The sequence below is a fragment of the Molossus molossus genome, unplaced genomic scaffold, assembly GCF_014108415.1.
Source record: "Molossus molossus isolate mMolMol1 unplaced genomic scaffold, mMolMol1.p scaffold_m16_p_15, whole genome shotgun sequence".
In the NCBI taxonomy this organism is placed as follows: domain Eukaryota; kingdom Metazoa; phylum Chordata; class Mammalia; order Chiroptera; family Molossidae; genus Molossus; species Molossus molossus.
This window is the reverse complement of record NW_023425350.1, coordinates 64,761,448-65,048,000: the sequence shown is the minus strand read 5'-3', so window position 1 is coordinate 65,048,000 and position 286,553 is coordinate 64,761,448. Positions and strand designations below refer to the sequence as shown.

Below are 286,553 nucleotides of genomic sequence, written 5' to 3'. Positions count from 1 at the left end.
GGTACATGCCCTTAGTGGGAACTGAATCCGGGTCTCTCTGGACTGCAGGCCGACGCTCTAACTGCTGAGCCAAACCGGCCAGGGCTCTGAGAACTTTTTTTATCCTCACCTGAGGATATGTTCACTGATTTTAGAGAGAAAGAAGGGAGGGAGGGAGGAAGAGAGAGAGAGAGAGAGAGAAACATTGATGCGAGAGACACACATCAACTGGTTGCCTCCCCCACGACCCCGACCAGGGTTGGGATGAACCACAACTGAGGTATATGCCCTTGGCTGGAATAAACCTGAGTCTCATTGGTCCGAGGGCCGACCCGCTAACCGCTGAGCCAAACCGACCAGAACTATTTTAATAAATTATATTTCAGCCTTAACTAGTTAGGGCTGGCTTCTCTTATTTTCAGTGAAGAGCTCTAACTTAGAGCGGAAAGTGCAGCATCCATGCAATCACCACGCGGATGCCGAGAACCTGAACCGTGCAGCCAGCTGCATGCATCTCCTGGGAAGGCGAGACCAGGTAAAAATGTGTCATCACTTTATCTTTCTATACTCCTGAGACTTTTCTATGACAAACATTAACTATTTTTATAATTAAAAATATCAGGCAATACAGATTTTTTTAAAAAGAAAAAAGGGAGGGAGGGAGGGAGGGAGGGAGGGAGGGAGGGAGGGAGGGAGGGAGGGAGGGGTGACCTGGATTCCCAGCATGAGGAAGCGTGGGAAGAAAGATGTCCTGGGGTCGGTGGGGCCCTGGCAGCAAGAGACGAGGCGCCACAGGACAGCCAGGGAGCAGGGGAAAGGGGTGCTGAGAACACAAGACTGGGTGTAGATTCCCATTCTTCTCCTGGAGCTGGGGAACCTTTTTTTCTGCCAAGGGCCATTCGGATATTTATAACATCATTCGAAGGTCATACAAAATTATCAACTTAAAAATTAGCCTACTAGCCAGTCCATTGTAGTTCAGTGGATTGAGCGTCGTCCCATGGTCTGAGAGGTCCCGGTTCGATTCCTAGTCAGGGCACTTGCCTGGGTTTTGGGCTCCCTGGTAGGGGCATGCAGGAGGCAGCCAATCGATGTTTCTGTCTCTCTCTCCCTTCCTCTCTCTCTAAAAAATCAATTAAAACATTTGTTAAAATTGAGCCTGCCGCCATGGCCAGTTTTGCTTAGTGGTTAGAGTGTCAGCCTGCGGACCAAGGAGTCCCAGGTTTGATTCTGGCCAAGGGCATGTGCCTTGGTTGCGGTTCGTTCCCAGCCCTGCTTGGGGTTGTGCGGGCGGCAACCAATCGACCTCTCTCTCTCTCTCTCTCTCTTTCTCTCCCCTTCTCTCCCGCCCTCCCACTCTGTTTAAAGATAAAATGTAAAAATATCCTTGTGAGAATTACAAAAAAAAATTAGCCTGTCATATTTGATTTATCAGGCCTTATATAGCCCTTGGGCTAGAATGCTCCCCACCCATGAATGGGAAATCTACAGGGGTAAGTGGAAGGCATGGGGTAGAAAGAGGGAAGGGGAACTTTCTGAACATAAGGTTAGGGCCAAGGGGGTGGCATGGGACAGGCCTGAAGGAGGGGAAGGGTGGGGAGACCTGGGAGCGGAGAACAAGACCCTGCGAGGGGTACGGGAGAATGAGTCCCTCAGGATATTTTTACCTGAACAGGTGTTCAAGGTCCAATTGAACTGTCTGTGGTTGGGTTAGTTAATGTCAGGGACTATATATATATATATATAATATATATTTTTTCCATTGATTTTTAGAGATAGTGGATGGGAGGGGCAGAGAGAGAGAAACAATGATATGAGAGAGACACTTCAATTGGTCGCCTCCCATATGTGCCCTGACCGGGGCTGGGGATCAGACCTGCAACCCAGGTTAGTGCACTTGACCAGGAATCGAACAAAAGACCCTTCAGTACGCAGGCTGATGCTCTAACCACTGAGCAACACTGGCCAGAGCAAAAGATGATGTTTTAAAAATTTTTTTATTGATTGATTTTACAGAGAGAGGAAGGAAGGGAGAGAGAAACATCGATTTGTCGTTCCACTTATTTACACATTCATTGGTTGATTTTTGTTTGTGCCCTGACCAGGGATTGAATTTGCAACTGTGGTGTATCAGGACGACGCTCTAACCAACTGAACTACCCGGCCAGGGCGGTCAGGGACAATCTTGAAGAATAGTGGTTGGGGGCCCTCCTGGCTGATGAATGAAGGGGAGTGTTGGGGCTGGTTTAGCGCGAGCTGACAGAGCCTCCTCTTCCTCTAGCCCACTCCCTCCCAGGCCTGCTGAGTCAGCTTACTCTGGAGGCAGCTGTAATGGGCGAAGAGGACTGATGGTCAGAGGCCCAGACAAGCTTCCTAAGAGGGATCTCTGGCTCCTGTCCCTCCCCGGTACAGAATCATTTTTTGCTTCAGCTTCAGAGGTTACTAACAGACCCTCCCTCTATCTCCCCTGGAAGTGGATACAAAATTTGGTGTGTAGTTTGTCTCTGTTTTTCTGCAAGGCAGCACAGTAGCTTTCAACAGATTCCCAAAGTCAGGGTTGCGGTTGAAAGCTGAGGTTGGCTTTCTCTGGCCTTCCTTCTGCTCCTGCCTTGGTTGTGTGCCTTTGTCCCACACTCCCTGCCCTTCCTGTTCCAGAACCTTTACTCACAGCAGATAGTTCTGCCTAAAACCCATGACTCCGTGAATGGAGACCAAATGCTTCTTGCTGCCTCCTAGGATCAGGCTCCCGCCCACTTCTCCCACCCTAGCTCCTCCGTTTCTTCCCATGGACTCACTCACATGCTCCTTCTCTCTCTGGTTCCAACATGATTGGGGCCCCAGGTGGCCCATTCTGCACCCTATTTACTTTAGGAAATTTCAACTTTAAGAAATTTAGATCTTTACAGGAGGGTGCTCTTACTATTTACAATCACTACGATCTGGAAACAGCCCAAGTGTCCATCAATAGATGAGTGGATAAAAAAGCTGTGGTACAGCCCTGGCCGGTTTGACTCAGCGGTAGAGTGTTGGCCCGTGGACCAATGAGTCCCGGGTTCGATCCCAGCCAAGGGCACGTAGCTTGGTTGCGGTTCATCCCAGGCCCTGGTCGGGGTTGTGCGGAAGGCAACCAGTCGATGTGTTCCTCTCACGTCGATATTTCTCTCTCCCTCCCTCTCTCTCTACCTGAAGATAAATAGAAAAATATCCTTGGGTGAGGATAAAAAAAAGCGCAGTGGTACATATACACAATGGAATACTATGCAGCTGCAAGAAAGAAAGATCTCTTATCCTTTGAGATGACATGGAGGGACCTGGAGAGTATTATGCTAAGTGAAACAAGCCAATCAGAGAAAGACAAATATCACGTGATCTTACTTATTTGTGGAATATAATGAACAAAACAAACTGATGAACAAAATAGACCTAGAGACATAGAAGTAGGGTATTGACTGACAAAACTCAGAAGAGGGGTTCAGAGGCAGGAAGGGAAGAGATAAACCACAGAATTTATATGCATGTATGCATAACCATAGATATAAACAATAATGCTGGGAATGGGGTGGGGGTGGGGGGTATTGGGAGGAGGGTGTCAATAAGGGAAAAAAGAGAAACATCTGTAACAAAAATAAATTAATAAAAAATATTAAAAATAAAAATAAAGGAGGGTGCTCTTTTTTTTTTTTTTACAGATAGAGTGGGAGGGAGGGAGAGGAAGAGAGAGAGAGAGAGAGAGAGAGAGAGAGAGAGAGAGAGAAACATCGACATGAAAGGGACACATCGAGTGGCTGCCACCCGCACGACCAACCAGGGCCGGGGACAAACTGCAACCAAGGTACATGCCCTTAGCGGGAACCGAACCCGGGTCTCTCTGGACCGCAGGCCGACACTCTAACCGCTGAGCCAAACTGGCCAGGGCATGGGGGGATGCTCTTAATGTATAGCAAAACACGGTAAAATATAAAAAAGTTTGTTATACTTCAAAAAAGTTTGCCACTCCCTTCCAAATCCACTCTCCTTATCTCTGCCCCTGGCAATGCCCTCTTCATAGGTGGTTCAAGCACACTCTCCTTCCCCCAGATCCCAGCCCTGTCCCGTCTCAGCTCATTATTCAGATCACCATAACTTCTTTACTTTTTTTTTTTTTAATTTATTTGAGAGAGAAAGAGAGACATTGATTTGTTGTTCCACCAATTTATGCATTCATTGGTTGATTCTTTTATGTGCCTTGACCAGGGATCAAACCCACAACCTTGGCATAACAGGACAAGGTTCTAACCAACTGAGCTGCCTAGCAAGGCACTTCTTCGGTTGTTTTAAAACTTGATGCTTTAGCCCACAGCCCAGATTCTACCCAGGAGAGAGCCCAGGAGATGTTCTAGTATTCAGGAAGCCTGGGGAAAGTGCAAACACATGTTACATGGTTTCTTTCATCCCGTTCTAGTCTCAGACACGTTCCATCTTATCTGGGGACTGTGTACCTACCATTCTTCTGCTGGAACACTCTGGCCCCCTTCCTCCCTCTTCCTTCAATCCACAGTTTAAGTGACCCTCAGCAGGAATCCCAGACCAGGGCAGTCTGTCCCCCACACTCTCAGGGCTCCCACCACAGTGAAATCTACAGGTTTATTTCAGGGCTAGACTATAGATTTGCACCAAACTCTACACTCTCTAAATGGGTAGCGACCGTGTCTAATTGGTTCGTGGCCAAATTCCAAAGGCCCAGCCCACAGCTTGGCACAGCAGCTCTAGAAAAATATTTGTTGTCGCCCGGCCGGTGTGGCTCAGTGGTTGAGTGTCCACCCATGCACCACGAGGTCGCCGGTTCAGTTCAATTTCTGGTCAGGGCACATGCCCAGGCTGTGGGCCCAATCCCCACCGAGGCGGCCAATCGATGTTCTCTCTCATTGATGTTTCCATCTCTCTCTCCTTCTTCCTTCCTCTCTCTCTAAAATCAATAAAGAAAAAAATTTTTTTTAAATATTTGTTATAGCTGCACATTCAAATCTTATTCAAAGTCCTCGTCTCTGCAAACATCCTTGGGTTCTCTCTTGTGAAAGACCCATGGCTTGTTCCTTTCTTGCCCATTGGACACCAGCCGCAGACCTAGACTGAGCAGTATCCTGAGCCCCTTCCCTGTTACCTGCAAATAATACCCTTCTCGAAATGCCGGTGGATTACCAAGGACTCTTCTCTGGATACCTTTGACGGATCTTGCAGGCACTCTAGTGGGTCCTTTCCTCTATTTACCTTCCTGAGTGAGGGAGGGAGGCATGTTTTCTCCCTAGTCTCCTGGGCACTCCATCCCCTTCCCATTTCCCCACCCCCAACTCCCCAGCCAGATGTAATATGGCCCTGCTTAGGCTTCCTTCAGCTCAGAGCCGGAGCCAGGCATCTCCTAGTCCCGCTGTATCCTTGTTCCTTTCTCTTAAGCCTGGAGCCGAGACACCAGAAAACCGGCCGTGCCTTCTACCTCCCTCTTAGGAAAGACCAGACACTGACGTTCCCGGATGTGTCTCCATCCCACATCCTTCCTTGATGGGTGTGGAGTGCCCAGAGATCACCCTCCCCACCTTTACCACCGGAAAAGCTGAGACTAAAGCGGAGATGGATGCTGGGCCTCCGGCCAAGGCCATCTAACTATGCACACAGGACCAAAGCCCTCAGTCCCTTCACCTCGGCCCCAGACCGCTGGAGGGATCTGAGCCATGGTTCCGCAGCAGAGGGCGCTCCCTGGTGGTGAGGAGAAGTATGGCGGCCTGTCCCTCATCTCCAGGTCAAGCTGACGGGAAGGGGCGTGGCCTGGAGGACCACCGACGCAGGCTTTAGTTATCACCTGTTATTGATACAAAGGCCTTGCTTTGAACGCCGGAAATCTGTTACGTCCTATACAAATGCAAGATTTTAAAAATGTGTAGAAACAACATTAAGGCAAAAATTCAACCATAATTTCACTATAGGTTGAAGGTGTTATGAAAACCATGAATTTCTGTTTATGATTTTTAAACGTCAGTTTTAACAAACTTTTCTTGAAAACATTCATGTGCGAAAGATATTTCTGCTAAAATGGGAATCCTGAAGTTGCATCAGGATGTGTGACCAGTGTAGGTGCAGGCATTTCCATGTACAGAATGTAGATGTTCCTGAGTGGCTGCCAAAGTCCCAAAGGGGGAAAAACTCCACTTTTGGTACATGGCACCCTTAGCCACATTCCTGGTGATGACCTAATAATATGGTCCTGTGTCTTTAACTGCACCCTGTTGGTCATATGTATATTCAGGAAGCAGGGATAGGCATAAAATGACTTCTGGCACATCACCCACAAGTAACACAGGCTCTTACTGATTCAAGAGTTGGGTGCTAAGCCCTGAGAAGCTCACTGTCGAAGGAGAGAATAGGCTCTTATTAAAGAGCCCAGGAACTGGGGCAAGGGTGTCTCCAAGTTTCTATGGTATCTATCTTTTGTGTCTGGGGGCAGAGAGGCTACTGAACAAAAGGCTAGTTGTCTTAACAGAAAAACTTGGAAAACCAAGCCTTTGAAAACTTCCCAGGCAAAAATGGGCATGCTTAGAGACCACCTGACCAGTTATGACCTCAACTCCTGCTACCAAGGGAATCTGAGCAATCTACTTGGCATATCCTCCCCAGAGTTGTTTCTAACTGTTTCAAGATTAAATGGAATATTTCTAGGAAGTAGCTAGTCTGGACCTAACTATAGAAGAATAAATCTCACTGACATTACAGGGCCCTGGCTATACCTTCATACACTAGGCCTTTTCCTATCAACCTGAAGATCAGAGGCAGAGCGGTGTGTCACCAGATCAGAAAATGTAAACGCTGAAAATGGGGTTGGAGACACAAAGTCCAATGTGTTGCTGGCCACTGTGGTGTCAGTGCTCCCGATACCAGTGTAACCTGAATCCCCACTTGGGAGCCAGAAATCAGCTGAGAAGAGGCCTCTGGAGAGAGACTGCCCTGGCCCCTGAGGGTGAATGAAGTGGGGCCTCGGCACAGCTCATCCCACCGAGCAGGCTGGACCCCTGAGTTCCTGACTTGCACTGAAGGGTTTGGGTAAGTCCCTGCTGTAGCGCCACAGAAGGTCCCTGGGTAATCTGGGAAGTTAGGACAAGAGTTCTGGCGCCTGACCCTGAGGTGTGAGCCGAGCACTTTGAGAGAGCATACTGAATGAGAGGGCCCTGGTTATAACTTCCTGGCAGCCCCTCGGCCTTGGCATTGCCACATAAAGCTGAAGCCTGGGCGCAAGGCGCTGAGAGCGGTCAGACACAGCGGCCTGGACATCCGGACCTACATCCCAGGACACTGCGGACCAAGCCTTCCCTGGGCTTCTCCAGGAGACCTGCTGGCCCTAACCGGCTTAGTCCAGCTTCAGTGTCGGGGCTGCTCCTCCCTCCAGGAAAGGGGAGTTCGCGCCAGGCGACGGAGGAGAGGTCAGGGAGGCGCCCCCTGCGTCCCTCCCAGGCGACCGGCCCCAGCCCCACATCTCCTTCCCCTGCAGCCCCGGCCGCGTTGGGGACGGGGTGGGGCTCAGGTTCACGAAGGTGGGCTGGGGGCGGCGACCCCGCGGCGGAACAGTGTGCTCAGGGGAGGGGAGCCGGCTTGCGCGCAGACACCTCCTCCTCCATAGCAGGGGCGCCCCCACTCGGTGATGGGGATCCCACCGCGCAGAACGTTGCCTTCCGGTCGCGATCGTGCGGCTCTTTGAAGCCCCGCCCCGCAGCCCACTCTTGCTGGGAAGTGTAGTTCGCGGGGGCGGGCCGGGGCGGGGCCGGCGGGGGCGTGTCTGTGAGTGCGTCCTCCTGCCTCCGCGGCCACAGTCCACTGCGCCGGGCTTGGCGTCAGGGTCGCAGCCTACCCTGCTGAGATTTGTATTCGTGCCTGGGGCAGGGAGGATCCACCCGAGCCGAACCCAGAGTGGTGCCATCCTCATCCCTCGCTTTCCTGCGTGCCCTGGATCTGGACACAAGGCCTGGCGCGCGGGGTTCCCAGCTCCAGCCGGGCTCCCCCTGGCCCTTCCCGCCCGTCTAGCGTTGTATCTGCCGGTGGGCGAACCGAGGCCCGAATAGGAGCAGAGCCAGCCCCGAATTGAAAGGCTGGAGACAAAGGCCTGGGAGGCCCAGACCAAGCCTGGTGGGCAGGGCTGGACTAGCAGAGGGTCCAGAGCCCTTCCACTCTTAGAATCTGTGATCAATGTTGTTTCAAAATGATGAACAGATCTGCCCAGTACTGGTTGGTACAGATACAATTTTTTTAAAAATATTTATTTTCTTTATTGATTTTAGAGAGAGAGGAAAGGAGAAGGAGAGAAGAAACATTGATGAGAGAGAACATCATCTGGCCACCTCCTGCATGCCCCCCACTGGAGATCAGGCCCACATGCGCCCTGACCAGGAATCCAACCCGTGACCTCATAGTGCATGAGTCCATGCTCAACCCCTGAGCCACACCAGCAGAGCTACAGATAGAATGTTTAAATGCTAAATTTGGCATCTACAGAGGGAGTTCACGTGGGGGGAAGTATATTGTGAAAACAAGAAATGGGGCGACCCTGGCTCAGAGGTTTACTTTGAGCGTCAAATGGGGTTTCTGTGTGGGGAAGGGTATTTGTAAACTGTAAGGCCCAAGGCATGGGTGAGGTGTTACCATCACCAGGATCAGAACCTGAAGCATAGATGGGGAACCATTTTTCTGCCAAGGGCCATTTGGATACTTATAACATCATTCAAGGGCCATACAAAATTGTCAGCTTAAAAATTAGCCTGCTGCCCCGCCTGTGTGGCTCAGTGGTTGAATGTCGCTGGTTCGATTCCCTGTCAGGGCACATGCCCCGGTTGTGGGCCCAATCCCCAGTGTGAGGCATGCAGGATGCGGCCAATCAATGTTCTCTCTCATCGATGTTTCTATTTCTCTCTCCCTCTCCCTTCCTCTCTCTCTAAAATCAATAAAGAAAAAAAAAAATTAGCCTGCTATATTTGGTCATGCTAATTTGATGAGCCCTGTAATGTTAGCTGGTACTGATTTCTTGGGCATTATACAAGCCCACAGGCCATTGCCCACACCTGCAAGAGCTCTGAGCCTTCAGGAGCCCCACTTTAAAGGGGAAGGTACATTTACTATAGTTATGTAAAATGTCCCCATTAGGAGAAGCTGGGTGGAGACATGGGACCTTTCTATACTATTTTTTTAAGTGGGGTGCAAATGAGTCAAGAAATGCCTTGTCACTCAGAGGTTATAAAGCTTCTTTGCTTTGTTTTTTAAATCATTTTTAATTTTCACTTACAGTTGACATACACCATTATATTAGTTTCAGGTATACACCCCAGTGACCAGACATTATATAACTTAATAAGTGATCACCCAAATAAATCCCATACCTATCCATCACCATGCCTAGTTATTGGAATATTATTGACTATATTCCCTATGCTGTACATCTCCATGACTATTCTGTAACAATCAATTGGTACTTCTTAATCCCTTCACCTTTTTTGTTCATCTCCCTAACCCCCTTCCCATCTGGCAACTAATAAAAAGTTCTCTGTATCCATGAGTCTGTTTCTGTTCTGCTTTTTCTTTCTTTCTATAAATAAATATATATATATATATGTTTTTATTGATTTTTGTTTTTAGAGAGAAGAAGGGAGAGAGAGAGATAGAAACATCTATGTGAGAGAGAAATGCTACCTCTTACACTCCCCCTACTGGGGATTGAGCCCACAACCAGGGCATGTGCGCTGACCAGAAATCGAACAGGGACCTCTCAGTCCATGGGACACCACTCAATCCACTGAGCCACACTGGCCAGGCCTGTTCTGCTTTTTATTTTGTTTGTAGAAGCCGTTTTGTTTTTTGTTTGTTGACAGCTTGAGTGTACAATTCAATGTTTTTTAGTATATTCACTGAGCAATCGTAACTACAATCTAATTTTAGAACATTTCCATCACCCTAAAAAGAAACCTGTATCCATTAGCAGTCACACCCTAAGACCCCTTTTCCCCTCCAGCCCTAGGCAACCACAAACCTTTCTATTGCTATAGATTTACCTATTCTGGACATTTCATATAAATCAAATCATGTAATATGTGATCTTTTATGACTGGATTCTTTCACTTAGCGTCATGTTTAAAAATTTGTCCGGGTTGTAGTATGTATCAGCACTCCGTATTATTTTTGCAACTTCTTGTGAGTATATTTTGAAATAAAACTTAAAAAAATGTTTTTCTCTTTATTGATTTTAGAGAGAGAGGAAGGGAGAGGTAGAGAGAGGTAGAAACATCGATGAGAGAGAACATTGATTGACCGCCTCCTGCATGCTCCCCACTGGGGATTTGGCCCACAACCTGGGCATGTGTCCTGACCAGGAGTCAAACCGGGGACCTCTTGGTACATGGGTCAATGCTCAACCAGTGAGCCACACCAGCTGGGCAAAACTTTTTTTTTTAAGGTATCTAGAGAGTGAGCAGAGGTAGGTCCTTCCGTGTGAAATGAGACGGCTGGCATGAGCACTCCATGGGAGAGGAGGAGGGAGAGCAGGGCCTGGCAGGAAGGGCCCATCTCAGCCTAGCTGCACCTCAGGAGGCTGTGGGCAGGGAGGTTTGGGAGGGGAGGCATGGGGTCTTACCACCTGGCTCTCACCCCATTCTCTACCACTTACTAAGTGGGTCCTGGAACAAGTTAGTTTGACCTCACTTTGCCTCCATTTCTTTATCTGTAAAATGAAGATAATAAGGCGATCTACTTTAGAGGGTAAATGGGAGGGTTAAGTGAGAAAATTATATCAAGGACAGTGCCTGGCATATAGTGCAGCACTCAGTCGTTTTAGCTCTTATCATGACCTTACAGTAGTAATGAGGATCCGCTGTGACCCTGGCCTTGAAGGGCAAACCTGCCCTCTTGTGTCTTCCCTAGGGATCAGTCCCTGCTGCCCCAATCACTCAATGTCCTTCCCTGCCATCACAATGCTCCCCCTGAGTTCCTCCTGGCCTGCTCATTCATACTGCTCTAGACAGTCCCATTTTTCCAAGAGGTCACCAGAATTCCAGAGTATCACTGGAATGCCTCTGAGCACCCAGCAGTGATTAAAAAACGACAACAGCCTGGCTAGGATGGCTCAGTTAGTTGAACAATGTCCTGTGTACCAAAAGGTTGCTGGTTCAATTCCTGGTCAGGGCACATATCTGGTTTGTGGGTTCAATCCCCAGTCAGGGATCATACAGAAGGCAACCAATCGATGTCTCTCTTCCTCTCTCTAATCATGTCCTTTGTTGAGAATTAAAAACAACTGCCCTGCCCTGGCCAGTTTGACTCAGCAGTTAGAGTGTCAGCCTGCGGTCCGGAGAGACCCGGGTTCGGTTCCCACTAAGGGCATGTACCTCGGTTGCAGTTTGTCCCCGGCCCTGGTTGGTCGTGCGGGTGGCAGCCACTCGATGTGTCCCTTCACGTCGATGTTTCTCTCTCTCTCTCTCCCTTCCTCTCTCTCCCTCCCACTCTATCTGTACAAAAAATGGAAAAATATCCTCGGGTGAGGATAAAAAACAACAACTGCCCTGTCCTGGCCGGTTTGGCTCGGCGGTTGGAGCTTCGGCCTGTGGTCCAGAGAGACCGGGGTTCGGTTCCCACTAAGGGCATGTACCTTGGTTGCAGTTTGTCCCTGGCCCTGGTTGGGTCGTGAGGGTGGCAACCACTCGATGTGTCCCTTTCACGTGGATGTTTCTCTCTCTCCCTCCCTCTCTCCCTCTTGCTCTATCTGAAGATAAATGCAAAAATGTCCTCGGGTGAGGATAAAACAAACAAACAAACAAACAAAAATGTTTCAAATCTTGAGCTTTATGCAGAAAACAAAATGGCCATCCAGACCCCTGGCCGTTCCTCAGAACTGGTTGAAACAATCTAGAAGGTTTCATTGCAGGTCGGATTGAAAGATCAGAAGCATCTTGAGTCAGTGCCGTCAAAGGAACGTGCTGGGGGATTGCAACAGAAGCCTGTCGGTCCCGCAGGCGGAGGAAATGCAGCAGCTGAGCCCGCACTGTGCTTCCAGACCCCAGTCGGAGGAGCCAGAAGGGGTCTCCTTGTCTAGCACCTGCATTTTATTGGGAAACTGAGGCTCTGAGAGGGCTGTGTGGCAGGCGGGGAACTTGCTTAGGGAGAATCCTTTGCAATTTCTGGAAATTCTTAGCCCAGGAAATCAGTTCATAGCCTGAGTCCATGGACACAGAAGCAGAAAGCTGGCTGTCCTGGGAGCCTCAGACGTCGGCCAGAGTCCAAGCAGCCAAGGCCGGAAGTCAGTGTCTGATGCCTCCTGTCCCGGTTTCTTTCAGCCAGATGTTTGTCCCTGATGTAGGAGTTTATTAATAATAATGGCCACTCTTTCCTTTTGCGATCATAGCTGAAGCACCAGCAGCCAAAATTCAGTTCAGTCCCTTTGTGACTTCTGACCAGAGGAAGAACCATATAAGGCCTTTCAAGCCCCTTCCTACATTCGCAGGAAGAGTATGTCTTCTCTTTCCCAAGAGCTGAGGCAGAATATAGTGTTCGATTCATGCCCACCCAAAAGGATGATGACGTTCAGGTTGTGTAAGGACACTACAGAGGGCAGCGGATGGGCACAGTAGTCCAGATTTCCAGGAAGAAGTATGCCTTCTACACTGAGCCAGTGCGGCAGGAGAAGGCCGATGGCACGACCGTGCACCTGGGCACCCCCCACTGCGGTGCTTATCACTAGACTAAAGCTGGATAAAGACCACAAAAAGATCCTTGAACATAAAGCTAAATCTCACCAAGTAGGAGAAGGAAAAGGCAAATACAAGGAAGAAACAATAGAAAAGGTGCAGGAATAAAGTAATCTTATAGAAAGCTTTCATTAAAAAACTATTTAAATGGCCCTAGCCGGTTTGGCTCAGCAGTTAGAGCGTTGGCGCAAGGACCAAAAGGTCTCAACTTCGATTCTGGTCAAGGGCTCACACCTGGGCTGCAGGTTCGACTCCCGGCCCAGGGTCAGTCATGTGGGAGGCAACCAATCGATGTGTCTCTCTCACATGGATGTTTCTCTTTCTCCCTCCCTCCCTTCTACTCTATCTAAATATGTGGGGATTTTTTAATTGATTTTTTTAGAGAGAGAGGAAGGGAGAGAGAGATAGAAACATCGATGTGAGAGAGAAACATTGATCGGTCACCCTCTCAGTCCATGGGACGAAGCTCAATCCACTGAGCCACACTGGCCGGGCTCCACTCTATCTAAAAATCAATGAAAAAAATATACTCAGGTGAAGGTTAAAAAAACAACAACTGTTAAAATGAAATAATAATAATGGTCCTAGCACCTTGCATGTGGGCCTTTTTTCAAATTGCCTCCAATAGGTTGTCTCATGTATTCCCACAATCCCCCAAGGTAGGAGGGCTGGGGTATTGTCCTCGCTTCACTTCATGGGCAAGGAACCTGTGTAAGCAACTTTCCCAAGGTGACAGAAGCTGGAACAGTACTGGAATGTGGGGATTTTGCTGTCTGATCTGTTAAAACATCAATAAAACAATTTTTGGAGTGTCTATTACCTGTTGAGTGCTCTGCTGGGTGCTGGGGTCACAAGGATAGCCTGACATGGTCCCTAGCTAGAGGGGCGGGCGAACTGTGATGGAAGAGCTACTTTCTGTGGGTGGTGGTAGAAGTGTTTTATATCTTGGTAGGGGTGCCTTGGGTCACATGGGCGTTTGCATATATCAAAACTCATTCGCCTGGCCGGTGTGGCTCCCTGGTTGAGCGTCAACCCATGCACTAAGAGGTCGCCAGTTCAGTTCGATTTCCGGTCAGGGCACATGCCCAGGTTGTGGGCCAGATCCCCAGTGGGGGGCATGCAGCAGGCGGCCAACTGATGTTCTCTCTCATCGATGTTTCTATCTCTCTCTTCCTCTCCTCTCCTTTCTCTATAAAATCAATAAAGGGAAAACATTTTTTTTAATTAAAAAAAAAACTGCCCTGGCCGGTTTGGCTCAGCGGTTAGAGCGTCAGCCTGCGGTCCACAGAGACCCGGGTTTGGTTTCCGCTAGGGGCATGTACCTTGGCTGCAGTTTGTCCCCGGCCCTGGTTGGGTCGTGTGGGTGGCGGCCACTCGATGTGTCCCTTTCACATCGATGTTTCTCTCTCTTCCTCTCTCTCCTTCCCACTCTATCTGAGTAAAAAATGGAAAAATGTCCTCGGGTAAGGATAAAAAAAAAAACAAACAAACAAACAAAAAAAACAAAAAAAAACTTATTCAACTGTACAGTTATGATTTGTGCATTTCACTGTAAATTTTACCTTAAAAATGTAAAAAATTTAAATGCTTTGGAAGGTTTATGCCTAGCAAGGCTTTAGTAGCTGTCTGGAAGCAGGCCAGTGACTGACTAAGTTGCCCATGAATACAATTCCACCTTTGTTAGTGGGGTGTGGCTGAAATGTTTTCTCCTGGAGGCTGTAGACCCAGATGGTCCAGTGGCCTTGATGCCCAGAGCATGTGGGGAGCACTGAGGATTGATTCGGGGATCACTACATGTTTCAGAGGAGGGATTTGTAAGCTGAGTCTGCAGGAGAGCGGTTGGTCAGAGGAGGGAGCAGAGGAGAGGGAAGGTGTCGCTAAGCATTCCTCAGGGGAGTGTGGTTGCCCAGCTTCACCAGATGGAAAGGCGCAGAACCAAGCTTTGAATCGCTTTCCTTACCCCAGGCCCTATCCGTGGGCCTTGGAGAAACTCATGCTCGTTCGAAATTTTGAAGCTGCTTCCCAAGAAAGGAAAAACTCCTATTACCACTGTGTCCGGGAGCCAGGGCCATGCCCTGATCCTGGTGCCTGTTGCCACCTGACATCTTGTGGGTTTGCCGGTGTGCGGCTCATGGCTGTCTCCACTTAGAAGCCAAGGTAGAAGAGCAGGCCCCTTGCTGTCTGACTCCCTTCCAGAACTCCTGGCCTCCTGGCGCAGACACTGTCTGGCCTGTTTTCCTCTGAATGAAGAGGAGGAGGTTGAGGTGTTGCAGGTCTAGCACCAGCTTTGAAGCTAGACTAGCCAGGGTTAAAAATCCTGCTTCTACTACTGAACTGGCAGTGTGACCCTGGGCACGTTACCTGTGTGGATGAAAAAGGGGATGCATACTCTACCTGACAAGCTCAGGGGGAGCCTGCATGGTGGCCTTACAAACTCAGAGACTGAAAGTAACCACATAGGCTGGCCTTAACATAAAGATTCCTAATTAAAAACGTCATGGGGGCCCTAGGTGGTTTGGCTCAGCGGTTAGAGTGTCGGCCTGCAGACTGAAGGATCTTGGGTTTGATTCCCAGTCAAGGGCATGTACCTCGGTTGCAAGTTCTATCCCTGGTCCTGGATTGTGCAGGAGGCAACCAATCGATGTGTCCCTTACATTAATGTTTCTCTCTCTCTCTCCTTCCCACCCCTTCCACTCTATCTAAAAATCAATGGAAAAATATCCTAGGATGAGGGTTAAAAACGGAAAAAGTAAAATAAAAGCAAGTTATTAGGGGGTAATCACATCCTAGGCTTGTAATTTTCCTTGACGAAGGTCAATCTTTACCTTAAGTGGGCCTATCCATTGTCTTTTTGCATCTAAGATAACATTTCCTTTGAAATGTCAGAGTACTCTCCAGACCCCTCTGGACACACCAAAGCTGGAGACCACAGAAGCCTTCACTGTTACCTCGTTCTCCAAATACCAATCTCTATGTGCTATAGATGATAACTATCCTATACCCACCAATGTAAAAGAAGCATGTCTCTCTGTTTTACTCTTTATCCAATCTGAGAGATGTTTCTGCTTTCTCCCACCTCCCTAATCTACCACCAATACTTTTCATGTAACCCCGCCCCCTTACATCTGATTCTAAAGTATAAAATAAGCTGTAAAACTGCCATTTTCTGGGTCATTTCCTCAATTTGTTGAGATTTTGCTTCCCAACTATTGTCATCAGTCTGGCTCAAATAAAAAAATCTCTACAAGTTTGGACTTCTTATGTAGACACCTACCTTCCCTAACCCTCCCTGAACTGTCACCTATTAAGCATAATAATGATGGTGGGTGTGAGGACCAACCCAGATCCTGTTTAAAGCACAAAGAACATAGTAGGTGTTCAGGCAACAGTAACTGCTATAGCTTGATTGAAGCCAAAGTACCCATGGATTGACTGGGCTGTGACCAGGGCAGCCCTCTAGCGACGTTTTCCCCATAGCATGGTTGTCTCAGCTTTCCCAATGCCGGCCGCAGTTCTACGTGTGTTTCCGTGCGTGTGACACAGGAGGGACGGCTGGAGGGACGGCTGGAGGGACGGCGCCCACACTGGCGGCCAGTAGCGCTTTGGGGTGTGACCGCTGGGGCGTGCGGGCTGCTCCTTTAGGGGTAGGAGGGTCTGGGCTGCTCCAGGACCGCCTCCTCGGGGCGCCCCGCTCCTCCCTCTCCTTTTGGGGGCGCCCCCGCCTGACTAATCGTGTCTTCTGGTTTCCCGTAAGGAGGGGCGGAGAGGGCGGGTCCAGGGTAAAGAAAGCTTTTACTTCGCGTGGGACCAACTGAGCATTCTTGCTGGGGAAGACGGGACAGGGAGAAAAAATGTGAGTTTGGTAAAAAGTTTTAGGATCTTGTTACCAGGTAATGCCTTTAGCGTGTTACAAGGCGCCAGAGACTCCCAGGCTGAGGGACCTGCTCCTTTGTTTTGATGTTAATTTGCAGATGTCCTTATATATTTTTTTCCTGTGTTGATGGGGCCACCTTTAGCCAGGTGAGGCTTAAGTGTGGAGAACAGTGATTCCCACTCATCCTTGTGGCCGGGGTGGGTGCACCGTGGCCGGAACGAAGAGTCACCCAGGTTCTGCGCCGGTGCAGACCGGAGTCCAGGAACTTGGGGGGTGCGAGTTGGGGCGGGCGAGGAGGGTCGATCTGCAGCTTAACTCGATCCCACTGCGCTGGAGGAGGGTCGGGGGCCTTGCTTCCCAAGATACTGTGCCCACTTACTAGGGTCCTCCTAGTAAATTCTCAGTGTTGGGAAGAGAAAAAAGTCTGGTTTTATTAAGCAGCCATTCTTTGCTCATTAGTTACATGATCTCATTTAATCTTCATATTTGTCTTCATGCTCATTTCACAGATAGGGCACAGGGAGAGGCTCCAGGAAGTAAGTCACCTGCCCCAGGACACGCTGCCAGTAAGTAGCCAAACTGTCCACTCCTTCCACTGTACCAGTTTACCGGCCCAGCTCGGTTCTCCTGTGGTTCCAACCCAGATTACCCTGTTTTTAAGGCCAGCAATTTGGCGGTGGAGACACTCAGATGCCAGCTAGAGTTTGTGTTTCTTTGAAGAGAACGTTTAACTTCCCATCTTGCTGTGGTACAGAAATGTGAACATCGGCATTGATTTGGCTTCACCGCCCACACTGCTTCCTCCGGGGAGGGGACTTGCCCTGAGGGCTGAGCCTTATCTCTGACCAGCCTGCCGACCCAGCCCTGCCGAGGAGCCGGCGTGTGGCTGTGTGACTGGGCGCTCACTTTCGCCCCGAGCACGCATGCACTCCACGGACTCAGAGGGGATGAGGCTTTCTCTCCTCCTGCTCCTTATGTGACTGCGGGCAAGTCACTTGTGCTCTCAGGACCTTAGTTTCTTCTGGAAAGTGAGCAATCGAGCCCTGGCCGGTTTGGCTCAGCAGTTAGAGCATCGGCCTGTGGTTCAGAGAGTCCCGGGTTCAGTTCCCACTAAGGGCATGTACCTCAGTTGCAGTTTGTCCTGGCCCTGGTTGGGTCGTGCAGGAGGCAGCCATTCGATGTGCCCCTTTCACGTCGATGTTTCTCTCTCTCTCTGTCTCTTCCTCTTTTTCCCTCCCACTTTGTCTGAACAAAAAGTGGAAAAATGTCCTCGGGTGAGGATTAAAAAAGAAAAGAAAATGAGCAATCAAGTTGGACCAGACTAGCTCTAGGGCCCTGTGATGTGATGTAGGCAAGACAGTTGCCCCTGGGTCGAGCCAGAACCACACCTTGTTATTGCTGTCCTTCAGAGGGCCTGGCGAGGAGACCGTGTGGCAGACAGTCAAGGTCTGGCGAATGCATGAGAAGCTGGCCGAGGGCACACTTGAAAGGCCTGGGCATGCAGGACACAGTATAGAATCAGTGTACAACATGGGCATATTACTAGTCTGATGTGAAAAGAAAAAATGCATTTAAGGCAAGGGAAAAGACTAGTCAGGGGAGAGGGAAAAAAAGCACTTGGAAGGCTGTGACCCCACCCAGGAAAAGTGACTAACCCAGTGGAGGCTGGCGCTGGGCACATGTGCCTGCCTGAGGCTGGTGAGTGGGGACAGGGCTGGCCAGGGGTGGCTTTCCTGTCTGTGTGTGTGGCTCTTCTCGCTGGTTGCAGACTCAGAGATGCTGACTCTGGGGGAGGGTCTGGCAGCTGGCTAAGGCCATGGGGAGGCCCCTGGGCTGGGGCGGACCTCCAGCCTCCCTGTGGGTGCCTTTGTTGAACCAGCTTGGCCTCAGCACGAGCTGGGGTTGGAGCAGAGGTTGGAGTAGGGGTGGGGCAGGTGGGTGGGGCAGCCCCAGGGGAGTCAAGGGGAAGTGAGAAGCTGGGGTGGGGCCGGCTGGGAGGAAGCCAAGCCTGGAAGGAGAAGTTGAAGCAGAGCTGCGGAAAGGTGAACATGGGCTGGGCCGTGGGACCCTCTTAGGTGGGCAGGTGAGGGCTGGCTGCCGGGCTCTGGAAGCCGCTTGGTCCAGGCCCAGGCCCTGCAGCCCCAGTCCTGGCAGCCTTCCGTCAGACTCCAGGTACTTGATCTGACGGCGCCTCACAGCCGCTCAGAGGACAGTGAGTTGTGGTCGTGATACTGATGAGGAACTCCTGGATGGGGGCTTGTCCTGACATGTGAGTGGTGGTGCCAGCTTCCTGACAGAGGCCACCACACCAAGTGACTGGACTCCAGAAGGCCCTCGGCCAGCCTGGAAGTGCATTCAGATTTGAGGACACTTGTCCCTAAGACTGGACTGTGGTGTAACTGTACAGTGGTTGGGGAAGGGGCCCAAGCAGACCAAGCATTTGAATTCCAGTTCATTATATTGCAAATTGAAAAAGACCCTAGTTGAGGGTCTGCTAGCTGCCTGGGGTGGGGTTGAGGCCGGGAGGGAGTTGAGGGTGGGGCGGGGGAAGGTGGGGGTTCCACTTGGTGTCAGAGGAAAGAGTACTGCCAAGGAGTCTCTGGACAAAGCCTCTGGACCCAGCTCCCGAGAATGCCCTCCTCCCAGACTGGGAGGATCTGGTGTCCTTTTGGGAAAGGGGCCCTCTTAGGTCGACAGGTGAGGACTGGCTGCCAGGGTCTGGAAAGGTACTGTTTCATCTCAACTAGGGACAAACGGGGACTGGCTGGGAGGTGAAGGGACCTGTTAGGGATCAATGGAATCGGAGCGAAGATACACCAGAGGACTTTTGTCATTTTGACAGCCTTCAAGCATTGCCTTAAATGTAAGCATATCTGCAGGACACCCTCCCTCCTCCTCCCTCCCCCCATCCCCTCTGTGTCCTCAAAGGCAGGCTACAGGGCATGTGTCCTCCCCGACTCTACCCCAGGACAGTCTGACTGGATCCTCCCCCCCCCCCCCCCCAGTCCTGCTTTCTGCCTCCGGTGCTCTAGCCTGTCTGAGCCTGTTGAAGTCCTGTGCTCTCAGGCTCCATCTGGTCTAATCACTGGAGCCCAGCAAGTCCTGTTGATCAGACGTATTCTCTGAGCCCCTGTGGGGTGTCAGGCACAGTGTGAGGCCCCAGCTAGATTCAGAAAAGCAAAATATAGTCCCTGTCCAAAGGCCCTTAAAGTCTAGTAGGAAAGGCAGGCAGGCCCATAACTCACCGTACTCTGGCAGGATGGGAAAAAGCAAAGGCTGCAACGGGAGAAGTAGAGAAGTGGCTGCCTTGTGAGGAAGTGAGTTCCCCATCACTAGAAGTGTTCAAGAGGATGGAGAGGGATGCTGCAGAAGCGATTTCTGCGATGTGCATGTATGAGAGGCAGATTTGGAGTAGGGCAGGACGGCATCAAGTTTCCTCTAATGCTGACATCTGTGATTCTGTGGCATCCCTGACCCGGGGAAATTTTGTCTGCGGTCATCATTGGCGTGATGGCTCCCTGCTTCATGGCCCCCTCCAGGCAGACCATGAGCCACAGGTTCTTGTTCTTCATTTCTGTGGCCCCCTCGCATTCTGCCCAGTGCACAGACCACGAATGGAATGGAGAGCCTTTCGGGGGCAGCCTGAGGGATGCAGGACTCTCAGGCTGTCCCCTCCTCTGTTGAGGCATGAAGCTGTCCCATCCTGCTATGAGGGAGCCTGCGAGCAGGGACTGAAGTGTATGCCCCCAGGTGAGAGGGCGGGGAGAACTCCCAGAGAAGGCCGAGGCCTCCGAATGTCCTAGAAGGCTCTTTGGACAGCCGGGACTTGATATGGGCCTGGAGGGGTGGAGGGGCTTTGATGGACATGAGGGAGGAGGTGCTCACTGAGGAGGCTCGAGGAGCTGTGGGCTTGGGCAGGGGGCTGGGAGGGACAGGAGAGTGAAAGGCCAGAGGTGGCCCCTTGCGGGTGAGAGTCTGGAGGCGCAGGCTGAGGGGCAGGGACATGATGAGGTAGCAGGAGTGTCATCTCTGACCGAGTGCATTAGCGTCACCTGGAATTTCTGTCTGATTTGAACTGGTCTGCTATGTGGCTACAGCCTTCCAGATGATTCTAATGTGCAGGCCAGGGTGAGACCCAATTCTGGACAGTTAACTGGCAGCATCAGCATCACCTGGAACATATGTTCAAAGTGCTGGCGCACAAGCCCCACTCTGGACCTGTGGAATCCAAAACCAGGCTAGGGCTTGGGCATCCCGATTTTTATAAGACCCTGAAGTAATTCTAACGGGCAGCCAAGGTGGAGAGCAAGGGAGATGAAGGAGCAGGCAGCCAAACCCTTTTCATCAAGATCCTGCAGTGGCCCCGGCCCGTTGCTCAGCGGTTAGCGCATCGGCTCGGAACACCAAGGGTCTCAGGTTCGATTCCCAGTCCAGGGCCCATCCCTGGGTTGCAGGTTCCATTCTTTGTCCTGGTTGGGGTCATGCGGGAGTCAACCAATCCATGAGTCTCTCTCACGTCAATATTTCTTTCTCTCTCTCTCCCTCCCTTCCACTGTATCAAAAAATCAATGGAAAAAATATCCTCAGGTGAAGAGTAACAAAAAAATAAATTAAAAAAAGACCCCACAGTGGCTCTGGGAGGCCTGGAGCCCCAGCCTGTGGGCGGCCTGCCCTGAGTCACGGCCTGAGCTCTCAGATCGGGAGCTCAGAATGAAAAGCAGTTAAGCTGACAATCGGCCCTCTTGTTCACATCATCCGTCCTGAGCTCTCCCCACTGGCTTGGGGCCACCGCCTCGCCACTGCAGACCTGAGTCACAGGCGAGGCTGCTCTTGCAGGGGATGTGGGCACAGCATGTGACTCTGTGGGATGGAGAAATGCTACAGGCTCCTTCTCCAAACCTCCCCCTCACCGCCTCCCCCCTTTGGGGAAGTGTGGTTCCAAAAAATGCCTTCAGCTATGTTGTGAGTTAAGTGCGGAAAAGGAAAGTCGTCATTCACGTGGTATCTAACACCCATTACCACCGCTCCTGTTTCTCCCCTTGCTCCTGGGACTCAGCACCCTCTGCTCTTCTGTCCACCTCCCCCAAAGTTGTTCTTTTATTCCTCATGGGAGGATATTTTTCTACTTACTATCAGACAGAGTGGGAGGGAGGGAGAGACAGAAAGATAGAAACATCGATGTGATAGAGCCACACTGGGGACAAACTGCAACCCAGGCATGTGCCCTTGACCAGAATCGAACCTGGGACTCATTGGTCCACAGGCTGATGCTCTGACCGTTGAGCAAAACCAGCCAGGGCTCCCGAAAGATTTTTGTTTGCTTCCCCAGCCCCCAAGAATTTCCTGATGGTGCCAGTTTGCCCCTTACCCTGAAATTCTCAAACCCTTACCCTGTGCCGCTGGGGCTCATCTTCCAAAAATGCTGTTCAGTGCACAGCATGAATTGTGTTGCAGTAGTTGCTGGTGTGGGCTCTGCATTTTAAGCCAAAAAAAGAAACCTCTAGTCATGGGCACATATGAAAGGGACAGTGAGTAAAGCTGTATCTACTGCATTTGCTGAATTTTAATTTTAATTTAATTTTATTATTTTAAAACACTTTTATTTATTGGTTGATTTTAGAAAGAGAGGAAGGGAGAGAGAAACATCGATTTGTTGTTTCACTCATTTATGCTTTCATTGGTTGATTTCATTGGATGTGCCCTGACCAGGGATCGAATGTGCAACCTTGGTGTATAATGCTCTAACCAACTGAGCAACCTGGCAAGGGTGCATTTGCTGAAATTTAAAAAAGATTTTATAGCCCTGGCCGGTTTGGTTCAGCGGTTAGAGCATTGGCCTGCGGTCCAGAGAGACCCGGGTTCGGTTACCGCTAAGGGCACATACCTCGGTTGCAGTTTGTCCCCAGCCCTGGTTGGGTCGTGCAAGAGGCGGCCACTCAATGTGTGTGTCTCTCTCTCTCTTCCTCTCTCTCCCTCCCACTCTATCTGAACAAAAAATGAAAAAATGTCCTCAGGTGAGGATTAAAAATAAATAAATAAAAACTAAAGAATAAATCTTATTTAAAAAGATTTTATATATAAATATATATATATTTTTAAAATATTTATATATTTTAATCCTTACCCAAGGATATTTTTTTTCATTGATTTTTTTTTTAGAGACAGTGGAAGGGAGGGAGGGAGGGAAGGAGAGAGAAAAAGACACATCAATTGGTTGCCTCCCACAAGTGCCCAAAGGTGGGGGGAGGGGGATAGTGCTGAGGATTGAACCTGCAACCCAGGTACATGCCCTTGATAGGGAACCTGAGACCCTTCAGTAAAAGGGCCAGCACTGAGCAGCACTGCCCAGGGCTAGGATAAGATATTTTTATTTTTATTTTTTTTATCCTCACCCGAGGACATTTTTCCATTTTTTGTTCAGGTAGAGTGGGAGGGAGAGAGGGGAACAGAGAGAGAGAAACATCGATGTGAAAGGAACACATCGAGTGGCTGCCACCCGCACGACCAACCAGGGCCGGGGACAAACTGCAACCGAAGTACATGCCCTTAGCGGGAACCGAACCTGGGTCTCTCCAGACCGCAGGCCGACGCTCTAACCGCTGAGCCAAACTGGCCAGGGCTAGGATAAGATATTTTTAAGTGCTTGCCTTCAGTATTTTTTTCCTTGGATAATTTTTGTCCAAAAAAGATTGCTGCCACCAACCTATAGAATAAAGATGATGTTAATCATCCTGGCATTTGAGGGAAGCTGGGTATGTGGAAGTGATGGCTTATGCCTGGGGATGGGTGAAATTCCTCAGAGGGGGTTTAGACTTAAAGAAGGAACTAAGTTTAATGTTAGCTTTAGGGTTTTTGTTTTTCTGGGTTTTGTTTGTTTTTGGTAGATGCATTTTATCAGATTAAGGAAGTTTGCTGAAAGTTTCTTGTTTGTTTGCTTGTTTCTTTTTTTGTTGGTTTTTTGTTTTGATACCCAGCCAGAGCCTTGAGAGTTTTGTGGGGTTTTTGTTGTTGTTGTTGTTTTTATTCTCACCCAAAGACTTTTTTTTTTGCATTTATCTTCAGATAGAGCGGGAGGAAGAGAGAGAGAGAAACATCCTTGTGAGAGAGACACGTCGAGTGGTTGCCACCCACACGACCCCAACCGGGGCAGGGAACAAACTGCAAGCAAGGGACGTGCCCTTAGCGGGAACTGAACCCAGGACTCTCTGGTCTGCTGGCCAACGCTCTAACCGCTGAGCCAAACCGGCCAGGGCAGTTTTTTGTTTTTTTAAAAACCAGGAATGGATTGAGAATTTTGCTAACTGCTTTTTCTATATCTATTGGAATAAAAATAAAGAGAGTTGCCCGGCCGATGTGGCTCAGTGGTTGAGTGTCGACCCATGCACCAAGATGTCGCAGGTTCCATTCTCAGTCAGGGCACATGCCCAGGTTGTGGGCCTGATCCCCAGTGGGGGGCATGCAGGAGGCGGCCAATCAATATTCTCTCTCATTTATGTTTCTGTCTCTCTCTCCCTCTCCCTTCCTCTCTCTCTCAAATCAACAAAGAAAAAAAAGTTAAACCAACTTTGCATTATTGGGATAAACCCCCATTTAGTCATATGTTTTATCCTTTATATTGAATTCCATGATAAAATTTTGTTAATATTTTTTGTGTTCATTAGAGATATTGATCTAATTTTCCTTGCTGTTACATTTTGTGAAATCAGGATAATACTGGCTGCATAGGATACAGTGAGGCGTGTTCTCTTCTATTTTCTGGAAGAGTTTATATAGAATTGGTATGATGTCTTCCTTAAATTTTTGGTAGAATATATCTGGACTTGGAATTTTTCTGGGGGGAGGACTTTTTAAGTACAAGTTGTTTCTTTAATAGATATTAGAACTATGCAGATAATCTATTTCTGCTTAAGTGAACTTTCATAATTTGTATCCTTCAAGGAATTTGCCCATTTTATATAAGTTGTTGAATATATCAGCATACAGTTTTTGTAATATTTTCTTTTTTTTTTTAATTCTCACCCAAGGACATTTTTCCATTTATATTCAGATAGAGTGGGTGGGGGGGGGGAACATTGATGTGAGAGGGACACATTGACTGGTTGCCTCCTGCACAACCCCGACCAGGCCTGGGGACAAACCGCAACCCAGGTGCGTGCCCTTAGCGGGAACCGAACCCAGGTCTCTCTGGACCACAGGCCGATGCTCTAACCACTGAGCAAACCGGCCAGGTCATGATGTTCTTTCTTATTTCTGTTTTAGGAATTTGTGTCTTTTCTTTTTCCTAATCAATTTGTCTAAAGGTGCATCAATTTTAGTGATTTTTCCCCCCCCAGAAATCAGCTTCAGTGATTTTCTCTCTCTTTTTTTTTTTCTATTGATTTCTGCTCTCGTTTTTATTATTTATTTTCTTTTGATTATTTTGTGTTCAATTTGCTTTTTTTAAAATTAATATAGTGGAAACTTAAGTCGTTGATTTTGAACTTTTCTAATATAAGCAGTTATTGCTTAGAGAGCTGTGCTCCAGTGTCATGCAATGCTCAGAGTTACAGGTCTGTCGGCAGAAGAGAGGTGTAGCCGGGTGGTCACAGCATGGGGAAGACACGGGCCCAGCAGCCAGAGGCCCGCTTTTCCCTAGCCTCTCACTAGCTGTGTGACTCTGGACCTAGACCCTCTGAGCTTCAGTTCCTCTGCCGGCATAATGGAGCCAGGTGTAATCTCTCCGGCTCTTGGAGATGAAGTAGTTGATGAATATGAAAGCACTTGGTCACCTGGAAGGGCCTCCCAGACCAATGTGAAGGGTGGTCGTCATGGCATTTGTAATAATAATGACTGCTTCTGTCTTGCCAGATCCGGAAACAGCATGTACACACCCATCTCCCAGAGGTAGGCCGTGCGCCCACCCCCTTCCACCCCCTCCTTCATTTCCTCCCAGCACCCCTGCTCCCCACACGGCAGTCCCCAGGCCTCCTGGGTCTCTCTGCTTGAGGCCATCGCTCAGGGGCCCTGGCGGCTGTCCCCCTCTCCCCCCACAGCGGTTCTCCATTCTCGGCATCAGTGCAGGACCCCGGCCTGCACGTGTGGCGGGTGGAGAAGCTGAAGCCGGTGCCGGTGGCCCGAGAGAACCAGGGCGTTTTCTTCTCCGGGGACTCCTACCTAGTGCTGCACAATGGCCCGGAGGAGCTCTCCCACCTGCACCTGTGGATAGGTGAGGGGCTGCAGAGCAGAGGGGGTTGGGGGCCCCCGAGGCGGGCCTGGGTCTCACAGGCCTGGCCCCGCCCCCTCGCTCCACCCTAGGCCAGCAGTCCTCCCGGGATGAGCAGGGCGCCTGCGCAGTGCTGGCCGTGCACCTCAACACCCTGCTGGGGGAGCGGCCCGTGCAGCACCGAGAGGTGCAGGGCAACGAGTCCGACCTCTTCATGAGCTACTTCCCAAGGGGCCTCAAGTATCAGGTCAGCCTGCCCTGGGGCTTTTCCCAGAGCCTGTCTCGCTTGCAGCTGGTTCTCACCTGCAAAAGGCCCAGGGGTCCTGAGGCTGGGTCCTCCCCACTTTTCTGCCGGTCTCCCAGTGGGGTGGGGTGCGGAGGGCCCCGGGCTTCTGGCCAGCGCACTCAGACCGGCCATCTGGGCCGCAGGAAGGTGGCGTGGAGTCAGCATTTCACAAGACCTCAGCACAGGCCACCCCAGCTGCCATCAGGAAGCTCTACCAGGTGAAGGGGAAGAAGAACATCCGTGCCACCGAGCGCGCGCTGACCTGGGACAGCTTCAACACTGGGGACTGCTTCATCCTGGACCTGGGCCAGGTGGGTAGGCAGGGTGGGACAGCGCTCTGTGTTGGCACGTCTTTTGAAAGGTCAGGGACCAGGAGGCCAGGGCGGAGGGAGAGAAGCTGCGAAGCCCTGAGTCCATCCCAGGAGAGACTGCTCCAGCCACTAGAAACATAACATCCCTGTGCTCAGAAGGACAGAAACCCCCCTCCGCGATCTAGCCATTGCCTCTGCACCTGCCCTTCTTCTCCCAGAGCCACGGTACCTCTGAGTGAGCCGCTGCCAGGCCGTTCGTTCATTTGTTCACTCCTCCTTTCACTCAGCGAATCCATGGTGCCTGCTCTGAGCCAGCCCGGGGATCACCAATTGGTTGCCCTGGGAAGGCAGCCACGACGGGCCTGGCCTGTCACCTGCTGTAATCCGTGGCAGGATATGAGGGTTCTGAGAGAGGCAGCCATGTGTGCTGGGGGAGCTTGGGCAGGGAGGGTCTCTTAAACCTGAGCCAAAGCCATTGTCCCAGGAAGGAGCCTTCCTGGAGGGGAGATGCCATTCCAGGCGAAGGGACAGGTGAGCTGGGGCACTGAGAGGGGGAAGGGTGTAGACATGCATGTTGACAGCAGGGACAGGGTGGGGACAGGAGCCATGGGATTGAAAATGACTAAGGAGGGTGAGACCCAGGTCAGGAGGAGACTGACTGGTCTGAGGAACCTGGACCACATCTTGTAGTGCCAAAGATTTCAGGCAGGAAGATCAACCCGGGGGCTTTGTGGAAGGAGGACCAGAAGCAGTGAGATGGAGGCAGGAGGGTCAGCTCAGGAGACAGGATGAGGGCTGTGCCTGGCAGGGGTGTAGGCAGGATGCTCAAGGATGGCATTCACCCATTCGTTCATTCCATTTGTCGTGTGCTTAGATATGTGCCAGTCTGTTTTAGCACTGGCCATACAGCACCAGACAACGCAAAAGCAAAGCAAAACAAAAACATTCATGCCTTAATGAAAGTTACTTTCTAATCAGGGGAGAAAGATTATACACAAGATAGAGATGATGAAACATGTGCTGATAAGTGATGTGGAGAAAAATAAAGCAGGAGGGAGACGGGGAGTGGGCACAGAAACACTCCGGCCAGAGTGCTGTCATTACCGTTCTCGGAGACGCCTCTTTAACCCAGGCCTCCCTCTTCCCTTCAGAACATCTTCACCTGGTGTGGCGGAAAGTCCAACATCCTGGAGCGCAACAAGGCGAGGGACCTGGCCTTGGCCATCCGAGACAGTGAGCGGCAGGGCAAGGCCCAGGTGGAGATCGTCACGGACGGGGAGGAGCCCGCTGAGATGATCCAGGTGGAGGGGACGACGGGGTGGATCAGCTGGGGCATGCGGGCAGTCAGTGGAGGATTGGGTGGGGGTCATCTGGGCCACTGCTTTGGGGGCGGGGGAGGCTGTGGCTAGTTCATAGGGTGCCTTGGTGTGATTCAGAGCAAAGCACCTGTTTGGGCGGACAGACCAGTGGCCTGGAGGGTGGGGTGGCCTGGACCCAGCCCTCACTCACTTCTGCTGGGTGCCCTTGTGCAGGGCAGTTTGCTCCAGGAGAGTCAGCGTCCCTGGGCATAATGGGTTGGGAAGGTCTGGGACGGGTGCCCAGGAACCCCTGGAAACCTGGTCCTCCCTGACTCCTGCAGGTCCTGGGCCCCAAGCCTGCCCTGAAGGAGGGCAACCCTGAGGAAGACCTCACAGCTGACCAGACTAATGCCCAGGCTGCGGCTCTGTATAAGGTGGGCATTCCGGTCTGCCCTGGGACTAGGCAGGAGGTGGGAGCCTGGTGCACCAGGGAGGGGAGAGAGCCTTGGGAAGGTTGGTCCAGGCACCAGGGCAATTTGCCCAGGGCTAGGAGCGAGGGGAGGATGGGAAGTGGGCGGATGTCCGGCTCTCTTGAGGACATAAATGTTACTTCACTTCTTGGAGAAAGATTTGAAGGAGATGTTGAGCTTTACTTTTTGAATTATTTGCATTTATTTGTAATGTGGATCCATTTAATTTCCAAATGGATTTGGGGCCTCTGGGCTGCAGTGATGAGGGTGATGGGAAGAGTTGGGGCTGCCTAGGGTTTGCCCATCCGAGCTTTCCCCCCTGTCCCATCTGCTCGCCGGGCCTGCGCAGTGGATGGGGGCTGTGGGGCAGGGAGGCAGCTACTCCTGGGATGGAGGTTAGCACTGTGTGTTGGGGGGAGAGGGTTATTCAGCACTGCTCATCTGTTAACCTAAAAATGTAAAGTCCTTTCAAACTGAGAGGCAACAAGCATTTATTTGAGATCAAAGGAAGAGCTATTTGGGATACACTGATTCAGGCAGAGAAGCCCAAATAGTGTTCTGATTAGGAGACAAGGTAATGGGTATTTATGAGAAAGGAAAGGGGAACAATTACATCATTAGAAGAAAGGTAACATGACACAGTGATGCTAATTCCAAATGTTTTAAATTTTCAGTCCAGTAGTCTTCCTACCCGCCTTCTCGTTATCTTTGCAAACAGATCTTTGAAACACAGTGTTGCTGAGGCCCAGTCTAAAGGTTACTTTGTCCTATTTAACATTCCAAAGGGTTGAGGTATATGTGCAAGGTAGTTCCTCTGGGATCTCAGCTTCAGCTCCTTTTTGAAAGTGGCAGTGTTTATTTTGTCACATCTTCCCCAAGGTCTCTGATGCCACTGGACAGATGAACCTGACCAAGGTGGCCGACTCTAGCCCCTTTGCCCTCGACTTGCTGATACCTGATGACTGCTTTGTGCTGGACAACGGGCTCTGTGGCAAGATCTACATCTGGAAGGGTATGTGAGGCTTCTCCACCCCGGCCCGAGCCCAGTGCCCTGAGCCAGCAGGCTTCCTGTTGGTGGGCTCAGCCTGCCTGGCTGCTTTCAAAAAGAGCCTCCAGGGCCTGGATACTCTAGACCTGACCTCCCGGCTGAGGGTTTTCTCTTTTCTGTTCCTACCTCCTCAATTGTAAGCAATTGTTCTGAAACTTGAGCATACCTTAGAATTACCACCCCCCCATTCTCATTCACTAGTTCTGAGAAGCTCCCAGAGCCTCTGATCCTGACATTCTGCCTCAAGAATGTGAGAACAGAAATTTTAGATAAATTGACTCTTACTTGAACTGGTAGAACTTGTTTTTCCAAGAGGAAGTAGAAAACTTGTGCAGAAGCCTTCTCTTTGGTCTCACTCAGAAATGTTGAAACAGAGCTGCATGTCTGAGTGACGCTGGGAGCACTGTACCTTCTCCACACTTTTCTTTTTTTTTTTTTTCTTTTTTAATTTAGGGAGAGAGAGAGAGAAACATCAGTGTGAGAGAGAGACATCAATCAGCTGCCTCCTGTATCCCCCCACCCCCCCGGGGATTGAGCCCATAACCCAGGCATGTGCCCTGACCAGGAATTGAACCAGGACCTCTCAGTCCATGGGACGACATTCAATCCACTGAGCCACAAAAGCTGGGCCACACTTGTCTTTTTTTTTTTATCCTCATCCGAGGACATTTTCCATTTTCTGTTCAGATAGAGTGGGAAGGAGAGAGAGAAAGAGAAACATCGATGTGAAAGGGACACATCGAGTGGTTGCCACCCGCATGACCCAACCAGGGCCGGGACAAACCGCAACCAAGGTACGTGCCCTTAGCGGGAACTGAACCCGGGTCTCTCTGGACCACAAGCAGATGCTCCAACCGCTGAGCCAAACCGGCCAGGGCCACACTTGTCTTTTTATGAGCATATCTTACCTCCCTGACCAGGTTATAAACTTGAGAGCGGGAACCATACTATCTCTGGTGTCTCGATGGTATAGTATATTTGCTCAGTAAATATCTGTGGGGTCAACCAAGGCCCAGAGAAATTCACAGCCCCAGCCTGGTCAGGAAGGTAAGTGGTAGGTGTGCAAAGTGTGGCTCCTACTGGGCAAGCAGTGCTGTTGCTGCAGGGAAGGGCCTAGAGCAGCAAGCAGCCGGCAGGTTTCTAAAAGTTGGGGGGGGGGAGTGGGTTGTGCTACTGGGGCTGCCTTTTCCCTCCTGCCACGGGGCACCTTCCCATGGAACCAGTTCTAAGCATGGGAAGGAGAGGGGGGAGGTATAGTTTGCAGACATCCATGGAAGTGTATTTAACCCCAAGCAAAGAAGCAAAGAACCAAACCATTTATGAGAGAGAAAAACAAGGGGAGAGAAAACAGGAAACTCCAGAGCCAGGAAGAGAAGTAGCTATGCCGGCCAAATCACAGGAAGGATACGCCACATTCATTTAGATACATTGTAGCTAAGTGGATTTTATAGCCTGGTTGGTGGTGGTACCAAGTTGCCCCACGCACATAGAAGCCAGCAGTACCCTGGCACTGGCTTTATTGGGAAGTGGACCAGCAAGAAGACAGGACGTGAGGCTCAAACCTGCCTCCCAGATGGAGGGTTTGGGTGGTAAGGGCTTAGGGGAGGACAGTCAGGTGTGTGAAGTGCTGACAGGGCAGGTTTCCGCTGGAGGCTTCAGCACCAGATCCTTCTGGACGACAGACCCTTCATGAAAGGATTCCAATGATCAAGTTCCGGTCAAGTCTCGGGGTTTTTTTGTTTGTTTGTTTGTTTTTGGTTCCTTGAGGTTGGGGGTGAAACTGTGGTTCTGGGTATTACTGAAGGTCAACGTTCTCTGTGTATGCTTCAGCAGCATGAACTAAGGATTTTGTTTTGTGGACAAAACAACTCAGTGACTTATTAGAAAGAGAATAAGGCCAATTTGAGCTGGTTCTGCAGCTGCAGTGTTAATGAACAAAATTCCACTCGGTCAAAGTAAAGATCACGAATCGAGCTGCATCCCATCTAGTGAACGGAGGGGTACCGGGAGGAGCTGTACCAAACAGAAAGTTCTATATGCAGAGAGTGGGACAAGGACGTGAAGAGAATGGAGGGTTTCAGGAAGGTCACCTTCCCTTAAGGGAAGCAGGGGTCTTATGAGGCTCATCACCTCCTGGGTGCTGACCATGGAATTCCAATGATGGTTTTTAAAATTCCACCCCTGGGAGAGGCTGAAACTGCCGAGAGGCTAGGTATTAAGTCTTGGTGAGGCTTAGCACAAGAGATCCCATTTTGGGTCTATTGCTTGTTCTTAGCACTGGAGAGTCAACCACAGTTTACATTGTTGCCTTAGAAAATGCCTGAAGCTGGAGCCTGTTTTGTGTTCAAGGGACCTGCCTGTAGGAGAGAACGGATGACTCCAGGGTCTTCCTTCTCGCATGCTCTTAGTTGGCATAACTATCAGGCCTGTGTTGCTGTCTGGCATTATGGGAGCAAGACTGGAGTAAATCACACCCTTTGTCCTGGTCAGTTGTACAAAGAAGGCTTGACGACAGTCCAGTTGACAGGCTCGGGAGGCGGGGTCCGGGGTGGGCCATGGCCCTAAGGTCTGACACCAGGAGAACACTAGTTCTCGCGACGGTCGCTGGGCCCTGGTCGGAACAGGTTTGATGATGAGAGCAGGCCGAGGAGCTGCTTTCACGTGGCTCGGAGTTGCTTTCACGTGGCTCGGAGCCGCCAAGCTGGGAGAGACGCAGGGGCTGACTTCAAGCCTCCAGAGTTCCTCAGCATTAGTACCTCCTGGTCCATTGATTTTAAACGTTGCTAAATATTCTGTGGACCCCCTTAAGTTACCTCAAGAAAAATGGCATGTGGGCCAGAAAGGGTTCCTGCTCTTTTGGAAAATCTCTTTCCTGTGATCCAGGGCGAAAAGCTAATGAGAAGGAGCGGCAGGCGGCCCTCCAGGTGGCCGAGGGCTTCATCTCGCGCATGCGGTATGCCCCAAACACGCAGGTGAGGACACGGCCCGCGTCCCCCACCCTCCTCCGGGGGCCCTTCCCATGGCCTCCTGCCCCTGACACTGGACACAGAGGGCAGGAAAGCCTCAGGAATAGTCAGGCCTCCCCCCAGACCCCCCCGGGGGAAGCCCTTTGGAGCCTTGACAAGTTAGAAGTCCATGTTGTTTCCTAAGAGGACGTTGGGCAGCGCTCCCCTCGGAGCCCAGAGAGCAGGCGTGCCGTTGGACAGCTTGTGCCCCTCTGGGCCATTGTCCCAAGCTGGTGCCACCTTGTCTCAGCCCAGCACGGTGACTCCACAAGTCGTTCTGAGGGGAGCTGATAAGGTTCACCTGTAGTTGGTGCCTCTATAAAACTGTTCACTACGCCCTGCAGGTAGTGTGTTCCCTCAGCCGTGTCCCTGTGATCTTTCTCATTTCGTGTCTTATCTGGAGATTCCTTGGCCCGGATGGCATGTGGCCTGGTGCCCAGCACCCTCCTCCAGGCTCGCCCTACCCTGGAGGCAGAGATGGCATCCCTGTGAGCAAGCCTTCCCCTCCCGTCCCTGCAGGTGGAGATTCTGCCCCAGGGCCGCGAGAGTCCCATCTTCAAGCAATTCTTCAAGAACTGGAAGTGAGGGGCATCTCACGGCGTCCGCCTGCTGCCTGGTCAGTGCCCAGGTGCCCCTGCAGATGTTCAATAAAGGAGACAAGTGCTTTCCCCCTCTCTGCCTGCCCTGCCTGCCCTGGGCTAGTTCTCCCTGTCCCGTCCCCCCCCCCCCACACACACACCGGGCTCATTCTCATGCTGATGTGGAGGATCCCGGTGACAATTCCCCTCTCCCAGGGGCCAGAGCTGGCTTTGCATGATTAAGGCAGAGGGACCGGGAGTCCCAGTGGGCCTGGCAGGTACTGCTGTGAACCCAATAGGGAGGTGGCACAGTGCCAGGCCTCAGGATCACTTTCAGCCGGGTTCAGATCAGTCTCACATTCCCAACTAGGAGAAGCTTGTAGCAACAGGCCGGGATGCCTCTCCTTTGAAGCCGGTGTTTCCGCAGCTGCCCTCATAAGCCATCGCTAGGCAGCTTCCAAATGACGGGTGCTCGCCAAGCAAGAGGACCGACCACTTTTCACTCTGGCTTGTCCCGTCGTAGGCACATTGCGCCATGTGTTACTAGGGCCACCATGGGGCTGCGGGAAAAGCACCAGAGTCGTGGGTTCTGGTTCTCACCCCGGGCCAGTTGCTTTTCCTCGTCCAGGCCTCAGTTCATGCTCTTGTGTAATAAGGTGGCGGCTGAAATACAAAGAGGCTACATAGCTAAGTAGGGGGAGGGTGGAGTAGCCCCAAAACAGTCCCATCCCAAAGGGCATGACCCAGGGCGGGCAAGAGCAAGGTGGGCTGTGTAAGCCTAGACCAGAGTCACCCGTGGGCCCTCGGAGCCACGTGGCTTCTGGGCTCTGACGTGTTTGATTCATCCATCCCAAACAAGTTCTGATCAAGTTCATCGTGTTGATTTTGTGCCAAGAGGTATAAAAAATCAGCTCCCTTCGTACCCATTTTCTGCACAGAGATGGCCAGTCACCCACCTGTCAGCCTGCACAGAGCATGTACCAGGCAGGATTTTGTTTTCAGAACACAACTCTGCCATCTCAACTGGAAGATGCAGGGATGATTTTTAAAAAGGGAGTAAGGGCTGCACCACATTCGTGGTTCTGACATTTTTAGGGTTGTGAAGCATTTTAATTCTGTGAATGATCTAGGCAGGCCTTTCCCCTCCAAAAAATGCGATTTAAGATTTCTGCCTCTACTTTCAGAGGGTTTAGACCCCCCCCCCCAAAAGTCCATCAATAGAACCTCGACTTACTCCCTGGACTGTTACTGCTGGTGTCCCAGGTGTGAATGTGGGAGCACTCAGAGCATCACGCAGGAGTGATGCGGGAAGAAAGGGCACCTGCGCGGCCGCTGGCCTCCCCTCCAGCTAGCGGCGCACCTGGCCGGGGCCTGGCTGTGCTGTGGGCTGGGCGTTCATCATCAGGTCTGCTGAGAAGCCTCCTGGTAGAGCAAGCGAAAGCGATCTGAAGGAACCGCTGACGCTGACGTCGAGCGGAGGCAGACTGCGGCCTTTCTGCATGCCAACCCGCCAACCTCCCTGCCACCTCTGGTCGGCTGCACCCGGACTAGAGGAGGTGGGGCGGACAGAGATCGGTTCAGGTTGGGCAAAATGACAGGCCCACTACCAGCCCCACCCTGAGGCATCCTGCTGACAGCAGGGTCAAGTACCCTGTTGTACTGGGGTGGCCGTGTGTCATCCCCACCTCTGATGGCCCTACGTCCAGAGGGTCAGACTTGGAGAGGCCTGCAGGGGCTAGACGGTGTCTTCCATGGCTCTACTTGAGGGAGGGCAGAGGACAGGAGGGCCATGTACGGGGGCTCTCGCCTGCCCACCCCCAGCCCGGCTCACGATGCCATGGCTTGGAGGCCCTTTTGTGAATGGAGCAACAGAGCCAGCCTCCCCAGAAACAAATGTAGGAAAAACCCAGTGTGGATGCTTCACACTAGTCAACCCTTTTTTTTTTTTTTAAATCCTCACCTGAGGATATTTTTCCATCCATCTTCAGACAGAGTGGGAGGGAGGGAGGGAGAGAAACATCAATGTGAGAGGGACACGTCAACTGGTTGCCTCCCGCACAACCCCAACTAGGGCCGGGGACGAACCACAACCAAGATACGTGTCCTCGACTGGAATTGAACCTACAACTCTGGTCCGCGGGCCAACGCTCAACCCACTGAGCCAAACCGGCCAGGACACACCAGTCAATCTTAAGAGCCAGGGTCACCTTGCCCACTGGCTAGAGTATGCGTCTCCGGACCTGCAAGTGCAGGGTGGACAGCCTATGAACTCAGTTGGAGTTTGCGAGGGCAGAGCACCCTCTCCTGGAGCCCACGGCCAGCCTTGGCCTGGAGGGAGTGCCTGGCTCTAACAGGACCGTGGGCCCCAGGAAGGCACAGGCTTGTCTCGGGAGGAAGACACGAGGAACCCTTAATCCAGAATGACTCCTTTATTCAATAACTGCTGATGTGTGAATTTCCTCCTTCCTTCGACCAGGCTAGAAAAACAGCTCTGATGGGAACTGCACAGCCTCCCGGGGAAGCCCAGCTGCGGGCGCTTGGGGTGGGCAGCAGTGGAGACAGAGACAGAGCAAAGGCCATGTCCTGCACCCTCACCAGCGGGAGGAGCCTGGGAGAGAAGGGAGTGGGGCGAACACAAGGCCAAGGCCGCAAACCCGAGGGGCCCTGATACCTGGCCTGGTGGGTGGAGGAGGCTGTCCCAGCAGCAGCCTCAGGCATCTTGCTCTGGTCCATGCTGCCCCCTGTTGGCTGCTGCCACTGCTACCATCTCCCTTCAGATTCTAACTACTATGTATCCCCGTCTGGTCCCTGTCCTAGGGCCACCAGGGGCCCAAATGCCCTGCTTGGGATTGTCCTTCAATGTGGGGGCATGTGGAACATCCCGATGGGCTCTCCCAGCTCATGGTCCCCTCGCTCTCCCCAAAATGACCTGGAGCCCCACTCGATCAGCTGTACCCCGCTATGACAGCAGAGTTCTCGCTCTGGGTGCAGCTCTGTGGGGAGAGGACCAAGTCTAGCTGTCCGCCATGTCTCACGAGGATGAGGGTCCTTGGCTCCCCTGACCAGGCCCGGGAGCTTCCTGCATCCCTTCAGCTGAGATGGGGAGGGGCCTGGCCCAGCCATGGTGCCCCTGAATGGTTTGCCATGCACCCTCTGAAAGCCCCTGCGGCCCAGCTTTCAAGTCTTTCTGTCAGTCTCCGGTGGTCACACCACCCACGTGCCTTCGGATGAGTGTGGTGGCAGGTCACACACGCCTGTGAAAGTGAGGTCCTTGGAGTGAGGGGCTGGTGCCCCACCACACTTCTGTGCTCCCAGCAAGGAGGTCTGACCCTTTGATACTTTGGCCAAGTAGATCTCCAGGGTCTTGAGCAGCCGCCGTGGGCTCTTCTTGGCCAGCACTTCCAAGTCTGGAACAGAGAGCATTGGGAACAAAAGGCTGGAGGGGGCTTTGAACTGCACAGTCCAGGCCCAGTGGCTCTAGGGAGCACCCCAGCCCAGGTCCTATGGAGAAGGTGAAGGAGACTCCTAAGATGGAGAGCTCACCAGAGGAGACCAGGGAACTAGAGAGACCCTAGGGACCATACACCATCTTGTCCAGGGCAACTGTGACTTTGACTAGCCAGTCCACTGTTGGACCCAGCCTTTGATTCAGAAACTCTGGTCACCATGGGTATAAGGACAGAGAGGGCGGCAGAGAAAGGAGAACTAGCTCCAGAGGGTGGGCTGGGAGGGAACTGCAGCCCAAACCAGCGCAGCCTCCACCTGAGGCCCTGAGCTGGGACACCAGGAGGGAGCTCGGCCTCCCGGGAGAAAGAGCATACCCTTGAGGACAAAGCCTGAGTCTGCGATCGTCTTCTGCTGCGTCTTCCAGACGTGAGCGAGGTGGAGGAAAGTGGCGGCATAGAAGCTGTTCACCACTGGGACCACCTTCTGCTGCCGGTTACACTCCCTGCAGGACAAGGGAGGTGATCTGCTCAGCACGGACAAGGCTGACACCCCCCACCCACCCCTGGCTGTTCCCCAGGGGAGCCATTCCCAGGGCAGCCTTCACATCTGAGGTCAGGGGTGGCGAGGAGGGGTGGGCTGGGAGACTGACCCGGGTGCCCCCAGAAGCCAGCAGGCGAGGGAGAAAGTTGGGGAGAACGAGGCAGGCAGGGAGGGAACCAGGCTCTGCTAGGTTCCTCTAATCAGCTGAGGGTGAGGGGTGGGGTGAGCAGCGTGGGGACTCACCTGGAGAGACACTCCTCTCTTAAGGCCTGGATCGCAATGCGGGTGATATTCACGGACATCAAACAGAAGGGGAATTGCTGGAATGAAGTGGTACCAGGTCAGCGGCAGCCCAGTCCTGCCTTCTGTGTTTCCCGTCTTCTACAACCTAGCCTGGCCTGCAGGCAGTGACAACAGTCCTGGCCCAGAGGCAGCAGCGACATTATGGATGCTTACACTTCATTTTCACAGTGATCTTCCCATCTTACAGATGAGGATACTGAGGCTCAGGGACCTCAAATATCTTTCTTAAGGCAGTGGAACCAGGATTCCAACTGGGGCAATTCACTCCAAAGCTGGCTTGCATTACCCATTGGCTCTCCTAGGCCTTCACCAGACCTACCCACGAGCTGCCCACAGACCACGTCACCCCCTGGGGTTAGATGAACACAAGAGTGAGGCACAGGTATCTAACTAACTACATAGGTTCTTAAAATCTCTTCTCTAGGCTTCTGGTTATTGGGCTGCTCATAAGCACTTCATCCAAAATCAGACAGAAGGTGCAAGTAGGTAGAAAGTCTGTCTTGACTTGCTGGACACCCCATCCCTCAGTAACAGAGAGGCCCGAGAACCGGTTGTGCAGGCCAAGCTCCCAAGGGGGTAGCATGGAGTCTAGCCAGGAACTTCACCAGAATGGGCCTCAGACTGCCCTGTGGGGTCCACCTCAAAGCTTTATTTTTAGAGAGCAAATCCCTATTTGATAACAAAAAATCCAAGCAAATGAAAAGCTATTTGTAGGGAGTTTGCAAATATTGCATGTTAGTTTCCACTGCTGCATGTACACAAGGGCATCCGTGGAGAGGGACATACAGATCAGTACAGCCTTAGTTTAGAACAAGAGTCAAAGTCTATTTATCCCATCTACTTCCCCCAAGAAGAAAATTCATTACATTATGATATACTGTGCTGTCCAGTACAGTAACTCGCCACATGTACGTATTTAAAGTAATTAAATAAAAGTTAAAATGCAATTCTTTAGTCATCCTAGCAGTATTTCAAGGGCTCAGTAGCTACATGTCCTTAGCTCCTGTGTTGGACAGTGCAGACCTAGACCGTTTTCGTCACTGCAGGTTTTACTTGAGCGCACTGGTTGAACTACAGAGGACCTTCTGGCTCCTCTTCTCAGTGTCCTTCATGACGCCTGGATTCCACACCTTGGCCTGGCCACCTGCTAGCTGTGTGTCCTTAGGAAGGCCACCAAAACTCTATGAAACTCAGCTTTTCTAAGCCTCAGAATCAAAAAGGAAATAAACCATGAGTTAATACAGTGGGCCTAAGACTGCTGTCCTTGGAAGGGCCTGCTTACTGGCTGGTTTTGCTCAGTGGTTAGAGCATCAGCCCGAGGACCGAAGGGTCTTGAGTTTGATTCCCGGTCAAGGGCACGTGCCTGGGTTGCAAACTCAATCCCTAGCCCTGGTCTGGGTTGTGTGGGAGGTAACCAACTGATGTGTCTCTCTCACACAGATGTTTCTCTTTCCCTCTCTCCCTCCCTTCCACTCTATCTAAAAAAATCAATGGAAAAATATTCTCAGGTGAGGATTAACAAAAAAATACATAAACCTAGTGCTCATTCGCCCTCGGGAACAGTCTATTTTTTTATCCTCACCCAAGGATATTTTTGCATTTATCTTGAGATAGAGTGGGAGAGAGAGAGGGAGGAAGAGAGAGAGAGAAACATCGAGAGAGAGACACATTGAGTGTTTGCCACCCACATGACCCCAACTGGGGCCAGGGACAAACTGCAACTGAGGTACGTCCCCTTAGCGGGAATGGAACCTGGGTCTCTCTGGTCTGCGGGCCAACACTCCAACCGCTGAGCTAAACCAACCGGGGCAGGAATAGTGTTTTTTTTTTTTTCCTTTATTGATTCTAGAAAGAGGGGAAGTGAAACGAAGAGATAGAAACATTGATGAGAGAGAACATCGATTGGTTGCCTCCTGCATGCCTCCCATTGGGGATCGGGCCTACAACCTGGGCATGTGTCCTGGCCGGAAATCGAACCGGCAACCTCTTGGTGCATGGGTCAATTCTCAACCACTGAGCCACACGGGCCGGACAGGAGCAGTCTTTTTTTTTTTAATCCTCACCCGAGGACATTTTTGCATTTTTTGTTCAGACAGAGCGGGAGGGAGAGAGGGGAAGAGAGAGAGAGAGAAACATCGATGTGAAAGGGACACATCGAGTGGTTGCCACCTGCACAACCAATCAGGGCCGGGGACAAACTGCAACCGAGGTACGTGCCCTTAGCGGTAACTGAACCCGGATCTCTCTGGACCGCAGGCCGACGCTCTAACCGCTGAGCCAAACCGGCCAGGGCCAGGAGCAGTCTTTTAAAGCTGATTTATTAAAAAGCAGTGAATGCCCTGGCCAGTTTGGCTCAACGGTTAGAGCATCAGACCAGAGAGTCCCAGCTTCAGTTCCCTCTAACGGCATGTACCTTGGTTGCAGTTCATCCCCGGCCCTGGTTGGGGTTATGAGGGTGGCCACCAGTCGATGTGTTTCTCTTACATCCATGTCTCTCTCTCTCTCTTCCTCCGGCTCTATCTGAAGATAAGTACAAAAATGTCCTCAGGTGAGGATAAAAAAAGTAAAAAGCAGTGGAAAAAAAATAAAAATCAGATCTAAATGTCTCTTTTCCTTCAGCAGTTCCCTTGAATCTGAAAAGTGTTCCTTTTAGCTAAAATACTCTCACTGAGGCTATGTTTAGAGAACTAACAGGCAGCAGAGAAAATCAGCCCTGGATATTTTTCTTTTCTTTAAAAAAATGTTTTTGCCATTCAATCATTTTTTATTTTTTTTTATTTTTTTTTTATTTTTATTTTTTAATCCTCACCCGAGGACACTTTTTCATTCTTTGTTCAGATAGAGCAGGAGGGAGAGAGAGAGAGAGAAACATCGATGTGAGAGGGACACATCGAGTGGCCGCCACCCGCACAACCAACCAGGGCCGGGGACAAACTGCAACCGAGGTACATGCCCTTAGCGGGAACCGAACCCGGGTCTCTCCGGACCGCAGGCCGACGCTCTAACCGCTGAGCCAAACCAGCCAGGGCCATTTTTTATTTTTTAATTACAGTTGACATACAATGTTATATTTACTTCAGGTGTATACCAAACTGAGTAGACATTTATATAATTTACTAAGTGATCATCCCAATAAATCTCATACTCATCTGCTGTACTTCATTTACATCTCCATGACTATTCTGTAACAACCAGCTTGTACTTCTTAATCCCTTCACCTTTTTTAACCATCCCCCCAACATCTCTCTCATGTGGCAACTGTCAAAATGTTCTCTGTATCTGTAAGTCTGTTTCTGTTTTGCTTCTCCATTTATTTTGATATTTAGATTCTACTGTTGATAGATATGTGTTTATTGCCATTTTATTATTCATATTTTTAACCTTTTCTTCTTCTTAAAGAAGACCCTTTAACATTTCATATAATATTTGTTTGGTGGTGATTAATTCCTTTAGTTTTTTTCTTGGCTGAAAAGCTCTTTATCTGTCCTTTGATTTGAAATGATAGCTTTGCTGGGTAATTTTGGTTGTAGCTCCTTGCTTTTCATCACTTTAAATATTTCTTGCTACTCCCTCTGGCCTGCGAAGTTTCTATTGAGAAATCAGCTGACAGTCTTATGGGAGCTCCCTTGTAGGTAACTAACTGCTCTTCTCTTGCTGCTTTTAAGATTCTTTGTCTTTAACATTTTGCACTTTAATTATGATGTGTCTTGGTGTGGACCTCTTTGGCTTCATCTTGCTTGGGAGTCACTGTGCTTCTTGAATTTTTATGTCTATTTCCTTCACCAGGTTAGGGAATTTTTCTGTCATTATTTTTTCAAATAGGTTTTCAATTTTTTGCTCTCTCTCTTCTCCTTCCAGCACCCACATGATGCAAACGATGATACACCTGAAGTTGTCCCAGAGGCTTACACTATCTTTGTTTTGGGGGATTTCTTTTCTTTTGCTGTTCTGATTGGGTGTTCTCTGCTTCCTTATATTCCAAATTGCTGATTTGATTCTTGGCTTGGTCTACTCTACTGTTGATTTCCTGTAAATTATTCTTCATTTCATTTAGTGTATCCTTCATTTCTGACTGGTTCTTTTTTATGGTTCCTAAATCCTTTTTCATGCTGTTGAAGTTCTCACTAAATTTCTTGAAATTCTTAGTGAGTTCCTTGAGCATCCTTATAACCATTGTTTTGAATTCTATATCTGGTAATTTGCTTGTTTCCATTTCGTTTAGTTCTCTTTCTAGAGATTTCTCTTGTTCTTTCATTTGGAACCTGTTTCTTTGTCTCCGCATTTTGGCTGCTTCCCTAAGTTTGTTTCTATGTATTAGGTAGAGTTGCTGTCTTCTGGACTTGGTAGAGTGGCCTATGTAGTAGGTGACCTGACAAGCCCAGTGGTGCAGCCTCCCCAGTCACTTGAACTGGGTGCCATAGGTGCGCCCTCTGTGGGATGTGTGCCCTGTCCTGTTGTAGTTGGGCCTTGATTGCTGCTGGTGTCACTAGGAGGGACTGACCCCAGGCTGACTGGCTGCAAGGGCTGGCTGAGACCACAGTGGAGGAGCTGCTGTGCAGGAGCCAACCCTATGGAGCAGGACTTGCTTCAGCAGGGCTTTGGTGCTCAGAATAGTCCCCTTGAGTGTGTTGCTCCTGGAGGTGATAGGCTTGTAATCCAGCATGGTCTGAAGCTGTCCATCATGTGCACTGGCTCTGGGGCCTCCCAGGAGGTGCAGGGTCATCCACTGCCTGTGCCCTGCCTGGGGCCTCCCTGCACGAGCTACAGAGCAATCTGCAAATGGCTGCTATTTGTGCTGAGCCTGGAGGTGTCCAGGACAGCTGCCGCCAGTGCCGGGCCTGGGGCCACTTAGCGAGAGATGGGGGGCATGCCAAGGCCAGATGCTGCTTGTTTGCAATTTGTGAACCTTTGAGAGATTTTAGGAAAGTCCATAGTAGGACCCAAAAGACAGGCAGTTTGTATGGGAAAGCCACTGGAAATGGCTTGGATGGACCCACAAGTTGGGTAGGGCAGGGTCTCAGAAAATCAGGGTGGGGCCAACAGTGTTAGCCAGGTTGAGACAGACTCAGATATGGCTCCAGCCTGTCAGCTCTGTGTAGGGGGAGGATCTCAAAAAGGAAACACTGGCCTCTGCCAGCATTTCTGTCTAGAAGAAAGCTGCCCCTATAGCTCTTGCCCTGACGCCAGACATTCAGTCCCTCCCTGTATGTCCTTGGTGCCTTTTGAGCTGCTGCCCCAGCGCTGGAGCTCAGGAGCGAGTCTGAGTAAGCCCATGCAGAGACCCTTTAAGAGGAGCTGCCTAGGATTCCTGCAGCCTCAGCCTCCCTCAGCCACAGTCCTCACTGGTTTTTTATAGCCAGAAGTTGTGGGGACTTCTCTTCCCAGTATTGGAACCCTGGGATGGGGGGCGTGGTGTGGGGCTGGGACCCCTCACTTCTCAGAAATCTCCCTCCTAATTGAAAAAAACAAACTTTTTTTTGTTAATCCTCACCCGAGGATATTTTTTCCATTGATTTTTTTTTTTTTTAGAGAGAGTAGAAGGGAGGGAGGGAGGGGGAGAGAGAAACATCAGTGTGAAAGAGACACATCGATGAGTTGCCTCCCATAGTATCCCGAGGCCGGGATCAAACCTGTAACCCAGGCACGCACCCTTGACTGGAATCAAACCCGAGACCCTTCAGTCCACGGACTGATTCACTAACCGCTGAGCCAAACCAGCCAGGGCTTTTGTTTTTTATTTTTTTTTATCCTCACCCAAGGACATTTTTCCATTTTTTTATTCAGATAGAGTGAGAGGAAGAGAGAGGAAGAGAGAGAGAGAGAAACATTGACGTGAAAGGGACACATTGAGTGGCCATCACCCACACGACCAAACCAGAGCCGGGGACAAACTGCAGCCAAGGTGCGCGCCCTTAGTGGGAACCAAACCCAAGTCTCTGTGGACCACAGGCCGACGCTCTAACCGCTGAGCCAAACCGGCCAGGGCTCCCTCCCAATTTTTAACTACCATACGTGGGTATAAAACCAGCCTGCTTCATGTCTCCACCCCTCCCACCGGTCTCAATGTGGCTTCTTTAAATCCTTAGTTGTAGACTTCCATCCAGCTATGTTTCAGCCAGTTCTGAATGATGGTTGTTTGGTAGTTTAGTTGTAATTTTGATGTGGTTACAGGATTCTAGCACCGCATTAACCTACGCTGTCATCTTTTTATAAAATTTTTTTTTCTTTATCTTGAACGGAATCCAAGACCTGGACATTTTTGAGTTTCCATTTAAAATTTCACTTCTCGCCCAGCTGGTGTGGCTCAGTGGTTGAGCATCGACCCGTGCACCAAGAGGTCGCCAGTTCAATTCCGGTCAGGACACATGCCCATGTTGTGGGCCCGATCCCCAGTGGGGGTATGCAGGAGGCGGCCAATCGATGTTTTCTCATTGATGTTTCCATCTCTCTCTCCCTCTCCTTTCTCTCTCTCTAACATCAATAAAGAGAAAAAAATTTTTTTTAAATTTTCACTTCTCTTCATGCCTTGTGTTTGGGCTTAAACACCTTTGAATACTGAAGAGGAAGACCAGATGGTCTTTGGCGATGGTATGGCCTCACCCCTGGAGATTCCAATCAGTAGTTCTGGGGAGGGTCCTGGGCATCTGCATCCCCCCAGGTGACTCTGAAGTGTGTTGCTGGCTGAGAACCACTGCTGTAAGGAGCCCACCCACTAACTGTCAGAACATGTGGGTCCCAGACCCAGCTTCACCACTTACTAGCTACCCAGCTTTGTGCGGAAATACTTGACCTCTTTGATCCTCACATTCCTTCAAAGGTCTTCATAGGTCACAAGAAGGAAGAAAAGATTTGAGATGATTTATAGTAAATTATTGGCTGTGGGACCTTGGGCAAGCCATTTTCCTCCCCTAGGTCTCCATTTCCCTACCTCTAAAACCAGGGCCAGACCAGTGGTTGCTAAGATACTCCTCAACCTTTGGGAGTCTGCTGTAACAACGCAGTGTCAGTGCAAGTGACCGCGTGATTTCATAAGCTAACTGGTACCGTTCTCCGATTTTTTATTTATTTTTTTATCCTCACCCGAGGACATTTTTTGTTCAGATAGAGTGGAAGGGGGAGAGAGAGAGAGAAACATCGACATGAAAGGGACACATCGAGTGGTTGCCACCCACACGACCCAACCAGGGCCAAACTGCAACTGAGGTACGTGCCCTTAGCGGGAACCAAACCTGGGTCTCTCTGGACTGCAGGCCGATGCTCTAACCGCTGAGCCAAACCGGCCAGGGCAGGTACGGTTCTCAAACTCGGCCCACACAATACCTCTCTGAATCATGATGACCACAGAATATGCCCACATTCCCAACTTGTGGGGTCCTGATATCTCCCAAGACCAGATACTCATGAAGACCCCCTCTTGCCTCTTCCAGTGTTTCCTGTAAAGCCTTAAGATTTAATGAGTGTTTTCCCCCAAAAGATACAGAGATATATAGTATCTGTATATTGGAAATTAAAAACTGCCCAGGTGTCAGGAATTGTATGATTATTTGCTTCACAGTCAGTAAGTTCTAGATTCGAAGGTATCTACCTTACTAATGGTGTGTGTGTGTGTGTGTGTGTGTGTGTATGCACGCAGCACACTCACACAGGTATGTACAGGTATGTATTTGACTGATTTAAAAAACATGATATATTGCCCGGCCGGTGTGGCTCAGTGGTTGAGCATCCACCCATGTACCAAGACATCGCTGGTTCGATTCCCAGTCAGGGCACATGCCCAGGTTGTGGAGCATGCAGGAGGTGGCCAACTGATGTTCTCTCTCATCGATGTTTCTATCTCTCCCTCTCCCACTTCCTCTCTCTCTAAAATCAATAAAGAAAAAAAGATATATTAATGTATGTTTTATACATAAGATGTAAAATATCTATTTTTACTCATAGTAATCAAAAATTACTTTGATAACCAACACTCACTAAATGACTAATGTGCTTGGTACTTTACATGGCTTATTTTCCACTTAGAATAATTTTACAGGGTTGGAATTAGGTTCACATGTTACAAAGAAAAAAAACTGAGGTCCTGAGAATTAAGAATTAATATGGCCAACGACACTTTTTGCAATTCAGGCCTGCTCAACACTAGCCTTCTAAGATAAAACGATCTGATTAATAGCCACTCATTCTCAGGCCCCTCTCCCTCAGGCAGCATAAAAGCACACCGCCTCCCAGTTTCTGTGAAGGGCTACTGAAGACCCTCCTGTCGGAGTCGGGAGTGAACCAGTGACACACACACAGGAGGGCCTGGGAGCCGGGAAATCTGAATAGCAGCCAGAAAGCCTCCTGCTCAGACCTTGGTTTCTAAATATCATTCTCCAGGGCTGGGAATTATTCAGGGAAAATACAAGATGAACCTAGATTATCTTTTGGTGTCCAGAAAGTAAAAGTTCTCAAGAAAGAACAGGCAAGTTAAAAGGGCACAAATGCTACCATGAAAGAACTCTTAAAATGGCCAAAGATGGAACAATTTGAGCAACTAAAAAATACAATGTTGGGTTATAACTCATAGAATAAAATAAATACCAATAAGTCCACAATGATGTAAAAATTAATTGAATAAATAAATAGAAAAGCACAGACAATTCTTTCTTACGAAATTTATTAATTCTTACAGAATTAATAAATGTAGGAGGAACAAGGGAAACAGAAACTCACCATTAGAACAAAGTTTGAGGAGAAACAGGATATTTGCATAGTCTCAAAGTATCTTCCTCAACATAGTCATTCATTACAAAGGGAGAAATAGTAACTTCATGGTGGAGAAAGCCAGCAGATATCACCTTAACCACCTGCTCAAGGGCAGCCTCACCAGCAGGGAGACATGCTGACAGTATCTGCTCCTAATCTAAGGCACGGACTGGGCACCACGTTTGTGGGGTTCTTACCAAAAGTGCGTAAGCTCGATCTAAAGTTTATATGGCGAACTGACCCTCCAACGTGCTCTTAGCTTTCCATTACAGCTGATGGCCACTCTACCTTTCCAATTGCTTAAATAAAAATCAATACTGACTCCTCTTTTTCTTACACTCATATCCGATCCATCAGGAGAATATGCTGGCTCTACTCACTGAAGCCCATTCGCTCGAGAGTCCACAGCCAGCATCGGACCACCTCACAACACCTCCTCTGAAAAGACCCTGGCACATCACCATCATCTCCAACTTGATTATAAAGGCCTAGAGCAGCAATTCTCAACCTTTTTCATCTCATGGCACACGTAAACTAGTAACTAAAATTCTGCGGCACACCAAAAAATATATTTTTGCCGGTTTGACAAAAAAAAAAGTGTAATTTTGATTTATCTACACGGGACGGCTATTGTCATTTTTTATTGGACAATCTAAGGAAAAAGGGGTCAGTGCCCCTGACTAAATAGGTATGGCATGTTTTAAAAATTCTTGCAGAACATCGGTTGAAAATTGCTGCTCTAGACTATTCTCAACCTGGCAGTTGGTGGGATCCATTAAAAATTTCAAGTTGGATCATATCCTCTAGGCTGCTGAACACTCTCATTTTGCTCAGAATAAAATCAAAGTCTATCATACCTCCAGGCACTGTGCCATCTGGTCCCTACGACCCTCTGCCCTCCCACCCTCTCCCGCTCCAGCTGGCCACCCTGCTATTCCTTTACATGCCACTCTCCCCGCGGGACCCGTGCTGCGGCTGCTCCCTCTGCGCGGATGCTCTTCCCCCAGAAACCAGCTTTGCCAACATCTTCACCTCTTCAAGGCTTGGTCTAAACCTCGCCTTCTCATCAGAGCTACCGTGACCACCCCATAAAACATGGTAACCCCTCCCCACATTCTCCAAACCTTATCCCACCTGTGCTTTTCCTTAGCACTTATCATCTTCTAACATATCCTATAATGTACGTATGTGTTATGCTTACTGTCTTCTCGTCTCTGCTAGAAGGATCTCTGTCTGTTTTGTTCACTGAGTTAACTCAAACATCAAGAACAATAACTAGCACAGCAGATGCTGAATAAATACTTGTTTAGTGAATGAATCACAGGTCCCACAAATCTGGGAGACGCCTAGCAAGAAACAGGTCAAATTCATTTTCTAAAATGGTGGGACTACCTCCTTTTCCTAACTGGGGAACCATCAAACCCAACCCCAGAGAGCAAGCCTGGACAGAGACTGAGGGCTACTCTGGCCTGTCAGTGAATCCTTGCGACACCTGACCCTCAGGGCCAACCTTCTCTGGGGCACACGAAGGTGGCTCTCCTCCTCTGGGCTCGGGGATTTCCTCAGGGAGAGTGGTGAGCTGAAACACTAACATCACAATTGTGCCTAGCACTTTTGTACATTATCTCCTTTAATTTTCCCAATTACCCAGCTGAAGTTTCCATAATTTCCATTCTACCGATGAGGAAACCGAGGCTCTGGGGAACTGAGGCAATGCTTGAGACACATGCTAATGAGTGGTAGAGCTCAGATTCCAAAAGTGACAGGGAAGGCCATTCCTGGTTTGCCTCAGCTGTCCTGAGAGCCCTCGGCAATTAGAGATATTTCCTCGTGAGGCCTGCCTGGCTGCTCAAACAGCCCTGTGCCCAGGTCCTAGCTGCACAGCCCTCTCTGCTGGCTTCCCACCAAAGCCCCACCTGGATATGGTGATGAGACAGGCGGAAAATCTCCTGGGCCATCAGCAACGTCTTCGAGTCCATCACCAGGTACAGCAGATGCAGGAGGGCAAGGAAGCCGGCTCCTCTCAGGTCTGTGGCTGGATTTGCTCCTAGAACAGAAACCATGAGGAAACTGAGGGTGATGGGGAGTAATACTTAATGAAATTCCTACTCCTGTGAACTTCAACGACTTAGTTATAGGCCAAGTGGAAAGCCAAGACTTACCCTGACTGACTGTAACAAGACACCTCTTAGCAGGGCAGTCAGAAAAGTGGGACTTTTATCCTTTCCTGGTGCTGAGGACCCCCCCACCCGGGAGGTGTCAGTGAAATGGATGTCAGTAGAGGCTCCATGGGAACAGTAATGAGGCACCCCCACCCTTCTTAGCCAGTGGTGTTAGTGGAGGTCACTTGGGGTAACTGGGTTTCTACCTTCCACCTGGCAGTAATGAGGTGACACCTCCTTTCCCCCACTGGCTCAGTATCAGAGGAGACCTTCTAAAACAGAAGATTTAAAGAAGATCCAGAGTCTTATTACACAATACTCAAAATATCCAGTGTCACACAAAGATCTAGGAAAATCTCAATTTGGAGGAGAAAAGACAATCAGTAGAGAGCAACACTGAGATAACAAAGAGGTTGGAATTATCTGATAAGAATCTTTTTAAAAAATATTTTTAGTTTATTGATTTTAGAGAGAGAGGGAGGGAGAGGGAGAGACAGAAACATCAATGAGAGAGAGAACATCAACTGGCCGTCTCCTGCATGTGCCCCACTGGGGACTAGGCCCACAACCTGGGCATGTGCCCTGACTGGGAATCGAACTGGTGACCTCTTGGTGCATGGGTCAATGCTCAACCGCTGAGCCACACCAGCCAGGCTCTGATAAGGATTTTAAAGCAGCTGACGTAGGCAGGATAATGGCCCCTCTGAAGATGTCCCTGTCCTAATCCCCAGAACCTATGTATAGGTAATGTTGCAGGCCAATGGAGAACTAAGATTGCAGGTAGAATTAAGGTTGCTAATCAGCAGATAAGAAAATTATCCTGGATTATCTGGGTGGGCCCAAAGTAAGTGAAAGAGGGAGGCAGAAACAGAGTCAGAAAAGGAGATGGGAGAGCAGAAGAGGCTCAGATGCTATGAAGGAGGAGGAATGCAGGCAGCCTCTAGAAGGTGAGAGGCAGGAAAGATTCTCTCCCGAAGCCCAGGGAAAGCAGCTCTGCTGCCACCTTGCTCGTGCCCCAGGAGACCTGGTTCAGACTGAACTCCGGAACTATCCATTTGCCTTGTTAGAGCTTCTAAACTTGTGGTTACTTGTTGCAGCAACAATAGAAAATTACCACACATTTAGAAAAGAAATGATGAAATAGTATCAGTAAAGAAATATCCTGTATAAAGAACCAAATAAACACTTCAGAACTAAAAAAAACTTAGTAACTAAAATTAAAAATTCACTGGATGGTCTCAACAGCAGAACAGAGATAACTGTAAAGAATCAGCGACCTCGAAGATGGAACAATTTAAATTACCCAATCTGAACAACAGAGAGAAAAAAATAAAACGAAATGAACAGCTCGGAGATTTACGAGCTATGGACAGAGCCTGCAGGACATGTGGAACAGTAACAGAGAACCGAGCATTTGTGTCATCAGAGTCCCACAGAGAGGAGAAAGTGTGGGGCTGAAAAAAGTACTCGAAGTAACAATGGATGAAAATTTATCAAATTTGGCAAAACACATAAACCTACAGATCCAAGAAGCTGAGCAAACCCCAAATGGAATAAGCTGAAAGATATCCACACCAAGAAAGACACATCATAATCAAACTGCTGCAAACTAAAGACCAGACCAAACCAAAGAAAACTTGAAACAGAAAGAGAAAACAACTCCTTAACTATCAGGGAGAAGTAATTCAAATGACAGCAGCTTTCTCATCAGAAACCATGAAGCCAAAAGGAAGTAGCACATTTTTTAAGTGCTGAAAAAGAACTGTCAACTGGGAATTCTATATCCAGAGAAATTACCCTTTAGGAGTAAGGGGAAATCAAGTCATTATCAGATGAAGGAAAACTAAGAGAATTTGTCACTAGTAGGTCTACATAAGAAAATGGCTAGAGGATGTTTTGAAATAGAATGGAAATGTTAAAAGAAGAAATCTTAGGATATTAGAAAGGAAGACAGAACAATGGAAAGAGTAAATATATGGGCACATACAATGGACTTCGCTTCTCCTCTTCAAATTTTTAAGTTGTTTAATGGTTGAAACAAAAATCAAACACTCATGTGATTTTCTTTTTTTTTTTTGTACATGCCCCTAAGGAGAACCAAACCCGGGACTCTCTGGTCCGCAGGCCTACACTCCAACTGCTAAGCCAAACCAGCCAGGGTACTCATGTGATTTTCAATGTATACAGAGGAAATATTTAAGACATGAGGGTGGATAAAGGGACCTAAACATGTTGTCAATACCAAGACTATCAATTAATTATGGGTATATAAAGTTTCCATTTATTTATTTATTTATTTATTTATTTATTTATATTCCTCACCTGCGGATATTTTTCTATTTATCATCGATAGAGTGGGAGGGAGGGAAAGAGAGAAACATCGATGTGATAGAGCCACATAGACTGGTTGCCTCCTACATGACCCAACCAGGGCCAGGCATGAACCACAACCCGGGTACGTGCCTTTGACTGGATTCGAACCCACAACTCATTGGTCTGCGGGCCGATGCTTTAACTGCTGAGCCAAACCAGCCAGGGCTATAAAGTTTCCTTTTAAAATTAAGATATTTTCCTATACTACACAAGTATAATTTGATGTGATTTTTTTTTAAATTTCTATTTTATTATTTATTTTTATCCTCACCCGATGACGTTTTTCCATTTTTTTGTTCAGATAGAGTGGGAGGGAGAAAGAGGAAGAGAGAGAGAAACATCAACATGAAATAGACACATCAAGTGGCTGCCACCCACACGACCCAACCAGGACCGGAGACAAACTGCAACCGAGGTACATGCCCTTAGCGGAAACCGAACCCGGGTCTCTTGGGACCACAGGCCGACGCTCTAACCGCTAAGCCAAACTGGCCAGGGCCTGATGTGATTTTTAAAAAAATTCTAACCAGCCCTGGTCGGTTTGGCTCAGCGGTTAGAGCGTCGGCCTGCAGTCCAGAGAGACCCGGGTTCGGTTCCCGCTAAGGGCACGTACCTCGGTTGCAGTTTGTCCCCTGGCCCTGGTTGGGTCGTGTGGGTAGCAACCACTCGATGTGTCCCTTTCACGTCGATGTTTCTCTCTCTCTCTCTCTCTCCCTCCCACTCTATCTGAACAAAATATCAAAAAATGTCCTCGGGTGAGGACTAAAAAAATTAATAAATAAAAAATAAAAATAAATAATAAAAAATTCTAACCAGAGGATATTTTTTCCATTAATTTTTTTCTTTTAGAGAAAGTGGAAGGTGGGGGGGGGGGGGAGAGAGGAGAGAGAGAATGTGAGAGAGACATCAATTGGTTGCCTCCTGCATATACTGCAACAGGGTATTGAACCTGCAACCCAGGTATGTGCCCTAGACCAGGAATCGAACCCACAACCTTTGGTGTGCAGGCCGGCGCTCTAACCACTGAGACGCACTGGCCAGGGCTAATTTGATATAATTTTGAAAAAAGAGGAGCACAATCCAAAAGCAGGGGAAATCATTTTGTTTCACCCAAAAGTAAAATAAAAAAAAAAATCATCAATATTAATGGAAAAGAGGAAAAAGAAAAAAGATTCCAAATCCTATCACTCCAATGGTTTCCACCTCATTTAGAGCATTTTGCAATGGTCTGCAAGGCCACAGGTGGACTTTTCCCTGTCACTCTCTTCTCCAGTCAGACACACTATTTCTCAGGGGTCAGCATGCTTCCTGGCAGGGCCGTTGCACTCGCGGTCCCCTCCTCCTGGAATGCCTTCCTTCAGAGAGCCCGTCTCACGGCGCTGGCATGACAGGAAGAAGACTATCGGGGCTCTCACTCCAGTCCCAGAATCAGGGGTCCAGGGAAAGAAGGTGAGCCATTTCTCCCTCTTACCCTGAAAGCCCAGATCTTCCCAGTGGTCTCCGTGGAGGGCACAGTCAAACTTGGAGCCGGTCAGCTTCCTGTAGATGGTCTGGAGGACTCGGCCATGCACTGGGTCTTGGTTATCCAGGCCACCTGCCCCAAAACACACGCATGCTCTCTGCTGGATCGCCCTTCAGGGGAGGACTGAGTGCTTCTCAAGATAGATCCAGACTGTACTTAAGACCCCCTGCTCTCCCAGACTTTCACAAACCCGGTTCTTGCGCCCCATGTCAACATGGAAAATGCAAGACCCTTGGGTGGGGCTTAGTAACAGGGTGAGCAAACAGTGCTCTCTGCCTGACCCGTATGCAGCACCTCTTTGTGGCAGCACCGGTGCACTCACACTGAGCGATTGTCAGGACCAGGTCCCTTTCTTCACGGAGGCCCTGGTGGAGCTTTGGAGGCCCGAAGAGGCAGTGCCGGAGGGCAGCAAGCCCAGTCCTTCGAATTGTTGGCTGGATTCTTTTCTGGGGAGAAAGTTGCAGTAATGAGTAGCATGTGGGTTCACCTGCTTGAATGAACTTATCATCAGGCTGAGAGTACAGGGATCGTTCTTGCAGAAAGAAGTAGTTCCCCCAATTAAGTGCTGGTCTCTGGGCCAAGGAAAGGGGACAGAAGCTTTACAGCATCTGTGGAATCTCTGGGGACGGGCTCTCCCCGCTCCCCAGTTCTTAGTGAATAGAGAGAGATGTCCCAAGCATAGGGTATCAGTCTGTTGTCTACATTTGGTCCTTCAGGCTCTTCCAGAACTAGCTATTCCACTGACTGTCAAGGAGGCTAGAGCTGCTGGCTATGGGGACTCCCCGGGGTGGCCTTCCAAACACTGGACCAGGTTTTCCAGCAGGGCTGCTTCTGCACAGCCTTTGTATGTCTGTCTCTGTCTCTCTCCATAAAGGACATAATTTATAAAGTCTAGCAGCACTCTCAAATTCCAGGATGAGATAGCCAGTGGGAATAGGAGTTTAGTGGACACTTAAAAAAAATCCTCAACCGAGAATATTTTTCCATTTATCTTCAGATAGAGTGGGAGGGAGGGAGAGAGAGAGGGAGAGAGATACATTGATGTAAGAGAGACACATTGAGCCCTGGACGGTTTGGTTCAGCAGTTAGAGCGTTGGCCCTCGAACCAATGATTCTTGGGTTCAATTCTGGTCAAGGGCTCGTACCTCGGTTGCGGTTCATCCCGGCCCTGGTCGGGGTCACATGGGAGGCAGCCAATTGATATGTCCCTCTCACGTCGATGCTTTTCTCTCTCTCCCTTTCTTTCCCACTCTCTCCCTCCCACTCTATCTGAAGATAAATAGAAAAATATCATCGGGTGAGGATTAAATAAATGAGTTTAAAAAAAGAGAGAGAAAAAGAGAGACACATGGATTGGCTGCTCCCACATGACCCCGACCAGGGCTGGGGACCAAACTGCAACCAAGGCACATGCCTTTAACCGGAATCGAATCAGCAACTCTTTGGTCCATGGGCCAAGGATCCAACCACTGAGCCACACTGGCCAGGGCCAGTGGAGACTTTTATTTGGAGCTAGATAGCTCTGAGGGGAGCTAGAGCCTTCTGCCATGGCAACCAGCGCTTCCTAAACAAGGTCATGCTGACTTCTCACTGCTCAGCGCCGCTGCCACCAGTCTTCGAACAAACTGACTTGGGTAGTTTTTGGCAACCTGATTCCTATCTTTTCAGCCTTTCTCTTGAGCCAGGTTTTAGGTAAGTCTGAAATCACATTCCTCTAAACTTACTACTGGTCATTCAAATGTCCCAGAAAGCTTGCCAGCTTTTATTCTCAATATTCTTTCTTTTCCCAATCTTATATATATTTTTTAAATGTTTTTATTGGTTTTTTAGAGAGAAAGGGAGGGAGAGAAAAACATCGATGTGAGAAACATTAATCAGTTGCCTCCTGCACACTCCCTACTGGGGACTGAGCCCGAAATCTAGGTGTTTGCCCTGACCAGGAACTGAACTAGGCCCGTCTCTCAGTCCACGGGGCAACGCTCAATCCACTGAGCCACACTGGCCAGACCTAATCTTACATATTTTTTAAATTCCCAGATAGCTTCTGATACCTAGAGGGCATGGAAAAGGTTCCTAAATTAGCCATGAATTACTCAGCTCTCTGCACAGATTGCCTTGCTTTCCTAGGGAACTACCTGCATTTGACTCCAGGCCTCCCATCCCTACGAGGGAAGAGCAGCTACATGGATCTCTGTATGACAGGGCCACGGGAGCTCTGGGCACTGTCCCAAAAAGCTTCCTTCTTGCTTGCCCAGTGACCTAAGCTGGAGGGATAGAAACCTGGCTCCTGGGAAAAAGGTGCTTTTGCTGGAGATCCCAAACCTCCCCACCGTCATACCTTGAAGGGGGAGAGGTCGACAGTCTGGAAATGCTGCAGGGCCTCACTGAAGGAGATCAGCTGCCCAGGCTGGTCTGAGCTGGTCCGGCTCCCTGTGGCAAAAAGGGAAGATGAGGACACCCCAGGATTTGTAACAGTAGTCACTGTGTCGGCAGCCATTCACGGAGGCCTCTCAGTTGTCACCACTAAGCCCAGAACTGGCTTCCAGCTGTAAACATCAGACACACAAAGCTACTATAACCATCTTCTTTCAAGGGGCTGGCATCATCTGCTGGGCCAACTCCCCTTTCAGACTGGGCTGTTCAGAGGCTTGCAAGCCAACCTATGCAGAGAGTAGGGATAGATCTGCTCCTCAAGGGCTCCCTAAATTCCACTCATCTGTGAGGGGGCAAGTCACTGACTGGAGTGGGTACCTACACAAGAGGGTGTTCTCCATCCTTCGTTCTAGTCCACAGCGAATTAACTTGCCAGTTAGCAATAACATCTCTCCAGGGCTCAGGCTAGATATGGGTCCCAGTTCGGTTTTCCTATAGCTCTCGGAAAGGGATGTGAGAGTTTTCACCAAGCCCTCAGAGCCTTCCAGTAGACAGCTTCAGTCTCCATCTCCAGGGATTTCCTTGTCCACTGAACAGCCCACTCACCCTTATGCAGGGGCCCTGGCTGGCTGCCTCCATCCTTCTGCCTAACCTCATCTCCCTACAGAAGCTGACCCTGGCCAAGGTCCTCCCTGTCTTCTCAGGGCTGGTAGATGGCAGCCCTTTCTCCATGGCATTCATTCTTATTTCCTCCGGAAGGTCATCTTTAGATTTGGAAAGAGACTTTATTCTGTCACACAGCTAAAATAAGAACACTCAGGAATTCTGTCTCCTACTCCCACAGAACATCCACCTCACATGCGGACCGTGCCTTTCCAGCAGCAGATTGTGTGGAGACAGTGCCATTCTTGCAGTTACCTGTCTCCGGCTGGATGCTGTCCACGGCTTCCCATTCTTCCTGGGCCCTGAGCACCTCTGGGCTCACAACTGCAACAGTGAGAAAAGGACCCCTCTGAGATCTAGGTAGTCCGGATCACTGTCAGCACCCAGCCTTATCTGCCTGCCTGGGTCCTGCTGCCCTCAGACACCCTCTTCACGTGGCTGCCAGAGTGAGTTTTCCCAAAGGCAATACGATGCCCCCCACCCCCCACTCCAACCCCCCTGGTCAAAACCCTCCAGGGATTCTCCATAACTCTCAAGGTTAAACCCAACTGTTCAGCATAGTATCTAAGTACTTTCACAATCGGCACCCTTTGGACCTCTTTAGCTCTGCCCTGGGACATACAGAATAACTAAGTTTCTCTTCGGTGCCTGGGCACAGACTGCTCTCCTGCTGCTGACGGTCAGCCCCCAGGTACTCTTGCCATCAGTTCCAACCCTTCTGGTGTAGCTCCTGCTCATCCTTCAGTTAATGCTGATCATCACCCGCACCTGGATGCTTCATCACAGTGCTGTGACCATCTTTCCCACTGCACTGGGAGCTGCATGAGGGCAGGGCTCTCCAGAACCTAGCACAGTGCCTGACACATAATACGTGCTCAACCAATATTTGATGAATGAATGAAAGCACAATAAAAGGGGGGGAAAAGCAGGACAAAAGCTCTCTGGAGTCGCTACTGGCGCTTTTCTCCAAACCACAGCTGTTGCTCTCTAGCCCAAATTGCCTGCAGGTGTCCTGTCACTGGCTTTTCCCTTTGTTATGGAGGAGGACATCAGTAGTGGAAAGGATGAAGGACTTTAGTTAAATACCAAAATCATGATCCCTCCAGGCTCAGTGGTAAAAGCTATTTAGAACAGTTCCTCTCTGCCTCAAACTCTTGGCTGAGGACATCACATGATAATTAATTTTTTTTAATTCCTCACCTGAGGATATTTTTCTATTTATCATCAGATAGAGTGGGAGGGAGGGGGAGAGAGAGAGACATCGATGTGATAGAGCCACATTGATTGGTTGCCTCCGTGTCACACGACCCGACCAGGGCCGGGGACGAACCGCAACTGAGGTATGTGCCCTTGACCAGAATTGAACCCGCAACTCATTGGTCTATGGGCTGATGCTCTAACCACTGAGCAACTAGCCAATAAAATTGTTTTAAAAGTATACTTGCAAATTAAATAAAATTCTACCCCAAACTCGAAACCCAGTGGGTAATGAGGAGGAAAGCGGCTGGGAGGCAGTAGAGGTCGGCTGCTGAAGGCACATTCCAGCGCCTACTGCTCACGAATGTTTCCCCTCCACTTTGGCTGTTTTTCTTTGGGAGAGTGACTTAACCATCTGTGATCACTCGTGGGGACTCCTGTGAGGATGATGTAACTCTTCAACTTCTTCAGGGAATATGTAGCCCAAAGGTAAGTGCTCAACACATATTAGCTAGTATTATGGACACAGTCATGGGCTTGTGTCCAACAGGGCAGCGAATAGTGGTGGCAGATGAGATGGGTCCAGGGTTCTGCAAGTCTGGAACTCCAGGAAATTCAATCTAGCCAGTCCCAAACTCTGGGCTTCCAAGCTGGAAAACTTCAACAGAATACAGAATACTTGACCATGGATGGTAACCCCCCCCCCCCCATTTCCAGCATGCTGGGCCTTTGGGAGATAAAAAGGAGGGACAAAGTAGCTGAACAGTTCAGCTGGTGTGGCTCAGTGGTTGAGCGTAGACCCATGCACTAAGAGGTCGCTGGTTCGATTCCCAGTCAGGACACATGCCCAGGTTGTAGGCCTGATCCCCAGTGGGGGGCATGCAGGAGGCAGCCAATCGATACTCTCTCTCATCGATGTTTCTATCTCTCTCTCCCTCTCCCTCTCCCTTCCTCTCTAAGGTCAATAAAGGGAAAAAAAATTTTTTTAAAGTAGCTGAACAAAAAGAGAAGACTGAAACAGCAGCATGAATGCTCATTAAGATGCTGAAGAGGAGCTTCTCACCCTTCACCCCTCACCTCCACCCAGGCGCACTGACTCTTCACCCTTCGGATCCTCACTACAAGCAAGCTGACCAATCTTTCACCCCATACAACTCACCAACAAACAATGTGATCAAAGATTGTGATCAAGGAGCAGAAACCTCATCAGCAAGGGTGTGGGAATCTGTTGTGACAGCAGATTAGTCAACAGAAAGTACACGTCTTGCCCTGGCCAGGAAGGTCAGTGGCCAGAGCATCGTCCTGCTACATCAAGGTTTCCATCTCCGTCAGGGCACATACAACAATTAACCAGTGAATGCCTAACCAAGTGGAACAATAAATTGATGTTTTTCTCTCTCTCCTTTCCTCTCTCTTTAAAAAAAATCCATCCATCCATCAATCAATAAAAAGAAAGTGCCTATAAACTGGAGACAAATATCCAAACCGGGGAAGAGTGTCTTTCCTTTTGGAACCAGGTAGACTCCTTCATCTGCAGATGATACTTACATGAATACTAATTTCTCCCTAGCAGAAGATAGAGGCAAAACAGAAGTCTTCAGGATAATAAACACAGCTCACATTAGTATGGTTCTTTGTCTTTTTTCCTTTTTCCAACTACCTCCTTTATTTAGGCTCTCTTCCACTTATTCATCCAGTAAACAGCATTGCTGACTTAGTCAGCCTACTATTTTAAACTAATTAAAAATATCTGGCACAGCCCAGGCCGCTTTGGTTCAGTGGTTAAAGTGTTGGCCCGCAGACCAATGAGTCGCGGGTTCGATTCGGTCAAGGGCACATACCTTGGTTATGGTTCGTCCCCAGCCCTGGTCGGGTCGTGCGGAAGGCAATCAGTCGATGTGTTTCTCTCTCTCTCTCTCTCCCTCCCACTCTATCTGAAGATAAACAGAAAAATATCCTCAGGTGAGGATTAAAAAAACAAGATAACAGTACATACCAACAAGCACTCACTGTGATTTACCTTCTGTGTGCTAAGCACTTTACAGTATCTCACTTAATCCTTATATAATCCCCATCATACATGTTCTGGTACAATTCCTCTTCTACAGATGAGAAAAGTGAGGGTCAGAAAGGTTAAGTAACTTGCGCAAGCTCCTGTCGCTGGTGGGTGGGAGCCAGTACAGAAGTCGAAGCTCTGACTCCAGAACTGGTGCTTCTGAACTGACTGTGCCTTTGCGGAATGAGCTTTAAATATACAGGGTGGAGCAGGAGTAGGTTTACAGTTGTGAGTCGCAAAACAAAAAGTTTATTCTTATATTATTATTTATTAATTACTGTATTATTTTTCATAGAACAACGGTAAACCTACTTTTGCCCCACCCTGCGATATAGAAAAGAACCATGTAAATCAGATAAAATAGGAGGCTTTTTCAAAGCCTTTATGCATATACTGTCTTATTTCGTGATCATAATATCCTTTTGAGGATAAAGGAGGTCTTAATATTTCCACTGTAGACAGATTATTTGGTTTTCCCAAAGGCACACAGTAAGTCACTAGCAGGGCTAATGGGGGCTGGGTTCAAACTCAGACCTTGTGACTCCTCCAGTGTTGATTCTAATTTTCCTTGAATAATGATAAATCTACAAAATTCTGTAGGACACAAGTAGTGAGAAATTCAAATGATGAAAAGCAGATCCACAGGGAGCTCTGACTTAGGCCCCACCCAGGCGCCAAGGGCCCTGAGGGGGACTTACCACCTGGCGCCCATCCATTAGCTTCTGATGTCAGGGCCTGGAGGATGCTGTGGTTCTTCAACTCCGAGATCTGCAGAGGCAGTGATCTTTAGTGTAAGGGTAGAGTCGATGTCCCTCCAACCACACAAACATGACCTACCCATTGTACTGAATGTCCTTGGAACTGGAGGCCAGAAGGATCTAGTCTACCCTGATGGGCTGATTAAAGCCAATCTTAAAGAGAGGCACCTGGGATATTCCACCTATGAGGTAGAATTTGTGTGATGTGGGGAAGTATATGCCTTCTATGAACAGTAAACAATAAAACATTCACACAACTGAGCTGAGTCTGTGATGTGCCTTTGGTATTCCCATTGCACTTTGTACTTTGCTTCACTATAGCAATTATCTTATTAGACTGAAGGTTGTTTTGCTTATTTGTGCGCCCCCCCCCCCCCCCCCCCCCCGAGCGTGAGCTCCTGGAGGACAGGGTCTGTGCCATTCTGTGTCATGGGTTCCTGGCACCACATAGCAGCATGCAACCAAAACTTGTACTGGCAGGAGATACTACGGTGTGGGCAATACATACAGGAATTCCTCTGAAAGCCAGAAGAGCACTGTTGTCCTTGTCATATGGTGGAGAGTTCCCAGCAGGCACACTTGCAACCTGAAAGACAAACCAAAGTCAATCTCCCAGGCACATGTCAGTCCCCAGAGAAGACAGCTTAAATGTCACACCTTTCCCCAGTACCTCACCCACACAAAATGGGTCAACTTCTAAGAAGTTAACCACAAGAAATACTATAAGGAAACGCTTCTGTTTAATCTAGTTTTAAGAAAAACTGTAAAAAGCTGAGTTGATGTTATCTCAAAAATCTTACATGGATTTCCTGGCTCTGTTAAAGGTCTCAGGGCTCTGAATAAGTGGGGTTCAGTGAGGCAATTCCCTCACTTTTGGCCTTCCTGCTCAGCCAAACCTGTCCCCTATTAGAGCTTAAAAAAATCCACCTGACCAACTTTTTGCAACTCATATCACCAATATAGGGCTAATTTACCTAATATGTTAAAAATTAGGCCTATAAACCAGTAAGAAAATAACACCCAACCCAGTAGAAAAACAGGCATAGGTATGGACAGTTTACACAAAAGGAAACACAAATAGTTCTTTTGTTTTGTTTTGTTTTGTTTTTATCCTCACCCGAGGACATTTTTCGATATTTTGTTCAGATAGAGTGGGAGAGGGAGAGAGAGAGAGAGAGAGAGAGAGAAACATTGATGTGAAAGGGACACATCGAGTGGTCGCCACCCACACGACCCAACCAGGGCCGGGGACAAACTGCAACCAAGGTACGTGCTCTTAGCAGGAACCGAACCCGGGTCTCTCCAGACCGCAGGCCAACGCTCTAACCGCTGAGCCAAACCGGCCAGGGCCAAATAGTTCTTAAACATATGAAAAAAATGCTCAACCTTACTCATGATCAGAAAATGTCAAACAGAACTACTCTGAGATAATATTTTTCACTTAGCATAATATCAAAGACCAAATCATGGAGGGTGAACTGTTACCACCTATATAGCCTAACAACACATGGGACAAAATCATACACGCTTTGTATATTCTGGGCCTGCAACTGCATTCTAGGTTTCATCTAACAGATATACTCATCTGTGTGCTAAATGAAATGCTTACAGTGTTTTCATAGTAGCACTGTTTATAATAGCAAAAGGGTAAAAAAATGTAAATGTCTACTAATGAACTAATTAAGCAAATGAAAGTATATTCACTCAATGACAGCCTATATAGACATAAAGAAGCATAAGAGTGCTTTATAGACAATATGGGACAATCTTCATGATATATTAAGAGAGAAAGCAAAGGGCAGATTCTATACACTATTTTACCATTTGTATTTTTTTAAAGACTTTTATTGATTTTTATTTTTATTCTTTATTGATTTTTTAGAGACAGAGGAAGGGAGAGGGAGAGAGATGGAAACATTGATGAGAGAGAACATCAATTGGCCACCTCCTGCATGCCCCTCACTGGGGATTTGGCCCACAACCTGAGCATGTCCTCTTGTGCATGGGTCAGTGCTCAACCAATGAGCCACACTAGCCAGGCCAAGAATTTTATTGATTTTTAGAGAGAGAGGAAGAGGGGGGAGAGAGAGAGAGAGAGAGAGAGAGAGAGAGAGAGACATCAATGTGTGAGAGTGAAACATAGATGGTCTGCCTCCTGCATGCCCCCTACAGGGGATCAAGCCCACAACCTGGGCATGTGCCCTGACTAGGATCAAACCAGCAACCTTTTGGTGCATGGGACAATGCTCAATCCACTGAGTCACACTGAAAAGGGCCCATTTGTATTTTTTTTTTTTTCATCCTCACCCGAGGGCATTTTTCCATTTTTTGTTCAGGTAGAGTGAGAGGGAGAGAGAGGAAGAGAGAGAGAGAGAAACATCGATGTGAAAGGGACACATCGAGTGGCTGCCACCCGCACGACCGACCAGGGCCGGGGACAAACTGCAACCGAGGTACGTGCCCTTAGCGGGAACCGAACCCGGGTCTCTCTGGACCGCAGGCTGACGCTCTAACCGCTGAGCCAAACCGGCCAGGGCCCCATTTGTATTTTTTAAAAATACATAAACATATTTGCTTCTCTCTGCAGAGACTATTTCCAGAATTATACCCAAGGAAGTAGTAACTTTGCCTCCAGCAGGAAAACTGGGTGGCCAGGGGGTAAGGGTAGAAGGCAATTTTTTTCACAACATATCCTCTGTACTTTTTGAATTTTGAACCATGTGAATGTATTATTTTCTGTAAAATAAATTACAAAAATAATCGAAGGAAAATAACTAATAAAGAATCATTGCTTAAATGAAGGCCTTGGAATCCTAGAGTATCTCATTACTCTAATTCCTCCTACATATTTTTGCTAACAGACCTTAAATTCAGCTTTGATTTCTTTATGTCTGGGGAACGAGACTGGATGCCCTAAACACATCACAACTGAGCCAGCTCCTCCATAAATGGCCTCATGATGCCTAAGCACTAGAATGTCCCACTTCAATCCAATGAACACACTTGTAATTCCTCTCACTTCTATTCCTGGGGTCATATGATTTTCCTCTAGAATGCACACCTACTTCCAACTTCCTGTGTCCTCTATTCCCTTCAAAATCAGTTCCATTTCCTCAAGGTGGACTACCTTGCCAACGGGGCTACAGTGGTCTCTCACTTCTCTAAGTCCTAAAGCCCTTCTATATGTACCACAAGTTTCTCTGCAAAGGCCTATCTCCCCAAATAGAATCTGCTGTTTTGAGCACAGGGACCTTCTCTTATATTCCTTTTCTTTTTTTTTTTTAATCCTCACCCGAGGATATTTTTTCCATTTTTTGTACAGATAGAGTGGGAGGGAGAGAGAGGAAGGGAGAGAGAGTGAGAAACATCGACGTGAAGGGACACATCGAATGGCTGCCACCCGCACGACCAACCAGGGCCGGGGACAAACTGCAACTGAAGTATGTGCCCTTAGCGGGAACCGAACCCGGGTCTCTCCGGACTGCAGGCTGACGCTCTAACCGCTGAGCCAAACTGGCCAGGGCTATATTCCTTTTCTATTTCCCATACTCATTCACATAGTACTAGGCACAAAGTATGTTATCGAAAATATTTGGTGATTCATCATACAGAGTAACTTCCTGCAGGGGTCTATGTACTCAGGATTCGTTTCATCCTTCCTTTCCCTCTCCAGTTCAGACCTTCCAGTGTCCAAAGACTTCCCTCTGGAAATACAGTTCACCTGTCTTAGTACAGTGAAGAAAACCTTTCTGGACTCCCAAAGCAAAGGCTTTGTCCTAGTTCCAGCCACTGAATCCCACAGGCACCATTTAAGAATACACTTCTGAGCAAGGTAGCAGGAAAGGTAAGGTTCGCACAAAGGCAGGTGACACTGGACCAAGAGTCCTGAGGAAAATCAGGCCCAAGTAGTGTTTGACAGAAAGGGCCAATAAGGTAAATAATCCAAATCAATGAAATACAAATTTCTGAAGGAATTCCTCATTGAGATTCTCCTTCTACCCAAGCAAAGCCAAATCCAAATCCCTTAACCCACTTAGAAAATAAGCTCTCAGGAAAGGCAATTGACCCAGAAGTGAATAGAAGCTTCTTCTAATAGAATAAAGGGAAGTACAATGAGAGTTTTTCCCAAAAAGTTCCACGTTCTCTTGATATATGCTCTTATTACTAGTAATGATATGTACCAAGCCAACACCCTTTTTCCCAAATAGAAGTGCTTGCTTACCTGTCCATCTCTTAATTCGTTTTCATTGTGGAAAGAGCAGGATTTTTCATTCATGACTCAAAACCCCTTGTTCAAGTGAGCTTTGTCCTGGGGCTCAGAAAGGAATTCAATAATGTCTGAAATCAGAAGCTATGGGAAGAGCCAGATATCCAACTGCTCTACCTTTGCCTTCCTTCTTGGCAGTCATTCAGATTTAGAGCAAGAAAACAGTCCCTCTGTGCCATCACCAGGGTGTAGGAGGTTTCTGGAGTACTGAAAGAAGTCCCTGGGGTCCTTGAAGCCTAGGCCCTGTTTAAAAAAATAAATAAAATAAATACACACACATATTTAAAAAACTGATTTCATCATTTAGTTATGCCTCTATTGAGAAAAACTGCCTTTAAAAATCTTTAAGCAACTGTAAATTTTTTTCTTATCCTCACCCGAGGACTTTTTTGCATTTATCCTTAGATAAAGCAGGACGGATAGAGGGAGGAAGAGAGAAACATCGATGTGAGAAAAACACATTGAGTAGTTGCCACCCACATGACCCCAACTGGGGCCAGAGACAAACTGCAATCGAGGTCCACGCTCTTAGTGGGAAATGACCAGGTCTCTCTGGTCTGCGGGCCGATGGTCAAACCGCTAAGCCAAAGAGCAGTTGGATATCTGGCTTTTTCCATAGCTACAGGGCAAGCAGCTATAAATTTATTCTGAATAAATTTAGCCAATGCCTTCCCATGCCTTTGGATGGAAAGAAGGAGACCCTGCAGGAGTCTGAGGGCTAGATTCTCAGTATCCAGAAGGTAGCAGCACCACTGTAAGTGGTGGAGTTCTGTTTCTGACAATGAGGTTAATGGGTGGCACCATGAAGGGTGGTCTTAGCTGAAGGTTTGGGTCTGGGGGTTATAATACTAGATCTGGTTCCTATGATGGTAGAAACTCAAAATGGAACACAATGCCTAGCCTCCTTTAGTTGTCACCAATATTGTACATGCTGCAGCTGCTTAGCCAGTTTGGCTAGTCAGTCTTTCATTCCAAATCCAACTTAGGAAGAAGGCTGAACAAGCCCATAGTTCATCACTGGGGGACTGGACCCATGAATGAGTCACAACAAAAAGCCAGATCAGCCATGGCCAGTGCTACTCAGTGATTAGAGTCATCCCGTGCACCAACGGGTCTTAGGATTGATTTCAGGTCAGGGCACATACTCAGGTTGCCGTTTTGATCGCTGGGGTTTGATCGCTGGGGTTTGATCCCTGGTTGGGGTGCATACCTGGGAGGTAACCCATTCATGTTTCTCTTTTACATCTGTTTTTCTCTCTCTCCCTTCCTCTGTCTCTGGAACCAGTAGAAAAAGAAACATATCCTCAGGTAATGATTAAAAAAAAAAAAAGGCTAGATCAGCGCTGGCTCAGTTGAATGTCGTCCCATGCACCATGCACCATGCACCATGCACTGAGAGGTTGCAGGTTGGATTCCTGGTCAGGCACATGCCAGGGTTGTGGGCTCAATCCCCAGTAGGGGGCGTGCAGGAGGCAACCTATGAATGTTTCTCTCCAGCTGTCCCTCTAAAATCAATAAAAACATATTTTTAAAAAATGCCTTTGATCTGGGCTTCATGTCATCCTTCCTCCTTTCATTATTTAAAAAAAAAAAAAAAAGCCAGATCACAATGGACAGATGGCCCCCACACAACTGACATAGTTCACAGACTCAGCTTGACTAAGAAAGGAGGGCCTCATGTCTACGAGGTCAGCCCTCCACTGTGGGAATATGATCCGGATTCCTTAAGAACTGGCTGCCAGTAACAAACAGGAATCTTTTTTGGGGTAGGACACACTGATTCCTAAAACCAAGAGCAGGAATATCTCCTGGGTCTTAGGCTGGGCATCTGGTTCACTGTAATTTAAAAGGCAGGGCAGTGCCCCTTGCTCATGGCACCTCAGGAACTAGCTCTCTCTCACTCTATCCTCTGGCCTCAGCATCTGCTTCCCTTTTTCTCCTCCTCCTTGACCTCCATGACGGCATATGACAAAGCACTCATACATCGGCCAACTGTGGAGGGTGAGAGGCAGGTTTGGTAACAGTAATCTCAGGAAGGCCCTTCTGCTACTGTGCATGAGTCAAGCAGAGTAGAAGCATGAGCAGCTTTACACACCTGCTAGTGCCTCCCTCTGGCTGGAGCCCTGCTGGAGGCTTCAACAGGGACAGTTACTATCTGTATCAGAGAAAGAAGAGAGCAAACTGTCAACCGAGCAAGACTCGGAGTACTTAAGCCACTCTCACCAACATTAAGCAAGTTCCTTAGAGTTGGACCTGAGGAATTGGTCTTCCTATAAAGATGGATCCTTTTAAATATGTTTTTATTGATTTTTTTAGAGAGAGAGGAAGGGAGAGATACAAACACCAATGTGAGAGAGAAACATGGATCAATGGGCTGCCTCCTGCACGCCCCGTAATGGGGATCGAACCCGCAACCCGGGCATGTGTCTTGGCCCCAATCGAACTGGGATCTCTCAGTCCATGGGTCGACGCTTAATCCACTGATCCCCACCTGGCCGGGCAAGATGAATCCTTTTTAAATGAAGTGTTTCTGGTGCCTCCACTTTAGTCAAGGGGCTTCATTACGGGCATGACTTTCCAACTGCTTGCTGGAGCTTAAACTCTCTGAACAGGTCCTTAGTTCAGCACCGGGGTCCATACCGCAAATACAAATGCGCACACAAATGCGCACGATAGTTCTCTGATCCTTGCATCAGGCTTGTCGCCGGACGCCCTCCACTCGGGTCCCCACACAGCCCCCTGGGGGGAGGGGCCACGAGGACCAACCAGAGGCCGGGGGCGCCAGCAGCCCCCCCCCGCAGCAACGCCATTCCTGGGGGCGCCGCGGCCAAAACTGTTGAGCTACCGGGCCAGGCGCTCGCCGGCTGCGATGCGCAGATCTCAAGAGAGACCTCCAGCCAGCCAGCCGGCCAGCCAGCCGGCCAGCCAGCCAGGCTGTGATGGGTTCCGGACGGATATGTCCTGTCTGCCTGGCAAGGAAAACTGAGCAAAGCGACTTGCCTCACGTCCTCGGCCGAGCGCGGGCCAGAACTCAGGTCTCCGGCCTCCAAGTCGGGGTTCTCTATCAGTCCTGCAACTGTCAGCCTCGCCTCGCCCCAGGGCCATCATTTGCACCCCACATCCCCTCTCCTTACGGGTCCCCAGGCCCGCCCGACGCGTCCCCAGAATTCCCAGAGCTTCCCGCTGGGGCCTCGCCGCCCCGCCGCCCCTCCGCGCAGGCGCAGCGCCCTTGCCCGCGGCGCTGGCGGAAGAGCACCTCCCACCGGCCGCGGAGACCCCGTGCGGCTGCCGAGGCGGTACGGAGAGCCGGAGGGCCAAGCTGCGCGCAGTCGGCGCTTCTGGCCAGAGACCAGCGCTGCTCAGTGGGCGGAGGTGCCTCCGCCTCCCTGCTGGGCAGGACTAACGGGGTGGAATCGCCACCACAAATCTAGGCGCCGTCGGCGCGAACCCAGCCCGGAGAAGCCATGTGGCTTACGCTGGTGCTGCTGGCGGTGCTGCTGCTGGCCGTCCTCCGCAGAACTTACCTGGGGCTGTTCTCGGGCGGCTCCCCGAATCCCTTCTCCGAGGACGTCCAGCGGCCACCCGCACCCCTCGTGACCGACCAGGAGGCCCGAAAGAAAGTTCTGAAACAAGGTCAGTGGTAGGGACTTGGGGTCCGAGGCAGCGCTGGTTGGAGGTTTCTTTAGGTCAGGGCGAGCTGCTGTCAGTTTCTCCCTCTGTAAAGTGCCGGGAGGGCTGGATGCACGAAGAGGTGGCGAGCACTACGGGGAGCCTTTGCCTGGGCCGGCTGGAGCGCAGCGGACCCGTGGACGCGCACACTGCCCTCTGTGTGTCAAGGTCTTGGCAAAGCTCAGGCCAGGCCCTGTCTTTTTTTTTTTTTCTCCCCCAAGCCCAACCGTATCCAGCTTTATTTTATTTATTCATTCATTTCCAATAAGTACAATTTTTATAAACCGTATATTCAGTTGATTTGTTACATAGTGTGCAACAAATGACAATATTCTGCAGCCACAAATTCAAGCAGAGTATGAAGAAACTATTAATCAGATGGTGTCATCTTTCCATTTTCCTACATATAACATCTCTCTGAACTTTATGCATGGAAAGTGACAGGCATTGGTTGTGCTATTTGATACAAAATGACTGAACTTCAGAAGACTAAACTTGACATCTAAACATGCCAATATGAATATCAAAGCAAAATGTATTCTTACCAACCATGGTGAACAGTCTGGTATCAGAAAAGCAACAAGACCCTGGCCGGTGGCTCAATGGTTAGAACTCCACCTGCGGACCATAGAGTTGAGGATTTGATTCCAGTCAAGGGCACATACCTTGGTTGCGATTCGTCCCTGGCCCTGGTTGGAGTTGTGTGGGATGCAACCAATAGGTGTGTGTTTCTCTCACATCGATGTCTGTGTCTCTCTCTCCCTTTCTCTCCCTCCCTCCCACGCTATCTGAAAATAAATGGAAAAATATCCTCGGGTGAGGATTTAAAGAAAGAAAGAAAAGCAACAAGGATTACACACATTATTTTGTAAACCAGGACACAAAAGTTTAAAACAGTTCAGAAAGTGAAGTTAGCTGTCTTGAGTCGAGGGAATTAAAAAAAAAATCATTATTGACCATTTACAATCTCTGACCTTTGTGGAGATGGTAAGAATCTGTTGTAGTGCAGGTACATACAGTACAATTCAGGCGATTCTGTTTTTCCACTTGGGTTCAGATTGCAAATTCATTTTTATGAGGCAAATTTTGGCAGCAACTTCCACCTGACTGCTTGACTTTGCTCTGAATTTTAACATTGGGCTTCTCTGCACCACCAGCTATTGCTCCAGGACGCATTCACTTTTTAAAACAATATGTTTTTATTGATTTTTTTTTAGAGAGAGAGGAAGGAAGAGAGATAAGAACATAGATGTAAGAAACATCGATCGACTGCCTCCTGCACACCCCCTATTGGGGATCAAGCTTGCAACCCGGGCATGTGCCCTGAGCAGAAATCAAACCGGGACCTCTCAGTCCATGGAACAAAGCTCAGTCCACTGAGCCACACTAGCAGGGCCCCATTCACTTTTTAATCTCAGCTGCTGTTGTCATGAATGTTCTACATTCCTTGCACTGGTTTCCAAAAATTTAATTCCAAGGGAATCAGCAAATTATTTTGCTGTTGTGTAGTCTACTACTTTCTTTGTGGTCAAATCACATTAGCTTTCTACCAACGACTTGATGTTTTCACTGGCATAATGATCGATTTCCTGCAGCCACTGTTTAACATAATTGGAGGACTCCTGATCTGTCACGTCATACACGACTATGATGCCATGAGCTCCTCTGAAATAACTGGAGGTGATTGTTCGAAATCTTTCTTGGTCTGATGTGTCCCATATTTGAAGCTTGATTGTTTTCCCATCTAACTCTATAGTTCTTATTTTGAAATCCACACCAATAGTGTTGATGTAGCTTTCTGTATATATTATCCGCCAACCTAAGAAGGAGGCAAGACTTTCTAACTCCAGAGTCTCGAATCAGAAGCAACTTGAATAAAGAATCATATTCAGGATTCATGCTGGACATGTCACTACAACTGCCGCTGCCGCTACCACCGCCCTTGCTATAGCTGCTGCCCTGACTCTCTGTGCCAAGGGTAATTGGGAAGAATAAGATACATTTTTCTGGGAGAGAAAACTTCTTCCCCCACTCCATCCCCTTAGAACACAATTAGCAGCTTCATCCACCCAAAATGGTCACCAGTGAACCAGGAAAATCTGTATCCATCTTTATTTTTTTATTTTTATTTTTTTCTTCTTTTTTTAAAAATCTTTATTGTTGAATGTATTACAGATGTTCCTCATTTTTCCCCCATTGACCCTCCTCCTCCCCACTCCTGACCCCACCCGCCTTTTCCCACACTATTGTCTGCGTCCACTGGTTATGCATATAAGTTCTCTGGTTTGTTTATTCCCACCCTCAGGCCTTTCCCTTTGAGGTTTGTCAGTCCAGCAATGAATTTGTACTTCTTTTTTTTTTTTTTAATCCTCACCCGAGGATATTTTTCCATTTTTTGTACAGATAGAGTGGGAGGGAGAGAGAGAGAGAAACATCGACGTGAAGGGACACATCGAGTGGCTGCCACCCGCACGACCAACCAGGGCCGGGGACAAACTGCAACCTTAGCGGGAACCGAACCTGGGTCTCTCCGGACCGCAGGCCGACGCTCTAACCACTGAGCCAAACTGGCCAGGGCTGAATTTGTACTTCTTAATCCCCTCACCTTTTTCACCCATTTTCCCAACCTCCCTCCCCATCTGGCAACCAACAAAATGTTCTCTGTATCTATGAGAATGTTTCTGCTCTGCCTGTTCATTTTGTTTGTAGATTCCATTGTCGATAGATATGTATTCATTGCCATTTTGTTTGTTCATATATTTTATCTTTTTCTTCAAAAAGACCCTTCATCATTTCATATAATAACGGTTTGGTGGTGATGAACTCCTTTAACTTTTTCTTGTCTGGGAAACTCTTTATATGGCCATCGATTCTAAATGACAGCGTTGCAGAATAGAGTAATCTTGGTTGTAGGTTCTTGCTTTTCATCACTCTGAATATTTCTTGCCACTCCCTTCTGGCCTGCAAAGTTTCTTTTGAGAAATCAGCTGACAGCCTTATGGGAACTCCCTTGTAGGTAACTAAATGCTTTTCTCTTGCTGCTTTTAAGATTCTCTCTTTGTCTTGAACCTTTTGCATTTTGATGATGATGTGTCTTGGTATGGGCCTCTTGGGGTTCATCTTATTTGGGACTCTCTGTGCTTCCTGGACTTGTATGTTTGTTTCCTTCACCAAGTTAGGAAAGTTTTCTGCCATTATTGTTTCAAACAGGTTTTCAATTTCTTGTTCTCTCTCTTCTCCTTCTGGCACCCCCAAGATGCGAATGTTGGCATGCTTGAAGTTGTCCCAGAGGCTCCTTACACTCTCCTCATTTTTTTGGATTCTTTTTTCTTTTTGCTGTTCTGATTGGGTGTTTTTTGCTTCCTTATATTCCAAATCGATGGTTTGCTTCTTGGATTTACGTACTCTACTATTGAATCTGTGTAAATTATTCTTTATTTCAGTTAATGCCTCCTTCATTTCTGACTGTGCATCCATCATTTCTGACTGGTCCTTTTTTATGCTCTTGAGGCCCTCATTAAGTTCATTGAGCATCCTTATAAGCAGTATTTTGAACTCAGCATCTGTTAGGTTGCTTATCTCCATTTCGCTTAGTTCTTTTCTTGGGGTTTTGTTCTGTTCTTTCATTTGGGACCTGTTTCTTTGTCTCCTCATTTTGGCTGCCTCCCTGTGTTTGTTTCTGTGTATTACTTAACGAGAGGTATGGGGCTATCTGAGACCAGATGCTGCTTGTTTGAAAGAATTTAGGAAAACCTGAAGCAGGATCCAAGACAGGCCAATCCTGTGGTTAAGCAACTGGCAACAGCTTGGGTGGGCCTGAAGTTGGGTGGGGCAGGGCCTCAGGGAGTTACCAGGGCGGGGCTACCAGTGTGAGCCAGGTTGCTGGAGTCCCAGGTATGGCGACTGTCTGCCGCCCCAGGGAAGGGCTCACCAAAGGAACAAAGGCCTCTGACAGCACGCCTGTCCCGGAGAAAGCTCCCTCTCCAGCCCTTGCTCCAGTGCCAAACAGCTCAGTTCTTCCCTGTGTGTCTCGGTGCCCCTCGAGCTGCCTCCCTTCCAAGCTTAGAGGGAGTTGCCTGGGGCTCCAGCCGTGTCAGCCCCTCTGAGCCTCAGTTCCCGCTGGTTTTTCCAGCCAGAAGTTATGGGGACTTCTCTTCCTGGCACTGGAATCCTGAGCAGGGCATCTGGTGTGGGACAGGGACTCCTCAGTCCTCAGGGAGGACCCTCCCAGCCAAGGTGTCCTCCTGATTTTTATCCGTCACACGTGGGTGTGGGACCAGCCTCCGCCCCTCCTACCAGTCTCGATGTGGCTGCTGCTTTAATTCCGTAGTTGTAGGACTTCCATTCAGGATGATTTCAGGCGGTTTTGAATGATGGTTGTTCTGTAGTTTAGTTGTAACTTTGATGTGGTTGTGGGAGGACACGATACCGTGTTTACCTACCCGCCATCTTGACCCTGTATCCATCTTTATTAAAGATACCTTTCATAAACAATCTTGGTATTTCATGCAGGACATGGGTAGACACTTGTTAACAGTATAACTTTCAAACTCCCTTCTTCAGTGGACTACCAAACTCAGAAAGCCACTGTAAAGACCCAATGGAGTCTTCATCTGATGCTCCAAACAGGGAAAGTTTAGAGTGAGGGTTGACATTTCACATTAGGCATGTTATTTAACAACTTTTCACAAGCCAACCCTGACTTTTAGGAAATGAAATGAAAATGGGAGAGTTATCAATCTGTAGGTCCACAGTCTAGAAAAGAAATTGCTTTTTTGAGGGCTGCCATCCCAGCGGTGACCCTGGAAAGTCCAGATTGCCCAACATGCTGGTAGCCAATTTTTTGGGTCAGGTCCCAACTCGTCTCTGGGCTTAAGGGAGTCAAGTCTATGCTTAAAGAGGAGAGGGAGAAAAGGACATAAAAACAAATTTTAGTATTTCCTCACCACAAGGTGTTTGTGCCAACGTAGCTAATGTGTGTCAGGTGATCCCTCCTCTTGAAACTGGACAACAAACAGGTCCAGACCGCCTGTCACTACTTGAGCTAATTAAGTAGAGACAAGGTTGAATTGTGTAAGAGTGTTTTATTCCAATATTGCCAGCAATATGGGAGAACAGCAGGTCATCCTAGGATATCGGCTCTAACCTGCCCTCCTGACCAGTCGATTATATAAGGGTAGAGAAATAAAGACTATGTGAGAAAGGGCAGGTAAGCAAAAGGGAAAACATGGTTCAGTGGTTACAGGTAAGGGGAAGGAATACAGGCTGCGGGGTTATAGAGGATGGTCACCAGTGCTTCGCCTCCAGGATTCCAGTGTTCCGAGAGCAGGGTGGCTCATCTCTCCCTTCGTTAGGCAGTTCCCCCTTGCCCTTGGATAAGGAGAATGGACCGGATTTCTGAGATAAACTCCCAGGGCGTACAACTCCCAGCCAGGTCAGATGTGCTTTCTTTAATCAGAACAAAGCAATCACGATGAACAGAGCATGGATGATTACCATTTCTTGTAACTATGGCTGGTGCCCCACTGTGGTTAGTTCCTAGTTATTCTGTTATTCTCCCCCTGCCCCTATCATTCTCAGGAACCGAGAGGAAGTCTTTCAAAACTAGAAGGGAAAGGTGTTTTTTTCCATGTCAGTCCAGCTTTGGAGACTTTTTTAAAAATGTTTTTATTGATTTTTTTGAGAGAGAAACATTAATGTGAGAGTGGCACATCCTGGGGATCAAGCCCACAACCTTGATATGTGCCCCGACTTGGAATCGAACCAACAACCTTTAGACTCAAGGGACAACACTCAACCAGTTGAGCCACACCAGCCAGGACTGGAGACATTCTATTATTAGTACTAGACGTCCTTCCCAAAAAACCAACAATGAAGAGTTCTGTATGCTAACAACATAGCTTTAAAAAGGAAAGTAAAACAGAATTCTGCATTTTTATAAAATAAAATAAAAATAGTATTTTAAACTGTGCAGTCACCAGAAGTACACAGTTATCAAAAATACACACACTTCTGCCCTGGCTTGTTTGGCTCAGTGGTTAGAGTGTCAACCCACAGACCAATGAGTCACGGATTCGATTCCCATCTAGGGCTCATACCTTGGTTGCAGTTTGTCCCCGGCCCTGGTCGGGTTATGTGGGAGGCAGCCAGTCAATGTGTCTCTCTCATATCATGTTTCTCTCTCTCTCTCTCCTTCCCTCTCCCTCCCTCCCACTCTATCTGATGATAAACAGAAACATATCCTCGGGTGAGGATTAAAAAAAACAACAACGCACATACTTCACTTGGCATCTCCAACACCTTCGGCTTTCTGTGCCTGGTCTGTTTTGGCCTCTCCTTTTTCTGTAGGGTTATTACCATCCTTGCCAACATCAGCTTACCCCCTTTTCCCTTTGAGTACCTCTCTCCCTTCTTTGCAGGGGCCTTTTTAGGCTTCGGCTCTGTTTTTGGAGGTGCAGTTTTCGCTGATGAACTGGCGCATCTTCTCTGTAGTTCGCCTTTCACCTTGACTTTATCTCCTTTAGCATCCCCTTCAGCCTTTCTCTTGGACATGATGGTTACAGTGGCGGGACTTACAGGCTGGAGGCGGGGATGCGGCAGTGTGTGGGCTTTGGTCTCTCTCTTCACGCTGCTGCAGACCCTGTCATTCAGTATAATAGTGGCTAGTACCCAACTCAAGAGGTTTGCTGCTCGGGTGTTCTCTTCAAGAATGAGACCTGGTTGTCGCAAGGTAGTTTTATTTACTTTCAGCAAGTAAAGGAGACAGGAATCCTATCCAAAGCCCTGCCTCACTTCTTCTTTTTGGCTGCAGATGCCCACAGTGCAGGGTCACCTCCTACTGCAGTTATAGGTCCCTGTTCCTCTCAACCTTCTGGCTTCCGGACTCCTCGAGAAGATGGGCTGAGAAGGCCTCCCCAAGGCTTGCCCCCCACGTTCCAGGCAGGCAGGACTGTGAGAGGCAGAAGACAGGCCCAGCTTGGTTCACACGCCACAATTCAGTCCCAAGATTGTAGGGGTGTGGCCTCCCTCACCTGTCACCCCCCCAGCTCACACCTTAGCAGTGCAGTATTCTGTTCCTAAACTTCCATGGGTGCCTCTGGCTGTGACAAATCACTGGGCAGCATGCTCCACCGTGCTGCTGCCACAGCAGGGCAGGTGCCCAGGTCAGCCCTTTCATTCCACTGCCAGTCAGCAGATTCCCAAAGCCACAGGGGCCTGTGCCCAGGCTGAGTGGGGGCCACTCCCCAAGGAAGGGACACAGCTTAGAAGCACCTAGCGCTGCCTGTGGATGCAGACAGCGAGCTCTCCCCTCAACTAGCCCCACCCCAGCCACCCACAGCTTTGGAGGTGAGAAGGGGAGCTAATAGGCTGCTGCCCAGAAAAGAAGCTGAGGTCTCAGGAGTCTTCTTGACTTGATTGGGCTCTGACATGAGAGAATGCATGACTGTGATCTTAAAAACCATCCTTGCAGGTGAATGGACAGGGAACCAATAAAGTACTTTTTTTTTTTTTTTTATCGTCACCTGAGGACACCTTTCCATTTTCTGTTCAGATAGAGTGGGAGGGAGGGAGAGAGAAAGAAACATCGATGTGAAAGGGACACATACTGCAACCGAGGTACACGCCCTTAGTGGGAACCGAACCCAGGTCTCTCTGGCCCGCAGGCCGATGCTCTAACCGCTGAGCCAAACCGGCCAGGGCCCAATAAAGTGCTTTTTAAGACCACTCTAAAATCTTACTAAAGAAGCACTTCATCTCCCCGTGTCATTTCTACCTTCCTCCACGCCGTGTGATCAGGAAGCCCTCCTAGCCTTATTCTACCAGCTTCCTTTTGCAAGTCCAGTGAAACGGACTCAAACTACATTTTTTAAAGTGTAGTTTTTTGCCTGCTCTTCCTCCCAGGAGCAGCCGCACGCCTCCCCTCACCAACCCTCTTCTTCCCCCACAGCCAGCATCTCAAACTCCAAGGGACCCCGTGAGGCCTGCAGCCAGGGCAGCAATGGGCAGTGGCAGTTCATCCCAGGCAGTTCCTGCCCTCTGGACCTGTCCCCAAGGCCCCCTTTTCTCTGACTCCTTAGTGAGCCAAAGCAGCCCAGCCTCGGCTCATTCCTCCAGCCCTTCCTTGTTTCACTGTCCCCAGCTGTAATAAACATCCTCTAAAATAAAAAAATAAAAATAGTACTCCTAGGGTGGCCTGTGTTACCACACCTTTGGTAACATTTTTTAAATTACACCTGCTAACAGAACATCTCTATATCATTGAGGCTCGTTGAAGAGATGTGGCGTGTAATTTTTCCCTTATCCTTCAGAAGAAGAAAAGCAGTAGGAGTCTTATTCAAACAGCTCACAGACAAAACCAGTAATTCCTTCCATATAACCCCAAGCATATATCTTTATACCATTAGCCGTAGACTAGCCCCTGAGTTCTACCGCCAAACCTTTGTCACTCAGTCCTGCCTGTCCCAGGTCATCTCCACTGGCAACCGGGAGCCTCCGCAGTGAGGTGTGGCCTCCCTGTTGTTCAGGAAACTGCTGCGGGGCCATTCCCATCTTCCATCATGAGTCCCGCCCTGGCTGGGGTACTCTAGAAAGTGCACTCCTGGGATGAAGGGAAGCAGGGTTGGGTTTGCAGGGGAGAAGCTCATACGTGGTTAGTAAACACTGAACCCTGAGGACGCAGAGTGGCCTGTGCTTAGAAAACAATGCTTCCCAAATCCACAGTGACTCCCAGACTCCAGCAAGGCTGCCTTGGATAGGAGGGTAGTTTCCTACTGTTGACTCATTTGTTGTATTTCGTATGTATACACGCACTTAATTTCTTTAAGTCAAATAAACAGAGTTCTTTTTATCCAGTTCTGGAGGATACACCCCGAGGGGCTACATTCAGGGATGGAATTTGAGTTTCCCATAGCTGCACATTTACATATAAGACAAACAAAGCAGCCCGGCGGTGTGGCTCAGAGGTTGAGCACCGACCCATGCCCCAAGAGGTCGCCAGTTCAATTCCCGGTCAGGGCACATGGCCAGGATGTGGGCCCAATCCCCAGTAGGGGGCATGCAGGAGGTGACCAATCAATGTTCTCTCTCATCGATGTTTCTCTCTCTCCCTCTCCCTTCCTCTCTCTCTAAAATCAATAAAGAAAAAAAATAAAAAATAAAATAAAATAAAAAAAAACACAAACAAGGCAAATGCACAGAGAATAGCAAACAATCAGACCGGAAATCACTGTACAGGGATGTCTGAGATTGGGCAGTCCTCCAGAGTTAGACCTAAGTGGGGCCCTGAATCCAGCCTCCTGGAGACAGCTCCTGCCCAACCAACAAGAAACCAAGTGTGCACCAGAATGGAAACTACGTTTTCGACGACCCTACACCCCACATGGAATAGAAACACTAATTAGAGTGACCACAGGGACTGACTTACCCACCTCTCTCCAGAGCACTCAAGGAAACAGGGTCAGGTGGCCACTCCCCTTCACTGTGGGCGGCCAGGCAGACGTCCTGGTGGTCAGCACCAAGCGGGAGTCTGCTGGAGAACAGATCCTCTGTCCAGGGGAGACGCAGGCGAGCAAGCCCCGGACGAGCAGCCACTGCCCACTGCGCACCGGCAGTCCACACCAGGCCGAGAGGGAGTCCCTGTGGGAGGGTCCCAGCCGGAATCGCCAAATTTGTTACCACACTCAAGGGATTCGTCGGTTGGGATGCTCTATTCAAGAATGAGATGTGGTTGACAACCATGTGTCAGTCTTGAATAGAACACCCCAAGCGGTGAACCCTTGAGTTTGGTAACAGGGCTACAATCACAAGAGCAAAGTGACCTTTCCCCTACGTAGCTCTAGGATCTTAACTTTTTCACTTACCCTTCCACATGCACCCAGAGGCTTGGGAGAGCTGCACAGAGTCTCTTTCAACCTATATAGGACATTTCACTTTGCCCACAAGTGATTTGACTGATGATGCCTGGACCCAACTCATATGGTTGAACCCTGGTTCTGAGCTTTGGGGGAGGCTCAACAGGGTGCCTCAGGCTCAGAACCCACTCTTCCATCAATCAGAGTACTGCTGTCAGATTTAAAACATATGTTGGGGTTCTTCCTAAGGTTGAAAGAGTTCTGCTGCTTTTTTAAAAAATTGGGCCCTGGCCAGTTGCTCAGTGGTTAGAGTGTCAGTCCATGAATCAAAGAGCCAAGGGTTCGATTCCGGTCAAAGGCACGTACCTCGGTTGTGGTTCGTCTCCAGCCCTGGTTGGGGTCGTACTTGGAGGCAACCAATCGATGTGTCTCTCTCCCATCCATGTTTCTCTCTCACTCCTTCCCCCTCTATCTGAAGATAAAAATGGAAAGAAAAGTATCCTCTGGTGAGGATTTAAAAATATATAAAAAATAAAATAAAATATGATTTCTTATTAAAAAAAATTGGGTCGATCTCCAGGGTTCTTCTCACTTGACATGTTTAGAATTCTGTGTGACACATCTTGCCTCACAGTTGGAGACAGCACTGCTCTAGGTGGAAGGACTATGAGTCAGAACCTCTGGGATCAGAGTTTTAGCTTGGACTTTGTCACTAATTTACTGCATAGCCATTAGCAAGTTCTTTAGCTTACTTGGGTTGGTCTAAAAATGAGACGACGCCCTGGCCTGTTTGCTCAGTGGTTAGAGCGTTGGCCTGTGGACCAAAGAGTCTCAGGTTTGATTCCAGTCAAGATCGAACCTCGGTTTCAGTTCAGTCTCTGGCCCTGGTCGGGGTCATTCGTGAGGCAGCCAGTTGATGTGTCTCTCTCATGTCGATGTTTCTCTCTCCCTCTCCTTTCCTCTCTCTGTAAAAATCTTTTTTTTTTTTTAAATCTAAAAAAAAGAAGGAAGAACCATCAAATGACTAGGCTGCTCCGCCGGTGCCTGCAGACCCCACATTTCCCAAAGATAACTTGTGAATGGACAGTTCTGAGCCAGCAGCCTGCCCAACACTCTTCCCGGCTCCCCGCTCCTTGTTTCTCTCTTCCCTAGCTCGCTCCCTCCGTCTGCACGTAGGGCTCTCAGCCAACGTTGTTGTCAGCTTTCTGCCTTTGTTCTATAATAGTTTACTGATCCCTGCTGGCTGGGTAGCTCAGTTGGTTAGAACATCATCCAGATGAGCCATGTTTGCAGGTTCAGTCCCTGATCAGGGCACATACAAGAATCAGCCAATGAATCATGAATAAGTGGAACAACAAATTTCTCTCTCTCTCTCTCTCTCATCTTCTCCCTTCCTCGTCCTCTCCCTTCCTCGCTCTCTCAAGTCAATTTAAAGAAACAGTTTACTGTCTCCTACTGTCTGTGAAAGTAGGGAAAATCCCCATGTTACATAGCAACTTTGGTTAAATCAGTTCAGATCAAACCAAATCACTGTGTTTAATGTGCCCAGCTGGTCATGAGCATTCCCCAGGTGAAATGTTTGTGACAGTCTAGTAAGGAGCTCTAGGCCAAACTGCTCTAGACTTTTCTAGCTTTGTGCAAGTAGAGAAGTCGCCCTTGGTCTCCACATCTTTGCTGTTTTGCTGCCCCTGCTTGAGAAGCCCACCCTCCATCTCCTCCCTCTGCTGCAGCTTTCTCAGCCGGCCGAGTGCCGGAGAAGCTGGATGTGGTGGTGATTGGCAGTGGCATCGGGGGCCTGGCTGCAGCCGCGATTCTGGCCAAAGCTGGCAAGCGAGTTCTGGTGCTGGAACAACATACCAAGGCAGGAGGCTGTTGTCATACGTTTAGAAAGGATGGCCTGGAATTTGACACAGGTAAGGTTTATATGGAAAAGGGCTGGGAGCTTGGCTGTATCTTCAGGAGGCTTGGAGCGGCCAGTGTGGGATGATACTGAGCATTTCTGTTGGTTTGGAGACGCTGTTTTCTCTCTGGGCACCTCTTTCCTTGTCCTTGTCTGGGAGCTGAAATGGGCAGGGGTTTGGTAGTTTCTGCTCTAACTCCGCCCTGTGGCAAGGATGGGTAGACCCTTCTGGGTGTGGAGTCAGTCATGCAGGGCAACCTCTCTCACCTTGCTTCTCTGTCCACCTTTCCAGGGCTCACTCCCCTTATCCTTAAGACACTTTGTTTGTCTGTCTCCCCACAGGAATCCATTACATTGGGAGGATGCAGGAAGGCAGCTTTGGCCGTTTTATCTTGGACCAGATTACTGAGGGGCAGCTGGACTGGTTTGCCTTGTCTTCTCCCTTTGACATCATGGTACTAGAAGGGCCCAACGGCCGCAAGGAATTCCCCATGTACAGTGGGGAGAAAGCCTACGTTCAGGGTCTCAAGGAGAAGTTTCCCCAGGAGGAAGCTGCCATTGACAAATATATAAAGCTGGTTAAGGTAACATGGACATGCTAAGATCCCCTTGTTTACCCCTGGCAAGGCTGACCTTCATTAGTAGAGTGACTGGTGGGGAGGCAGGAAGGGAGGAACAGCCATGTCTGTCCTGAACTCAGCCCCCCTGGAGTTGGCTTCTGTGCCTCTGGAGCATGGGCTCAGCTGCTGCCACTCTCTCTCTGGCCTCTGAGGGGCGCCTTGCTCTCCTCCCTGACCAGGCTGGTTTCCCTGGCGTCAGATTATGACTTTTTTTTTTTTCACTTCATCTGAGACCAGATTGAGATGTTTCTAAAGGAATTTGGGTAGGAAACTGAAAAGCAAAAAGACTCATCTGGATGTAGAATGGGAAGAATTCAGAGTACAGGTTATTTCCTTCCCTTCCCTTCCCTCCTTCCTTCCTTCCTTCCGTTAATCCTCATCTGAGGATATTTTCCCATTGGTTTTTAGACAGAGTGGAAGGGGGAGGGGTTAGAGAGCGAGAGCAAGAGAGACATCACTGTGAGGGAGACACATCGACTGGTTACCTCCCGCATGACCCCAACCAGGACCAGGGGTGGAGCCTGCAATCCAGGTTCTTGCCCTTGACTGGGAATTGAACCCATGACCCTTCGGTCTTCAGGCTGACGCTCTAACTGCTGAGCCAGGGCAGAAAGTTTTTAAAAATCCAAATTCAGCCCGAGTTCAGCCAGAGTGAGTGTTGGTAGGCCCTCTGCTGGTGCAGGCTGTTGGGTGAGAATCTGTCACAGCAGTTCTGGAAGTAATACCTGTTCCTCCCTGCTCGTTTTCTTCCCCAGCTGGCATCCAGGAGAGCCTTTCATGCCATCTTGTTGAAGATTCTCCCGTTGCCCCTGGTTCAGTTACTCAACAAATGTGGGCTGCTCACGTGGTTCTCTCCATTCCTTCGCGGGTGCACCCAGAGCCTGGCTGAGGCCCTGCGGCAGCTGCCCGCCTCCCGGGAGCTCCAGGCAGTGCTCAGCTACATCTTCCCCACGTATGGTGGGTGCTGGCCTTGGGCCTTGGGCAGCTCCTGGAGGAGGTGCTGCCCTCCTCACTCTCAATCTTTCTTCCCGAATGTGCTGGGCTGACTGAAATTCAGTATAAATCACAGGCCCTCTGGAGTATACGGATAAGTCTGCCACCTACCTGCTGGACTTCCTGGTAAAAGTGCCTTCATCCGCACCCTGGATGGTTTTCCTTTTCAACCAGCACTGTCCTCCCTGGTTTTGGTCGCATGGCAGTGTGCAGGGGAGGACATTCCCAGGGGCCCTAAGATCTGTATGACACCGCATATTTGCATGGGAACCAGCCCTCTGGCTACACTAAGCCCTGGGGATTATTTGCACCCTGGGGAGGGGAGACTCAGGCTGCATGTTTTCTGCCAGGCGTCCAGGTTCCTTTCTGAGTGGTGCTGCTGCTACACTTGCCTCATCGCCCCTCCTTCCTTCTGTAGGCGTGACCCCCAGCCACACCACCTTTTCCATGCATGCTCTGCTGGTTGACCACTACATGAAAGGGGCCTTTTATCCTCGAGGGGGTTCGAGTGAAATCGCCTTTCACACCATCCCTGTGATCCAGCGGGCTGGGGGTGCCGTCCTGACGAAGGCCTCTGTGCAGAGAGTGCTGCTGGACTCAGCTGGGAAAGCCTGTGGTGAGAGTCTCGCGGCCTGCTCTATGGGCCCTGGGCTGCGGGAGAGCCCTGGGCTGCGGGAGAGCCCTGGGCTGCGGGAGAGCCCTGGGCTGCGGGAGAGCCCTGGGCTGCGGGAGAGCCCTGGGCTGCGGGAGAGCCCTGGGCTGCGGGAGAGCCCTGGGCTGCGGGAGAGCCCTGGGCTGCGGGAGAGCCCTGGGCTGCGGGAGAGCCCTGGGCTGCGGGAGAGCCCTGGGCTGCGGGAGAGACCTGGGCTGCGGGAGAGACCTGGGCTGCGGGAGAGAAAGCACTGAGAGCAGGAGGTGTAGCAGGGCCAACGTCCTCGTGGGGTTAACGGCTGGAGTTTGCCCCAGAGCAGGTCTCGGGGAGAGTGATTCGTCTGTAGGTAAAGAGGATGAAGGAAGGATAAAGGATTGCATGGTTTGCAAAGAACAGGCTTTAATTATTTATTCAGTAGATAAGAATAGTTATCCAGTAATCCATGCCCTCCTTGAGTAGAGGCTGTGCCTTTTAAATCTTTGTCTATCGACAAATAAATGTTTGTTCAGTGATTGGTGGAATGAGTAAGTAACCTGGGCACTCGCTGGGCGGCATGGAGGCCAGCAGGATACCCTGCCCTCAACCTGTAAACGGCAGGTCGGGCCCGGAATCTTGTTATCCTGTCCCAGGTCTTTGCCGTTATCTCACAGAGAGTCACAGTCCCACTGTGGGAGAACTTTGTGAGGACAGGGTCACTGCAAGGAAGGACGCTGGCAAGCAGAGCAGGCCACCCATGACACGTGGTGCTTAAGAAGTCACAGAGGGAGGCCTGGCGAGAACAGGGCTGGTGTGAATTCGCCAGCGGAGCCTTTCCAGGAGGAGGTGGGGAGGGGGTGGCCCCATGCACCACGAAAATCAAGGGAGAAAAGGCCATCAGGGGTCTCTGAGAGCGCGTGTAGAAGAGAGTAGGAAGTTGCCGTGGTAAGAACGGTGGCTGTCAGTACTGCGAGACTTTCTCTCCTCTTCATGAGCAAGTTCTCCTTCCAGCCTAAAGGGCTCCATGAAGCAAAGTAGATTATCAGTTCAATTAAACTCAGTTCAGAAAATATTTACTTGTGTTTTTCATGTGCTGGGCGATAAAAGATGGAAATAAAAAGACAAGTCCTAATCTCTAACTCAGGAAGTTTCCAGTCTCATAGGGACAATCACTGTGATATAATTTAAGTGCCATATAACTTAGCACATGCTAAAACTGGAGGTGAAGTGAATGATGGTGGAACAGGGAGGACTCAGAGGGAAGGCAGAGGTGCTTGAGCCAGGTCATAAAGAGTCAGAAGAAGCTATGCAGAGGTTGGGGGGTTATTCCAGGCAAGAGGAATAGAATGTGCAAAGGCACAGAGGTATGAAAGAACTGTGTATTTAAAAAAATTTTTTTCTTCTTTATTGATGTTAGAGAGAGAGAGAGAGAGAAACATTGATGAGAGAGAGCATCGACTGGCTGCCTCCTGCATGCCCCCCACTGGGGATCGGGCGCACAACCTGGGCATGTGCCCTGACCGTGAATTGAACTGGCCACCTCTTGGTGAATGGGTCAGTGCTCAACCACTGACCCACATTGACTTGGCAAGAACTGTGTATTTTTAGGCATCTAAAAATACTAGGTTGAACCATTAGAAACTGACATTTTTATAGGTCAAAAATGGTTGCCTATCAGCTGTTTTATATGAATGTATCTATAGTTTAATGAGTGGCCAAAGATGAGGTGGACACACAGCAGGGACCAGATCGTGGAAGGCTGATACAAGGGGTCAGTATGAAGGTTGTTAGGTTTGGCTGAAGAAAAGGGAGCCCACCCAGGGTGTGGGGAGAGCTGGGAAGGGTGAGCACAGAGCGATGGTGGGACACGCTGAAGTGCCTGAGGATGTTTCACTCATTTTGCAGCTTTGCCTGGGGCGAGCCCACCTGGCCCTAGGTGGGCTGGACGCCCAGGTCTGAGAAAATGAAGTGTAGGCTGGGAGAGGTCAGTGTGGGATGTGAGCCTTTCTTTTCCTCCTGGAGCACACAGAACTTCAGTCAAGCTCTTGTGCCTGCAGGTGTCAGTGTGAAGAAGGGTCAAGAGCTGGTGAACATCTATTGCCCCATCGTGATCTCTGATGCAGGACTGTTCAATACCTACGAGTACTTATTGCCAGAGACCGCGCGCTGTCTGCCAGGTAAGACAGGGCAGCGTGGCTCTCCCCCAAGTTTCCCAGCATCGCAGCTCTGGAGCCAGTGTGTTCAGCCTGGCTGATGCTTCCCCCAGGGTGATGGCTGCCCTGTGTCCTCCAGCACAAAAGGTGAACACACTGGTCTCTAACTTGCTCCCGGCAGGGCCTGTGTGTTGGGGTTGGGTAACAACTTCCTTTGTATCTCATCACCCCAAAGACCTTTGGTCCTTATTCTCTGTTCCGCAGGCCGATGCTCCAACCACTGAACCAAACCGGCCAGGGCTCTGTGGTCCTTATTTAGCTCTTCATTCTTAGCACACTCCCTCCCTCCCCCTTGTAACCTCAGCCACTCTCCCCTCTCCCCTTCTAAGTTTCCATTCCAAGGTGCTCATTGCCAGCCTTCCTGGACCTTAGATCATCTCTCTGATGTTTAATGGTGGTGGGTAGCGTCTAAAAGGAACATTTCACTAAGTTTGTGGTATGAAACCTGCTTCTGTCCTTAATTTCTCATTTATTTTGAGTGGGGAAGACAGGTCTGACATGATCAGTAAGGGAAGCTAAGGCTGGCGTGGAGAAGAAAGACTTCATCACTGTCGTGGGCCATAGTTGGGAACCAAGGTTGTATTTTTCTGCCTCTTTCAAAAACCAGCTCCTTGTTGGGCCTGAGGCTGCAGGTGTACCCTTTTGCTTTCTTCTGTTCCTTGCACCAAGAAAATCAAGGGAGAAAACGCCATCAGGGGTCTCTGAGAGCGCATGTGTAGAAGAGAGTAGGAAGTTGCCGTGGTAAGAACGGTGACTGTCAGTACTGTGAGATTTTCTCTCCTCCTCATGAGCAAGTTCTCCTTCCAGCCTAAAGGGCTCCATGGAGCAGAGTGGATTATCATTTCAATTACATTCAGTTCAGAACATCTTTACTTGCGATTTTCACGTGCTGGGCGATAAAAGATGAAAAAAGCAAGACAGGTTGCCAGGTAGAAATAAGCCTCAATGCAGTCATCTCTTCTGATAGGCCATGTCTAAAAAGGAAAGCCTGGTTTTGCGGAGGAGGATGTAGACCTATTTGTCTGGTTTTGTTTTATTTTATGTATTGATTTTAGAGAGAGAGAGGCAGGGAGAAAGAGAAAAACAGAGAGAAACATTGATTTGTTGTTCTCCTTATTCATGCATTCATTGGTAGCTTCTTGTATGTGCCCTGATCGGAGATCGAATCCGCAACCTTGGAGTATCGAGATGCCACTCTAACCAACGGAGCTACCCAGCCAGGGCAGGAGGTAGACCTGTTTGTGGTTGGCCCTGGGTAGGTCTGGCACGAGGCTTTGCCTTTGTCATTGCATTTGCTCCTCATAGCCCCCTGGGAGACAGCCATCATCATGCTGATGTTTACAGCTGGGGAAGTAACATCTGTAAACATTAGCGTGATGTAACTTCTCCAGGTTACATCCTGTGAAGGCCATGCGTGTGAAGTAACTTCTCCAGGCCACCCGTCTGAAGGTGGCAAAGCGGAGACGAGAATGCTGGTGTGCCTGGGCTCTTGGCCCCTCTAGCTGAGAGGCATGGCTTCCCGAGAAAAGGCCTCATGAGAGGGACAGAGCAGGTCAGCCCTCAAGGAGCAGAGCGGCTCAGCCAGGGTTAGGTGAGAGGTTAACTGTTTTGAAATGGACTTTAGGACGTTGTGTAACTAGAAGCCACTGGAGTGATGTGAGGAAAGGAGGCCGCTGGCCTGGGGGGACCCAGTAACCCAGGAGGGTAAGGGGTGTAGCTAAGGCCTTGGCTGGGCGGGTGGAGAGGAAGGAGCAGCTGGATGCGGTTGGGATGGAAAGGCACAGAGGAGGAGCCCAGGGAGCTCTCCACCCAGAGTGGGTCAAGTGGGAAGTGAGGGCCTGGGTTTCCTCGTGGGGGAGAGGGAGGATGGCAGTTGTAATTGTCTCTAAAGTACGTGTTCTGCTGAAACCCCACCGCCTCCTCCCTCAGCCGGTAAGCTGAGGTGGGAGAGGCTGTCTGCCAGGTGCAGGCGGTGGGGGGGGCTTTGTGGACTGACCGACAGACTTTGCCTTTGGTATTTCCAGCCTCCCTCCCCGCCAGGACCTCTGATCCCTAACATTGTCCCGGGTCCCACCCAGGCCTGCCTTCTCTGTAGGCAGCACGTGACCTCTCCAGCTTGCCTTCCCTCACTGTGTGGTCAAGCTTTCACTGCTCTTAGGTAGCTCAGCCTGAAAACAGGCTAATGGCCGAAGGGCCGGTTGCCGTGGGTGGGGAGTTTGATGCTGCCCCAGATGAATCCCAGTTTGAGAACACTTCAGGCAGTGTACACACAGTACAGTGTACGGATGGTGTGCTGTGGAATTGTGCACTCGAAACATGTATACTTTTGTTAACCAGTATCACCCCAATAAACTCAATAAAAAGGGGGGGGAGAACATTTCAGGCAGTGGCAGGGATGGTGCTTGATTCAGAGACCCCAACACTGGGACGCCTTTGTTTCTAGCTGTTTGGGGGTGGGAGTTTTCATAGTTCTGTCTACCTCTCAGAGATGGGAAGCAGGCGTCTGCTGGCCTGGGGGCCGGGTGGAGCCAGGTGGGTGGAGGGTGGAGGTGGGGTGGTCAGGCAGAGGGACCCTTGTGGAAGGGAGTGCCTTTCTTAAATCCCACTGCTGGGCTGCGAGGAGGTGACTGGGTTTGGTTGGAGAGGGAATTTTTTGAGTGGGAAAGACTGGTCTCATATCAGTAAGGGAAGCTAAGGCTGGTGTGCAGAAGAAAGGCTTGGTGTGTACCTTGTTTGGGACCCTAGGTTATATTTTTCTGCCAGGTATGTGGTTCCTGGACCTCTGCTTTCTAGCTGTGGAAAGGAAAAATGGGCTAGGCGGAGGTAGTTGCTATTCTAAGGAGCTTCAGAAGACCTGGGAGGTTTCGCTTCTGGGCCCCTGGTTCTCTCTGCGCCCACCCAACCCCACCTGGAGAAGGAATGCCAGCAGTGTGACTCCCCCTGGGCACTGGGACCTGGGTGATCAGCTGCTCCTTGCTGTGGCTGTGGCAGCCCTCACTCCCTCCTCCTTGTGGCTGGGTGTCTGTAAACCCTAAGCCAGTTGTCCTTCTGTAATCATTACAATGCTCCCCTTTGCTCTCAAAAGTGGTCTGTTTTCGATAGATTCTATGGTGATGTACCCATTGCACTCAGTTCTTCACAGCCTGTGTCCAGCTCATTTCAGGGAAGTCTCTTCTCCAGGAGACAGGCAGCGCAGCTGACTCCTGTCGCATCCCCAGGGCCTGCCGCGGATTCAGCACGTCAGGGCCTCATAGCTGCGGAATGAATTAAGCAGAGCAGCCAGTGTTACCCCCCAAGCAGGTGCCGGGGATGGTCCTGGGAATGGGAACAAAGGATAAGAATTTGTAGGAGCAATTTCTGGAAAACTGGTCTGGGGTGTTTGGTTGAGAGGCGGGGAAGCCTCCCTCCGCAGTGCTGTTCTTCCCTCCTCCCAGCTGAGTCCTGAAACGCCAGGTGCCGGGAATGGTTTGCATTTGTTCGTCTGCGTTGCTTATCTTTTTGAGGCCTTGTACTTCACATTGTGCACTGAGTATATTCACTGATTAGGTGGCTTACATTAATGTTCATACTGAAGCGAAGGCTTATTAACAAACTACTGTTCATATCTGTGGCCTTTACAGCATGGAGCCCAGTCATCCACTCCTAACTTAAAGACATTAGGGAAACCCTGCTGGTGTGGCTCAGTTGGTTGAGCGTTGTCCCATGCACCGAGTAGTCACTGGTTCGATTCCCAGTCATGGCATGTGCCCGGGTTGCGGGCTCAATCCCTAGTAGGGGGTGTACAGGAGGCAGCCACTCGATATTTCTCTCTCTCCCCCCCCCTTCTTCACTCTCTAAAAATCAATAAAAAGATACATTTTTTAAAAAAGACAAGTGGGGAAGCTTGGAGGCGGTTAGCCTGAGACTGTCCTGCAGGCGCCGTGAGCCTGCTTAGCGAGGCTGGTGTGTCCTCACAGGCAGGAGACAGGAGCGCAGGCCTCTGCCCATTCATTGTTATTTCAACCCACTTGGAATAACACTATAAAAATGGCCCCGGCGCCAGGCTGGCAAGTGAGCATAGGCTGCAGACGCAGTGAGCAGGCCGCAGCAGCTCTCCCGCCACCCCCCACCCCACCCTGGCAGGGTGCCATCTCTGGCCAGTGCGCACAGTGCTCACCAGCTCTTTGGCAGGTGTGAAGCAGCAGCTGGGGATGGTGCGGCCCGGCTTGAGCATGTTCTCTGTCTTCATCTGCTTACGAGGCACCAAGAAGGACCTGGAGCTGCAGTCCACCAACTACTATGTTTATTTCGACACAGACATGGACAAGGCGTAAGGCTGTGTCGTGTGGGGGGAGGGTGTCAGCATGGGCCCAGTCCATAGGACCCCTGCTTTCCCCCTGGACACTGGGGAGTCAGCAGCTTCATCCCTGGAGTTCAGGGGGTGTTTCTGGGGATGAACTGTCCTTGGGGTGGTGCTGGTGGCTGTGAGGACTAAGGCCCTGGGCTGGGCGGCCACACTCCTCTCACCCTCAGGATGGAGCACTACCTGGCCATGCCCAGGGAAGAGGCTGCGGCACACTTGCCTCTTCTCTTCATTGCTTCCCCATCAGCTAAGGACCCGACTTGGGAGGACCGCTTCCCAGGTGGGGCGTGAGGTCCCAGGGAGGGGTGGGGGTGGGGGTGGGGAGGCGCCAGGCAGCAGTGACCCTGGCTGTGTGTCCCCAGACCGGTCCACGGTGATCGTGCTGGTGCCCACTTCCTATGAGTGGTTTGAAGAGTGGCGGGAGGAGCCAAAAGGAAAGCGGAGCAGCGACTACGAGACCCTCAAAACCTCCTTTGTTGAAGCCTCTCTGTCAGTTGTCCTGAAGCTGTTCCCACAGCTGGAGGGAAAGGTAGGTAGACCATGTGGTGGTGGCAACAGAACTCTTGGTGCCATTTCTTTCTTTTCTTTGGGGCAGGGAAATGAAACCCCAAGATAACTGAGCTCCAGGGAAGGCAGGGAGCCCACACAGACTGTCAGCTCATTCAAGGAGAGCAGAAGAGATGAGGGATCTCACAAGGTCTCACTCCCACCCTGTGGCTACCTTTTTGCCTCTTAGGTGGACAGTGTGGCTGGAGGATCTCCGCTGACCAATCAGTACTATCTGGCTGCTTTCCAGGGTGCCTGCTATGGGGCTGACCATGACCTGGGCCGCCTGCATCCTCACGTGATAGCCTCCATCAGGGCCCAAAGCCCCATCCCCAACCTCTACCTGACAGGTACACTGACTGCCCCATTGTGCTAGGAGCTGAGACCCAAGCCTGTTCCTATCCTCGGGTCCTTCTGTCCCTGCAGCCCCCCACACCCTTAGCTGGGCCTCTTTGGCAGGCTGTGAATCTGGGCCTGATCTGAAGCCACCTCTGGGTGGCCCTAGCACAGAGGGATGAACTCAAGAGCCCTCGCCCTCTCCCCCACTTGGGGAGTTGTCATGGGTCTCTGTTCTTGTCTCCTAGGTCAGGATATCTTTACCTGTGGGTTGATGGGGGCCTTGCAGGGGGCCCTTCTGTGCAGCAGTGCCATCCTGAAGCGGAACTTATACTTAGACCTTATGAAGCTTGGCTCAAGGATCCAGGCCCAGAAGAAGAAGAAGTAGTTCGGTCAGGGGTGCGTCAGAGGAATTTGGCCAGTTTATGGCACAGCCTGACTTAGCCATGTCTTCTAGCATTAACTTCTGCTCACAGGAAGCACTCTCCTTTGCTTTTGATTTCCAAATGGAGATCTGACCCACAGGTCTCATACAGATCTCAGTTCCTGAACTGGAGCTCTTCCAGCTGGGGCAGGGGGTGACCTTCCATACCTTTTATCACATGCTAGCTACTAGAGGCCCGGTGTGGGCTACTGATTCGGAGAGCCCACTGTCTCATCAAGCAGTGCTCTGCACCCGCACCCGTACCTCCTAACTCCGAACAATCAAACCGGGTAGTCCGGGAAATGTTTGTCCAGCTGTTCCGAGCCTCTCTGTCACTCGAAGTGCTGTGCTGCAGTCCACCCTGTTAAGGAAGAAGGGGGCCTGACGAAGTTAAAGGATGCCCAATGAGGTTTCAGTCACAACCCGGGCATGGTTTTGGTTATAATTTCATAGGTTCAGAGACCTCTGGATCCCATTGTTTGCTGGTTCCGATGGCTCTTTCAGGAAGTGGAGACATGCCTGTGACAGGCTCAATGTGATTGTGGGGGCTGGAGGTCATGAAAAGACATTAGTTAGCAAGGTGTGTGTTAGAAGATAATATCCAATTGCATGCAGCCATGGCCCTAGGTTGGTCTTCCTTATAATTGAGTTCTCAGTGTGCCAGCACCAAGACACACCTTCATGGAGTTTATTTAGTACCTGAGCTCAAGGCTTACATTTCAAAGACACACAGCAAAGGGTGACGTTAGTAGTCAGGACACAGGACTGGGAAGGTGACTTCACTGGGTTGAAGGAGGCTGCAAGGGCATTCCAGGCCAAGGGTACAGCAGGGGACAAGCACTGAGAGGTAACAATGAATAATGACAAAGGGCCCAGCTACCTCCTGGGCCTAAACGTGAGCTGCCTGGTGGGGAGGAGGAGTAAGGTTGGAAATCAGTCACGATCACAAGGAAGCTATAGAATGTGTACAAAGCCCAGAATGGTGTTTCCCGTTTACTGGAGACTGGATGGGAAGGTGAATGAAGACTAAAGGTTAAAAATGGCCCGGCCGGTGTGGCTCAGTGGTTGAGCATCGACCCATGCACCAAGAGGTCGCCGGTTCGATTCCCAGTCAGGACACATGCCCGGGTTGTAGGCCCAATCCCCAGTGAGGGCATGCAGGAGGCGGCTAATCGATGTTCTCTCTCATTGATGTTTCTGTCTCTCCCTCTCCCTTCCTCTCTCTCTAAAATCAATAAAAGACCTTTCACTTGCCTCATTTCAGTCCATTTTAATTCAGTATTAATAAATGTAATGATTTTATAGTTTTAATATTTGAAATTTATTTCAGTTTCTGTGCAACAATACAAAATTACATCAAGTGGCATTCATAGAAGCTCAGTAAAACATTAGGTACTGAAAAATACTTATCATTAGACCAAATAAGCTTTAAAAAAATTACAGTTAAGTTACAAAACCTGAAAATATAAAACTGCAAAACAGTGGCAATCTACTAATTGGGTAAACCAAAACGAAGGGGAACAATGTCAATAATCATTTAACACAGTAGATTTCTGAAAGGAATAGCTATCAGATGTTTTATTTATCAGTGTGAGGAGGCTGGCTTTGCTGGCAGCTTAAAACGACACAGTTCAGACTCAACCCTTGAACGGAGGAGTTTCTAACCTGGGATATTTAGGAAATTCACATGTAGCTTGTGGAACTAGCTCAGTTGAGATTCCGTCTTGGCTCTGGATATAGTTAAATTAAACCTGAACATTTCTTCCCAGGATCCTTACTTAAGCCAAGTCATGCCAAACACAACCTTCCCAGCAAGATTTTTCAGAACCACAAGGGCTGGTATACAGCACACTGCTCCCTGTTCAAACGATTCGACGTGCACAGCACGCTAGCTCTCATCACCCAGGTAGCACTGCATCAAGTTACCCTGTGGAAACACGGGGCTTGCTTCCTTGACTTGGAGAACAAAATGAGAATTTTAGAGGTTTAGAATTCTACCACCAAATATTTCATTAAAAGCCATCATGGGAAAAGAAATGTCAAATTATATGTAACTAACTGTCAGGTTGTTTCAAGTTGCCTTAGCCTTTTCAAATGAGACTGGCCTTCCACTGTGCTGGCCGGGTAGCTCAGTTGGTTAGGGCATTGTCTCCATACACTAAGGTTGCGGGTTTGATCCTCAGTCTGGGCACATACAAGAATCAACCAGTGGATGCATAAATAAGTGGAACAACAAATCCGTATTTGTCACACTATCTTGCCCTTCCTCTCTCTCTAAAGATCAAAAAAGAAAGACTGGCCCTCCATTGTCCCAGAGTCCAGAATGGACTCTTTAAATATTCTACTCCGTGGTCTAGCAGGAAGACAAGCTCCTATATTAACATCCATCACTAAAGCACAGATTCCTCCTAATAGAACTCGCCCTTCAATCAAAAGCGGGGGGCAGGAAGAAAACACAGGCTGTCTAGAGAGGGGTGCTTCTCTTGGCTCCCTGTAGTTCACTGCCTGTTCCCCACCCCACCCCTGGCTTGAGAGACACCTCAGCCAGCTCACCCTCATCCACACAATCTCTAGGAAAGCATGCTACAAATAATCTTTAAAAAGACAACTACCGCCCTGGCCAGTTTGGCTCAGCGGTTGGACTGTTGGTCCGCGGACCAATGAGTCCCGGGTTCAATTCCGGTCAAGGGCAAATGCCTTGGTTGTGGTTCATCCTGGCCCTGGTTGGGTCGTGTGGGAGGCAAACAGTCGATATGTCTCTCTCATATTGGTGTTTCTCTCTCTCTCTCTCTCTCTCTCTCTCTCTCTCTCTCTCCCACTCTATCTGGAAAAGAAAAAAAAAGAAAGAAAAAGACAACTACCCAGAAAACTAGTTTTCCTTTGGTGCAAGATTTCCTTCAGTGCAATTTCTAAAGGGAAACTTAAATTCTACGGTACTCCTCCACCACAGGAAACGATATTTCTCAGAGGCTCAGAAAGTGGAACTGTGTGGATGCCGCAATACCGATCGTGGTTCTTGAAACCAACCCTTCTTTCTGCTCTCCTCCTATTTATTTATTTATTTAATCCTCACCTGAGGACATTTTTCCATTTTTTGTTCAGATAGAATGGGAGGGAGAGAGAGAGAGAAACATCGACGTGAAAGGGACACATCAAGCGGCTGCTACCTGCACAACCCAACCAGGGCCGGGGACAAACCAACCTAGTACGTGCCCTTAGCGGGAACTGAACCCAGGTCTCTTTGGACCGCAGGTCGACACTCTCTGCTGAGCCAAACTGGCCAGGGCTGCTCTTCTCCTTTTAAGTGAAATCTATCAATCAGGAATAGCAGCCAATAGCTAGAACAAACTGTGTGAGACCGCAGTGCAGTCACATCCAGATGTCCTGACCCAAGAAAACGTCCTCTGTGCAAGAAGAAACGAAACTCTTGAAGTACCTAAGGTATGTCACTATGCTAGGCAGATGGCCCTCCCACAAGTCACTTGGTTTTCTTGAGGAGACCAGAGACATCAGATACTGACTGCCCTGTTTTCCTGAAGTTTCCGAATCTGTGACTGACATTATTAACAGCTATTAAAGTAGAAGGGGAAGAGCCAATTTCAGGGTTGGGGAAGGTAGGAAGGTCCATGGGAAAACCTGAGCTGGGCCCTGAGGAAACAAAGTTTGGGGAGGTAAGTGAAAAGAGAAGGGAGAGCAATCTAACCAAAGAACCACCGTAGGAAGCCAGGGAATGGAGGTTACAGCAAGAACAAAAAAGCACAGAGGCCTACATGGGCGCCCAACAAAAGGGGCCTTTGGCCTGGCCAGGATGCAGAGAAAGGCAGGAAACAGGCCATCTGTAGAGTCCTGATACTAAAGAGCCTATAAACTTGATTCTCTGAGCCATGAGGAACACAAACAGAGGCTTCGGATCAGGGCAAGTATTTTAGAAAGATCAACCTGGTCTCTATGTACACAAGAGAAGATGGACAGGAGAATCAATTAAGGTGGTTCCTGAGAAACAAATCTGGGGAGAGGTGAATGGGAGAGGGTGTGGGGCAGGGAAGCAAGGAAAATGGGAAGATTGTAGTTTGGAGTTGAGAGGATTAAAAATATATTGGGCAGTTGAGAGGGGCAGCTTAATGGGTAGAAGAACCAAAGAGTCTTGGGTTCGATTCCCGTACAAGGGCACGTACCTCGTTTGTGGGTTTGGTCTCAGCCCTGGTCGGGGTTGTGCGGGAGGCAACCAGTCAGTGTCTCTCTCACATCGATGTTTCTTTCTCTCTCTCTCTCCTCCCGTCCCACTCTATCTTAAAAAAGAAAAGGAGTTCTTGACATCAGGAATTTGTCAGAGAAACCAAAAAAGGGGAATTTCTATTTGGATGGTCAATAGTGTCCAATTCTATCAAGGTTAAGACTAAATTTTGAGAACAAGCCTTTGGATTTGGTGAACTGAACCTATGGAAAAACACTCAGTAGAAAGACAGGGACCAAAGTGAGCTTATAAAGGTTATGAAGAGAATGAATAGCAAAGTAATGGAAGCAACACTTACTGGAGAAGTTGAATGATGTGGGGGTGAAGATTTGTGTAAGCACGAAGGTTGGAGGAAAAGTGCTCGTGTAAATAGGCAGAGGAGGAGGAAAGGAAGGGACGGGGGAGACAGAAAAGGGAATACAATAACCATGGTTTTAGGGAAGCTAGGGGAGCCTGACAGAATAGGAAAGTACAAGGCTGGTGCACAAGTAGAGAGAATGATGCCAAGAAGAGCATTCATTCATTCTTGATCTCCACAAATAGGTACCTGCAATGAATGAAAATCTCAACTCAAAGCCACGAACTGTTTTAAGCAAGGTGGAAGATAGTAGGACAAACACGATGGTCCCTTCTTCAGACTTACTTCTTCAACAGCACAGAATTTATCATATTCCCCTCATGTCCCACCATTCCTTGTATTGAGATCGGTTATTCTATTTGTTTTTCCTTTGCAGAAATAACTCTTTTTAGGCTCTCAGTAATAGGACAGTATGACTAGAATAGATTCACATAAAACTTCAAACAGCATGTTCCAAGACACTACCCTCAGTTACCCTAGGGGAACTCTGTGAATTTCTTAAAATTTAATAACCTCTCCCACGGGATAGAAGAATTTTTACTAACTACCCTTAGCATTTTATAATTAGATTAAGGTAAAAGAAAGATTATGGTTAGTTTCTAAATAGGTCTATTTTGTCTGTTTTAGGCAACAAAGGCAAAGTGGAGTTTGGGGGAACCTATTTCATAAAAGGCCTTTGAGAAAAATGCAGACCCAAACCAAAACTCTCTTACGTGTTTTCTTGCACAAAGCATGAACTTACCCTATTTCAAAAAGCTCCTGTTAAGATTGTAAGGAAGAACAGCATTTCAGTAATCATAACTATATTTTTTAAAACCTGTGATGGGAACAGTGGCTTTATAGCTTTACTCCCAGAATCCTCAAGTTCAGTTTTATGCTCAGTACAACCAAATGAAAGTTGATTCACTTTGCCTGAAGTAATATGAAAATATGAGGAAAACATGAGGAAGTTATGCTAAACAGGTTGAACTTGCAGGCAGTAAAGCACTTTTTTTAAGCTGCTGGTATGGTTTGCTGCTGAAGCCTTTGAATAGAAGTTACGTGTTCAATGTAGCCCTTTGCCCATCAGCATTCACCCTGTCTATCTCTTGTAGGGCACATTCCCCCAAAGAGGCCCTGGTAGAAAAGTACCTCAAGCTGCTGAGTTCTCTCCTAGGTCTGCAAAGATGAGTAGTGGCAAGTGCAATGCTATTTCAAGGGGTAACTTCACCACAGAGCCAAGGCCCAAGGCAGGATGGTCAATAGCACTAGCCTGCCTGGAGCTGGGATCTCCCTTTGGTCAAAGCTGGGTTTCCACATGCTCGCTCCTTCTACCCACACTCAGAGGGAGTGAATAATAGGAACAAAAGAGTACAAGGTCACCAAAGTGCAGGTGCAAAAATCAAAGCAATGCCACCCCCGCCCCACCTCTGCCAGCCCGGACTTGCCACCAAACCCTAGAGGGTAACTCTTGGTTCACAGTACTTTTCTCTTCATTTCTCTTGATTTAGAAACAAATCAGCAGGGAAGACGAAGTTCTCAAAAACAGAAAAATCAAATCTGAAACAAGAGTAATACAATGCATTGGTAACGCTCGTCTTCTTCCCAGAGGACTATACCTTACTGCTATGATTTTGGGGGGAACAAAGATCTTATAGGAGTTGTAGCTCAAAGAAAAAATTCCAGAATTAAGACAAACTGACCCCCCCCCCAATCATACAAACAGCAATTGATAAAATAAAAGCATACAGAATTATTTAAAAATTCAGTATGATATAAAACATACACTATAGAGATACATGCCTAGTGGAGGGAGTATGGGGATCTTGGCTTCTGCTTTGTACCACTCTATTGTTTTGAATTGTTTACAAGTGCATTTTTTTTTAAATCAGAAAAAGATTATAATGAACGAGGATGACAATCCTTAAAAATCAAGTATCTGGAAAGGTACTTGGCCAGGACTATAATGTGAAGCTGACCTACTGGGCCAGTCAGTAAAGATGCTCTGAGCTGAGCGGTTTTTCTAGAACTGGTACGAGCTGTACACATGAACAGTATTCCCTGTAGGGAGTCTGGGAACAACTCACAGTTGGGTCACCAGCAACTCTTCACCAATGCTCTTGCTACACGGAAGGGGAAGGGTGCGTGCTGGCAGCAAGGCAGTGGGAGGACAATGCGCTGACACAGGCTGCCTTTGGGGAGAATCTCAGCATCTGCTGCTGTGGGCAGGAGGAGGGCTTTGCTTTCCAGCAGAGGCAAGTGTTGGCTGCACTCAGGAAATCTAGCTGACAATGCTTAGCAGGGCTGCTCTGGGAAGTTGGAGGCCTGTTTCTGGACTTGTTTCTTTTCAGGGAGTGTAGTGCTTTGCTCCCGAAAGTGTGGTTCCAGCAGCATTTGGCGTCACTTGGGAACCTCCTAGATGCAGAAGCACAGGCTCCACTCCATAGCTAGTGAATCACATTTTGCTTTCTATCACAATGCCTATGAAAATTTGTGAAGTGCTGGTCTAGTACAAAAGTCACAGGATGGGAGAGTAATGGAGTTACCATCAGGTATTGATTTTGACACGAACTTGAGGTGGGGATTTAAGGGGGAAAAAACAATGATTTCTGGTCTTGAGTTTCCTCATCTGTCAAAGGAGGGAGCTGTTATAAATGACTTAAAGGTCTCTTCAGCTCTAACACTATAGACATGTATACATGATGTGTCTACTTTGTGGTCTGAAAAGGACAGGGGAGATGGTAGCAGCACCCCCAGAACCAGCTACTGCTTCCATGCTAAATGCAAGTCCACTGCTGGGCCCAGGTGAGACTGTATAGCCCTCCTATGGATCTGGGTCTTCCTTCCTTACCTTCTGGTCCAAACGCTGGTAGTCACTGGCCTTCGGCCGCCGACTAAATTTGGATTTTTTTCCTTCCAGGGCAAAAGCAATAATCTGGGGAAAGGAGAAAGAAAATGATTAACAAGTGATTCTATAATGACATATTTCAGTCTCTGAAATCAGAGGTAATCACCTGGTAGTACATTTGTTAATAACCCTGACAGCAAAAAGAGCAGTACACCCATAAAAAGGCCTATTTAAATCATAACAATTTTAAGGAGGACAGGGCTGTTTCATCAGAATCCTGTATACTGTTAAATAGGAAATGGCAGAGGGAGGAAGGCTGTTCTGGTCTCTAGCATGTGGGAGTCTGTTAATTTACTCAAGAGTACTTGGTCAAAGATCTGAAAACTCTTCTCTGGAGAATTCCAGGCTAAGACATTTTTCTTTTTAAAAAAAAAATCATAAGCAATTATTCTCTTCTGCAAATGCACTCTCACCCCACATTTTGTGTCTTCTTAACCTTACCACTCTCATTTCATGCTTAAGGTTACTCTCCATGATGGTAGGTGCAGAATAAGGAACGCACAATTTTAACTAAATGCCTTCCCTCATTCCTTATAGCCACAGGCCTATAGTCATTATGAAGTGACCTCTCCAATTTTGACCAGGCTACAGAAACTACTCATTTCTTAGAGTTCAATAAGAAATGCAATCATTTTGTCATTGGAATGATTGCAAAGTGACACAGATATTACTTCAGACCAAACCTTGCTAAAGTAAAAGATAAGTATACCCATGCAATTTCTGGTCTTTCTTCTAATCAGAAATTTAACTGACTGCAGAAGATAGTCCCTGGGCTCTCTGCTGTTGATGTCAAAGACGACATAAACATTCTTTCTAACACTGCAGGTGGCAGACAAAACTTAGCAAAGGAAGCTAGAAATGGTGCACTGTCTTGAAAGTGGAAACAGGAAGGTATTTGTGTCTCGAGGCTGTGAAGGATCTAAGTTCAAGATTATAGAAGGAGACACCCATTCAGGTCAGATTGTAATAACGTCCTAACTTGGCACCTAATGCAGCAGCAGAGAGCACTCAGAGAAAAAAAAGACACAAAAACAAGTGATTTATAAAACAAGAGTACAGCCCTAGCAAGATCTGAAAAAAACTGACATGTCTTACAAGCAGATAAGTGATGAATAATGGCCCATACACCAAGCTTGCAGGGTGGAAGACATCTCATCCCTCTTCTTAAGGTAAGTTGACTTACCTTCCGTTTGTTGTGATAGGCAATGTAGAGGACAGCAACAAGAATGGCTGCAGTCACCAAATATGCAAAGAAGTGGCTGCTTTCTGCCCTGACACTTCCAGGATTGTCCTTAAAAAGGTTCTTCCTCTTTATGGAGTCAAAAAGTGTCTCTTCAGGACTCTCTCTAGAGTCAGGACCAGGCATATCTTTTTCTTCTTTAAGTGGAGAACCCTCTTCAGGTTCAGAATGGTCTTTTGTGGACCCATGCTCCCAATCTGACTTGTCAGAAGCATCTTTCATAGAGAGGTGATCCTTATTTGACACGTCAGAAGTATCTTTCGTGGATGGGGGCTCCTTATGTGACTTGTCAGAAGTATCTTTCATGGACGGGGGCTCCTTATCCGACTTGTCAGAGGTATCTTCTGTGGACGGGGGCTCCTTATCCGACTTGTCAGAGGTATCTTTCATGGATGGGGGCTCCTTATGTGACTTGTCAGAAGTATCTTTCGTGGACGGGGGCTCCTTATGTGACTTGTCAGAAGTATCTTTTGTGGACGGGGGCTCCTTATGTGACTTGTCAGAAGTATCTTCCGTGGACGGGGGCTCCTTATCCGACTTGTCAGAAGTATCTTTCGTGGACGGGGGCTCCTTATGTGACTTGTCAGAAGTATCTTCCGTGGACGGGGGCTCCTTATCCGACTTGTCAGAAGTATCTTTCGTGGACGGGGGCTCCTTATGTGACTTGTCAGAAGTATCTTCCGTGGACGGGAGCTCCTTATCCGACTTGTCAGAAGTATCTTTCGTGGATGGGGGCTCCTTACGTGACTTGTCAGAAGTATCGTTTGTGGACGGGGGCTCCTTATGTGACTTGTCAGATTTATCTTCCGTGGACGCGGGCTCCTTATGTGACTTGTCAGAAGTATCTTCCGTGGACGGGGGCTCCTTATGCGACTTGTCAGAAGTGTCTTTTGTGGACGGGGGCTCCTTATGTGACTTGTCAGATTTATCTTCCGTGGACGCGGGCTCCTTATGTGACTTGTCAGAATTATCTTCCGTGGACGGGGGCTCCTTATCCGACTTGTCAGAAGTATCTTTCGTGGATGGGGGCTCCTCATTCGACTTTTCAGATGCATCTTCCACGGAGGCGGGCTTCTTATCTGATTTGCTAGAACTGTCTTCTGTGGACTGGTGCTGCTGGCCCGACGTAACCGAGTTGCTTTCCACGGTCTTAGATGTGAGACTCTGGGAGGGCTGCTTAGGGACTTTCTCCGGACTGACAGGCTGGGTTTCGCCGGCTGCCAATAGAGAAGTGGACTGCGAAGCTTCTGAACGAGAGAAACCAGTTGGCCCTGAAGAGAGGAAAGGCCGAGATAAAGGACTCCTCAGAGCTAGGAGAGACTGGGGCAACCGGCAAACGGTGTAGTGGGGGTGATAGCGAGGGGAGGGGTGGGACGGGCAGGGACGAAGGAAGCTCAGACGGCGACCGGCTACGGTGAGGATGATGGGTCTGGGGGACGAGAGTGGGATTTTTTTGGGGGGGCAGGGTGGGGGTGGGGATCTTACCCGCCGCTAGGGCAGTCAGTAGAACCAACGCAACCAGGCACCGCATCTTGCAGACTGTGCTTCCGCGCTCTACTGATCTCGCGAGATCGCGCACGGGCTCAGTACTCATTGCCCCGCCCCTTCCTGCGTGCGTCTCCGGCAGCTCCGCCAGCCCGAGGGGCGGGGTTGGGGAGGCGGGGGAGGTGCGTGGTCCCAGCACTTTCTTCCGGCTGTTACGGTCCCGTAGGAAAGTCGCGTCCACCTTTTTCTGATTTCTTTGCTCCATCTCAGCCGCAGCAGACTGTCGCTCCCCGTTTCCTTCTTCCCCATTGTACTTCCGGGACGATGCTGGCTGAGCAGGAGTCCCCTGGCCTGTGGACGGTCCGCTGGAGGGACGTCGCGGGCCGGGCGCCTCTTCGCCCCATCCCCTGCTGGCCTGTGTAACTTCTCCGGTCTCGTGGTTCCTTCACCGCAGCACACGGACGAGCTGTGCTCTGGTCTCTCCCACGGGGCAGAACCCGTTCCGTCACCTTTGTAGCGGGAGCCTTCGCATCGCGGCTGCCTCTCTCCCGACTCCAGGGAGCTGCCCTGGAAGTTACCAAAGGTCTTTCCTGACGAGTATGTCCTTTCCTGATCACAAAAGCTATTCATAGAAACTGCAGGAAATGGAGCGAGTGGGTAGAAGTAGAAGACAAAAATCTTTGCCCCACAATTCCGAGATAATCACTATGAATGTTTTAGTGTGTTTTCTGTCTTGCAAACATTTAATATTTTTTATAGGTAACACATTCTAATGATTCAAAAAATCAAAACGGGATATATATTTTTTAAAGTATACATTAGAAAACTACCCCTCCACAGGGTACCACTTGCAGTAGTTTATTGTGTTTCTATTTGGTGTGTGTTTAAAAAACACAAATACAAATGTACTTATTTCCCCCTTCTTAAATGTATTTTATTGACTTTTTTTCTATGCATAGTCATTTTCTCCCAAGTTAGAATCATTGGGTAAATAGTTTTGTATCCCACTGCTTCTATTATCTGTTATGTTTATACATTATTTGTTGCTTGAAATCATTTTGTAAACGTTGGCCAGCTAGGTGATTTTTTTTTTTTCCATTTTTTTTTTGTTCAGACAGAGTGGGAGGGAGAGAGAGGAAGAGAGAGAGAAACATCGAGGTGAAAGGGGCACATCTAGTGGCTGCCACCCACACAACCAACCAGGGCCGGGGACAAACTGCAACCGAGGCACGTGCCCTTAGCAGGAACCGAACCCTGGGTCTTTCCAGACCTGCAGGCCGATGCTCTAACCGCTGAGCCAAACCGGCCAGGGTGAAGCTGGGTGATTTTAAATAACCATAGGCCCTAAGTCAATGGAACATGTAATCCAGCAGGACTCACAAATATTATTCAAATATTTACAGTGTGGGTGTGTTCAAAGAAATAAAGTACAGAAACTGTGAACTTTGTTGAGAAAGGACCTTTGAGCTGAGGACCAAACAGTATAGGTATTTTCCAGGTGAGGTTGAAGGGAGAAGGATAATAAGCTTTCCCGGCTGAGTGTACAGGATGTGCAAAGGTCTGGAGGCATGTGGCGACCTGGTATTTTGTGTAAGCCTAAAGATGAGGATAGGATTGTCAGATAACAGAGAACAAGGAGAATGGCCGGGGAGAGTCACATTAAGGAGTAAATGACGTGGGAGTTGTCCAGACCATAAATCTCTATGGGACAGAAAGTATGCCAGTTAACTCAGACCGAAGTGTAATTCTACCAAAAAGGAATACAGCTGCCAAGGACAATGACACTCCTGTGTAGTGTGTTGAGGGCAATGTTTGGGTTATTGCATGCAGTTCTAATTAGTTGAAATTCTGAAGACTGTACGAGATATAAATATAGTCTGTTATTTAAAAACTCTTTAATATGCTTCTCAATGTTTCTCTGTTGTAAGAAAATCTCTCTTACACACACCCTCATTACTGAGGAGAGAATAAGGTTCTGAGAGAAGTGAGAAATCTTTTACCGAATTATTTCAGAACCGTGACTCTGCTTTGGCAAAAGGAAGTGAATTGGTAAATGAATCTGTATCTAAAAGAAAATTATCTCCAGCCCTGGCTGGTTTGGCTCAGTGGTTGGAGCATCGGCCCGCGGACCAGAGAGTCCCGGTTCGGTTTCCACTGAGGGCAAGTACCTTGGTTGCAGTTTGTCCCCAGCCCCGGTTTGGGCCCTGTGGGTGGCAACCAGTTGATGTGTCTCTCTCCCATTGATGTTTCTCTCTCTCTCTCCTCGCTCTCTCCCTCTCCCACTCTGTCTGAAGATAAATGCAAAAATGTCCTCAAGTGAGGATAAAAAAAAAAAGAAAATTATCTCCAAGTGCCATAAATATTTGATTAACATTAAAGGAATGTGGTTTACATAACAATCCTAGAAGAAAATGTAGGCAGCAAAATCTTAGACATCACATGTAGCAGAATTTTTACTGGTATATCACCTAGGACAAGAGAAACAAAGGAAAAAATAAATGGGACTACATCAATTTAGAAAGCTTCTGCACAGCAAAAGAAACCAGCATCAAAATGAAAAGGGAACCCACTCTCTGGGAGAATATATATCATTTGCCAATGATATATTATCAGATAACGGTTAATTTCCAAAACATATGGAGTACTCATACAACTGAACAAATGGAAACAAACAATCCAATTAAAAAATGGTCAGAGGGCCTGGCCATTGTGGCTCAGTGGTTGAGCATCCACCTATGCACCAAAAGGTCCCTGGTTCAATTCCCAGTCAGGACACATGCCATAAATATTTTTGGCATGTTTGGGCCTGATTCCCAGTGGGGGACATACAGGAGGCAGCCAATCGATGTCCTCTCTCATTGATGTTTCTCACTCCCTCTCCCTCTCCCTCTCTCTCAAAAATCAATAAAGAAAAAAAATATTTTTTTAAAAACCCCAAAATGGGCAGAGGACCTGAATAGACACTTCTCCAGATAGGACATACAAATGGCCAAGACACATATGAAAAAATGCTCAACGTCACTGATCATAAGAGAGATGCAACTTAAAATGACAATGAGGTATCGCCTCACAGCTGCCAGAATGGCCGCCATCAACAAATCATCAAACAACCAGTGCTGGTGAGGGTGTGGAGAGAAGGGGACTCTGGTACACTGCTGGTGGGAATGCAGACTGGTGCAGCCACTATGGAAAACAATATGGTGTTTCCTCAAAATATTAAAAATTGAACTGCCATTTGACCCAGTGATTGCACTTCTAGGAATATATCCTAAGAAGCCTGAAACACCAATCGGAAATAATATATGCACTCCTATGTTCATAGCAGCACTATGTACAATAACTAAGGTCTGGAAACAACCCAAGTGTCCATCAATAGATGAGTGGATAAAAAAAACTGTGGTACATGTACACAATGGAATACTATGCAGCTATAAGAAAGCTCTCTTACTCTTTGAGACAACATGGAGGGACCTGGAGAGTATTATCCTAAGCGAAACAAGCTGAGCAGAGAAAAGACAAATATCACATGCTCTCACTTATTTGTGGAATATAATGAACAAAATAAACTGATAAAATAGATCTAGAGACATGGAAGAAGGGAACAGACTGACAAATCTTAGAGGGAAGGGGAGTGAGAGGGGTAGGAAAAGAAACCAAAGAACTTATAAGCATATATACACAACCAGTGGACACAGACTACAGTACAGTGAAGGGGGAGGGGCAGGAGTGGGGAGGAGGGTGTCAATGATGGGGAAAGGAGGGACATCTGTAATAAAAAAATTAATTAAAAAAATAGTTTTCCTTTATTGATTTTAGAGAGAGAGGAAGGGAAAGGAGAGGGGAGGGGAGGGCAAGAGAGGGGAGGGGAGTGGTTTAGTAGGCGTTTGTGTAGGGAAGGGAAAGGCAAATATCAAGCCTGACCTTGTGTCCACATTACTAGTCAGGAAAGGAAAGACGGGTCCAAATCCTAGTTTGTGAGCCATGCCCAGTGTTTTATGTTTTATCTTAATAGTAATGAGAAGCCATCAAAGCTTTAAGTAGGGCCCTGGCCGGTTTGGCTCAGCGGTTGGAGCGTCCGCCTGCGGTCTGGAGAGACCCGGGTTCGGTTCCCGCTAGGGGCACGTGCCTCGGTTGCAGTTTGTCCTTGGCCCTGGTTGGTCGTGCGGGTGGCAGCCACTCGATGTGTCCCTTTCACATCGATGTTTCCCTCTCTCTCTCTTCCTCTCTCTCCCTCCCACTCTGTCTGTGCAAGGGGTGGAAGGGTGTCCTCGGATGAGGATTAAAAAAAAAAGCCTTTAAGTAGGGAAAAGATATACTTGGAAATTTTTTTAAATCCTCACTCAAGGATATGTTTTTATTGATCTGAGAGAGAAACATCAGTCGGTTGCCTCCCATACACTACCTGCAACCTAGGTATGTGTTCTGACCAGGAATCAAACAAACCCGTAACCTTTTGGTGTATGGGGCGACACTCCAACTAACTGAGCCACCCAGCCAGGGCTCCGAGTTGGAAATTTTTGAAGATAAATCTGGTTGTAGGGTACTGAATCTATCCTTGGGTGAGGATTTAGGAGTTAATCAATTAGGACACTGTTACAGTAGTCCAAGTAGGATTAGCACAGGGACAGTGAGAATGAAGGGAAGTGGTGGGACTTCAGATAAATTTAGGAAGTAATACCAACAGGATTTGGAGATGGATTGCATATGTGGGGGAGGGGTGATGGTGAGGAAGGTGTGGAGCAGTGATTTTCAACCTTTTTCATCTAATGGCACACATAAACTAATTACTAAAATTCTGTGGCACACCGAAAATATGTTTTTTTGCTGATCTGACCAAAAAATAAGATCATTTTGATTCATTCCTACTAGATGGCTATTGTATTGGCTGTTGTCATTTTTTTAAAAACTTGATTTTAGAGAGCAAAGAAGGGACAGGTAGAGAGGGATAGAAACATCAATGAGAGAACATTTGATTGGCCGCCTCCTGCATGCCCCGCACTGGGGATCAGGCCCACAACCTGGGCATGTGCCTTGACTGGGAATCAAACTGGAGACTTCTTGGTGTGTAGGTTGATGCTCAACCACTGAGCCACACCAGCTAGGCTGTTGTTATTTTCTTATTTGACAGTTTAAAGGAAAAGAGGTCAGTACCCCTGACTAAATATTCAGGTATTGCATGTTGTAAAAAATTCTTGTGGCACACCGGTTGAAAATTGCTGGTGTGGAGCAGCAGATTTGATCGGGTGGGGCACAGAAAACGAATTTGCTTCTGGTCTATGTGTGTAGGATGCCTGCGAGAGTCAAGTGGAGATGTCAGGGAGGAAGTTGGAAATATGGGCATGGAGCTCAAAGGTAAAATATAGGAACTGTTTTCCTAACTTATTTAAATATTACAGTGATACCTCGGTTCTCGAACGCCTCGAATTTCGACCAAATCGGTATTCGACCAGGAGATTCGAGAAACTTTTGTCTTGGAATCCGAACAAATATTTGGAACTCGAACTTCCGAGATGAGCCGAGTTGAGCCGAATGGCGTTCATTCGGCCCAGCGCGCCTTGCTCGCGTCATCAGTGTGAGTGCAGAGAGAGAGTCACGCTTTGTGGAGAGAGTCACGCTTTACACTGAATTTAACCCTTAGACATACTGTACACTTTTATTTCTTGTTGAGACTTATGTTTTTCTACATATTATATACAAATTAGGCCAGTAAATAGGCATTTTCTGGGGCTTGGAACGAATTAATCCAGTTTCCATTATTTCCTATTGTTTCATTGCTTCGGTTCTCGAACAATTTGGTTCTCGACCGTCTTCCTGGAACGAATTATGTTCGAGAACCGAGGTATCACTGTATTTAAAAACCATGATTGTTAATGGTTTCATAAAAAGTAATTTTTGAGTTTATCATAATATTTGTGACAGTTCTGTTATTATTGGAGATCTGGGTTATTTTTGTTTTTTTTTTTCTACTGGTAGTAATGGTTATTTATTATCAGATACTGGTTAAGTGCATTTTAAGATGATTCAGACCCTCAGAAAGATTAAGCAACTTGCCCAGGCCAGGTAACTCAGTGGGTTAGAGTGTTGTCCTAGACCTAGAGTGTGGTTTGGATATGCAAGGCTGTGGGTTTGATTTCCAGTCAGGGCACATACAAGAGCAACCAATGAATGCATAAATAAGTAGGACAACAAATCGATGCCTCTCTCTCACTTCCCACCTCCCCACCCACTCTTAAATCAATCAATAAATACAGAGTTTTAAAAGATTAAGCAAAGTGCCTAAGGTCATGCTATTATCTTACTCAATCTTTGATATCAGTGCATATTCTTTTTTTTGTAGTGGACAGAGCAAGCTCCTATTTCATCTCCCTGCTCCAAAAATCCATTTAATGTATTGTCTTTGGATAGAGGACGTATCAGATATTAAACTGATAAGAACAGATACTACACTTGATCTTAGCCAAAAGGCTGAGAAGCAATCAAGGCATCTTCTTAATCTGCCAATTTGATAGGACAAAAGTAGTTCCTGTTATTCTTTAATATTTATTGGATGACGAAGAGAATGGTTGTTTAGAGGGTTAGGAGAGGAGCTGACCAAGGGCAAGTATGGTATCTGAGTGGTACTGAAGGCCTGGCTGATATCAGACACCACGAGGATCTACACTGGCCCCCATTTCCCTGTGTGGTTGTTTTCCAGGCAGTGCTTCTACCGGGGATAGGAGTACAGGAGGCAAATTTCAGCACTAACTCTTAACTCTCACCAATTTGGGTTTAGGGAGCAGTAGGAAACGAAGGAAACTTCCTTAGCCTGAAAGGGGGCAAGTACAATAACCTCACAACTAACATTACACTTAATGATGGAAAACTGGATGCTTTCTCCCTAAGATAAGGAGCAGACAATGTCTGTTTTCACCACTTCTATTCACTTTGTGCTGGAAGTAGCCAGGATGCTCAGGGAAGAAAATGAAATAAAGGCAACCAGATAGGAAAGGAAGACGTAAAACTCTCTCTATTTGCAGACGGCGGAATCCTGAGTAAAGAAAATATTGAGCATTTTCTAAAAATTTATTAGAATGAGTTCAGCAAGGTTATAAGATGTGAGATCAATATACAAAAATCAATTGTATTTCTATACATTTGCAAAGGATGATCTAAAAATGAAAATTTAAAGACATAATTACAATAGCATCAGAAAGAATATAATCCTTAGGAATAAATTTTTCAAAAGAAATGTAAAATTGATACTCTGAAAACTATAAAACATTATTTAAAGAAAGTAAAGAAGCCCTAAATAAATGAAAAAGACATCCCATATTCATGGATTGGAAGACCTAATTTTGTTAAAATGGCTATGCTCACCAAATTGATCTACCGCCACAATCCCCATTAAATTCCCAGCTTGCTTCTTCGCAGAAATTGATAAGCTGATCCTAAAATTCATATGAAAATGCAAGAGAATGCAAGAGAAAATGTAGAATAGCCAAAACAGGCTTGAAAAAGAACACTTCTCAATTTTAAAACTACAAAGCTACAGTAATTAGGACAGTGTGGTACTGGCATAGAGTTCAGAAATAAGCTTCTACATTTATGGTCAGTTGATTTTCAACAAGGGTGCAAAATAGTTCAATGGAAGAAAGAATAAACGATGCTGGCACAACTGGCTAATAAGCATATGAATAGATGCTTAACACCATGAATATTAATTAAATGCAAATCAAGATCACGATATGCTACTTCACACCTACTAGGAAGGCTATAATAATAACAATAACAATAATAATAATAATTAAAGAAAATAATGTGTTGGTGAGGATGTAGAAAAATGGGTACTTCTGCACCTTGCTGGTTGGAATATAGAATGCTGCAGCCACAATGGAAAAGTTTGTCAATTCCCCCAAAATTTAACATGACCAAGTAATTTCACTCATAGGTGTACATACCCCAAAGAATTGAAAACAGGGATTCAAATATTATACTGTACATGAACATTCATAGCAGCATTATTCCAATAGACAAAATGTGGAAACAACCCATATATTCATAAGTAGATGAATGGATAAACAAAACTTGACACATATACACAATGGAATATTATTCAGCTAAAAAGAAATGAAGCCCTGGCCAGTGTGGCTCAGTTGGTTGGGCATACGCCTAGTGCACCGAAAGGTTGGTTCCATTTCTGATCATGGCACATGCCCATTTTTGAGCTTGATCCTGGGTAGGGGATGTGCAGGAGACAGCGGAATTGATGTTTTGCTCTCACATGGATGTTTCTCTATCTCTCCCTCTAAAAACCAATAAAAAAATTCTTAAAAAAAAAAAGAATAAAATTCTCATACACACTACAATGTAGATGAATCACGACAACATTATGTGAGGTGAAATAAGCCAGACACAAAAGGACAAATACTGTATGAATCTATTGATTGATTTTTTTTTAGATATAGGAAGTGGGAAGGAGAAAAACATCGATAACAGAGAAACACTGATTGGCTGTCTTCTGCACATTACCTGTTAAGGCTCGAACCCACAACCCAGGCATGTGCCCTGACCAGGAATCCAACCGGTGACCTCTTGGTCCATGGGTTGACACTCAACCACTGAGCCACCCCGACTGGACAGTGTGAATCTATTTGTATTAGGTACCCAGAATAGGCATATTCATAAAGACAGAAAGTAGCTTAAAAGTTCCTAAAGTCGGGGGAAGAAGGGATTGGGGAGTTGTTAGTGGGTACAGTTTCTGTTTGGAAGATGAAATAGTTCTGGCCCTGGCCGGTTTGGCTCAGCAGTTAGAGCATTGGCCTGCGGTCCTGAGAGACCGGGGTTCGGTTCCCGCTAAGGGCGTGTACCTTGGTTGCAGTTTGTCCCCAGCCCTGGCTGGGTTGTGCGGGTGGCAACTACTCGACGTGTCCCTCTCACGTCGATGTTCCTCTCTCTCTCCCTCCCACTCTATCTGAACAAAATATCAAAAAATGTCCTCAGGTAAGGATAAAAAAAAAAGAAATAGTTCTGGAAATCAACAGAGGTTATGGTTGTATGATACTGTAAATGTCCTTAATACCACTAAACAGTCCACTTGAAAGTAGTTAAAATGGTGAATTTTACATTATATTTATTTTGCTGCATTTTAAAAAAGCTATATATCCAAGTAGAGTAAAAAACCCTGGTAAGTACTCATAAAAAGGAAAAGTAATTATTTTGTCAAAACTTAAAATAAAAAAAGAAATGAAATTGTGATACATGCGAGAACATGGATGAACCTTGAAAATGTTATGCTAAGTTATATAAGCCAGGCATAAAAGGACAAATGTTTCTATTCCAATTATATGAAATATTTAGAGTAGGCAGATACACAGAAATATAAAGTAGATTAGAGGTACCAGGGGCTGGGTGGAGGAGGAATAAGGGAGTTATTGCTTAATGGTTATGGAGATTCTGTTTGGGATGATCCAAAGGGTTCCTCCCTTTGGATCTCAGTCATTGATACTGACTGATCGATGCACATTTAGGCTGGGTTGGATTTGTCTAAGTGTGTCAGGCATGTTTTGTATCCCTCTCCAAAGAGTGCTAAATCCTCTTTGCACGTCTGCAAAAATCTCGCACAAGGCTTGGTATAAAGAAAGGGGCTTGATTCAACAAAAGGATTGAAACACTCAGAAAAGGTTTTGCAATTGCAATTTTATTTTCTTTTGTGAAAATAAACAGCTTATCGGGAGTTCAAATTGCTCCAAAACCCCATAAAAACAAAAAGAAATACACACAGAAGCATGTGAGGTGACGGGGGAGGGAGGAGGGTCTTGAGAACTTTGGCAGACTGTGCTGGCACGGACCCAGGTGACAGGAGCCACTCCGGGACTGTGACGGGGAGACGGAGTGGTGAAGGGTGGAACACAGACTTTGTCACTAAGGAAGTGGCAGGCACCTTGAGTCCCTGTAAGTGTAGGGAAGAACCATTTCAGAGGACCTTTTTCCCCATCAGAAGCTGGAGGCTGGGGGCTAAGGCCCACCGAGGGAAAGGGATGCTGGTGGAGACAAACCAGGCAGTGTCTTCTCACATGGTGATAGTCTTACACTGGGCAGAGGAGGAGGAAGATGAAGGCAGGAACCCACGGAGCTGAGCAAAGAGAAAAACTTGGGCGAGATCAAAGGAAACGTCCAGGAACGGGGTCTAGATGAAGCAACAGGCTAGAAATCGCAGCAGCGGCCGCCATGCAGACGGGGGGTGGGAGCCGGGACACGTGGGGACGGCGATAGAAGGGAGGAGGCAAGTCTCAGAGGTAGAGAGAAGGGGGTCTTTTGCCCGGGTCCATCCACCACTGCACGTATGGGAAGAATGACACACTACTTTTCAGTTCTCTTTTTTTTTTCAAAGATTTTTTTTTTGTGGGTTTTGTTTTGTTTTTTAAAAAAGCCTTAAGATCAGCTACTGGTTACATCTACAAAACGTAAAGTGCTGTTATTACCAGTCACTTTACAGAACAGTCCAGGGTGGTCAAATATTGACCAATAAAGTTTCCTTCTCTTTTTCTTCTTCTGAATCATTACTACTTGATGGGTCACTTGACAGCCCGCATAGGTCGCAGGGCAAGCTTAGTGGGCAGACTTGGTGACCAAGGAAAGAGGCTGGGCCTGGAGTACTGGGAGGGCCTGGTGGGCATGGAGCGTGGCCGGGAAGGAAGGGGGAGAAGTCAGCAGAGCTGCAGGCATGGACCCGAGGGGGAGGGGCCGGGACAGGAGAGGGGGCTGGCTGCCCATCTGGCCAGAGGACGAGGCTGCTGCCTTAGCAGACAGGAAGGCAGCCGAGTGAAGAGCCAGCTGGGCCCGGGTCTCTGGCTTGGTGGTGAGGGAGAGGGGCTGGGCTTGCTCCGAGTGGGTTGCAGCAGGGGCCGCTGGAGAGGCCAAGGCTGCGGAGGGGGTAGCTGGGGAGTCTAGCATGCTGCCATGGGAAGAGGCAGGGCTGTCACAGGGCTTCTCAGGGGGCAGGTACTGAACACACGGCTTCTTGCTTTTGGAGGCCAGAGCACCTGGGGGGAAAACACAAGAAAGAGTGAGCAGCTAGTAGCTCTGGGGACGCAGAGGCTGCAGACGAGGCCTGGCTGTGCATATCTTCTCTGGAAACAAGAATCCTGGGGAGGGCGGCGAGGACCTGGAACTGCACCTAAGGCTGTCAAGACTGGGAAGCTGCATTCAGGGAGGCCTAGGGCACGGAGAAGGTGCAATGCCGGGGTGGCCAGGAACGACCCCGTATCTGACTGCAGGGAAGAACGCTCGGTCTGTCGTATCATCTTCCTTGCCTACATTTCACGCTTTGGGGGATGGATCTCCACTCAAAGTGCTTTAAAATCTCTAGCTCATGTTACTATCAGAGATCGTGTAGCACCTGCTAAACAGCATGGTATACAGCAGATTTCTGCAGCATATACATAATTTATGTGTGCTCACCTGTAGACAAATATACAAATTATGTAGAGACGAGTAAGAGAAAGGAAGGAAGAGGAAGCAGAACCCAAACACTTTGGATGGATGGTGGCAGCAGTTTTACACTCATCCTGAAGTGAGCACGAGATGGGAGGCGAGACTAATGCTGGTCACAGTGTGAACATCTCTGTGCTGGGTGTGATTTTGGCACAAAGTGGCCCCCAAACTCGAGCAAACTGTTTCTTCTGGTGTTCAACCAACCAGGCACTGGCAGCAGGGCTGATTCTGCCGGATTCACTGAGAGGTAGTACACCAGCCTCTAACGTGTTCTCCTAAGGGAATTTCAAGTACATTCAGCTTTTACCGTATGCACTGATTTTAGAACCTGACCCTCAAATAAGACGCAACTGAAGTGAGTTCAAAAGTGCCTAAGCGTTGAAGTGAGGAAGTGCTGGGATCCAATCCTGCCCCAGCATTTCACAAGTACAGTGACTGGTGGGAAAATCCCTTAACTTCTCTGGGTCTCTTACTTGGTCATCTCTAACAAGGGCGTAACAGCATCACCCACTTGAGTATCCAGAGGCAGAGGCCCTGCGCACGGCAGCTGTCAGAACCCAGCATCCGTCACAGACTCAGGTGTAACGCACAGGCAGGTGCAGCGGGGACGGCGGGGAGGCAGGGGGAGGGGCGTGCCTCCTCCAGACTCACCCTCTGCCTCTGGGACTGGCTGCTGGGGCTGTGTCTGCGACAGCTGCTTTTCCCTCTTCCTCTTCTTCTTCTTCCCCTAAAAAATATGGCCAAGGGAAGAAGCCACAGACAGAAGAGCTGGTTTTTCAGGGGGTACCCAGATACGTGGGGAGCCACTCAGATCAGACCCCCCAGGAGTCTCGGAAGCGAGCGAGTCTTCCTGCAGTGCCGCCCTCTTCCCCACTCGGTCCTTCCCCTCCCACTCAGGCGTCCTGGTCCTTTGGAAGGCCTCACCCTTAATACAGCTATGACCCCTCTTCCTGGAAAAAAGCAAGAACATATATACAAAAACCTGCCTCGTTCCAGGGAATTATCAGACATACCAGCTGAGGCTCATGCCTTGGTCTCTGAGCCCCGGATCAGGAACCCCTGGTGGGAGACATCCTACCACCAGAGCCAGCCCACGGCTCACACCGCTCCCTGAAGCAGGGAGTAGAAGGCCCAGTCCCATCAAATGGGAGGGGCGTACATTGAAGTCTGTTGCCAGGACACCAAAACCGTGTCCCTGTTGACCTCCAAGAACTGAAATGCCTTCCCTAGTTCTAGAGAAATACAGCCTTCTTCTCCCTGTCCCTAAGAGCCCTCCGTCCATGTCAACTTCCCTCCCCCTTCGGCGTGCCCATGCTGCTCCTGGGGTCGGAGCAGGCACTTACGTAGTTGTCCCGCGCTGACCAGGTCGGGTAGAGCTGGGAGTGAAGCTGCCGCTCCTTCCGGGCCAGTTCGTAGTACTTGGCCTGCTCTTCTCGGGACAGGTTGTGCCACTGTGGGAGAGAGGGTCAGAGACGACGGAGCAAGGACTGCAGGGGACATGGACCACGCAGCCTGGCGGGGGCGGCAGGTCTTACCTTTCTTCCCAGGATCTGATTGATGGCGGCACTTTCCTTCAGGGTGCACTCAGCCACCACCTTGGCCCTCATCTCCTTCATATACAACATGAAGGCGTTCAGAGGCTTCTTCACGTGGGGTTTCTTCTCTTCCTCCTTTTTCACCGTGACTGGTGATTTCCTGGGAAGTAGGTTAGCAGGCGTCAGCGGTCATCCAGGTCACCAGTCCCTGCCTCTCACTGCGACTGAGCCCGTTGCTCCGGGGAGCGGAGAGGAGCTGATACAAGTGGCCTGTGGCTACGCTCAGCACCTGAGTATCTTCCACTAGTCCTTCCAACCTTCTGGATCAACTCGGCCATATTCTACAGAAGGATGACTTCCTGGTGCAGGAGCAGAGGGTGGTGGTGACAGCTGGGATGTTCTGGCCACAGGTGACAAAGAGAAAGGGGGCAGGGCACTCAGGGCAGAAACAAGGGGTGGGGCTCTCCCGGGCCCTGCGGTGCCGACTGGCTTTCCTGCCCTTTATGGCCTTGGCTCTGCCATCAGCCAGCCATGCGATGGTGAGAAAACGCTCCTTTCCGGGCTTCACATTTTCACGGGCGTGATGGGGGAAGGGAAGCTCAATTCTTTCTTTAATGTGAGAAAAGATGTAGAATGTCTCAGAGAGTCAGAGGGAACCACCCCCAGGGGAGAGGACTTGGCTGAGGGAGGCCGCTGGGCTGCCCGCTAAATGCCACCAGGAGAGAGAAATAAACAGCAGTTGCTGTTCAGAGACTGGCGACCCCAGTCCAGGCTGCCTGCTACTCACGCGCTCACGGCTGGGCTCAGGCTGGGGGGCGCCGGTTCCTGCTTGACGATGGGGGAGACGATGGCGGGGTGGGGGATCCCTGAGGTGGGCAAACCAGGATGGGCCGGGGCCACCATGTGAGGGGAGAACCGACTGGAAACCAGGCTGTGTACCAGGTTGAAAGGAAGAAAGAGGGTTCAGGCTGAATGCTTGTCACCCAGAAGAGGACATGGTAGCCCCCTGCCTTTAGTGCAGAGGCATGTCAGCCCCTCTGCTGGGGCCGAGTTTGAGGGACAGGAGGCCATCACTGACCCTGCTGGGCAGAACCAGAAGCACCCAACAAGCCTGCCCTCCCCCTACAAATGCCCCGGGTCCCTATTGCTGGTGCTAGAAGCGGGCAGGAGAAAGATACAAAAGACGGTGTCACGGGTCAGAGCCCAGGGTGCACAACAGGAAAACACGGGCTCATGTGGGTTGTCACTGGAGGTACCGTCGTCAGGTAGAGCTGGCTCCAGCGCAGAATTCCCTTCACTCTGCCCTCCCCTCGTCACCACAGGGAAAACCCCCCTCCTGCCTTTGGCGTCAGTGCGACCGTACTCAGAAAGCCCCAGTGGACTTTCCACAGATGTGTGTGTACAATTTGTGAAAATCCAGTGAGTTGTATACCTATGATGCATGCACTATTACGTTTATGTTTTACTTCAATAAAAGTGGGTAATACAGTCATCTCCATGAATCAGGCTGAAAGGTGTTTTCATCACAACTTCTGAGATTCACAGAGCTTTCAAACTCATACACACGCGTAAAGCAGGCCAGAGGCAAGGCCACGGGGTCTGGTGGTGGGTGCCGGAGAAACCACGGAACCCGAGTAGTGGTTCTCAGAGTGTGTCCAGACCAGACTCATCAGGAACTAGGTAGAAACCAAAGCGACCTTCAGTGCCACAAAGCCCGGTGTGTGGGAGGATGGACCAGAGGGCTGAGTGCCAGGGCTCTGAAGTTCTTTTCCTGGAGAGACTGGGGAGGAGGACCGGTGGGCATGGGACCCTTCGCACCATGCGGACGAGCCGGGGCCTCCTCGTTTACTACCAAGAAGCCTACTGAACGGTCAGAACAGCAGGACACGAGCGGACAACCGTGCCCTGCACTGCCTGTCCCCGGACTCACCTGGACATTGAGGCGTTCATGGCGAGGGCGGGGTAGGGGTGCCGGAAGCCACCAGGAGGAAGGGAGTACATGGGCTGTCCTTGCCTATGGGAGTCAGAAGCAGGGAAACCTGGTCAGCATATTGGTTAAAATGGGATGTTCAGGAGAGGGAAGGAAAGGGGTTGGGAAGAAGGGATGAGAAATAAAGGGCAAGAAGTAGGAGTAAGGATTGGGAGGAAGCTGGGGGAGGGGGTCTGAGTCCTGGGCTTGGGTGAGAGGCCGCCCCTGTGGGGGCGGGGCAGCTGGAGGTACAGAGGGCAGAGCTGAGCATAAGGAGGGAACGAGGGTAAGAGAGGTGCCAAGTTTCCTTACTGTGGGACGAGCCAGCCGAGGGGGTGAGGGATTTGCCCGACAGCTCCCGGAGACAGTGGGTAATATGGAGACAGTTCAGATGGGTGAGGGGGCCGGGGGATTCCTGATTCCAAAGAGAGATACGTCAGACTGTTCCCCAGCCCTACCGTAACATCTTAAAATACCATCATCTGGGAGGTTCCTTGCCCTAGGTCCCAGGTGTTCTGAAGCTTGGAAGACCCTTTTGTTCCTTATCCCTGCTCCCCATCACCTTCCCAGCTCCACCAGCCAGTTGGTCAAGGACATATTAAGGAAGGCAGGACTAATGTAGAGTCTCTTGGGCTACGTGGATCCCATTTCCGTCGGCAGGATTAACTTCCAGCTGCTTATACAGGAGTTAGTGTCCAAGACTGGGACAGGAAATTCTGGACGGGCAGACCCCAGAAATCCCCAGAGGCATCAGCTAAATACTTCTCTAGAACACCTGCCTCGTCCGCCATCAACAAATCATCAAACAACAAGTGTTGGCGAGGGTGTGGAGAACAGGGGACTCTAGTACACTGCTGGTGGGAATGCAGACTGGTGCAGCCACTATGGAAAACACTATGGTGTTACCTCAAAAAATTAAAAATTGAATTGCCATTTGACCCAGTGATCCCACTTCTAGGAATATAGCCTAAGAGGCCTGAAACACCAATCAGAAAGAATATATGTGCCCCCATGTTCATAGCAGCACTATTTACAACAGCTAAGATCTGGAAACAGCCCAAATGTCCATCAGTAGACGAATAGATAAAAAAGCTGTGATACATATACACAATGGAGTACAATGCAGCTGTAAGAAAGAAAGATCTCTTATCCTTTGAGATGACATGGAGGGACCTGGAAAGTATCCTAAGTGAAACAAGCCAAACAGAGAAAGACAAGTATCATATGATCTCATTTATCTGTGGAATATAATGAACATAACAGTCTGAGGAATGGGGTAGTCCCAGAAATGTGGAAGTGGGGTACAGACTGACAATCCCCAGAAGAAGGGGTGGTGGGGGAGAGATAAACCACAGAACTTATATGCATGTATGCATGAACAATGGACATGGACAACAAAGCTGGGGATAGGGCGGGGAGGGATGGGGGAATCAGTGGGGGGAAAAGGAGAAACATCTGTAACAAAAAATAAATTAATTAATTAAAAAAAAAGAAAACCTGCCTCGTCCATGGAGAAACAAACTTTGGATTCTGAGTCCACATCTGTCCTCCTTATTACCTGCAACCTGTACCAACTGTTTCCCTACAGAGGGACTCCCAAAATTCTTTAAGCCATGGCAACGTGGTGGGAATTTCATGAAGACTATGGCTCCCTGGGATAGACAGGGCTCGTGGACAAGGTAAAAAATGCCGACTCAGCCTTGGTGCTTTCTAGCCTGGCTAGACCTGATTACTCCATTCGAAATGTTCAGGTTCAGGGCAAAAGTCTCGGTTTAGGAAGGCACCTCCTGCACAGTTAGATTTCAAAGTTAATAACAAAAAGATCCCCCCCCCCACCAGCTTGTTTCACTCCCAAAGTGTTAAGAGATTCTAAAGTAAAAGTAACAGAGACAGAGAAACACCAAATGCTCACTGAGGAGCTGGGTGCTGTGCACTATCTCATTTAATTTCCTTTCATCCTGACAATGACCCTGTGGTGGAGAAGGTATAGATAATGTACAGATGAAAAAAAAAACCCAAAGAAGCTAAAGGTAGTGGTTAAGGCTACACACAACCGAGAGATGGAGACATGATTTGGACCCAGGTCAAATGGGTGCTCCCGAGAAGAGACGTCTGCCCCCCTTTTGCTCCCCTCGGGGTCCAGCCCAAGCAGCAGCAGACTCACCTGTCTTTGGATCAATCTCTGGGGAGAGGTGTGTGGGAGGGGAGCCCGGAGAAAAGTGGTCGCTGCTGTAGGTGATGAGGGGCGTCAACGGGTGCATGTGATGCGGGTGCTGAACAACAGGAACTTTATTAGACTGAAAGAGAGAGAAAACAACTAGGAACAGTTGCCAAGGAGATGGAGAGTAACATCAGCTGATATTTACCGAGTAGAGTATGTGCAGGGTGTTTTCCAACACCGTCCCATTCCGTCCTCATACAGCCTAAAAGACAGTAGCAGGAGCAGAGGAGGCTGTGCCCCCTGTCAACACACCCTCTTCAAAACCACCAGGAGATATCATATAACCTGTGGCACTTCCAGACGTACAGACACAACTGGAGAGCAAGCAGAACTCTTCCTCATCGCACCTCTGACCTAATTACCTTGCTGACCTAATTACCTCACTGTTGCATTGAAAACACTAGCAAATATAAGGAATACCATTATTTTACATAACTATTAAGAAAGAACAAAACCTGCCCGGTCGGTGTGGCTGTGGTTGGGTGTTGACCCATGTACCAGGAGGTTGCTGGTTTGATTCCCGGGCACATCAGGGCACATGCCCAGGCTGTGGGCCAGATCCCCAATGGGGGGCATGCAGGAGGCGCCAACTGATGTTCTTTCTTACCGATGTTTCTATCTGTCTCTCTCTTCCTCTCTCTATAAATCAATAAAGAAAAAAAAAAGTCAATGATTAAAAAAAAATAAAAATAAAAGAAAGAAAGAAAAAAATCTGGCATATCATCTACATATCCTGATTTCAGAAATGTTAAAACGGGAAAAACCCATGTGTCCTAGAATTGGTCAACTGAATCAATTTTTTAAATGCTTTAAAGTAATCCAACGTTAGTAACGCTAGGACGTTTCTTACAAAAGTAGCTAGAGTTTATCCTAGACTACACGCATAGGGCTAGGCACAATGTCTAGTCCTGATTATAACCTAGCAAAAAAAGCTGTGATTACTGCCCTGGCCGGTTTGGCTCAGCGGTTAGAGCGTCCACCTGCGGTCCAGAGAGACCTGGGTTCGGTTCCCGCTAAGGGCATGTACCTCGGTTGCAGTTTGTCCCCGGCCCTGGATGGTCGTGCAGGTGGCAGCCATTCGATGTTTCCCTTTCGCATTGATGTTTCTCTCTCTCTCTTCCTCCCACTCTATCTGTACAAAGAATGGAAAAATGTCCTCGGGTGAGGATAAAAAAAAAAAAAAAAGCTGTGATTACTGCCATCTGAAGGATGAAGAAACTGAGCTCAGAAAGATTAAGTGACAGCCCAGGGCACAGAGCTGGTAAGTGGCAGAATTAGATTCAAATCACCCTTTTCTCTTTCGGCCTCCCCAAGAACCTGACTAAAACATCTTAGAGAGAAAGGCTAGACATACTTTTTTTTTTTGAGGTAAATTTTAAAAATAAGGTAAATGGCCCTGACCGGTTTGGCTCAGCAGTAGAGCATCAGCCTATAGACCACTGAGTCAAGGGTTCGATTCCGGACAAGGGCACGTACTTCGGTTTCCGTTCGTCCCTGGCCCTGGTCGGGGTCGTGCAGGAGGCAACCAATCAATGTGGCCCTCTCACATCAGTGTTTCCCTCTCTCTCCCTCCCACTCTGTCTGAAGATAAATCGAAAAATATCCTCGGGAGAGGATTTAAAAAAAAAAAAAAAAAGGTAAATTAATTACAATTAGAGAAGAGATCTATTTAACAAAAAGATCTGTAAAGCCCAGCAGGTGTGGCTCAGAGGACTGAGACCTTCCTGGTTCGAGTCCCAGTCAGGGCGCATGCCTGGGTTGAGGGCTCAATCCCCAGTAGGGGGTGTGCAGGAGGCAGCCGATAGATGTTTCTCTCTCACATCAATGTTTCGATCCCTCCCTCCCTTCCTCTCTCTCTAAAAAAATCAATAAAAACATATCAAAAAGAAAAAGAAGGATCTGCAAAAAAGATGACGATATGGAGGCAGCCCAAGGGCTAGAACTCCAAACTACTGTCTTATGGTTTGAACTTTTCATTTCATAGATTCCACTAGCCCTTCTTCCCTAATGCACACTCCAGTCTGTACATCTCCTACGTATGTGTGCGCTGACAGTCGTGTCCATTTTCAGTAGGCTCAGCAGAGATGAGAGCAGAGGACTGGAGCAAGGCAGGGACCCAGGGCTCCAGCTCCCAGACCCACAGATGTGAGGCAGAGAATTCAGACCAGTCGGAACCACAACCACTAGGGGCGCTGGCACCTGGCTGGTCCCTGCGGTACTTGGCGTTGAACAATTAACTGCCTATCACCTCCCCACAGTGGGCTAAAAATTACAGAATGATTACAATAAAACACAAACAAACAAACAAACAAACAAAAAAAACCCCATAAACTCCATGATGAAAAAAAAAAAAAAGACTAAATAGAAACACACGAAACTGTAAATAGTAGTTATGTTTGAGTGATGAAACTGTGGGTGATGTTGTTCTGTCCTTTCTGTGTTTTCCAACTTTAATTATTATCTACTTAAAATGATGAGCACAAATTTTCTAAGAAGGAAATAAAAAGTATGTTATAAAGCAGTGGTTCTCAACCTTCCTAATGCCGCAACCCTTTGTGCAGGTTCTCATGTTGCACGTGGGCGGACCCGCCTGGAGACGGATAGAGGAGCGGTGTCTCGGTTCCTAAGACCATCGGAAATATGTGTTTTTCGATGGTCTTAGGTGACCCCTGTGGAAGGGTTGTTTGACCCCCAAAGGGGTTGTGATCCACAGGTTGAGAACCGCTGTTATAAGGCATTAGAAAACACAATCACACCAGCCTAACCCAGTTACTATTATCATTTTGGTATGTCTGCATTCATTTAGAATCCTTGTGAATGTTTTTGATTTGCATCATTTACAACCATCTTTTTTCTTTTTTTTTTTGGTAATCTTCACCCCAGGATATTTTTTCCATTGCTTTTTTTTTTTTAGAGAGAGAACGGAATGGGGTGTGTGAGAGAGAGAGGGAGGGAAGGAGAGAGAGGGAGACACACACACACAGACTGATCGGTTGCCTTCAGCACAAGCCCTAATCAGGGCTGGGGAATGAACCTGCAACCCAGGTATGTGCCCTTGACCAGGAATTGAACCCACGATACTTCTGTGCACTGGCTGATGCTCTAATCATTAAACAACACAGCACAGGGCTATAGCCATCTTTTTGAAACTAAAAGATTTTTTTCAGCTTTACTGAGGTATAATTGAAAAATAAAACTGTAATATATTTAGCCTGGCTGATGTGGTTCAATGAATTGAGCGTTGTCCCATGGACTGAGAGGTCCTGGTTGGATTCCTGGTCAGGGCACATGCCTGGGTTGGAGGCTCAATCCCCAGTAGGGGGCGTGCAGGAGGCAGCCAATAGATGCTTCTGTCACATCAATGTGTTTCTCTCTCTAAAAAAAAAAAAACCAATAAAAACATATTAAAAAATTGTAATATATTTAAAGTGTACAACGTAACGATCTGATATATATATCTATCTATCTATATCCATTTAAAAATAGTTAATGGGCCCTGGCCAGTTGCTCAGTGGTTAGAGTGTTGGCCCACAGATTGGAGAGTCCCGGGTTCGGTTCTCACTAAGGGCACGTATCTCGATTGCAGTTTGTCCCTGGCCCCAGTTGGAGTCATGTGGGTGGCAACCACTCGACGTGTCTCTCTCACATCAATGTTTCTCTCTCTCCGCCTCCTGCTCTATCTGAAGATAAATGCAAAAAAAATTGTCCTCCGGTGATAAAAAAAAAGAAAGTTAATGGTATTATGAAGTCTCGACTGTCCGTGTGCTATTGAGTTTGGCCTCGCCAGGAAGTGGCAAACAGCACTGAAGGAGCAGCAGTTAAGTACAAAGCAGGAAAACTTGAATTACATTGGAAAATGTAGGTATCCTCACTCAAATGCTGTTATTATTGGTTCCCAGTAGGTGGCATCATTGTTCAGAAAATGGACTAGGAGGAGGTGGGTTCAGAGCTTGAGCAAAGAAAGTCAACTTCTCCTTGGTCAGTCTCAGAAGTGGTGGTCCCTGGGGCTGGTAAGCAGAACAGCTTTTTGGAGCTGATTCAGGAAAGGGTCTCCTTGGAGGCTACCATCCCAGTAAAAGTTCCCGCTTTTTTTTTTTTTATCCTCACTCGAGGACATTTTCACATTTTCTGTTCAGATAGAGTGGGAGAGAAAGAGGGAGGGAGGGAGGGAGGGGGAGAGAGAGAGAGAGGGAGAAAAACATTGACGTGAAAGGGACACATCGAGTGGTTGCCACCCACACAACTAACCAGGGCTGGGGACAAACTGCAACCGAGGTATGTGCCGTTAGTGGGAACGGAACCCTGGTCTCTCGGGACCACAGGTCAACGCTCTAACCGCTGAGCCAAACCGGCCAGAACAAGTTCCCGCTCTTTAGTCCTTAGCAGCTGATTCCAGGGCAAGGATGTGCACAGCACAATCTTAGTCCCAGGGGAGGAATGCGGGCACATGCTCCAGCTCACAGTGGATAACCCCACTAAAAAAAAAAACGCACAAGCAAAGGCACCTACAGGTGTTCACCGAGCAAGGCAGCTGAAGCCAGATTTCTCCAAAGAAGAGCATCTCAAAGCCATCTGGGACCTAAATCCTTCTGTCTAGTCAAGCACATCCAAGTCTTTTCTAATTCAAGTGTTTCATGTCTATTTAAGTCTGTTTCTAGCGTTGGTCCAGGCCAAAGTTCTTTAAATTCCCACCCTCGTCTGGCTGGTGTGGCTCAGGGGTTGAGCGTCGACTCATGCACCAAGAGGTCGCTGGTTCGATTCCTGGTCAGAGCACATGTCCAGGTTGTGGGTCTGATTCCCAGTGGGGGGCATGCAGGAGGTGGCCAGTCGATGTTCTCTCTCATCAATGTTTCTATCTCTCTCTCCCTCTCAAATCAATAATAAAAATTTAAAAATAAATAAATAAACTCCCACCCTCGAGGAAGCAGTGTAGCTTCTCTCTCCACTGTTCGGGACTTACTTTCGAGCTTAAAGGAAAGCCAACAACCTCAGCGCCACCGCAGACCCAGCAGCTGCCTCTCCCGGGACTGGGGATCTCCTGCCTCTCAGCAGCTCGCGTGAGGCCCCCGCAAAGCCTCCTGGCTGCTACTGTTCATTCCCTCTTCTCTTTTCTTTCCGATCTGATTTCAGGGATCGGAAGAGAAAGGGTTTGTAGCCTAGGCAAAGATGAGCCTTAGCCCTGTGGCATCATTCACAAAGCAGTCCTGGCCCGGCCAGCAGACTGTCCAGGAAACACTCGGAGTGTCAGCGGATGCTAACGGTACCTGATTTTAGATAGTTAAGAAATCAGCCTGTTTACTGATAGAGGGAAACTTATTTTCTGGCACCCAGAACTGTTTTCAAGAGTCTATGCTTAAACACAGGGCTTGGGGGAAGAAGGACACTGGAATTGTTCCTAAAACGTCAGCCCACCCATAGCATGGTAACACAGAGAAGGGTGGGGTCTGCAGTGTCAGAGGCCAAGAGGGACTTGCCTGCTGAGAAGGCTCAACTGTAAAAGAACGAGCATTTCCAAGGGCTTTCGGGCTCCAGCAGCAACAATGGTCAGTATTACTCTGGTTCTAATACCTGGGACACGTCATCAGCGAGGCCAGGGGGTCTCTCGATGTTTTTGATCATGCAACTCGATCAGAAAAAAAGTCTCAGTACGGCCACGCTATTTTGGGTGTGTGCTGTCATTAGTCTTTACAAAATACCAGGAATCTTTCGAAGCTACTTGTACATTTCCTTTTGGGTTAATTTAGGTAAAACTAAGTAATCTGTAAACCCATGTAGCAGGGATCAGGTAATCTGAAAGCCAGCAAATAAGTTAAGTCCCTGTAACCGATCCCTCACATGCCACACAGCAAGGGCTAAGTTCTTCCTAACGTTTTCGATCGGAACATATAAATGACAGTGCCCCCCGCCATACCTCAATGGAAACCCTGCTTTTGTTCTCCTTTGTAGAGGTCATTGGACTCACGACTGAGAGAACAACTTTCTTTGCATGTACCTCATTCCAGCCCCTGGAAAGTTCTTACTTAAATTCCTCAGCTGTCTCCTTCCTATCCCCACACATCGGCACATCACCTCAACAACTATTCCTTTCACCTAGGGAAGAACTCACGAAATACTGGAAGACGGCTCCTTGTGCCCCGAGGCCTCTGTATGTTCCTCATATGCCACCGTTTCTGGACTCCTCACTCTTGTCTGGCTACCAGTCTCTAAATTACCCCCACGCCTCTCTTAAACTGTAGCAGAGTTTTCCAGAGGGAGCTGGCTGGTCGGCGGGTACAGAAAATAAGGTAAAAGGCTTTACATGTAACTGAAGCAGAGGCGGATAGGAACTAAAAGTTAGAGAAAACCACCCACCCAAGTCTCTCTCTGTGTACACACACCTCTAACAACTCCTTTACAGGCAAAACGCAAGCTCTTGCTGATGCTGCTGTCCTACCCAGGAAGGAAATGGGAACATATGTCTCCTGTACAGATTTTCCTCTACTGAGAGAAGTGGAAAGCCACACTTTTATCGACTGAGTGAACGTGGAGACTGTTGATGCCACAGGTACCAAGTTGCACAGCCAAACAGCCAGAGTTGACAGAGCAGATGACAGAATCTGCGTCTGATAACAGGGCTGAGCCGCTGAACTAGCCGGGTCTACAGAACACACGTATCCTCTGCTCCAGGACAGCACACGTGTCTTCTCCACCCTGGCCTGCTGCCGGTGGTTCAGACTGCGTGTCTCGGGACCTGGTCCCTTTCTGGCTAGCATGTGGCTCAATAAAATCCTTTCTATCAGAAAAGCTTTTGGTTGTGAAGTGTCTGTTTAACGTATGCACGGTGACGGACTTTACTGGAGACTTGCTGTGAGGATCATTTTGCAATACGTACAAGTATGGAATCATGGTGCCACACGCCCGAAACTAATGGAATGTATAGCCATTCTACCTCAATAAAACTTTTTTGTAAAAAATAAAGAAAATGCAGATAACAACAAGTACTTATGTTTTGTCTACTATGTGCCAGGCAGTGTTCTAGGTCTTGTGAACACACTAGAAAAATCTCATCTATTTGGACAAAAATACCCCGCCTCACAGTACTTACATCCTCACTAAAGAGACAGACAATAAACTAACTAAATAATATAATATATTAAATAGTGGTCAATGCTAAGGGTGAAAACTAAGCCAAGGAAGGCAGAAATGAAATGAAGGAGGAGTCCAGCCAGTGTGGCTCAGCGGTTGAGCGTCGACCCATGCACTAAGAGGTCACTGGTTCGAATCCCGGTCAGGACACATGCCCAGGTTGTGGGCCAGTCCCCTGTGGGGGGCATGCAAGAGGCAGCCAATCGATGTTCTCTCTCATGGATGTTTCTATCTCTCTCTCTCTCTCACGTCCCCTCTCTCTAGAATCAATAAAGGAAAAAAAAAAAGAAATGAAGGGGGAGTGGGTTAGAAGTTACACAGGTTGACCAGACCAGGCCTGAAGGAAGTGGGGAACTAGATGTGTGGACAGGTGGGGAAGGGCGTTTGGGCAGAAGGAACACAAGTGTAGTGGTTTTGAGGTGGGCAGTATGCTCAGCACATTTAAGAAAACACAAAGAGACCAGTGGACAGAAGAAAAGAGGAGGAGATGAGGGTCTATATCAACTTATTAACAAATGCCTTCTGAGCTCCTAGTCTATGAGAAGCAGTGTGCTACAGGCTATAACAGATATAACGTTCAATCAAGAGCCTCTTCTTCAGGGAAATAGCAGAGAGAAAATGCTCAGGGAATTGTAGTGTGTTTCAGGTTCTTCTAAGCAGCAGTACTTTTAAAAACAATTTGATTTTAGAGCGAGAGGAAGGGAGAGGGACAGAGAAAGAGAGAAACATCGAAGAGAGAGAAACACCGATTGGTTACCTCCACTACCTACTCCAACTGAGGACCGAACCCGCAACCTGAATTTGTGCCCTGACCAGGAATCGAACTGGCGATCCTTCGGTGCACGGGACGGCGCTCTAATCAACCGAGTCACACCGGCCAGGGCAGGAGCAGTACACTTCTGAGGTCTTTGGAAGTTGGACTGGGCAGAAAATTCCTGGGATAAATCTTTCCTTATCAAAGCTCTCCCCTTTCCACTGTTTGCTGACATTAATGATGGCAGAAGAGACCCCCGAGGTTACCTTTATTTTTGTTCCTTTAGCACTTGCCTTTCTTTTCCCCTGCATGAATGCGTGCAGAAAAAAAAAAAAATTAAATCCTTGCAATTCAAATTGTTGCTAGGATATGTCTACGTAAATGTCAATTTTCATTTACTCTGTAGAATTGGGGTGAGCTCTTTCAGTCTATAAATTTCAAGTTTTTGTTCTTAAAGCCCAGTCTCACTTTCGTCCGTTAATGCCTTCTTTCGTTTGTTTTAGTCTCTCCTTCAGCAACACTGTTTGTAGATCGGGTTTTTAGTTTCTCTGTCATCTTTTCCAGCGTTATCAGTGCACAGATCTGACTTGCCCCCGTGTCCACTTGGCTCTACACTAAGATGAACGAACTGGGAGAGATGAGTAAGAATTCCCAAAAGCTAAATCTCAATAGCAGAGACCAACAAAAAGAATGATGGGAGGTCGTCGTCAGTGCCTTCCAAAACGAGTGGGTGAAAGTCTGATGAGAAAAAGGACATTGATGTTGCTTCAAAGCCTCTGCTGCCAGCGCACTTATTAATTACAAATTACATCACCTAGACCAAATGCGTGAGGCCAGCACCACCAGTTCTGGGACAAAGGACACCGCGGGCCCGCCTCCCAGTGCAATGCACATGGGACACAACCTCGGCGCAGTGTTCTTGCCAAACCCACACAGCGTGAATCTAACCACAAACATCAGATAAGCCCACACAGAGGGCCATTCTCAGGATGAGGTCAGGAGGGACAAAGGCTAAGGAGCTCTGATAAACTAAAGGAGAATTAAGGGTCACGGCAACGAAACGCCATGTGTGATATTGGACTGAACTCCAGAAAAAAACACATGGCTACAACAAATAATTATTGGGACATTTACCCAAATCTGAACATATATTGTGAGTTAGATAATAATATGAAATGTTAATCTCTTGATTTTGATGACTGCACTGTGGTTGCTTAAGAGAATGTCTTTGTTCATAGGAAATACATCTAAAGTGTTTGGGGTTAAAGGGGCACAATGTCTTCAATTTACTCTCTCTCTCTCTCTCTTTTTTTTATCCTCACCCGAGGACATTTTTTCCATTTTTTATTCAGATAGAGTGGGAGGAAGAGAGAGAAACATCGAGGTGAAAGGGACACATCGAGTGGTTGCCACCCGCAAGACCCCAACCAGGGCCGGGGACAAACTGCAACCGAGGTACGTGCCTTTGGCAGGAACCGAACCCGGGTCTCTCTGGACTGCAGGCCAATGCTCCAACCACTGAGCCACACCGGCCAGGGTTCTCTCTCTTTTTAAATCTTCATTGTCGAAAATATTATAGATATCTCCTCATTTTCCCTCCACTGACCCCCTCCTCCCTGCTCCTACCCCCCTTCCAACTTACTCTCAAATTGTTTTTTAAAATAAACCTGTGTGTGAGAGAGGCAAAGCATGGGGCAAAACTCCTGAATCTGAATGAAGTGTATATGGGAGCTCCTTGTATTACTCTTGCAAATTTCCTGGCTGCTTAAAATGATTTCCAAATAAAAAGTTAATACTGTGTAATAAGAACTGAAATCAGTACCGGATACAGAACAGAGCCGGAACAGGCTGTGTGATGAGTTTAGGAATTTTTTTGAATCTAAATAGGTATATTGCTAAGAAGATGGAGAAACCACAATTTTCAAGTGTTTCCACTTGAGAACTGGCATGATAAGCAGTCAGGCTCCGCGGCGGGGCGGCGGGGCGGCGGGACAGCCGTTATTTAGCAAGAAGGTTTAAGAAGGTTTCCAGGCACCGGCTTGACATCGCTCATGGGACGCGAAACTGCAACGCGCTTCTGAGGGTGGCCCAATGCTTGATGCTGAAACGGGTGCTTACTACGATTAAAGGAAGCACGGGGCCACCATCTAGAAAACAAGTTCCAAGTTTTCCACGTACACACACAGAAACAAGATGGAGATGCCATATAACAACAGTTTGGGAGTTGTGGAGTTATAGGTCTTTTTCTGTGCGCTTTTCCCAAGTGTTCTACATAGCGCACGCGTTACTTTCGTGGTTTAAAAAAGATTTAATTTTTAAAAAAATCTTGAAAGAGAAAAGGGGTTGGACCCAGGGGTAGAGAGGGGTTTTAGAAGGGGTGTATCTGTCTTTTCCCAGACCATTTATTCTTCCAGTCATTCAACAAATGCTCCGCGAGCATCTCCTCTGCGCCAGGCATCATGACAGGTGCTGGGTAAAACAAATGTGAAGGAAACAGATGCCATTCCTATCTTGGAGTTGCTTATATTCTGGAAGTGCGCCTATTTGTTTTGCATGGCTGGGCACAGCGCTCCAGGGAGAGCGGAGGGAAGGACAGGGGCCGGGCACAGCGCTCCAGAGAGAGCGGAGGGGAGACAGGGGCTGGGCACATGGGGCCATGTGAGTGGTCTTGGTAAAGGGTCATATAGAAAACTTCATTGTTGCTTGGCTTTTAGAGCTTGTTTTGAAGGCATAAAATCCAAGCAGTAACGACACTTAGCTCCATCCCCACACTGGCCAAGGTTCAACTTGTTTCAACGCATCTCCGTGAGAAGTAGCTTCGACCTGACTCACCGAATCTCGGCAACCACGCAGGCTGTCTCCATCTGCCCTTCTCCCAGGGCAAACCTCAGCTCAGAATGTTATGCTCATGATTCTAAAATAAATTTCACAATCAAGTATATTCATTTTTTTAAAAAAGTGAGTGTCCAAACCTCCACCACTACTTTAGTAACCTTTAAGCCCTGCTTCTGCCTGTAGCCTAGAGAAATGGGCACTGAGCAAACTGGGATCATCTCTAAACTCCTTTCCCTTTGGCCTCTGATTTGCCATTAGGGCAAAGATCCTCAACCCTGACGGCCCCTGAGAATCTCCTGAGGAGCTCAGAAACCCAAAATACCTGCCTGGCTGGTGTGGCTCAGTGGTTGAGCATCAGCCCATGCACCAAGAGGTTGCCGGTTCGATTCCCAGGCAGGGCACATGCCCAGGTTGTGGGCCACATCCCCAGTGGGGGCCATGCTGGAGGCAGCCTATCGATGTTCTCATAGATGTTTCTATGTCTCTCTCCCTCTCCCTTCCTCTCTTTAAAATCAAGAAAACAAAAAAGAACTCCAAAATACCAGCCCCACCCCAGACCAATTTAATCATATACTTGGAAGAGGAGATGCTAAATTCCACAGGTTCATTATCTCTATTACCTTTGCAATCCATCCACTGGATCTGGAATCTAATTCACGACCTCATCACATCTTAGTCTGCTAATTAAATGCTGTTTTAATGGTCTTTTCTTCTCTTCGTAAGGGTGGTGGTAGTAAGCTAATAGTTACTGAGGCCTTACTTTGTGCCAGGTGCAACCGTAAACTCCTCACAATGCACCGGCTCGTTTTCGCACAACTCGGAGAGGTCAAGCCCTTTTCTAATGCCCATTGTGCAGGTGAGGAAACGAAGGTGGAGAGAGATGAGGAGGTCTGCCTGAAGCTGCACAAATAAAGGCAGAGCTGGGGTTCAAACCCACACATCACACACCTGCAGTGCATACACCGCCCTCCCTGCGTGTCTCAGGCTTCGCTCCTACACACTCATGCATCTCAGAAGTGAAGACGAGATGCTCGGGTTCGAAAATCCAAAATGGTGATCCTTTTCCAACCAGTAAAATTTCCAGTTGATGGTAAGGTTTCCTCCCTTAAAAGTTCCTTAAGCTTTTGAGGCCCGTTTCTAGCTTTCCATATAAGAAGACAGAATATTATAATAGACACTTTTGTAGAAAATCATCCATTTTGCCAGCCACAGTGGAATTTATCCATGTCCACGCTTGTCCACTCAGGGAGGGGGAGCCCTCCAGCACAGAGCCGAAGGAGGTCCGCAGAGCCCACGGCTGCAACGGCTGCTGTTTTGTTTGGCAGCAGAGCTATGGGTCTAGAACCTTGCGGAGGGTCTGGGGGCTTTATATATTTTTGTCACACTAAGATAATAAGTGAGGATGAGCAGCTGATTTATTGAGGAAAAGAGTCCAGAGAGAAAAGGGAAACAGAGAGGAAAGAGAACTGATACGAGAATTACAGAAAGCAGAGCGCTGTGAATACTATCAGGCGTCACCTGTGTTGAAAAAGCAGGGGGAATGACTGGACTTAGGTATTAGATGGCAACAGGCAAGCTGAGCAAGGCGCAATGGATGCAGGGATGGAGGCGGACGGTCTGAGCCTTGTGGGAAAACTTGGGCAGGAAACACTGGGAGGGAAACAGAATAATGCTCATAGGCAGAGGAGAGCCGGACACTGGCTTCTCGTTTTATTTTTCAGAGATGGGTTGGTCTGTGCAACAGGAAGGATGGGAAACTCAGAGTGGACATGCTAGTTTTAAAGGGAACTCGCTTCCTCTAAAAGTGGATGGTGATTTGCCCTGGCTGGTGGGCTCAATGGGTGGAGTGTGGGCTGAAGGGTAACTGGTGTAATTCCCGGTCAAGAGCACATACCTGGGTTGCAGGTTCAATTCTGTGCCCCAGACCCCTTCAGGGGCATGTGCGGGAATCAACAAATCAATGTGTCTCTCTCACATCTCTCTCTCTCTGTCTCTCCCACCCCACATCCCCTCTATTCTCTCTAAAAAAATAAAAAAATTAAAATTAAAATGAACGGAAAAATGTTCTCTGGTGAGGATTAACAACAAAAAAGTGGATAGAGATTTTAGACTGTGCAGAGAGAAAGTATGTGGAGAGAAGTGAGGAGACAGGGCCCTGCCATCCTGGGGTCGTTGGCGTGGGCTGGAGGATGCCACAGGATGGGTGGGGGCCAGCGAAGGTTCCACACACTTAAAGAGCTATGCTGGGAGGGATCAGCCAGGTTTGTGGTGGGGTGGGTGTGGGGTGCCATGTCCTCCACTGTGACAGACTCATGCCACTAGAGGGCACCTGTACCTTGTGCTGAGCCATCTGAGATAGGAATCTGGAGGGGCAGCCACCACCCTGGCCTATTCCTGGGATGCTTGTTCAATGGGCTGTTCACGGCTGGTCCTGCCACTCACTGTTCCCTACACGGTCACTGGTCTCTACTAGAGACTTGTGTGGAACAGTGGTCCCCAGCTGTCTCCCCAATGGAAGGCTGTGACAACCATCTGAGAACTACACATGACACTGCTTTGTAAAGCAAGGGCTCTGTTCCTGTGAGTGGTCTTATCATTACTGGAAATCAGAAAGACTTACTGCACCATTCTTTATCTTTCTTTAAAATTTTTTTTCTTTATTGATTTTAGAGAGAGAGGAACGAAGAGGGAGAGAGGGATAGAAACATCAATGAAAGAGAACATCGACTGGTCGCCTCCTGCATGCCCCACACTGGGGATCAGGCCTACAACCTGGGCATGTGCCTGATTGGGAATAGAACTGGCGACCTCTTGGTACATGGGTTGACGCTCAACCAGTGAGCCACACTGGCCGGGCCCGTTATTTATCTTTCTATGTGTATCTTCTTTCTCCTTAACTGGTCTCCAAGCTTATAATGTAAAAGTACTATCAGGATATAATCAAGTCCTAAATGCAATGAAATAATATATCTGGGATTTGGTTTAAAATAACCTACTGTGGCCCTGGCTGGTTTGGCTCAGGGGTTAGAGCGTCGGCCCATGAACCAGAGAGTCCTGGGTTCGGTCTCCACTAAGGGCATGTACCTTGGTTGTAGTCTGTCCCCGGCTCTGGTTGGGGTTGTGGGTGGCAATCAGTTGATGTGTCTCTCTCACATCAATGTTTCTCTCTCTCCCTTCCACTCTATCTGAAGATAAATGCAAAAAAAATAAAATAAAATAAAATAAAACAACCTACTGTGGTGGGAGGTAGACTATGGGTGAAGGGAAGATGTAACATTTTCCATAATAAAGTTTTAAAAATATCATGTGTTCCCAGGTCTCTCTGTCTGTCTCTGTCTGTAAATGGACAGGTCATGTCAGCTGGGCGTCCTTCTAACTGTACCTGCTATGATTCTGAGACTCACCAGACAGTGGGCAACACCAGTTAGCTTGAGTGGTGTGTAGTCTTTGTTTTTTAAAATCCTCACCTGAGGATATTTTTACATGTATCTTCAGACAGAGTGGGAGGGAGGGAGAGAGACACATTGACTGGTTGTCACCCACGGGACTCCAACAGGGGCCGGGGATGAACCACAACTGAGGTACGTGTCCTTGGGCGGAATCAAACCCAAGACTCTTTGGTCTGCAGGCTGACGCTCTAACCGCTGAGCCAAACCGGCCAGGGCAAGGGGTGTGTGGTCTTAAAGCAACGGTTGCTCTTAAGAAAAGTCCAGGAAAGGGGATGCAAGGTTCCAGGATCATCTATTTGCTTTCCATCTCAGTCTGTTGCAGGTGCTGATGTGAGACCGGCTGGGGGCCCAGCCCAGCCTCAGGACCTCACAGACGGCCCTGCGCCTGGCACCGCAGGGCTTGGCAGAGGAGCCCGCTGCTCCGCGGGTCTGTTTGCACATGCCACCCTTCATTCTTTCCTGGCACTTCCTGTACGGAAGAGCCGCTTCAACTGCTCCCTCGCAGCTCCGAGGGAGAAATGGGCTGAGTGAGCTCTGACGGAGGGAGGGAGACACCGCCGCCCGGCAGAGGGACTCCGGGGCAGCGGGGAAGGACCAGGGTTACCAGCCACAGTCGGGCGGCATTTCAATTCACACACCATCCCAGGTGGCACGTGCATGGATGCTGAGGTGGGAGGGGTGGGGAAGTGCACCCCCGAACTGCTGCAGCCCTGACTGCTCACACCCTGGAGACACACCCCAAAGCCCAGCAGCTTCGGGCTGGGAGGGGCAGCAGGGACAGACAAGGTGAGCAAGGGTGTTCCTTCAGCACTTGAAGGAGACACGGACTTACCAAGTGTGCTGGGGACGGTGACCTGGTGTCCTTGACTGTGGCGCTGGAGGGGACATCAAGGAGAGGCCATTTCATCTGCAGGTACTGTACAGGAGACAGAAATCACAAAGCAGCTGGTGAGAGGAGCCTGGAGCACCCAGCACGAGCAAGGGAGGAGCCCTGTGGCTGGGCTGCTGGCGAGTCGGAGACGCGATTCATTCTCACTGCACATGCTCCTTGGGGTCCAAATGGTCATCCCTAGGTAGAGCATACATGTACAGTCACCACTACCACCCGCAGTCCCCTCGGTCATTTTAGGGGAACACACTCAATCCTATAAGTGACCAGAGTATTCAAAGAACCGGTGGGTGAGGGTCAAGTCCTTCCGGCTGTGGTCATGGGACAAGTGGGGTTCATCAAGGAAGCAAAGGCTCCCAGATGGTGATCCCACCCCATTCATTTCCATGTCTTTCAGCATCACACACGACACTTCCTCAGAAATAGCCTCTTTAGCCCTGGCTGGTGTGGCTCAGTTGGCTGCGCATTGTCCTGTGTACCGGAAGGTTGCCGGTTCGATCCCCAGTTAGGGTGTGTGTAGGAGATGTTTTGCTCTCTCAAAAATTTATTTAAAAAAAAAATCTTTATTAAGTGAATGAATGAAAACCATCTGCCTGATACCTGCTGGGTCATAGGTAATATCTGTTCATACTCAAGATACTGAACTTTTTTTTTTTTAAGTGAATTTTTAAGAATTTATTGATTTTGGAGAGAGAGGAAGGAAAAGTGAAACATTAATTTCTTATTCCACTTATTTATGCATTCATTGGTCAATCCTCTTGTGTGCTCTGATTGGGGATCAAACCTACAACCTTGGCGTATCAGGATGATGCTCTAACCAGCTGAGCTACTCAGCCAGAGCTGGAGGTGCTGAATTTTACTTAATTATACTGTTTCTCAACCTTGAATAGATAATTCAATACACACCCTGCCTTTCCCCACGCATCACTGCAGAGAAACTAAACCAAATAGTAAATCAGCATGTGTGTGCAGTGCCCCCCCCCCCCCAATGAAACGCTTCTCCTAACCCCAGCATGGCGCAGCCTTTGGCAGGAGCCAGTGGAGAGGCAGTGAGGGCCCTGGGGAGCCACCTGGGCTCTGGGCTCGGGAGCTGAGTGCTCATGGGGTTAGGTTCTCGCTCTGCCAGGCGGTGTGACCCGGACGAGCATCACAGCCGAGTCTCAGCTCCTCACTCTGTAAGGCAAGGCTCCGATCGTTAACTTTACTGGTTATTAGGAGGATTAGGGACAATGTCAAGTACTGAACATGATGCTTTGCATGTGAGAGACATTTGATAAATGGCAGCTCTAATTTTCATCAGCCGACCGTGAGTCTTTGCCAGGAGCGAAAGCGCACATGTTGTCTTAGTGTCAATGCTGACATGGGGCTTCTGGGCAGCAGACCAGCTATGCAGACTCTTTGCAGAATTCTTGAAGCTACTCTGAAAAGTAAATCTCTCAGAGGAAATGGTGGCTCCAGGAAGAGTTTCATATAGAGACAAAAAGAAGTCTTTGAATCATCCCTTGCTCTGATCATACAATTCCAGGAAAAGAGTCACGCTTTGGCCTGGATGGTGTGCACAGGCTCAGGAGAGGATGGGCCGGGCCCCAGAAGGCCCCTAGCTTTTCTTCGACCACAATAATGGACTGAGAGGACAGGGGCTGGCCTTTCAGAAGGGTGTCCATGGGCAAGAATAACAATCCATCTTTTTCTCTACCCAGAGCCTAACTGGGATTTAAGTTTTTGGCAAGTTAAAAATAAACCTTGCCCAGCCAGTGTGGCTCAGTGGTTGAGCGTCAACCCATGCACCAAGAGGTCACTGGTATAATTCCCAGTCAGGGCACATGCTCAGGTTGTGGGCCAAATCCCCAGTGGGGGTCATGTAGGAGGCAGCCAATAGACATTCTCTCTCATCAATGTTTCTATCTCCCTTTCTCTAAAATCAATAAAGAAAAAAAAAAGCCCTCGACAGCCCTGGCCGGGGAGCTCAGTTGGTTAGAGTGTCATCCCGGTATGCCAAGGTTGCAGGTTTGATCCCCAGTTGGGGCACATACAAGAAGCAACCCATGAATGCCTTCTCTCCCTCTAAACAGTAAATGTAAAACAAACAAAAAACCCAACCCTGGACAAACCCTGGTATCACGAGTTAAAAGGAACTTCCTCGGGGAGTAACATTTGTGCTGCACTGGCAGTGTTCAGATGACGCACAGAACCAGGCGTGTCGTCACAGCGACCCTGCTGTGACAAGCAGACGACTGCCCCACGCTTTCAGATGTGCTGATGGAGGTGAACACAGGGCAGATGGCTTGTCCAGACTTTGAGAGTGGAGCAGAGGTCTCTCAGCTCAAACCCCACACTTATCACTGCAGTATGAGTCATAAAGCTTTTTATGACAACCAATTTCTTGAATACCCCCCCACCCCCAGCCTTTTCTTTGCTCTGGTGGGTTTTTCGCTCTTCTTCTGCCTTGAACGGGGCAGAAAGAAGCTGAAGGAAGCTGCAGGAAGACGTACACATCAGTGTTCTCCTGCCGGGACACGGGAGGTGACCAGAGCTTGCACCTGAGTGCCAAACATCACACTCATTTCTCTAGAAGCAACCAGAACATTTGTTTTTTAAAGTTGAACCTGACTCACAAACATCAGCTAAAGAGAAGTGTCCCCATCCCCCACTCCCCTCAAGACAACAGAAGACTCCTAAATCCATCGGCTCCACCAGCACCTGGTCCCCTACTGGGAGTCATAAAGACACAGCTGAACACTCTCCATTCTTGTTGGCTTGCGAAGGATGCTCTTGCATCCTAAGGGGGTGGCCCTAAGGAGTCTGCCTGAATCCTGGTTTGGGACAATGCTAGAGTTCTGGGTCTTCTCAGTGGACCTGTGGACTGTCAGGCACAGAGGCCCGGTTTCTCAGCCTTGGCACTATGCACATTTTGGGCAGGACAATTCTTCACCGTGGGAGCCGCCATGTGCACTGTAGGATGTTTAGCAGCATCCTTAGCCTCTGCCTTTTAAATGTCAGAAGCCCCCACTCTCTTGCCCATTTGTGATAACCAAAAATGCCTCCAGACTTGGCCAAATGTCTCCTGGAGGGGCGACACTGCCCCCTGTGAGAACCACTGCTCATCAGGTTGAGGAGCTGGTCCCCAACATGCTGTGTTGCATGACGATGGTCTGCCTTGGTACTGGGGCTATCAAGGTACGAACACATAATCACACACACACACACACCCCGCACTCACAGCACGGCCCATGTTTGGTTATCTATCACGTGCCTGGTGTTTCACCTACCTACCAAGATGTGTAATGCTGGGGGAGGCGGCGGCCACACTGGCCTCTTCTCTCTTCAGGATCCACCTTCACTCACTGACTTCACTTTATTTCTTAAAATTGTATTAAATTTATTCAGGTGACACTGGCTAATAAAATGGTATAGGTTTCAAGTGTACAATTCTATAAACACATCCTCTATCTGTGTACTGCATTTGTGTTCACTCCCTGACTGTAACTAAGCCCTGAAAGCTTGGAAGGTGAGTGGGAATCTTGAGCCCTGTCCACCACGGAAGTCTGGTCCCTTACAGGTCGGACAGGTGAGGAGAGGTGGCTCTGGGAATGCTGTCCATCTGGCCTAGGATCCTTCGTGCTCCAGCCCATCCTGGAGGGGGGGGGGTGCGTGTGTGCAGAGAGGGGTGCATTCTGGGAGGTAGGAAACGGAAGCCTGTCACTCCCCCCTTTGTACTTTTCTGCCTTTTTTTTTAAAAAAAAACCTCACCCGAGGACATTCTTGCATTTATCTTCAGATAGAGCGGGAGGGAGAAAGGGAGGAAGAGAGAGAGAGAAACATTAAGGTGTGAGAGAGACACACTGACTGAATGGCTGCCACCCACACAACCCCAACCGGGGCCGGGGACAAACTATAACTGAGGTACATGCCCTTAGCAGGAACCGAACCCGGGTCTCTCTGGTCTGCGGGCCGACGCTCTAACCACTGAGCAAACAGACCAGGGCATGCTTTTCTGCCTTTTTAAGATTCTGAAACAAGTGAAGGGGTGGTGTCAGGGTGGGGCGGGGAGAGACCCCCACAGCTCAGCCAGGGAACGCCTCTGGGTCGCAGTTCTGGGGGAAAGGAGTACTCCAAAGGCATGGCGAGGTGCCAGAACCACGAATTGGGGCAGAAGGAGCCAGCAACACCCCTTGCACTCCTCCCTTACCTCAGCACCACGACTGGATCCCTAGGTCAGGTACAGCCCAATGTTTAGTGGAAATACACTTCCTCCTGGTTGCAATCCTCAGGGGATTAAGAGACGGGTGGCTGAGATGAGGATCTTCTCAGGGTAATGGCGTGTGGGCAAATTAAAACTGCTGGTTCCCCCAAGACCAATCTAGGCTCCATACAACTGGCCACATGCGACTGGCCCTGACCCGTGCATCAGGGCTGGGCTGCAGCACGCAGCCATGATGGCCCAGCCCTTCCCTCCGGGAGATGCTCTGTGGATGCAAAACCTGGGGCCAGCGAGGCATCGATGCAGCCGATGGCCAAGCAGTAGCAACGGCCATTGTTTATGAGATGTCATCAATGGTCATGTACTCTCTCTGACACTCAAAAACGGACTCTCTGAGACAGAACAGACACACAGCTTCCCAATCTTACCGAACTTGGGAAACTCTTTCCCCAGGGGTTCCATGGAACACACTTGGGGAAAGGCGGCTACTATAGTCCACAGTGAAGTAAAGTGAGGCTGTGGTTTAGACCCTATTAAAGGTGCTTCTGTTGTTTCTTTCAAACCATTTTCACCGGAACATTGCTGAATTCTCTCGGCATCCACTGAAACCGTCATGTCGTTTCTCTGATTTGACCGAGTCACGAGACGTATGCACAGAGATGCTTCTCTAACACAAAAGCACCTGGTGTTCCCCAGGTGAACTCTGTTTGGTCATGGTGACTTGTCTGTACACGTGCTCTTTTGTGGCATGCTTTAAGGTTGTTACTTCAATATTCCTAAGTAAGAAAGCTCAAACATTTTCTTTTTTTTTGTAACATCTTTATCAAGTGTTGCTATCAATGTTATTTTGGCTTTACCATTTATAAGGGGAGCTGCTCCTCATGTACTTAATGTTCTGGGTCCCTTTCTACCTCTTGGGCCCCTGTCCAGGATACTCCTTGGGGTGATCCTTGGCCAGGCAGGCTGCTTCTGCTGGACTCGGACCTAGGGAAGGGTCCCCTGAAGGGAGCTCCCACGGGAGCCAGAGGCCCCTCTCCTGCAGGGAGGTGGGGACTCAGTCCCACAGAATTCCCTGCTTAGCCTAAAGACTGCAGATTAATTGCAGCTGTGTCCTGGAATTTCCCCAACATACAAATCTTCATGATGTAAAACAGCTGGGAGGAAATCCCAGCATGCCCCGTACAGAGGCAGAACTGCCAATGAGCTACGGGGATTAACCCTCCGCCTCCCAGGAGGCAGAGTCAGCCCCTCCCCCAGCCGGTGCGGTGTGGGCAGGACTTCAGGAAGACGCCCACATTCTCTCCATTCACAGTTCTCACCGAACCCCTTTAAGCAGGGCCTAGGGGAGGGAGCAAGGCTTCATGCGACAGGTCAAGCGCAGTGATCCCAGCAGGGAGCACTACAGTGGAAACAAGTCACCCCCAAAGCTTCCCAGGTGAGAACACCCTGCTCCACAGAATCCCTTTTGCTTCTCCTGGGTGGGAGGGACAGCATGGTGCAGAGAGAAAGGGCCCCTTTCTCAAGCTTTCCAGTCTATCTGGCCCCCAACGGTAAACAGACTCTGGGACCCCAGAACCAGGGGCTACCCTAGACTGCCCCCTCAGGAAATCAGAGGGCGCGCAGCCATCCAGGAAAACAGGCTAGAAACCCAGCCTTGCAGACAGACACCACCACACAGCCGCGAGGACACTGCAAAACGCTCTCACTGCCTTTTCAAGGCAATTTTGTTTGTTTTTTAATTAATCCTCACCTGAGGATATTTTTCCATTGACTTTTTTTTTTTTTTGATTGAGTGGAAGGGAGGGAGGAAGGAGGAGAGAGAGAAACATCGATGTGAGAAACATGCATTGATTAGTTGCCTTCTGCACAAACCTGACCAGGCCGGGGATTGCACCTGAAACCCAGGTACATGCTCTTGACCAGGAATTGAAGCTGAGACCCTTTGTTGTTGTTTTTTATCCTCACCCGAGGACACTTTTTCCATTTTTGTTCAGATAGAGTGGGAGGGAGAGAGAGGAAGAGAGAGAGAGAGAGAGAAACATCGACGTGAAGGGACACATCGAGTGGCTGCCACCCGCACGACCAACCAGGGCCGGGGACAAACTGCAACCGAGGCACGTGCCCTTAGCGGGAACCGAACCCGGGTCTCTCCGGACTGCAGGCCGACGCTCTAACCGCTGAGCCAAACCGGCCAGGGTGAGACCCTTTGGTTTTTAGGCTGATGCTCTAACTCTGAGCCAAACTGGCCAGGGCTTAAAGGCAATTATTATTATTATTATTATTATTATTATTATTATTATTATTTTATCCTCACCTAAGGACATTTTTTTGCATTTATCTTCAGATAGAGCGGGAGGGAGAGAGGGAGAAAGAGAGAGAAACATCGATGTGAGAGACTCATCGAGTGCCTGCCACCAACACGACCCAAACTGGGGCCGGGGACAAACTGCAACCGAGGTACGTGCCCTTAGCAGGAGCCAAATTCGGGACTCTCTGGTCCGCGGGCTGACACTCTAACTGCTGAGCCAAACTGGCCAGGGCTTAAAGGCAATTTTTAACATTGAGAATCATATAAGTGACAATGTGAACAAACGATCAGTTTCTCTTTATTCTATTTTGCCATCACTGGGGACAAAATTCTTTCTCACCAAAGACTACTACAATGGTTTCCAAAGCCCTGTTAAGAGTTTAGACTTCTACAAACTAACCTATCAGGTCTCTTTCCTGCTTAAAATGCTTCCCTGGTTGGCCGCTGGGTCAAGGGGTACCCACCAGTGCTTGGGCCAACCTACCCCTGGGCTTCAACCCTCTGGGCTTCCCCACCCCCAATACCAGCTGCACTAACGTTCTCACAACACTCTGAAGGAGCCGTATTGCTCCTGGTCCCTGGCCTGGTGTATCCTTTACTGGTGGGAAACTATCTCCTCCTTCAAAACCCAGTGCCAAGGTCACCTTCCCGGACTAGCCTTCTCCAGCTGCCCCCGGAGTCCATCACTCAGCGTGCGATGTTGTTATCCATTTGCAAACTCTGTCCTTTGGACTGTAAGCTGCTCGAGGGTCACGTCCACCCCCAATTCCTCACCCCAAAGCCACCATCCACGATGTGTCCCACCTTGGGCTTCAGGACGTTATCCATGTGAGCCCGTTTCCACACCCGTAACACTGGGCTGTCCAGCCTCTTCCCGAATCCTTTAGAGACGTGGAGCTCACAGTCACTGGCCTAGCAGCATAGCCAAGAACTTGTAAATGCACGTGCCCCTCCCATCAGGTAAGACCCCCCCACCCTGCCGGTTCCGGGGGGTGTTTACGGTCCTCTATCTTCTGTCAAAATGGATTGATTTAAATTGGAAAATATACCAACACCGAGCAATGAACTCATTAGTGAGGAGACAGGAAGGCTTTTCCCAAGTAGAAAAAGAGTTTGGTTTTCAGGAGCCACGGATGGAGATAAAGTGAAAGTGTTAGGAGAAATGGCTCCCAAACATGATGGACTAGACCAAGTTCCAGGAGCAAATGTATAAAAAACAAGGCTTCCATGCCTACCCCTTATTTCCTTTTCTAAAGGTGAGCAGCTTCTGCACCTGCTTAGCTTGTGGCACTGAAATCCCAACACGCCACCTGTTTTACTCAGGGGCTGGGGTCCTTCTGGAGGTTTTGTTGACGGGTGGGGGTGGGGTCACAAATAAATAAACCTGCCCAATAAGACCATAATGCCCGAAAATAAGCTACTTTCCAATTTACTACAACAGAAATATTTTTCCTTGGAAAAGTTATTTAGAGCCACATTTTTAATAGTTTTCAACCAGTGAGGTGACCTTCTCTCTGGCGCCGGCCACAGCACCAGGAGCTGGCAGGGGCTCCAGACGCATTTCATGACTGCGCGGAGCACTCAAAGGAAGAGCGGGTCGGCTGGGCCTCAGTTTCCTCCCCTTTCCCCCAGTCATCGCGTTTCCCGGATGGCTTCAAAGTATTCTCTTCTCTCATTTCAGAGAATCTACCAACTTGGTTGACCAGACTTGACCAAAGGTTGCTTTTTAAAAATTGGCTTCCCCCTTTTCCCTGGCCAGTTTGGTTCAGTGATTAGAGCGTTGGCCCACGGACCGAAGAGTCTCAGGTCCAGTTCTGGTCAAGGGCACGTGCCTCGGTTGTGGTTTGGTCCCCGGCCCTGGTCGGGGTTGTGTGGGAGGCAGCAGGTCGATGAGACTCTCTCACAATGATGTTTCTCTCTCTCTCTCTCTCTCTCTCTCTCTCTCTCTCTCTTCCCTCCCTCCCACTCTACTTCAAGATAAATGGAAAAATATCCTCGGGTGAAGAATTAAAAAAAAAAAATTGGCTTTCCCCGATAGGCCAATTTTAGTGCTTGAAGGACAGAGCACAGGAGGCGAGAGACCAGGGTTCCAGGCTCTGGGCTTGATAATCTCACCTTTAAAATGGGGACATTTTACTTCATCAGCCTAGAGGCAAGGACCGGGACCAGATGGCCCCCAATGGATAAAAAGAACCAAATGAGCCCTGGCCGGTTTGGCTCAGCGGTTGGAGCGTCGGCCTGTGGACCAGAGAGTCCCGGGTTTGGTTCCCACTAGGGACATGTACCAAAAAAAAAGAGTACCAAATGAGCTGTGTGTCCAAACCAGGGCGGACTCCTGGGGGTGTTGAGGTGCTCAATACATATAGACTCAGGAGTCCTAGCTGGTCCCCACATACAAACTGTCTACCTGAGGAAGTTACCTACCTTACAAAACTTCTGGTGTCTCACCTGTAACATGAGAATAGGACCTACCATCTGGTAGGGTAATTATCTCAAGAATGTCAGCCTCTCAGGACAGGACTGAGCAGAAAGCCGGGCATGTTGTGAGCTCTTAAGAAATACGTGTTTAGCTAGACCATCAACTGACACCATACACAAGAATAAACTAAAAATGGATAAAACACTTAAATGTGACTCATGAATCCACAAAAATCCTAGAAGAAAATGTAGGCAACAAAATTTCAGACATCATACGCAGCAGAATTTTCACTGATACAACACCTAAGGCAACAGAAACAAAGGAGAAAATGAACACATGGGACTACATCAAACTCAAAAGCTTCTGCACAGCAAAAGATACAATCATCAAAGTGGAAAGGCAACCCACTGTGTGGGAGAGCGTAATTGTTAATGATATATCAGATAAGGGATTAATTTCCAATATATAGAGAGTGCTCATACAACTCAACAAAAGGAAGACAAAGAACCCAATTAAAAAATGGGCAGAGGAACTAAATAGACATCTCTCCAAACAGGACATACAAATGGCTAAGAGACATATGAAGAAATGCTCAACATCACTAATCATCAGAGAGATGCAAATTAAAACAATGAGGTATCACCTCACACCTATCATATTGGCCGCCATCAACAAATCATCAAACAACAAGTGTTGGCGAGGGTTTGGAGAAAAGGGGACTCTCGTACACTGCTGGTGGGAATGCAGACTATGGAAAACAATATGGTGTTACCTCAAAAAATTAAAAATTGAATTGCCATTTGACCCAGTGATCCCACTTCTAGGAATATACCCTAAGAAGCCTGAAACACCAATCAGAAAGAATATATGTACCCCCATGTTCATAGCAGCACTATTTACAACAGCTAAGATCTGGAAACAGCCCAAATGCCCATCAGTAGACGAATGGATAAAAAAGCAGTGGTACATATACACAGTGGAGTACTATGGAGCTGTAAGAAAGAAAGATATCCTTTGAGGCAACATGGAGGGACCTGGAAAGTATTATCCTAAGTGAAATAAGCCAAGCAGAGAAAGACAAATATCACATGAGCTCACTTATTTGTGGAATACAATGAGTATAACAGTCTGAGGAACGGGGTAGTCCCAGAGACGTGGAAGTGGGGTACAGACTGACAATCCCCAGAAGAGGGGGTGGGTGGGGAGATAAACCACAGAACTTATATGCATGTATGCATGAACAATGGACATGGACAACAAAGGTGGAGACAGGGTGGGGAGAGAGAGGGATGGGGGAATCAGTGGGGGGGGGGGGGAGAAGAAACATCTATAACAAAAATAAGTTAAAAAGAAAAGAAAAGAAAAGAAATATGTGTTTAGGCCCTGGTGGGGTAGCTCAATTGGTTAGCATGTCGTCATGATACGTGAAGGTTGTGGGTTCAATTACTGATCAGGGCACATACAAGAATTAACCAAATACACAAATAAGAGGAACAACAAATCAATGTTTCTCTCTCTTCTTTTATACTCACCTGTAGGTATGTTTATTGATCTTAGAGGGAGAGGAAGAAAGAGAAAAAGAAACATCAGCTGCCTCCCATACATACCTAACTGGATTGAACCCACAACCTAGGTATATGCCCTGACTGGGAATAAACCCGAATCCTTTGGGTGCACGAGATGATGCTTCAACCAACTGAGCCATCCAGCCAGGGCCTTTCTCTTTCTCTTAATAAAGAAAAGAGGTAGTATTTAGTCACTAGAACTTGTTTTTGTTCAACAAGCCTATAGCCTGTGCTGGACCCCAGGACAAGGAAGAGCTGACTGACGTTCAGTTTGGCCACTCACTCATCTCTCGAGGCTTTCTGACAAGTGAGGTCCTGTTCAGCGGCATGTTGGTAAATGCTAAATACAACCGGCTCTCTAAGCAAAAACACGAACACGAACACGAACCCTGCTTTGTAGCATGTGCTGGTTGGTATCCACAGGGTAAATATTCCCACCATGGAGGGTTTCCGGCTGCCGTGGGGAGCTCCTGACGGCAGTGTTGGGAAGAGACGCTAACCACTGGCTGGGTAGCAGCTGGCACAGCACAGACTGTGGGCAGGAGCTGGGGTGGTGTCTCAGGTCCTGCTGCTGGGACTGCTGGCCCTGTTCAGATGGCTTTGGAAGGCAGTCCGTGGTCTTCCCAGCAGTTTCTGTGTTCACCGACCCACAATGACCACACCACAGAGAAGCGTCTTGGCAGGAGCCGGCCACGGCTGCCTGGCCCTTCCTCCTCTCCCTTTGACTTGGGCCTCGTCATGACCACGTCTGGAGCATACTGACAGCACGCCCCTCCCATCAGGTGAGACCACCTGCCCCGGCCCCCACTGGCCCCTGCCCTGTTCTCTGGCCTGCACGCATGCCCCCCTCTTGTTCACCTAGCAACATGTTAGAGCCAATTCCAGAGTGTACAGAGGCTGCCTCATTCTGAGGACAACTCCACGGTACCCGGTGCATGGAGGTGCCATCGCTGCTAGACAGTTCCATATTCACGGCAGGTAGGCGCTTCCCAGTCTTTTGCTGCAACAAGTATCCTTTTTTTTTTTTTTTTTTTTTTTATGATTAGACTCTTTTTTTTTTTTTTAATCCTCACCTGAGGACATTTTTTCCATATTTTGTTCAGATAGAGTGGGAGGGAGAGAGCGAGAGAGAGAAATATCGACGTGAAAGGGACACATCGAGTGGTTGCCACCCGCACAACCCAACCAGGGCCGTGGACAAACTGCAACCAAGGTACATGCCCTTAGCAGGAACCAAACCTGCATCTCTCTGGACCGCAGGCCAACGCTCTAACCACGGAGCAAAACCGGCCAGGGCGCAACAAGTATCCTTGAACTCATCATTTTGTGCACGTATGAATACAGTTGTGGGATACATTTCCAGCTGTGAGGGGAACTGCTAAGTCAAAGGTAGGTACATTTAGGTTTTGAGAAGTATTACCAAGTATCTCACAGTCTATACTGCTACCAGCAACAAGAGAGAGCTTATTTCCCATGACACTGCCCACACAGTCTTATTCAACTCATTGACTTCGCCAAACTGACAGGTGGAAAACAGTAGCTCACTGGAGTTTCAATTCCCATGTTTCTTATTCTGATGTGAAGGCTAGAAAAAATGTGTGTGGCCAAGAGGAAGAGGGCTTACAATCTGCTGGGGTCAGGGACAGGGTGGGAATGAAGCCTGCGGGTGTAGCCCTCGCTGGGGAGCTCAGTGGGTTGGAGCATCATCCTGATACACTAAGGTTGTGTGTTCGATCTCAGTCAGGACACATACAAGAATCAACCCATAAATGCATAAATAAGTAGAACAACAAATCGATGTTTCTCTCTCTTGCTCTCTCTCTCTGTAAAGTCAATCAATAAATAAAAATTAAAAAAAGAAATCTGCAGGTGTAGGAGCAGGCTGGGCTGATACACAGGGGAGGGACCTACACAGGGGAGGGACCTCTGGGGCTCCTCAGGCTTTACAAAGGGTTGTGCCACCTCTTCTGCATATGACCTTTGCTCAGATGGAAGAAGGGCAGGTCCAACAGGTGAACAGGCATGTATGTGTGTGTGTGTGTGTGGGGGGGAGCCCAGGAAACCAAGCCCGTGGCCAGGTGGATGGGGCAGCGGGTGCATAGCGGCACTTTCTCGCCTCCTCCTTCCCAGCCCCCTCTGCTTCCTCACCGCCCTCCCGCCCACTCCTAGCCCTCACCACTGGCTTCCCTTCCACTCACTCTGCTTCCGTTACTGCAGGGCCACCGAGGGCCTGAGAAAGAACATAAAGGCAACTGACCTTTTATCTGCCCGATCCCATGGGCATCTCTCAGGCCTCACCCTGCTTGGCAGCTCCGGGGAAGCCTTCTCCTCCTGGTCAACTGTGGTTCCAGGTTCCATGTGGCCTGGTTGGTCAGCATTTACTGACCCGAATAAATGTCTGGGGCAAACTGTTCAGTGAGAAGAGCCAGTCACAGAACTTGGAGTGACAGGCATCGAAATGTTGTCACTGGGTTTTAGCATTTCAGGCAATTTTCTCTCTTTGTGCTTTTCTAATTCATCTGAAATGTTTCCAGTGGCCATTGCAACAGTAAGCAAGGCCATTACAAGTAACCCCCGGATGAGTTATGTCATCCCCTAACCAGTGCCTTCAGTTGACCCAAGGAGAAACCTCAAAATCAATCTTAATGTCTTTTAGCTGCTTCCTTCACCTCCTGCTGACCACCAACTTCTGTGGATTCTCAGCATCCTTCTAGAGTCTAGGGGTTCAGACCCCTTCCTATTTCGTGGCCGGGCCACTGTAGCAGCCTTCGTCTGCATCTGGTCTTCTGACTCCAGACTTTTTTTTTCTTTATTGATTTTAAAGAAAGGGAGAGAGATACAGAAACATCGATGAGAAAACATCGATTGGCCACCTCCTGCCTGCCCCCCATGGGGATCAGGCCCACAACCTGGGCACATGCCCTGACCGGAAATCAAACCGGCGACTTCCTGGTGCCTGGGTCGACGCTCAACCCCTGAGCCACACCAGTGGGGCCTGACTCCAGACTTTCTATCCAGGAAGCCTTGGAGATAGCCATCCGGTTTGAAGGGGGTGTGTGGTGGGCTGCAGGTCCCCTTGCCTCAGGAGGACAAAGTGTCTGCTGTCCACGTCAGAGAACAGGATGGTGGATGGAAAATCAGGAGCCCCAAATCCTCTTCTGCACTTCACCTCTGCTCCTGTCTCCCTCCCATGTCTTCAGTCCACCCTTCACTTGCCCAAAGAAACAGAAAACTATGCTACTTAAAGCTACTAGGTGACCTCTCATTCTGACAGGGAGAGACAGAAACATTGATGAGAGAGAAACATCCATTGGCTGCCTCCTGCACGCCCCCTACTGGGGAGCAAGACTGCAACCTGGGCATGCGCCCTGACTGGGAATCAACTCAGTGACTGTCTGGCGCATGGGGCCACGCTCAACCAACTGAGGCACACAGGCCAGGCAGAAATTTTTTTTTAAGTGTATGAATAGCTAGAATATGTCAGCAAATGACAGGTTAGAGAAGGGAGGGATCACAGTGAGTGGGATCTTTGTGGGAAAACCAAAGACTTTTATACAAGAGGTAGCATCTAAACTGGGCAATACAGGCAAGATATACTTCTGTAGTCAGTTCACTTTTTAAAGCACTGTATGTTAATGACCCCATTTGATGCAACTGACCCCAAGATACTGATAAAGCAGGTATTATCATTCTCATTTGGGGGGAAACTGAGCCGACTGGAAGCTCCTGGATTTATGCAAAGGCATGAACTAGCTGATGGTCCAGTTGACGTCAGAATACAGGGTCAATGCAAAGGATACGGGGGCCTGCTTTTCTCTTCTAGAAGCTTCAGTCTCATCTTGGAATCTTGGGATAGCAAATACGGGCATACGAGCTCCACACCATGACAGACACTCTTCCCCAGTCCCGTCGGAAAGACCCGAGTCCTTGGCCCAGTCTACAAGGCATCCATGACAGCTGGCTTAACTCGACCTGGGAGGTGCCACCTAGTCCTCTCTGAATGAAGCGCCGAGGTAGACACGACACTCCCACCGGTGAGCGGGAGGCTCTGAGCACGTCTCTGGCGACTGGCACGTGAGGGACGACCTTCCTCCACAGACGTGAGGAGCCACAAAGAACGTGACCGGACAGCAAAACCAGTGTCGATCCGCAGAAAGCCCATTGACGAGAGCAGGCCTGGGAATTCTGAAGTGCATGGATTTTTCCCTGTGGGAGGAGAAGCTGGAAAGCATCCCAGGTATTGAGGAGAAAGGAAGCAGGATCTGTGTATAATCAATGGGGAACAGGAAGTGCTTATCTTGGGCCAGTAAAATACACAAAGAACTGCCAGGCGGCCCGGACTGCCTCCCAGCGCGCCGAGCTCCAAGGGCCTCTCTGCAGAACCCTCTCCATCGGCCCGCAGGCCTCGCCGCTCGCCAAAGTCAACAACGCCTGGGCACCAGGAAATGGGAAATGTCTGAGGAGGGCCCTCAATAGATGGGCAGTTCTGGGAGAGAAGTCTGACCCGACAGGCAACAGAGGATGCTGAGACTAAGGCCACACCAGCTACCTCCACACAGGGCCATCCCCCTGACAAAGAAGCCTCAAGTACAGGTTCCTGCGCCCTATCCTAGTGTGCGTGCAAATGCGTGTACACAGGTGGGTTACTCACTTGCAGGGAACAACAAAAGAATTCTGCATTCATACTGAAGTAAGGGCACGGAAATCTGGACAGGACAGTGGAAGAAGGGCGAAGAAAGTAACAATTATTGTGAGTACTCTAAAAGTGGATTTTTTTTAAATCCTCACCCGAGGACATTTTTCCATTTATCTGCAGATAGAACGAGAGAGAGAGAGAGAGACATCAACTGGTTGTCACCCAAATGACCCCAACCGGGGCCGGGGACAAACTGCAACCGAGGTACATGCCCTTAGTGGGAACCGAACCAAGGACTCTCTGGTCTGCGGGCCAACACTCTCACCGCTGAGCCCAACCAGCCAGGGTTGTAAGTAGATTCTTTATGTATATTATCACAACACCCAAATCCATCATGCCTCCTCCTTATATCATGAAAAGGAGCTGTACCATATTCCCAATTCCCACCTCAATTTTACTACATAACATCTATTTTTTAGTATTTAAACTATTCAGTGTAACCAGCATTAAAGTATATATGTATTTTATATGCACGCACACACACACACACAGGGCAGTTTTGATTTCCTGGACACTGTTGCTTAGAGTGAAGCTCCATTGTATTAAAAGTGGGGAAAAGTGAGTCAATTTAAACAAAAATATTAAGTAAATAATATAGGTCACTGGTTCGATTCCCAGTCAGGGCACATGTCCAGGTTGTGGGCCCAATCCCCAATGGGCGGTATGAAGGAGGCGGCCAACTGATGTTCTCTCTCATCCATGTTTCTATCTCTCGCTCTAAAAATCAATGAAGAAAAAAATATAGTCTGGCCAGTGTGGCTCAGTGGTTGAGTGTCGATCCATGCACCAAGAGGTCCACTGGTTCGACTCCTGGTCAGGGCACATGCTCAGGCTGTGGGCCCGATCCCCAGTGGGGGGCATGCAGGAGGCAGCCAATCGATGTTCTCTCTCATCGATGTTTCTCTCTCTCTCTCCCTCTCACTTCCTCTCTCTCTCTAAAATCAATAAAGAAAAAAAATAGTACAGGTGCCGGGTGGCAAAGATTACGCAGACAGGTGCCATCTGAGGAACACTGTTGTAGAACCACGTGTTACGGCCATCCAGAGGCTACAGCAAATTATGGGTCAGTGTGTCCCTAGGAGCCAGAGGAGGTTCTACTTACAAACCCAGAAGTTGGCCTGTCCCAAAACACACCATTATTTTCTTCCCAAATGCTTCTTATCAGACCCCTCGTCCTCTTGTGCATGCCTAGGCGAAAACCTCAGAAATCTGCTCTCTCCCCTCTCTGTAGCCAGCCACAAAGTCCCGTCCATTGGCTGCTACAGTATTTTCTCATCTCTACCACCCCGACCTTGCAGTGGCTCCCTAGCCCCTCTCCTTGCCTCAGCTTAGCCCCTCCACGCCTGCTGCACCAGACTTCCCTGCTCAGAGCCAGACTCCTGGGCCCTCCCCCATCTCCAGGTTTCTTGGCCACAGGAACCAAGTCTTATTTGTCCCTTGGGTCCCCACAGCCCTTGGCCCGGCACGTCATTTGTGAGAGGTGCTTGATGACTATTGCAGGGTGTTTTGGAGATCACTGAATTAGAGACACGAGGGTCCCTCCCAGCCAGCTTGAGGTGGAAATGTATCCAAAGACCAAAGGCCAAGAACAGTGGCCGTGCTCTCAGCAGTGTCACCAGAGACCCATGGCTGGCAGAGTGAGAACAGCCTTTTGGGAAGGCGAGGGGCAGAGTGAGAGGGTCTGCCCACTGCCAGTGTGTAGTCTACCAGTCAACAAAGACCCCACTGAAATCAATAAGATTGATCAAATCAAACAAACATTCACTGATATCACATTTGCTTCCAGCTGTTCAAATATTTTCCTCTACAGTTTATTTATTGATTATAGAAAATAACCTGACATATCCTAGCTTGCCTGTAGGCTATGATGCGGGGCTTGTGCTGCTCAGCTCTGCTGTGGTTCTAGCATTTCTGAAATTCATATTCCGTCTGATATTGGTATCATTTCAGGTAAGCAGATAAATAGGTGCAAAAGCCAAGAACAGCAAACTGTCGGCATAGAAAAGTAAACAGATTTCGTTCGAGACGTTTACTGATTAGTTACCTTGTGCCAAGCTATTTCCATGTGTTATTTTATTTAACACTCACAGCCTTATAAGTTGATGCTATTATTTTCTGCATTGAACAGATGAAGAGACTAAGGTCCAGAAAGGTTAAGTAATGTGTCCAAGTCCAGTCTCATCCCAAAGGCAAACTTGTACCCTTTCATCATACTAGTCCTGGAAGAGAAAGAACACACACCACTCCTCCAGCCCATCCTAGCATTTCTCAGAAGGCACTCAGGCCCCTGGCAGAGCTGGGATTAGAACAACCCAGGAGCCCTGGCCCCTAGTTGGAGAAGAGCTAGGTTGAATCAGGTTATATTTTGCAACCAAAGTATAAACTATAGGGGAAAATATAAGAATTATTGAAAAAGGATGAAATATTACCCTAAGAAAATCAATATTATGAATGCCAGCCAGCAACTCATGTAACACACAACAGAGGAATAATTGTATCCTTCAAGATTTCATTATGGAGAAACTGGAAGACCTTCAGTGTAGTTGTGGCTCCACATTGCCCCCTGGTGGATCCCATGCATACGCGGGAAGCAGGCTAGGCCAATGACAGGGAACAAAGGCTCCCGATAAGGATGTTTGCCATACTGCAAACCACAGGGAAGGGCAGCAGATATCCCAGAGGCAGTGACCTAGTGGGTAAAAGTCCTCTAGGGCTAGGCACTTACCCTAAGACTCAAGGGAAATCTCTGGGCTCCACATCCATTTGTTAGCAGAATTTAAGATGAAGTTACGAACTCAGTAATGAAGTTAAATACTCTTTTTTTTCCCTATCCTCACCTGAGGACATTTCTCCTTTGTTCAGATAGAGTGGGAGGGGGAGAGAGAGAGAGAGAGAGAGAAACATCAACGCGAAAGAGACACATCGAGTGGTTGCCACCCACACAACCCAACCAGGGCCGGGGACAAACTGCAACCGAGGTACGTGCCCCCAGCGGGAACCAAACCCGGGTCTCTCTGGACCACAGGCCGCCGCTCTAACCGCTGAGCTAAACCGGCCAGGGCTAAATACTCTTTTTCAGTCTGTCAAATTGGCAAAGGCCTTTCTCCCTTTTAATTACCATGGGCACTTGTTCATATCCTGCTTGTGGGAGAGTAAATTAGTGAACCTTTATTGTGCAATTTGGAGGTATGTATCAAGTCTTCCAAAGGCTTACCTGCCCTGGAATGTATCCTAAGGAAATAATTAAAGATGTGAGCAAAATATGGCTGCAAGAATACTCGCTGGAGAGCTGTTTATAATAGCCAAACTGTATTAAGTATATTATGCTACAATTAGGACACCTGAATTTATGAAGTAGGTGGATATTTACAGACATGGAAAGGAGTTTACTATATACTATTAAGTGAAAAAGCAGGACACAAAACATGTTAGAGTCCCACTTTAGTAAAATATATATCTTTACAAATGTGTTGAACAGTGGTCTGGAAGGACATATACTAAAAGGTGAGCTCAACCACTTATCTCTGATGACAAGGTTATGGGTGTTTCGTTGTCATTTTCTGGCTAAACCTAAATTGCTTTCAAAAGCAGTTACATGCAGCCCGGCTGGTGTGGTACACTGGTTGAGCATCAACCCATGCACCAAGACGTCACCTGTTCGATTCCCAGTCAGGGCACATGCCCAGGTTGTGGGCCAAATCCCCAGTAGGGGGCATGCAGGAGGCGGCCAATTGATGTTCTCTCTCAATGATGTTTCTATCTCTCAGCTGAGGGAGGGCCTCCTCTGCAGGCCCTGCCCTGTGATCAATAAAAAGAAAAAAATAAAAAAAAAAATATATGCAATGGAAATGACTTTTTTTTTTAATCCTCATCCAAGGACAGAACATTTTTGCATTTATCTTCAGAGTGGGAGAGAGAGAGGGAGGAAGAGAGAGAGAGAGAGAGAGAGAGAGAGAGAGAGAGAGAGAGAGAGAAATGTCGATGTGAGAGAGACACATAGACTGGTTGCCACCCACATGACCCAACCGGGGCCAGGGACAAAATGCAACCGAGGTACGTACCCTTAGCGGGAACCGAACCTGGGACTCTCTGGTCTGTGAACTGATGCTCTAACCACTGAGCAAAACCGGCCAGGGCAGAAATCACTTTTTAATTAGACATGTACAAAACAGATAAAATCAATAAGAAAAAAAAATTGCCGGTAAAGTCTATATTGAAATCTCTATTCTCTAATTTCTGAATATCTAAGTGCTCTCTTCCCTCAAATGCTGTCCTGCCCTGACAAATCTCCACAACCAGCTCCCTTTAGCACCCAAAAAAGGGTGACCTCAGCCACTTGGAAATATCTGTTGGCCCCTGGGCATCAAAGATGTGCAGGGCCAGCCGAGGGAGGGCCTCCTCTGCAGGCCCTGCTCTGTGATCCTCTCCTCCAGTCCTTCCCCTTGACTGAACACGAATGGGTGCCCCAAAGGGGGAAAGTTAGGGTGCCATCTTCAGCAGAGGGGAAGTCTGCTGGAGCTCTGACCTCACCGGGCCTCAGAGCTGCCTGGAGGAGTTTTAAATACACCGATACTCGCTCTGGCCCGTTTGGCTCAGCAGTAGAGCATCGGCCCTCGGACTAATGAGTCTCAGGTTTGATTCTGGCCAAGGGCATGTACCTCTGTTGCAGTTCGTCCCTGGCCCTGGTCGAGGTTGTGTAGGAGGCAACAAATCAATGTGTCCCTCTCACATTAATGTTTCTCTCTCTCTCCTTTCCACTCTGCCTGAAGATAAATTGAAAAATATCCTTGGGTGAGATTCAAAAACACAAACAGCAAATTAAAAAAACAAACACTGATTCCCGAACCCCTCCCCATTATGATCTAACTGTTCCAAGGGAGGGCTTGAGCATCTTTTTAAATACTCCCCGGGTGATGTCAATGTGAGCTCAGAGTTGACCCCAGATGCTAACAACCTGCCCCCAATAACTCTCTGCAATTTCTACACACTCTTTGAGCTTCCTGTTCAGAGATGACCTCCCAGGATCCCTTTACACTCTTATCCCCCAGAGCAAGCATTTGCCCACCTGCTCATTGAACATTTCTTAGTGCTGCTATACGCCTAAATCCCTGACAGAATATGATCTTTCTCACAGAGGAATGATTATACGATGAGGCTCAAAGTGGAAGTTTCTGGTAAATATGAGAACCCTCAACCCGAGAGCACGCTTGCAGGGTCTCAGATGACTCACTGGAGGGGAGACAGGAAACGTCTGTACTGCGATTCCTGCTGGTGTGACTGGCAAGTTCACCATCACGGCCAGGCCCGCGCCCCTCTGACATTCCTAATGGCGTCCGCACGTCACATGCCTAGTTCTAGGGGGCGAGGGGCGGAGGCTGCCACGCATTCCCCAACCTCTCCGACCAAATCCAGGGATTGGTTTTAATGGAATTTTAAGAATCCAGGCTAGGATAGTTGGGTTGGGGATGGGGGTATATTTCAGAGCACAGAAGCCCTAAAAACATTTCTTGAATCTCATGTCATTTCCCAAGTGATCTGGTAGACATCAACTTAGGCACAGCCTGCGCATGAGCCTGCTCACAGAATTTAACTTCCCCGAGCAGCTGTTTGAGGAGCAGGAGTGGGAGGTGATCAGGCCTTGCTCGGTGCCTGGGTCTGAGGACCCCAAGATTCCACATTTCCGCCACTTCCTTCCTGAGACCCTGGTTCATAACCACCGACTCTGAAAGGCAATCCCTGAACTGAGTGACAACTCTGTCTTCATGTGCCAAGATCTGTGATGCACACAGAGCCAGACTGGGGAAGCACGGCTCATCTGAACGCTTCTTCCCAAGTTCACTGACCAAACCCCTCGATCCTCTTTGATTTTCCACATTGCATTTTTTTTTTTTTTAATCCTTACCCTAGGACATTTTTGCATTTATCTTCAGACAGACTGGAAGAGAGAGAGAGAAACATTGAAGTGAGAGAGACACATCGACTGGTTGCCACTCACATGACCCCAAACAGGGCGGGGACAAACTGCAACTGAGGTACGCACCCTTAGTGGGAACCGAACCTGGGACTCTCCGTTCCGTGGGCCCACGCTCTAACCGCTGAGCCAAACTGGCCAGGGCCCATGCTGCATTCTTTTTTTTTTTTTTTTTTTTTTTTTTTTATCCTCACCCGAGGACATTTTTCCATTTTTTGTTCAGATAGAGCGGGAGGGAGAGAGAGGAAGAGAGAGAGAGAGAAACATTGATGTGAAGGGACACATTGAGTGGCTGCTACCCGCACAACCAACCAGGGCCGGGGACAAACTGCAACCGAGGTACGTGCCCCTAGCGGGAACCGAACCCGGGTCTCTCTGGACCGCAGGCCGACGCTCCAACCGCTGAGCCAAACCGGCCAGGGCCCCATGCTGCATTCTTAAATGCCCCACACTACTTATCAATTCCTTGAGGTCACGGGTGCTTACTCGGAGTCACTCAAACACGTTAAATTATACTCAAAGTCAAGATTTGAACGGGTCATTAGTTTCTTCCTCCTCGACTTCCACTTTCCCCCACAAAGTGAGAAAATTGGTGCAATTGGCCAGAGTTGCACAATTGGGCAGACCCCTGTACAGCTATCTCTCCCTTATACAAAAACACAAAACACCCACTGTGGTCCTGTCTCCTCCTCCTGATGCCGAGGCCTCCTGCAACCGGCTTCCACTGTTCTCGTTAAGCTTACTGCTGACCTCCTAATTGCCAAACTCAATGTCATCTCTCAGGTCTCTTCCCTAAGTGCCTCAGCTTCTGCGACACCCCTTTCCCCTGGTTTTTCACTTACCCCCCCTCCCCCACTGTCCTGGCCTACCCATTGAAATGCTGGTGGTTCTCAGTCCTCCTCTCTGTGTAATCTTGTCCACCTAGACTGGTCAGTACCCACGTGTGATCGCGCTCACCTCTGTGGCTGGCCCCAGCCTCTCTCCCCTGAACCTCACCCTTCATTCCCACCGTGTCCTCTGCCTCCCGCCACAGGCAGCTCCATCCCACACAAACTCATCAAAACCCAGCTCGGACCCAGTTCCTAATATCCCACAAACCAGGACTCTCTGGAAAGCGAAGGGGAACTTTCTGAACAATTACACTGGGTCTGATGGTTAATTTTATGTGTTAACTTGACGGGACCACGGGGTGCCCCGATATTTGGTTATACGTTATTCTGGGTGTTTCTGTGAGGGGGTTTCTCTGTGGTATTAACACCTGAATCAGCAGACAGAGCACAGCAGATTGCCCTGTAATGCTGGTAGGCCCCATACAATAAGCTGAAGGCCTGCCTAGCACAAAACGGCTGACCCTCTCCCAGGTAGGAGAGATTTCTACCTTTGAACTGGGACACGGGCTTTCTTCCTGTTTCTGGACTCAAAAAAGAACGAAAAACATCAGCTCTTCCTGGGTCTCGAGCCTGTGAGCCTTCAGAAGTCATTGTCTCTTCTGGTTCTCAGGTCTTTTTGGCCCCAGACTAAAATTAAACCACTGGCTCTCCAAACTGTCGAGTCCTACAGATCTCGGGACTTGCACACACACCACACCACACCCCAAATCCCTACTGGTTCCTTCTCTCTGCAGAACCCTGACTAGTACAACAGACAACCAATGTGCACCAGGACACGTGGTCACCTTGACTATCGTACAAACCTGGGGATAATTCTGGTTTCTTCTTTCCTTCCCTCACCCCTACCTCTGATGGAGGGATGGAGGACCAAGCTGCTCATTCTAACTCTGGAATGTCCCTCAACTCACCCCCCGCTTCTATTCTCATCACTGCCCTGACCTCTGCAGGGACTCTTAACTTACCCCCGGCCTGCACCCTTCTCCAGGCCTGCCCACCCGGCATGGTCCTGAGCGTGGCCCTGCCGTGCCCAGAGAGCTGGCAGCTCCCAAATACTTACAGAATAAAACCCGCCTGCTCTGTGGGCATCAAGGCCCTGGCCTACCCTCTTCATCTCCAGCCACCTGCCCCCAACCTCCAACACCCTCCATCCACGTTCTAGCCGCCCCACGGTTCTCTGTTCTCTGAGTGTGTCCCTGTCACGCCCCTGAGCTTTCTGGCAAAAAGCTGCCGTGCTTTTGCTAGGGCCTGGACCATGCACCTTAGGTCAGTGGCCCACGTGCCAGCAAGGGCCCTCAGCTCTGCCCAGTTGCATTTGCTGGGTATGCAGCCATCACAATGTATAAGAGAGAGAAAAGGAGAGACAGAGAGCGAGACACCGAGGCCCTTCTAAGGAAGACAGGCCTCACAGTGGCCTGTTATTTCTGGAATTGCAAGCCAGGGTTGAAGACAATATATCTGAAGCCACAGCCAGAAGCAAACACCTAGTATCACTCTGCAGTTCCTCACTCTCGAGAGTAACACGAGGCTCCAGCTGCAGGCACCACAACCCACATCTTTGCTCTCCAGTTGCTTCCAGGGTTCCCAAGACACCCTAGGGCTGCTGGGTACCCCCCACGTATGTAACAGCTCATTCTTCAGTTTGTTTTCTTTCCACTTTGGCAATATCTTTGGGGGAAAGAAATCTTCCTGGGAGACTTTGAACCTGGATTTTTAACAAGTCTTTGATGACAGTGCCTGGAACCACCACATTTTACTGGGGACTTGAGACACACAGTGTCTTCTAAGCCACAGTCTCTGAGCCCTGCAGACTGCTTTCTCCCTTCCTCCACTTGGCTTGTCAGAGGCCCGAGGGAACCGAGAGACTTCCTCAGGAGAGGAGGCCCTGACCCGCATCATGTTCCTTTTAGCTTCAACAAGATCTACTTCTGCTCGCCCTGACTGCTAGGCTGGCTCGTGGTCACAGCCAAAGCACATCTTCTTGTCCTGCAACCTCTGCCAAGACCCACAGAGCCCTCACTTGCACCTTCCTCTCCCACGCGGGCAGACCCTGCGGCAGGCTCGTTCCGTGGGTCTGAGCTCCCGAGCGTCAAATCACAAACCCACTGAAAATGCCCTTTCATGTCCGTGTGCAGAGTGGCCGTGGCGCAGGTCATCCAGGTTTGGCGTGTGTGATGCATCTCAGGAGAAACCAAAGGCTCCCACGTGCAGACCCGGGGGCCTGCTGGTGTTATAGTCAACCTTGATGGGGAATTTTAGGGGCTTAAATAATTCTACTAATATTATTAGAAGTAAACTTGATAGCTTTGGCTTTGAAACACACATACACACCAGTGATAATTCCATACTTAGTCAAAAACTGTAACAGTGCTCTTGGGTATACATTCAACTACTATACGGTAACTCTAAACCACAAAGATACTAATTAAAAGTGGCAGAAAGGTTAATGGCAGGAAGGATCCCAGAGGCCGTGTGCAGGGCCTGTCACAAGTAGATAGGATGATCACAGGTAGGCAATGCTTAGTAATTGTAACAAACCCCTCAAGTCCCAGAACTACTGTGACATCCTCGAATTGAAGACCACTATGTTGGACTTTTGCCACTTGGATGTACCTGTTCCTTCTAGAAAGGGTTGAGGTGACACTGAGCTTCCAGAAGATGAGAGGAATTAAAAAAAAAAAAAAAAAGCTTTTGTTATTTGTGGTACAGATAACAACACAACATTCAACACAATGTTTGTTAAATGACCACGAAGCCAGGTGTTAACAAATGGCCAAGCCTGAATCTGAACTTCACATACAAGGTTTCTTGGAATGGTCAATCAGAAACATCAACATCTCTTCTTTTGTTACTTTTTTTTCTTTCCATTATCGATTTTAGAGAAATAGAAACATCGATGAGAGAGAACGACTGGCCACCTCTTTCATGCCCCTCACTGGGGATTTGGCCCACAACCTGGGCATGTGCCCGACCGGGAATCGAACCGATGACCTCTTGGTGCATGGGTCATCGCTCAACCACTGAGCCACACCGGCTGGGCTCTTCCGTTTAAATGCCAGCCTCCCTACCTGTAAAACGGAGGTGGTGATACTGTCTACCACACAAGGTTGCCCCAATCTGCAGTGAGGAGCCACACACGAGGGGCTGGCTCCCGTAGGCACTCAGCAGCCGTTTGCCACTACCCTCCTTTCTCCTTGCTGGTGTTACTGTATCACTGTGGACAGAGCAGTGTTTGCTTCCATGTTTGAGAGGCCTGCCCTCCAGGGATGTCTCAGTTCCAGGTACTCTGATTTGCCTCCAGGAAATGCAGAAGTGAGCTAATCCTACAGTTGGGTGCAAGCCCTGTAAACCTGCAGGGGTGTGTGTCCCTCTCGGAGGCCCCTGCTCAGAAACACTCCCAGCCAGCCCGGCCCCTCCCCTTCTCCTCGTTCAGCGTCCCGGTATTTCACAGCCCTCCCTCAGCATTTATTATTGTCCATTGTTCAGGGGAAAAAAATGAATCAAGCTGTGACTTGAGGCTTGAATTCAACTGAAAAAAAAAAACACAAAAAAACCTGTGAGGTTCTAAGGGTCCAACTATTCTCCAAAAGATTATTCTCTAAGGAAAAAAGGAAACAAAATGGCTACATCTCAAAATTTTTCAGTCTCCATGATCCCACGGACCTTTATACCCCCCGGAGACACAATTTTCAATAAACTGGGCTGAAGTTTGAGGGCAAGGCCTAGAGAAGCTGTTTAATTCCTACCACCAAAGACAAACTCAAATTCTTTCACAATTTCCCCTCAGGCTGGCCCTGGACTTTATAGGGCCAAACCACCGAAAGAATAAATGAATGCAAAAAATTCGCCTCACAGCAGCGAACTCTAAGATTTTCTACAGATAAATTCCCCAGCAAACCCACCCCAAAGATAATAAAAATGAGGGCTGGGTTTATTGGGCTTGTTAAAGGCTGGCTGCCTGATTTTCTTTAGGGCCTGGGTATGTTTACATGGAGGGAGGCCTCACTGACCCAGCAGTTTGAGAAAATCCACACAGGCCCACAGAGCACTAATTAGTCTGCAGTGAGCAGCCTCTCATTCCACAAATACTCCCCGTGCATCCAGCGTGCTCGCGTGCTGCGTGAGGTGACGCAGGGGACAGAGACAGCGTGGCGTGGGGGGCGGCGTGTAGTGCAGTGAAGAGGTGGGATTTGACTAACACTTCGAAGAATGGAGAGTCCAGGCTGCAGCCCGGACAATTTACACAGAACAGGGCTCTATTATAAAACTAATGTACTGCCAGGCTGGTGTGGCTCAGTGGGCTGAACGTCTTCCCATGGACCGAGAGGTTCCGGTTCGATTCCCAGTCAGGGCACATGCCCGGGTTGTGGGCCGGATCCCCAGGGGGGCCATGCAGGAGGAAGCCAATCAATGTTCTCTCTCATCGATGTTTCTCTCTCTCTCTCCCTCTCCCTCTCTCTCTAAAATCAATAAAGAAAAAATAAAAATATAAAAAAATCAATATAAAAAAACATATTTCAAAAACAAATGTATTAATAAATAAGCAAAGGTTCTGAACTAAAAGGCCCTAGGACCGTGTTTTCCTAGACAGCATGGAGGGTGTCTGAAGTCTGCACTTGTGATTAGGGAAGGAAGGGCGCAGGCAGGTCCACACCTGGGATCCACGGGGCCCAGGACAAGAGTCCAGACACGAGCCCGTGTGCCGACATAGTTATTACAGTTCAAGCTAACCAACTGTTAGATATACTCCAGGCTCCTACCTCAACAAATCTGCCTTTCCAATGACACAAAAAGGTTCAAATTGAGAATTCCTAGACTTCCGGGCCTTTCTCTTCCATTCCCAGGTCATCCTGTACCACAAGGTCTCAGGACCACACATGGGAACAGCCCCTAGGGGCGTGCACACCAGGGGCTCAGTCCACGCGCAAGAGAATGGGAATAAGGAAGACACTGGCGCAGGCCCTGAAGTCTCAGAACCCGACTCCTTGCCTGCTGGGCCCCGTGGGTGCTGGGCCCTGTGGGAAAGGCAGGGGCCCCTCCTGCTCGGGCCTAAGAGTGACAGTGTGCACAGGGAAGGATTCGATTCACCAGACTGGGGTGCACAGTGCTGAGTGGTTTTGATGGTGATGATGCTGCAGGCTAACCTTCATCCTAGAGGATGAAACAACATTTGTTTTCACTTCATCCTCTTGCCAAGCCTCTGAGTTCAGTCTTGCTGTTATTCCCATCTCACGTACAAGGAAACTAAGATTAGAGAGACTTTCATTTAACCAAGGTCACATAGCTAGGACTTGAACGTTATACTAAGTCTCGTGGCCTAAAAATACTCAGAGAAAGATCATTTCCTGACCCTGAGTCATGGAATCAGAGCCAGAAGGAACCATGAAAGTCCTTCTGTGGAACCCTCTACTCTCCCAACATGGATTTGCTGGAGGGCAGCGCAGAGGCGGCCCAGGGTTCTGCCTGCTGGGCAGACCCGCTGTGCAGTGGGCACAGGCTCCTGGGGTGAACGGGAAGCCACTCGGGGCCGGGCAGGCGGCCAGGGTGGCCTGGCAGGCATGTGTGGCCCACAGCTGGCCCTGTGGCCCTGTGAGCAGGGCCCGCCTCTGAGGCTTTCTCCAAATCCCGAGAGCAGGGTGGTGCTGCGGTGGGACCCGCTGCCGGCCAGCCTCCTTCTGCTTCCCAGCGCCCGTGAGGAGCTCACACACCCACACTTGTCCGGGTGCTGAGATGCCCATGGCTGCTGGCCCTGACCTCCCCTCCTCACAGCTGTCGGCCAGGCAAGGCCTTGCTGCCTGGAAGGAAGATATTTTTCCTTAAAAAAAAATTTTTTTTTCCCTTTATTGATATTAGAGAGAGAGGGAGGAAGGGAGAGGAAGACAGAGATAGAAACATCGATGAGAGAGAACTGACTGGCCGCCTCCTGCATGCCCCCCACTGGGGATCGGGCCCACAACCTGCGCATGTCCCCTGACCGGGAATCGAACCGGAGACTTCTTGATGCATGGGTTGATGCTCAACCACTGAGCCACACCAGCCGGGCTTTACCTTTCTTTTTATAACTTTTCAAACTAAGGTATAAAATATGTGTAGGTAAGTGCACAAATCCTGTGTACATGGAGCTCAGTGAAGTTTTAATATGCACATATCATATCACCACTACCCAAACCAAGACAAAATGTTTTAAAAAGTGACTGTAAGTTGCATAAGTTAACACTCGAACACATTTTCCTTGTAAAGCATAAACACACAACACATAAGCTGACCCCCCTCTGACCTCCCTCCTAGCACCCCCACCCACCCACCAGGCCCCACTATTACAATTCAGTGCGTCCTGTCCCAAAGGGGCTTTCCCAGGCCTTCGGGCAGCAAGGCAGCCTGACCAAACAGGTTTGGGATCTTCTGGAACATTTTCTTATGCCCACTCCTACCCCCATCTAATTCTTGCAACAGATAGAAGAGCCTGTGGATTCCCGCACGCAACCAGAGCACAATGCTTCACCGAGCTCGCCCCGAGGCTGGGGGTCCGGGGAGTCCGCCCCTCCCTCTCAACTGCAGGCAGTCTAACTTGGACCCCGATAACACTTGGCTGCAGCAAACAAAGAGCGGCCTCCAGGCGCCCGGGCCGCTGGGCCCTCACAAGGTACAGGGGACTGGGGGCACGCCTAAGCCAGAAACTGCCCGAACTGGTTACATTCCAGCAAGATTAGCACAAGGCCCAGCCTGCTCCCGAGCCCCCCCCCCCCCCCCCTCCCAGACCATGAATAGGATTTTTTAACTATTTCCCTCCTACTTGCTGTCCAGCTTCACAGGCTGACAACGCTCCCTGCTGTTTGCACATTAACCTCCCATTTGCCAGGCAGCTTCTCGGGGGCTGCAGATTAACACCCACCAACCAGACAATGGACTCCAGGACAAAGGCTCCAGGCCAGTCAGTCACTGCAAAGCCACCACTGCCCAGGGGACTAGTGAGGGCTGGTGTGCACTCCCTGAGACCCGCCCCGTCCAATCGGGATGGTCCTGCCTGGTGGTGACTGAGTTCAGGCCAGAAAGGAGTCCCCAGTCCTTGGAGAAGCCTGTAGGGACCAGGGACTCCAGCACTGGGATGGGAGCCTCGGGCAGGCCTGGTGCGCCAGGCTTAGCATCTCTCCTTTCTCCTGGTAAAAGTGAGTCCTCCGGGACACAACAGGAGGCAGGGACTCTGGCCCTGCCCTGAGGCTCCCAGGGGAAGCTGCAGCCCTGACTGAAGCCATGGGTACACACGACTCCAAATCGAAGCGATTTTCTTACTCTCTCGTGTGCAGCTGCACACGCACACGCACACGCACACGCACGAACTTAGAAAAGCAGCAGCAGGTCAGAGGGAAGGAAAGGGGAGAACCAGAGGAGCAGGTCTGGGGATGTCCCGGAGGCTGGGCCGTCCTAGACCAGTGGCTCGGCCTCAGGATGTAAACTCTCTCCTCCAGGAGATTCTAATGCAGCCTTGTCCAGAAGCAGAGCCCCTCAAAGGAGAAAGTTCCCAAGAATCAGCCTGGGAGCTCATTAAAATGCAGATTCTGGGTCAATAGGTCTAGGGAGGAGCCTGAGAGGCTTGTTTCTTACAAGCTCCGGGTGAAACCATCGAAGGATCACTTGTATACTAGGCACCGGGACAGGCGTCCATCGGGACAGGCGTCCACCGGGACAGGCGTCCATCGGGACAGGCGTCCATCGGGACAGGCGTCCATCGGGAGCTGGATCCTCGCATGCTCCAAGTGATCTGGCTTCGGTTTCAGCCCTTCTCAAGGCAGCCAGCCCGCTGTGCACAGCTCAGCTGGGAGTCCTTTCCATCCATGACCATCGAAAGCAGTGGTTCTCAACCTTCCTAGTGCTGCGGCCCTTTAATACAGGTCCTCATGTTGTATGTGGGTGTATCTGCATGTAGGCGGACCCGCCTGGAGACGGATAGAGGAGCCGTGTCTCCGTTCCTAAGACCATCGGAAATAGGTGTTTTCCGATGGTCTTAGGCGACCCCTATGAAAGGGTTGTTCAACCCCCAAAGAGGTCCCGACCCACAGTTGAGAACCACTGGTCTGAGTATATGCTTCTCTTCCACCTTATGAAAACAGCTCATCATATCACTCAACATATTTAACTGAAATTATCTTTATAAATACTTCTCCCCTTATCAGATGGAGAGTTACTCCTAAAACTTAACTTAGGGTATTAAAACCTGTCTAACTCACCATGATATCCTCAGAATCCACCTCGGTGCTCCATATATGGTAGAGAGTGTCTGCTGCATTTACGTTGTTTCCTACTGAAAACTATTGCTTCTTGCTGTTCTGATTATGAACTTTTACAAGTTAACTATTAAGAGAAGACTTGACTGTGACAACTATACAATTTTATCTAATAAAGCACTAAAATTAGGATATAACTTCCCTAGTAAATCTCTTCTCTTGACCGGGAAATCCTGGGCCCTCATGAGAAAACCTTTGGACTTCCATGCCTGCCCATTCCTCCTCGTTTAGGCCAAGGAGACCGTTCTGCTGATCCTCATTCTGTTCACAGTACTGCCACCAGACGTGTGAAAGGGGGGTGGGGTGCACACTGATGAGGCTATTGGGGGGTAGGGGTGGGAACAGGGCCCTAGCGGAAACAGAAACCAGAGTTCCAACCCTGGGGCAGTTAACATACAAGAAACCTAAGGACAATTAAAAAAGCAACCACCACAATTAATCTGGTTTACACAGGCAAAGCTCATTAGTGTGGGCCGGGGTGCTGGAGGTAACCATTACTAGGCAAACCCTTTCTTTACAGATAGTACAAATTAACTGCAAACAAGAGTGCAACGGAGATATTTAAGAGGCTGTGAAACCACCTTTGAGCCCACAGATGAGGTGAGCGTGCGACGGACCTGCCATGGACACACAGGCCCTCGGCCCCCCTGGCCCAAACTCCTGGCGAAGTTCAGATGCAATAAACCTGTGCTCCTTTGGAAAGGTTTTATAATCCAGAAGACGCCCTAATTCGCAGTGACACCCACCGCAGATCTGCATGAACGGCCAGGGCCCCCTGGACTGCTAAGGGCATCACTTCAGTCACTGCCACAGAGGAAACCTGTGCGGGGTTTGTTTGCAGCAGCAGCAGCGGGTCTCCGAATGCTTACTCCAAGTGAGACGATGTAAGAGCAACCTCGAATAAAGCCCCCATCCCGCTGCCCCCGCACCCAACAGGGCTTCTGCCCCTCCACCTGCTCCAGGACCCTCAGCTTCCTCCCAGCAAGAGGGGGCCTGAAGCTTCTCAAGGCTAAACTTGCCCAAAGACCCAAGGACTCGTGCAGCGACTCCCTGCCCACTACAAGGTCACAGAAGGGCCTGGTGAGCTAGGACAATCCTGATTGTTACCTTGGTCACCCTAAAGGTAACCTTCCTGAGCCTCGGTTTCCACTTGTTAAAAAGGTATTCGTGTAACTCAGTTCATAAGGTTCTGTTGAGGTTTAACTGAGCTCATGTTTATAAGCACGGGGCCTGGACTAGGTAAGCCCTTGTAATGGGAAATATGATGTAGAACTTTTTTTTTAAGATAGGGGAAATGATCGAACACCCCACCCCTCCTCCTCCTTTGAGGCTCCAAAGCACATCACTGTTCTCTCGAAACAATGACCTTTCTCTGCCTGAGGTCAGTTCTGCTACTAATCTTGCTGCCCTGATAGAAGGGCAGGCACAGAGAAAGCACAAGGTCATGTGCACAAGCTCGTGGTCTTACTCATCTTTGAACCTCCTGCCATGCTCAGCCCGATGCTCGCAATCAGGAGGACCCTGGTTGGGATTTGTGTGCCCATTTTCCAGCACCAACAGTCAACACGGGACAAAGCACGGACACCACAACCAGGCGGGTCCAGCGGCCGCACGGACCAGACCTCTCTCCCCCTGTAAGCAGGTCGTTGCTGTCCTTAGGAAGGACGGTAAACAGGAACTGCATTTCTGACCTGGTGCCAAACTCTTCATGAAAGTGACCACCAACACCCTATTTTTATTTTTAAATATGTTTTTGCTGATTTTAGAACAGCAAGAGGAAGAGAGAGAGAGAAACGTCAATGTGAGAGAGAAACATCCAGCAGCTGCCTCCAGCCCGCAACCTGGGCCTGTGCCCGGACCGGGAATCAAACCAGCGACCTTTAGGTGCACAGAACAATGCTCAACCCACTGAGCGATACTGGCCAGGCAACACCCTATTTTTAAAAATCAAACTAAACAATATGTGTGCCCCTCATGAGTGATCACAACTGTAGTTTCAAAGGCTTCTGAGTCTTCTTCGGAGACCCAGATCCCCAGCGTGTACATCCACTGTGACACGGCTGAGTGTGCTGCTTGGCAGTCTTCCTGCACGGTCCAGAACCCTCTCTGGTTTTTAGGGAAGTGGATCACTGTCTGGGGACCCCCTTCTTCCAGGTCGTGGCGTGCTTTGTTTGGACAGCAGCGGGTTCTTTTGGGGGTGGCGTAGGCAGGCTTATCTGCTATCGTAAGCAACAAAGATCAAGTATTCAGGCTTTCAAATCAGAAAGCACTTCTGTTTCCTTGAGTTGTCATCTATCTAGCCCTAGGCGGCTCAGCCTGCCCCTTCTGGCCCCGGGCAGGGTAGGACTAGCTCAGAGGAAAGCCTCCCCGTGGAGCTGGATGGGGCTGAGTAGGGCCGGGGAAGGGCTCCCTGTGCAGAGGGGAGGCTTGGCAGAGGCCCAGGGTTCTGGGGGGGCTTGTGGTGCAGAGGGTTCTGGAATTCTTCTTCAGAGATGGGCTGCGGGGAATAGTAGCTCCAATACACATTCTTTCACGGCCTCTGTCTTCCCCCTCTTGGCTGTTCTGCCACTACCTCCCCTGGAGCCAGGGACTCCCCGATCTCCCATGGAAGAGCTGAGCTGGGGCTAGGACCTCTTCGCGGGGTCGCGCTGAGACTTGGACCAGGGTGTACCAGGAAGCGAGCTCATGGTGCCTTGTCTGCCTGGAGAGCTGTCTGCACATCGTAGCGAGGGTGTAACTGCCTACGTGTTTGAGAATGACCTCGAAGCCCCGTGTTTGCTCAGGAGCCAGGCCCTGCAGCTGCCCATGCAGGCCCATGGCTAATGCCTCAAGGGAAGGGAACCACTGGAAACCAGAGGTGCATCCGAACCCGAGGGTGGGTGGGACGGGGGCCCACCTAGGGCCTTCCTGTTTCCCTGGGTGACCACTCATGCCTCCAGTGCTTTCCGTTACACTACCTCCTTCCAGCCCCTGGTCCCTGCCCTCTCCCCGGTCCGCACACCACCCGAACACAGCGGAAGCTCCAGAGTTCCCCTGCACTGCAACCCGAACTAGAGTGAGCAGCTCAGCTGGTTTAAGGGGCGAGCGGACCATGGCTTCTTACTCCAGCATTTTCTGAATCAGAGGTCAGTCATGGAGCAATCAAGAAGCAGAGAGTGCACGAGAGATCCCAGAGATGGAGGGCGAGCATCTAATATAAAGCTGCTGTCTGATCCTCCCCCGTTAGCTCACGTCCAGCTGGCCCCTTGCAAGATACTGAGAGTAGTAACCAGCACCAGGCTGGGGCCAGAGACTTGGGTTTGGTCAACTCCGCCCAGACTAGCAGTGTGACTTAGGCAGGTCCCTCCTCTCGCTGAGCACTAGAAAAAGCCTCTACTGAAATACACATGTGTTAAGCACCCACTGTTCACACTATGTGCATTACACACCTAAAGCTAGAGGTTTTCTGTTTCTTCCCCACAAGCTCTCTCCTTGTGTGTGATGAAAACGAACGCTGACCATCACTCTAGACAAAAGTACTCTCCAGACACGAGTCATTAAGTGGGGCAATGACCTACCCACTTGTTGCACTAACCTCTTCTTGCTTATTCCCAAACATATTCAGACAGCACGAAAAATTTCTTAATTTTCCTTTCCACTCCTAAATAGTTAAATTAGACCCAACTCCTCCAAAAAGCAAATCACACGAACCTCCTAATTCCAAAGTGGGACCCTGATGCCGACATCGCTGTCACTCCTGCAGAGGGGCTGGGAGCTCTCGCCCCCTGCTGGTGGCCTCAGGCCACCGGCTCTGCATTTGGCCCCTAAAGCTTACCTATTTCATTACTTCTTTGCCACCTTGTCATGCTCAGACTGAACAACGAATACTCTTCAGAGACTTGTTTCTGCCTTCCCTTTGGTAAGTGGCTCCAGAAGGTCTCTCACAGGTGATGTACCTGTGGCCTGAGGCGCCCAAGTCCCTGCAGGCAGAGCTTCCTTTGGAGGGGACCGCATAACTTGGGGGCTTTTCCACACACACCCAAAACATAAAATAGTATACTACAAAGTCATTCAGGCTTATTAAAAACCCCATTTTTGAACTTGGCTATGTTTAAGATCTTATCACTGAGTATTTTTTTAAAAGGCCAAACTACCCATTCGTGTGTGTTGGGGGGAAGAAGCCCGAATGCCTCTGGGGCATCGCTTCCTAAGTCAGTGTCCAGTGCTGCCGTGCTTTAGCTTGAGACTGGTCACATCGGGAGTATTTACACCATGAATATAACAAACGACAGATTAGGGCAGCCTCCACCCTCGGAACAGGTTGCTAAACACCTACCAGTGCGGCACCACTTGTAGTGCCCCCTCCTGTCTGTCATTAACGAAAAAGCAGCATTTATCAAGCACACATTTAGACACTGGAACCCAGAGACAAGCTACGTAAACTCAAAATATGGCACAATAATGCTGATGCCCCACAGAAACGTCACTGCCCCAATTCTGCATACACAACCTCACTCAATCCTCGCAACTCGGTGGGCACAGAATTCTTGTCTCCTTTCACAGAGGAGAAAACTAGGGCTCTCCCCTACCCCGGGAGCCTATGGGCTTCCCACTGCCCCTTGAGAACGTCTGGGTGAGGCCCATGTGCAGAAACCTCAGGAAAATGCTCCACCAGAGCTCAGACCTGAAAGCAAATGATTTTATGGGGGTTTTGTGCCAGGAAGGGTTCTTAAAATTCTATAAGCTCTGAGAAGGGTTCCAGGGACCCCAGGAAAGGCAGCTCGTGAAGAGGGCTTTTGCATGCAACAGGCCCCTTGTAGCAAGGGAACCCCCTTCTGCTTCTGGAGGAGAGAAGGAAGGGGGCACGGTATGCAGCTATGAGAACACAACACAGCCTTAGATTCTCACAGCTGAGCAACCAGGGAAAACCCAAGCCTTAAATCACCGGGGACCTGGGTGTCACCAGAGCAAACACCCTGAAGGTTAATTGCACAAGAAACAGGGCCCACACCATCCTGGGGCAGTGAGGGGCCACTCTCCCTAAGCAGTTGAGGTAGCCCAGCGGCAAGTTTTCCTGTTGGGTTCCTCCTGGAAATTCCGGAGAGAACGGCTTTCTGCCTTCAGCATGCAAAGTAAGAAACTGCAATTAGCGAATCCCACAAATCAAACTCCTTAATGCTACGCGCCACGGGATGAAAACAGCCATACCCTGCAAATAATCAGACACCAGGCTGCGCCTTGCCTTATTTTACTGAGGAGAGACAGAAACCCAAGTCCACTCCCCTTTTCCCTACTTCCTCCTCCCCCGCCCCCCTTTGCCCAGGGAATGAGTCAAGTCAGTCAACAAGTATTTATGGAGCGCCCACAGGATTGCAGAGTCTGGGAGGAGACGGGGGTTGCTGGAAGAAGCCCAGGACAGTTCTCACTTGAGACAGTAAAAGGAAATGTCAGTCCTCAGGCCAGGTCTAAACAGGGCAGTAAAGAACCAACTGCCACCCTGGGTGGGTTTATTCTGGAACAATCGCTCACTTCAGGCTGAGTCGCCGCAGTTATCTTGAGGCCAAAGTAGGTGGATCCGCCATGAACCATAATCATGCACATTTTTGGAAAAACACAAGCACAATGCAACAATCTTAATGGTTTTGGGGTGGAGGGTGGGGGCTGACTGGGATGCTCTTCCTTCTCCAACTCCCAAAGGGCCCCACAACACTCACAATTAAACAAATGTTGTCTGACCGTCACCACTTTCTCTTCTGAAAGGTAAACGCGTGTGAGCTGGAGGGGAGAGGGTAGGAAAATCTAGGGCCAACGGAAACAGCCTCCTGGGGGCCTGACCCCCCATAATTTGGAAACTAGGTTGAATTTACTTGGTCCAGTGTGCTCCATGGGCTAGCATCCGTGTCACCTGGGATCCTGTCAGAAATGCCAAGGCCCAGGCCCCACCCAGACCTACTGAAGCGGAACCTGCGGCTCAGCAAGCTCCTCCCTCAGGTGACTGCCAGGTACATGCCAGTCTCACACACGGCAGTCCAGACAACAGGCACCTGTTTGTTATTAAAGCCTGCAGATGCCCCACGGTCACATTTGGGAAACACCTGTCCTCCATATTGCAGGGGCGGGGGCAGCTAGCAGGCACCCTAGATTTTCTGTTCACAAAAAGCAACTATTAATAAAGCCTAAAGATTTGTAAATATGACTCCTGATTTAAAAATAATTCCCTGGAAAGGATCCAGGTCAATTGCACATTTGTTTCATCAACATAGGAAGATGCATTCTTGGGAGCCTATTAGCACTAAATGCAACCAGCCTCAAGGCACCTGGTTTCCCGTCTACATCACACTCAAATAACAGGGCACCCTGGCCGAGATTCTCTTCTGTTTTAGATATCCAAGTATGTTTGAATAACCTGCATGGTTACAATTAGGGTCACCGCATCTGGGGAAGTCACTGCAACCCCCCCCCCCAATAAATATGGTGATTTTAATAACAAATAACACATTTGGGGGCCGGTATATAAGTCTGCAGACGGAGGAGCCACTGAAGATGTTAATTTGTATGTTCACAAAGGAACAGAATCCAGCTGCAACATTAATGCTTAATTTGGCAGAGCCCTGGGACACAGAAACAACCTCACCATGGGCATGCTCTAAATTTAAAGCTGATTTTCAAACCCTCACAATGTTGACCAAAACTTAAATTTAGCTGCTCGAGGAAACTGGATTTAATTTTATTTTTTTCCCTGTGAATCCTGAAACAGCGCAAATAGAAAAAGCCCATGTTTAAGTTTCGCAAGTTAAATACAAGTATCTGAATAGATTTGGTGGCAAGCTTCTCCAAATAGTCACCCTGGCACACACAAAAAAAAAATGAAAAAAGAATGGTCTGACGTGAAGAGATTTCATCTCATACATCACTGGAATGGAAAGACTCGGTTCTAACATAGCTGTTGCTTTCTGGCCCCTATACTTGTTTTCAGTGTTGGAAGTAAAATGTGAGAAGCACAGTAGCCTTTAGAAGATACATCTTCTGAAATAGGATGCATCGGGGTGGATGTGTGTGCACAGGGGGAGAGATTGCAACAGTGGTCGTTACTTGTATACTATACCAATATACTATAACGTACTACATACACTATACTACGTGTAATGTGTGTGATAGCAACAGGCAGTGTGTGAACTGGATGACTTTGGGCAAACAAGGTCCCAGGAAGCTTTGTTTACTTTATCAGTTTTTCCAGGAATAGGGAGTCTGTTGAACTGCTCACGGCACGTGGACTTGCTCAAACATCTGCAGAGACAGGACAAGCCTCGTGTAGAGATGCAACCCCAGGGGCAAGAAAACAGAACCTGGTACCAGCATAGTCAATGATTTCAGTTATGGAGAAAATAGCTACCAAGTCTTCCAACTTAAATGGCATGTACCTCTTGCAAGTGTTGGCATTCACACCTCACAGAGAGTGATGGGGAGCCAGGACCTGCGGCGAGCACAGCCACAGGGCAATGTTCCAGTCCTACGAGTGACCGAGAGGGGAGGAAGGTTGTTAGCTGCCTGATCTACCAGCAGATGATGGCCGAACTCTTCTTGGGAGTGCATGTATCAGATAACGACTGGACAGCGTGATTTCAAGAGATATAAAAATACCTTGTTAAATGCTTGAGAGTCCTTAGGATTTCAATTCGACTGAGTCTTTGGCCCATCTGTTATTAATAAATGTCAGCGGCAGTATCCGTGAATACACTTGTCAAAGGGGCTACTTCCTTTCCTCTCCCCCTGCTGCCCCACTGCCCCCGGCAAAGGCCAGATGTCGAACTCAGGAGACCTGGGTTGAGAGCCTGGCCCTGCCAGGGGCAAATCTGTCACCTCGATAAGCCTCAGCTCTTTGTCTATTAAACAGGAGTGATTAAACCAGCTTCACTTAATTTTTGGAATTATTTGAGGATCAAATAAGATAACGGATTGAGTCCTCAGGTATGTCAATCAGCCAATAACCCAAGCATATATGATATAATCGAGGACACCTGTGGGTGAGGCTGTGCATGTTGGGGGGTGAGTTTCCTTTTCCACTGTCATAAAAAGCATGTGACACTCCTCATAGTACTCCCCCCTCCCCGGCCCCCAAACAAGCTTGCCTTTAAATTTGTACACATTTAGAATTCATTAGGCAATTAAGTCCATTTTGATCTAATTGAGTTTTCCTTTGAGGGCAGCCTAATGTTCCTCTAAGCCTATAAAGCTCACGTGTAACTGGAAGCTGAAACTCCACCCCACTCCGTGTTGAGATGTCCATCATCAATTTTCTTCCGAGGCGTGATTTAAGCTCCGTGGATGGCTTTGTCACATCTGGAGGCCAGAGCCAGGCCTGTCTCCACCACTAGCAGCAGCAATAAATAACCCCACTACATCAACTCAACAGTGCGGATGGTCCGCCCTAAGCCACCCATCAGAGGAGAAACACCTGACTGCCACGCAGAGGGAGAACTTTCTGTGGGAAGGCCAGCTGGCCAGTCACTCAACGACCAGGCCAGCACTGCACTGCCCATGAGGCACGGCTGTGCTCCAACAGCGTCCATCCAACAAACCCCTCCGTGTGTGGACCACTGTGGGTTCATTTTATTTTTTTTAAAAATATGTTTTTATTGATTTTGGGGGGAAGAGAAAAAGGGAGTGAGAGATAGAAACATCGACTGGCTGCCTCCAGCATGCTCCCCACTGGGGAGCAAACCCGGGCATGTGTCCTGATCAGAAATTGAATCAGGACCTCTCAGTCCACAGGACGTTTAATCCACTGAGCCACACCAGCCAAGCCCATGGGTTCGTTTTAAAGAGGTCTGATCCTGCCCGGGCTGGTATGGCTTAGCGGTTAGAACGTTGGCCTGTGGACCACAGAGTTTCGGGTTTGATTCTGGTCAAGGGCACATAACTTGGTTGTGGTTCGGTCCCAAACCTGGCCGGGATTGTTTGGGAGGCAACCAGTCACTGTGTCTCTCTCATACCGATGTTTCTCTCTCTCTCTCTCTCACTCTATCTGCAGATAAATGGAAAAATACCCTCTGGTAAGAAATAAAAACAAAAAAAGGCCTGATCCTGAAGCCTCAAGATTCACCACTGTAGTTCCTAGTCCTCTATGGCAATAGCTCTTTTGAGGATGACGAGGAGCTCCGTCTACTAAACCCCCACCTCACGTGGCCCGCCAGCAGCACCCGACTCAGGTGAGCCCTCCTTTTTCCTTCCTGTGCTGGCTCCTGGCTTCAGGGACTCCGGCCCCTCCAGGTCTCTTCCTCCTTCTGTGGCTGCTGCTCTCAGTCTCTGGGGCCAGCTCCTGCTCTTTTCTCCAACGTGGCAAAGCTGCACCCCTGGCCAGTTTTGCTCAGTGGTTAGAGCGTCGGCCTGCAGTTCAGAGAGACCTGGGTTCGGTTCCCGCTAAGGGTATATACCTCGGTTGCAGTTTGTCCCCGGCTCTGGTTGGGTCATGCAGGTGGCAACCACTCGATGTGTCCCTTTTACGTCGATGTTTCTCCCTCTCCCTCCCCTCTATCCGAACAAAATATGGAAAAATGTCCTCGGGTGAGGATTAAAAAAAACGTTGCAGTGCCCAGGGCTCAGCCTCAGGCTCTCTGTCCCTTTATATGCTGATGACTTCAAAGTCCCAGACCTCTCCCCTGAAATCTAGACTCAATTACCCCACGGCTCAGCACTACCCCCACTGGAGGCCCAAAAAGCAGCCCAAATGCCAACATATCCTGAACAGAGCTCCTGGTTATTTCCTCCCCGGGCCTCCCATTCCAATTAATGGTATCCTTCCTGTTGCTCAGGAGATACTCCTCTCTTCTTCCTCTTGAACTCCATCTGCAAATCCTGCCACTTCCCCTTCAAAACAGACCCAGAATCTGACAACTTTCCCCACCCCCACATCTACAGCCACCAATCAACATCTCCCTGACCCCTAACTTGTCACTAATTTTCTCCCCTTGCCCGTCAGTCCATTTTTATCGCAGCAGCCTTAGAGCTTGGTTAAAATGTAGATCAGATCATGCCACCTCTCTGCTCGAAACCTCAAACACTCCGCATCTCACTCAGAGCAGAGACCCGAGTCCTCACCATGCTCTGCAAGGTCGCATGGCTGGTTCTCTGGTCCCTCTCTCACCACACCTCCTTCAGTGCTTCCCCCACAGACCCTCTCCACTCAGCTCCAGCCACACCCGTCCCCTTGTTTCCTTGAACAAGCCAGGCACAATCCTGCCTGGAGACCTTTGCATGTGCTGTTACCTCAGCCTTGAATGCTCATCCCCATGTGTCTAGGCAGTTGGCTCCCTTCGGTTTTTACTGAAAAGTCACCTCCCAGTGAGGCCTTCAATGAATATTCGTTAAATGAATGAATGAACAAATGAACTGGGGGCTTTACCAGAAGCCTCAGTGGTAGGCCAGCTTCCAGTTGGCTGCGTTAGTTCTTTCCCTGGGGCTGGATCCTGAACCCTCCGCCACCCCATCTCCACCTCCAGGGGGCGCTGTTCACAATGGTCCACGATGAGCAGGGGCATGTCTCTGGAGGCTGACTGAGGGCCTGCAGCTTTCTGAGGACAGGGACTGTATCTTGTGTCATAATACGTGTATTTGGCTCCTCCTATGGTCCAGGGCACATAGAGTGGGAGGGTCGAAATGCATTTACCAAGTGAATGAGAGGACCAAACGTGGCCTCACCTTTCACACTGAACAAGAGTCCTGCCCTCTAGACTCTCAGACCTGTGCCTTGGGCCTGCCTCTTCAGCCAGGTAGCTCTCCTCTCCCCACCTCCACCACAGACATCTTCCCTGGTCTCCCTCCCTCCCTCTCCCGGTTCCAGCACCTCTCAGGCTGTCCAGACAGACAGTGGTTTCCCAGGAGAAATGAGTTCTCCATTCAGTGTCAACTGGATCTCCTGTGAATAAGGTATAGACACACCTTCCCCATGTAGAGTCACCAGGCACATCCCTTATCCCTCTCTCCTCACACAGGTACAGAGGTGGACACTTTGTCAGGAGTCAGGCACACATGGCCTTGAGGAACTCAAAACAAAGCCTGGAAGCCCCATCTGAGTTATTCAAAAGCCCCCATTCAGCTTCACCATTCCCAGCGATGTTACAGGAGCCAAATCTTCTGGGTGGTGTCTGAAGACACCACTGTGTTCCCTTTCATCAAAGCACAGTCACAGCAAGGGGGTCTCAGCACTCAGTGACACCAAGGAGTCGCCCTAAGAACGTCACAGAATCAGTTCTGAAATAGCACGCCAACTGCGAACACAGGCGGAGGGTGGAGCCGAAGCTGAACGCACAGCCACTGCGCACGCGTGGTCCGCTAGCAGCAGCGCGGCCACCTGCTGCTGAAGAACGACCACGTGGAGGCTCTGCTGTGTTGAGTCTGTAAGACTTGTAAGAGGTCCCGCCCGAGAAGCCAGGAGTCCACATGAGGAAAGGGAAGAAAACTATGCCCTTTCTTTTTTTTAGGGAGTTTTTTTAAATCCTCACCCAAGGACATTTTTCCGTATTTTGTTCAGATAGAGAAGGAGAGGGAGGGAGAGAGAGAGACATCGACATGAAAGGGACACATTGAGTGGTTACCACCTGCACGACCCCACCAGGGCCGCAGACAAACTGCAACCGAGGTACTTGCCCTTAGTGGGAACCAAACCCGGTTTCTCTGGACCGCAGGCCGTCGCTCTAACCGCTGAGCCAAACCGGCCAGGGCTGAAAACCATGCCCTTTCACTCAGTTTTAAAAAATGCAGCAGCATACCAGGAAAGTCTGCTGCTAAATAGCTGCTTCTGACAACGGGAGGCAGAGACTAGAGATTTGCAGAGAAGAAATGAAAGGAGCAACACATCTGAGAAGGCTGAGCGGAGGGTGCTGCAAGCGGGAGGCTCAGGGGAGAATGTCTTCCAGAAGCGTGAGCCCAGGGAGGCGCAGGCCTCAGGCCGGCCATCTGCACTGTCCTTACAAACTGCACCGCCGAGCCCCATCCAAGGACAGGGAGGACGGCCGGAGACGAACCTCGGTGACTGCTCCCTGGAGGAAAAGTGCACACAGAGCTCAGTGCAGCTGCGGAGGCCAAAAGACATAGTGTCTGTCTTCGTATTGTTACAACGGCCGAAGTCCGGCTGGGATGAGGAAGTTAAGCTGTCAAAACCCTGAAGGCAATGTAGGGCCATTCTTTCCTTTTTTTGAGGCATTCCACAGAAAACTGAGGGAAAGAAATGATTTTTTTTTTTAATTTATTGATTTGAGAGAGAGAGAGAGGAAGGGACAGGGAAGGGGGGAAAAGCGGGAGGAAGGGAGGGAGGGAGGGAGGGAGAGAAAGAAACAGGTTCGTTGTGCTACTTATGCGTGCATTCAATGGTTGATTCTTGTGTGTGCCCTGACCAGGGATCAAATCGGCAACTTTGGCAGATTGAGATGACCCTCTAACCAACTGAGCTACCTGGCCAGGGCCAAGGCAATAAATTCTTAAGTGCCAAATGCCATGTGTTTACAAAGGGAAAAGTGTGGATTTGGCCGGATGCTGGCATTGGACCGGCTGCTTCTTTTTCCGACGTGGGTTCTACGATGGCACGGGAATGCCCGGGGAGACCAGCAGCCACAGGTTGCCAGCCTCGTGGCATCCACGGAAAAATTATGGGATCATGTCAGGGATGGAAAAGACCTGCTGGGTGACATCTAAGTCTCCCTGCCCCTGGGGTCCTGTAGGTAAATGTTTTGACTTGTAATGATCCACATAATGGAAGTTCTCATCAGCTTCTTAAACCTAGATGTTTTTAGAGTCTAGGTAATTAAAAAGATTCCCTCGTCAAAAAAAAAAAGCAAACAGAAACCTGAAAGGCATGTAAAGAGAACAAGAAACAAGCTATTTCTAGACCTCTGTAGTTGTCTAGCCCCTAAAGCACAAATAGAGTCCGAACAGAAAGTTTAGTAAAAATACTAAAAAAAACCAGTAGCTAAATTTTATTTCTTTTTTTAAAGTTTTCAAGGGAGCCCATAAGATAAAAAGACACCAGGAGCCTGAATTATCTCACATGAAAAGGACTGCTTAAAAGTGCATCCAGGCCCTGGCCAGTTTGGCTCAGCGGTTAGAGCGTCGGCCTGTGGTCCAGAGAGACCCGAGTTCGGTTCCCGCTGAGGGCGTGTATCTCGGATGCAGTTTGTCCCCGGCCCTGGTTGGGTTGTGCGGGTGGCAGCCACTCAAAGTGTCCCTATCACGTTGATGTTTCTCTCTCTCTCTTCCTCTCTCTCCTTCCCACTCTATCTGAACAAAAGATCAAAAAATGTCCTTGGGTGAGGATTAAAAAAAAAAATGCATACAGTACTCCGGGCCAAAGAAAGGGCCGAGCATCCTCCCTACCGCTCCCCTCCTCCAGGCCCGATCTGTGAGTCAGTCGCCAAACCTCTATTGAGTACTACGATGCAGAAGGCCCTGAGGAAAGGGCACTTGCGGAGGCAGATGAGAAAACCCCAGTGTTCCAACTTCGGTTCCCACACCAAAAAAGAAAGACCAAAAAATGCTGAGCTCCAAAAGACGAGCTGTATAAAAATGTTGAAAAGAAAGACAAACCCTTTAAAAGGGTGACCCTGGGCGTGCCCTTCCCAATCGAGTTAAATGTCACTGCTCTGAGAACTTGTACTTTCTGATTTCCTGATTTTGCAGAATCCAAAGCTAGCATAACGAATTAAAACCCTCCAGCTTCCTTCCTTTCTCCATTTCCTTAAAAACAAAAACAAAAGCCCCAGATTTAATATTTCCATTAAAATACGACTTAACAGAAAGCATCACACACTTTTACCGTAACCATGGTGAGGAAAACAATACATTTCTCTCATTTTTTTGCGGGAAGATTACTTTTTCAAATTTCAGCGAGACACTAACTTCTGCCAGTGCATACTTTAGTCCCTAAGTACATGTGCTATTTTGGGCAATTTGTGGTTTTAATTGTTGATGTGTGTCTCTCAGTGATCTCTCTCGCTCGTAACATGGTAACTGATAGAATCAGGAGGGAAATTCCCATATTAGCTCTTGTCCTCCCAACCACACCTTTTAGGATGACAGCCTGAGGTTTGTAACCTCCAAATCTCCATCAGAGCCCTCAGGCTTCCTCTCTGGGGAGGGAGGGAGGTCCAGGCACATTAACTTCTCCACTGAGCAGATGATGAAAGGGAGGCGCCCACAGCAGCCACTCACAGGTGGTTCCTGAGCACTTGAACTGACTGTGCGAACGTGTAAAAGGCGCACAGGACTTAGTACGGAAAGAGAGTGTGAGGCTTCAGCAATAATTTTTTTATATTGACTGTATGCTGAAATGATCATATTGATAAACTCGATTAAATAAAATATATCATTACAATGAATTTACTTGTTTCCTTGTAATTCTTTTTTAATGTGGCTACTAGATCATTTAAAATTACTTCTATGGTTCATGTTATATTTTTATTGGACAGCACTGACCCAGAGGAGTCGATTCAAAACCATGCATCGGGCCAGCGGCAGACCCGGGCTAAATCCATTGCTCCTGCTGCATTTGGGGCACACAGAGTTCCCCAGGGCTTGAGGAGCTACAGAGAGCTTTGCATACAGATGGCAAATGGTCTGCACTGTGCCCAGGAAGAAGGGCAAGGGTGATGCCTGTCTGGCTGTGACCATGGCAGGGCAGGGCTCCAAACCTACTGCATCAAGGGGAGGAGGGTGCAAGGACCCCAGGGAGGTCCTTGCACCTCAGCCTGCACAGAGGTGGTAGGGAGACCTCAGCCTGGCAGCTGGGTCCAGCGAAGGAGGTGAGGTACACACAGCTCCAAAACAGGACCTCCTATAGACCAAATTCCTGTCCTCCCACCCCTTTCCTATGCAGTAGAGAATTATTTTAAAATTTATGTCAGAAGTCATCCCCCCACCACCACATCATCCGCTACTTAAATCCTCTAATCAATTCCTCTGTACTTAAAATAAAATCCAAACTCTTCCATCTGATCTGGCCTCTGCCTTCCTCTGATTTCAGTTCCTACCCCCACCCCCACCCCATGGCCTTTTAACTGTTCCCTCTGCCAGGGACACCCTGACCCTGGACCTCCCATCTCAACTTTCGTGTTTCCTCCTCAGCGGCCTCCCTGTCGCTGAATCGAAAGCAGCTCCTCAAACATGACCATGCTGTCCTGTTTCGGCGGTCTGCGCTGTCTGTACTGTTATTTGTTCGCTTCTGTCCCCCCCGCAGAAAGTGATGTCCCTGAGGGCGAGGAGCACGGGCCTCAAACGCTGAACAGTGAGTGGCTCACAGAAGGCAGTTCCTAAACTAGCGCTGAATGAAGACTGAATGGCGGGACAGTAGTGGCGTGTGGCCCGATCCTACCACAGGTTCCATGTGCTCGGTAAGAGGCTGCATTTCACACCCCACCCTCATGATCTGCGTGTCGGAGGAAAGTCAAGTCCAGCTCAGCAGAGCCCAGGGAAGGCTGGGGTTCAAACCGGGGTCTGGCTCCAAGGCAGTGCTCCTCCCTCCACTGTCACAGTGTCCAGCCTTTGTGCTCCAGCCCCCCCCCCCCCCCCCGTACCTGGGTACCTGGTACCTGGCAAACAACGCCCCAGGACAAGCTCCTCAGCCCCCCTACCTCTGCAAGGCTCCCGCTGAGCTGACTTCTCGGCTCTGCCCCTTCCTCTGAAACCCCTCCCAGGATACAAAGGGTGAGGACAGGGGTCATTTCTTCTCCGCTGGCTGATAGACTCTTTGTGAATAGGGCCCAGTCCTGCAGCTGAATTTCCACCCCCCTCACCCCTGCCGCTGTGCAGAACTGTCCCGGGTATACAGCGGGGACCTAATAATCCTTTGCTGCCTGAACAAACGGCTGGGTCGGAAGGAGAGCCTTTCCCACACTGACCCCGAAGGTGCCCGGGCGGAAGAACTCGCATCTGGACCACCACCACCTTCCTCGCCTACCCACGTCCCCTTCCTCTCGTCTTGTTTTCCGTCAGTCACGCAGACCCAGACCATGTACACTTTCCATCACTCGGTGTTGCCCCGGCTTCAGTGAAAGTGTGTCCCCTGTGTGCAAGAAACCTGGCGGCCTGTGTAGACTCCCACCCCACGCTCTTGCCCGCCCCTCCCCCAGCTCCTCAGAATCCTGGGAGGGCCCCCATGGAGGCCCCTGGATTGGGCAGCCCCTGCACACAGCACCCCTCTCCTCCCCCGCCCTCCCCCTGAACTGTTTACACAGCTGCAGAATGAAGGGACGCTCCTTTCTCCCCTCCCCAAGCCCAGGGTTAACATGTGTATTTCCGGCAGCCCCACAACTTGGGGCAATGGGAATGCTACCCCAACCCAACCTCCTGTAAACAGTCCCTATGCAGATAATGGCACTTTCTGGGGTTTAGAAGCGCCTGTTGAACTGCTTCCAGTGAAGGGTCCCATGGACGTCCGCAGGCTGCACGGAGCCGTCTGCGGCCCAAGACAGGGGCCGCTGTTCCGCACGTGAGCCCCATAAAGCAAGCACTGAGAGGTGGCCACATACAGACAGCCAGCTGACAGGGCTTCCACCAGGGACAATCACCGTGGGCATCCTTGGTTTGAGTATCCTAGAATCCAAGGCTTGACCAAGTGGGCACGTTGCAGAAAATGAAAAAACAAAACACAAAACAAACAAAAAACCCCACTAGCTAAACTGTCCAGTTCTAATAAACACCTTAGAACCAAAGACCCTGAAAATATTTTCAGCCTCTCCAATTCTAAAAGGTGTCCTAAAGGATGAATCAATCACCTCTGTGACCATACTCCAGGCCACACTGGAAAATCAAACCCAGCATCTAGAAAGCACCACTCAGTACTTTAGCCTCAGATGGTACTGCGGACTAATGTGGACCCTGTGAGATCAGGAAGCTACACTCATAAAAGAACTCAGGCAGTGTCTCGTCTGGACAACACAATGTAGGATGCAGCTGACGCCCTGACGGTGGTTGACAGGTTTAGGGAACAAAGCGCTGGAAGTCTCAATCACTGCAAATGTCCACTGGCGTCAGTCCCGCCTCCTCCCCTTCACTCCGCAATTCCTGAAAAGCCGTGGAACTTCTGGTGCTCCTATCTCTAAAGAAGGAATCGTTACTTTTGTATTTTAACTTTCCTCAAGAAACTCAGACTGGGGTTCTTGTCACCTCTGTGCCCCCCCCCCCATTGACACACTGTCAGAAGGATAAATACATACAACACCCCCCTCCCCCCGGGTCCCCACAGGTCTTAGTCCTGCAGGAACCAAAGGTCACTTTCCTTTTCCACTTATGGAATGAAAAATATTCTAAGAGATGCCCTGACTCGTTTTATGGGATGGCCCCAGCCAGAAACCTGACAGCCCAGCCCCTGCCTGGCAGCTTTCTGGTGAAATACTCTCTCTTACACTGTGGACTCCAGGGACACACCAGCACATACACCATCCCACCCAGAGGCCTGCAGCCGCACACCTAGACGAGGAGCCCCCAAGGTCTGAGCCAGGCCAGGGGCCGCTCTGCAGGAAAACCTGGGATGACAGACCGATTCTGTCTGTGATGTCTTCATGGGGTCCAGGACAACCTTGATGACCCAAGTCAGCTCAGAGCAACGGAAGGAGTTCGGGGGGAAAAAAAGCTACTTGTATGCAGAGAACAGGGCCCAAAATATTTGCCGATCCGGGCAGGGTCCGAGCTGAGGAATCACTTTAGGGTCACTGAAGCTGCTGTGGCTGACCTGTGAGGTTGTGCTGCCAAGTTATCACTGCCAACAAGGAGCCCTTGGTGGAGGACCTCACGGTCACAGCATTCGGCCACATCGTCTCACTGAGTTTCGGAAGGGTTCTGGCTTTCAGGTGGGGCACTCGCCCCACTGGACAGAGGAGGAAATGTGCCCCTGGCCACACCCCCGTGACTGCAAGTCCAGGTGCCTGCCCGGTTCCCCACTGCCCATGGGAACCACACTCCCAGATGAACCAATCCTGCCACACGCGGCAGAGTTCTGCACTACAGGAAACGGAGGAGGCTTGGGGGAGTGGAGGGGAGGACAGGCAGCATCTGTAATTAAATTAAACTCATACTATCCAAGTGCTCTGGATTAATATTGGTGCTATTTCTATTTAGTGTGGACCCAGGCCTAAACTAAGGGAAAATGAAAACAACCTTGACAGCCATTTCCTTGCTTTCTTTCTCCACCCAAGGGGCACCAGTGGTTAACAGTATGGTGGCAACCAGTGGGTCAAAGGTCAGCCCCTCCGCCAGCACTGGTTTCCATGGAGATGGGGGCCTATTCATCCAGCACACAGAGCCTCTTCACAGCCACTTACACACAATTGAGCTATTACTGAGAGCCCAGGAGAGCTGTGTCTGGAGCACAGTGCACTAGACAGGGCAGGGTTTAATGGAGCTGATTAAATGGTGGTGGGGGAATTATCCCAGGGCAGGATTTGGGAATGCCCTTCAGACACAAGTTAAATCCCCAGGCCGCCTCCCACTTCCAATACTCCTCCCTTGTGTTAAAATAATGCCAGTGTCTACACACTCCTGCTCACCTCACGCTCCTCCCACATGTCCAACGCTGAGAGGACAGACCCTGTTCCGAGATTCCTGGACTTCTGGCATCGTTTGCTCAGCATCACTGTGTTTTTGTGATTTAGAAAGACATCAACTCAAAGATGCAGAATGAAAATTTAAGTAGGTGATATACTTTGGGCATAAAATAAATTCCAGTAGATGGAGAATATGGTTCAAAACCAATATTCTTTGAGGTGAGGCACTCTTTAATATTTGCTCTGAAATCCCTTTTTCTGAAAGAATGAGGGCATTCCTTTAAAAAAAACACACACTGCCACCTGTCATTTATCACACACAGATTCTACCCAAATCCCCAAAGCCTTTAAACCAGAGTGGAATAGAGGGACACAGTAAAATGGCTAGAAAAGCAAAAGGTCTTATGAAAAGATTATTCTCTCACACAAAAACTTTAGGTGAATGTCTTGTACATCAGCACCCCAAACTGGAAACAAACCAGCTGTCCTCCAACAGGTGAATGATGGGCAAACACCGGCTCAGGCATTCAATGGAACAGCGCAGGGGAAGGGGCAGGAACCACGGATACACACACCGGCATGGGGGATCCCAGCTGCACTTCACTCAGCGAGTGAAGCCAGACTCAAAGGGCTACACACGCACGAACCCACTTACATGTTGTTCTGGAAAAGGCAAAACTATAGAAATAGAGACTGAATCGGTGGTTGTCAGGGTTTGAGGCTGACGCTAGGGGAGGGGTTAACTACAAAGGAAACACCTAAGGAATTTGGGGGGTTAAGGGCGGATGGACTCGGTTGATATTATGACTGTGGTGGGTTCAATTGTCAAAACCCATAGAACTTCACTCCACAAAAAGTGAATTTTATGGTATGTAAAAAAAATTCTCCGAATTTAATCTTTTAGAGAACAAGCAACTAACCCGTGTGCCGACTCTTCAGGTCAGGATAAAACGATCAAGAACCTGCTTTGTTCTCCTACGTTACACCTGCTAAGCTCTAAGTACAGCCCGTTCCTTCCCAGCCCTGCTGCAGTGATCCCCAACCAAGTGAAGGTCCAAGACCTGAAGCGTCGGACTGATAACAACTACACTGATGACAACCAGGATGGGTAAAGAACATCAATATTTATATTTCTGAGGCCTTGCTCTGAGTATGCCATGGGAAGAAAAAATAACAGTGGAGTAGATGTTCCTTAGTGAGAAAATAGTGGAAGGAAAGGTGAAAAGACAGCAGTTATGATCTCAAGTGGATTCAACGCCCACATGCTGGACAGGGTTGAGCAAATCCAAGGTCTTCATGTAAAGGGTCAATGTGACCTTAAGAGGACACTCGGACTTGGAGGATGAGACACCAGATGTCAAGCCGGGTCCCTGGAATGTCAACTTCTCCAGGACACTCCCATCACCGCTGGGGCCCGGGGTTCAGAACAAGGGCTCCACAGGAGGCGCATAATCAGTATTTGCTGAATAATGAATAAGTCCCAGGGAGAAGCTCAGAGGAGAATCTGTGATTAGAGAGAAATGAAGAAATACAGGGAGGATCTACACAGATCATCTGGTCAAGCTGAGAATTATGAAATGTTCTGAGAGAGATTTAAAATAACAATTATAAAACCAAACACCGCACAAAACAAACCCTCAAAGCCAAAGCCAGAAAGCCAGACCGAGTGGCATGGAAGCCGGAACTCCCCAGGCCCGAGCTGCTCGGCACGAACCGGCGGCCATGCTGGCTGTTGATCCGGGAGGCTCCCTGGTCAGACCTGGAGGGAACACAGTGAAGATCCCAAAGAATCTCAAAAGGGCAACGATGACAGATAATAGCTAACACTTCAATCGTCTTACAAACATCCAGGCACTATTCTAAGTACTTTACTACCATTAACTCACTCAATCCTCAAAACCACCACCTAAGGTGGGGGCTGTTAGAACCCCATTTTACAGAGTTGAAAACTGAGGCACGAGGAAGCTACCTGAGTACCCAGAGTAGGATATGAACCTACCCTGACATCCTAGGGTCTGCATGCATAACCCCTATACTACTTTAGAAAAAAAGGGATAAACCCATGAAGAAAAAGGTTAGCAGAAATAGTCACACACACGGACATCCCACCACCGAGGGTGAGAATGGGTGTGGAAGGGGGAGACCTGGCTGAACTGACAGCCACTCAGTAACTTGGGGGAAGTTGATTCTGCCCTGCAGGAGCCGGAGAAGAAGCTGCTTCAATGGCTGACCTCCCCCATGGCGCCCAGAGAATACTGCTCTGGTCTTGAAGACACCCTTCCAGGCGACCCGGAGTAGAGCTGCAGGCTGAGGACATTCAAACTATGCTGGCTGGCGACAAGCAGTGTGAAGGAGACAACACAGGCCGTCTTCTGAAGAGTGAAAGGCTGTCACGCAGACAAGGAGGAATTCGATTTGCTCTGGGCTGCCCCCACCGCTGCAGGTGTCCAGGCAGAGGCCAGACAACAAATTGTTGGACCAGTGAGATAGCCCTGTGATCTTAGCCAGCAATGAATTATTCTCAGATGTGAAGAGATCCTCAGGTCTCCGAGAGGAATTTGCAAATGGAAAAGCCCAGTTGCAACTCGAAGGAGAAACACAACCAAGGCCGCTGGGAGGAAGCGTCCAACAGTCGCATGGCGTGGAGTGGACAGGCTGCAGCCCTGCGGCCCGGGCACCCTAACAGGCCCGATTTCCCACAGCAGGTGACCATCAAGTTGGTGGCAGGAGCTGCTCCTCTGGTTAGCTTAGCAACTTCATCCATCCGCAAGATTCCTGCAGATGATTCAAAGGCTTTTCAAGTACCCTAGTGTTTCTTGGAACATTTGTATGTTCTTACTCCCTAAATAGAGCATTAATCCCGAGAGAACCAAGCTTTAAGGAGTGGAGGGATCTATGCAAGCTTAGACTAAGTTGTGCAAAGCCTATGACAAAGGAACAAAGCGTGTTCCTTTATGACAAACTAACAGCAGTTAAACAGCGATACCCACCCACCCCCTCAGGCTTTCCGCTGGCTACACAATCAAGCTGGCTGGCTGCGGTGGAGGGCCTAGGAAAAGGGCAAAAACTCGAAGCTGTTACCTTTATTTTAAGAACCTGTACTTCTACAGTTTCTGCCCCACAGAAAAAAAGAGTGCAGTGCCATATGGGGGCGGGGGCAGTGCAGGAGGATGGGTACTCTGCCGTAGCCCCGGGTATAAACTGGTTCAGCCCATTGCAAGGAAATGCAATGAACAGCTATAAGTGGTCCTAGGCTTTCACTCGGTGGGCCCATGTCTAGGAATCTACACTAGGGTGATCATCTTAAATTCAGAAAAACCTTTAAACACAAAAAACATGCACTGCACTATTACTGATGGAGGAAGAGATCAGAAAAAGCCAAGTCTCTAAGAATAAGGGAATAGCCCTGGCCAGTACTGCTCAATGGTTAGAGTGTCAGCCCTCAGACCAAAGGGTTGCCAGTTCGAATTCTGGTCAAGGGAATGTACCTGGGTTGCAGGTTTGATCCCCAGCCCTGGTTGCGGCACGTGCAGGAGGTGACCAATCTATGTCTCTCTCTCTCTCTCTCTCTCTCTCTCTCTCTCTCTCTTCCAATCTCCCTAAATATCAATGGAAAAAATATTCTTGGGTGGGGATTAAAAAAAGAAGAAGAAAAAAAAAAGAATAAGAGAATAAGGGAATAAACTTGCAGAAAACACTATGATAAAATATGTGAAAAAACAAGATACTAAATTATACCTCCATATTAAGACACTGATGTTTGAAAAGAGAAACAAGTATATAATTTACACACCAGAAGAAAGGTCTGATAGCAACGGGACCAACAGCTGGCCGTATGGCTCAGTGGACTGAGTGTCATCCCATGAACTGAGAGGTCCCGGTTCGATTCCCAGGCAGGGCATGTACCTGGGCAGGGTCCATCCCCAGTGGGGGGTGTGCAGGAAGCAGCCAATCGATATTTCTCTCTCTCATGAATGTTTCTATCTCTCTCTCCCTTCCTCTCTCTAAAAAGTAAAGATAAAAAAATAAATAAATAACCCAAAATAAATTAATTAAAAAAACAAAAAGAAACTGGACCAACATATTGAAAGGGTTATCTTTGGGTGACAGGATTATTAAGTGACCATCTTCCCCCAATCTCTAAATTCTCTTTAGTAGACATTCTTCCCCTTCCCTTTCTCTTTTCTGGTAGCTCAATCAACACGAGGAAATAACCCCGTACGTGCTTCCCCCAGTCTGGTGTGAACCTTCCCGTCTCCTTTGGAGAACGAAGAGCTGCATATAAACATACCTGCATGTTCTCAGCGTCCCCCACCCCACTGCCTCGGCAGCCCATATGTCAACATCTCCTTCCTTGCTGCTTCTGACTGACTTCACCTGATTCCAAACCCCTTGGGAACCCCAAGTCAAGCTGCCCACCCTGAAGGGACCCCAACCTACTCCTCCCCGTCTCCCTTCAAGGCTCCCCCAGGAGCCAGGCTGCCCTGCCCAGCACCATGTCCTTGGCTGTAACTGGACACTGTCCCCCTCAGTGGAAACGGAGTCCTTCCAGGACGGGGACCGTGTCCTTTTTCATATCCCAGGCCCCAAGATGCTGCCATACTGCTAGGAGTGCCTGACGATTACTCGTTGAATGAAAAACCACCAAATACCATACTGTTTATGACTGATTTTAAGCCAATAAAATATTTATAGAGAAACGTCTCAATAAAGACAAATTCCAAGAACCCAACGTGCTTACAGTGAGGATGGGAAATAAGTCATGCACGCATTCAGAGAGGCGGCACACAGTGGCTCCTGTCAAGATGGTAGCAATAAGGACTAAGAGACAAATTGCCCCTAAAGCTAAATGTATACAATTTGAGAAAGATGCTCAGTGCATGAGATTTTAGAGAGCTCTTACAAGGTGGATTCTGGAAAAGCAGCAAAACAGCCTCAGAGTGAAAATTACATACTAACTCACTCTGGGGCCCATGAGCTTGTCTCGTCCTGGGCACCTGATACACGTTTTTGCACATTTGACCACCTTGAAGCTCCCATTTTGTAGACAGAATACCAGGCATTCGGTTCAGGGTAAAAAGATAAAAAGTGGCAGAGGCGGCATTCAAACCCAGGGTGGCCACCTCCATAACCTTTGCACTCACTGCGCTAGAAGCGAGACCCTGTGTTCATTGTATGGTTGGTACGGGTGCTTTGGAGGCTTGTAAGCAGGACAGTGATATGAAGAAAGCGGTACATTAGGAAGATTTTTAAAAAGGGAGATAAACAGAAAAGGAAGAGCTGGAGTCGGCACTACTACAGAGAGCCAGGCTTGAAGTCCAGAGGCTCCGTGGCTGGAGGACAGTCCCCGAGAATCAGTAGGACCTGGGGATCAGATGGTGATTCTAGAACAAGAGAGGAAGAGAGAAGCTGAAGACAGCGAGCTTGGGTGATCCAGACGATGGGAAGTATTACAGAATCGAGAAGTTGGGAGCAGGAACTTTTAGTCTTCATCTCCGCCAACATATGGAAGTGTCACTGATGTAAAGAAGGGCATTACAATGCCACGGGTAAGACCCCAGCTTCAAATCCTGGCCCTGCCACCTCCTTACGGGTAATCCCAGGCAAGTAATTTATCTGTGCCTCAGTTTCACCAAGTGTAAACCAGCACACACCTCAGAGGGGGTTGCTTTAAGGACTAAAGGCCTTATTTGTAAAGCCCTAGAAGTGTGTGAATAGCAATAAATCGCAGTCTACCATTATCTCAGGCAATGGTCCCTTGTGTACCTTCCCATTCTCAGCACACCTACCCCCAGCTTTGCCTGGGGAAGCCTGTACCCACACACTACTTCTCGGAGACCCTCCTCCTGCCACTCTCCCAACCAGGCCTCCCCCTCCGAGCCCCGCCCTTCGCTCCCTCCCTGGTCCTGCTAGTCCTGTTCAAATACTCAACTATTCCGCAAGCACTTCAACAACTACCTTGGATTCTTCCCGTGAATAAAAATGACATATTTAAAGCTTTTTATTTGGGTACTTTTCAAACATGCAAAACTAGAGAGAATATAATGAACCTGGTCAGGCCCTCGGCCAGATTTCCATAGCGAGTTCATGGCCGATTCTGGTTCAATCCCCAGCCCCTCTCTGCCATCACGCCCTGCCCACTCCACTCTGAGCCCCAACCCACTCTGCAGCAAATCCCAGAAGGCGTATCTTTCATTGGCAAGTATTACAGTATGTATTTCTAGAAGAAAGAAATTTTAAAATTCCTATAAAATGATTACCTTGTCTTTAAAATTTAACAATGCTCTAAATATTATGAAATAGCTAGTTGTGCTTTCATATTTATTTTCCCGATTATAAATAATTTCTCCCCATTTCAATTTATTTCAATCAGGCTACAAATGTGGTCCTGGTCCATACACTGGTATAGGTCAACATCTGTCTGTCTGTCTGTCTCTCTCTCTCTTCAGCCTTTTAAGCTTCAAGGGGTCTCTTATTTCCCTTCTTCTTCTTCTTTCCCTCTCTGTGTATTATCCGTAGAAGAGACCAAGTTATTGGTCCTATAGCATTTTCTCCAGTCTGGATTTTGCTACTCACGTCCTCAGGGTGTCATTTAACTTGTTCCTCAAAACCATTTATTTCTTATAAATCGATAACTAGATCTAGAGGCTTATCAAATGCAGCTTTAGTTTAGTGTGATTTTATTTGGAGGAAAGGGAGCAAGGCTATTTCTTTCTCATTTATTAGCTGGAATACTTTATTTTTAAATCCTCACCCGAGGACATTTTTCCATTTTTTGTTCAGATAAAGTGGGAGGGGGAGAGAGAGAGGAAGAGAGAGAGAGAAAGAGAGAGAGAGAGAAACATTGACATGAAAGGGACACATAGAGGGGCTGGCACCCGCATGACCAAGCCGGGCCAGGGACAAACTGTAACCGAGGTACGTGCCCTTACCGGGAACCAAACCCGGGTCTTTCCGGACCGCAGGCCAACGCTCTAACCGCTGAGCCAAACCGGCCAGGGCTGGAATACTTCTGTAAAGAAAAACTTTCCAGACTATTTGGTGGTCCAGCAACACAGGCAGGACAGGCATCTGATCCTTTCCCTTTATTGACCAGATTTCAAATAAAGACTTAGCTCCCTACTGTCCTCCAAGGGAAACCAGTGTTCTTGCTTGTTTGATTTTGTTTTCAGAGCCATTGTGCACTTAAGGATTAAAATAAATATGATGTTACTGATGCTCAAATGGTTTCGCCTCTCCCTCTTATTCAGGTTGGCTCCAGAGTCCTTCTGACCTAGCAGTCCTATGGCCTGCGTCCCTGACCGAAGACCAAGTGTCTCGTGGTCTTGGGTCACTTTCATGCTTTCTGGTGTAACAGTATACTCTGGGCTTGTCTTAATAAATCACTGATCCCTCCGAGGAGCCTTGTTTTAAGTGGGAGATGGTATTAAGAGAACACAATCTGAGCACTAGAGTAGTGTCACTGGTCCTTCCAATTTGCATTCATGACTAGTACAAGGTTTTTTCTGAGCCTCCTTGATTTTCCATCTGTATCTTCTTTCTACCACATTGAAAATCCTTGTTCTCAGTGACAACATAATTACGCATTTACTCCCTTCATAATACATACACAGCAGACTCAGAATAACATCACAACCACCACTAAGATGGTTAATGAAAACAGTTTAAGTGGTTTTTTGAGGGCAGGAGGCACACTTCTTTTGGTCCTTATGTTACATTCCACACTATGGATACAGAAATAATCACGTTTGTACAACTGGGTTCTGCCTAGGTCTCCTGATTTCCAGCCTGGTTCTATCCTGCGGACTTAAGCTTGTCCAGCCGTTAGCTGGAGGCGTGACATCCTTCCTGTCATGGCCAGCTCCAACCCAGAACTGGACCCGGTGCAAACCAGAGAGGTAAACCACAGCAGACACCTGACTTCAACTTTGCTCCTCTAGAAACTCCACACTCTCAGACGGCTTGGATCTCGGTTGGACTGAAACCTGCATGTGCCTTGCCCTTTTGACAGTGACCTGGGGGATGGCTCTACCTCAGGGGTGCCAGGCCTAAAGCTGTCTGGCTTCCCTGCAGTCCTGTTCCCTCCCATTTGGTTGTGGGAACCTCTGAAATCCCAGCACGTTGTGAGACAATGCCCAGGTGGGCATCTGACGTGGCTACTAGACAGAAGGAGGTGGACCACAATTCTTTAAGCACCTAAATATTTTTGAATAATAACTTTTGATTTAAAAAATGAAACCAGTCCAGCCGGTGTGGCTCAGTGGTTGAGCATCGATCCATGCACCAAGAGGTCGTCAGCCCAAACCCAGTGGGGAGCATGCAGGAAGCAGCCACTTGATGTTCTCGCTCATCGATGTTTCTCTCTCTCTCTCTCTCTCTCTCCTTCTCACTTCTTCTCTCTCTAAAATCAATAAAGAAAAAAAAAACAGAAACCAAATCCTTTACTTACTTCTCTGTAGTTTTAAAAAAAAATACTGTGTTTAAATATGGAACTTTCTCTACAAATAAACCTATATGCGTATTTTTAACAGTAGAGAAAATAAATGGAAACACTAACATACCCATTACCCATATTAAATAATTTAGCATTTTCCCACAGTGATTTCTCCCCTGACCTCTTTTAACCAAGAAATAAAGTCCTGCGGACACAGCTGAAGCACCCAAGCCAGCCACCCATTCCCCCTCCCCAGAAGTAACTGGTGTCCAAACGTGTCTGTCATGCCTCTGCAGGTTTCTATACTTCCATTACGTGTGTACTACCCACAAATTATGGACTCCATTTAAGCATTTCTTCCACCTTTTTAAAATTTTTTTTTCTTTATTTATTTTAGAGCGAGAGGAAAGGAAAGGGAGAGAGAGACAGAAACATCAATGAGAGAGAACATCAATTGGCTGCCGTCTGCATGCCCCCCACTGGGGATCCGGCCCACAACCTGGGCACGTGCCCTGACCAGCGATCGAACCGGCAACCTCTTGGTGCATGGGTTGATGCTCAACCACTGAGCCACACCAGCCGGGCCAATTTTTTATTTTTTAAAACTCCAAATTTATTGGAAAGTTGTAGAAGAACAATGAAAATCTACCTTTCAACCAAATTGGCTTGTTTTATCATCATTAACGTGTTCCCAAATTGGCTTATTTACCTCCCTCCACTATATATGTATACACACACATCCACACACCACACACACAAACTTTTATTTTGCTGAACCATTTGAAAGTAGTATGTAGATATTGTGATACCCCTACACTCCAATACCTAAGTACCAGGACATTCTCCTGCGTGACCACAATGCAATGCATTCTCTTGAGAGTTTTAAACATTCACATAAATGTTATCAAATTTTAGATCTTCTTTAGCAACTTGCTTTTTCCAATTAACAATGACTTCGGAATTTATTCATGTTAATATACATAGGTCTGATTAATTCACTGTATTCTATTATATGTCTGTACTGATTTATTTGGCTATTTATTTCACATATTGATGGCTATGTACGTTGTTCCAGTTTAAGCCATGCTGGTCATTCTTGTTCATGGCCCCTGTGCCATGTGGAGATTTGCTGGGTCATGAGATATATGCATCTTCAATTTTACTAGATATTGCTAAATCATTCCTCAAAGTAGAAATCCTAAGTTAAGCATCATTTATTAGCCAATATCCTCGCCAACACCTGTATTCTTAGACTTAATTTTTGCCATCTCCTTGCTATTTCAATTAGCACATCCCTGAAAGCACAGAACACATTTAACCTTTTCTGAACATCCTACACCACCGCCATGCCCCCCCATTACAAAGCCCTTCTGACTGAATGATCATATCACGTCTCTCCTTTAGCCTAGATGGTCATCTGCCACCTAATCTGCGGGTGACCAGGCCATCCAATAACCAAATAGCCTAGAGCAAGTCCGTAAATCCTCGTTAAAGAGCCGGAACCCCTCTAATAGAGCAAAGAGCATGAACTCTACTAAAGAACAATATGACCTTTTTTTTTTTTTCAGTGTAATAAGAGCCTATTTTTTTCTGTTGTTGTTAATCCTCACCCGAGGACATTTTTGCATTTATCTTCAGATAGAGCAGGAGGGAGAGAGGGGGGAAGAGAGAAAGAGAAACATCGATGTGAGAGAGAGACATCAACTGGTTGCCACCCACACGACCCCAACCAGGGCCAGGGACAAACTGCAACCGAGGCACATGCCCTTAGCGGGAACTGAACCTGGGACTCTCTGGTCCGCAGACTGATGCTCTAACCACTCAGCAAAACTGGCCAAGGCAAGAGCCTATTTTAACTACATGTTCTTAGATCTTCATTTTAATACATATATGTTAAAGCATTAGAAGTCTGACACCTAGATAAGTAGCAGACTTCCACCTCTGGGAACTAGCAAACAATGAGTAAGACAGAGGTCACAGAGCTCATCACCTTCCTGAAACAGAAAGGTGGGAGCGCCCAGCACCAAGTCGGTCACCAGCAGGTGAGCCGAAGCAGCTACTAGAGAGGGAGACGGGGTGGGAAGAGGAGGTGCGCAGAGGGCGTGTGACGAGGGAAATGCACCCAGCTGAAGGTTACACCTGGCTGCTGGTTCCCACTCGCTTTCCCGGTCTGAAAAAGGAAATAAACTAGATGGTTGAAAATTTTTGTTCTTTCAACTCAAACATTTAATGGTTCTATGATACCATAAAGCCTGTAAAAAAATACACGTTATTTTATCCCTACACAAATCGGGGTTCATAAAGCTGATCCCAAGTTATGAAAAACAAAATGACATGAGACCAAAAAGACTCTAACTTCATTATTTAAAAAGTTAGAAAAGTGTAGGTTGCATTTTTTGGATATTTCCACCAAAAGATGGCTAAAGTTAATTTTAACATTCGGGAAAGGGAGCACTTATTGTCTGGAAAACCAAATTTCTTAAGGGATAAAAGACATAGACATGAAATTTTTACCCCATAAACACACAGTGAACACCTCTCAGGTACTCTTCTAGGCATGGGGAGAGAAGAACACCATTTCTGATCCCAAGGAATTCATGATCTAATGGAGGAGACAAACAAGAAAACACGTGTTTTAATATAAAATGATTGGTGTGAATTTAATGCTCGTGTAGGACATTGGGGGAAGGGACACATAACTCAATCATGATCAAGAACAGGAAGTTCACGGGCTTCTTTGGCCGGTCAAGCCATTTAGGAACATTCACTACTGTTAGCATTTCCACACTTTCGCGTTTATGCAATGCATACATGCGTCCTAAGTTGAACACTTCAGTGCCTGGACATGATTAGGGCAGGAGGTGTCTGCAACATACTCAGCACACATGTGATCCACCTTCTGAAGGGAAGAAGGTTTGCCTCTGCAGACATCTGGGACAAGGGCTCATTAAGAAGGCAACTCTCTCCCTTCCCCAGGGGCTTCCATCACTGGAATGGAAGGCCGGCTAATGGTGCTCTCCTTTGGGGCGAGGATCTAACACCTCCCTGCCAGGGCCTCCCCTCATTCCTCTGGGCTATAGCTACTCCTGACTCTAGGTGAGGTTCTGCTCTGCTTTATCAACCCCTTGCCGCATGTACTGTCAGGACAGCTTCTCCTGTTTGTTCCCAGCATTTTAAGCTCTGGAGGGCCAGGACCCTGTCCCATTGTACTTGGTAACCGCAGAAGATGTTCAGTAACTGTTAAATGGATGGACGGATGCATGCACACCAGGCGTTGTTCCAAGGCAGACAGGGAGGGAGGGGGCTCATAATGTTGGGCTGATTAATTTCACAACGTGTAGGCATTCTAGAAGCAGAAAAGAAAAAGCATGGAAAATGTGGGCTTGTTAGGTTTGTTTGTTTTTGTTTTTTGTCTTATTTTCTGAGGCAAAACGAAGAGGGCAGGATGAACCGAGTTAGCAGACTAACCGCTCATTGGAAGTTGTTTGGAATCCAGTTTCCGAAAGCTCCCAGCACGACGGGGCGCAAGGTTCCCAGATGGCAAGTGGGCCGCGGGTCTTCACGGGCAGCGGAAACGGGCAAATTGCATTTTGCACAGTCACATACCTTCTCCACTGATCCTGACTATTATTTCCGCACCAGCCAAGTGACGCAGGGGTGGGAATGGGGGCTGATAAAAGATGCCTGAAACCTGGGTGAGGGGAAGGCGGGGCAGAGAGGGCCCAAACTGGCCCATCCTTGGTTAGTCTTCTTTCATGCTTTTTGAATAAAATCTGCATCCCTTTTCTCAGAGAAGGGCTGCCCTGCTCCCCACCTAACACAGCCCCCCAAGCCAAGCACTGCAAGGCAGCCGAACCCAGGCCAGCGACAGCACGGGAGAAAAAGGGAGACTGTCCCCCTTGCCCAGCTCAAGCATTCATTCTCTTCCTAGGCCTCAAAACCCTAATTTGACCACAAAAACCTGGCCTCTGGTGTTTCTGTTATGAGTATCGGATTCCTTCGGCTGAACTTGGCTGTTCACTGCCTGAACAAATTACATTAACAATACAGAGAAATGTATACAGGGCCTTAAAAACACTGCTGAGCAGGGACCAAAACAAAGACGGTGGTGTCCTAGCAACAAACCTCACCCCCCAGCAGCCTCTGGCCCTGCCAGGGATTGTGAGCCATTGAACCCCTCTCTTCTCTGCAAACAATTAGGGACAGAGAAGTCACAATTACAGATGGGATTTACAGCCAGAGGAGCAATCTATAAATCACGGGGCTCCCACCCCCAGCCATTCCCAGCCAGATAATCAGAGCCAGATGTTCCCCACAGCTGCTTTAACGTGGGTACACTGTCGTCCAACTTGACCATGCTCCTACTCTTGAGAACCAGCAGAGGCTCCAGCCAAAGAATCCTGCCAAGCCAGAGGGGGCCTCTGCACCCTGGAGGCGGCCCAACTGTAGGAAAAGTTGGGTCGTGTGGGAACTGTCTGAGCCATTGCAGAGGCCCAGGCACTATCGCTGGTGAGCACTGTGGATCCGGGGCTCCCCTGACCCTGCACAATCTAGGCACAATGACAAACATCAGTAATATTCATTGATCACCTGTGAGGCACCAAGTAGTTTACAGGTACTCCCTCACTAAAGAACACTCTTAGATCACCCAATTCACAGACAAAGAAACCAAGCCTTAGAGAGGTCAAGTTTTCTAGGTCAGTGATGGTAAGTGGCAGAGCAGCAAAGCAAAGCTGGGTCGGCTTGACCTGCATGCCCCCAAATCTCATCATAATTCAACTGTGGGACGGAGACTGATTCAGGATGCGGGGCTGGCAGTTTCCAACTTACTCTGACTGTCAAACAGGAAGGAAGAGACTTGGCATTATTTTATTTCTCCATAGGTGGCTGGCCCTTTAAACTTCTGGAGTGAACTGAGTCAGAGTTTGAGGACCTGGGGCCGTGGAAGAGCAAACTCCAAGTGTGGAGAAATCTGGGCTATTCAAATACTGGCAAGGTGCTTTTCTGCACAGACCTTGTTGTGTATGCATTTTTCTTTATTTTTAACTTAGTTATTAAGATATACATACGATGGAGATAGGAAAAAGCAAGGTGGGGATTGGATTACAGGACAGTTAACAAGATTACGTGCTCTCGTGTATGTTAATACCCCCTTCAAGGGGCATTACTTCTGGTATTTCAATGTGCCGGAAGTATACATGTTATTAAACTTTTGGTTTCTTCCTTTTTTTTTTTTCTTTTTAAAAGACATATACGATACCATGCACACATCTTAAATATACATCTCAATTAGTTTTCACATATCCATAAACCCATATAAGATCAAGATATGGAACATTCTAAATCTCATTTTAGAAGGTTCTTGCATGTCTCCTCCCTGTCAAATTCCTCTGCTTTCAAGGTAGCCACTGTTATAACCTTTATCACTACAGAGAGTTTTGCTTGTTTTTGAGCAGAAGGAAACGCACAGTGTGCAGTTGGTATAAAGACATGTTTGTGCAGCTTTGGTTATTCTCAGGGTCAAACCAAGGCTCTCAAATCAAAATTACCAACAACGAAAATGTGAGATAAAACACTCAGTCCTGCCCTGGCTGGTGTGGCTCAGCGATTAGAGCATCAGCCATCGGAACGAAGGTCAAGGGCACGTACCTTGGTTGTGCTTTGGTCCCCAGCCCTGGTCGGAGTTGTACAGGAGGCAACCAATCGATGTCTCTCTCTCACACAGATGTTTCTGTCTCTCCCTCTCTCTCCTCTCTTCTCTCTCTCTCTCCATCCCTCCCACCCACTCTATCTTAAGATAAATGGAAAAAAATATCCTCGGGTGAGGATTAAAAACAAAACAAAACAAAAAAACCACTTAGCCCTGTCTGCTACCCCAGCTTTGCAACTATTCCACGACCTTTCTAACTCCTCTCCCCAGGACCCTGTTCATGGTGTCTAAGACGCCCTGTCCTCGGGGGTGGACAAGCCCCGCCGAGTCTTCAGCACTGCCTGGTAACAGAATCTAGGAGCAATAAGCTGTGTTTACCCGCCTCGTCACCCTTCATCCTTTCCCCGCTGACAGCCGCCACCTCCTGTCCTCAGGAAGGGCACAGGGCACGGAGGACTTGCTGAGGCCCCTGTCGGCAGCAGGGTTAGAGGCTGGAACGTCTGGGCTCCGAGTGCTCCCCAGGTTCAGGCTCAGGCTCAGGCTGCCGGGGCAGAGGCTCCACCACCATCCCTCACACCTCTCACCCCCGGGAGGTCCTCCGTGGAAGCAGCCCCCACCCGCGCACCATCCCCGCACAGCGGGACCCCACTGGGTTGGGCCAGGGTCACAAGAAGTTTCAGCAGAGATGAGGCAGAAAAGCCAGCACACCAGAAGGAGATTCAGAAAAGCAGACCAGCTCCTGACACAGGGAGGGGCAGGATCCCCCCCCCCCAGTCTTGTCCTCCCCCAAAGCGCGGTGCTGTTCACCTCAACTCCTTGGCACTGCCCCAACTTCACGTCCCAGGGTGGCTATTTTTAGCTGCACCCAGCACCTGTTTGTTTCCGTGACTGTCTTAAAATTCTAAATCTGTTGGCATATTATGACACAGGACACCTCCAGAGGATCTAATGCTCCCGCCGGAAGTGGCAGGTCCTTAGCAATCCGTCCTCTCATCTAAGTATTTATGGCTGACACATAAGTACAGTGACCCTACCTTCCAAACAAAACACTGGGGCATGAGATTCCGCCGCGGTTATTTCTGGGTATGACTTCTGCAAGGGGGAGACCATCGGAGGGTGTTATCTGGGTGTGGAAGTCGTGGGATCAGAACAAATTCTTGATTCGTGAGGACGCCTAGAAAATTTCAGAATCTGACAATGACACGGACACGGGCCATGCCCGAGTTCAGCATTTCAAAGCCCAGCGCAGCCTCCTGTCCCTGCCACGCGGGTCCCGGAAGGAGCTGGGGTCCATTCTCACCGGCAGCCCTAAAAGCTTGCTCCTGCCCGGTGTGCAGGGAAGCTGGAGGCCTCTCCCTCCTGCTCTCTGTTCTCCCCTTTGAGGCATCTTCCAGGCTTTCCTCGGGGACCATGTCCCCAGTCCCAGGCCTCCCTTCCACCCCACGATGCACCTCACCAACCTCCAGGACTCTTCCATTCAAGCGGGATGAGCTCTGCCCTCTTCTAGTCCTGGGGGTTCTAACGGCCAGTCCACTTAACCCTCACTTGCTAAGGTTGGTAATGCTGACCTAGCTTGCTCATTTTAAACTGAAAGTAGGGAAGGCTCCAGAGAAGTCTGTGACTTGAGTCACAGACTCTGGTGGCCAAGCCAAGCATGCTGCCTGCAGCTCACGGAACAGTTGCACACAGTTGTTGATATGCTCTATCTCGGTAGTTCCAGGCAGGAAAATCAATTCTTAAATTAATTAATTAAAGAAGGAACTGTCTGTGTTTGAAAGGCTCTCAGTAAATAACAAAGCACGCAGACTTCTGGAGAACTAAATTCACAGAGCCCCTGGGGCCACCTGAGCACGCCCTGGAGATAAAGGCTTATTCAGCAGTGTTTACCAAGCCTCTGCTCGAGGTGGTGGTGGGGGCGAAGGGGGACAGAGGGTGAAAGGGGTATCGGTCTGGTGGGAAAAGCAAAGCTGTCTCCGGGGAACAGACCCACCATGCTGTGTGGCAAGGGGCAGTGGAACCCTGGCCGGGTGGCTCGGCTGGTTGGGCGTCGTCCAGTACAGCAAAAGGTGGCGGGTTTGATTCCCAGGAGGGGGCGTGCAGGGGGCAGCCAATGGATGTTTTTCCTCTCGCGTGGATGTTTCTCTTTCTCTCCCTCGCTTCCTCTGAGCGTATCCTCAGGTCAGCATTAAACAACAAGGCAGCAGAGCATGAGTGGAGCCAGTGTGGACCCCTAGGCTCTGCCACTCATGAACCGTGTGACCCTTGGCTAGGTTCCTTGCTTCTCCACACTTGGGAAGAAGAGCATGGTACTAAGAGGGGTCACCACCTCCCAGGGCAGATGTTTAGAACTAGTTCTGCACATGGCAAGCACGCCGGATGTGGCGTTATCTAGAATCCCAAGTTGTGGCTCCTTTGTCACCCTCCCCCCCATAGAAGGGTTAGGTCCTTACACAGAAGGACACAGAGTCAGGAACCACCTGGATGAACCAAGCCCCTTACACTGTCATCTAACGCTTCCTCCAGTGGCCCAGTGAAAACCCTTCCTGCCCTGGGGGGCGTCACGTGATGTCTCAACTGTATGTGGTGGGTTTTCACTCGACCCTCTTGGGTTCCCCATGCAGACAATCTGCAGTGATTGTTTTTCCTCTTCCAATCTTTGTCTTGGCTACTGCGACCATGCAACCCCTCACCCCTTTCCTAGCCCTTTGGTGAAAGGAGAAGGCCCACCTGTCCTGTCCACCTGGCAGTGATCCTGAGGCACTGCTGGAGATGTCTGCCAAGGACAGAAGCTGCAGGGCTCCAGCAGGGGCTGCGGCTGTGCCAGGCCCAAGGCCCCCCAGCACCCAGGGGAGCTGGAGATGGGATGCTCAACAGGTATGGGAAAGGGAGCAGGGAGGAGAGAGGGCCTCTCAGGAGGCGATGGGAGAGGCAGAGCTGAGGTCACCATAAGAAGCCAGGAATGGTCACATCACTGGGAGTGTACCCTACGAGGCCTGACACAAGGCTGGGACTCAAGCAGTACTGTTGAATCAATGTGGACCTGAAGAGTATGTCCTGTCCCCATAGGTACAACCTAGGATAGGACTTTCTAGGTCCTTCTCTAGGACTTTATGTATATGGAGTTCCAAGTGCCAGACTTTCTTACCAAGAGACATCCATGTCTCCAATGAAGGTCCCTTCAAAGAAGGTAAACGGTTTCCTGATTCATTAGTATCCTAACCAATTTCACTGTCTGGAACCACCCTACACCTGCTAAATTAGACTCCTTGGGAATAGGCATATAGGACATTTCTGGGGGGGAATCACCCCATAATTTGGAAGTACAACATCTGCAGCAGGAGGTCTCTGTGCAAAGCTGTTGCTCCCACTGGCTGGGCCTGCTCCCCGGGAGGACCCAGGCACCTGCCCCTCTGCTCCTCGGGAGGACCCAGGCACCTGCCCCTCTGCTCCTCGGGAGGACCCAGGCACCTGCCCCTCTGCTCCTCGGGAGGACCCAGGCACCTGCCCCTCTGCTCCTCGGGAGGACCCAGGCACCTGCCCCTCTGCTCCTCGGGAGGACCCAGGCATCTGCCCCTCTGCTCCTCGGGAGGACCCAGGCATCTGCCCCTCTGCTCCTCCGGAGGACTCAGGCATCTGCCCCTCTGCTCCTCGGGAGGACCCAGGCATCTGCCCCTCTGCTCCTCGGGAGGACCCAGGCACCTGCCCCTCTGCTCCTCGGGAGGACCCAGGCATCTGCCCCTCTGCTCCTTGGGAGGACCCAGGCATCTGCCCCTCTGCTCCTCGGGAGGACCCAGGCACCTGCCCCTCTGCTCCTCGGGAGGACCCAGGCATCTGCCCCTCTGCTCCTCGGGAGGACCCAGGCACCTGCCCCTCTGCTCCTCGGGAGGACCCAGGCATCTGCCCCTCTGCTCCTTGGGAGGACCCAGGCATCTGCCCCTCTGCTCCTCGGGAGGACCCAGGCATCTGCATCTGAACAAGCACCAGGGAGGATTCCGAAGCAGAGCTCTCTAGAGCACTCTTTGAGGGTCAGTGCCCTGATGGGCCTGCTCTTGGAAGCTTTTGAGCATCCTCCTTGTAGTTCCCCCTCCCTCTCCTGATCCAAGAAGCCCCTCTGAACAGTTGGGGCTTGAGCACAGGCAATGGGCAGCCACGGGAAAAGTAGCAGGCTTGCCAACACCTCCTGGCACTGCACCCCTCCAACCCCCAGACTGTGGGGGATGGAAGGGGCTGCAGAACATCCACTGAGCCCTCCTGTTTCATGCATGTACCCAAATAGGACAAGCACCAATGGCCTCACGTGTAACTGTGTTCAGAGCCTCAAGCAAAGGAAGGTGGAGATGTCAGTTGGGTTTCCAGGCCCCATGGGCCCTTCACTGCAGTCCATAATCACCTTCCTCCTTTGGCTGCTCCTGGGATCTACTTCCTTATTCATGATCTGGGCAAGTCCTTCTGGGTGGCTGGCCTGCTGTCTGGACGAGAGGCAGACACTCATCCGCCCCACTAGGAGACGCTCTCAACTTCAGACTGCCCTGTTTCAAGGTAGCCCTTTTAGATTAAGATTAGATTTATATTTATTTTTTTTATTTTTTCAGATAGAGTGGGAGGGAGAGAGGGAGAAACAGAGAGAGAAACATTGATGTAAGAGAGACACATTGAGTGGCTGCCACCTACACGACCCCAACCAGGGCCGGGGACAACTGCAACCAAGGTACGTGCCCTTAGCAGGAACTGAACCCAGGACTCTCCAATCCTGAAGCCGACACTCTGAGCCAAACCAGCCAGGGCTTCAGATTAGATTTAGATTAAGAGAAATTTTTGACCCTGTTATTTTATTCTAGAAAAGCTATGGAGACGGAAGGGATCAATGATAGACAAATGGGGCTAACCCTGCAAGCCCAGAGTATTTTAAAAAGTAACCTTGCTCCTATTAATTTCACATAGACTTCTTAGGAAAAGAAGACAACAATCCACTTTTTATGACCCATCACTTCCTCAAGACAGTAAACACTGAACTGAAGATACACAAACTATGACCAGCTTTTTCTTCTCTTCCTAGAATCGTCCCTTCCACAAAAGAGGAGGATCCCACCTTGCAGAGGGTCTCCGGCTCCAGACGTGTGGCAAAAGCTAAAACCGCGCGTACAACAAGATAAACACAGACTAGAAATCAGTCTGAAAACGGGATGGCAAGAATTTAGCTTTCTTGCCTTGAATTAGATATGGCTGACTCCCTCGCATCCTCCAGGTTTCTGCGAAAACTACCCGGCCTTTCCTGACACCTACATACAACCCAACCCTTCCTCTCTATACGCCTTGCTCGGATTTATTTTCTTCACCACCTGACACACTGTAGATTAGTTCATTGTCTCTCCCCAGCCAGAGGGTAAGCAACTTGAGAACTGACCTTTTATTCATGGCCACATGCCCAGTACCTTGAAAGAGCCTGCCATGTCACTGTACTCGAGTATTTGTTCCGAGAAGGCACCCACCCACCTGCCCATCTGTCTGCCAATCCCTATGACCACCCAAATATCTACCCACCATTCAGTAAATGCCAGCCACGACCTAGACACCATGATGGATGTTCTATAAATGGGTAGAAGACAACAGACGTGGTTATTGCTCTTGGAGAGAGATCCCAAGTGCATGTGTGTACATAAAACACAAAGCTATGTTTGAGCCAAGTGCCGGAGGAGAATGGCAGAATGCTACGGGGAAGAAAAAGGTGGACCTGTTTAAGATTAGGGGCAAAGGGAAGTTCTCCGAGTCCGTGATGTAAGTGGAGACCTGGAGGCTGAGAGGGGTTTCAAGATGAGCAGGGTGGAAAGAACAGTGAAGGTCCCTGGTGGGAAGAGCTTGGTGTGGTCGTGAGTGAGGGAGAAAGTAGCACGAAAGACAAAAAGCAGTTCGACCACACTTACCTGCCCATCACCATGGTGCCGACAGGGCAGGTGGACAGGCAAGTAACCAGAAGTCGAATCAGTGACAACCAAGCATCAACTTTGTTTACAAGGTTTAGAGAATCAAGGAATAGACAAACTTGAAATGTTCACTCCCACACTAATGATAAGAGAACTAAGAGTAACTGTTAAAATATGGGATACAATCCCCATTTGTTTCTGTATCCATGAACATGTTTCTCAAACTTCCGAGGAAAACCTTGGTAGGAGTAAGTGTATCTAAACATGTTTTGGTGACAGAACACCACACAGCCCCTCACACTGATGCTTAGAATGACATTTCTGACTAGAGAGAGTCAAGGTTCAGGGGACTCCATTTAACGTGCCTTGTCCTTAAGACAAATCCTTAGAATACTGAATTTTTTATTAGAGCGACAGATCTCGTATACATTTGTTTCCTGGGGTTTATTTTCTCCTCCTAAAATTACAACACAGGCAACAATTTTATGCTGCGTAAACGAACAACGGTCTCCTTGCCGACCTCTCGGCCCCCTGAAAGGTCCTCTCTCTGGATCCCCAGCACCGAGGCAGTGCCGGGCCCACGGAGGTGCTCAGAACAAGTTCAACCACCTGAAAGGGACTCCGGTTAAGGACGTCGCTGGTTTGTTAGCACAAGCCCCGCTGTCAACCAGTGTCTGCCATTTGCTACCTGTAGGATTACAGGCTCTGGAACTGACTTTCCAGAATATTAAATAAAATGATTTATGACGAGCAGCCATTCCGAAGCATGGGACTTGGCGATCACTCAGTAAGTGACTGGGATGACTGTTTTGTCCCTAAAATGCAAGCGGCAATCATAGGGAATACAATACAATAACAAATACAATTACAAGAATAAACTGGCCCTGGCCAGTTTGGCTCAGCGGTTGAGTGTCGGCCTGCGGGCCAGAGAGTCCCGGGTTTGGTTCCTGGGGGGGCACTTACCACCAAAAAAAAGGAAAAAAGAATAAATTGTGTTTCCCATACAACTGTAAACCTACTTTTGCCCCACCCTGTATGAATAATTTGATCCTCCATGTTAAAAAAAATATACCAAATAATATGCAGTGGTTGTATACATACTCATCAAGCCAGCCTGGAAGGCCACACGCCAAACAGTTAAGAGTGTGGAGTGAGCTGCTGCCCTGGCCGGTCTGGAGGGGTTGGAGCGTCGGCTCATGGACCAGAGGGTCCTGGGTTCAGTCCCGCTAAGGGCACATACCCTGGCTCCGATTGGGGTCGTGTGGATGACGGCCACTCGATGTGTCTGTCTCACATGGATGTTTCTCTCTCTCCCCTCTATCTGAAGAAAAATGCAAAATGTCCTCAGATGAGGATTAAAAAAAAAAAAACAGTGCAGAGTGGAGTGCACCTAGAAGGGGAAGGGAGGGTCACGGCAATTTCATTGTACTTGTATGGTTGGAATATGTGACTACAATTAGCACGCATCTCCCTAGTAAGTGAAAGAGTGACGAAAGAGCCCTGGCCGGTTTGGCTCAGCGGTTAGAGCGTCGGCCTGCAGTCCTGAGAGACCCGGGTTTGGTTCCCGCTAAGGGCGCGTACCTCGGTTGCAGTTTGCCCCCGGCCCTGGTCAGTTGTGCGGGTGGCAGCCACTCGATGTGTCCCTTCACGTCGATGTTTCTCTCTCTCTCTGTTCCTCTCTCTCCCTCCCACTCTACCTGAACAAAAAATGGAAAAATGTCCTCGGGTGAGGATAAAAAAAAAAAAAAAAGAGTGACGAAAGAAAAGAAAATCTTTAATCCAGCTGATGAACTTGAGTGTGGTATGAGGCAGAGGTCTAACTCCCCTCCTTCCAAGCCTCTTTCCCTCTGTATAAGATTGAACCTGCTGAGGTCTCTGTTACATTCCTTTGGTCTATTATTGCATCATTTAAAAAACTTTTTAAAGTATCTTTAATTTTTTAATCATAGACATATTTAATAAACTTCTATAATTCATTTAAACATGAATATATTCAGACAAACTAAATTCATGGTAAATAAACTTTGTAATAGCCTTGTAGGTTTCATTCTTGCCATCCTTCCTTCTTTGGGTCATCAATTCACGCCGGGAGTTCTTCTCTCTAAAGCACTCTGCCTCCAGTTTCTACCTCCCAGAACCTCTCCATCTTCCAGTGGTCCTTAATTACCACCCCATGGTGTGAGATCCCAGATTTGTTCTCCCTCTACTTCTTAGAACCTGATGTTTATTTATTTATTTTTTATTTTATTTACTTTATTTTTTTAAATTATCTTTATTACAGGTGTCCCTCTTCCCCACCCCTGCCCCCCTCCTCCCCAATCCTGCCCCCCTCCTGCTTTCCCCACACTATATTGTCTGTCTTTATCATTTTTTTTAACCTCCTAACTTTTGAATCTATTTGGAATTTTCTTTCATGATAATTTCCCACTTAGTTTGAGTCTGATGCATGCATAATCTGAACTTGCATTTCAAGTACTCAACTACCTATCTACTCAAAATTTAATATCTTTAAAAATATGATACAGACTTGGCATTTCATCTGTAGTAGGGACATTCAGTATTCTGTTCATTTTAGTGGATCTGGTGTTAAAATATACATAGCATGTCAGAGACAAGTTCTAGTTTTCAAATGTTAGGTATGCTATTAAAATTCACCGACACTACAGAAAATACACTCTAACCTTTCACAAGAGAAGTATTTTAGGTTCCTGTAAGACCCTAGGGTCAGTATTTGCCCCTCAGCTGAAACCATGCAGTACTTCAACTTTACTGCCACAATACAGGAGCTGAAGCCCCCATGGCCCATGGCCTGCTCCAATATTCCAAGATTATCAAATTATCTTGCACAGAATGAAGCTGAACCCCTAATTTTGGGGGGGTGATAAAATCTACCTCGTCATATACAAAATTAACTTAAAATTGACCAAAGACCTAAAATCTAAGAGGTAAAACTATAAAACTCTTAGATGGATGCATAGTCAAAAATTTTCATAAAGTTGGGTTAGGCAATGGATCCTTAGATATGACACCTAACCCATAAACAAAAAGAAAAAAAAGACAACTTGGAGTTCACCAAAATTAAAAACGTTTGTGCCTCAAAGGATACACTATCAGGAAAGTGAAAAGATAACACGCAGAATGTGAGAAAATATTTACAAATTATATATCTGCTCAGAATCTAGTGTCCAGAATACATAAAGAACTCTTAAAATTCAACAATAAAAGATAAAAAATCCAATTTTAAAATATCAGAGACTTAAAGCAACATTTCTCTAAAAAAGACATACCCATGGCCAATGTGCATATAAAAAGATGCTGAAAGTCATTAGTCATCAGGAAAATACCAATCAAAACCACAATGAGATACCAGTTTACACCCACTAGGATGGCTATAATCAAAAAGGCCAATAATAATAAATGTTGGCAAAGATGTAGAAGTTGGCATCCTCACACACTGCTAGTGACAATGTAAAATTTGCACCCCACTTTGGAAAACAGGTTGGCAGTCCCTCAAACATTTAAACATAGTTACCACACGACCCAGCAATTCCAGGCTGTTATGTGTTATATGTGTAGGTAACAGCACTATTCATAATAGCCAAAAAGTGGGAACAACCCAAATGTCCACTGACTGATGAATGGATAAACAAGTGGTACATCCATATAACAAGATATTTATTCAGCCATAAAAAGAAATGTGTGTTGATTCATAAAGCAATAGAAATAAACCCTGATAACAGTATGTTAAGCGAAAGAGGCCCGTCACAAAAGGCCACATGTTGTATAATCCCATTATATGCAATGTTCATAGGCAACTCCAGAGACAGAAAGTAGATTAGTGGCTGCCAGAGGTTGCGGGAGGAGACAAGGGAGAGTGGCTGCTGGAGGGGAAGGGTTTCTTTTTGGATAAAATGCTTTTGAATTAAAGTGGTGATGGTTGCAGACTCTGTGAATATATTAAAACCACCGACTTGACCTTAATAAAGAAGTGAATTTGATAGTATGTAAATTCTCAACAAAATAAATAGAATATATCTGAAGCCACTAAAGAAATGAAAAAACTCATACAACTCAACAAAAGGAAGACAAAGAACCCGATAAAAAAAATGGACAGAGGAGCTAAATAGACACCTCTCCAAACAGGACATACAAATGGCCAAGAGACATATGAGGAAATGCTCAACATCACTAATCATCAGAGAGATGCAAATTAAAACAACAATGAGGTATCACCTCACACCTGTCAGAATGGCCGCCATCAACAAATCATCAAACAACAAGTGCTGGCGAGGGTGTGGAGAAGAGGGGACTCTAGTGCACTGCTGGTGGGAATGCAGACTGGTGCAGCCACTATGGAAAACACTATGGTGTTACCTCAGAAAATTAAAAATTGAACTGCCATTTGACCCAGTGATCCCACTTCTAGGAATATATCCTAAGAAGCCTAAAACACCAATCAGAAAGAATATATGTACCCCCATGTTCATAGCAGCACTATTTACAATAGCTAAGATCTGGAAACAGCCCAAGTGTCCATCAGTAGACGAATGGATAAAAAAGCAGTGGTACATATACACAATGGAGTACTATGCAGCTGTAAGGAAGAAAGATCTCTTATCCTTTGAGATGACATGGAGGGACCTGGAAAGTATTATCCTAAGTGAAACAAGCCAAACAGAGAAAGACAAATACCACAAGATCTCACGTATTTGTGGAATATAATGAACATAACAGTCTGAGGAATACGGTAGACCCAGAGACGTGGAATTAGGGTACAGACTGACAACCCTCAGAAGAGGGGGTGGGGGAAGGGAAGGGAAGAGATAAACCACAGAACTTATATGCATGTATGCATGACCAATGGACATGGACAACAAAGCCGGGATGGGATGGGAGAGGAGGGTGTTAATGGGGGAAAAAAGAAGAAACATCTGTAACAAAAATAAAAAATAATAATAATAAAATAAAAGCCTAAAAATAAATAAATAATTAATTTAAAAAGTGAAGAAAAAAAAAAAATCTTGCATAATATTTCTGAAAATAAGCCTGAACCTTTACATCCAGTCGGCATACCTTGAACAGTGGTTCCAAACCTGGCTGCCCCATAGAATCACCCAGGGAACTTTTAAAAACACAGACACTTGGACCTCCTTCCCAGAGATTATGATTTAATTGGTCTGGGTGGGGCTTGGGGACTCCTGTTTTTCAAACGTTCCCCAGCTGCTGCTAGTGCAGCCAGAAGTGAGAACTGCTGCCCTAGAATTTGAGCTTTTAAAAGAGTCCCTGGTGTTGATTTAGATATGTTATTTTATCCTTTCTCATAAACATGAGACAAACAAAATTTTAAATGGCTCGCCGTTTCTGGTGGTTAGAACTGGGATTTTATTTTATTGTCTCTTCCACATTTTTTTAGAAAAGATCAGCAGGTTGCCTTTTTATACACAGCGAATCTGAAGTACGACGTGGCCAGGACACATACTGAGGTCACCACAGCTAGTTGGGGTGAGGATCACATTACAATGTAGCCCTTGGGAACCTAAGCTGCTGCTTCTTTTAGTTACTCGGGCGGGAGCCCCGGGAACATCCATGCAGCAGAGCTGGGACAGAACCTCTGTCTGGAAAAACCGCAAACTATCTTCACCTTCTGATTTGGTAAAATGGAACCACCCCTCCACTTGCTCCCAACTCCCAAATAACAAACCTGTTTTCCTGACAGGTCTGGGAAGCCAAGGTTGATTTCATCTCAGGTAAGCCAACCCCCAAAGTGCCCACTTATCTGGAATACGCCTGTCTGATTGTTACCAAGCTGGTGAAACCCACACAGGGTCTGCATTCGGATCCACGTTCATTTCGAAGCCCAAAGCTGTTTCCAATTGGCAACGTCATGGCCAGTGTATGTTGTTCATTAGTGTGTTTGTGGGAGGCTGTTCGAGCCCCAACCCAGCCGCTGCCCGTGGGAAACTTTTCCCCAGATCAGAGGACCCACCAGGCCCCTAAGAGCAGAAATGAGGGTGCTACCTACCCCTGCCCCTGCCCCTCACTCCTTCCCCTGTACCGAAAGGGACACACAGACAGCCCTTGTCGAGGTTCTGATTTTGTTGCGTAATCTCCCACAGATTTTCTGTGCAGTCCCCTGGCTCCTCAATCCCACTTTCTCTCTCCCTTGGCTGTTTTATACATTGAATTCTAATCTGGGTTTCTTCACAAAGTCGCCTTTGACTAAAAGCTAATAAAACCCCAAACGAGAAATTCGGGAGTCGTGGGGATGCCACGTGACTGTAACCTAAGGTTGCTGGACAGCCTGACTTGGTTTTCAAGCTTGTATACCATCCGGGGGCTTCGGTCCCACCCGCCTCTGTGGCAATAAAGAAGGGCTTTGTCTTTCCTCTCGGAACGTGGGGCCTGAACCTTGGGGAGGAGCCCTGCAGACAGCCTTACAACGCTGGACCTGCCGCCCGCCAGCCTCGCCACGCCGCCACCTTGCCCAAGGTCCTGGGCAGGGGCACCCGGCTCCGCTCACCGAAGCAGCTACCTCTGCAAGAGCCAGGGGACTGCCCTGACCACAGGCAGGCTCCGTGCAGAGCTCTGTGTCACCCCGGCCACCTACCCAGGCGGGGTCCCAGTGCGGGCCACTCTGCACAACCAGGGGCGGCTCCAGCTCCTGGTGGAGGAAGCCTCCTTGTCAATGCGCGCACAGACCCCGGACATAAAAACCTGACAAGGCAACGGGAAGAACAGAGATGTTGCGCTGTATCCTGAAATCCATGGTCATGGTTGAGAGCTCTTATATCAGCCACATCGTTGTGTAATTTATTTCTGTTGTTTTTAACGGCAGAGAACTGAGAGAAATCTTGATTTCCACAGATAAGCAAATGCTAACAGGGTTTTAGGAGACCATCTTTTTATCTTAGGATGGTCTTTAGTTAATCGGGGTTTCTTGCCTTTCTTTCATTATTGTCCCCATCAGGAGCCTTGGTAGACATTTTTGCCTAACTGTGCTCTCCCGTCTCTGTTAAATCTTAATCCCATGGATATATGGTGTATCTGTGTATGTTTATTGGCCCCTCGGAGGGCCATACACCACTGTCGTAGCTAGATATTTTTTGTCCCCTTGGGGGCAAAACCACCCCAGTTGAGAATGCATGAGACCAATGGATGCAGAAAATTTTTGTTTCAAAGAAGAATCGTTAAAATAATAATACAAGAAACAACAACAAAAAAATTTTAGATAGTAATTATTTGCCAGATACCTTTCTAAACATTTCACCTACATTTACTCATGTAAGCCTCTCAGTGCTATTATTATCACCCTCATTTAACAGATAAAGAAAACGAGGCAGAGAGAGATGAGACCAAGTCCACACAGGTGGCGCATGGCAAAGCTGGGAATCAGGCCCACAAGCCGCACCCCGAACCCCTGGCCATACCACCTTCCCGTGCCACTGAATGACCACTCATTTCCTTATCACGAATATAAAAATCAAGCAAGATGCATCCAAACTTGCAGTAAGCCTGAAACCACCCATCCTAACGCGGCAACACATTTTAGCAAACTGGCTACTGAGCCGTGAAGACACCCAAGCCAGGCCCACCAGGGGCCTATATGAGCATCTGGATAACGGCATGAGAGACTATGCGTGCCTGAGTAGTTAGCGAAACTGGGGCTCTGCCACAGGCTTCCTAACTGAAGCCACATTGACAAGGAATTCCAACAGACAGTGGCAAGGGACTTCCGCCCCAATGTGCGCCACCCTGGCAGCTCCAGTTAGTGCACTGGTGGTCCCCAGTATGTTGAAATGTGGGATATTTAATCAGACATGTTTTATTTTGGTTGCACATTTTTACATGGTGAAAAAAAGTATTAAAAAAAAAAAATCAAGCCCAACATTTGAGAAACTCCCAAAGCTCTGGACCCATAGTAGAGAATCACCTTCCCGGGCTCTCTGGTCTGGCTGAGGGTGCTGATCCCACAGCTGAGACAGCTTCCACCCAGCCTCCTGCACGGTCCCAGCACCCAGCTCCTGCTGTGGCCTCCCTCCCTTGACCCTCTGCCCTTCCGGTCTGTGTCCCCGGATCTCGCCCTTGCCTCCCACCAAAGACCTGGGCAGCACCTGTCCTTAAGCTCCCTAGGTCATTCTGACGTGCAGCGGGCTTGAGGCTACATTCTAGCCCTGTTTGTCATCTCCATTTTGAGAAGGTAACCCCAACTCTGAGCAGGATCATATCCAGCTGGTCTGAGCCCGCCTTTGCAACTGAAAATTATGCCACTCTTCTGTCTGTTCTTTCTCTCCAGGACTCTCAAAGGGGGTGCTCTCGACTTTCTGCTTGCACGGTGCTCTGTACTTTCCTTATTCCTTTCATCCCATTCATCTCTTATTTACCAGATGCCTACTACGTGCCAGCAACTGGGGAATCAAAGCAGATAAACACACAAACGTGCTGTTTCTCGTGTTTCAAAGGAAAAGGAACAGGAACCAATTTGGGGTGGGGCGGAAGAGTGGACACTATCTGAGTAAGGAGGCCAACGACGTTCTAGGGAGAGCAGATCCCAGGGAGGGGACCCAGAGATGGTGGAGTCTGGGCCACCTGACAGCAGGCTACTGAGGAAGAGGCAGGTGGCTTCTCCTCGGCAGGGTTCCATTTTACCATCCAGGGAGTCACTGCAGTTAAGGGTAAGGGCTGGGAGGCAAGAATGCTCATTCACTGTGCCTTGGTTTCCTATCTGTAAATCAAGAATATTCATAATCCCACCCCCCAGATGGGGTGGTGATTAAACGCAGCTATCCCTCTAGATGCCGAGGTCCTTGACCCTGCCTATACAATGACTGTCAAAGCTCCCCAGGTGGTTCTAATGCACAGCTGAGGCAAAGGCCACTGCCACAGACCACGGGCCGAATGCCAGGCACAAGGGACATACCTGCTCAAAACAAGGCAAGCTGGTACCATCAGTGGTGTCTCCAGTCCTCCCTCCCACCCGCCTTTGAAAATGCTCAAGCTCCCAGTCAAAATCATCTCATCTCTTAGCCCTTCTATTATCTTGCCTGTGCAGGTAATTTGCAACAAAACCATAAAAACGGTTTAATAGCCATATTCCTAGAGATACAAAGCAGAAAGGGAGTTGCGGGAGCAAGAGCTGGGGGAGCTTGTGTTTAATGCATACAGAATTTTCATCTGGGAAGGAAAAGCCCTGGAGATGGATGGTGGTGATGGTCTCACAACAATGGGAATGTATTCAACTGAACTGCACTTAAAAATGGTGGAGATGGTAAATTTCATGCTGTGGCTATTTCACCACCTTTAAAAACAACAACACTGCTTCAAGTACTGTTTACTTCTATTCAAAACGTCTTTCTGTCTCCATAAAAAACAGGTCTGCCTCAGAGATACTGTGCGTTTGGTTCCAGCTACCTCAATGTACTGCAATAAAGCGAGAGGTAGTCTTTTTGCTGGTGGAGGGTCTTGCCTTCAATTTGTAAAACCTGCAACATCTGTGAAGCACAATAAAGCTGAGAGCAACAAAATGGGGGGTGCCTGTAGAAGAAACAATGTTTACTTGAGAAATAACAAAAAGAATACATTTACACTCTTTCGTTTTGAAGAATCTACCCAACAGAAATGCCACATTTGTGTAAAGATGCATGCATGGTGGGTATGTTCAGTCGGGCATGCTGAAAAGGGACAAAAAGCATCAACAACCTAGAAGTTCATCCCTAGGAAAGTGGTTCACAGTCAAGTCCATCTTGGGAATGCTGTGCAACCTCCAAGGGTGAAATTGCCTGTCTGCTGGCTCAACTGAGTAACAAACTATTCAGGGAGAATTTGGCCCTGGGGCATCTGAACTCCATTCCCATATTAAGGAATCTACGCCCCCTTTGAGTTCTGGTGGGAGGTAGAGTCCTCCTCCCACTTCCGAGGCTACAAATACCAGCAACATCCACAGTGGCAGCAACCTCACCATTCCGGTTTTGTGGCATAACTGTGGCCAGGGTCTGGGCTGCTGCCCAGTTCCCACAGTTTGACTTCACAGCCTTCCCAGAGTCTGGAAACCACCCTGATGTCCCTTCAAGGAATGCCTTTGCTGCTGCTATCAGTCTGTTGGCATCTATTGCTTACAACTGAGAACCCTGCTGATCAAGATACTCGGATTAGGACTTTTAAAAAAGAAAATAGGCCCTTAGATGTCAACAGATAATGATAGCTAACATTTCTTGAGCACTTACTGTGTGCAGACAGTGTTCTAAGCTCTTTTCGTGTAGCGACTAATGGTCTTCACACCCCTGCTGGGTCTGTACTATCATTCTCGTTATACAGACGAGAAAATGGAGACATAGGAAAGGGTACATAACTTGCCCAAAGTTACAAAGTTTGTAGGTAGTGGCAGAGCCCACAACCCCAGCTATATGCAAATGGATAATGTAAACACTTGGGAAAAGGGAAGTAGGGAGACCAGCTGTCCACACCTCCTACCTCTGTGCGAAGGCACTGGGGGGTGGGGCTGAAGAAGCCTCTGATGCATTTCTTCTGTTGGGTTGGAATATTTAGTAACAAGAACCATTCAGGAGCTACTTTCTGATGGAGCAGTGTTTTTGTAGGATTAAACTTGAACCCCGGTGCTTGCAACTGAGACTTCACTACTCCTGCCTCAGTTTCCTGCTGCCACCCCCCTCCACCCACAACCCCCTGAAAGACTGGAGGATTCAGCAGTACATCTCATGCCTGGGGTTTCCTCCTGGTTCTCCTGTGATCATCACTCCTGGGGTGTGGACTGTGATACAGCCCACATGGAAATCACAGATGCGCTTTGCCCTGGGCTCAAGGGCATCAGGGAGCCCAAATTCTACACAACACTCCTCCAGTCTGACTGGCCCCAAAGCGCCATGTGGTCCTGTTCATCTTCATAGGCTCTCCTGACCTATCCACCCCCACCCTGCCTAATTATCTTATAATTTCCACTCTCCAAGGCCCAAATTAGAGCAATTTCTCCTAGCAGCCTTGGTTTCTCCCATTCTCTGCCCACATCATTTCCTGAGCGTGATCCCTCCTCTGTTGGTGGAAAGGTACCATGTCAGGGGCCATTTCTTTCTCAGTTTATTCGCCCTCCTCTCTTTTACTCAGATGGTCTTCATCTATGTCTGTGGGCCACTCCTGTCCCGCATCCTTTCACACAAGCCCCACGACCATACACAGGGCACGTCTTCCTAGAAACACTGCCTTGATTACCAGTTTATTCTGCAGTAACTCTGACAACTGAGTGCTGTTCTTTTTCACACAAGCACTAGCCACACGAGGATTTTAAAAAACCTTTTAATGTTGAAGTCATTTCAGACCTACAGAAAAGTTGCAAGAATAATAAAGTGAACTCCCTCCACCTAAGTACCTCAAATATTAACATTTAATTTGCTTGAACCTTGTTTCTCTCCTGTTTTTTTTCCCCCTGAAGCATTTGAGACTAATTTGCAAACAAGATACCCCTTTACTTCTAAATACTTCAGTGTCTATTTCCTTAAAAAAAATTCTCTTACATTACCAGTTTAATGAACTGATCAGGAAATTAACATCGATACAATAGTATCATCCAATCTACAGACTTTATTCAAATGTTGCCAATGGTGCAGGATCCAGTCCAAGCTGAATACAGCTTAGACTGCAATTTGCCAACTTCTAGACATGACTGAAACCTTTGATCCCATCTGTGGAAAGAATCCTGGAGAGAGAACTGTCCCATCCATCCAGAGTGGACTAGTGACCTTCCTCTCTGGGGTCCACCCTCCATCACCCATGAGGATAAAAGGACAGAGTAGCCCGACTACTCTATATATTTTGACCTATGGAGTTACAGCTACTGGGGCAACCTTCAGCTTCCCCCAGGCACAGTCACATTCATTCAGCTGGAGACAGAGAAACTCATCTTGTTGCGTGTGTCCTACACGCACCATCTCATGGAAGCCCCGTTTCCACTATAACCCACTTTGCAGATGAAGAAACAGCCTGTCGGGTTGAGTAATTTGCTCAAGGTCCCTCTAATGATTAAATTCAGAATTAGAAATGAGAGCAGAAAACACACCTTGTTATATTCACAGTCTGGCCAATCTTCTCTAGGCTGAAATAAGGCCCCTAGATCAGGGCGAAGTAGAACCTCCAAAAGAGACCACTGAGACCACCAGGCACACGGCCTACATGAGCTGAATATGAGGTCTGGTCCTTTTGTAGGAAATTGGGCATTGTCAATGAAGAAATCAACTTTGAATGCACTAAACACACACGTGCCATAGGGTGACATCCCACCTCACCGCTGTGCTCCGTGACCGGCTCTGGGCTGAGCTGGCACCAGGCCAGATCTGTGTGACCCATGGAGTGCCTCTACCGCACAGGAGAAGCTGTCGGGGCCAGAGGCCATGAGGCCTGGATTGCATCACAGAGATCCCCATCCCTCCGTTACCACGGACACACCCACTCCTGCCTCGGCTCGAAAGGCCATGCATTATGTCCCAGGAGGTCGTGACCACCTCACCCACCTCGCCAGGTTTCCTGCCTCCTGTCCCCAGCACAGGCGCTGCCATCACCGGCTGCTGGCAACGTGGAAACTGCTTCTGTTTGTGTTGTTTCCCAGCTGACCTGTGAGGCTCTCAAAGACTTCTGAAGGTGTCTACTTTTTGAATGCTGTGGCACTAATAAAGGTGTTTCCTTTTCTTCCTTTTTTCTTAACACTTAACACTGAGGCAGCGATGATGACAACTTGGTTCCCGACACCAGAGTAATGTCTGCGCGGCCCCCACCGTAGCCACTGACAGCCTGAGTCTCTCTCCACTGAAGCTCTGCCACTCACTTGGGAAGCCACATAGGAAGTAGGTCGGGCCTCAGCTACTCCATCTGTAAATGGAAATAGCCTTTCCTACCGTAAGGTGCCTGAAGACCTTGTACTGCATGTGAGTATGTAGTTTACAAATATGTAGTGTGTGTGTGTGTGTGTGTGTGTGTACAACAGCTTAATGGCTTAAGTCAAATGAAGTATTTAAACAAAGCACTTAGCCTAGTAAGTTCCCAACAAATGAAAGATCCTGTTATTTCTTCCGCTAGCACTGTGACTGCTGCTGTGTGATTATCAAACAAAGCCTCCTCGGCATTTGGGCCTGGCTTTTCATCCCCACCCTCCCCCGGGTCTCAGCAGTGTCCTTAGGTTCCTGTCCACCGGGAGGCCACAAGCCAGAGATGACAGCCCGGGGTTTTGAGGGTACTGGCTGCCAAATGGCACAAGTTACAGGGAGTCAAGTCCATGCTCCCAAATCCACATCCACCACCAAGTAGTTCCAAGTCAGCCCAAGGTACTGCCCCTTCCTGCAAAGTGAGGCCCGCATAGCCTTTCAAATTCCAGATGCAGGTCTCTAGCCGGCAAAAGGCCTACTCTATGGCCACTTCCCACCTTGAAAACATCCTCTGTCTCTTCAGGGTCAAATCTACCATGTCCTTCCAAACATGAGGCAATCCCACTTCTTTCAGAAGGCTGCCCGGACCCGCAGAGGGGCCCGCACCCCAGCACAGTACACTACAGCCCCTTCAAAGGCACAGTCAAGTACACCAGTGCACCCTGGGCCTAATGGGAGGAGCACCAACTGTTCACTCAGTCAACAGCACTTACTGAGTGCCTCAGGTACGCAGGTCTATGCAGATAAGAGACAAGATCTCTAGTCTTCGGCAGGGGATCAGATTGGTGGTACACAAAGATAGAAGCTGAAGGTCAGAGTCAGAGATAAGCTGGTCCAGGCCCAAGCGTGCACATTCCTTCCTCCCTGGAAGGTATTCCCATCCCTCCCTTCCAGAGCTCCCAAGTGCAGGAATGAATGAGCCCCAAATGACTGTCCAGAGTCACCGCTCTGGGCGCACTCCAGGACCCTGGGCTCCGGCAAACAATCGGGGGCTCCTGGAGGCAGGCCGAGCAGGCACATTCTCATGTGCGGGGCCGCAGCTCCCCTCTCAGCTGATTGTGTCCAGGCGGCTGGGGTCTCCGAGGCGCATGAATGCCCCTGAATGGGCCCATTCAGGCTGACGGACAGGAGCTGAAAGCTGCACACACACAAAAGCCACCGGGCAGCCGGGAGGGCTCCAGCCCGGGTTTGCCCACGGGAAGGGAGGCCGTCCCACCACAAAGGGCAGTGTGAAGACTTCCCTGCGTCGTCAGTGGCATCCTCTGGGTGCCAACTGCACAGCACCCCCTACCCAAAGGGGGTAACAGAAGCAGATGACGGCACTACATGAAGGCTGAGAGGGCTGCAGGCAGTTCAAATCCGGCAACATATAAGCAGATACCCCTTTCTTTAATAGCAAGACGGGGCTCCGGGCCAAGGAGCTGATGGGTGCCTCGTGCGCCGATCTCGTACATGATGAGGGCTACATTCCCGACACCCATGGTGACCTTTAAGGACTCCGACTGATCTGAGATTGTTTAACATGTCACCAAGAAAAATGATCTTGAAAGGACACAACCAATATTTAAATGAGGATTGGAGAGCCATGGTGACCTTCTTATGTCACTCACTTGTTTTCCAGGAAGAAAAAAAAAATCTCTGAAATGACACTTGTGTTTTTAAATAGAACCAGGGAGGGGAGACACACCCACCTGGAATTGGTGTGATGCTTCAAGGGGAGGGCAGGTTCTGCAGGTCAGAGGAGCAGAAGTCTCTTCACACTGTTGCACTCAAATATTTTAAGCTCCCAGTCAGGTGGCTACTTTGGAAAGGATGCGTCTCAGCTCCTGAGCTCATATTACTTTAGAAACAACCCCCCAAAAAGATAATTAAAGGTAGTTCCTCCTCATAATGCAATACTATAATGAGCAATTAAAATTAAATTAGTTTGTCATAATAAAAAAGATGGATTATGTTCTTGGGCTTCTCCACCCAGAATTAGTAATTCACGCTTCTCGGAGAAGTCTGACTGCGGAGCAGTTTCACTAAGGAAACGTTAAACGTTCAGACCAATTCTGTGAACAGATCAAGGTAATGTGGAGATAGGTGTGGACTCTGGCACAAGTGTTAGTTTTGTTTATATTTATTTTATTTTTAAATACTAGAATAATTTAAACATATTAAAAAGGACAGAGAAAAATACAAACATCAATAAATCCATCATTTCAAATTCACAAATGTTAACATTTTGTCCTATTTGCTCCAGTCTTGTTCTCATTTTTTTTTTTTAAATCCTTACCCAAGGATATTTTTGCATTGATCTTCAGACAGAGCAGGAGGGAGAAAGGGAAGAGGAGAGAAGAGAGAGACATGGACGTGAGAGGGACACATCGACTGGTTGCCACCCACACGACCCCAACTGGGGCTGGGGACAAACTGCACCCAAGGTTCGCACCCATAGTAGGAACCGAACCCGGGACCCCCTGGTCCATAGGCCAACACTCTATAACCGCTGAGCCAAACCAGCCAGAGCCCAGGTTCTGTTCTTTTTAAAGAAAATACTATGGAACAAGAAGACGCCACTGCAATCCTCATACAGGGCAACCACATGTCTGAATTTTTACAGATTTGCCATTATTGATGCAACATACACAGACTATAACACTGTTGTGTGTGTTTTTTTTTAAATATTTTATTTTGAAATAATTATAGATTCACAGGAAATTGAAAAGAAATGTACAGAAAGGTCCCATGAAGCCATCACCCAGCCTCCTCCAGTGTTAATGTTTTGCATTTCTATCAAAAACCAGGATACTGACTGATGTTGACACAATCCACAGAGCTTATTCAGATTTTATGCTTTATAAGCATTCCTGTGTATATGTGTGTGTGTGTGTTTATCTATGCAATTTTATCACATGTGTAGCTTTGTGTAACTACTACAACTGAGATGCTAACCTGTCCTCTCCCCCCCCAGGCTCCCTTCATTCTACCCTTTATAGAGACGCCAATATCCTGGCAACTACTAATTTGTTCCCACCTCTATAATTTTCTTATTTCAGTATTATATAAATGGAATAGTGCAATATGTAACCCCTGGAGGCTGACTTTCTTACTCAGCACAATTTCCTTGAGGTTCATACATGTTGTTGCATGTATTGATAATGTGCTCCTTTTCTTTTTTAATTAATATTTTCTCTTTCTCCCTTCCCTTCCCTTCCCTTCCCTTCCCTTCCCTTCCCTTCCCTTCCCTTCCCTTCCCTTCTCTTTTCTTTATTGATTTTTAGAGAGAGAGAGGATGGGAGAGACAGACAGAAACACTGATGAGAGAGAACATTGACTGGCCACCTCCTGCATGCCCCCGACTGGGGGGTCAGGCCCACAACATAGACATGTGCCCTGACTGGGAATCGAAAACTGGTGACCTCTTGGTGCTCTTGGTGCCTGGGTCGACGCTCAACCACTGAGCCACATTGGCCGGGCAATGTATTCCTTTTTACTGCTGAGCAGTATGGATGTATCAGTTATTCAACCATTCACCACTGAAGGACATCTGGGTAGTTTCTAGTTTGCGGCTATTTTGAAATAACGGGGCTATGAACATTCATGTATATATTTCTTTGTGAACATCCAGAAAACCTGTAATAGAGCCCAAATAATTTTGAAATATAAAGGAATCTCTCTTTCCAATATTAAGGATTACTATAAAGCTATAGTAATTCTGACAGCATGGTATTGGTAGAGGAATAAAGAACACATAGATCAAATGATGCTGGACTAAAAATGAACATCCATAACAAGGAAAGATCAACCTCAACTTCACACCTTATACAACAAGTAAGTCAAAATGGATCACAGAGCCCTGGCCAGTGTGCCCAGTGGTTAGAGTGTCAGCCCACAGACCAAAGGGTGGTGGGTTCGATTCCTGGTCAAGGGCACATACCTTGGTTGCAGGTTCGATCCCTGACCTGGTCAGGAAATGTGTGGGAGCCAACCCATCTCTCTTACATTGATGTTTTTCTCTCTTTCCCCCTCCCTCTCATCCTTCAGCTCTCTTTAAAAAAAAAAAAAAATCAATGGGAAAAATATCCTTGGGTGAAGATTAACAACAACAAAAAATGGATCATAGACTTAAATGAAAACATAAAACTATAAAACTTTTAGGAAAAAAATAGGACACATAAAGATATCTGATTTCTGTAAGTCACAGAACACCAGGAAGAGCTTTTTAACACATCTCCTCCTCTGGTCTGTCCCACATGACTGAAATTTCACTATTAGGTAGTCATACCTTTGGCTTAGGGTCTCATCCACAAAATTCCTTTGGGAGGGAGAAGCTGAGTTTTCAGTCTTGGGGTGAATCAGAGTGTCAAGCTCTCTACAGCCGACAGTGAGAGGAGGCAAGTAAAATGGAAAAGGTACTAACACTTGGAGAATAGAGGATGACAAGTCCACCTACCTGATAATGCCAAAGTCAGTTCTTTCAAAACCTCTGATTCAGTGTCACTGGTGATGCTGATGATGGGGTTTCACCACCCTACACCCACCCAACGTGGGCAGACAGCCACACAACCCTTCATATGCAAAGAAAAGGAGAGTGTGCATATAGGAGAACGAGAGGCTGGGATGCTACCTCCTTAGTATCTATCTCAAAGCAAAGCATGTATATTCCAAACAGGGTCACAGTATGGAAACTATAGTTATTACCTATCCAGTATTTTCCTTGCTGGGTTCATTATTTCTTTTATATGGATATTTTATGGAACTACTTAGGCAAATGCCTTTTGAGACTCACTTTTAACTCTGTGTGCAGCATGGTTGAGGAATGGGGTATTCTGGTTACAGACATATTGGGCATATTACCAACTTCCAAAGAACCGGAAACAATCAAAGGCTTTTAACCCTAAAATTCTGCAGAAACAAATTCTTCATCTATGCTCATTTAAATCTGTATCATATAAACTGAGAAAAAAGCATTATAGAAACAACCGGAATGAAAAATTGAAATGCAGGAAGCATGGTCCCATATGCTTCCTTATCCCATCCACAGTGGGAAGTGTTCAGAGAGGAGGCATCAAGTCTCCACAGCGCCCCCTGAGGGTAAGGAGGAGCCACAGCCACTCAAAGCCAGCCCTCAGCTTTTCCAAGTTACTTTTAATTGACTGATTGGGGGAAGGGGGGAGACATCGATTTGTTGTTCTACTTACTTATGCATTCATTGGCTGTTTCTCGTACTGCCCTGACCGGAGATCAAACCCCAAACTTTGATGTATCGGAGATCAAACCCCAAACTTTGATGTATTGGGACAACGCTCCAACAAACTGATCTACCAAGCCAGGGCTCCGTGTTGCTTTCAATGGGCCCCAAAAACATTTCCCATTTTCTCTCCTGACTGGGAGCTAACCCTTTACCTCCTGGCCAGGCTGCTCAGAGCTTAAATGAGACAGCAGAACATACAAACAGACCAGGAGGTAGGGCCTCAACCAACCTGGGCCACTCGTACACTGAGGGCCCTCCCAGTTCTGACGATCACCCTTTTTACCACAGCCTCAGTCCAGGGTGACACCTCAGGCTGAGACACAGTCTTTCTCTCAAGGCAGCCTCCAGAGAAAACCCCAAAGCACAGACAGAACCCCAAAGCTCAGTCCTCTCCAGGCTGAGCCACACTGAGCCACCGAGCTTCTGTGAGGCGCCCTGGCAGCCCCAAGGTCAAGTGTGAGGGCTCTCGTCTGACTCCTCCTTGGGACTGGCAACCCACTCGGCCTTTCCATGCCTCAGTGCCTCATCGGGAAAATGCAGTGACACAAACTCCCAAGGCACCCTGCAGCCTGGTAGAGAGGGCCCTCAGTACAGGCTGCGACTGTGATTTCAACGATCCTTCCTAGCGCACACTTACCCAAAGCTGATTTCCCGACCGTCCCTGCGCAGGCGGTGGCATCCTTAAGCCACATGAGATTCTCTTCCCAGAACTATGAAAGATCCCCTATGCTGGAATGAGCTCCAGAGGTGGAGTCAGGAAACAGCACAGGCTGAACCTGTCACTCAACATCACTGTGACACCTTGGGGCAGGCCCTTGACCTCTGTGAGATGCTGAGAGTCTCTGCCCTATACCGGGGTGTCGAGAGGGAGGACTCTCGCAGAAGGGGGACTTGTGTGGGAGCCCAGCTGGGCCATAACAGGAGCTCTGGGCTGAACCAAACAGCAGAGGCGCATCTTCCTGACGTGAGCGGGCACTCAGAAGGAGGCCCAGCCACTGCGCCCGCCTTGCCCCGGCCCACCCCATCCCCAGGGGCAGGACACAGCAACAGGACCACCCTCTCAGCCCAGGCAGAGCGGCACTCACCGGGAGAGGGCTCAGCGCAGCGGCCTCGTGCTCACATCCTCCACGGGCTCTCCAGGTAAGGGGACCGGCCTCCAGCCTCACGCGCCGGGGCTGGGGCTGCAGGGAGGCCTCTTCAGTTACCATCACACAGATGCCAGAACTGCCAAGGACTGGTCAGTTGCAGGGACCTTTTTTCTGCAAGCTGTGTCCCACTCATTCTCCTCCAACACACAGTCTGGGCACACACCACCAAAATCCTACAACCACCTGGTTGTCCCCTTCACCCTGGAAGACCCCACAGTCCTCAGCCAGACTCCACTTTCCAGAATGCCGCCCCTGCCAGGCCCGGTCCAGCCTCTCTTCCTGGCTGCCAAGCCCTCCCTCAGGCCCTTCCTCTGGCCCTTCCTCCAGCCCTCTGCACCACGCCCCACCCCCAGCGCCTGTCCGCTGCAATGCCTTCCCCTCTCCTCTCATCCTCCCCAGCCACACTGAGATGTAACTGACATGTAACACTGAGTAAGTCTGAGGCGGACAGCCTGATGTTTGATGCATGTATTTATTATGACCCCCCCCCCCCCTTTCTGTCTACCCAGATCTTGCCTGGATTTCACAGCTTGGCTGAAGTCCTGTTCCACACAGACACTTTGTTTTTCTTCTGGGCCAATTTCTGTCCCAAAGCCATTGCCTTAACATGATCTGCCGAACTCCAGGTGATCAGTTCTGGGACCCATACACAACAGGAGTGCACCGTGCTTCCGGAATGCCACAATGACTCAGTTCTCCTTCCGCAACCCCAAGTCCAAGACCCACCTCACTCCCTTTAACATCCCATCTCCAGGACCACACATCAGATCCACTCTTCCCACAGACACAGCCTGACTTTGCGAAGGTCGTGATGGCCGACACACCCCACCACCCTCCCTCTCCTCCAGGCCAGGACCTCCCACAGGCCGTCACTATCACGTGTGTGTCCTGGTGCCACTGCAGCTCCCAGAGCTGGGGGGCCACTCTCTACCCTGAGCTATGCTCTGTAATCTGACAAATGGCCACACACTTGCGGCACTCACTCGGCCCTCACTCAGCCCTCACTTACTGTGTTTGCGTTGCTTTGGCCTCCATGGCTAGATGAGCTCATTAGAAATGGCCTGGAGCCGTGACCTCCTGCAGCTTCTGGAGTGAAGACAGGCAGGCACACACACAAGTACCAGCCGACTGACCCACCGCTTCTGCCCCAGTCAGTTCTGAATTATATGACATGGCTCCAGTTCTGAATGAAAAACACCTGCTCGACCTCAGCAAACAGGGTTATCAGGCAACAAAGACGAAGAAAGACACCAAAAGGAACTGGGAACACCCAAAACAAAGCCTATCAAGTACAATTATTTGACCAGTGTTGGCAGCTTTCTTCCCCAGGCCCGAGACATAAAGGTTGAACCGGGGACACATGGACCATCCATCACAGGAACCTGAGTCCATTGAGGCTCTGTCTTCTTCTTTTTTAAAATCCTCACCCAAGGATATTTTTCTATTTATTTCAGATAGAGTGGGAAGGAGGGAGAGAGAGAGAGAGAGAGAGAGAGAGAGAGAGAGAGAGAGATCCCTAACCACCCTGACCAGGGCCCGAATCACAACCAAGGTACATGCCCTTGACCGGAATCGAACCTGCGACTCTTTGGTCTGTGGGCCGACACTCTAACCCCTGAGCCAAACCAGCCAGGGCAAGGTTCTGCCTTCTTGAAAGGCATGTCATGAGTAAATGCAAATCCTGGTTGACTTTCTCTACACATTAGAAATGCATTTTGAAACCTAGTATTTCAGGTAGAAATCAGGTGCAACCAGGATCCATGCTGCAGAGACGACACCCCTTTATTTTCCTCCTGGGCCAGCAAGAGGACCACATTTCTCAGGCTCCCCTGGAGTTCAGTGGAACCTCTGTGACCGACATCTGCTCTCTGTCTTCCCCCACCCCCCGGCTGGCTGCAGAAGCTCCTGTGAACTGCACAGCCCAGAACAGTGGTTTTCAAAGTGCAGACCTTGGACCAGCAGCATCGGCAGCAGCTGAAACCTGTTAGAAATGCAAGTTCCCAGGCCCACTACTGTGGGCGTGGGGCCCAGCAATCTGTTTTAATAAGCCCTCGCGTGATTCGGACACCCACTGAAAGTTGGGAACCACTGCTCCAGAAGATGGCAGAACTTTTAGATAGAAAGATCTGGGTCCCTGAATCAATGGAGCAGTGCTATGAACCCGCACTGAACGCAGGAATAAACTTCTGTTGTGTTCAGCCATTTGGGGGTTACTTTGTAAAGCAGGTATTTGACCCAACTAAAACACTAGTAACCACTGGGCTCCAGGTCTAGTCTACTCTTTGTGGCCGTGTCCCACCTGGGGCTGTCCTAATGTCAAAGGCTGGCAGGGCAAGCTCTCTGGAGAGCAGCGAGCTGGGTTGTTTTACTTGGGCTGTGACCGCCTGCACAGGAACGCTTTCTACCCACTCATTCATTCGTTCGCTCAGTCTGGTCGGTATGTGAACAATGGGGGAAGCGGAAGTCGCTGCAGGGCCAGGATCAGATAGCAGCCAGCTGCTGCTGTTAACACATTCCTGCTGCCCTCCAGCACTCCTGCCTGCACAGGCTGCCTGGCACCCCGGCCGGCACCTGCCTGCTTGTCAGTTAAGGGCATCCATAGTCGGCATCTGGGCCCTGACTCACAGAGTATCAGGGACCCCGTCCCTGCAGCTCCCACAGGCCAGCAGCTGTAGCTGCAAAACAAACCAAGACCCAGACTGTCCTAAGAAGCTTGAATGTCCACCTTTCTATCTGTGACACGCGAGTTCAGGCCTTGTCTCTCTTTGCCACCTTTCCCTTCCCTCTCCAAATCAAATCCCACTTATTCCTCAAGCCCCTGCCCCCCACATCCTGTCTCTTCCACAGTCCACAGACTGCTCCCTCCTCCTGTGGCCTTACACACTGTGTCTGAGGTGCTGGGTGTGGCCTCAGACATCACGGGGCCCACCCCGTGCGGGATAACGGCTTTACACAGTTCTGTGCCTCCCCACTGAAACACATTTTTTAAGGCAGGGGGCTATGTTTTGCACGCCTTCCACATACCCCGAGCCTTGGCACCAGACACAGGGCACTCATGACCTTGGCACTCATTAATACCTGCTTAGCAATTGGTGAGTGAGGTACCTGGGAGGCAGCAACACCCAGGTGAGCGCCCTGATGACACGGGACATGCACCAGCAGGACCAGTAAACCGAGACCTAAAACTCCGACTCACGGCCCAGTCTACTTTGCTGGGGACACACTTCGGCCCCAGACTTTCTCCTCCAAGTAGAGTTCCCTTCCCTCTCCTCCAGCCGGCCTCTTGCTCGCGCTATGATTATTTAATCACAGAAAAAAAGAAAACACTTCCCCTTGGCTCTGGGAGCTGCCTGGGTTTCCTTGCTGTCCTGAACTCTGTCCTCACCACAGATTCTTTTTGCCATGGGCTGTTTATTCCCTTTGCTGCTGTCCCCAGCAAACAGGGCCCAGGGCCAACACAGAAGCACACACGGCTCTCAAGCCTCCCACACCTGCTACCTTTCCAAGCAGGGCCTTTCCCTGGGCAGTTCTAAAGGAGATGTGGCTGACTGACTTACTCTTGGTTCCTGGCGGCACACCAAACCGGACAAGGAACGCATTCCCGCCACGCTCCCCTGCCCCCGGGCATGCTGGCCACTCCTGTCTGGCAGGTCTGCCCACCAGGTGACCGGCCCTCTCTCAGGAGCCCCCTGCTCGCTGCTCCTCTCCCTTTTGTTAATCTCTTCCCCAAACCCACAAAAGAAGCCCCAAGCCAGTCGGGGCCACGGAGCAGCCTCGAGTTGGAAATTTTATGAAACCTGAAACCACCAGCCTCCCGTCCATCCGCAGCTGACTGCCCGGCAGGCCGCAGCTAAGCTGCATGGCAGCGAAGGCGCGTCTGCCAGGAGCCCCAGCAGGCTGGGACCTGGGCTGGCCCGGGAATCACGTGGGCCACACTGGCAGGTGAGGAGGCAGTCTAGCTGCTTGTTGTTCGCTGCCCATGTGGCGTTGAGCTAATCACAAAACCTCACAGCATCTCAGTTTCCCCATCTGTAAACAGGGCTAACAGATACTAACCCCTCCAAGGGCTGCTGTCAAGATGATATGAGCAAACAAACACAGACACTCAGAATATCGTCCAGGTGCGTAGGAAGCTCCACAGGGGTCAGCTCCTGCAATTGTTATGGTGATAAATTCCTCGGGCCTCACTTTGGGAGGCCACTAATCTCTGAAGAATGTGCAAGACGGAGTCCAGACCATTGTGAGCGAGATAAAGGCCAAGGGGTACCTCAAGGCCACAGAATCTTCCAGAACCCATGACCTCCAAGGAAAAGCACCTGGAAAACTTCATGAGGATGATGATGGACGGAGCTCAGCCCTTTTGAATCCCTCACCCAGGACCCAAGCAGACCAGTAACTGACAACGATGACCTCACACTTAGAAACCATTTAAGTAAATGTTAGAATTAAATACGTATTCAATTTTGCAGGTCTTTCATTTTAAAAATGTATGTGTATATATTCACATACATATTCATCCATGTATTTTTTTGAGCTTGCAAATAATGTTCACTGATAAGCACCAAGAAGGGCACCTAGATGCTAACGAATGTTCCAGTCTGTGAGAAGCCCAAAGGACCTCTCCTTTGTGGACAGGGTTTCAAGGAAGCCCTGTGGAAGGTGGCAGCACCCATGACAGGCTGTCTAGAAGGTTACTGAGCACAGAGCCCAGCACACCGTCAGCGCACCATAAAAACATGAACATTTCATGGCAGACAAAGCAGAGGAGTGGTCCAGGCGGAGGAAACAGCGTGAGCACAGGCTGGGCGGAGCGAACGCTCGTGTTGCTGAAAGAGCAGGATGGAATCTGGGTTGACCACGCTGTAGACTTGGAAGAAGGCAGCAGGAGAGATCAGGGCAATTATGTCAGCCAATGCCCACACACGAACTTGGCACACACTTATCGAGCTCCTACTATGTGGCAGGCACTGGGGACCCAGAGATGAACATGCAAGGCAGGGTCCCTGCCAGTGTGGTGAACATTCTCCCAGGGATGTTGGGTAGACCAGCTGTGTGAGTCCCAGAAGCTGATTTAGCAAGTCTAAGCAAGCCCCCACACACACAATGAACATTTTTAAAACACCCACATAATTCTGATATACACTTGGAAAACACCCACCTGGATCCATGTAAGTCTCAGGAGGGCCTGAATCCCCTGAACCCCAAAATGCCTCCGTGAATTTAAATCTCTCCAGAGAAAGAGGGCTCACTACCTCCCGTGCAAATGCTTTGCAAACTGTAGAGTGCCCCACCAAAAAAATAAGCTGTATTGTTACTGATACTGGGTTACTATCCCACCATTGGACAGGGCTGACCTTTGGGTCATTCTTCTTTATAAAGAACCGAATCTGCACCTCGAACACTCTTCAACCATCCAAGGCACAGATCCTGTCCCCTCCCTCTCTTCTTTCTCCTCTGGGAAGGGTTAGGACTCCAAGGTACCCTGACCAGGCCGACCCCGCACAAGCTCCAGTTGTCTAGGTCCCTCTTAAAGTCTGACCCGCGATCTCCCAGGTGGCAAGAGAACCCCTCGGCCCTTCCCACAGCCCTCTCAGATCAGGCCCCTGCTCCTGTCTGTCTGTCCTGGGTCCAGTCTCCCTCCTTCACAGAGGAAGGAGCCAGACACTTTGGGAAGCTTCTATTTTCTCTATCAAATGACGTCATGGGTCCCAAGTATCAGGAGCACTTACTTAAAACAAAACTAAAAAGCTCATTACTGTCTTCAGCTCTATTTTTCAAACTCGATAGATCTTCCGGAGCTAAGGAAAGTCTGAGAAAATTGTTTGGAAGAACAGAACATTAACTGTCTTTTTCTTTCATTCAGCATCTAATAATAGTTATGACTCAGGAGAAAAGTTTTATTTCTTTCAAAAAAGGGTAAGAAATCTTTTATGCTCTTACCATGGAAAATGCTTAGCTCATCAAATTCCACGTGGGAAAAGGAGCTACCAACACCGCAGCGGGCCCTGTGGGCACCAGGGCAGCTCCCTCGGCCCCGGTCTAATCCCTAGGCGGGGTGGCAGGTAATGGGGGGGTTCAGCGGGGGGGAGAGGGCATAGGCAGGGTCAGAGGGCAACTCGGAAGTCTTTGACTCCCCTGAAAAGGAATCCTTTTTTAGACCACACTTACGGTGTTGGTTCTGGGGCGCAGACAGGGACAAAGGCTCCGATCTGAGAAGTGCTCTTGGACACAGATTCTCAAAGTGCAGGCCTGGACCAGCAGCATCAGCAAGAGCTGAAAGGAACCTTCTCAGGGCCCCACCCCAGACCTACGGAAACAGCTCAGGTCTGGGGGGTGCAGCCCAGCAGGTGTCACCACGCCCTGCAGGGACCCCGATGCACATGAGAACCACGACTCCAGCACCCAAGTTGTGTTCCATTCCAACCAAGATCAGAAACTGTTCTGTGCCCAGTTGGTAGGAAACAAACTCCAGGTGTTCCCATTTCATTGGAAAAGACAAATCACTTTTAGTTCAAGGTAAGTGGTTCTATTGATTTTAACATGACAATAAGGCAACTACCCTTTTCCCGGTGAGGAGGAAAAGAAGAAAATGTCTACAGGACATATTGCCTACGGGACACACTGCCTACAGGACATGGGTGGCTTTGGAGTGAGTGAGCTCAAAGGTGTCAGTAACATCAGCTCAGCCTTCCATGACCCCTGCCTTTCCTAGCAGAAGGCCTCACCCCAGCTGGTGACCACTGTAGCTCACGGGGGGGGGGGGGGGGGGGGGGGGGGGTTGTGTGTTAACCAGCCCTTCTCTTCCGATCCACCCTGTCCTGGAAGGTCTCCTCCACCCAAACTCCACCCACCCACAACAGCCTGCAGCAAGGAGACCCAAACCCCAGTGAGTCCGGCTTGAGACGCTAACCTGAGACATGCGAGATAGTAGTGTTTAGGACTGCAGCCGTCGGTCTCCGTGGTTCTCAAAGCTCGGGCGGAACGGGTGGCAGCCACAGCCATGCGAGAGCTTTAGTGAGGCCACGGTGACCTCCGATTCCAGCGACTCAACTGGGCCCCAATTTCCCTATCTACAAAATAGACAAATAACTACATAGTAAGTGCTCATTAAATGTCACCATCCGTGGCCCGGAGAAGGCGAGTGCTGGGAGGGTGGGGGAAGCATCTAGAAGCTGGGATTCCAGCACCCTCTGCCCTCCTACATGGCTGCCCCTTTCCCTCAGCCCCCAGCCCCCTCCACAGCCCCTTCTGGAAGGGGGTGCACAGCAGGAGCTCAGTAAAGGAAGTGAGCTGAGGGGAGAGAGGTGTAAGGAAGGGACTGGTGAATGTACGACTCGGGCAAAGGCAGAACTGGTCAATGGTGGTATTTGAGGGGGAAGAAATTTTCTAAACAAAACAAACTGTGTTTACTACCATGAAGGAAGCCAAAACAGTAACCAGCTAGTATGAAACATAGGACATTTTCTTTTCTCTAAAAGATTAAAATGGTTCCCAAACTCATTCCTTTCTTCTCTGAAGAGCACACTGTCCAACCTATGATGTTGCTGGAGCACCAGATGGGGCCTACGCACACCACCCCTCCCTCCCCCAAAGGTCCCTGCCTTCTCTGGGGTAGGGCACGAACACAGTCAGAGCTAATCAGTGTCACCGGTTAAGAAATGAGCCTGTAACTGTCCACAGAATGAGGTGCAACCATCCCAGTGCTTAATGTAGCCCCAAGATGCTTGTGTTTTTAGTCTCAGACTTACAGTGTCTAGAACTGGGGGGAGACGATTGTATAGTGAAGGAAGCAACCACCAAAACGTTGTGTATATACTCTGACTATAACTATATAGTGCAGAGCCGTCAGAATAAAGACAAAGGAAATACGCATATGAAAACAAGTTTGTTAGGCGATGATGAGATTATCGTCTTTTTTTTTTACCTTCTTCATATAATGTGTTAGATACTGACTTTGCACTTTAAATTTTTATATATAGAATAACATATAAACACAGTGAGCTTCCAGGATGCTGAGGCGTGAGAAGGGCAGAGCCCTTGCAAGGACCAGTTCCCTGAGACACCGAGGCCTGATGGCGGGGTATATGGAAGAGGGTGTGACCTACGCTGGGGGCCTCCAGAGGGAGAAAAGGGGAAGACAATAGCTAAGCATAAGGAAGAACCCCCCCTCCGCCGTGGAGCTGTCCAATATCAGACATAACGGCCAGGCCCCGGTCTCCTGACCTCGCAGGAGTGTGGGGAGGGAAGTATACTCATCTACCTGCAGCCACTGGTGGGCTCAGGTGCTTCCAGATCCCACTTCTTCACACCGCGGGCTGCAAGGTAAATATGTGGTCAGCGGAGGACTGGAGCCTCAAACCCGGGTCTCCCAGGGCCGGCACCACCGCCCCGGAGCTTCCAATCCCATTGGTGCTCCTTGGCCGGAAGCAGGCTAGGGTGAGCCCGCTGAGTGGGGAGGCCCACTCCAGCGCCTGCAGGCGGGCTGCCTCCAGCCTCTGCACACAGCCCAGTGAGCCCTGCAGAGAGCATCGTTTTACACCCTTGTCATGAAGGGAAAGGTGGAGAGCACCTCCCCACAGCAAAGAGGAAGAGACTGCTTCCTACAAAAGCTAGGAAATATTTCATCAGAAAAGTATGTCTTCCCAGGAATTGTCCCATCTGGCCTTCCGACCTCTAACTACGGTTTCTCAGAGGTCCATCTGATCGTGTCTTTTTTTTCCTTTAGGAACAAAAAGGCCCCCTCCCCACTACTCCCCCCCCCCCCGGCCCCCAAAGACTGACCTAAGCAGGCCTGGTAACAGAGAGACAGGGACAGGAGCCAAGCCAAAGGAAAACGCGGAGGGCCTCACGGAGACAGTCAAAAGTACTTGGTCACGCTTCCATACCCTGGCTCGGGTTACAGCCAACTTTTGTTTACTGGCCTACAGATTCTCTTCCTGCCCTTCCCAGCTTCCTATTTTAATTTTCTTCTTTCTCCGCTCACTATTCTCTCGGCACACAATGAACACAGACAACAGAGGGGCAGTGAAAACACTCAACTAAGTTACCTGCTAGGGCTGATTACCTGATCCATCTGGAAAACGGGATGACAAGCGGACAAAGAATGGGAGCACCTCCCCGCCACTGATTCGGTTATCTCACGTCACCCCCGCCCCCCAGGCCTATCGGTGAAGGCTCCAGTCTGTGACCCGTGGGGAAGGAAATGCGAGTTCTCAAAGGTTCCATGAAGGGAGGCCAGGCACCGGTTGCTATCCTGTGGAATTTACACAGATGCGCATGGTCAGAAAGAAAATCCCGGGCTTAACATTGGCTCAGACCTCAGGTTATTTTTCAGCCAGCCCGGCTCTGCACTGTCAGGAATTAACAATGGGAAGTGAAAGCGGGACTGGATATGATTTAAACCTGATCCCCCCTCCGAAGACCATTGTACAGCTGAGCAGGTGCCTCCATTCACACATTCCGCCCTCTCGAGTTACAATGGCAAAGCTCGCGACTCCCACACACCAGCCAGCCAGCACTCAGGGCCCCGTGAGTGCCCTGGGCGGCCCCAGGCACAGGCGCGCAGTTCTGGTCTGGTTGAGGCCATAAGGCAAGACAACATCTAAGAGCAAAACCACACCTGTAAATAAGGAGACACACACTTACATGCCGCCGGCAGCAGTTTGAGGTGATAATTTCAAAAAGGCCTGAGGAGCTGGCCTAATAGAAGGGTCCTGAGGAGAAGAGGGGTCTGGACAGGCCTGGAAGTGGAGACGTCCAGGATGCCCCAAAGCAGACTGAAGAAAGCAGAGGGGCAGGAATGGAGACCTGGGGCACACGGGGAGGCTACTGAGCCCAGGTCTGGCCCACAGGTCAGAGAGGAACACTCTGACAGTCTCACATCGTATAGCTGTCCCGCGTTTATCGCGGTTAATCCGTTCCAGACTCTAGCGGTTGCACCTGGCGTGGAAGGATTCCTGGGGTGCTCGAATACATAGGCCTACAGTCTATACATACAGTAATTGTAATTGTAATACAGGGGTGTGTAATTGACTCAGACAACTGAACGCACGCTGTATCATTTTCACCGTTTCGATCAACTTTTTAATGACTATATTTGAAAAAACCGCGGGGGAGTGAAGCCGCAAAAGTCGAAGCGCGAAGTGGCGAGGGGCGACTGTACTCCGGTGCAGAAAGGCCAGAGGAGCGGGAAGGTCCACTCCTGAGTGGACAACTAGCTAGATGACATGTCTGCACCTCTGCAGACGGCCACCCCCACCCGGGAGGTGGCAACATCACCTCCATTTTAGGTGGGAGAAAATCCCATCAGCATCCAGTTTTTCATTACATTTCAGAATGGCTCGGGTAGCCCAAAATGTAGAAAGAACCCGAATGTTCACCAATGGATGCACGGATCAGCAAAATGCAGCCTAGCCGCACGGTGGAGGCTTCCTCGGCTGTAAGAAGGAATGAAGCACCGATCCATGCCACACCAGGTGAACCTTGAAAACATCACTACATGTAACACGCCGGTCACCACAGCCACACGTTGCGTGATTCCACTGACAGGAAACATCCAGAACAGAGACAGAATGAGATTAGTGGCTGATGAGGGTTGGGGGAGGGGAGAATGGCGAGGGACCATCAGGTGATGGAAATGCACTAAACGTGTATCGTGGCGATGGGTGCACAGCTCTGAACATACCAAACACCACCAAACTGTACCTTTTAATGTCTCAATAAAGCTGTTTTTTAAAGAACTGGCTTGATGGCCCAGCCGGTGCGGCTCAGTGGTTGAGCGTTGACCCATGCACCAAGAGGTCGCTGGTTTGATTACTGGTCAGGGCACATGCCCAGGTTGTGGGCCAAATCCCCAATGGTGGGCATGCAGAAGGTGGCCAATTGATGTTCTCTCTCATCGATGTTTCTATCTCTCTCTCCCTCTCCCTTCCTCTCTCTCTAAAATCAATAAAGAAAAAGAAAAAAATGTTTAAAAAAAAAATGGCTTGATGGGAGTTTTCCTAAATTTATTTGCTATCTTCATATAGAAAGTATGTATCTGATTCAACTTAATCTTTACTAATAATTCAAGATCATCGCTTTAATGATCAATCAATGGACACCATTAATCGTAATTAAAATCACGTGCCCCTCACTGACATGCTCCTGAAGATCCCCGCACAGTGCCCTTTCCTGTTTCTGCCTCCTTCCCCACTGCTCACTGGCAGGCTGAGGGCCCTCATGCACCTGTGCTGGGACACCCCCCACACACACACACACCCCAGCTGTGCAAGCCCACGCTTGTGCCAATGCTCAGAATGAATCCTTTCAGTCAAGCACCTGGGTGAGGCCCCTCTGCTGAAACTCAGCAGAAAACGGTGTGTGAAGATAACTGTGTTACCTCCATTTCCCTTTGGAAGGAAGATGTATTTGATGACTTTACTCTTTCTCTGGAAACAAGGTCTGTGCGGGGAACATAGGCAAATTTGGATTTAGGGGATAAAGAGGGCTGGGGGAGGGGGAGCGCCCATTTTAAAGAGGGTGGTCAGGGAAGGCCCCCAGGCGGAGGTGACAATCTAACCCAAGCGGAGGGGACGGGTCTCGCAGTAAGGAACTCAGAATAAGCACAAAGGTCCCAAGACAAGAACGCGAGTGCCAAGTGGGTTTGGGAACAAGAAACGGATCAAACCAAGTAGGTGACCAGTGGAGGCCAGTGGGGTCATGGGGAGATCAGCTCAGGTAGCAAGAATTCTGGCTTCACCTTTCACCTCATTATTCCCTCAATGTTACCTTGTTCCGAACACCATTCATTACCTGGTGCCTGTCCTGCAGCCCCGTCGAGTGAACCCGGCTGGACACATGGCTGAGCATGACCCGAGGTAGGAAGTACTCGGGCGTCCTGGGGGCACGTGCCTGGCATCTGCCTTCTGGACGCATCCTCAAGGAGACCCTTCAGAGAGGGCGTGAGGCACAGCACTGCCCACCTCAGCGGATGGTCCAGAACACACGGGAGCAGTAAAGGCTGAGAAACCGGTCTCCCCAAGGTACTACTTAAGCAGTAAAAAAGGATGTGTTTTAGAGTGAGAAATGGGGTGGGAACAAATGGAAAGTTATCCCAAAACAGCAGCTGCCAAGTACCAGAGATGCTCGACCCGTGTCTCCAAGCTTCACAACGATCAGGTGAAGGTGGTGCTACTCCCCATTCTCTAGAAGACAAGACGGAGCCTGGAAGGCCCAGCGACTTGACCAAAGCTGGCAGGCAGGCAATGCTCGACCGAGCCCACTTCACGGCTATTGCTGTCGGTCCACCCACATGGAACTGCTCGATCAGCAACTCTTTCTGAGCGACCAGGGTGGCTGCTTCACCTGGAGCCCATGGAGACGCCTGGCACTCCCAGTATTCACCCACAGAGACTCTGAAGGTTCTCCATGGAGGCAGAACCTCTCATCAAAGCTATTCTGGGCCCTGTCAGGAGCACACACAAGGTTTCTGAGCCTTCCTGGCGCCAGAACCACCCCAGGGCCCTTTCAGATCCCAGCCCTGGCCTTTCTGGATCCGAGCATCTAGAGGTGAAGTCCAGGAATCTGCATTCTATTTATTTATTTATCTAAATCCTCACCTGAGAACATTTTTCTATTTTCTATTTATCTTCAGATAGAGTGTGAGGGGGAAGGGGAGAAAGAGAAATTTCTATGTGAGACAGACACACTGACTGGTTGTCTCCTGCACAACCCCGACCAGGGCCGGGGATGAACTGCAATTCTGCCCTTGGCCAGAATCGAACCCAGGACTCACTGGTCTGTGGGCCGAAGCTCTAACCACTGAGAAAACCGGCCGGGGCCCAATTCTTTCTAGAGACATCCAGTACTAAGACCTGCATAAGGAAGAACGGGTTCTGACCACAGACACAGAGGTAAAACGAATCAGACAGAACTCTCGTTTACAAGAAGGTTAGTCTGGGGAGCAGCAGACGGCGGTGGCAAAAGTAACGGAGGAGCAGCTACCGACCCTCAGTGGAAATCCTGGCTCGTGTCAGATGGCATCCCGGTCCGACGGCAGCCAGGAACAACCCATGATTGGGCACTAAAATCATGAGCTGAGTTATTTGCTTCTTAAGTTTTTTTTTAATATCTCAATTTTCTGTGTTGTTCAATTTTCTTTTGGTGATTATGTATGACTCCCCACTCCCAAACTGCCTTCATCTTATAATCAGATTGCTCGCTTCATTGAAAAGGCTACACTCGATGCTTCTGAAAATGAGGGCCACTGGGGACTCACGGTCTCTGCCCCAGTCCTCGGCGCCCCTCTCCACGAGGGGCGCAGTGCAGGCCGCCAAGCACTGGCTGAGGGAGCCCCTCCGGAGAGCACTCTCTTGGGCCTTGGGATCTCATCTTCCTCTCTCTAAAATACGTATCTTTCCAGCCTACCTTGTCATACTCCAGAAAAAGCTTCTGCGACCTCAACTTCAGAAAATGTTGTCATTTTTCTCCAATTCTGATCTTCTACGGTTGTCTGAAAATGAGTTTCACTGACTATCTCACGTTCAAGTAAAACCAAACCATTCACTAAACTACCTTGACTGGCAGCCCCTGCATTCCAGGCTGATGACTATTAATCAGGGGCCGTACTTATAAATTCCAGTCTGCTTTGGAAGAGTCTGCGGAATAAGAACCCAGACCAGAGCTGTCTGGCATTTCGTGATGGGAGTCGGCCGAGTCCATCACTTAGCTGGTACTAATAGCTCATGTACATGGCCACAGAGGGTGCCCAGGGTAGACAAAATATACACAGGGTCCTGCCTGCCCCTAGTTAGGGACACAAGGCCGACACACAGAAACAAATAGGGAGCATGAATCACATATTGATAAATAGCACATAGGAGTGATGAGACAATACCGTTGTGCAACACACCAGTTGTGTTTGATTGTGAGGTACACAGAAGAAAGTGTGACACGGGCTGACCTGGAGTTTGGGTCATCAAAGCCAGGAGTCTGGGAGGGAAGTAAGTACAGAGATTGTCGAATGGCGGGATTCACCCAGCAGGGTGAGGCCAGCGTGGGGGGCCTTGTGAACGAGGTCGGGAAGGCTGGACTGGGTATGTGAAGTCAAAGTGAGCAGTGGGTGACTTCCCAGACGTGTTGTAAGTGATGGGTCGACGGTGGTTTTGGAAGTCGGAACTGATACTAATGGGCAGGGTAAGCTGAATGAAGGTAATGGAGGCAGGATGTTAACAACATCCTGTCCTTGGATGGTTGCAACCCTGCCACAGTTTAGTTTCAAAAATTGTATTTACAAACAGATTTGAGGCCCTCCTCTGATAACCTGCCTGGGGTTAAAACTCCTAGGTTCTGTCTAACCCCAGCTTTACCAGTCAGTGAATGGTGCTCATACCTGGCAGCGCCGAGGCTCCCCCAATTCTCTGGCCTTGTGCTGGCCCCCTCATTTGTGACCCAGGTTCACAGAGCGACCCCGCCCCCTGGGTAAACCAGCATTCCCTCCCTCCTTCTGCATCCTCAGTCCTGTGTCCCAGCATCTGCTCTTGGCAGCTGGTCTCGGGCCATGTGCTGGCTCTTTCCCAGAGGCAGTGAGGTTGCAATCAGCCAGGAAGGGGCCATAGGGTGGGTGCCGACTGCAGGTATGGAGCAGGGTGTTCCCTCTGACTATAAGAGTTAAGTACCTTGCCCTGGCTGGCTTTGCTCAGCGGTTAGAGCGTCGGCCTGTGGTCCAGAGAGGCCCAGGTTCAGTTCCCACTAAGGGCACGTACTTCAGTTGCAGTTTGTCGCCGGCCCTGGTTGGGTTGTGCGGGTGGCAACCACTCGATGTGTCCCTTTCACATCGATGTTTCTCTCTCTCTCTCTCTCTCTCTCTCTCTCTCTCACAACCACTCGATGTGTCCCTTTCACATCGATGTTTCTCTCTCTCTCTCTCTCTCTCTCTCAACCACTCGATGTGTCCCTTTCACATCGATGTTTCTCTCTCTCTCTCTCTCTCAACCACTCGATGTGTCCCTTTCACATCGATGTTTCTCTCTCTCTCCCTCCCTCCTTTCCTCCCTCCCTCCCTCCCTCCCTCCCTCTCTATCTGAACAAAAGATGGGAAAATGTCCTGGGGTGGGATTTAAAAAAAAAAAGAGCTAAGTACCTTGCTGAAAACCTTAAGCAAAAGACTAGAAAAACCAGCAAACAAAAAATAAAAACAGACACGTGCACCAACATCCCCAAATGGGTAAAACCAGGCTGTGAAGCAGGTCTCCTGCGTGGTGCACGGGAGAGCTCCACTTCATCAGCTGTCCTGGCTAACTAGCTACGAGGGGCCAGAGACACCATGCACACGGGACTGGCTTTAGGGGGAAAGTCGCCTTTAGGTGTGCTCTGGGATTTGTGTCAAGTATCTTCCCTTCTACCCTGGTCATCAGACCTCACAACAGGAGGGGTAGCGGGGCAGCTATCATTCCCATCCTGCATCTGGAGGCCAGACCCAAGAAAGCGGGTGCTCAGCAGTCAGTTAAGGGGTGCAGAGAAAAGTGAGCAGGGGCCTGGGCACCTTTCCCCACTATCCCCACCACTTGGCCCCGAATCCCCTGCAAGGCCTCAAGCCCCTCTCTGAACCCTAGTTGGGGGCTGCCACTGTTCCCTGACTCTCTCTTTACTCCTCCCCCTTCCCCATCCCAGGGCAACACTCAGATCCCAAGCCCAGGACACAGGACCTTTCCTTCGGAACGCAAGCACCATCGCACCTAAAACTCCCACTGGGGTCCAAATACTACCCAGGCCTCTGAACCTGTGAAACCACCACCCCTTAGCCCTGTGGTTGATGGGCAGTGCTCTAATTAACAGAACTACGCTGTTGTCTCAGAACCAAGGTTTCAAAATATGTTCTATAAACGGTTCTATATTGTGATTGTGGTGGTGGTCGCACAAATCTCTACATGGAATAAAACTGCATGGAAGTAGGCCCTGGACAGGTAGCTCAGTTGGTTAAAGTGTTGCCCCCATATACACCAAGGTTTTGGGGTTTGATCCCTGGGTCAGGGCACATACAGGAATCAACCAATGAATACAAAAGTGGAACAACAAATCAAGGTTTCTCTCTCTCTAAAATCAATCTTTTAAAAAACTGCATGGGCCTGGCCAGTGTGGTTCATCAGTTAGAGCATCGACCCACAGACCGAAGAGGCTCGGGTTCAATTCCCGGTCAAGGGCATGTACCTTGGTTGCAGGTTCGATCCCCAGCCCTGGTCGTTCAGGAAGTAACCAATTAACGTGTCTCTCTCACACTGATGATTCTCTCTCTCCTCCTCTTCCTCCCACTCTATCTAAAAAAATCAATGGAAAAACATCTTTGGGTGAGGATTAATAAAATTAATAAATAAAATAAAAATAAAAAATAAAACCTGCATAGAAGAATACAAACACATGCACAGTGAAGGCATGTGAAAAATGGTGGAAACTGAGTAAGGTCTGTATTCTAGTTAACAGTAACAGACCAATGTTGATACTGAGCTTGAGCTATACAAGTAGTCACCATAGGGGCCAGTGTGGGAAGAGTTCCCAGGACTCTTTTTTTTCTTTTTAAATGTTTTTAATTGATCTTTTAGAAAGAGGAAGGGAGAAAAAGAGGGAAATATTAATGCAAGAGAGAAACATTGATTGGTAACCTCCCACAGATACCCCAACCAGGAACCAAACCCAAAATCTGGGCATGTTCCCCTGACCGGAAATCGAACCGATGACCTTTTGGTACCAGGGATGACACTCAACCAACTGAGCAACACTGGTCAGGGCCCCAGGACTCTTATGTATTATTTTTGCAACTGCCTAGGAATCTAATTATTTCAATAGAAAAGTAAGAAGCAAACAAAACAAAAAATAACTCACACTCGTAAACCCAATCGTTGACATTGAGATCATTTTCACACCCCCAGGGCCTGTGAGTTGGCACGCTTTTCCAGACCACCTGGAACTGGTCCTTGAAGCCCAGCTCTCGTGTCTGACACGGGCAGCTCAGGCACTCGTGGAAGCCTTGCACATTTCCAGTGACCAAGAAAAGCAAGCCCCAGCGTATCTGGCTCTGGGAGGAGTAGGTGGTTACTTTGTCAAAAGTCCCTGTTGGAAGCCCCCTCACTGGAAACTGATGGGCCAGAGATGGGACCAGCTTTCCCAAGAAGAACCCAACAAGACGGGAAGGGCAGAGTTAAGGCTGGAAGGGCCGAGTTAAGGCTGGGTTTCTTCTAGGAGTGCCTACCCAATCTCTGATGTCTTTGGAAAGAAGACGAGTGTAAGTCCACGTGAGTACATATACATACACATAAACGCATACACACACATACAGATACACAGACACATGCAGCTTAGCCCAAGGAGCAAAAGTAAGTTACAAATATTAACTAAGTCAGTGACTGTCAAGACTGTGATCTAGACTTACCTCCATTTATAGGGACAGGAAAGGGTTACTACAAACACAAACCATGGCTTCCGCTGCAGTGCCATAGACCCCCCTGCCAGCCTGGGAAAGCCTACAGATCCTCAGAATGCTAGTAAATGCACAAACAGCCCTGGCCGCTTTGGCTCAGCAGTTGGAGTGTCGGCCTGCGGTCCAGAGAGACCAGGGTTTGGTTCCCGCTGAGGGCGCGTACCTCGGTTGCAGTTTGTCCCCGCCCCTGGTCCGGTTGTGTGGGTGGCAGCCACTCGATGTGTCCCTTTCACATTGATGTTTCCTTCTCTCTCTCTCTCCCTCTTACTCTATCTGAACAAAAATTGGAAAAATGTCCTTAGGTGAGGATATTAAACAAAAATAAATAAATAAATAAAAATAAATGCACAAACAAAATCAGCATTGCAAAGCAAACCAACTACAGTAAAATGTTATTATCGAAATATTTTTAAATTTTTTGCTATGGTAATATTAAATAAGAGCTAGCAGCCATGGCCAGGTAGCTCAGTTGAGCATACACCAAGGTTGGGGGTTCGACCCGCGGTGAGGGCATATAGAAGAGTCAACCAATGACTACTGCATACATAAGTGGAACAACAAATCAATGTTTCTTTCTCCATCTGATCAATAAATTTAAAAAAAGAAAAAGACCTAACAGTATGTTTCATAAGCACCTTAATTTTGAAGTAGTGATGAGGATAACAATACTTGGAGACATCTACAATGACTCTTAATGTGTTATATACATATATAAAAAAAAAATCTCAATTCCTACTGGTGTCCATCACAGGTACTGCTAATACAGTACAGTTTGTTGTCTCCATTCATAATCAAAGGAAATGCAAATTTTCCGCTAGTGAATTTAAACGTAATTTTGTCCTTCTAAGTGTCTGGCGCCCCCTGAATCCCATCCGTAGGTTGACTCCTGTGGAAAAGCTCTGGAGCCTGCAGGTGAGATACAACGTCCAGGGGCATGAAACACTCCTCCCACTCCGGACCGCGTCCCTCCCTCGGGTGACCAGTGACTACGTTCATTCCACAGAGGCAGCATCACCGGCAGACGCCTGCTCAGTTTTCACGAATCCACGCCAGTGGATCTTCATAGCATCAGCGCGTGACTCGGGCCTTTATCTCGGGCAGGGGAGCCCCACCTGTATCTCACCTCTCCTTTCAGCCCCTCAGCTGCTCCTGCTACTGTGAGGAAATTAGGGGAGTTACATCCACCTCTGGGACAGCCTGAACGCACACAGCATCCCCCAAGTGTGCCCAGAACCAAGGAAGGAATGCCGGCGTGGTGGGAGTCAGTGCTGCCTGCTGACAGGAGGCCAGCCCCGGGCCCGCGTCTGAGTGATCGGGTGGTGGGAGAGCGTGCAAAGAAAAACAGAGTATGTGGCCCCACCCACTGCGGTGGGGAGCTCGGATGGCATTAGTGAAAGGTTGAACTGTGTGCCCCCCAGAGGATATGTGGAAGTCCTAGCCCCCCCGCCCCACAGATTTCACCTGATTTAGAGACAGGGTCTTTCCAGGAGGAATCGAGTTAAAATGAGACCGCCAGAGCGGGCCCTGACCTAGTGACGGGTGTCCTTCTGGAAGGGGGAAACATGGACACAGACACACCTGGAGGAAAGCAGAAGGGAAGGGACACGGGGCGGAGGCAGCACCTCCAAGCCAAGGAGAGGGGCCTGGAACAGGTCTGTCCCTCTCGGCCCTCGGAAGGAACCCTGCCAACACCTTGGTTTCAGACTTCTAGTCTCCAGACTGAGAGACAATACATTTCTGTTACTTGAGCCACCCAACCTGTGGTACTCAGTTAGAGCAGCCTTAACAAATTCATATAATATTCAAAGTCAAGTATATGGCCTGAAAAAAGGAGATCTTAATTCATAGCCAATCACCCTGTTTCCTTCTTTAAACTAATCAGTTTAAAATTTGGTTCTTTCTGGCCCAATGTGGCTCAGTGGTTGAGCATCGACTCATGCACCAAGAGGTCATCGGTTTGATTCCCGGTCAGGGCACATGCCCAGGTTGTGGGCTCAATCCCCAGTGGGGGGCATGTAGGAGGCAGCCAATTGATGTTCTCTCTCATCAATGTTTCTATCTCTCCCTCTCACTTCCTCTCTCTAAAAATCAATAAAGAAAAAAAAAATTAGGTTCTTTCTGTTCAGCCTGCCTCTGGGCAGGAGGGACGGTCAAAGGCCAGAACCAGATGGTGGAGGGGCTTAGAGAATCTAAGGTGCACAGTGGGCATCTCTGCCCCCAGCCCATGGTCTCACTGGGGGGCCAACACCTCAACTGGCAGGGACATTTTTAATCCTTTCATTCAAATATTCAGTGAGGAGCCTGGACGAGAGTAGTGGTTCACAAACTTGGCTGCCTATCAAGAAGCCCCTGGGGAACTGTAAGAAAATTCCACCCAAGCCTGAGCCCCACCCCAGACCAGCTGGATCACAGTCTCTGGGGGTGGGGGCTGGGCATGAGCATTTTTAAAAAGCTCCCCAGATGATTCTGATGTGCAGCCAAGGTTGAGAGCCACTGGACCCTGTGACCTCTGAGGGCCTTGCCTTCTCAGAATTCGGCGAGAGTGCATTTTGTGTTTATCTTAGTGGTTCTCAGGAGCGTGCTGGGTGCCGCCTCGGTCTGGTTTCCTACAGGTCCAGTCTGCAGCGGCCTGTATGGGGCATGAGTAGAGGAGTAATTCTGATTGGGGGGTGGGCGATGATGGCAAAGACAGGACAGAGTTAAAAACGCCTTTCTCCGTTTTATTAAACTAACAATTCAATAAGCTTTGGTCACGAATCTCCGAAGTACCAGGAACGCCAAGATGAACCAGAAACAAGGTGATGGATGGGCTGTTCAAGTGAAAAGTACCACCACTACGGTACAAATAAGGAGCAGGGAGTCAAGCCACCACCCCGCAAGGCAACAGAAGGGAACCCCAGCGATGATCTTAAAGGAGAAATAAGAATGTCTTCCATGAGGACAAAAAGTATGACAAGGCCTGACCCATGATTGACTGAAATGATCTTGTTCAGCTAGAAATAGAGGTGATCCATGTGCAAAAACCAAGAAAACACGGGAACCGCTGTCCCGTGAATCTGCTTTAACAAGGGGTGGCCAGGTTTGGGTGAGGCAGTGTGCCCCGCTGTTCTCTGACCTTCCAGCTGGGGCTTGGCTTCTGCTTGTATCTGCAGAGCGGCCTCAGACCCCACTGCTGCTGCAGGTGGTGGGTGGGGTGGGGGCGGGAGGGTCTAAATCCTAGCTGTACACCAACTTTTTGTGTTTTTGTTTATCCTTACCTGAGGATATTTTTTCTATTGATTTTAAAGAGTGGAAGGGTGGGAAGGGGAGAGAGAAACATCGATGTGAGAGAGGCACTTTGATTGGTTGCCTCCTGCATGCACCCCGACAAGGGCCGGGGATCAAACCTGCAATCCAGGTAGGTGTCCTTGACCAGGCATTGAACCTGTGACCCTTTGGTGGGTGGGCTGACACGCTAACCACTGAGCACACTGGCTAGGGGTGCACCAGTTTTTAAAAGGGAGATTTTTTTTTTAAATCCTCACCCGAGGACATTGTTTTTTGCATTTATCTTCAGACAGAGCGGGAGGGAGAAGGAAGAGAGAGAGAGAGAAAAACATTGATGTGAGAGAGACACATCGACTAGTTGCCACCCACACGACCCCAACCAGGGCCGGGGATGAACCACAACTGAGGTACATGCCCTTAGCGGGAACCAAACACAGGACTCCATGGTCCGCAGGCTGACGCTCTAACTGCTGAGCCAAACCGGCCAGGGCTAAAAGGGAGATTTTAAGCACATGTTCTGGGCCCCACAATCTAGAGATTCTGGGCACAGGGGTCAGACATATGTACTTTAAAAAACAACAACAAAATTTCCGGTCTGGGTTATTATGTTGGGTAATTCCCAACCTTTGGGGTACCTCCCTGTTTTTATCTCCTAATCTCTGTTTCTAAGGGCAGTCTGCCAGGCTTGTGGTCCACCACTGGCTGGCCTTGCTGGGCCTGCCTGGTCAGACCTTCAAGCCCACGTGGGACTGCTCACCCGCTCCCACCTCAGGAAGCTGAACACCACGAGCCCGAGTTCTCCCTGCAAGGACCAGCCAGGCCTAGCCCCCTTCCAGCTCTGGCTTTTGCTCTCAGGCCAGGGTCCTGGGACCAACCTGACCAACGGGCCACCCTCGGAATACAGGCCCCACCTCAAGTGAATCACCACATATCCTCAACCCAGTGTAGAAAGTCGTTCTCACCCTTTCACGCGGACTGAAGACGCACGAGGGTACACAAAGGGACTTCTCTCAAAGCCCTGTGCCTCATGCGTTGACCTGGTTAACCCTCCAGCCCGAAGACCAAAACCACAGGGGTGCATTCATTCTCTGCACACAGCTATCTCCTTCCCTTCCTCCACGTCAAGGATCTGCTCCCAGGAGGCGGGAGGGGCAAGCGCGGGCCCACGGAGCGTGAACCAGCCCCCACCCAGGCGCATCTCCCCCCCTCCAGTGCAAAACCCAGCTTCTCACCTTCAAGAGAACGACAGCCTACAGACTGACTTCTGTTCCCCTCACAAGGGCCAATCACTTCAAGTTCTGGCACCGAACACCAAGCACCCGAATCACATTTTATAGACTTTATTTACCCTGAAAAACATCCTGAGTTCATTCATGCCTCTAAACCACCAAAGAATCTGAAAATTTACCAGAAAAACTGGGCAACTGCAACTTATCTTGGAGACTCCAGAGTCAACACTTCATTAAATAAGAAAAACCTCTCTCCTGAGTCGAAGCTGTTACTGTACTCAGGAGGAGGTGGGCAGGGGAAGTAGATTTTTTTTTTTCCGAGGGCAAGTGGATGGTAAATCCTTAGCTTAAATGGACACACGCCCCAAGCCAGCCCAGCGGGGGCATTCATACTTCTGTGGGCCGAGTTCTTCCACCCCAGCAAGGGGAGCCCAGTCTGATCGACAACCACCCCTTGTCTTAACTCCAATTAAACAGGAATGATTTGTGGGTTCTCGCTGAGGTTTGCAAATGATCCACTGGAACAAAATTAAGCCTCTCAACATTTTTTTTTTTTTTTTTTAAAAGATGTACCAAGACTTTAAAAGATGGACTCAAATCCCGAGAGTTTCCTGTGCACTTTTTTCCAACTCCTCTTCCTCCCTCGGGCAACCTCCAGCTTCGGGTCTTTATGACAGGCAGCATTCCTAGGACGCGGAATTGTCTGCGTCTTCCTATCATGCATAATTTCGAGGCACTGGCTAAGAGAAGTGTTTTTGCTATGGGCAGGAAAACAGGGATGGAAAAGATAAAAATACGGACGTGGAGACCCGGCTGAAGAGACGGGGAGGAAGAACCCCAGGTTAATTAATGCTGACCCGTCCGTACTGAAGTTCTGACGTGTCAGAGCTCAGCACAGTTAGAATAGGGGCAAAGGAAGGTTTTCCTGTTATCTTTCACTAACAGGTGCCAATAAAAATGCCCGAGAAGCGTATGTAAAGTGACAACAAATCCTCAGGAGAGCTGGAGGACAGCCGAGGCTGCCAGGGGAACAGAGGTGGAGGGGGCATGACCACGGGGCGGCACCAGGAACTTCAGGGACTTGGCACTGCAGTGGCAGTTACACAGACTAACGTTAAAACTCACAATACGGTGCACCAAAGAGGGGTCAATTCTCCTGTTAGTTTTATCTTTAGATTTAAACAACAACAACAAAGTCTTTGGGTAGAGGGAGAAAAGTGCTGACTGGAGATGGGACATGGTGCTACACCCTTCCGCTCCATGACGACATGAGTGTCTCAGGGCTCTCCCGGGCTCACTCGGCCAAGCTCTCCCCAGGCCGACGGGCTCTTAAACCCAGAAACCAATGACCAGCAGTCAGAACACCTGGGGAGTGGGGAGCCAAGGTAACAGACACTGTGGGAGGAAGCTCGGCCCCTCAGCATCAGATGGAGAGAGGGAGCAACGATGGGCACAGTGAGGGGCAGAAGGAAACTGGGCGTGGCAGGAGGGCTGCCAGCGTGGCGTGACCAGCAGGACACCTGGTTCAGAACCAGGCGGCTGCGAGGGGGCCTTGAAGGTCTCATATGGTCTTCACTTTCTTCAGGGCTCCTCCCACGTCTGATGTCAAAGGGTCTATACCCCAAACCAGCCAGGGACAGGTAGGAATGGTGGCACCTGCCTCTCCACCCCCCACCGGATCTTCAGAGAGCAGACAGCTACAGATGCCCTCATGGTCTCCAAGTTCACTGTGGAGAGGACACGGCGGGGCGGCAGGCGATGACCAACACGTAAGGAGTAGGGAAAAGCCAAGGGGGTAGTCTGCCTAACTGGTTCTTGAGTGACGGAGCAGCCAATCGCTAGACCTGCCAAGCTGAGGATGTGCCTCTGTGGATGACAACAGGGTGCAGACCAGGCTGCCGGGGTCAGCGGTTGGTCCCGGGCGCTCTGGGGGTCGCGCAGCTCCAGGAGAACGGGCCCCTTGCCCGCAGGCCACACGAAAGGACACGGGGCTAGAAGAAGCTGCAGAAGCTGCAGAAAAGCCAGGAAGAGTTTCCTGTCGTGAGCGCCGGTCTCATTCCAGGAATCCCCTTTTCCTGAAGCTAGGCTGGCTGCTATTTATTTACACAAGGCTGAACCCCACCTTCCAGGGCGCTGCAAAGCCCTCCTTCGTCACAAAGCCCAATTGTGCTTCCACATCCTCACAGCCAACTCCGAGACAGAAACTTGCCTGAGGGAAGACAATTTGTACCCGCGATGGAAACACAGTTGGATTTAAAGGCCCAGTTCTCCAATAACGGAGACCTTTGTTAGGGTGGGAACCACCTTCTAAGGACAGTCCGAAAGGCGTGGCACGGGTTCGAAAGGCGTGGCACGGGTTCCGGCCTGAGGGCCAGGAGACCCTTCTGCAGGTGAGCTGTGGCTATTTAGTTTTGGACCATTTCCAAAGAACCAGGCTTGACCGCAGGCCCGACCGAGAGAGAAATTAGCATGCTATTATGCTCAATTATCCACTTCCAGAGAGGCATAATCACATTTTATTAAAGCAGGACATGTGGGCGAAAGACACATCCATAGCAGAAAACCCCAGAATCCCACCCCCCCAAAATAGACAGGAAACTTTACCATCTCCCCAAAACAAATCTAGCCTACACTATAGTGATTTGGGCACTTCGAATACAATTTTTCTCAGGACTTGCATTGTAGGCTTTCTCTCTGCTCTCAAACTCCCAGCAAAAGATCTGGTCAGACATTATTTCTCAGCAGGCTCCTATCTCCCAAGCTACACCTAAAAAGTGCTAAAACAGCCCATGGGGAAGCTGGGACCTAAAGCTCTGGATGGGTTTTAGCTGCGCACAGAGTCATGTAATGGTCTCCTGGACACCGAACCCAAAGGACAGCGGGGTGTCAGACGGAGGGGAAGGGACTGCCTACACCAGAGGGAACCGGAAACTGATGCAGTGCCTTCATTCGTGGGCCAGTGCCTCGGGTCTGGCTACAGGGCAGGATTCTGGGCGAGGCCGATGTCATGGGCCACACCTCGCTGCCCCCAGCCCTCCCAGCTGCTGCCCCCCAGCCCTCCCAGCTGCTGCCCCTGCCTTCTGCTCACCCGGCCAGCGCTGAGCTTCCGTGGCTGTGGGCTGGCTCCTTGTTTATCCCTGGGAGTATCTAAAGCTGACCTCCTGAAGAGGTGACTCCACACCTTCCCTCCTTCCTGTAGAATGCTTGCCTTCCTCGGGGTCCTCCAAGCAACATTCTGACAACAGTCCCCAGCCTCCCTCCATCCCAGAAGGCACCTCTAAAGCTATGCCTGCTGTCTGCACAAATGACGAACAATTACCACTAATTGCCCCTCACCTCTTACTAACCCCAAGACCTCCCCTGAGCAGGGAAGGAGGGAGAAAGGAGGGAAAGCCAGTCAGGGTGTCTTCCTTCCGGCCCCGGCCCCACCCAGCTGGCCCGGGCCCCATGCAGGCCAATTTGCCACCATGGTTCCTGCTCCCCACCCAGAGGCCTCCTCAGCAGGTGCCACGAACCCACCAGAGGGTGGTGGGACCGGCAACTGCAGCTTCTCTAGTGCTGGGTTTCTCAGAGACAAAGTTCAGGCATGATCGACAATTTCCGAAGCGGGACCTCAGAACACAACGACAGAAAGGACTCTCCGGGTCACCCAGTTCAGCACATTCCCCTGTACGGGCCATGTCCCTCAAGCTCAGGGGAAGGTGGCACGCATGGTAGGGGCTGGACAAATCTGGGTTCTAAGTGTGTCCCTGCCTGGGCTGCAGAGTGGACTCGGGCAAGGACCCTGATGTCCCCTAGAATAAAGCAGGAATAACCACAGTCTCACCTGCAGGGTCATTCTGAGGATGAACGTATGCAATACCTCTGGGACACAGACAAACACTCAAAGAATAAAACTGTTATCACTGCAAAAGGTCCTGCTCAGAGAGCAGAGAAACTCAGGTGCCAGTCCTGCTATGTTTCCACTAGCTCAGCGATTTTAGGAATTCCCCTCACCTTTCTGGGCCTCAGTTTCCTCAACTGTAACTAAAATCCAACTAATCTCTCCAAGGTCCCTTGTTTTGTTTTGTTTTTAAAAATGGAGATACACACGGAATAACATGCCGCGTCCTTTGGCAGAGGGGAGAGGCGAGCAGAGAGAACGGAGGCACTGGATGTCTATGTCCAGAGCCCTTGCAGTGTGCTCATGGAAACTTCACGGGGATGGAGACTACAAACACACACAGTACTTTTGAGCTTCTTTACATCTGTAAAACGGTTACTGTGCTCGTAAAGACTGCCTGCAGACTTAATTTGGCTTATACATACAGAGTTCCATTTAGTGCCTAAACCTGCCAGGCCCCGGGCTCCCAGCTCCAGTCAAGAATGTGCTGGGGAACTCGGCCCGGGGGAGGAGAACACAGGGGGATTCTGTGTGCTCCCTCCCCGCCGCTCGCACACCCGCCTGGAGCACGCCCGAGGAAGAGGGAGCCGCCTTGGGCAGCAGGCCACTGGGGGTCATTCCTCAGAAGGGGGCATTTTGCCAAACGTGTTAGCGGATTTGACTAAACTTCTATTTTCCCAGTTCAGAAGAGTTGGTGGCTCGGTGAACGCAGCTTGTGCACACCGACATGAGACCATAGGTACCCATCTATCCACCTTGCCAATTTAATTAAAAATGAAGAGCCATCATAGAAACGGAACACAGAGGTACAGTGGAGGAGGGGAGATGAATGTCTGTTGTAAAGACAGCTCTGTTTACCTCGAGCTTTTAAAAACAAGAGTCCTGAACTCCCAACTCCCTTTCTACCTCATTACGACTTCTTTAACATTTGTTTTTAATTTATCCACGATCATAATCTTCACTGAGGACCACATATGAGCCAAACTTGAACTTGAAAACCATGCTGGGCCTTTTGTTCTGCCTGCGTTAATTAGTGTACAAAGGGGCATCTGATTTCCCCCGCCCCCAACAGTCTCAAACACTAGCTCCTATTTATGTAGAATGGGCTACAGCAGGGCCTCTGGGTAATAGGCCCTAAGACAGGTATCAGGAAATTAAGGTTCTAATACTGGCTGATTCACTGTGGACCACTGAGACAAGTTATTTCAAGCACTGAGCCTCATCTTTAAATACACTGACAGGTCCCTGCTAGCTGGATGCACTGAATACATTAAGTAAAATTATGGAAATCCACAGAATACGAATGATTCACATTGAAAAAAAATGGAAAACGAAGTACTAAGAGTAGGGCAGCACCACAGACCAATCTACAGTTCTCAAGGTGGGTTTTGTGGAGCACTACTGGGAAATAAGGGGTTCGATGGTTCCTTCCAACAAGTATTTATCGAGGACCTGCTATATGCCTGGTGCTGAGTACAAGAGAGAACAACACAGACCCTTCTCCCTGCCTTCCTCAGCGAGTTTAGGATCCAGAGGAAACTGTGTATCAGACCACTGTGAGGCCACAGGTATTTACCAGCAGTGAATGTGCTCATGCACAGGGAGCTGAGAATTTGCAGCAGGAAACTGCACGAAAGCTGGGGGGCAGGGAGTGTGCAGTGAGACTTCTGTATGGGGGGGGGGGGCATGGGGTAGAGGGTAGTATTCTAAACACAGAAAATCCTTGATCAAGTCAGTCCGAGGAACCCTGCACAGCACACTCCCCTCTGAGAGAGCCACAGTGCACACTGGCCTGCTAAAGGCTCGAGAAGGCCTGCAGAAATCAGCCTGGGATGTCCCACCTATTAACATCCCGAGGATGTTACTCTGAGGAATGCTGATAGAGGCACTATTGTTCTCATGGCCTATAAGAAACTTCTGTATGAAACAAAAGCTCTTGTTCGTATAACTGGAAAACTATCATGTATCCTCTCAGAAGAGCCAAAATACCTTGGAGTTGCTAATGTAATTCTAAAGTATTTTCCTTGGCACGGGCCTGTAAAAACATATGGCGGCCACATCTCCCAGTACCGCAGCTACAAACGAGTGGGCCAGATTCAAAGTTCTACCTCTAGCACGGACATCTGCTGTATTTTTAAAAGGATGTACAAGTGTCAATACTGGGATGAACTGAGAAGACTTTCATAAGAAGTAAAACAAAAATGATCAACCACCAATGATGAGCTTATCAAAGACTATATACCCTGAAAGATCCCTTTAAAACGTCCAAGACGACAGGTTTTTGCTGTTTATTATATACTGTGCACAAAGAGAGGGGAATGTGAATACATAATAACAAATATTCGTACACGAGCAGATTTTATGTGTGAGGCGCTGGGAAAGGGACGACAAAGCTAAAGGAAAATATGGTATCTGGGGCCTTAAGAGTATGGTTCTGAGACCTGGAAATCCAAAACTGAATATAAGTAAGTGCCCAGGGAATGGTAGGGTGTAGAGACTGAACTTTATAGGGGCCCCTAAAGCCAATAAGGACTTTACCTTAACAAAGCCCTTACTGTTCTACATGCTTGTGTACAACCTTACTTAGTCTTTGCAACTATGAGGCAGGTCCTAGGAATATATCAAAGCACAGCCTCTGACTCAGCACCCAATGCAAATCTGTTCCTCCGCCGGGCTGCAGTCTTGATAAGCCTTGGACTTCTGCCTGAGCAATGACCTCCTGGCCACAGAAGTGACCAACGTCTATAATTAATGGAGCCATGTGAGAAATAAGGACATGAAGCCTGCGTGATCTGCTGTCATTGTCTGAACATGCCCTTTCAAAACTAGGGAAGCAGTGTACATGTGATGTGAGTGAAAAACTGCTTTAGAAGTTTCATCTGCTGAAATGCTATCAGCTGGCAGAAGTGTACATCTATGTTTTAATTGAAAGAATAAATGTAAACATGAAAGATAGGTATTTCATATAGAAAACAATTGAAATTTAAAGCTACAATTATTAAATAATAGGGTTAAATAACAGGGTTACTAATATTAAGAGTACTTTATTTATTTATAAATATGTTTTTATTGATTTTTTAGCGAGAGAAAGGGAGAGATATAAACATCATCAGCTGCCTCCTACACGCCCCCTACTGGGGATCGAGCCCAAAATCCAGGCATGTGCCCTGACTGAGAATTGAACCTGGACCTCTCAGTCCATGGGATGATGCTCACTCCAGTAAGCCACACCGGCTAGGCAAGAGTACATTTAAAAAGAGAACATCATATACTTTTAGAGCAAAGAAGTGTTTATGAAATGCTTTTAAATTACAATAGGCATCCTGGCTGGGTAGCTCATTTGGTTGGTGCGATGTTTCAATGCTCCAAGGTTGGGAGTCTGATCCCCGGTCAGGGCACATACAAGAATGAATCAATGAATGCATTGTAAGTGGAACAACAAATCAGTGTTTCTCTCTTTCTCTTTCTCTCTCCCTCTCACTCTCTAAAATCAATCAATAAAATGTTTTTGAAATTACAATAGGCATATTACATTCTACAGTTGACTCTTTTTTTTTTTTTTTTTTCATCCTCACCCGAGGACATTTTTCTATTTTTTGTTCAGAGAGAGCGGGAGGGAGAGAGAGGAAGAGAGAGAGAGAGAAACATCTATGTGAAGGGACACATCGAGTGGCTGCCACCCGCACGACCAACCAGGGCCGGGGACAAACTGCAACCGAGGTACATGCCCTTAGCGGGAACCGAACCCGGGTCTCTCTGTACCGCAGGCCGACGCTCCAACCGCTGAGCCAAACCGGCCAGGGCTACAGTTGACTCTTGAACACCGAGTTTGAACTCCATGGATCTACTTACTTGCGGGTCCCCGTATAAGTAGACCCACACAGTTCAAACTTGTGTGGTTCAAGGGTCCACTGCACTTCTAAACTCTATGGAATTGCTGGGTGAGCTTCTCACAGTAAAGAGAGTAACATTTAGGAGCTATATATGCACTGCTGGCGTTCAGACTATGATTTCTAAGTAACATATTTCAGTAAAAAAGGAGCCAGAGCTCCTCCTAGAAATGGCAGCTCCAGGTCTGGGATAGGAAATGCACAAGAAGATCCTCGGACATCCTGCCATTGCAGTGAGCAGGGAAGCATCAAAGACCCAGGACCGTGGAGCCAACTGGAAGAGGCAGGCACTGACTAAAGATGGGACCGTTTGAGTATTAATAAGGGTAATAATTATAAATGGGTTGAAATACACCAAGTAGATTTAAATACATGAGTTTATAATGATGTACTTTAAAATAACTTCAAATAGGACATACAAAAGGCCAACAAACATATGAAAAAATATTCAATGTCACTAATCATCAGAAAGATATAAATTAAAACGACTATGAGGTATCATCTCACACCTGCCAGAATGGTGGCCATCAATAAATCATCAAACAACAAGTGCTGGTGAGGGTGTGGAGAAAAGTAGACTCTGGTACACTGCTGGTGGGAATGCAGACTGGTGCAGCCACTATGGGAAACAATACGGAGTTTCCTCGAAAAATTAAAAATAGAACTGCCATTTGACCCAGTGATCCCTCTTCTAGGAATATATCCTAAGAAGCCTGAAACACCAATCAGAAAGAATATATGTGCCTCTGTGTTCATAGCAGCACTATTTATGATTGCTAAGATCTGGAAATAACCCAAGTGTCCATCAGTAGATGAGTGGATAAGAAAGCTGTGGTACGTATACACAATGGAATACTATGCAGCTACAAGAAAGAAAGATCTCTTGCCTTTGAGATGACATGGAGGGACCTGGAAAGTATAATGCTAAGTGAAATAAGCCAATCAGAGAAAGACAAGTACCACATGATCTCATGTATTTATGGAATTTAATAAACAAAATAAGGTGATAAACAAAATAGATCCAGAGACATGAAAGTAGGAATCAGACTGACAAACCTCAGAGGGAAGGGGTGTTTGAGGGTGGGAAGAGATAAACCAAAGTCTTATATGCATATATGCATAACCAATGAACACAGGCAACAGTATGGGGGGGAGTGGGGAGAAGGGTGTCAATGGGGGAAAAAGGAGGGACATTTGTAATAAAATTAATTAATCTTTTTTTGTTTTGTTTTGGTTTTTTTGTTCAGGTAGAGTGGGAGGGAGAGAGAGAAAGAGAGAGAGAGAGAGAGAGAAACATCGACGTGAAAGGGACACATCGAGTGGCTGCCACCCGCATGACCGACCAGGGCTGGGGACAAACTGCAACCAAGGTACATGCCCTTAGCGGGAACCGAACCCGGGTCTCTCGGGACCGCAGGCTGATGCTCTAACCGCTGAGCCAAACCGGCCAGGGCTAATTAATCATTTTTAAAAAAACTTTATTGGTTACCATTGCAGGGTAATAGGAAACCAACTGAAAACCAGTAAATAAAAGGAAAGAATCAAGCATTTAAATTGCTTTTCCCATGTGATATAGAGGAGAGGTCAGAAAACTTTTTCTACAAAGTGCCAGATCTCTACAGGCCACATGTGGCCTCATCACAACTACTCAATTCGGCACTTGTCGTACAAAAGCAGCCACAGGTAATATGCAAATGACTGTTACAGCTGTGTTCTAATAAAACTGTATTTACATAAATAAGTAGTAACATCTGATCAAAGGTAACTACTAGTTGATGAGGGGTAGTTTCTCTTTTATTTTATTTTTTATTTTTTATTTTTTTTATCCTCACCCGAGGACATTTTTCCATTCTTTGTACAGATAGAGTGAGAGGGAGAGAGAGGAAGAGATAGAGAGAGAGAAACATCGATGTGAAAGGAACACATCGAGTGGCTGCCACCGCACGACCAACCAGGGCCGGGGACAAACTGCAACCGAGGTACGCGCCCTTAGCGAGAACCGAACCCGGGTCTCCCAGGACCGCAGGTCGACGCTCTAACCGCTGAGCCAAACCGGCCAGGGCATCTCTTTTAAAGACTATTACAGCTGAGCCTTGGCCAGTTTGGCTCAGCAGTTAGAGTAGTGGCCCTCCAATCGAAGGGTCAAGGGTTTGATTCCTGGTTAAGGGCAATACCTGGGTCGCAGGTTAGATCCCTGGCCCTGGTCAGGGTCGTGTGGTGTCTCTCACATCGAAATCCCCGCCTCTCTCTCTCCCTCCCTCCCTTTCACTCTAAAAATCAATGAAAAAATATCCTCGAATAAGGATTAACCACACACACAAACACACACATACACACACGGAATAATACAAATAGACTATCACCATTTTAAAAATTGCTAATGAAGTAATGAATATGGGTGATGATCGAAAGTAGCTGCTAATATCACAGAGACAACCAGACAGTGTCTCACAATGTAAGAATGACATGAATGAAAGAGTCTTGGGAAAATAAATTTAAAAGAAGATTGGGGGGGTGGGGGGGCTGGTGTGGCTCAATGGTTGAGTGTTGACCCATGTACCAAGAGGTCGCCAGTTTGATTCCCAGTCAGGGCACATGCCTGGGTTGTGGGCCCAATCCCCAGTGGGGGGCATGCAGGAGGCAGCCAATCAATGTTCTCTCTCATCGATGTTTCTCTGTCCCTGTCCCTGTCCCTGTCCCTCTCCTCTCTAAAATCAATAAAGAAAAAAAATTTGTTTTAAAAAGGAGATGGGGTTGGTGGGGAGGAAGAGGTCAATGGGTGAAAAAAGGGGATACCTGTAATACTTTCAACAATAAAGATACATTTAAAAAATAAATGAAAGGAGAAAGAAAGGGAGAATCTTGAAGCTTGATCAAAAATCTAAATCCAGCCTGGCCACTGTGGCTCAGTAGACTGAGCATCATCCCATGGACTGAGAAGTCCCAATTTGATTCCTGGTCAGGGCACATACCTGGGTTGTGGGCTCAGTCCCCAGTGGGGGGCATGCAGGAGGCAGCCAGTCGATGTATCTCTCTCATCAATGTTTCTATCTCTCTCCCTTCCTCTCTCTCTCTCTTAAAAAAAAAAAAATCTAAATCCAGCTAACATTTTTCAAGAACTACAGGGGATAGAAAAACATGTTAAAAGACATCATGGGGTTACATTTAACAAAATCCAGACTGTGAGAAACTCCACAGGAGGCATCAGATAAAAAACAAAATCTAATTAGGAAGTTCTTTCCATCCTATTTAGAATGCAGAGCAGAATGTCAACTTGGTACCTCAATATTTCACAAGATTTTAAAACACTGTACTATATCATAATTTTGTGATAAATAATCTTTGATCCAGATATAATCAAGACTATTAAAAAATGATGAAAATAAACTTATAAAAAAAAAATGAGAGACCAAAAATATCTTGTTCCTTCATCTTATTTAATATTCACAAATATACCATGAATGTCACAAACAATCCAGCAACTTTCAGCGCTGAGAAGTAACTATTTCTGCACTGCAACATCAAACTTTAAAAATTTGCTCCTCAATTTAGCCACTATTACAGAAATGTTTCTGGCAAGAAACAACAAATGAATAATAAAACCAGAGGATGCAAGTTTGGTGAGAAATGAGTTATTCGTATAATCACAAAGGATCTCCCCACAAGATACTTATTAATAACAAAGAGGGAAAATAGTAACTTTCTTGCAGAAACCTGGTAGATATCACTTTAACCAAGTGATCAAAATGCACATCTCCTGTAATGGGAAAATAGATGGTCCTCCAGAGGATAAGAATTGAGAAGGACGTCGCAACACCCCATCAACTATGCAGTGTTCTTGCCCAAAACATACAACAGAAATACATTCATGAAGAAACATCTGAAAAAAGCAGAATTCAAGGTCCTTTACAAAATAAATGGTTTGTAGTCTTCAAAAGTCAAGAACACAAGAGACATATTCAGACTGAAAACCATTATAGACAGGAGACTAAAGAGACAATAAAGTGTGTAACACATGACCCTGAACTCACCAGGGACCACGCCACAGACCAAAATTTTTTAAATGTTTTTTTTTTGCCAAATGATATTAGAAAGACAACTGGCAAAATCTGAATAAGGTCTGTAGATGAGACAATAGAACTACATCTGGGTTCATTTCCTGATTTTGGTAACTATACTGCAGTAAATATCCTTGGTTTTAGAATATGCACATGGGGAATGGGAGGAGGTAGAAGAGGGGGTAGGGGGATAAATGGTGATGGAAGGAGACCTGACTTGGGGTGGTAAACACACAATATATACAGATGATGTATTATGGAACCAATATAATTTTATTAACCAATGGAACCCCAATAACATCAATAAATAAAAAATAAATTAAAAGCCTGGTTCGTGTGGCTCGGTGGATTCATCACCCTAAGGACTGAGAGGTCACGATTTGATTCCCGATCAGGGCACATGCCCGGGGTTGCGGGCTCGAGCCCCAGTAGGGAGCATGCAGGAGGCAGCCGATGGATGTATCTTGCTCACATCGATGTTTTTATCTCTCTCTCCCTCTAAAATAAAACACAGTAAAAACATTTTATAAATAAATAAATAAAACATAATTTGAGGACAAAAAGATAAAGAAAATGTAGTCGGTGTTAACATTTTGGGAAATCTAGAGTAAATTACACGGGAATTCTTCATATTATTTCACATCTTTTTCTGCATCTGAAATTATTCCAAAATAAAAAGTTAATTTATATATAATATAAATATAAATTAATATATATTATATATTATAAATTAATATATATTATATATATACACACACACACAGTGTGGGGCACAAGAAGTTTTACAGCTGTGATTATGTGAAACAGACTATTTTTGTATTATTATTTATTAGTTATTATTTTCCATTCAAAGAACCTACTTTTGCCCCACCTTGTATATATACAGTTGACCACTGAACAACACAGGTTGGAAATGTGCAGATCCACTTATACACAAATTTTTAAAAAATAAATAAGCGGGCCTTTTGTATCTGTTGGTTTCCCATCTGAGGATTCAACCAACCACAGATTGAAAACAGCATTTTCACAATACAATCCGTGGTTGCAAAGGGCCAACTGTCGTTAAGTTTTTGGGGAGTTATACCTGGAATTTTGATTGTGTGGGGATCAGCGCCTCTCACCCCCATGTTGTTCAAGGATCAAATGTATATAAATGCCACACAGATTAATTAATTGTGTGTATATGTAACATCCTGTTGACAGTCATCTGGTTAAGAACTCACATAATGCCCTGGCCGGTTTGGCTCAGCGGTTAGAGCATCGGCCTGTGGTCCAGAGAGACTGGGATTCGGTTCCGCTAAGGGCATGTACTTTGGTTGCAGTTTGTCCCCAGCCCAGGTTAGGTCGTGTGGGTGGCAGCCACTCGATGTGTCCCTTTCATGTCGATGTTTCTCTCTCTCTCTCTCCCTCCCACTCTATTTGAACAAAATATGGAAAAATGTCCTTGGGTGAGGATAAAAAAAAAAGAACTCACATAAACTGGCAATTCTGCTCAAGTGATATGTAAGTCTTTACAAAGGGAATTGATAACAATGTAAACTGAAAACCAGCACTAAGTACTGAAGTGGATGTACTAATTACTTTTGTTTAAGCATTTCTGGTTTCCCCTTCCCGTACCATTCAATCATTTCCTATAAAAATATTTTAAAGACAATGTAATTAATAAGCAAGGAAATATCCACTTATTAAAATATTGGTTTACATTTTTTGGTCACCAAATATCTTAATAAAATTATATTAATACTGTACATTATTTTGATGACATTATTTCTTTTTCTTTTTTTTATTCCTCACCTGAGGATATTTTTCCATTTATCATCAGATAGAGTGAGAGGCAGGGAGAGAGAAACATCGATGTGACAGAGCCACACCAACTGGCTGCCTCCCACTCAACCTGACCAGGGCCGGGATGAACCGCAACCAAAGTACGTGCCCTTGGCTAGAATCAAAACTGTGGTCCACAGGCCAACGCTCTAACCACTGAGAAACCAGCCCGGGCCATTTCTTTTTTTTAATCCTCACCCAGGAATATATTTTTGTTTCTGTTTTTTTTTAAATTTTTTTCCCCCTCATCTGAGAATATTTTTCTATTGCTTCTCAGATAGAGTGGGAGGGAAGAAAAGGGGGGTGGGGAGACATCGATTGGTTGCCTCCTGCAACCCAAGTACAGGCCCTTGACCAGGAATCGAACCCATGACAGTGGGCCAATGCTCTAACTACTGAGCAAAACTGTCCAGGGAATAGGATATGTTTTTACTGGGTTTTTTTTTAGAAGAGAGGAAGGAAGAGCAAGAGACAGAAAAACATCAATGTGAGAGAGAAACATCAATCTGTTGCCTCCTGTACTTGCCTGACCAGGGATTGAACCCACAACCCAGGTATGTGCCCCAACAGGGAACTGAACCCACCACCTTTTTGGTGTACAGGATGATGCTCCAACCAACTGAGCCACCCAGTCAGGGCTAGTATTTCTTTTTATATCCTAGAGATTTATTCTATGATGTTAATATTCAGTTTTAGCCTTGGACAAATCCTGGTTTTAAAGCACAGTCCATTCAGCCAAAATGTTAATTCAGTGACCCTCAAATACTTACATCATCCCCATTTTGCTGAAGAGGCCCTGGGGCACAGAGGCACAGAGCCCGACCATGGATGGGCTGGGATTCAAGGCCAGGCCAACTGTGCTAAGTCCCAGGCCCTCAGGCAGACTGGCACCCAAGGGGCAGGGGTGGCCTGTCAGTGGAGCACACTCCCCCCCCAGGCCTTGGGCTTCCCTCCACCCATGCTCCTCTCCCCTCTCTTTCAGTGCAACTGCTTATTAAGTCCCCCAGCCCCAAACTCCGGGCTCTCCCACCACAGCTCCTTCCTGCATTAACTCTCAGAGAGCCTGGGAACACCCTTCTGAAGACAAACTATTCCCCCCCAAAGCTTTGGCAGTGCATCTCCCTCACGAGCATTTAAAACAGAAAAGCTTATGTTGTAAAGGAAAAGTATAAAGCGTTTCTATCTCACTTATCTCTAATATTCCTTTTATATCTCTCTATGCACACCACCTTGAAAACAGTTTAAAAAGACAATATACTGTCCAGCTGATGTGACTCAGTGGATTGAGCGTCGACCCATGGACTGAGAGGTCCCAGTTTGATTCCAGTAAGGGCACATGCCCGGGTTGCGGGCTCGATCCCCAGTAGGGGGCGTGCAAGAGGCAGCAAATCAATGTTTTGCTCACATTGATGTTTCTCTCTCTCTCCCTTCCTCTCTCTCTAAAAAAAAAAAAAATCAATAAAAAAAATATATAAAAAGACAATGTAATTAATAAGTAAGGACTGTATCCAATTTACATATAAAATAATATTCATACATGTACAAGAAAGTCATGAGTAGGCAGTAGCAATAGACCAAGTCAACAGATGCACACAGTAATATTAGACATCATGGTATCCAAGGAACCAAGTTTACCACCTCAAGATGTTAGAAGAAAAACACAAGGGAAACGGAAAGAAAAAATAGATGTAAACGAAGCTGCAGAGCACAGAAAAGCAAAGAAAGATTAAGCCCGCAATGATCACCATCTGAAACTACAGAGACCAGCCATGAACAGAGTGTAACTCTACCCCAGGCAGAAGCAGCGATTCAAGTGCCTCCTAAGTCAAGGGGCTGGAAAAGCCACCGAAAAGAATGAATACAGAGGTGTCACTCACCGCCCATCTTTCACTGTACTGTACACACCATTTCTTTGTATCTTGCTCCAAAGAGCATTTTCACGTGAATTTGGCTGTCAGCTTCCAGTAGAAGGGAAACGGCAACACTGTGGCTGGAATACAGGGCTCCACCACCTTCTGGGGGGGTGACTCCAGGTCCCTCACTTAATCTCTCCTTCTTAGCTTCCTCATGGATGAAACAGGTGATATCAGATGTAAATGTGTTCGACGTGGTAACAGTTGTGAACGGTGTGATCTAGTGCCCTGGCACACTGCAGGTGCCTATAGGGCTGTTTTCAAAATTTTTGATGTTTAAATAAATATTCATGCTGTCAACATTCAACAAACGTCTGTGAATCACTTACCCTGGGTCAGGTGTTACAGTTTAAGAACGAAGTATTTTGAGGTGCAGTTTCTATGTAGCACTGCTTTTTGCTAGGCTTGCTGTGTGTCTCCCCAGTAGTAAAGAGGGCAATGCCCAGAGAGAGCAGCTGGGCTCCTCTCCTGCTCCCGTCAATCCTAACTGATCTGGGGAAAGTCCACAACCTCCCTGCGCTCCTCACCAGTGGGGTGGGCTGGATGGTCCCCCTTCCAGCTGTGAGTGCTGCAGGGCACCCCTGCAGGTCCTTGTATAAGAACCTCAGGAAGGAACGTCCAACCCACCCCCAGAAGGTATGTGTTATAAAGCCCGACTGATACTAGTGGCGCTGATACAGTCTTTTTGGAATTTATGGAGAACAGTGTCGTTCCAAACATCAGAAATCTCTACTGCCAGCAAATCTGGACTTGATCAGCTTTTCATACCACTCATTCTTACTTCTTTTGTTTTTCTCATTATCATCAGATCCATCGATTTCTTATTCACAGTCACTACCTCTCATCTTTACACCTTTCTGTTTTCCCACACGTTTTCTATAGACATTTGTACAAAAGAATGGCCCCATTTGCTTTACAAGAATAAAACATCTAGCTCACTAAGATGTAATAGCTTGAAATACCCAGATTTCCAGGAGGGCTTCCTAGGACCCCCAAGAACCTCCCTGAACCATACTCAGAAGCCCTCTTGTTGATCTCCCTACCATGCTACTATTTTCAGGAAGAGACCACCTAGCAGTTATTTGGGAGGGGAAGGAAAAAGCACTGAATTATCGGATTCCTTTCCTAATTTCAAATCATCTTATACACACATACACACACACACACCACACACAGGAGTGGAGGGAGCTAATACATCCTCTGCAATTTCCAAAATCTCTATGTAACTGTTTAGTATTTCTTTTTTTTTTATCCTCACCTGAGGACATTTTTCCATATTTTGTTCAGATAGAGTGGGAGGGAGAGAGAGACAGAGAGAGAAACATCGACGTGAAAGGGACACATCAAGTGGTTGCCACCCACACAACCCAACCAGGGCCGGGGCCAAACTGCAACCGAGGTACATGCCCTTAGTGGGAACCGAACCCAGTTCTCTCTGGACCGCAGGCCGATGCTCTAACCGCTGAGCCAAACTGGCCAAGGCAATATTTACTTCTTTAAAAGTCAATTTACTGAGATAGTTATAGATGACTGGGACTGCCTGTTAACATGGAGAACTTTTAAAAAAGCAACTAATTTATAAAATATTTTCTAAAGTGAACAATAAGGACAATACTTGCACACACTTGGTTCACCAGAGCTTGGTCTGCTGACCAAACGACAGGGCAATCGCAACGGCAGAGGCAGCGAGCCCGTGTACTGCTCGCTCCTTCTCCCACACCAAAGCCACGCTTGTGTGTGCTTCCGCCCTCTGATATCAACAAGGAAAAACAGTCCCCACGTTCAAAACAGTTCCCGTGCTAGCAGATAACCACTCATGCCTCTGAAAGAGGGGACTGTGGTGACAGCCCTGGGCCACCCACTAAAGGTGACTTCACCCCTCTGGAGTCCGGTGCTGGAGCACCAACTGCACCCACAGCCACTCGCTCACTTGTACGACTGTTTATTTGGGAAGGTATATGCCCAGCGCCTCTTTGTGAAGACGGCACAAATCCACCCACCCTGTGCGCCAACTGACAACTCACACCACGGTTTCTGAACTGGGAAACAAAGTCGGCCGCCTTCTCCCAAGAGGAGGCGCTGGTTCTACCAGGCACTTGTGTCAGGTCACAAGGGTGACACGGGAAGACCTAGACTTTGGACTCACGACCAAGTTCAAATCTCTGCACTGTTGATTATTAGCGCTGTGACCTTGAACAAGATACCTGACCTCTACACGTCTGACTGCACAGCAGTGAAATGGGAACAAGTATCTACTTCCTAGCGGGTCAGAAGCTATGAAAAATATTAAGGTTTCAGTAGACACTGCCAAGTGCTTCCCCATGGAGTAGGGCTATTAACACCCTTCAAGAACAGCGAATGAGAGCACCCACTTCACCACAGCATCTATTGCCAGCGTGAATGTCTTAGCAAGGCAAACTCCTGGTGAACCTGGTGGGCCAAGAAACGATTCTTGTCTTTATTTGCATTTTTTGATTACCTGGGAGGTTGAACATCCCTTCGTGTCTTTGATAGTCATTTGTAGTTTCTTTTTTGTGAATTTTTTGTTTATATTTTATGTTTACTTTCTACAATTAGGGTGAACACTTGGGACCTTGTTTCTCCTGTTAAATAAGAAAAGGTTTCCAAGATGCTGTAACAGATTAGAGTATAAGTTTATTTCCTGTTCTGAGGACTCCAGGTAACTAGACTTACCACCCCTCATCACTTCCACAAAAACTCTTGAAAAGGCCACGTTTAGGAAAACTTTTTTTTATAAAGTCAGGTTCAAGGCTGCTTTTCTGTTGCTGATTTTAGAGAGAGAGGGGAAGAGAAGGAGGGAGGAAGAGAGACAGAAACCTCGATTTGTTGTGCTGCCCTCTTATGCAGTCACCGGCTGATTCTTCTTTGTGCCCCGACCGGGGATCGAACCCACAACCCTGGTGTATCAGGATGATGCTCTAACCAACTGAGCTACCCGGCCAGGGCAGGAAGACATTTTTATAGTTTTCAAACTTTGAAGTGTGTTTCTAAACTAAATGTTCATTTTCCCATGAAAATCTGTGGGCCATATCCATAAGATGAAAAGGAAAGATTTAAAAATCTAAAACTTCGCCCTGGCCGGTTTGGCTCAGTGGTTGGAGCATCGGCCTGCAGTCCAGAGACCTGGGTTCGGTTCCCGCTGGGGGGGGCACGTGCCTCGGTTGCAGTTTGTCCCCGGCCCTGGTTGGTCGTGCGGGTGGCAACCACTCAATGTGTCCCTTTCACGTCGATGTTTCTCTCTCTCTGTCTTCCTCCCACTCTATCTGACCAGAATATGGGAAAACGTCCTCAGGGGAGGATACTAAAATAAAATAAAAATCTGAAACTTCTTTTGGACCCTTAACAGTCTCTGTCCACTGAAGTAACTCGGAGCACTGCTGACACCTCCGAGTCTCAGAGAAGCTGAGCTGCACACGCAGCACGGAGGAAGAGGCAAACCCCTCGCGTTCCCTTCATTTCCCAATGCCAAGGTTTTGGAAACTGCATTTATTTTCATTGTTCCCTAAATCCAACCCAGCTTGAGAGAAGATAATAAAACACGGGACATAAAAACCTCCTCCAAAAACACATTATTAGCCAATTTGGGGCAGTTTTCTACATGCTTTTAGGGGGTCAGTCCTTCCTTTCCCATCCCGTTATTTATCACATCCCAGTACGGGCCCCTGACCGCCAACGAGTTGTATTTTGATTCCCACCTCCATCCCCCTTCACAACCAGCCAGCTCCAGGCGATAAAAAAAGGAAAATTCTCCCAAGTATGTCATATCTTTCAAGCAATGTACAAGTATTTCGTTATTTAACATGTAGCAAAGAGGTTCCCAACATTTTCAGATTTATAATGGGAGTCCAGAGGAAGGGCTTGTAGTCTCCCTACTGCACACAAAGTTCCAAGACCCCACCCCAGCCAACTTGCCCTTAGTTTTACTGAGAATCTCAAAGCCATCTAGCCGTCCAGGGCACTCCCCCACGCTCAATATCCGCCAACTCCACCTCTGCACCTTTCTATATCCTCACCTTCAACTCTTGGGCTCACCTGACAAATCAGGAGAACACCTGCTGTCAAGCATTCTCCATCCATAGAGGAAGACAACTATCTTCTCCCCTAAGTTCTCAGTCTCAACTCCTCTTCCTATCATCTTCTCCTCCGTTCATCTTCCGTGCTACCCTGCTGCTCCACAAATAAGCTCCCACTCCAGCATCCTAAACATCCTTTCCGAAGCCCGTGGCTCCTCCCTTCCCCCTTCATGCCACAGTCATTCTTTTTTTTTTTTTTAATCTTCACCAGAGGATATTTCTCCATTTATCTTCAGATAAAGTGGGAGGGAGAGAGAGAAAATAACATCGATGCAACAGACATATTTATCGGTTGCCTCCCGCACAACCCCGACCAGAGCTGGGGACCTAACTGCAACCGAGGTAAGTGCCATTGACGGGAATTGAATCCGAGACTCTTGGGTCTGAGGGCCAACGCTCTAGCCTATGAGCCACACTGGCCAGGGCAGCCATTCTTCTTAAATGGTTGTCTGGAGTCTGGTTTTCCAACATCTTCCCGGTTACAGAGCACAGAAAGGGAAATGTGTAAGGTGCAGGGGTAGAGCCAGCAGGCTGCTCATCACTGCAGGAGTCCGGCCTGGGGTTCTGCTGAGAGGGAGGGACGGGCCACACCCAGGGCCAGCCCAGTGCACACACCTTAGCACCTGATGGGGAAGCCTGAGCTAGTATCACTGCCTCCCACCACCGCTTTCCTGGAATGCTCCTCTCTGTGGGCACCAATAACGTCCGAACAGGTGACTGCCCAAAGCCCCTCTTGACTCCTCCACCTTCTTGTCCCCTCTGCGCATCTGTCACCGAAAACACCCCTTCCCTTTCCTTTCCCTCTAGCTCCCAGGAAGTCACAGTATCTCAGCTCTCTTCCCACCTTGGCCAGTGCTCCCTTCCATTCTCCTTCGGCGACTTCTTTCTCTACTCTGAACATCCTTTCCCCTTCTCCTCTTGCTCCCCTGGATCACCCAATTGCTGCAGTTAACTATTCCCTCAATATCTCCTCAAACCCAACGTGTATCTAATGAAATTTAGCACTTTCTCCAAGGGAGAGTCTCTTACAGACCACGTGGGATCTGATATTGCCAAAAAAGTCACGAGCATCTGTATAGCACTGGGTAAGGCAAAGACGGCAGGCCAGGGCCCCACCTGCAAGAAGTCATTCCCCCAGGTCACCCAGGCTCAGGCATTAGCCACTTCCTGCCTGCAGTACTGTCCCTTCCTGCACAGATTCAACCAACCATCCAAGTCTCTCCCACCCTTTCCATTTGGATACTCTTAAGCCCTCTTCATCTCACGCTTGGACTCCTGTGAATCTTCTACCCGCTCTAGATCCTCTCAGGTCCTCTCCCTTCAATCCCTATTATCTTTTCTAAGCACATGAATGAGTCACATCACTTCCTAGAATCACCCTCGATGCCCCTCTGCTGCTTCTTGGATAAGACCAGACTCCTTCAATGGCATTCAAAGTATCATGCTAAGCGAAATAAGCCAATCAGAGAAAGACAAATACCACACGATCTCACTTATTTGTAAAATAATGACCAAAATAAGCTGATGAACAAAACAGACCCAGAGACATAGAAAGGAGTATGGTTCGGACTCACAAACCTCAGAGGAGAGGGGGGAGGGGGAGGGGCAACAGATAAACCAAAGAACTTATATGCACGTATGCATAACCAATGGACAGACAATAATACTTATGGGGGGGGCGGGATGACTGGGGGGGGGGCATCTGTAACAAAAATAAATTAATAAAGTCTGGCCCTTTATCCTTCTAGGCAACTAGAATCACTCAATTATCCCAAATAGGCCTGAACGTTTTTCCTCCCTCCAGGCCTCTGCTCTCCCTGTGCTGGTTTATCCTCAAGATGAGGATGCAGGCAGGCTTCCACTTTTCACTCTGTACTGTTTACCTTTATTATGAACAAGAATTACTTTTTAAATATATTTTTTAACTTTTCTATTACAGTTGATATTCAATATTACTTTATATTAGTTTAAGGTGTACAGCATAGTGCTTGGACAATCAACAAGAATTACTTTGAATTAAAGAATGGCTGAGTTTCAAGGACTAGTTTAAAACAACTCCCTCACCCTGGACAGTATGGCTCAGTTGGCTGGGCATCATCCCATGCACCAAAAGGTTGCGGGTTCGATTCCCAGTCAGGGCACATGCCCAGGTTGCAGGTTTGATCTCTGGTAGGGGGTGTGTAAGAATCAGTGGATCTGTGTTTCACTCTCACACTGATGTTCTTCTCTCTCTCTAAAAATCAATAAAAACATATTTTTTTAAAAAACTTCTTTTACCTGCCTTCCTTGATCTTGCTGGCCCAAACAATTCTTCTATTCTCTTCATTTGCAACATTCTTCTTTGGACTTTATGGACTTTTAACACAGACTTCCTATTATAGTGGTTTGTGATAATATTACTTTTATTTTGTAATATTTAAAAAAAATTTGTTTCTTTATTGATTTTAGAGAGAAAGAGAGGGAGAGATAGATAGAAACATCGATGAGAACATCAACTGGCCACCTCCTGTATGCCCCACCCCGGGGATTTGGCCCAACCTGGGCTTGTGCCCTGACTAGAAACTGAACCAGTGACCTCCTGGTGCATGGGTCAATGCTCAACCACTGAGCCACATTGGCCAGGCACTTTTTCTTTTCTTTTTTAATTCCCATCCAAGGACATGGTTGGGGGAGGGGAGGAGGAAGGCAGGGCAGGAGAGAAAGAGAGAAACATGGATGTGAGAGAGAAACATCGATTGATTTTCTTCTGTATGCTCCCTGACCAGGGATCAAACCTGCAACCCAGGTAGGTATGTACCCTGATCGGTAATCGAACTGGCAACTTTTTGGTGTACCGGACAACATTCAACCAACTGAGCCACACCAGCTTGGCTAACATTACTTCTTCCTAACTCAGTTTTTAAATCCTTTAGGGCAAAGCAGGGTCTGATTCATCCCATCCCCCACAGTCCCTTAGCTACTGCCCACAATGGGTCCTCAATAAACATCAGATACTGTCGAGGACTTATGGCCCAACCTAACGATGCCAATCTAAAGTTCCCCAGTTTAGCAAGTAAAAGTTAGCTCTAAATTGAAATATAAATAGGATCTTTGCATTATGGATTTTCCAATGAGTTAATTATTTAAATTCTGTTTTATGCCACAAATATTTTTGTTAACTTTGCACATCACTATAAACACTCTATTAAAGGTTAGATTTTGTGTGTGTGTTCTAGGCTACTTCCTCAAGAATCCATAGAAGTGAGATCAATGAAGAATGAGACCAACGTATAACTTTCTAAAATTGTAACAGAGCAAGCAGGTATTTCCTGCCAGGTGCACCCATCCAGAGAAAAAGGACTGACAGGGTCTGCGTCCCTCCACGTGGTTTGTCACCAATTGTCACCCCAGCAACCCAAGTGCCAGAACTGCAACAACGATGGCAGGGCCCTCGAAAAAGCTTGCTCCATGTGGAAAGCCCTCATTAAACCCTCAGTTATATTTAGAAAAAAATGGAACAGAAGTTATATTTAGATGAAATGGCTTAAAAGAATTTTTACGAAGAGCAGCATGTTTATCCTGATCTTGCCTAGAAAAGGTTTTACTTAGCTTTTACACAGAACTCCTAAAAACAGACAACTTCTCTAAACGTACACAAAGATTTCGGCTTGGGTTCTCTGCGTCAGAAAGAAATCAGGAGCACCTGGGGTATCAGCAAAACTGCCCGTGGGAAGCAGAGGGATAGGAAGGACTTAAAAAAAAAAACAAACCCGCAGGTTTGGAGAATAAAACCGTATTATACAGAAATTTGAGTTGAAATGATCGAAGAAAGGTGTGAGTAATATAATGCTGAGCTGTGCAAGAAAAGCTCTTAAATTTATAAACTGGACACAAAAACTACAGATCTCCACAGCAAGCTACCTAGAAGTGGTATTCTAAAGTGTCATGAGCGCTCTAATTGCGGTCACAAACTATTCTCCATCACTTCGTAGCTAGCTCGCTGAACCACAGTCAACATTTTCTTTTGGCTCTTTATTAGTCAAATTATTTTTGACATCCACTTTCTTCTGTGTTGACTTACATTTTCCTAACAAAATTCTGGTCAACAGCACCGAGGTGGTTTAGTTAACTTGTGAAGCCTTTTCAGGAATGAATGTATCATTTTGGGGTGACTATTTGAAGAAGTTAAAGATAGTGTGTGACAGTTATTCCTCTTTTCCTAGGCCACAGGGTCCCCAGGGCTCCAGATGGGAATGAATCATGGCTCGGAGGCTTGGCACACACCCCAGGTTAAGGGGACCTCTTCTCTAAAGAGCCTCAGGAAGAGGCCACTTCCCAGCCTCCCAGCCAAACCAGAGTGGAGGGCAAAGGTAACGCCTGGGGAAGAGATGGCCAGACAAGAGGCCTGGCCAGCCCCCAGTCAGCCCAGCAGGAATCATGCCGGTGGTGAGGGTGCTGCAGCCCTGCCGCTTGCTATTTCTAGGGTCAATTAACACCCCGAAAACACTCCAGCTAATCCCTACTTTTGCTTCTGGTTTGGTATTTCCAAAAAGTGTTAGTGCAACAGAGTACTAAAGTTACCCAATTTTATACCACTTTACAGGCTTCAGAGCAACAAAGCCTAAGACTATGTAATTTAGAGATGAAACAAACACAGATCTAGACACCAAAAGAGACCAGATTATATATTCCAGGCACTCCCCTACCCCCTTCGGCCACCTCCCTTCCTTCCTCCTCTCCATATCTATGTACATCCATTTCAAAAGTATGGGACCCCAAAGGAGGGGCTACAGTTTGCCTGCAGTAAAATCACATGAGTTACATTAATATGATCATCCAGAGGAAAGCATCATCTCAACCTCAGAGTCCAGACAAGTGCTTAAGAGTTTCCTCACTTGCTTTCCTAATAGTTCATGATGCCCAAGGATGGGGTCAAAGAGCAAGTTCTAGGGAGCTGACGGAACTGCAGGAAACGTCCCCACACGTCAATGAACTATGTAAGCAGGCAAGCCTAACCGTGAGAGGCACTTAAAGAGCACAGAAACCAGGGGGGACTTGAACTTCTGAGACGACAAATCACCAGGGAGACAAAACGTGGTAGGAGAGTGGGCTACGACACACTAAATCCCTTACGAGCCGGTGAGTATCCTCAGAGGCTTGAAAGAAGGTTTGGCAACATGGGCCAGGGCAGGGAACAGCTGCAGAGATGAGGATGAGCAGGCAGTCAGCAGAGGGGAAAAGCCGACTTCCCCAAGGAGGGCTCTGAAAATCCCACAAAGGCCTGGATTTAGTCATCAGGAATCCTCAGTATCACCAAGAACCAGTCTTGGAAGTTCTTAGGCCAAAGAACATGTAAAATGGTAGAAAGAAGGGAAGGTGGAGGGAGGGAGGGAGGGAGGGAGGGAGGGAGGGAGGGAGGAAGGAAGGAAGGAAGGAAGGAAGGAAGGAAGGAAGGAAAAATTTGTCCCACCAGATCTCATCCCTGGGTGGCAGTTGTCAGAGTCACCACTCAAAGAGGAAGAATCCAAATGCCCCAATGAGAAATAGGTAGGTAGAAGGAAAAGCCTGCTGGAGGGAAATAATTGGTCATATCTGGGACATATCTAGTGACCTTATTTGCACCAAGCCCTGGATCAATGCTCACTCACAGAGGCTAATGCGTCCAGACTCCTCTTTCCAGGCATCTACCGGGAAATGGGAAAATGAGGCCTTGGTAGCATAACTCTCACACACACAAAGTTACAGGAACCCTACCAACACTCTCAGAACTGAACTACATCTACGACAGAGAAGGGAAATCAGTGAAAACCTAAACAAAGTTGCTGCAGCTTGTATCCCTCAACTTTTACTCACACCTTTTTTCTTTTAATGTGAACCAGAAAAAGTAACAGCCAGATGCCCGTATTCAGTTTATATTCAGGACTTCCTGGGATGCTCCAAAGCTGGGCCAAAGCCGCAGGTCTTCCCTGCTTGACCTGTGAGGGCTGTGTGGTCCCACTCCTCTCTCCTTTGGTCAGGCCCCACCTCCACTCCTGCATCTCAACTGGCCAGTGGAGCGCATCACTGAACCCACAGCTGAGGACTCGGCTCTCCACCGACCCTGACAGCAGGGATCGTCCATTTAGCACCGAACGTTTCTCAGGTGGCCCTTGAATTAAGATCATTATTTGAGGATTGTCTGAATATGAACTAAGTTTGTCCGACCCTGCTCCTAAGGCGCCAACACCTCCTGCCCCCGAATCAAGAACGAACTGGCGACCACTGGGAAACCGGGCTGGATGCAGAGAGAACCACTACGGTGCGCTCCGCGCCCAAGGGGCAAAGCGCAAGGGCTGGCACGTAGTTGAAAGGCGCTCACCCAAATCTGCCAACGGACCTACCACTTGGGTAGAGGGCCCCTGATTGGGGTGGCGGCTCCGGGGACACAAAGCCTAACCAGTTCTGATCTTCGCCCCTCGCGACTGCGGGGGCGGGAGTTCAGAGCCAGCGAGGGGGAGATGGAATCCGCCCTCATTTGCACGTCGTCTGGGGCCGGGTCAATTTGCTTAATCACGACTCTAAATGCCAGCGCGCAGCACACAATGCGCGCCCATTAACAGGTTTAAAGTGTCGCAGCGCTCGCTTTAAATGAGAAAAGTCGGCAACAAAGGAGGGAAAAGCCAAGTTCCTCAACTTGAAGAATGCCGCGGGTTGCCCTCGAAATCATCCCGGCGAGTTTAAAACCCCGAGCCCCACAGAGACGTTGAGGCCCCCGCGCGAGGGCTGAAGGTGGGGAGGGGTGTGTGTGAATAACCCGCCACGAACAGTAGGTTTCTTAGGAACCAACTCGCAACGGCCCTGTGAAACTGAGGTCGGGGGGCAACGTCGCCAACGCAGCTCCCCGGGCCCACTGCCCAACTGCCAGGGAAAGCTGACCCACTTCCAGGAATGAAAACGAGACTCCCCCGGCCCCCCTGCTCAAAGCCGGCAAAAATCCAAGTTTTCCTTAGTGGGAGTAAAGAATTTTGGAAGCCGAGGGAGGCCCCAGAAGTGAACCCCGAAGCCTCTCCCCAGAAAAAGGGGGAAATTTAAAGGATTTTTACTTACATCCAGGCACTGGCCAGCGCAGGCTAACGCTCGGCCGCCACTGAGTCGTGCAACTCCGCAAAAAGTTCTGCCCCGAGTGCTCCACGGACGGCCCCATCCCCCACCCCGTCGCAGAGCCCCGGGGCGCATCCCCTCGGCGGGGCCTCCCACCCACCCCGCGCGGCTGGACAGGCGCTCACCGTGCGCGCTCCTCCGGGAGACAGGGGTCCGTTGGGGAGATACGGGCTGCTCAGGTCCGGGATCATCAGGAACGGGTACCCAGGGTACGGGGGGCCCTTAAAGAACGCGCCGTCCTGGGGCCTTCTCACTGCGGGCAAGACCAAGGCGGGGTGAGGCCGGGACCCCGCGACTGCGCCGCGCCAGGGGCCCCCGGACCGGGACCTGGACCCGAGAGCCCTCACGCGCGCCCCAGGACGGCTGCCGCCTAGAGGGGCGGAGAGCAGGGGCAAGGCCACGGGAGCGCGGGGAACCGGGGGCGGCCCGCACTGTGGCTCCACAGGGGGCCCAAAAATGGGGGCTGCCCGGGCCAGCACGTACCTTCGGCGAAATAGTCCCGCGGCTTCTGGAAGGCGTCCCGAGAGGGCTGCGGGCGCCTCTCCGCCTGCAGAGGAGACACAAAGGCGAGGGCGGGTGAGCGGGCGCCGAGCTGGGGTCCTCGGGGTCGGCTGCCGGAGCCTCCTTACCTCCGAGTCCGAGCTGCTGCTCTGGTTCTCCGACTCGTTGACTAGGGACGACTTAACCTCGTCCAGGTCCCGCTGCGCCGAGGCGCTGTCGCTACTAGGCTCCTGCTCCTCGCCCCCTTCGTCCTGGAAGGGGATCAGCTCGTCGTTCGCCCCGAGGTCGTCCCCTCCACCGGCCGCCCCGGCGCCCGAGCCGCCGCCGCCGCCGAGCTGGGGCATGATGGGGCCGCGGGCCGGGGCCACCGCTCTCCGAGCCCCGCGCCGCCCGCGCCCGGCCCGGCCCGGCTCGGCGCCCCTCCCTCCCGCTCGCCCCGCTGCTTCGCTCGCCGCCGCAGCGGCCGCAGCAACAAAGTTTGACAGGGCGTGGTCCGGCGGGAAGCGGGGCCGGCGCGGCCGGGCCGAGCGGGGGCGGCTCGGCTCGGGCCCCTCCGGCAGCGCTGAGCCCAGGGCTCCCCAACTCGCCGCCACCGCCTGCTCCGCCGGGGCGTCCCAGCGCCTGGCCCGCCGGGGAGGGGCGAGCGGGGCAGGAAGGAGGGCCCGCGGGGCTGGGCAGGGGGGCCGGAGGGAGGAGCCCGGCTGCAAGCTGACACCCGCGCGCCGCGCAGAACCCCGCCAGCTCCGGCGCGCACACACACACTCGCATTCACACTCGCACACCGCTCGCTCACACCTTCCGGGAGCTGCGCCTCCCCGCTGCGTGCCCCGCCCTCACCCCCGGACTCGCCCAGGCCCCCACTCCGGGCGCCCCACCTCGCACCCCCAGCGGCCTTCCCCCCACCCGCCCGCGAACTGCTGGAGTCCCGCCCCCGCCCCTTACGCAGCCCCTAACTTTCTTCCAAATAACCCCCAGAACTCCACACGGATTCCACACCCTCTCCCACCCCCCTTCCCACCGGAGCGGCGCGCTGGCAGGCGGCACTGCCCCCTGTGGGAAAGCTGTGGACACACAGACCTGCCCGCAACACTCAGTGCCTGGAGTTCTGCGCGCAGGATACCCTCCGGCCTGGTCGCCCTCGCCAGATGCATAGAGCAGAGGATGAGGAAAATTTATAGCACCCGGAATATGCTGGGCGGCCTTCCGCTCCTCTTTCCTGTGGGTTTCAGCGTGCTCCCCGCACTAGTCCAGGGTTTTGTCTTCGTTCAGGGGCCCCGAGTCACCTGAAATCCCAAAGACCACTTTCACCTCATGGTTCCTTACAAGGTCCTTAACCAAATAACTCACGGGCTTGGGTTCAGAAAGGATTCGGATTTGTTTCGTTGAAAGGAAAATTCTCTGCCAGGGACCTCTGAAGCCAATACGTATATGAAAAATGCCCAGCCAGCCTCATACTTAAAGAAATGCCTGTTCTAATAACATTAAGATAACATCCCTCTCCAACCAACTGGGGAAAGTTTGAAAAAGTGGATCTTGTGTCATCCACAGTGGAGAACTATAGGTGGGAGCATAAACTTTAAAAGCAGACTGGAAGGCAGTATGGGAACACCTAAAGCTATTTTAAACACCACTGTTAGAGCAGTTTCTAGAGCCATCCACCCACATATGGACAAAGTCACATACAGGAAAGTTCAAAGCAGCAGAGAGGTCTATAAAATTAGTTCTGGATCTTTCTTACCAGCTCAGCACAATGAGGCCCCTGCACAAATGGACCCTGGAATGATCTTGGAGAGATATCCTTTAAGGAAAGACAGTATGTATGGCACTCACTGTTTCATTTTAACTGCTTTTTTAAATTGCCCTGGCTGGTTAGTTCAGTTGGTTAGAACATCATCCCAATATGCCAAGGTTGTGGGTTTGATCTCCAATCAGGGCACATACAAGAAACAACCAATGAATGCATAAAACTGGAATAACAAAATCAACCCCCCCTTCATCTCCCCCTCCCTCTCTCTCTCTCTAAAATCAATTAATTTAAAAAAAGTTAACAAATTTGTTTCTTCATAGAAAAGTCTGAGAAGATGCACACCAATTATCAATATTTCTGGGAAACGGGATAGGTGAGAAGGGAGGGGCAGTTTTGGTTTCTACTTCCCACATAATTTACAACAAGCAGATATGCCTTATCTAGTTTTTTACACAGCAAATGGATACTGTTTCATAAAACATTTCAACAATATAGCTTTATCTCGAGTAGCATCTTGAGCAAAAAGTAAAATTTCCTTTTCCCCCTTCCCACATCTCCCTCCAGTTAATCTCCTTCCTGTTACTAGTTTGGCATATATCCTTCCAGACATTTTCCTAGGCGATTACTTACACATGTAATCACATGTACAATATTCAGATTTACTTTCACATAAATAGAATTATACTGTTCATATTATTGCGTGATATTTTATTTTTATAAGTTTTTAAAAGTCAAAAGGCTTTTCATATATTCCATAAACATATGAAAAGCCTATTGTATTAGCTTCCCATCCTTGCACTAACCAATCACTGAGAACTTGGTGGCTTAGAACACCAGAAATGCTTTCCCTCACTGTTGTGGAGGCCGGAAGTCCGAAATGAGTTTCACTAAATCAAAATCAAGGTGTTGGCAGGGCCATGTTCCCTCCTGAGGCTCTAGAAAGAATATATTCCTTGTCTCTTCCAGCTTCTGGTGGCTGCCGACATTCCTCGAGATCTCACCACTCCAATTTCTGTCTTGGTGGTCACATTGCCTTCTCTTTTGTCTGTCAAACCTCTCTGCCTTCTTCTTATACCAAAGGACACTTGCATTGTCATTTAGGGCCCACCTAGATAATCTTGGATAATCTCCCCATTCAAGAGCCTCAACTTAATCACATCTGCAAAGAGCCCTTTTCCTTATGTGGACCTGGAGAAAGAAGATACCTACTAAGAAGAGTTCCTGGTGGCTAACTGGGCTCAAATGTTAAAAACAGAGCCCAAGAGCCATTTCCACACAGGGGCCTCCCATGTGAACGCACTTCAAGGAGAAGCCTGCCCTTACCTGCCAACCTCTTGCACTGAACTGCCTGCCTCCACTGTGCTTCTGCTAGCTGAGCCAGCCCTTACAAAAATGTTCCTGGAATTCTGTTTCAGCCAGTAGGACTGAGACTTTCCCTTTCCAATCAGAGCTACCCAGCTGTAGCCCCCACCAGCATGTTCCCTAAGTGATCAGAGCAGCTCCCTTCTGACCAATTAGGCCAGTGCCTTTTGGACCTATCAAACTTTGAAAGTTTGGAGCCCTCATTTGCATGAGCAATGACCAATCAGGGACCAGGGGCAGGGGCTTCTGGCCATATAAGTCAGCTCCCTTGTGGTTTGAGGAGCACACTTTCTCTTTGCTCCAAGGGTTGTCTTTGCCTGCTGTTGTTGACCTGGCTCTGACCACAGGCAGGTGGAATAGTGCAGAGCTGTGTGGTTGCAGAATCGGCTTGCCCCAGGGCTACCTCACCTCAGGGCCACTTCACAGACATGCTGCTTCACAACCATGATGCTTCATAGTTGAACTCCAACACCGCTGAGCTGTTCCACGGTCGTGCTTTTCCCACAGCTGTGCCGTATCACAACCGAGCTGTGTGCACTGAATAGTTTCGTCTTCACCGCACCCACACTGGGGATTCCTGTTGGCATTGAGTTGGTGCCAACAACCATCAGTTGACAGTAATAAGATAATATTCAGCCAGGCTGGTGTGGCTCAGTGGACTGAGCATTGTCCCATGGACTGCGAGGTCCCAGTTTGATTCCCAGTCAGGGCACATGCCCGGGTTTGTGGCTTGATTGCCAGTGGGGGATGTGCAGGAGGGAGTCAGTCGAGCGATGTTTCTTTCTCAGATTGATGTTTTCATCTCTCTCTAAAAAAAAAAAAAAAAAATCAATGAAAAAATATAAATATACACACACACATATATTTTTTTTATCTTCACCCGAGGACATTTTTCCTTTTTAAAAAAATTTTTTTTCTTTATTGATTTTAGAGAGAAAGGAAGGGAGAGGGAGAGAGATACAAATATTGATGAGAGAAAACATCAATTGGCTGCCTCCTGCATGCCCCCCACTGGGAATCAGGCCCACAACCTGGGCATGTGCCCTGACTGGGAATCGAACTGGCGACCTCTTGGTGCAGGGGTCGATGCTCAACTACTGAGCCACAGCAGCCGGGACATTTTTTCCATTTTCTGTTCAGATAGAGTAGGAGAGAGAGAGAGAGAGAGAAACATTGACGTGAAAGGGACACATCGAGTGGCTGCCACCCACACAACCCAAACAGGGCCGGGGATAAACTGCAACCGTGGTACGTGCCCTTAGCAGGAACCGAACCCGGGTCTCTCTGGTCCACAGGCCGATGCTCCAACCACTGAGCCAAACCAGCCAGGGCTGAAGACATATTTTTAAAAGTAAGGTAACATTCACAGATTCTGGGCATTAGTACAGGGACATATTTTTAGAGTGAGCCATTAGCAGGTTGCCACACCTATCAACCTCGAAGAAATACAAATTGAAGCAGCACAGAGATACTGTTTTTCATCTATCAGATTGGCAAAGGTAGCAACAAATAGTAACACCCAGCACTGGCCCCTGTGCAGAGAAAAAATGAGCTTCTGGGCATGCCATTGTGTAACATTTCTGAAGGAAAGTTTGGCAATACCTTTAAAATTGTGAACCTTTGACTCATCGATGCACTTCTAGGATTTTATACTAAGAAATAACCAGGTACACAAGGAGACCTATAGATGTGTCTTCATCACAGTGAAAAGCTGGAAACCATTTCAATGTCTCCAAATAAGGAATTGTTTATAAAAAAATCATGGTGCATTTATCTAGGGTAATGCTATGACATTATGGAAATGTTTGTCAATGTGGAAAGAGGCTCATGATAGTGAGAGTAACATTAAAATGAACTTATACAGACTTTGCTTTACATTCTAGTGGAGTATGGAGGTCAGACTGTCTTTTCCATCAAGAACAACTATAAATGATGGGGAAACACCCAAATAAACAATAGCACCGAACTGATTTGAAGGCATTAGAATCAACCAAATCAGCTGGGACTTAAAGAGTCAAGATACCAAAGATAAGGAAGGTTCAGCCCTGGCCCGAGTGGTTCTATGGTTAGAGCATCGACCCATGCATAGAAGGGTTGCAGGTTCGATCCCTGGCCCCAGTCCAGACAGATGCAGGAGGCAACCAATTGATGTGTCTCTCTCACATCAATCTTTCTTCTCTTTTTCTCTTCCTTTCCCTCTCTCCCTTCCACTATATATTTTTTTTAAATTCCTCACTGGAGGATACTTTTTTCCATTTAGCTTCAGGCAGAGTGGGAGGGTGGGAGGGAGAGACAGAGAGAGAGAGAGAAACATTGATGTGAGAGAGACACATCAACCAATTGCCTCCCACACAACATCAACCAGGGCTGGGGACTGAACCCGAGACTCTCTGGTCTGCAGACCAATGCAGGCCACTGAGCCAAACCAGCCAGGGCAACTCTCTCTCTCTCTTTTTTTTATCCTCACCCGAGGACATTTTTCCATTTTTTGTACAGATAGAGTGGGAGGGAGAGAGAGGAAGAGAGAGAGAGAGGGAAACATCGATGTGAAAGGGACACATCGAGTGGCTGCCACCCGCACGACCAACCAGGGCCGGGGACAAACTGCAACCGAGGTACATGCCCTTAGCGGGAACCGAACCCGGGTTTCTCCAGACCGCAGGCGGATGCTCCAACCGCTGAGCCAAACCGGCCAGGGCCAGGGCAACTCTCTCTAAACATCAATGGAAAAATATCCTTGGATGAGGATTAACAAAAACAAACAAACAGAAAAAAACAAAGAAGAAGGTGATAAGATAACCTACAGAATGGGAGGGAATTTTTACTATTTTTTTTTTTCAGGTTTTAACTCTCCGTTTTATTTATTTGTTCATTTTACAATTTTTATTTATTTATTTATTTAAATCCTCACCAGAGGACATCTTCCATTGATCTTCAGACAGAGTGGGAGGGAGGGAGAGAGAGAGAGAAACATCGATGTGGAAGAAACAGGACTGGTTGCCTCCCACATGACTCCAACCACAGTCAGGGACAAACTACAACCGAGGTACATGCCCTTGGCAAGAATCAAACTCGTGACTCTTTGGTCCACAGGCTGACAATCTAACCACTAAGCCAAACTGGCCAGGGCATATAATTTTTATTTTTCTTACAGCTGTCCCTCCTTTTTCCCCCATTGACACCCTCTTCTCCACTCCTGCACCCCCAACCTGCCACCTTCACCATGTTGTTGTCTGTGTCCATTGGTTGTGCATATGTGCATATAAGTTCCTTGGTTTATTTCTTCCCGTCCTCCCACCTCTACCCTCCCTCTGAGGTTTGTCAGTCTGATCCCTACTTTTCTGTCACTGGGTCTATTTTGTTCATCAGCTTATTTTGTTCATTATATTCAGCAAATAAGTGAAATCATGTGATATTTGTCTTTTTCTAATTAGCTTATTTCGCTTAGCATAATACTCTCCAGGTACCTCCATGTCATCCCAAGGGGTAAGAGATCTTTCTTTCTTACAGCTGCATAGTATTCCATTGTGTATGTGTACCACAGCTTTTTTATCCACTCATCTACTGATGGACAGTTAGGCTGTTTCCAGATCTTAGCTATTGTAAATAGTGCTGCTATGAACATAGGGGTACATATATTCTTTCTGATTGGTGGTTCAGGCTTCTTAGGGTATATGCCTAGAAGTGGGATCACTGGGTCAACTGGAAGTTCAATTTTTAAAAGTTTGAGGAAACTCCATATTGTTTCCCATAGTGGCTGCACCAGTCTGCATTCCCACCAGCAGTGGACTAGAGTCCCAGTTTCTCCACATCCTCACTATCACTTGTTGTTTGATGATACAAATCATTTTCTTGATAATAGACTTGTATCTAGCATATATAAAGAACTATTATCATTCAATAATAAAAGGACAAATAAAATTTTATCATTGGAAAAGGATCTGAATAAATATTTCTCCAAAACAGATAAACAAATTGTCAATAAGCCCATGAAATGTTGTTTAACATTATTATTTATCTGTGACAGTCACATCAAAACCACACTTCACATCCAGTAGGATGGCTAAAAGCGAGATGATAACAAGGGGTGGTGAGGATGTGTATGAATTGGAAGCCTCAAACACTGCTGGTCGCGATGTAAATTGGTGCACCTTCTTTGGAAACCATCTGGCAGTTCATCATATGCTTAAACATAGTTACCATATGACCCAGCAATTTCAGTTCTAGATATATATCCATAAGAGTTGAAAACATATGTTTACACACATATAATACAACATAATCACAGGAGTAACCCTAGAAGACAAAGGTCGTGGGAGCTATATTAAAATTCTACCTACCACAGTCAGTCAGTAGAAAATATCCCAGATAGAAGCTCAAAGAAAGGATGAAAAAAATCCAAAAAAGTGTACAAGAGACATTTGAACACAGTAAAAATGTCTAACTTACATTGAGTTAGAGTCCAGAAAAAAGAGAGATAAAATGGAGCAGAATTACTAGATCAAGGGATTCCAGCTGGGAATTTTTCAACATTTCCTAAAGACATTAAGACATAGATGATGTAGGAAGCTCAACAGATGCCAGGAAGATAAAAACAAACAAACAAAAACCAAAAACATAACCAGACATATCATATCAAACCGCTGAAATCCAAAGGCAAAAAGAAAATCTTAAACAACCTAGTAAAAGAGACTCACATTAAGAATAATAGCTAACTTTTCTCTTCCTTTTTTTAATCCTTGTCCGAGGACACTTTTTGATATTTTGTTCAGATAGAGTGGGAGGGAGAGAGAGAGAGAGAGAAACATCGACGTGAAAGGGACACATCGAGTAGCTTCCACCCGCACAAACCAACCAGGACCGGGGACAAACTGCAATCGAGGTACGTACCCTTAGCGGGAACTGAACCCGGGTCTCTCGGGACCACAGGCTGACGCTCTAACTGCTGAGCAAAACCGGCCAGGGCTCTTCTTTTCTAAATATGTGTTTTATTGACTTCAGAGAGATGAGGGAGAGGGAGAGAGAGAGAAACATGGATGAGAAAGAAACATCAATTGCTGCCTCCTGCATGCCCCCTACTGGGGATCAATCCTGCAATCTGGGCATGTGCACTGACCAGGAATCAAACCTGTGACCTCCTGGTGCCTGGGATGACGCTCAACCAATTGAGCCACACCGGCCAGGCTAACAGCGAACTTTTTAAGGAAAACTGGAATGGCATCTTTAAGTGTTGAGAAATGTAACTGCTGACTGAAAATAAGACGCCTTTGTGTGATTTTAAACACATGTAGAATTAAAATACATGACAACAGTTGCACGAAAGGCAACTAGTGAAAGGCAACTAGTGAAAATGGAAGCACTGAATGAAGATGAAGGCAAAATAAAGACAACTACAGGTAAACAAAACCTATGAGAATTTCTTGCCAGTAGCCCTCCTTTGGAAGAAACATTAAAGGGAATTCTTTAGGCAGAAGGAGAATGATCCCAAGAAAGAGCATGATAAATAGGAAGTAATGAAGATCATCAAAATAGGTAAGTATATAGGTAAATATTAATGATTATTGGTTGAAAAAATAATCTAATTTTTTGTGTGGTTTTATTTATTTATTTATTTTAAAACATTTTTTATATTTTATTTTTGTTACAGATGTTTCTCCTTTTTTACCCCATTGACACCCTCCTCCCCATCCCCCCCCCCCCGCCCCGTCCCCGGCTTTGTTGTCCATGCCCATTGGTTATGCATACATGCATATAACTTCTGTGGTTTATCTCTTCCCGCCCCCCACCACCCCATCTTCTGAGGGTTGTCAGTCTGTACCCTACTTCTGTGTTTCTGGGTCTACCCTATTCCTCAGACTGTTTTTTGTGTGGTTTTAAATGTGTTTTTTAATTGATTTTTATTTAGAGAGAGAGAGAAACATTGATGTGAGAGAGAAACATCGATCAGTTGCGTCCTTCACACCCCCTACTGGGGACTGAGCCCACAACCCAAGCATGTGCCCTGACAGGGAATCGAACCAAGACCTCTCAGTCCATGGGACAACGCTCAATCCTCTGAGTCACAGCAGTGGGCATTTTGTGTGATTTTAAACACATGTAGAATTAAAATACATGACAACAGTTGCACGAAAGGCAAAGGAGGGATAGCGGCAATAAGCTGTACTAGTGCTATCTGAGAAGTGGTAAAAATAGTCTACTAAGTCAAGGATGCATGGTGTCATCTGTAGGATAATACAGAATAAAATGAAAGAATGTATTACTAACAAATGAGCAAGAAAGGAAAAAAAATTGAAGAACAAGTGGGACAAATAAAAATGTTAAGATGCTACATTAAAATAAAATGTCAGTAATTATGTGATATGCATATCATCTAAATACTCCAAATTTCAAGATAAGATTCTTAGATTGTATTGTTTTTTATTTTATTTTTTTCTTTATTGATTTTAAAGAGAGAGGAAAGGAGAGGGAGAGAGAGATAAAAACATCGATGAGAGAGAACATCAATTGGCCATCTCCTGCATGCCCCACACTGGGGATCGGGCTCACAACCTGGGCATGTGCTCTGACCAGAAATCGAACTGGCAACCTCTTGGTGCATGGGTCGATGCTCATCTACTGAGCCACATCGGTCGGGCTTAGATTGCATTTTTAAAAGCGATTGTATACTGCTTATAAAAGTACACCTGTAATATGAGAATACAGTGGGTTGAAAGTAAAAGGATGGAAGACGGTAAACATGGAAACAGTAACCTAAAAAAGCTGACTCATCTATACTAACATTAGACAAAGTAGACTGTAAAATAATATAAAAGAGGGAACTATAACAACTGAAAAATTGTATTTAACTAATAACTTGTCTTCAAAATATATACAGGGAAAAAAAAGAGAAATAGACAAAACTACAAACATAGATGGACATTTTAACATACATCTTTCTATAACGATAGAACAAGCCACAAAATCAATTAATGAGGACATAGAAGACTTGAACAATGCAATTCGCCAATTTGATATATACACAAAGCATTGCACTAACAACTGCAGAATCTGCATGCTTCTTAAGTGCATATGCCAATTTCAAAGAATTGACACGCAGAGTATGTTCTGTGACCCCGGTGGAAATAAACTAAGAAACTGTTTTAAAAATTGAAAATCTCTAAATATTTAAAAAAAAAATTTTTTTTTTTATTTTACAGAGAGAGGAAGGGAGAGGGAGAGAGAGAGAAACATCAATGAGAGACAACATCGATTGGCCGCCTCCTGCATGCCCCCCACTTGGGATTTGGCCCACAACCTGGGCATGTGCCCTCACCTGGAATCAAATTGGCGACCTCTTCGTGCCTGGGTCGACACTCAACCACTGAGTCACACCGGCTGGGTTAGGCAATATATTTCCAAAAAGAGAAGGTACAGCCCTGGCCAGTTGTAGTGTTAGCCCACAAACCAAAGAATTGAGGGTTCAACTCTGGTAAGGGCACGTACCTCAGTTGCAGTTTGGTCCCTGGCCCTGGTCAGGGTCGTTCTGGAGGCAACCAGTCAATGTCTCTGTGACGTCAATATTTCTCTCCTTCTCTCTCCCTCCCTCCCATCTGGTCTGAAAATGAATGGAAAATATCCTTGGGTGAGGATTTAAAAATACATGTGTATATATATAACCTCCGTGGAAGTGGGTATCCAGTGATGGGAGACCTGTGTCTCCAGCAGCATTATTTGTATTAGCCAAAAGGTGAAACAGCCCTGGCCAATGAGGCTCAATTGGTTGAGCGGCATCCTGTGCACCAAAAGGTTGCTGGTTAGATTCCTGGTCAGGGCACAAGCCGGGGTTACAGGTTTGATCCCCGGTTGGGATGCATGGGGTGGCAACTGATCTATGTTTCTTTCTCACATCGATGTTTCTCTGTCTCTCCCTCTCCCTTCATCTTTCTATAAAATCAATTTAGAATACATTTTTTTTTTTCCTCACCCGAGGACATTTTTCCATTTTTTTGTTCAGATAGAGCCGGAGAGAGAGAGAGGGAGAGAGAGAGAGAGAAACATCGATGTGAAAGGGACACATCGAGTGGCTGCCACCCTCACGACCAACCAGGGCCGGGGACAAACTGCAACCGAGGTACGTGCCCTTAGCGGGAACCGAACCCGGGTCTCTCTGGACCGCAGGCCGACGCTCTAACCGCTGAGCCAAACTGGCCAGGGCTAGAATACATATTTTAAAGAAATGTGAAACAACCCAAATATCTATCAACAAAAGAATGGATACATAAATTATGGTATGTTCGTATGATATATTACACAGCATTTCAAAACAGAAAAAAAAAAAGCACAAAGCAAACTGCTACATGCAATGAATGACAAGGATGACTCCCACTGAAATAATATTAAGTAAAAGAAGCCAGACACAAAAGAGTTCATGCTGTATAATTCCATTTGTATGAAGTTCAAACCGAGCAAAACTACTCTACAGTGATAGGAATGAGAATTGGGGCAATTTTTCAGGTGTATACTGGGAAGAGCATGAGGCCGATTCTTAATGTTGTACATCTTCACTTGGGTGGGGGTTACACAGATGTGCTCAACTTGTGAAAATTCATCCAGCTGAGCACTTACACTTTTTGCATTTTTGTGTATAATTATGTTTGATGTCCATAAAAATTTACTTTAAAAAAAGAACCCCCCCACCACCACCCTGGCCAGTGTGGCTCAGTTGGTTGAGCGTTGTCCTGTGAACCGAAAGGTCATTGGTTGGATTCCCAGTCAGGGCACATACCCAGGTTTTGGGTTAGGTCCCTGGGTAGGGATGTGTACGGGAGGCGACTGATCGATGTTTCTCTCTCACATTGATGTTTCTCTCTCTCTCTCTCTCAAATCAATAAAAAACATACAAATAAAACTCTCACTGTGGCCAGTCGCTCAGTGGTTAGAGCATCAGCCGCATGGACCAAAGAGTCACAGGTTCAATTTCTGTCAAAGGCATGTACCTTGGTTGCAGCTGGGTCCCCGGGCCTTGTTTGGGTCATGCAGGAGGCAACCAATTGATGTGTTTCTCTCACATCAATGTTTCTCTATCTCTCTGTCCTTCCCACTCTGTCTGAAAATAAGTGGAAAAATATCCTTGGGTGAGGATTTAAAATAAAATAAAATAAAATAAAATAAAATAAAATAAAATAAAATAAAATAAAATAAAATAAAATAAAATAAAAAACAAAACTCCCTTCCTTACCTAGAAACTTAAGCCTCCTCCTCCTGGTTTTCTGTTTGTCAGTGAGACATAGTTCTTGCTGTCATCTTTGACTTGAAACCTCAGAGACATTCTAGATAATTCCCCTTTCCTCTGTATGTGAGTTCTCTTGACCTTTCCATATAAATTTTCCTAGAGCCCCGGGTCCTTCTCTTTAATCCATTCCCACCGGCCCATCCCAGCTCAGATCAAGCCAAAACAACCACAGAAGTCCCTTAACTGGTCCCCTCTCTCTAGTCACTCCTGGCCAATCTGTCCTGCAATGTAGGCCCCAGAGACAGCGTGTACTATATGAAAATATGATTCATCATTCAATATTGCATGTTGGTGAATGTCAAACTGGTAATACAGACCAGGGGACAGGAGCTGAGAGGAAACAGAATAGGTACTCAGTTGGGTCTCCCCTCAATACACTGCAGGCTCCATGAGGACAGTAGTAATTTGTTTCGCTTTGTTTTGTTCATTGCTGTGGTTCCAGGGCCTCCCAGCACAGTGCATGGCACATAGTGGGTGTACTTATTGAATTAATAAATGAATGACTTAATAGTGGTTATCATTATTTCCACTATTCCACAATATCTCAAAACTTTCTCCAAGAGATAAGCTCATTTATAGATTTTCTCATTAATTCAACAGCTGTTGAGAGAGTGCTAAGTACGTGCAGGATAAGGTTTGTTCCGCGGGGAAATTTGCCATCTATCAGGGAGATAGACCCGTCATAGGCACGACCTCGGCAGCAGTGCCCAGAGACAGCGCCAGCTGCCCCCATTCGTACCTACCTGGGCCCCATCTGGTTCAACTGCAGCTCCCAGGAAGACCTCAGGACCACCACCTCTGCCACCCCCACGCCCCCACCACACCCTGCACCTGACTCTTAGGCCTTGAGATCTCCCTGAATTTCGTGGTCTGGAAGAGGGCAAATTCCTTCACTTTCTCTGCTGAGATCTGATGGGAATTTCCTTTAAAATCTTTATTAAGAAATTAAAATAAAGTGACAACATAAATGATCAAAAGACAAAAGCATAGAAATAGAAGAATTTATAATACCTGGATTTTTCACTCCAAAGTCTTGCCACGGGGTGTAGTTTGAAAGGTTAAATCGGTGATTAGATAGAGCTCTTAAGCTGCTAACCTTTTGCAAGAAGATCTGGGGAGTAAGCCAATGCAGTGTTCCTGTTCTGAGTCACAAATTGTAATCAAATTAGAGATTTAGGGCTATATGTATAATATTTTATTATATATAAAATATGTTATATATAAGGATGTAAGTACATATAATTTCTATTCCTATATATAGAAATAAATATATATTAGGTATTTTTATTATATATTACCTGTATATATATAATCTGTATTATCCTATATAGAGATATATAAATGCTTAAAATCTTTTAGATTGTTACCGTCTTTAAATTTCACAGAAATTTAAGAGAACTACATAGCATCACAGACAATACTAAGAAAAAAATAAATAAATAGCATAATGCAAAACTGTTGGTACCAGATCATTATAATTATACATAAATTATGTATGTATCTATATCATAGATAGTCTTCAAAGAAAATGAAAAAGTGTTCCTGTGGTAGAGAAATTGGATGATTTCCCCGCCTATTTTCAAAATATCTTTTATTCTTCTCTTGATGACGCTTCAGCAATACATAAAAGTCACACAAAAATTTGACAGAACATGAATATAGTGGATTGCTCATTTGAAACTGTGTTGCTAACTTATGGAGTGTTATTTTCTAGTCAGTAGAATAATATGTATAAGTCTGCATTTTGTTTTGTCCACTTAACAACATATTTTAGCATCATCTGCAAGCTGACGAATCAAGTGTAAAGCATAACAAATGTTCTTTTCATCTAGCCTGGGTTAAGTTCTTGCAGCACCCACTCGTGGTTGTTCTGCTGATACACCACGAGTGGGAGCAGTGAGGATGGTGACTACAAAGTCCAAGGCTATTTCCCTGTTTGGTTTTGGATTCCTTTCACACAACATTAATTACCCAGAAAAAGTTTTCCTCCAATTGCATTTTTTTATCCTCACCCGAGGACATTTTTGCATTTATCTTCAGATAGAGTGGGAAGGAGAGAGGGAGGAAGAGAGAGAGACGTGAGAGAGACACATCGAGTGGTTGCCACCCACACGACCCCAACCGGGGCCAGGGACAAACTGCAACCGAGGCACCTACCCTTAGCAAGAACCGAACCGGGGACTCTTTGGTCCTCGGGCTGACAGTGTAACCGCTAAGCCCAACTGGCCAGAGCCCATTTGCATATTTTGAGATAACCATTTTTAAAAGAATAAATATTCCTTCCAGGTGGTCCAGAAGTTTCCTGGCTTATAACACCGGCTTCATATACAGATATACATTTGAAGTTCTGTTCACATTACTACATTTCTGTTCATGACAAATCCAATGTGATCATAATAAATCTTTTAGTTAGTCTTTTTGCAAATATGGCATTAAGTCATTTCATGGATGGGTTAATATTTGAGGAAGAGTACACAGCCTACTCATTCCATGAGTTCAAGAATTTTCCACCTCGCTCAGCTGGTGTGGCTCAATGGATTGAGCATCGTCCCATGGACTCAGAGGTCCCAGTTGGATTCCTGGTCAGGGCACATGTCCGGGTTTTTAGCTCAATCCCCAATAGGGGGCGTGCAGGAGGCAGCCGATGAATGTTTCTCACATTGATGTTTCTATCTCTATTTCTCTCTCCCTTCTGTTCTCTCTAAAAAAAATCAATAAAACCATTTAAATAAAACACACACACACACATTTAAAAAATTTTGTGTTCATTATAGAAAATAGACAATTCACAAAATATTGAAAGAACAGTGAAAGAAAAAAAACTGCAAAAGCAGCCCTGGCCAGTTTGGTTCAGCAGTTAGAGTGTCGACCCTTGGATGGAAGACTCTCTGGTTCAATTCAGTCAAGAGCACGTACCTGGATTGCAAGTTCAATCACCGGCCCCAGCTGGGGCACTTGCGGGAGGCAACCAATTGATGTGTTTCTCTCACATCAATGTTTCTCTCTCTCCCTCTCCCTCCCTTCCACCTTATCTAAACAAATAAATGAAAAAATATCCTCAGGTGAGAATTAACAAACAAAAAGCTGTAAAAGCATATTGCAGAATGTGCAGGGAAGATATTTGCCATGGCTGGCATTGCACCCCACCGTTTCCACTGCACAAATTGCTGACTCTAAACACTGGCTGGTGCTGCTGCCCTGCTCCCTGGGGGAACTCTGCCAGGCTGCAACCACCAATGAGCCAAAGAGTATGTGACGTGGTTCTGCTTCTTTGCATCATTAACTCCTGATTTCAAGTCCAAAGTAAATATATCTGTCTGTCAAAGCCTAGGTCACATAGCCTGCATCATAGCTGCAAGGGAGATGGGGACAGTGAGAGCTAAAATAGCAGTACTAGGTCACACTCCCAGGAGACTGTTCTGAGAGAGAGATTTGTGTGCAGGTTTATTGGGAATAGTCTCAGGAACAGCTGTAGGAGATTGAGGGAGGCAGGAAATACATAGATGGAAAAGTTGAACTGCAAAGCAGTTGCAACAGAGTATTCAGTCGATCTGAAGGGAACTTTGGAGATGGAATGTTCCTTTACACTTGCCCCAGCTTGAGGCAAAAGGTCCAATGTTTGCACTCCTCATTGACCAGTCACTGACTATGGATACCACCTGAGTGGGGAGCACAGTCGTGGACAAAACAGCTCTCTTTTGCTCAGAGCAATTTCTAGAGAAAGATTCAGGCTGTGAGCCATTGGCCGCTACTCCTGGAAGCTGAGGAAATGAATACCTCAGTCCTAAGGGGACTCAGTGTGCACACCACAGCATCCACTGCAGCCTGTCCCTTGAGCCGCTTGATCTGCTGCCTTTGTGTAGGCCGTCCCCTCCGTCTGGGAACAGCTCCCAGGTCTGAATGATCTCCTTTAAAAAACCTTTTTTTTTAATTTTTTTTTCTTTATTGATTTTAGAGAGGGAGAGGGAGAGAGATAGAAACATCGATGAGAGAGAACATCTATTGGCCCCCTCCTGCACGCCCCACACTGGGGATTTGGCCCACAACCTGGGCATGTGCTCTGACTGGGACTTGAATTGGCGACCTCTTGGAGCATGGGTTGACGCTCAGCCACTGAGCCACACCAGCTGGGCCTGGAAGAACTTTTTAGAGAAAGGTTAGTGGGACAAACTATAGCCTTCACTGCTTCAGCTGGCCTCAAGCCACAATCTTCCTCCCATAATACACATTTTAGTCTAGAATTCCAGGCTCCTCTCACCTCCAATCTTAAAAAAAAAATTTTTTAATTGATTTTTTAGAGAGAGAGGAAGGGAGAGCGAGAAATATCGATGTGAGAGAGAAAAACATTGATCAGCTGCCTCCTGCACGCCCCCTACTGGAGATCGAGTCTGCAACCTGGGCATGTGCCTTGGCTGGGAATTGAACTGGGACCTCTCAGTCCATGGGACGACGCTCAATCCACTGAGCCACACTGGCTGGGCTCATCTTTAATCTAAATGGGCAGGGAGTACCAAGAAACTTCTCAGGGAATCACTTGGGTGAAGAAAAATACATTCTTCCCCACCCTCACTGAGTACCAGCAATCCTATCTCCTTCCAATGATTACCATGAATTAATTCCCCATGATGATGGTTATTCCTTTCTTTTCTTGCTAGTCTCTTGGCACAAGTTGCCCAAAGTGACAGGGCAGTGGCTGTAGGAACTTTTACTATGGCCCCTCAGGAAGCATTCCCCTCTGGAGCCAGGGGATAGCGGCCAGCCTCAGTGGCTCAGTTGGTTGAGTGTTGTCTTTTTTTTTTTTTTTAATTCCTCACCCAAGGATAGTTTTCTGTTTATCGTCAGATAGAGTGGGAGGGAGGGAGACAGACAGACAGACAGACAGACAGAAACATTGATGTGATAGAACCACATTGACTAGTTGCCTCCCGCATGACCTGACCAGGGCCGGGGACAAACCACAACTGAGACACATGCCCTTGACTGGAATCAACCTGTGACTCTTTGGTCCGCTGGTGGACGCTTCAACCGCTGAGCCAAACCGGCCAGGGCTAGTGTTGTCTTGTGCACCAAAATGTTGCCAGTTCAATTCCCAGTCAGGGCACATACCTGAGTTGTGGGTTTGATCCTGGTGGGGGCATGAATGGCAACTGATCCATGTTTCTCTCTCTTTCTCTCTCCCTATCTCTCTTTTTCTTTCTCTCTGTCTCTCTCTTCCTCTCTCTTCTTTCTCTCTGTCTCTAAGCACGTCCTCAGGTGAAGATTAATAAATAACTAATAAAATTGAGGGGATAGGAAGCTCAGATTTTTCAAGCTGACCAATGGGAGTGATGGTTAGTGAGGCCACTCCTCCTTACACTCTTTGGTTTCCCACTCCATGCAGTCTGTCTGTTGCGGACACAATCCCATTCACTGTGGCATTCATTTAGGGTGTATACTGCGTCCTAGATGATGTCCCATTCTTCTTGACTATCATCTTTAAGCTGGCACCTCAGCTACACTTTCAAAAGTCTATTCCATCACCTGATTATTCCAGAAGCTTCTGAGTGATGTGGTACATGAGAGGATCAGTGGATCCCAATATCATGTGGCCATTGCCACCCCTCCCTTGCTGTAAGCTA

General features: G+C 48.4%; 6 protein-coding genes, 1 non-coding gene and 1 pseudogene across 10 annotated transcripts; 2 read left to right on the top strand and 6 right to left on the bottom strand.

Annotated features, from left to right (window-relative positions):
* Positions 1–16,480: 16,480 nt before the first annotated feature.
* Positions 16,481–32,889, top strand: CAPG (capping actin protein, gelsolin like). Of its 2 annotated transcripts, XM_036262984.1 has the most exons (11): positions 16,481–16,575; positions 17,106–17,162; positions 25,444–25,479; positions 25,629–25,801; positions 25,891–26,045; positions 26,228–26,395; positions 27,547–27,696; positions 28,035–28,127; positions 29,043–29,175; positions 32,095–32,183; positions 32,736–32,889. In XM_036262984.1, exons 3-11 carry the CDS (start codon positions 25,457–25,459, stop codon positions 32,799–32,801), a joined length of 1,050 nt encoding a protein of 349 aa, XP_036118877.1. In that variant the 5' UTR covers positions 16,481–16,575; positions 17,106–17,162; positions 25,444–25,456; the 3' UTR covers positions 32,802–32,889. The 2 variants fall into 2 exon arrangements, with proteins under 2 accessions (XP_036118877.1, XP_036118878.1); XM_036262985.1 differs by lacking the exons at positions 16,481–16,575; positions 17,106–17,162 and adding an exon at positions 18,563–18,638.
* A 2,880-nt stretch (positions 32,890–35,769) lies between these two features.
* On the bottom strand, positions 35,770–66,387 carry ELMOD3 (ELMO domain containing 3). 2 transcript variants are annotated; one of them, XM_036263149.1, is made up of 12 exons: positions 65,689–66,387; positions 63,153–63,440; positions 59,439–59,516; positions 58,871–58,940; positions 55,175–55,243; positions 54,222–54,313; positions 52,206–52,329; positions 51,833–51,955; positions 47,743–47,873; positions 37,025–37,101; positions 36,616–36,743; positions 35,770–36,201 (listed from the first exon to the last, which is right to left on the bottom strand). In XM_036263149.1, the coding sequence occupies exons 2-12, from the start codon at positions 63,204–63,206 to the stop codon at positions 35,999–36,001; spliced, it is 1,149 nt and encodes a 382-aa protein (XP_036119042.1). In that variant the 5' UTR covers positions 63,207–63,440; positions 65,689–66,387; the 3' UTR covers positions 35,770–35,998. The 2 variants fall into 2 exon arrangements, with proteins under 2 accessions (XP_036119042.1, XP_036119043.1); XM_036263150.1 differs by lacking the exon at positions 65,689–66,387 and adding an exon at positions 65,293–65,574.
* A 125-nt stretch (positions 66,388–66,512) lies between these two features.
* RETSAT (retinol saturase) lies at positions 66,513–89,859 on the top strand. Its single transcript, XM_036262564.1, has 11 exons — positions 66,513–66,830; positions 78,448–78,630; positions 78,960–79,201; positions 79,993–80,194; positions 80,649–80,846; positions 82,916–83,035; positions 87,242–87,380; positions 87,584–87,693; positions 87,776–87,942; positions 88,150–88,309; positions 88,544–89,859. The coding sequence occupies exons 1-11, from the start codon at positions 66,662–66,664 to the stop codon at positions 88,681–88,683; spliced, it is 1,830 nt and encodes a 609-aa protein (XP_036118457.1). The 5' UTR covers positions 66,513–66,661; the 3' UTR covers positions 88,684–89,859.
* LOC118631095 lies at positions 67,920–68,774 on the bottom strand (annotated as a pseudogene).
* LOC118630656 (non-histone chromosomal protein HMG-17-like) lies at positions 73,147–73,418 on the bottom strand. The gene is given in 2 exon segments (XM_036262565.1): positions 73,147–73,262; positions 73,265–73,418. Coding segments are annotated over 2 exon segments (270 nt in total).
* Positions 89,860–91,923: 2,064 nt separating the features above from the next.
* TGOLN2 (trans-golgi network protein 2) lies at positions 91,924–99,006 on the bottom strand. Of its 2 annotated transcripts, XM_036263168.1 has the most exons (5): positions 98,924–99,006; positions 97,696–98,709; positions 97,382–97,653; positions 96,142–96,225; positions 91,924–94,850 (listed from the first exon to the last, which is right to left on the bottom strand). In XM_036263168.1, the coding sequence occupies exons 1-5, from the start codon at positions 98,967–98,969 to the stop codon at positions 94,845–94,847; spliced, it is 1,422 nt and encodes a 473-aa protein (XP_036119061.1). In that variant the 5' UTR covers positions 98,970–99,006; the 3' UTR covers positions 91,924–94,844. The 2 variants fall into 2 exon arrangements, with proteins under 2 accessions (XP_036119061.1, XP_036119060.1); XM_036263167.1 differs by having other exon boundaries at positions 97,382–98,709.
* A 6,207-nt stretch (positions 99,007–105,213) lies between these two features.
* On the bottom strand, positions 105,214–105,400 carry LOC118631319. The gene has a single exon (XR_004959801.1). It is a non-coding gene; the product is annotated as a U2 spliceosomal RNA (small nuclear RNA).
* A 3,364-nt stretch (positions 105,401–108,764) lies between these two features.
* Positions 108,765–268,899, bottom strand: TCF7L1 (transcription factor 7 like 1). The gene is made up of 12 exons (XM_036262431.1): positions 268,684–268,899; positions 268,538–268,601; positions 268,180–268,307; positions 131,116–131,199; positions 116,064–116,196; positions 114,212–114,314; positions 113,861–113,944; positions 112,718–112,861; positions 111,931–112,090; positions 111,739–111,846; positions 111,047–111,122; positions 108,765–109,944 (listed from the first exon to the last, which is right to left on the bottom strand). Exons 1-12 carry the CDS (start codon positions 268,897–268,899, stop codon positions 109,511–109,513), a joined length of 1,734 nt encoding a protein of 577 aa, XP_036118324.1. The 3' UTR covers positions 108,765–109,510.
* Between the last annotated feature and the right edge of the window lie 17,654 nt (positions 268,900–286,553).

Bases quoted from the DNA above. Each gene is read 5' to 3' on its own strand.
- TCF7L1 (XM_036262431.1), bottom strand. From the start codon at position 268,899: ATGCCCCAGCTCGGCGGCGGCGGCGGCTCGGGCGCCGGGGCGGCCGGT. The intron at 268,602-268,683 runs GTAAGGAGGCTC...TCTCCTCTGCAG, and splicing joins GCAGCAGCTCGGACTCGGAG to GCGGAGAGGCGCCCGCAGCC. The intron at 111,847-111,930 runs GTAAGACCTGCC...TCTCTCCCACAG, and splicing joins ATCAGATCCTGGGAAGAAAG to TGGCACAACCTGTCCCGAGA.
- CAPG (XM_036262984.1), top strand. From the start codon at position 25,457: ATGTACACACCCATCTCCCAGAG. The intron at 28,128-29,042 runs GTGGGCATTCCG...ATCTTCCCCAAG, and splicing joins AGGCTGCGGCTCTGTATAAG to GTCTCTGATGCCACTGGACA. The intron at 29,176-32,094 runs GTATGTGAGGCT...CCTGTGATCCAG, and splicing joins CAAGATCTACATCTGGAAGG to GGCGAAAAGCTAATGAGAAG.
- RETSAT (XM_036262564.1), top strand. From the start codon at position 66,662: ATGTGGCTTACGCTGGTGCTGCTGGCGGTGCTGCTGCTGGCCGTCCTC. The intron at 87,381-87,583 runs GTAAGGCTGTGT...TCTCACCCTCAG, and splicing joins GACACAGACATGGACAAGGC to GATGGAGCACTACCTGGCCA. The intron at 87,694-87,775 runs GTGGGGCGTGAG...GTGTGTCCCCAG, and splicing joins TTGGGAGGACCGCTTCCCAG to ACCGGTCCACGGTGATCGTG.
- TGOLN2 (XM_036263167.1), bottom strand. From the start codon at position 98,969: ATGCGGTGCCTGGTTGCGTTGGTTCTACTGACTGCCCTAGCGGCGG. The intron at 98,710-98,923 runs GTAAGATCCCCA...TCCTCTCTTCAG, and splicing joins ACTGACTGCCCTAGCGGCGG to GGCCAACTGGTTTCTCTCGT. The intron at 96,226-97,381 runs GTAAGTCAACTT...TCCTTTCCCCAG, and splicing joins CCTATCACAACAAACGGAAG to ATTATTGCTTTTGCCCTGGA.
- ELMOD3 (XM_036263149.1), bottom strand. From the start codon at position 63,206: ATGAATGAAAAATCCTGCTCTTTCCACAATGAAAACGAATTAAGAGAT. The intron at 37,102-47,742 runs GTGGGGCTTTGG...ACTTCATTCCAG, and splicing joins TGTCTCATCACCATATCCAG to CAATTCCCCTTCTGTTTGAT. The intron at 36,202-36,615 runs GTATGCTCTTTC...TCTCTGTTCCAG, and splicing joins CTCAGGCTTTGTCCTCAAGG to ACTTGGAAGTGCTGGCCAAG.